The 274,771-nt window shown below is 41.6% G+C and overlaps 5 protein-coding genes across 6 annotated transcripts; 1 reads left to right on the forward strand and 4 right to left on the reverse strand.

Moving 5' to 3' along the window:
* Positions 1–14,378: 14,378 nt before the first annotated feature.
* On the reverse strand, positions 14,379–155,131 carry ADAMTS12 (ADAM metallopeptidase with thrombospondin type 1 motif 12; the record flags this gene model as incomplete). Its single annotated transcript, XM_084225838.1, has 24 exons — positions 14,379–14,584; positions 17,199–17,352; positions 19,105–19,251; positions 20,819–20,992; positions 23,431–23,583; positions 28,136–29,284; positions 31,317–31,527; positions 38,334–38,460; positions 45,383–45,524; positions 46,866–47,110; positions 49,728–49,848; positions 56,758–56,891; positions 65,810–65,979; positions 66,818–66,963; positions 67,205–67,297; positions 72,072–72,216; positions 72,888–73,031; positions 75,519–75,668; positions 76,808–76,932; positions 78,565–78,648; positions 80,528–80,724; positions 102,844–103,018; positions 149,947–150,308; positions 155,005–155,131. The coding sequence occupies 24 exons, from the start codon at positions 155,129–155,131 to the stop codon at positions 14,379–14,381; spliced, it is 4,881 nt and encodes a 1,626-aa protein (XP_084081964.1).
* Positions 155,132–163,830: 8,699 nt separating this feature from the next.
* Positions 163,831–165,168, forward strand: RXFP3 (relaxin family peptide receptor 3; the record flags this gene model as incomplete). Its single annotated transcript, XM_084224820.1, has 1 exon — positions 163,831–165,168. The coding sequence occupies one exon, from the start codon at positions 163,831–163,833 to the stop codon at positions 165,166–165,168; it is 1,338 nt and encodes a 445-aa protein (XP_084080946.1).
* A 13,173-nt stretch (positions 165,169–178,341) lies between these two features.
* Positions 178,342–193,813, reverse strand: SLC45A2 (solute carrier family 45 member 2; the record flags this gene model as incomplete). Its single annotated transcript, XM_084224857.1, has 7 exons — positions 178,342–178,566; positions 182,317–182,522; positions 183,365–183,488; positions 184,667–184,810; positions 188,564–188,889; positions 192,109–192,285; positions 193,375–193,813. 7 exons carry the CDS (start codon positions 193,811–193,813, stop codon positions 178,342–178,344), a joined length of 1,641 nt encoding a protein of 546 aa, XP_084080983.1.
* Positions 193,814–195,494: 1,681 nt separating this feature from the next.
* On the reverse strand, positions 195,495–215,054 carry AMACR (alpha-methylacyl-CoA racemase). Of its 2 annotated transcripts, XM_084225271.1 has the most exons (5): positions 214,736–215,054; positions 211,920–212,063; positions 209,391–209,551; positions 204,476–204,662; positions 195,495–196,297 (listed from the first exon to the last, which is right to left on the reverse strand). In XM_084225271.1, exons 1-5 carry the CDS (start codon positions 215,031–215,033, stop codon positions 195,888–195,890), a joined length of 1,200 nt encoding a protein of 399 aa, XP_084081397.1. In that variant the 5' UTR covers positions 215,034–215,054; the 3' UTR covers positions 195,495–195,887. The 2 variants fall into 2 exon arrangements, with proteins under 2 accessions (XP_084081397.1, XP_084081398.1); XM_084225272.1 differs by lacking the exon at positions 204,476–204,662 and having other exon boundaries at positions 209,396–209,551.
* An 8,492-nt stretch (positions 215,055–223,546) lies between these two features.
* Positions 223,547–236,144, reverse strand: C1QTNF3 (C1q and TNF related 3; the record flags this gene model as incomplete). Its single annotated transcript, XM_084225400.1, has 6 exons — positions 223,547–223,706; positions 224,793–224,892; positions 226,244–226,373; positions 228,976–229,130; positions 231,294–231,405; positions 235,857–236,144. The coding sequence occupies 6 exons, from the start codon at positions 236,142–236,144 to the stop codon at positions 223,547–223,549; spliced, it is 945 nt and encodes a 314-aa protein (XP_084081526.1).
* Positions 236,145–274,771: the final 38,627 nt, after the last annotated feature.

Raw genomic sequence — 274,771 nt, forward strand, 5'->3', positions numbered from 1 at the left:
GTGGGTATGGAGGTGTCTGAAGTAAAAGGGCTGAAAGGGCTAAAAGGGGCAGGGGCTGATGATGTGCCTGAGGCTGACACTGGAGCCAGTTCTGTTCAGCACCTTCATCGGAGGTGTGGATGATGGGACAGCACGTTCACACTGTGAGCAGCGGCTCCACGCCAGGGGGTTGTGCCACCATTCAAAAGATCTTCAATGGGCTCGAGGACTGGGCTGACAGGAGCCCCAGGCAGCTGGGCAAAGGGAAATTCAAAGTCCTGCACTCCCTGCAGAGCAAGGGCTGGAGCCCAGTCACTGGAAAGCAGAGAAGGAGCTGGGGACAAGGGGGACATGAGCCAGCAATGCAGTACAGCCCAAGAGCATCCTGAGCTCCACTGGGCAGGACACTGCCAGCAGGTCAGGGGAGGGGCTCCTTCCCCTCTGCTCAGCCTGGTGAGACACATCTGGGATGCTGCAGAAATAGCACAGAGGAATTGAAGGGAGCACTTCAAGGGTCACAGAGATGATGAAGGAAGTCTATGAGGAAGAAATCACACGTGCTGTTTCAGGTGTGATGGAAATGGAATCAGCAGCAGGTGGCTAGAGGAGCTGAGCTGGAGACTGGAAAGAATAAACATGCAGACACTTGTTCAGAAAAGACCCATGCACTGTTATCAGAAGTTTTCTACTTGGGAACTCACAGTCATGCAAATTTCATCCAAGGTATATTTAGCTCAACACCTGAAACTTAATTCAAAATTATCCAAAGCTTTGCAAAGCTGGTTTGTTTTCTGTTGTGGTTTTTTTTTTTTTTTTTTTTTTTTTTTGCGTCAACGCAGATGGAATTTCAAGGAAAAAAATGTTGTAAAGCAATTTTAAGTTCATTTCTCATTTACAAAAATGAGGAAAGGGCAAGCACCTCGCTGCTGAAAATCTTATGAACTGCAGTTTTATTCAGCTTGTTCTTCAAAGGAGCATGACTTAGTACTTGAGGTAGAAATCATGTTCAGCACATCAATTTAGGACTGTCTTCAGATGTCACAGACAGCAATTTCATATGAATCATGGTTTGAATTGCATGTGTTAATAAATAACATCCAGTGCCATGTGACACACAGCAGACAGACAGCAAAGAGGAGCAGTGGATGACAGCACAGCCCAGCAGTCACCACGCAGTACCCCTCCAGTCCTTATGGCAGGGAAATGTAGGCACAGAAAGGAAATTGGACAGGATATTGCAGTTAACACCATAATTTCATAAACATGTTAAGTGTTACTTCTCAGCAGTTGCTAGGGCTGCACACAGGGTCAAACAAATAGACACAGGTCAAGGTTTTAATTGCTTATCAATATTTCAGTGAGAACTACAAGTTTGCCACATTTTTTCTATGAAAGGAAAATGATAGCCATGATGCTATTTTTTTAATCTAATAAGATGTCACTCATTCTATAATACACGTTTTTACAGTGAATTCTGATCTTCTCATAGTTGAACAAAATATCTTCTGTGAAGAATCTTTTTACTCATTAAAAAGCTCCTGAACAGCTAGTTTTGAACTGTCTAGACATTCTGAGTTCAGCTGTTATTTTACAAGCTAGGTACCATTGACATTTGAAATAATTTATCATTTTGTAGAGAAAGAGGCATTTTTAGTCATAAAATGGCTCAGAGCCTAGATCATCAAAGGTAAGTGTTCCCAAAGGAGTCAATTCAGAGGCAAATTATTCCTTATTCACAAGCTCACACAGTGGTGGCAAAAGGGGAAAGTGGCAAGCCCTTCACTGAGACAGTGAAAATTCTTCTCTTACAAAACTGTGCATGCTTTGACTTCATTTTATCAGTCACTGGTGACAACCACTGCTTTGGAGCTTTCCTGGACGTTTTGCCTGACTGCAAGCCTGTGGCTGGGCTTTTGGGATCCACCTGCAGGGATCACTGCTCAGCACGACACAGGCAAGCAGATCCAAGGAGCGCCCGGATTCATTACAAGACCTGTGGCACCTGGAGCCTCTCACTATTTTTCAGAACTCCAAGTTGCTTTCTTTTTGCCCCAAACTAGCTGCAGATAAAACAAAATACTTCCCCTTCTAAGCTGTTTCTGAGCTAGAATAGTCTCCCTAGAATAGATCCCTCTGTTCCTCCTCTGTTCTCCCTCTGTTCCTGGCTTCAGCTACACAGGTATTTGGCATTATTTGCTCAATTACTGCAGTGGTAAGGACAGCCAGCTCCCTTGACAGTTTCCCTTCCTTCCTTAATTTGTTTTACTCTGTAGGAGCCATGGCCAGCTAATGGCCAGCAGGAAGGCTCTGGATTAATATTGGTACCAAGGTAGCACAGTGGGGTTGGGATGCATCTTTTCCAACATAAGCCTGGAGCACCCCATCTCCTATTGCTATTGCAGTTTTCTCTGCTGATCAAATCTTCAGAAGTGCTGGCTCGGGAAGACCTTCACACCCACCACTTCATGAGCCCCTTTTCTCACAGCCAGGCCTCCTCCAGCTGCAAACACTGGACCTACAAGATCCTGTCAGACAGCTTTGGGGACGTCCTAAGAACATTTACAGGCTGAAGCTTTGCAGTCTCTCTGTGAAGAGAAGCCAGGTATTTTCTCTGCTGTAGCAAATTCCAGGAGTCTTGCTGTTCTGATCCACTCTGTAGCTGGATGGAACAGCAGCTGCTTAAGTTTTCAAAATTCCTATGATTTCAAATGCATAGCTAGAGGTGCCAAAAGGCAACAGAGAAGCATGTCCTGCCATAGATCTCTAGGAATCTTTTATTTCCTTCCCATTTTGGATATTTAAGATGGCAACCATCCATCTGACCCAAAGATGCCTCAGTGGTTATGCTAACAGAAATCTGACATCAAAGACATTTCAAAGCTGTTGGTGAGCATGTTTTGAGTGTGCCTTGAGGCCGAAATTTCAGTAAGACAAAGGTTAGGGCTGTGGCTTATGTTAGCTTGATTCTCCAACCTGGTAAAACCAGAGACTCATACAGCTTCCCTCCAGCAGATAAGCTGGGCTAGATAAGGCAAAAGATATCGGTGAAAAATTTTAATTTGTCCCGTGAGATATTTTGATCACAAAAACTACTACTATGGCAAACACAAACACATTCAGAATTCATCATAAAAATAAAGGAGAAATGTCAACCAAAACCTTTTACTCCTGTAGAATTTCTGCCATTAAATATCTTTATTGGTGATCTGGAAGAAAACAGAAAATCAATGCAGAGAATATTTTCAGATGAGACAAGAACTGGCAAGACAGTAAATGAGGAAGATTGGTTAGATAGGGTGAACTGGGTCAATTGCTGAAGTCAGTGAAATTTAAAAATCTGCTTTCATAAAGAAAGGAAAAGGAAAGATGAAAGGTCATATATGAGGGGGGCTGTATGCTGAAGTTTGTGACACTGCAAAATAGCATCATAGTAATCACAAACTACCATCTGACTCTGTGTTTATAATGTAATGAAAAAGGTGTAATAACTAAAATTTGGGGCTGAAAAAGTAACAGAATGTTGTGTACAGTGATAAATTCAGATTTGCAAGTTTGTGCATCTGCACTTCGAAATTACATTTTTAAGCATTCCTGAGAGCAGAAAAATTAAAGTGCACGGAATAAGCCTAAAGAAACTCAGTGTATTTATCTCATTTAACAGAAGAGAGAGGTGACTTGCCCGGAGTTTGCAAGCACCCCTCTGTGAAATAGATTTCTAATGGAAGCTGCACCTATTCCTGGCCTGAGAAGAAAGAACACAGTCCTAAGTTTGGAAGAAGAAGGTAAAAAATGGCAGCTAGCAAAAAGCAGAAAGCTTGAAAAATCAGTCATGGAATGGACAGAGTCAGTCCCAGAATGGTTTGGGTTGGTTAATCATCTTGTTTCAATCCCCTGCCATGGGCAGGGACACCTTCCACTAGTCCAGGTTACTCAGAGACCCATCCAGTCTGGCTTGGACAGGTTCTCCATCCCTCTGATCACTCTCAGTGCCCTCCTCTGGGCTGACTCCAGCAGGTCCCTGTCCCTCCCGTGCTGGCAGCCCAGCTCTGGATGCAGTGCTCCAGGTGGGTCTCAGCAGAGCAGAGCAGAGGGGCAGAATCCCCTCCCTGCCCTGCTGCCCACGGGGCTCTGGCTGCAGCCCAGGACACGTTTGGCTCTCTGGGCTGTGAGTGCCATGGCAGGGCATGTGCAGCCTCTCAGCCACAGCACCCCCGAGTCCTTCTGGGCAGGGCTGCTCTGGGGCTGCTCATGCCCAGCCTGTGCTGGTACCAGGGGCTGTCCCAGCCCAGCTGCAGCACCAGCACTTGGCCTTCTTAAACCTCATGGTGTTCCCGTGGGTCACTCCTCGAGCTTGTCTGGGTCCCTCTGGGTGGCATCCTGTCCTTCAGGTGTGTCAAACCACCCCAGCTTGGTGCCACCTCCAAACTTGCTGAGGGTGCAGTCGATCCCTTTGTCTATGTCATTAATGAAGATATAACACTGATCCCAGAAAGGACCTCTGGGTGTCCCACTTGTCACTGATGTCCTTCGGGGCTCAAAGGCACTGACCTCTACCCTCTGGATATCACCATCCAACCACTTTCATATCCCTCTAACAGACCACTTGCCAAATCCATCTCTCTCCCTAAATGAAACACATCATCTGAACAGCCCAGCTCAGGAGCATGAGAAATGTGCTGCTTTCACCAGGACACAACTTCCACATAGCTCAAACTATGAACAGAGTTTTCCTCTAATCGGAGCAAGTACTGTTAAGGACACAACAGTCCTCTTACCAGCAACCTTCATTCACTAATCTGGGGCTAAATATTTACAGTCATTCTCTGAATAAATAAAGATAATGAAAGAGAAGAAAGAAACCCGTTGCTCTTGTAGCTCTAATTTACAGTGGGTTTGGCACTCCACATACTACATATCTTCATCTCAGCAGGCAGCCCTCATTCAGGAGGGACAGATGTCATGGGCTGTGTCAGGGAACACAAAATATTCTCCCTTCAGAGGTTTATTTTATTGCTTTTGCTATGAAAGTTCTTCACGCTCAAGCACCTAAAAGCCCCATCACCACATGTGTGTGTGCACAAACAGTGGGAGTCAGTCAGAATCTTTAAATCTGTCTGGGGACTCTTGGTAACTGCAAAGCCAATTCAGCACCAGCTTCTCACAGCTGTTGGCCTCTAAAATACATCCAGGGAAACCATCAGCTTTCAGCTCTGAGCCCAGCAGATTTCCTGTATGAAACCAGCATAACATATATGGCCACCAGAAAATAAATAGCTTTTCTGAATAACACTTTCTCCCTCAGTGGATTGATTATTTATTTAAACAAAAATGCCAAAGAGATCATCTGGGGTCAAGACATTATGCTGTTTGTGCTGTCATAATTGCCACTATATGCTGGAAAACTGTGTCAAGAGGAAAGACAGGAGAGGGTCCCCTCCAGCATCCTGCACAAAACTGCAATGAAGGCACTCACTCATCCAAATGTGAACTCCAAGGATGTGGCAGCTGGTAGGCAAACTACCCGAAAGTTTCTGTCCTGTGAAGAGCATTGACCAACACCCCTCAAAAGGAACATTTAATTTCAGAAATACTGGAACTATCTGCTTTGACATTGTCCATGATTACTCACGAAACCTGAATTAATGCAAGAACGGTTTCAAACACTACAATACTCTACTTTTCTAGCATAGTTTGTTCCCACTGCTACTTCCCATTTGCACAGACACATTCTTTACCAAGGGTAAGGGCGACTGCATTGGATGGAAAATTTCAACTCCAGTTTTGGTTACCTTTCTGCAGTTTCAGCCCTAATAAAGGTCATGGCTATGTCAATCAGAGTAGCAGAATAAGAGCTCCCTGAACAAAGTTTCCAATGTATTAGTGGCACTTTTTACCTCCCCACAGGATTGTTACAGCAGCAGTCAGTGAACCCTGAGATATGGGTTGTTCAAACAATTTGTTGAGCTTGGTAGAGAATGTTTTTGTGTTCCCCATCTCACTACTCTTTGGGATACCATGAGTCCAACAAGGCATGAAACACACATTTCCCATTTGGAGGGTGACTGCAGGTCAAGCAGACCGATGCTGGGTCGGAGAGGGTGTTGGAAAGGCAGAGGAGCAGCAGATCCAAAGCCCCAGCACCCTGGCACAAGCCAGCGCTGCCCGCTCCCAGCTGGGTCCTCACGTAAACGGGGTACCCTGCTCAGCCAGACCACCCCTGTGGGAGGGCAGGGGGTGCCAGCAGGAAGCTCCAGCCAAAATCTGAGGTTTGCTGATCATGTAACAACAGTAATTACCACGACACGTTCTTGCTCCCATTAACTACAGCAGGATCTGGCAGCTGCAACATCCCCTCTGCCTCCTGGCCTAAACACAAACTTGGAAGAGAGGCATGGACAGAAATGAAGCGACCCAGGAGCAACAGGGACCTGTCAGCTTCCAGGTGGCACACAGGGAGCACTTGCTGGCAAGAGGGACATCTGCTGAAAGCAAATTCCTGCCTCATGCTGGAGCCTGTGAGTGCTCATGGCCTCCCCTCAGTTTAGATGTAAAGCAAAACTTCAGCTTTACAGGGCTGTGGAGCTGAGACCAGCTGTGCTCAACCTCTCATCAGATGGGCAGGAAGGTGAAATCAGTCACTCCTACACCCACAGCTGCTAGGGGAAAAAACCCCTCACTTGTCTTCAGTGCGTGTGGCACTCCAGTGACTTGCAATGACACCCAGGGCCAGGGTGTGTCCCATGCAGGCTGGGACTAGCAACAGAGTCACATGGAAAAGAACTTGCAAAAGATCACCATTCATTAGCTTTCAGATAGGCACTGCAGCGCAGGACAGTAATTTTATCAGCCAGCACTGTTTGTTGTAAGTCTGATTCATGCTCCCACTCGTTATAACCCAACAATATTTTTACTTCCAGAGCCAAGCAACAAGGAAATATACTTCCAAGTGAACACAGTGGTAATTAAATGTCAAGCTTCTTTAGTTCAGCTATTGTATGAAACAGATAACAGATATAGGAGAATAAACAGGAAACACAGTATCTCCATGACTGCCATCTGTATAAATAAATATGTGGGGAACGTAAGGTTCACTGCATTTCTGCTCACAGTGAGTCCTGATGGCGTTGCAATAAAACATTCCCTCTCTGATAGTTCATTGATCAGCTTCCCTCACCCTGGAGTTTTCCTTATGGCAGTTTCCCATTAATGCCACATTTGCCATTACTCAAGTATCCCAGTGTTTCAAGTGGGAGCTTTCCTTAGCACAGCACCAGAGTAAACTGCAGTGCCCTTTGCCCAGACCGGTGGGGGAGAGGCTGCACATGCCCTGCCATGGCACTCACAGCCCAGAGAGCCAAACGTGTCCTGGGCTGCATCCAGAGCCCCGTGGGCAGCAGGGCAGGGAGGGGATTCTGCCCCTCTGCTCTGCTCTGCTGAGACCCACCTGGAGCACTGCATCCAGAGCTGGGCTGCCAGCACAGGAGGGACAGGGACCTGCTGGAGTCAGCCCAGAGGAGGGCACTGAGAGTGATCAGAGGGATGGAGAATCTCTCCTGTGAGGAAAGGCTGAGAAAGCTGTGACTCTTCAGGCTGGAAAAGAAAAGGATTTGGGTGACCTAACTGTGGCCTTCCAGTATCTGAAGAGAGCCATCGAGAGCAATGGAGAGAGATTATTTGTAAAAGCATCTAGGGACAGGACAAGGGAGAATGGCTCCAAACTGATAAAAGGTAGGTTTAGATTAGATATTAGGAAGAAATTCTTCCCTGTGAGGGTGGTGAGGCACTGGCACAGGTTGCCCATAGAAGCTGTGGGTGCCTCATCCCTGGAAGTGCTCAAGGCCAGGTTGCATGGGGCTTTGAGCAACCTGGTCTAGTGGAAGGTGTCCCTGGCCATAGCAGGCTGTTGAAACTAGATCATCTGTAAGGTTTCTTCCTGTGATTCTACAATTCATTCTCTGATGTCTCAGGTCCCAGTTGAAGACATGAATCACTGACCATCTCACCTGCTTTTAACATGACAGAGACAGAGGTAACTCCAGGAATCTAGCAAAAGACTGCCTTCCAAAACATCTAATCCCACCAGGAAAATATTTTTCTCCGTTACAAATCTTTAACTTTTATCTATCAAATGATAACTTGATGACTCATAATGCTAATTCTCATAATTAAGAGAAGCTTTCAAGAATCTTGATTTTTATTTTATTAGTTTTATTATTTTTTTTGGCACTGAGTGGTGCCCAGGTTATTTAGCAGCTCCTTGGTTTTCAGACTCCTTTAAAAATCCCGACAGAGCTTACAGACTGTGGTTGGCCACTCTGAGGGTCCTGTGATTATTTTTCCTTCCCTGGGTCTCACTGCTGTAACCACTACATCTGTAGGAGAAACTTGTACTTCTTGGTTGACACATCCCACGTTTTGTTCCTGTGAGTGTGCTGGAGGTATCTGCATTTGTTCACCAAGACAAAAGAGGAGGTTGGGTGCTGAGGATTTTTTACAGGTTGAGGAGTTTTTGCAGGACAATTCAGGCCACATTCAGCCGATGGACAATCCAGCCTGCTTGGGATAATGGACAATGGACACATTCACAAACAATGGATAATGGACATATTCAGAAATGGGGTCGGTATATCCTTGAAAAAGGTACAAGAAGAAGAGTCATTAGGACTCAGCAGCTGTGTCAGCAAGCTTGGGAAAGTGAGAAAAAAGAGAAGTCATGGGTGGGCCAGACAACCACAGCAAGATGTGTGAAAAGTGAGATGATCCAATCAGCATTCTACTTTAGATGCGTGAACAGCTAGGATTAACCAGTTATGTATTAGCTAGAGACATGTGGACAGTAGAGACTTAATATAGTCTTTTTAGGGATAATAAATTTGGCTTCACTGGATCCTGTGGGTTATGGGGTGATGTCCCTGAACCTCCGCACCCTGCAGCTGGGATCAATCAGTGGTAGAAATAAGTAGTGGCAGAAATGAGCTCACCTCATGTGAGCTCCCCATATTCTACTGATGAGAGTTAGAGAGCTAGGGAGGCTGCTGTGCCAGGCAGCAGCAATAAACCATGTTTCTTATTAATCACCATTCTGAAACACAGTCAGACCAGCCAATCCAAGGAAGACAGAGGCGTCTGGCACCAGCTCCTGTTCTCCAGGGAACATGAGAATACATGAATACAAGGATAGGAATTGAATATCCTCTGAATACAAGGATAGGAATTGAATATCCTCTGAATACAAGGATAGCACATTCGGCAAGGCTGAAATTTCTCCCTCTTAAGTCTGCAACATATTGTATTTCTATATCTACAAAACTGAACTATCAGTTCTGCTGCATCAAGTACCTCTGTCTGGAACACCCCACCTGAAATGCCCTTCTCTTACCTCATCCTGTCACCATGCTGGTTTAATTTTGAGCTGAAGTTGGAAGCCAGCAGGCAGTTCCTTTGGTGGGTGCTTGTGGCAGGATGCCTACACCCCTGCCCCCTCACCACAGAGAGCTGGTGCATAAAGAAATAACCTGGCCTGAAAGGCTCACCAAAGGGGCATCTGGCACCAAAAGGGCTCAGCCTCAGCTAAGAATGAACATCTTAATATGGAGAGCTGATGCAGAAAGAGATAAAAGAAATATTCTTAACTAAGACACCCTATTTTACAAACTATGAAAGACACACAAGTTTTCACAGAGGCAGAAGGCTTCTACACACACACCCTGAAAGCGTGAGAGACCTCTCTCCAGAGTTTGGACACACGGTTACTCCCCTGAGGGTTGAGGGAAAGGATCTCCATGTGTGCCCCACCAACAACTGGATGGTAAGATACATTGAATTCTAAGTTATATTATTTCTTCACTAGCTGTAACATTAATAGGCACCTTTAACCTCAGCTGTCTTTACTTATTAGGGAGTCACCTTTTGTCCTTATTCCTGCGTAGTATTAGTTTGGTTTAGGTATCATGTCTGTTAGCTTTATGTCTATTAAATAAATAATCCATTCTATAACAGACCAAATCAGCCATTATTAAAGAACTTGCAAATGAGAGTAGGTTTTGGGGTGCTGGCCACCTCAATAAAGCTACTGCCTGCTGCCAGAGGCCAGGGCAAAAGGCAAGGACTTATCTAAACCCCCGCATCCATTTGTGAGAGAGCCAAGGGGTGCTGCAAGCTGTGCCACGGGATCTGCTGAGCCCTGGCTCATGCAGGGATGGGACTTGGCAAAGCAGAGGGAGCTTCCCCTCCCTCCTCAGAGGAGTTCAACCCTCTCCCTCACCTGTGCAGGGTGCTGCCCCTGTGGGCTGGACTCTCTGCTGTGACTTCCAGAGGGTGCTGTGAGGCTGAGCCCGCGCACGGAGGCGTGGGCTGGAGTTTGGGCACAGAGTGAGCACTGACGGGGCTCTCTGCCCAGCCTGACCCTGCTCTGGGCAGCTGGTCAAGGATCAGGCTGGTCAAGGATCAGGCTGGTCTGACCAAGTTTCTGGGCATAAGCACCAGCAGGACTGGCAAAACTTGAGTGTTGAGAAGATTCAGGGTGGGGGGCACAGGGCATGGTAATATTATATACAACTCTATTTCAATAGACACAACAGACACTCTCACTTGCTGCCAAAAATTTAACCGCTAGAAGTGGTAAGATTTCCTATATTTCCTAGGAAGTAATGAATCCTTTTAGTGCACATTTTTACTTAGCACCATATTCTTCTACTTTTTCCCCTCACCCCTTGTAATGATCTTTTTATGTTGGAGTATCAATCATCAAAACAACTTAGTGATGGGGACCCCTGACATATAAAATATATTTTTAATGCTTTTTTTCCCTTGGAAATTCCATTGTACAAATCTTCTTGTGCTGCAAACACAAAATACCAGAGACATCAAACATATGCAATGCCATTTATTGAAGCTTGAAACGAATATGTCATCATAGTTTGCTTTTTAAACCTCGAAATGTTAGAACAAGCTGTGAATGTGACAAATACACATTTTTTTCCTGAGCAATCTGTTGAAGCTGATGTGTCTCGGGCTAATACAATAATATAATGATAATACACCTCTACAGTTAGTATTCAACTCAGTTTTGAGACTAATGACCATCTGGGTTCAGACCATAAATCCACCTTTACTTAAGAACAGCTGTGTCTTAATAGCAGTGGCACTGCTCTGTTAAAACAGTTCATGTTGTCACAGTATTTTTCCTAAAGTTTTAAGCTGAGAAACAGTAATGACTGTGTTTCCCTGGGTAGAATAATTATTCTGACTAATATCCATCATATAATTTATTCACTTTTTATTAATTTCAAATGAAATAACAGCTCCCTGAAGAAAACAATGAAGGCAGAAATGGTTTAACTCCATACTAGCCCTAAGGAGCAGTGGAAAGGACAACTCCTGTAGGCATTTTCCTCCAACCTGCACCACATCCACTCAGTCAGCTCCTTTCTCATTAGCCCAAATACCTGGTGGCCTCCTTCTCCTGACCTGTGTGGATAAAATGTTATGCAGGTACCTCTATGCACAGAGTAATCTGACAGGGAACTCTGTCCCGCCCAAATTCTCCAGAATGCTTTTGGGAATGTGAGGAGCATCTGCACTGCCCACCAGTCCAGGCTGTCTGGCTGTCAGGGAACTGCTCTACACCATGCAGCCTGAGCCTGAGCCCTGCCCAAACCCCTCCTGAATCACCTCTGCTCCTGCACATGATTCAATACTTCTGTGTCCAGAGGAGTAAGAACTGCCCAGATTTCTATTGCTCAAAGGGTCCCCAGAAGGAGAGAAGCAAACTGTGAAACTTAAAAAGCATCATGTCTGGCATTGGCCAGCAACACCACAGACATATATTATTTTAAGAGTGTGTGCATGCACACACATGCACCATTGCAAGTCATCCCCATGTCTGTTACCCTAGCACCACACTTCTAACAGTGAATTTTGTTTAATCAGCACCTAAAACTGGGGTTATATTGCCATCACAGAGGTAAATAAATCCAACCTTACCATGCTGTATATTTTGAACTCCCAGAGACTTCAAGTGAAGAAGTAAGTCCTTAGTGAAAGGACACAAACCTTGGAAAAATGACAATTTGACTCGTGGCCATCACTAGGTTAATACATTATAGCCAGGCTGAAATACTTTTATTAACTTTCTGTCTAGAAAAAAAGCTACTGTTAGTCATAGTTCTGTAATCATAGTGACACTTGGATTCATGACTATGTGTCTCACATATACTGCATAAAATGTGCATTTCCCTGTACTACAATCTGAAATTGTAAGGTAAGTAGGGTGCAAATCTGAGATTTTCGAAAAAGACAGAAGAACCAAAGTGTCTAAATCCTACTGAATTCTAAATGTCTGCTCTTGTCCAGCTCTTTTCAAAATGCCCAGCTTTGTTCAAAAGGTCTGTTCTTGGTTCCCTGAAGTCTGTTTTAGCATTTTCTTCACTAGCAAAACAGATATGCTACTTGACTAGAGGTGCCCTCATGCCTGAGGCCCGAGGTATGCAGACACTACTCTGGGCCTCAGACTGCTGACCCAGGAGCCCTCTGATCCATGATTATGGATTTACACTGTGGGAAAAGTCTGCTGTGAGTGAGGTGGTAGAGTGCACTTGTGACTGGGGACCTATGCTCTGCTGGGAGATCCTGGATGGCATGATTGCTCTATCACTGAACAGCAGTGTGAACTACAGAGTTTCCAGTTCCTTTATGCTGATGGTGTAAAATTGATTTCAAAACGTAGTATGGGTAATTTCCAGCTGAAATGCCTGCATGCCACATTTGAAGCTGCAGGAAAGGTTTAAGTCTGTAAAGCTGAATTCCATACATAAGTTAACATGAAATTAGCAAAACTGTTTAGCTGGGCCAGCTCACTGCTCTTTCCTTTCTTTTTAATTTGTCAAAGAACAGAAAGATTACAGTTTTTAAATGCAAAAGACTCAACTTCCAATTGTCCTTACCTATATCAGCTTAGAACTCTTTTGCTTTCTCACTATGTGACTCCTTTACTCTTCATGCTGTAAAGAGTGGAAACCACTACAGGGAAGGTTCCTGGCTCCTCTGTTCAGCAGCTGTAACACTCTTACACTAAATGAAGCTGACCACTAACATAAAATTTGTGGAAGTGAGAAGTCAAGAGAGAGAGAACACCACCTTTTCCAAAGGATAAGTTCTGAGGTTAAATATTTGCTGCAGAACAAGCTGGTACAACCTTTATGGTCCATCAAATTACTGACAGCTTTTTATGTACCTGCTGCTGACATGTACCAATTGTGTCTGAATACCTGCAGCTATAGAGACTGGCAACAGTCTTGAGCTGGTTGCCTTATCTAATCTCAAATGGCCTTGGACAGTTGATTTTAAATGGAGAGGAACTACAGATGATACATAAGAATGTTATTGCCTGTCTAGCAAAAGATCTGCAAAATCAAATTTTTCTTTATACTGAAATTTTTCTATCAGATGGAATGTATAAAACTGTCTAAAAGATATTGTTGTTTTTCCCCCTAAATGTGCAAAAAAGACGTAGATATGGCACTTAGGGGAGTGGTTTAGTGGTGGACTTGACAGCGCTGGGTTAGAGGTTGGAATTGCTGATCTTAAAGGTCTTTTCCAACCTAAATGATTCTATGACTGTTAAGGTGGTAGATGCAAATGTCCTGGTTTTTGTGGTACCAAGAAATTCTGCTTAAAACATATTTGGGATCTTAACATCCTACATTTTATGGGCTTTTCAGGTTACAGCAAGAAATTTGTAGCAGAAGAAAACTGTCAAGAACAGGTTATGGCTGAGGTATCCTTTAGAGGTTCAGTCAAGTACTAAGCAAAGATTTTTTTCTCCTGAAAAAACAAGTTTCAATACATCCTGCCTATCATAATCAGATATTACAAAACACTGCTTTTAAGTTTATTAAGTAAGCAATGAATTTAGAGAAACACTGCCACTTCACCTTGATTCCTAGAAAAGAAAGGCAAGAGAGCATAAAGAGAACTGACCCATGGCACAGGTATGTGTTTCTTGCCCCAAGGGCCACCTTCACTAAGCACTCTTGAGTAAACAGTGCTGGTGTTTCAAGTGGGTTTTGAAAAAGAGATGGAAGAACAAGTTAAACATTCATTACAAAAAATCAAAAAAATTCTTGCAAGCCTGTTCCTAGTGTCTATGCATGCCTAAGTACTAGCTGCTGGTACACTGAAAATCACATTAAAATTTTTGACTATTACAGAGAAAAAATGGAAGCAGTAAATTATGACTGATAACCCTAGGTGATGTGCTTTCCCAGTTTGGATCACATATTTCCATATATGCTGGATGGTTCAGAAAAAAATAAGGAATGCAAAACTTGTAAACAGAAGCTCTGTTCAAGGAAACAAAAATAAAACAGCTAGTGCCAAGCTGCTTGGTTGTTGTTTTCTTAGTTTTGAGGTGGTTTTCTTCTAGATTTAATGTAATTTTGTTGTTTGAAGCCTCGCTGATCCCCATGTCTTGCTTTGCTCTGAACTCGGGGCTGACTACACGTGAAGCAGCACTGAGTCTGTATTGATGGCAGCAAGCACTTGCCAATGCCTTTCAGCCTCTGGCAGAAGTGAACTGACAGCTGATCTTTGCTGCAGGGCAGCCCTGTGAAGAAGATGACAAGAATTAACTGTATTTTGCTGACACACTCTGTATTTCTAGAATTTTGAACTGCTTTATGGCAGATAGTCCTGTCTGTTAGGGGTCTTATTATGGTGGCTTTCTCTTCCCTTGTATTATGGGTCAGCTTGACCTCCCACTGAAATTCTAGGATCTTTTAGTGAACACATGACCTTCTGTTTTGGAAAACATAGCACTCATGACTGGTCAGTGAGACTTTACTTTCATGGCAGATACCGCTGATCTATGTTTTCCAATTTGACTTTTCTGCTGATAAGGACTGCCAGAGAAAGCCTGGCCACAATGATTTAAATCTGGTACTTTTGCATTCTTGTAACTGCCCCCAAGACAAGCATGGGCTGGCAGGAGAGTGCAGACAATGCACATGCACATGCATGTTCAGCTTGGCTATCCTTTGATCCCTGCAGCATCAGAATATGGCAGGGACTGCTGCTGTCTGTACCACCATGGTGATAGGTCTGTGGTAGCTCCAGTGGACTGAGATGGGCCAGATTTAAGCAGATATTAGAAACTGCAGGTCCTCAGCTGTGAGAAGACAAAGTGTGCAAAAGATGGAAGATGGTATATTGGTAAGGCTGTTCTTCAGCAAATCCCTCAACACTGCAATGGGGGAAACTCAATGAAAACTTGTAAAAAGGTAGTTTAAAACAGATGAAAGCAGTTTTTTTCACACCAGGCTGTGAACCTCTAGAATGAGTGTCCTCAGGATTTCCAGCCCCCAGAGCTGGAAGTTAGAGATGGGAAGCAGAAAGAAGCTTCCATAATCCAGGAGGAGATGGTTAGGGACAGGCTTTTCCAATTAAGACACTCACAAGTCCATGGGCCCAGATGGTGCCTACACCAGAATAATGAGGAAACTGGCGAGAGAATTTGCCAAACCACTCTCAATCTCCTACCAGTAGTCCTGGAGAAATTCCACCTGACTGGAAATCAGCAAATGTAATGCCCACCTCCGAGAGGGTCAGAAGGATGATTCAGGGAACTACAGGCCTGTACAGCTACCTGAAAGGAGGCTGCAGTGAAGTGGGGGTCAGCCTATCTTGCCACACCCACAGCGAGAGGACAAGAGGAAATAGCCTCAGGCTGAGACAGGGGAGGTTCAGATTAGCTTTAGATAACATTTTTTCACTGTTAGGGCAGTCAGGCATTGAACAGGCTGCTCAGGGAGGTTGGTGGAGTCACCATTCCTGGAGGTGTTCAAGAGGCATCTGGGTCTGACACTGGGTGTTTCAGTGGTTCAGGAGCTACAGGGGCACTGCTGGGTGGATGGTTGGACTGGAGAGTCTTGAGGGTCTCTTCCAGCCTTGATGATTCCATGATTCGGTGAACTTGCTGCCACAGGAGAGTGTGGATGCGGACAGCACCACAGCATCAAAATGAGTTGCAACATATTAATGAAAGTTTAAATAAAAGGGCACTACATGGAGAACTTTTAATAGTCCTAACATAACGTTGGTTGGAAATGCTGAAGGACTATCATGGAACTGAATCCCAGGAAAGCACCAACCTCCTGCATTCCTGCTAAGCAGCACTTTCTAATGCCATTGTTGGAGACATAAGGGTGGGTGCATGGACCGGTGCTTACCCAGTAGGGCATTTATAATGTTTTATGGGCCACTTGAACTTTTATTCACAGAAGTAACTATTACTAATGAGTGTAGGCAGTATTTATCTGAGTTTGTCTCTCTGAACATGAGAGGGACAGGAAATAAGCAGAGCAATCCACCCCAGGGCAAAACATGTGCTAAAATTCTGTGAACAGCAGCAGGAGTGACACATCACTCTCAAGAGCATGTCAGATCTGCACTGCCCTCCAGATTCAAACCATTGTCTCACTGTCAAATTAGACCCTTAGCACTGACTAATGGGGAAAATCAGCTTCCAAAAGGCTTTTGGAAGTTTTTCTGAAGGGCTGTGAGATGTTGCTGTTCTTATCTGAGGGTACCTCCTGGATGCAGCAGTACACAGACTGCTCATAAAAACGTTATTCCTTCTGAAAGCTTCCCCCTTCCCCTGATGCCTCTTTTTTTGGGCAATTAATCATGTACACAGCCGGTTCTTGGGCCCTTGAAGGACAGAGGTACAGGACACCCTGACTACAAGAGCACTTCTCTCCACCTCTTGATTTTGGACAATCTCATCCTGTGGGACACTGATTTTTTTACAGTGTCTGTAAGAATTTGCTTGCTTGTACTCCCAGTCCAGAATTTACAGCTTCCATAGAAGGATCTATCTGAAGAAATGGCAACTGTTCGGACTTACTGTGTGTCCTTCCACAGTCCTCACTGCACCCTGAATGACCTGAAACAGGCCAATACAGTCAGACCTACTAATTTAGTTGTGTCATCACAAATTAGGGATGCAAGCTCCCCATCATGGCAATATAAGGCCAGAAGTGCTGGAAGAGACAGCACTGTGGTTCTGCCAACAGAGCAACTGAGCAATAGCAGGCCAGGGTGACCTGTAATTACTGAGCCCATGGTACTCAGAAGAAGCTGATAGATTGAGTCAGCTCCCAGTTTTTGCAGAATCTCAGAAGAAATGGAGAAAACTGTTTCATGCATGTGTATTACTCTACCTGTATTTTTCCTGCACTCCTGCAGATTGCATTTCTGGTATTTTGTGGGCTTGGCTTTATTCAGGCACATACTGTCATCTTCAGTTTCATTAGTTTCTGTATTCATGCATTTCACAGTTCTTTGCTGAATGCCCCCTCCACAAGAAACAGCACACTGAAAGAGTAATTTTAACATATGTCATTTTTTTAACATGGAAATACGGCAATATTTGAGCTGTGATGTGACAGGAAGCTAAAACTGCCTTGTGATCCAGAAGCAATGCCATTACAGTACTCTGTGTACTGCATGCTCCATCCAGACACCCCCGTGGTGCATTTTGGCCAGATTTGGCAGGATACAGTAAAGGGTAAATAGTATAAATACAGCATGTTGGAATGTGTAAATGGGGGGAAAGGACTGTTTTTTACAGACAAAAAGGTTGACTTGCAATGCCAGTCCTAGAATAGAAGAGACTTATAAACCAAATTCGTACAAATTAGGACAGTTTTTGCTTCCTGTGTTTTCTGACTATCTAAGCTAAACATGAATTATCAATTGCAACGTTAGGTCTATAAATGACCATGCTAAGATTTTTTTTAAAAAGCCCAACAAGGTTTTGTTTCTTTCCTGGCTTTTAAACAGAGGTTATTCTTTCTTTATGACCACAAAAGAACTGCCAGCTGCTTGTTCTGGCTGCACACAGAAGGCCACAAAACACTTTTAAAATATCTTCCTGTACCCTTCTGTAAATGTACTTAATCCTTGGGACTTCCCAGAGCATCTGAGAAGTTAGTTTTAAATTTTTTTTCTCTACAGATAAATAGTGCCAGCAGATAAATAAGATAAAGAATTCAGAAGATAGAGAATGTCAGCTAAAAAAGCACAAGAGATGAAGACAGGAGTAGAACCTCTGTAATTTTTCTGCAAATTATCCCCTTTCTAATGTGTATTTTTGTACATGAAGCACAACAGTACTGGCATGAGGTAGACTGAAAGATCTTAGCTATTCTTGTAACACCTTCATATTGATGTTTAAAATATTTTTATAAAGTAAAATTAACAATTAATACATCAATATGGGATTAATAAATAAGTAAAATAGTTGCTACAATGTTTGGTACTCTGCTACTTATTTTATGTGTTTCACTTCCATATTTAAGTGTTACACTGACTCCACATTACATTATAGTCATGTCCTATCCAATGGCTTTGTGTTAAAACCAACTAATTGAATTTTCTGTGTTAAATGAGACACCAATGTTTCCTGATCTGTGGCTCCTTCTTTTAGCATTCCTTCAATGTTCCATTATGCTGTCAAGAGTACTTGTAATGTATGCAATGTTTATTAAGGAAACTGGAGGGAAAGGTTTATTAGATTTTATTATTACTAGTTTCTTTATAGATAAATCTGTATAGAAATAGATAAATATGTATAGCAGATAATGGAAGGTTCCCCAAAGATACACCTCATATTTTCTAGTAAGATTTCCAGGCACTAAGTAGGAGACTATTGGTCAAAATTCAGAATTTCTCTTTGTGTGGGCACGTACACAAATTTCCCAAAGTTGTTTTGAGGATCATCTGATCCTGTCCAATAGCCTCTAACAGTGGAAAATTTCAAATGTGCAGAGGAAGAATGTTAATGGTAAAACCCCTTTGTTCTTAGACGAGATAAAAGATTCCAGACTTCCAATGACATCTAATAAAGCAACAAAAAACAGAAGCTACATTATCTGTCACCTGAAGGAACGGACACAGGCTGGCTATAAAATGTTCAGGAATATTTTCAGAAGTTCTTCTCTTGCAGCTTCAGCTGTGCATAAGAAGCACTTGCCACAGGTGCTGGGGTTCAGAGACAAGTGGACAGTATGACCGAATATGGCCAACTCATGACAAAAAATACACCAGAAATAAAGGGAATCCTACCGGGCTCCAGGCCTGGTGCACCCACTGAGTGCAAGGCTGCCTGTGACACGATGCCACGGCAGCAGGTCTCTTGGCCCAGTCACAGTGCCCTTCCCGTGGGCAGGAGACGCGCCGCTGCTGCTGGCCACCACCACACGTCCTGGAGCACTGGCAAGAGAGGGGCACAGTCAGGGGTGGGAGAGGATGAGAAAACCACAAACAGACCACAAAGATGGTTGGACACGTTCATTTAGAAATGTGGGGCCACAGATAACAAGGACCCAGGGTGACAGGCCCACGGGTTTAGAAAGATGTACAGGCTTGCCCGCACATCAAGTCTTAAAGCGCAGACATGAAGAAATGCTCTGCACTGAGACACTTATTCCATGTGCTTGGAAGGACACTGAGAAGAAGCTGCTACATGGGGAAAAGCTGCTCCTGGCACATACCACTGCAAGGACTAAAGGGCAGAGCAGGAGTGGCTACATAGAACAGGCAATACAGAACTGCTCATCAACATCACCAACACCAGCAGCATCTCTAACAAGAATTAAAGTAGAGGCCATATGTCAGCAGGATTAATCTGTAACATTGACCGAAGACACGAGTACATAAGATGCAGCATCTCATGTCTTATGAGGTGGTTGGGGACATTAAAATTCAATCCATACAACAACTGACCTCTTTGGCAGTAAAAGTGTCATACAAAGATAGAGACCCAGGTTATTTTTAAACATTCTTCTGTCCACATTCTAGAATTACTTATTCACTTATTTTTTTACTATTTTTTCACTGTCTGCTTGAAATACACAAAGTATTTTATACTCTGATCTGAAATAAGGTATCAAATATACTTTGAATAATGCATTGTTAATGTCCTACAAGGAATTGCACCCCTATGAACGGAACAATTTCACTGACATCTGATAAATGAATCTCTTCTTTGTCCTCATTCAAAGTGTCCTTAGCATGAGGACAACTTTCAGGGTTAGACTAGTGTTTTTATAAAGTATTTTAAGTGGCAAACAAATGAAATCATTCTGTTCTTTTTATTTTTTTTCCCCTGCTGATTGCTCTGACAGCACCCGGGTCTCCTCCAGGTGTGATTTGTTAGTGCTCTGTAAAATGCAATCACCTCCCTTAAAATCCCAAAGCATTAGGTCCACAGGGCTGCAAACATCCTGACACATTCTCCAGAGCTGCTTTCAGTGGGGTTAAATTCTAAAATATGATCAGGCCACATGCTTTAGCTGACTTAAATATATGCCTGGCTGCCTCTGAGTTGGTTGGCCCAGACTTGCATTACAAAGGGACCCAGAAATCAGATTTATCTTAAGTCTGGTGTAAGCCTTTGCTCCATGAAATTTCAGTCCAAAAGTGTAAAGAACATTCTAAATTTGCCATAATGAGAAGGCAAGATTAAAACAGCAGCAAAAAGGATTCATCTAAATGAACCACATTTACCAATACAATTGGATAGCTACAACCAATTTTCTTCCAGGCCATCTGCTTCTCCCCTTCAGGACATGGTAATTTAAAGCTCCAGCTGTAAGAATGATTTTGTGAAGCCTTATGAACACCTGTGCTAATTTTTGCTGTAGCTAGCCATGCACGAGAACTCACCAGCTGCATGTCTTCCTTGGAGCACAATTTTACCTGACAGCACGGGATCCAACGGCCGCGGTTACCTGAAAGCAGACTGCTGACTCACAAAGCTTCTTTTAAGGAACAGTACCTCACTCCAGGGCTCCACATGCCATTGCAAGCAAGGTGCTGTGTTACAGCTGGTGTTGAGCTGTGGTTTATAGCCGAGTAACTGGCAATGGAAAGGCCTGAGCAGCCGCTTTTCCCCAACATCAATGCAGTGAACATCTCGGGTCTTGAAGCCTCCGCTGCAGTTCACAGAGCACTGTACACAAAACAGAGGGGGACATATCTCCACATGATGAGCCCCACTGAGGGGCTGTACCTTCCCCAGTCACAGAGCACGAGGACAGCCTGAGCTAGAGCATCCTGAACAGAAGGAATTTCCAGGTTACTGTAACACCAACCTGCCATGAGGCTTAAACGCTGTGGCTTTCCTCACAGCAGCCCGGAACACGAAAGTGGATACATATTTAATTGCAAACTCTTGCCAGCTATATCCAAAAATGTCATAGTGAAAGAGGCATAATGCAATAAATACAAAAAACTGGATTCCGTAAGCAGGGATATTGTCAGTTCCTTAGCTGCTCCAGAGAAAGGAAGCAAGTGAGTAGCAGTTCCCACCCTCAGTTTCCTTGCACCTCCATGACACCAGGACAGTTCATACCCCAAGAGTAGCCTCAGTTTGACAAGTTGGGAGGGAAGAGAGAGGCACCCTGAGCCTCACCCACAGCCTGTGAAATCACTGCCCAGCTTGGAGCTCTGCTGAGGAGCTAAGTGAACCCTTCCAGTCTCCTTTTTCTAACCAGAGCTTCTTCCAAGCCTCATGCAGCATCACCAGGTCCTGTCTCCAAGCACCAAAATTCAGGACCTCTCCTGCTCTTGATGAAGAACTGAATTTGCTACCCCAGGGATAAGGAAAAATACATGTTTTGTCTTCAATCAGAATTAAAGCCAATTCCAACTGCACCACTTCTCAGAAAGCTTCTCAGAACACCTTTCACTTTACCACTACGATGCAATAGCAACTGATGCTGATTTCCTTTAGTAAAAGGAAGCATCCTTTAGTTGAGCAAGGAACCTGAACATAATACTTCTCCTAGGAGATGAAGAATGGATGGAAAGGGACTCCTTACTCTTGTCCACAGAACAGGTTTCTGTCTCTCTGGATAGAAACAGGAGTGGACAGAAGTCGCTCCGTAAGAAACTGAGTACAACAGTCTCAAGATATAAGGAAATTATATCTGCCATTAAAGACAGACGATTTAGTCTGAGGCACCTTTCTTTTAGGGGAGGGGAAATATTAGTGAGAGTAGAAAACAGAAAAAGGTCTACTGCACTATCAGGGAACCCAGACATCTTGCTGTGACAACATGTCTTCAAAATATTTGCAATGAGTAACAAAAAACAATCGGCACTCGTAAAGCAAGCATAATTTAACCTTTTTTAATATATGAAACTTTAATTAGGTTTGTATAGTTCACTTGATGGAAAAAATGTAGGGTAATACAAATCTGATAGGAGAAGCCCCTTGCCTCAAACTTGTTTCGTAACTGGGCTGACATTTTAAAAAATTTACTTCCTGTTGTATTTTATCATTAAACCTGATTGGTAGCTATTTTTTGTGACACGGCCATCATTCATCAGTTGCAAGAGCAATGACATTTATCAAGAAAAAGTGAAGGTGAAATTGCCCTGCAGCTGGGAGGGCAGGATGTCTATGTATCTCTTAAAATTAATTTCAAAGGTTTAAATGTAGTTATGTAAAGCCTTGGCCTTTCCTGAACTTTCTAAAGAGGCATGTAATTCCTGTACAAATCAATTTTATGTCTAAGAGTTCAATAATAACACAGGCTTTGTAACTATAACCTTTTATTTGTATCAATCTGCCCTCTAGCCCAATGGCAACAACATTGTCCACAGAAATGATCTATACTGCCTAAATTTGAGACACCTATCTTTTTCCTTATTAAATCAACAATATTTAGAACAAAATTTTGTACTTTATCTGTTTTTAGTCTTGCAAAATAACCCCTGGTTTGAAACTCAATTTTCAGACTGCATGAAGACAAAATGTATTAAGCTTCAAGAAGTCACCTAAGTCCTTCCAGGTGCTCTTCACACAGCTCTAAATATCAAAATGGACTCAAGCACAATTCTTTGGGTTCCACTTAGCACCCTGGACACTCTTCTGTCCCTTGAAAGGCCATGGGTACAAAACTAGGACCAAACAGAATCCTGCACAGAGCAGACTTAGAGGTTATGTGAATGGGGAACAAACCATGTCAAGAGACAGTACATGGTGACAAGGGTGAGTAGGAACATGACAACTCCCTTCCCCAAATTCCCACTGCTTCTTAAAATTAGGATATGTTCCTAGAGGCAAAGATTAAAAAGATGCCACAAGTAACTGAGTAGAGCTTTGCCCCGTCATCTCCATAGAACACGAGCAGTGAGTCCTGCTTTGGCTCTAGATGCAAGAGTTAATGAGCACAACCCACCACAGGAAGAACAAAATTCACAGCAGATGTGTTTCCAGATATAACTTGGTCAGGAAATTAGTGAATTAGTGCTGAGTGGTCAACTGGGAATCATGTATGCATTCACTGAGTAAATAATTGCTTTAAAAATGAAGTATTTAGAGTTTCATACCCACTGAAATTTGCAAGCATACTGTTCATACACAGCTCTGAATGAAGTTACCTTGCTCCAATTTCCTGTTTTCCAGCTAGCACATGGGCGGAGATAACATCTCCTTGCAGGATCAGGCTTTTTCATGTCCTGACAGTGAGATGTGTTCCTGCTGCTGCACTCCACATGTCTCCAGAAAGCCCCCATTCCACAGGTCCTAGAGCACTGCACAAGGGCAAACTCAACATTAGAACATCATTCTGGAAACAATTCCAAGTATAAATATCTAAAGCCATTTTAGATATGTTGTCAGAGATACCCAAAAGAAGATTTGAAATTCACCTAAATTTTACTTAATAGTCTGAAGGAGGGCTTTTTTTGGTTTCTTAGGACAATACCAATCCTGATTTATACTATGCACTTCTTTTCTTTGGCAAACTCCTGCATACCAAGACATTCTAAATCTGTACCAGCTGTTCCACTGCTTTATTGCTATCTTTGGGGATCCAAAGTAAAATGCAATTGCATCCAATCTTCAGCATTCTCCCTCTCTACCCGTATTACTGCTGATGAGAGAGTCAGCTAATTGAATGCATGATGCTGAAAATCTTGAATAAATATGTGAGAACCTTAGGAAAACTGTACAGGAAAATGTTTCCCTAAATCATTATTTCAGAAAGCAGCTGAGTGTTTTCAACATCTGGAAGGATTTTTGTGTCTGAGGAAAGAGAATATTGATTATTCCAGTCCATAACCCAAGAGCACACACTCCTCACAAAAAACCCCAAACTCTGTCGTTGTATTCTGAAGCAGGAGGGGTTTTAAAATGGTTGGAGACACCCATTCTCCTTTTTCTGCCTTAGAAAGGGTGGGTCAATGAGCTATACATGTTGAGCCAAATTCAACACACACTAAGCAGCCTGTAGCTGGCAGAGAAACAGCTTAAATAATCTTGGATTAACTCAGCAAAATGATGAAGAGAGCAAATGCTATTATGTGGTTTGAACTCCTTGCATGGCAGTGGGAAGTTAAATATGGAACACCGAATAAGTGTCCTCGGAAAAATAAGGAAACTTTAGCTGAAGCTAAGGCAGGGAAAAAAATCAGCACTGGAGATGTTTGATCTCATGGGGATTCCTGGGATGTGTGTCCAACTGGCCACAAAGGTCCTGCTAAATGAAACTGCACACCACTGCTCTGTTTTGCCTAGGGACACACCTATCCAAGGCAATTTTTCTGACTGAGAGGACAGACTAGCCTTGCCTTGCTTTCTGATGGCTTGATGTCTTCCCCAGCTTTGCTACACCAGCCTGACAACACCCTTCAGACTTCAATGAAGGGATGTTTAAATCTTTGACTAAAGCCCTTTCTGAGCATATGTGAGAAGAGCAAAGGTGGCTCCACGGATGATGCTGGGCAGATCACACTGAGGAAGACTTATGTTCTTGTGTGAGGAAGGTGAAACAGCAGGATTCTATCAAACCCTGTTGTGTGCAGGCACAGGGTCAAGAGAGAAAGGCATGATTCTTCAAATGGTTTCAGAATAAAGCCTGAGCTTTCTTGACTGCTGTTTGATGCTAAATAAGTTTCTGAAGACATACTGCTTTTCCATTTGTCATTTGAGAACCAAAATTTCCTCTTGGCACAGCAGATGTTGGTCACAGAGGGAGAAAGTGAAGGTGACTTTACATGACCAATAGAAGAATGATGTGACCAGTATTAGAATGAGATGATCTGCTGGTAATGGAGTATCTTTGCTACCCAGAAAGCTCTTAAAAAGGGAAAAGTGACAGCCCAGAATGGCCCAGGAAAGCAGCAGGAAAGAAGTGTGACATTTACAGACAAGCACTGGTGGAAATGGACACTGTTCTGCCCTACTCAAATTAATGCCCTTCCTTGAGGGGACAAGGGCCAGCCCTCTTATGGGACATGTCACACCTTTCCACCTCAGTGACTATCACTGCTCTTGGCACTATTCATTCACTAGTAAGGACATCTCCTACAGAGCAAAGCAATGTCAAAATATTGACAGCTACTAAAAGAGAAGGAGCACAGCAAGATATTTGTCAGGGTAGGTGCAGTGGTCTTGAAATACCAATGCCTTAGAGAGATGTCATCTAGAAACAGATTCAAAATTTTACTAAGGATGGGCAAACAGAAAGAGCAAAAATTAAGTCAGAAAACTTTAGACTGAAAATTAATTAAAAGTAATGAACAAAAAGGTTCTGTAAATGTCAGACTCAAGGTGTGTATGTGAAATAGGAAACTTTTATTTAATGTGAAAGAAAAGAGCTGACTTTATTAACAGAACCATGGAATGGTTGAAATTGGAAAGGAGCTTTGCTCAGGTAGGGCCACCTAGAGGCAATTTCCCAGAAACACGTCCAGATGGCTTCAGAATTTCTACAAAGATGGAGACTCCACAAATTCTCTTTTTCATCACTTCTTCAAATTTCAAAAATCGAAGTTCAGTGTGCCACACTTCCCATAAAATTTATTTTAACGAGAAAAAACAGCTTGAATGAGAGTAGAAAAAACTACTAAATTATTAAAGAATAACAAAGTTAGATGCATTAAGTATCTTCAAATTGATTTTATCAGTTCTGTGAACCCAAATGTATTAACCTTATCTCTACATTCATTCAAGTGTTTATTCAATAATCTTTGAACTGTTGAGAATCAATTCTTGTAATAGACTGGAAAAGTCCCAGAGGATTAGATAAGGATATCTTCCAATTTATCTCTAGGAAAATAAAAAGTCCTGTCTGTGGTCTAATAGAATGCTTCACCCAAGCACACTTCACAAGAAGATAAAAACAAAATTATTAAACAATCAAGATCAAAATGGCAAGCACTAACGAAGATGATAAAGCCAAAGAAAAGCCCACATAGACCCATCTAGAAGAAATAATTCAATTGAGTCTAATAACCTTTTCTGACAGGGGAACATGGCTTCATGAAATAAAGAGCTGGCTGCTGTAAGGCATTTTTACATGATCCTGCAAAGTGTTCTTTTAGCAAATATAAATACAGTTTAGGTGAAATAATTACAAGGTTAGTGTTCAACCAACTGAAAAACTGCAATAAAGTCGTTCTTAGTAGTTCAATGTCAAAATGAACAGACTTTTCAAATATGGTTCTACTGGGCTCCAAAGCCAGGCTCTCTTCAGCATTTTCATTAACTAACTAAATGAGGAAAGACAACATGCATTTAAGGCATTTGAAGATGATGACAAGCTGGGAGAGTAAGCAGGAATGTTGAAATCTGAATTCAAGGACACCTCACCACAATAAAAACTGTAAGAAAGCAGTAGCCTGAAATAAAAAAATAGATACAAAATACTCCACCTAGGGAAAACTTTTTATGCGTACACAAACACACATATATATATATATATTCACACACACACACAGAGCTCCAAATGTAATTGAGAACTTCTGCTGATCTAGAAGTACTATAGTAGGGATCCAGCATTTACAATGGACCACAAATTGAATACACCAAAGCAAGATGGTTACAAAACAAGACAAATCTCATTTCTGCATTCACAAAGAGGGTAATACATAAAATGATAATAATTAGTTGATTTTATATGCCATGCATCCACTGGGACTACAATGAACAGCACTGATAAAAAATAAGTGATGAAACTGAAGCAAGATCAGACAAGAAAAACTAAGTCCCCAGATATTTAGAGAACACAAGGAAAATCTCAAATGAATTTAGATGCCAGACCCCAAAATAATTATTAAGAAGATAACTTTCCTTCATAGCCTGCATATATAAAAAAGAGAATCCTCATTTTCAGTATGGAAGATGTTTGCTCCGTATAAGGAAAATATTTCAAGGTGGAAAATGAATGAGTAGGACAGTAGCATCTCTGCATGACAGGCCTTTGCTCAGGCTGTGGGGGCTTGGGGCCACAACCATTCCCTTGATCTTCTCTTGTAGGGTCTTGCACTCAAGCAGATCTAAATGCAGGTCCTCTCCTATAGGGATATGGGCAGGAGGGAATGCTTCACCTGTCCCACTAAAACATGGGAAGCTAAGGCTCACCTGGTCACAGGAAGGCACAAGATGAAAGCTCAAATTGCCATCAGAAGCACATGTCCTGAACAAGCGCTCATGCACTGAGGACAGAGAAGGGGTCTTACCCACTGCCTGCATCCAACACCATCTCGGGGGTCTAGATATGCCTCCACTGACATGAGATACATTTAGTAATCTCATGCTGTCCTTTTTGGCCCTGAATTTCTGCATTTCTATGATTGTGAATCATTCCCAGCAGACCCAAGAGCAAACAGGTACACGGAAACAGACCTTGGATTGCATTCTCCATCAGTACTGAGACACAGAGGCAGATCAATGCTAGGAGGTTTCCAGATCTGACCCTCTTTAGCTTGGTAAAAAAGGCCATCAAAAAATGAGATGATTAGTTCAGACACCAACATCTCTCATTTTAGGTATCAGGAGTTCAAGAATAGAAAATCCTTTAGCATAAAAGGAACTGTTTACAGAAAAATAAAACTTTTGCCATGGGAAGGGTATTAAATAAAAGTTGGTAAATTATGGCCAGGCCCCATGATGACTATATTCATTCCCTGTAAGCAATCTAATCTTAGATATCCCAAGTTACCACTCTTTTTTGTGATAAATATTTCATGTGTATGATACTGATTTCAGAAAATTGTGACATACTAAGAAACTCCATTTCCCCAGCAGTGTTTCAGACAGCTGATCACACTCTCCACTTCTTATGAGCAAAAAACAACTTACCTCACTCCAGTTGCCTACTATCCAGTAGGCATCACTGGGCAAACTGTTGGATGTTATTACGTGGCTGTTGTCTGTGACATTCATTAAAACACCCTCAGATGCTGCACTTTGGTTGTCCAGAGCATGCTCGGGAGCTGAGGATTGTGTGCTAGTGGTTATGGTGTCAGGCAGCTTTATTTCTTCTCTGCTGTCAGTCTGGTCTCTTGGTGCATGACCAAGCTCTGTGGGCACTTCTGTAGGCAGGGCTGGTGGGGTTGTTACCTCTACAACAGGCACATCAATTTGCAGACTGACATAGTTTGCTGCTGTTGGAAATACCAGCCCTTGTGCAGCTCTGCTCACAGGATTGAGCACAGAAAGGTCTCGGTGATGAGATGCTGGTGGGGTCTGAGAAGTCACCCTCTCATTCTGAGTGACAGGAGAGGCAGTGTCCAAGGTTGTGCTTCTGGTCCTGATTTCAGGACTGAGTTCTGTGCTGTAAAAGAGATCAACTGCTTTCTTGCTGACTCCAAGTGGCCCATCAGTGTAGTCAGATTCCTCAGTTAAGTAATCATAGCTGGAAGTTGTTTCTGGATTACTGGTAAAAGAGGAAACAGGAGTGTCCTCACTTCTTTGCATCTCACTCTCTGCAGTTGAAACTGGCTCACTTTTAGAAGTATTTTCAGCATGCCTTACAATTTCAGTACTTAAGTTATTATGAAAAGGCCATGACGTACTATTTTGATATGAGCTATTTTCAGTAGAAATAACTGAGTAATTGTAAACATCACTTGATTCAGCAAAATTACTTTCTAATGTCCTATTGGCTGCTCCCTCTTTTCCTGAGATGTTGACCAAACCAGAGGATGTAGGCAAAGAGGGAGTTATATGTTCATGCTTGGGTGTTTTTGTTGTTGTATGGAACCTGGGGTTTGGTCTGGGTACTCTGCGAGGAAGACTCCGTTCAGGATCAGCAGTTGTTTTTCTGATTATGATCTTCCCTCTTCTGGGTGCCTGTGGGGGAATCAGAAATCTTCCAGCAGAAGGGCATTGCTGAAGACCACAGAGGGCCTTAGAGTTTGGTCTCTTGGAACTATCACAAGGCTCATCATTATTTTTGGCACAAGTGACATTACGAGTCCTTACTCCACCACCACAAGTGACTGTGCACTGCAAATGAAACAGAATTAATGTATCTCCCCTGCACAGAAGTATCAGATGGTATTTGTTTATAATAAAGAAGCATCACGACAAATAATAAATTACAAAGCTTTTTCTGAAGAACAAGCCTTTCATTCTAGTGATGTTCTACTACCATGGAGCTGTTTCCAAATTTTTCAACAGTAAATATCACCTTGGGGAAATAGTAGTGAAAAAAGACCACATGATAAAGACAAAATATTAAATTAATATTATAGAATTTGATTTCTTCATTGACTCACAAAGTCATCTAGCTGATACCTTTTCCACCAGATTTATAAAAAAACAGACTAAAAACCTGGAACTGAGCCCACACCTGACTGGCTCAGTGCTGCTCATAGTGCCACAAACCTGCTGTGGTGATCCATGCAGCTCACAGACCCTTGCTGACTTTATCAAATGGATTTTTCATTCAGTCTTAGTACAACCATGAACTGCTGCCAGAGCTCCTAGCATGTCTGTCCTCAATTAGAGACCACCAAAATTAATTAGCCAACCTGGCTTTTATTTAAATGAGAGCACTGCTGTATATAAAGAGTGCTGGGAGCTAAGGAGACCAAGCTTTCCTGTGATGTTTTTCATCCTCAGGCCTACAGGTACAGCTATGCCTTCAGCAGCTGTCCCTCAACTAAGGATTTTATAAAATCACACTTCTCTGTTTGGAGATATTAAGGCTGGATGAGTCGGAGTGGAGATGTTACAAAAAAACCTACTGGAAGAATTCTTTCTATGAAGCAAGGAAGCCTAACCAGGTGGTCAACATGAAGTGATGTACTCTCCTTTTCCCAGGACTTTATTGCTCCTGACCTATTTAACTCATTTTTGAGCTAGTCTGGGTCACAGGGCAGTAGAAACACCAGTACCTTTGTGTTGCTGGAGCACTCTGTTGTTCACAGCTGTAAAATAACATCAGCTCTGCAGCAACAGAAGCAGGAAAGCAACCAGTGTAGCCTCACAGTAGACAGATTCATCAGCTCCTGTCATTTGTGCAACACCTGTCCTAAACTCTCTCTCCAGTTTTTGCAGATGTAAAAATGCATTTTTATCAGTAAGTTGTAAATATAATCCAACAGCACGTGAGCACAAGCAGTGTGCTATTCCTATATAATTGTACTGCTAGTCATGCAAGCTGAATCTATTTTTTCACAGGTATTTTAAAACATTAACATCAATTAACAAAAAATTAATATTCTGTGATGATGGTTTGTGAGCAGCATAAACCAATCCAATACAATCACAAGATTTTTTTAGTTCAGTATGTGACTCTGTTCTCATAGCAGAGAGCCTAATGAAAAAAAAAGACTGAGGAGAAAGATGAGAGTGGAGTTTTCAAAAAAGAAGGGAACACAGTATTTACAGCTGGAAGGGACCCTCGACAGTCAGCCCTCAACCCTCAATCCCTACTCCAACTGCCTGAGCCCTTCATGGCTGACCGAAAGTTAAAGCATGCTGCTAAGGGCACTGTCCAAATGCTCTCTTAAGCACTGACAGGCTGGGGACATTGAACACCTCTCTAGGCAGCCTGTTTCAGGGTTTGGCCACCCTCCCAGAAGAGAAATGCTTCCCAATGTCCAATCTGAATGTCTCCTGGTGCAGCTTTGAACAATTCCCAAAGCTATGGGAAAAAAGGCAGAGTCTTGGATGCAAGAGATATGAATGTAAAGAATTTAAAAATGCTTTGCTGAGCTGCAGAGATGACAGTAGCCATCCCCCTAGCCTGGCCCACAGCAGCCATTGCTCTCAGACAAACTCTTTAGCACTAAGCCCACCATGTTCTACAGTCCCAAAAGCTCAGCAAGTTAACATGCAACACTTTCTGAAGTCTTTAGGAAGCAGTGCTGGGGGCTTTTTTCTGCACAAAGGATTTGTGAACACATTAAACTATAGAAAAGTATTCTAGAAAAAAATTTAAAAGGCAAAACAGCAGGTTTTTGGTCCTCTCTGCTGACTACAATAAGCCATTTTGAGAAAAAGTTCAGTGTTTCAGCCAACATGAATTTACCTCAGTCCAGTTGCTCACGGTCCAGTCAGATGGGCACAAGATATCTCTGTTGCATGACAGATGGGTCTTTGGTTTAAGCAGGTGCTGGCACTCTGTGACATCCAGTGCTTGCTCATCAGATCCCACTGTCTGGATGCAAAGTACAGTTCTCTTCTTCTGGCCTGTTGGGCCACATGTGGTTGAACATTTCTGCCACTCCCCTGCCCACCACCTGAAAACCAGCAGGGTGAGAAACATCAGAGAACAACCCACCAAGCACATCAAGGAAAAGGTCAGAGACTGCAAGAAAAAGAACCAGTAATTTAAAACCTGGGCCAGAAATAAGCTCTTCACATAAGGTTCAGATCACTTGGGCTCTCCCATCCACCTTGTGCTCTAGTACCACTCAGTGAAAGAGAGAAGACAGAAGCAGGCATGATTTCCACACAGAAGTAGGCAATAAGCGTTATTATTCAATAAAGTGTAAAAATCTACTGAGTAGGTACTCCTTCAAATCCATATCTGAGGAACTGCCAGCAAATCTACTTAAGCAAGTAATCTATTTACTCTATCCCATTATTTGTCTGTTTATTGCTCAGTACAGAAAAGTTAACAAATGAGAATCACAGGGGAGTCTGTAATCACAGCACAGAGCTGGAAAAGGTCCCTTTACCCACATCTAAGCAGCCAGTAACTGCACAAATACTCAAGCTGGCTCTCCATATGGGTTATCTCCCTCCACAAGGCCTCTTCCCATTAGGGGAAGCAGTGAGGCACACAGCCCCAAAACCAGGTTAGTCAGAGCTGCATGGGACCAGTGCCCTGCAGCACTGTCCCTCTGGGCATGGTGTCCAGGCCTGCATTAGGCTGGACTTCATTCCTTAACAAAGTAGAAACGAGCCCCTTATGTGTCCCTGTCATTATTAAAGTCAGTCTTCCATACTGTGGTATGCAATTTTCCACCAAACTGAGGGTAACTTTCCTCTATAACAGTATTTTCCAGTGCAAAACACCTTACCTACAAGAGCTTTCCCTGTACATTTGGTTCATATTAGCGTTTCTCCAGCACCATCCAACTATTTTTTCTCATGCTGACCCAGAGCAGATTCTGCACCTACATATCTGCCTTCTGTGATAAGAAAGGGGAGCAAAATTCCGGGTTTCTGAAGTCTGAGAAGCACCTGCATCAACTGTGACATTAACATGAAGATTTAACTTTATAGTTGGAAAAAAGGAAAGAACATGAAACCAAGAAAAGCTTTTTTCCTTCAGTTAAGCATGCCCTAAGCAAGAATACAACTTCAAGCTGCTGCATAAAAAATCTGGCCCAGCTCTAAACTCTAAGCCACAAAAGCTCCTGAACAATATTGGTTGGTCTAGAGTTTTCAAGGAGTTCACAACAAAGCCTTATAGCGAAAGCAAAGTAGGAATCTATTTTGAAAACACCTTTCTATTAAAAAGGGCACCAAAAAATTGCTTTTGGCTTACAACCAACAGTATTCTATTGGTTTTGGTTTGGTTTTTTTTTTGTTTTAAGGTCTATGAACTTAAGAGACAAAATAATCCTATTTTGATAAATACATTGAAGTTCAGCATCCAGATTTATAACAGTTTTTATGCTTTGTCTTTGCTGATAATCCCTCTCCCCTCCCTAGAGTAGTTTCCACGCTCCTTATTTCATTTTTACTTCCATTGCAAATGAACTGCCACCAATGTGGAAGGCACTGGCATCTCTTCCTAATAATTAAAGAAAAAACAACCCAAACAACCAGGACTCAGAGCCATCAAGCTACGATACACCTTATTTGTGCAGCCATCTGGTCCTCTCTGTAGCACCTACACCTATCTCCTTCCTCTTTAGTAATCTATACATACAGCATTTCCTTTTAAGTTACCCCAAAGCCCTTCATGGCACTGACTGCTTTGCTCCAGAATGCAGTCCACTGCCACCACAACCCTGTGGTAAAGTCTCTGGACCAAATTAAACTAAAAAATATCCCAAAATATCTACCCAAAATATCTTTCTCCTCCTCTTGCCTTCCTTCAGATTGTTTCTTGTTCTTCTAGGTCTGCAAACAACGAAGGAACTCTAACAAGTAAATAAAAAGTAAGTACACCTCAGCCGAACACAGCAATAGAAAAAAAAAAGGAATAAATTATCACCAACTGAATCAAGCCATTTCAGGGTTGTTATCATCTCTTGCATCTTCTTTACAATTTTATCTCTTCTATAATCTTGTAAATTGCTGACATTTCCGCACAAATGGAACATAAACGTGTGAATTGCTCTATTAATTTTAATGGGACCAGATTACATATTTCGAGGTACAGATATGCTAAACTGACACCTCTTCCCCCTCAGCATTTTCAAATGGCTCTGAGGGTTTAGCAATTGGTACGTTGAAATACCAATCTCCAAGCAATAAATTATCAGAGCTTACCACAGGATCTACCTTGAGCAGCAGTAATGGCGTGTGATTAACTGTTGCACACAAAACACTTTTTAAAACCTGCAGAAGTAGTCAAAAAAGTCAGGTGCTCCACAGTTAGAAAATCCCAGAGTTAAGGTTTTATTCTATTCCATTTTCATGATCAAAATAAAACCACAGCCAACAAGTAATTTTTTCTATAGACTTCTTCCTCACTCAGTGCAGGTAACTGCAAAGAAATTTGTTCTAACTGGAAATTCATTCTTAACATTAACTGGAATTTTTGATCTTGTGTTTTCCTATTTTCATCCTTTCATATCCTTTTTCATACATATGCCTAATTATCCAAGAGTCAGAAACCTGACATGGAACAATCATCTGTGCTCCTGTCTCTTTGTGGTTTCTGCTTGAGGACCTGAACTGTGGTATCTCAGCCAAAGGGGAACAAAGGCGACGTGAGAATGGCAAAACAGCCAACATCCATTTGTCTGTTCTGGTACAGGATGCCCCAGAGCAGGCTTTGGACCACAGAAAAGAGAGCAACACCTCAGTGACTGCTTGGCCAAGCTCTGCCTATCTTGGAGCTTTTGCTCCAAGTGCTGAAGCATAACCAAAACTGGACGTGACTGCCAAACATGTCCAGAATTAACACAGCAATCCGAGCTCTAAATATGCAACTTCTGAGAGGAAATGGCCAAGATGTTGGATCTCCCAGCCAAGCTAAAAACTGTGGTGAGAGACTGGGAAAAGCTGGTGGACACTAAAGCCTCATAGGAGTCAGCGCCCAATACTTGTTCCTACCTCTGGTTTATGATTCTACCTCTGACATTTAGTGCTACAGCAACTGCCTGGTTCTTAAGTATTAATGCATCAACAGATGCAAAGCGAAATTACTGTCTTATCTCCATAGGCAGGCATGGCATGGAAAGATTGTGGTAGCAAACAAACAAACAAACAAGCAAAATGCACGATTTAGGTAATCAATTTGCAGGAACACTTTTTCCTCAGGCTGTCAGAACAGAGAGCAGCCTGTCTGGTGAAAACATTACTTCAGACAGTTTTGAACTGCAGGTGTGAATGTTCAGCTCTTCTGCAATCAAGCCTGGGACAGAGATAGGTGGAAAATCTCATTCTTTCAGGTGGCATTCTCCTGCCTTAAATGAGACTTATCTTTTCTTCACAAACTGGGTTTCTAAGGCTTGTAGCAAATCAGGCAGAGCACAAAGACTATGACACAGTCCTGAACTATACATAGAGGATGCGTGGTGAATGATGTGTGAATCCTGTTCAAAAAGCAATAGCATGGAATTCTAGGCCTATGGGGACGAAAGCTCCCTCCTTCCCATCATGGCATGTCACACCTAAAGAGAGACTGTTGGCTTTTTTATGTATTTGTCCAGCATCAGGCACAGCAAGTACCAGTGGTGCATGGCTTCTAACTCTGTGCATTGGAATAGAAACCAGATTTCCCATTCTCATTATGATGCTGGAAGGGTATACTAAGCAGTCTGGAAGCAGGACAATGCAATAACAACAGCTAAAAAGTAGCACATTCCAAGTACTTTAAAAATAATCTATTTATGGTTACTCTGTTCAAGTGGGTAGTCAAGATAAAAAGTCTCCAGACAATTTTCTTTACAGGGGAAAGCAAAACATTATTGACAATGCTATAAGTAGTTAAAATCTCACTCTTTTCAAGTAGTATCCACTGATTTTAACATTAACACCTATGGGACTAAATACCTGCCTACCAAAGAAACATTCAACTGGAAACCATACTTCATAGCATGACATGGAAAAAAGCAAGCATTTGTGCTACAGTCTAGATGCACTGCACCTAAGCAATCTCACTGAAGCAGTACATGAGTGGCTGCATGACATTTCAACTCTCAGCTGTCCAGCCACCTTTATTTTGTTCTGAACCAAAACATGGCATACATGTATTGTGATATGTTTATTTTTTTTTCATTTTCCTCTGAATTATTTTAGGAGAAAGTGTAATAATAAGCATAAAATAAATACAGAGAAAATCAGCTGACAAACAAGAATGCTAAGGCTTAGACTTCTCAGAAGCAATTTAAATTTGTAATTTTAAATCTTAATTTTAAAAGTAATTTTAACAGTTTTCAACTGACTTCCTGAAATGGATTAATGAGGTAAGATCTGGTTTGTGAGATCCCCAATCGTTTTATTCTTTGTCTGTAGCTTCTGTTTGAGAAATTATCTATTTCTTATTTAGTGGTCTAGTAGCATGTTTTTCATCAGTGTGATTTAGTAGGGAAGAGCCATTGTTTTTTGGATAGAACCTACTATAAAGCACCTGGTTCACTGCTGAGAAGTGCAAGGTCATCCAATGATTTCAGTTCTGTGGCTGCAGCACAAAACAAAGGTCTCCTGCAGGGTTGTGTTTAACAGCACTGTCCTCACCTCTGGCACAGAATTTAGCCACCTCTCTAAGGAACACTTTGTCCTCAGCAGCTCCACGTGGACTCTCAGTTATCCCACGTAATGCCATGAGGGACAGTCACACCTGCCTCCAGCATTCAGACTTCCTTTAGAACCAACAAACTGCACCAAGTTGTCTTGGGTTTCAAAGGAAGATTAGCAACCATCTGCCTGGATTACAGGTGCCACATATGCCAGGAAAAGTGAACACCAACTAACTCCATGCTGGGACTACAGCCTGGAACAGAGAGCAGATTCACAATAGAAAGGGCTTGGGAGGAGTGAGTAATAATTTGTCCTTTGCTGCCATCTCTTGTGACACATGAACTCAGGGCCATCAACAGAAGACAGTGAGAGCCAGGTTCAAAACAGTTAAAATGTGGTGGTGCTTCACACAGGCACAAGAGCCCTGGTACTTCTTGCAGAGAAGGTGTATATACAAGTTTTTCAAGGTTGCAGAGGGAGGCTGGATGAATGAGGTTCATTGGAGGTCACTGATTAGACAAGTCATAAAAACCTCTGGAAATGCCTTGAATTAAAACCAGTTGGAAGCCGGAAGAGCATTACAAAGAAATCTGATTTATGTTTGATTTATTATTCCTTAGGCATGTAGGTCCTGCTGAGAGCCAGGACAGGGACTCAGTCCCTTGGTCAAGTTCCTACAGTCACTTTTGTGTTACTAAGAGAAAAATAAATATGCATCATGACTCTAGAATTAAATACATATGGTTTTCCTGCACTGCACTTTGTTGTGATTTTGCTGTCCTCAGAAGGATGACGTGTGGTTTCTCCTGCAGCACAGAATGAGCTCAAGAAGCATCACAGGCTGTCAGCGCACAAGGGCTTTTCTGCTGGTCTGCACAAGAGTTTGGTTCACATATGACATTGTGCAATCTGCTCAACAAGGGACAAATGGTCCTGTCTCATATTCAAGAGCAGGTCTGAATAATGTTGTCACTTAGAACAAATGGCATAAATTGAGTTAACTGGGAATTTTTTAATTGATAGTACAGTTTATATATGCCATGAAAAAAACACCTCAGTGCGTATGGGTAGCACCAGCTCTTAGCTAGTCAAATAATAAAAAGTTTGGTCTACTTTCATTTGATTTCCTGGCAATCTACAAAGAATTATGAAATGCTGGTAGACCATGCTGCAAGCGCAAACATGTAATTCCCACAGAAGCATAATATTTTGTGACGAAGATACTTGGAAACAACTAATAAAACCAACAATCACACAGAACTTTTAACATCAAAGTTTCATGAAATTCACTGGTGGCAAATGCAACACAATGAACCCCAAGGACTCATTGCTTCAATTTAATTCTGACTGAACTAGAATTACTAGGGAAAGACTGGTGTACCTTTGTGAACAGCATGATAAACAACTTTTAAAGACAACACAAGACAAAACCAAAGTACCTAAAGCACAAAACAAAAATCAATATTAATCTCTTTCAGCAAATCTGTGCCTGTTGTACAAGCCCACAGTTCTGCAGGCACCTGGAATGTCTAGTCTTCCTTACCCTTCTAAATGCTAAAATGGTAGCACAGAAAAGCCAGAGATGAATACAAATTAAGACAATGTTATAAGAAAGGAAAGAATTATTCCCATGTGATTGAATTAAGAGAACTGCACTTCACTCAAACTTGTAAATAAGAAGGAACATAATAAAAAATGCCAAGTACTGTATTACAAAGAAAGTATGAAAATTTGGTTTAGAAATAAGCATTTCTACTCATCACCTCTCATAAAAAGGACAAAGGTTATTAAAAAATACTGAGAAACAACATCTAAAGGCTCTGCTAGTTGTTTTTGGAACACACGTTAATCCTTCTTAGGTCAATTGAGCTAAGGCAAGAATATAGTTTTAAAATAAAAACCTATATGGTCTTCAGGCACACCCATACCCAAACTGAACAAAAATAGTATCTAAATACACGAGAGACCAGTCTCTGCCATTTCCAGCACAGACTGCTCAGTGACTTGACTTAGAAACCTCTCAGGATGGCTGACTTCTGATTTGTTCCTTACAGGGTTCCTGGCACCTTGCTCTGCATCGTGTGGCTGCCCATGGAAGGTCGCAGATGCCGTTCCAGCCTGGCATCAGGAACAGCTTCCTTTGAGTAAGGGTGCTGTTTCCCACCCCAGAGCCCATTACCTGGGCGGGCAGTCCTGCTCGTGGCACTTCTTGTGCCGCCCGTGGGGCTGCGTGGCTGGCTCGCAGAAGGAGTTTTTGACGGCGCCGCTCGCCCTCCGCACGCAGTGCGCGATCTGCCGCCGCAGCCCTGCAGAGACACACCGGGAAAGGAGCAGTCATCCCGGGCTGGGGACGGACTGCAGCAACCCCGGTACGGGCACCCTTCAGTCAACCTGAAAAGGTTAAGCGGAGCTCTCTTGGAGCAGATCAAAGGACGGATTAGAAAGCGCTTTCCTTAATGGCTTTGCTAGCCCGAGAAAGGGCTCCTGCAGGTCCTCAAGCGGGTTAAATGGCTCTGAAGGGCTCTCCAGCTACCCACAGACAAGGGGAAACACAGCAGCATCAGGCTATTCACAGCAAGCTTGGCTTCGCTTACCTTTTCTCTGTTCATTGGGAAGGCTGTTTAAGCAGAACACAAACCAGAGTCACAGAACAATCCTGTGACTCTAAATGTGAATTCAACTTTTAAGAAGTTATGGTGCATATTTTGACTGAAATCAATGATGAAAAATGTCTTCTGTTTTCTAAGTAAATAATACACAACAATCAGCACAAGAGGCAAAGCACAGTGATGAAGAGACACACAGAAAAAAATCCACACAAACCATTTGGGTTATTTCCTAACATTTCTATTTATACAAACCCCCACTCATTTAACAGAAAGAAACATAAATCAAAATACTACACTAATCTGGTGTGAATGTAAAGAAAGCCAGTTTCCAGGAGCCTGCTTCCCACATGGTTCTGCAATAATTTGAGGCAGATCTCTTGCTGCAACCCAATGTAAACAAAAGTATTGCAATATTACACTTTGAAAGATTACAGCAAGACTGATATAGAAGCATTAAAATAGTCCAAACAAATCTTCAGGACTAAAAAGACTGAAAAATCATTTATTAACTCTCATTAACTGTGCTATTCATTCATAGCAATTAATACACACTGGCAGATCACTGCATCTCTAGAACTTTTATCTTCCTCCTGGGATGCACAGGGCCTAACAGCACTGTTATCAGGGCATCAAGGATAAGTGTTAGGCTATTTAGCAGTATGTTTAGGAAACAAGCTTCTCCTTTCCTCAGGCCTTCTAATAACTAGTGTGGGAAACTATGTGGAGGAAGAAGAAAGCAACAGCAATCCATAGAAAATAATTGAGAAATAATAATATATTCCTCTATATACTCATAGGATCATAAAAATGCTAAGGTTGGAAAAGCCCTGTAGGATCAACAAATCCAATCATTAATACTGCACTGGCTCAAGAACACAAAAGAGAGTTTTGTATCCCTATTTGGGTCATTTCATAGATACCAATGGAAACCTACATCCCTTTTTTTTACCACCTGAGAACATCAGGTATGTGAGGAAATGCTTTCACTTTCTGATTACTTTCAGACTTTTGACTGAGACATATAAAACAATTACTGACTACAGCACAAGATTTAATGAGTGACTCTGCTCCAGCCAGATACCAAGGGTGATCTTCTAGAACAGTGATTATTGTCACCTGTAAGGGAAGATTAAGGGACTGAGGCATTCAAGGGTCCATGGGTCTGTGGTGTAGCTGCAAGACTGCAGTAAGCCTGGACATGGTGCTTTCTTATTCATAGGTAACTTCAAACAGGAGAAAGCCTTTTGTCTCAGCACAGAACTCCCAGGGAGCAGTGCTCTATTTAATGCCCTGGTATAAATGTGACTAGAAAATTCAGCAACCTTTTTGCTAGCTGTAAACAAATCAGCTGGCAGAAATGATTCTGAGACTTCAAAATCATGATATGTTGCTGTTCCAAATACAAACAACAAGAAATCTTTTGCTTTGATAAATTTTTAGCGTCATTTCAGCTGGTGCAATTAATTTTAAAGCTCCTCTAAACCTTTGCAAAAGTTTTGCTTTGAAGCGTACATTCTCATAAAAGGACCAGCTGACATCAATGAACTAGTTTATTCTAATAAACAATCTCTTTATGTAAGTTATGTGAACTCCCACTGTAGTTTCAAAATCTCTGGCAGTTCAGAGCTGGCATCCAGAGCTGGCCTCCAAAGCTGGAAGGAATCCTATATGCATATAGCAACACACACACATAGATGTAGGTTTACATGCTATGACATAATGAGATAGTTTTATCAGTTTGAGCAAGTTGAACTGGAAAACACTGCAGAAGACAACTAGTCACTACTGACCCTGCCCCAGCAAGTATTTACAGTTATACAAGTTAAGAGGGTAATATCCTATTTAGGCCACAGATTAAATATTCTAAATATACTGAAACCTCAATAAAATTTGAAACCTATACATTTTTTTCTGAAGGACTTTGAACTGTTTTCCTCCCTTCACCAATTTTTACTTCTTTCTGAACTCAATGCTGATTAGTTCACCTGATGTGTACTGTCTCAGCTCTGTGAAAAAAAACTCACAAGTATTTCTGGGAAAGATAGGAGAAACCCAGGAAAATAATAAATCACATCAGAGAATAATCTTCATTTCACTAAATCTGCTCAGAGATTCCTTCCTTTTCCCTGTGACACTTCATCGCTAATGCGGGACTCTTTAGATGTGAGGCTGACCCACACATACCTTGATTTCTCACTTGGTTTGCAAAGAAAGGTAGCAGTTCAATGTCATCTGGGTGTGAGAGGGTTTTGAAAGAGAGATTAGAAATCTTTTTGCTGCAGAGCCCTCAGTTTGGGCTGTAAACAACAGAAATGAAGGATCATAAGCAAGTATGTGAAAGGTATATGAGAAACACGAATATTTGACTTTAGAGCTCATTTGAACACATAATTGTCTGAGCTGTGCACTTATATAGTCTGCAAGGAGTTCACTTTGTATTTGAATGAGCAAATTAAATTCCATGCATGAACAAGTTATGCACAGAATACAAGTGCCAATCTTTACATTTGCAGTGCTATAAAACTCAGACACACAACAGTCAATGGAAACAGTGTATTCTAAAACCAACACTGCAAGCTTAGGAATACTTGGAAATAATTTTGCAGAGTGGCCTTTATAAAAGTTGTGAAGGATTTAGAGGGCACATAACAGTTAACCCCAAAAAGAATCTTAGAGTTAAGTCCTTTAGCAGAGCTTTGAAAATCTACCAATTACTGATACTATCTGTGGAGAATCAAAGTTTTGACATGGGTTAATATTCTCCCTTAGTTGTAGCTGTGCTGCGCTATGCTTTTTGTTACATTTAATGCCACTCAAAGCTGGTTCTAAGAAACAAGACCAAAGCCTTTAGACAAGGAGGAAGTATTTATACTTGTAATTCCAATATAGCTCATTCCGTGATAATTTAAAGAAGAACCTCAGTGACACATTTAAATTAATCTGCACGTAAAAAAGCTTACAAGCTCTACCTGCTGTCTTGAGAGCAGGCTCTGGTGGGACAGCTCTTGTCCAGAGGGTGCAGCAGTTTGCAGGACACCAGTGTGCACACATTCTGATTGCAAAGCAATTCCTTTCAACATAAAGCAAATGGCAGGAAGATATTCAACTTGTCCTGCAGTGAGGACAGAGAAAGGTTTATGACTTTTACCACGATTTATCCCCTTTGGTGCTTGTTTGCCATGAACTGGATTGCAATGTAACTACTTATCTATTTTCTACATTGCAAATGAATATCAGGTATTGCAGTGTGTTCTCTTTTCCCTGGATGAAGCATTAGGTATACTTACCACAGAAAACACTGATTTTTCAGAATATTTTTTTCCTTTTCAGTGGTGTTACAGTAGACTGCCCAGAGCCACCTTTGACACTGCAGGTGGCTGCAGATGAAGGAAATGAAAGAAGCCATGAGAACATTTGAATACTCTGTTTCTCCACTGCAGTGGAGCTGGAGAAGGATATGCATCAGGGGATGGCATGGTGCAACCCTGAGGCCAAGAATCTGGGGGAAAATATGTCCAGGGAGCTACCCTGGGCTCATTCTGGGAAGGGACAGCTCCACTCCATAAAGTTCTTATTCATCACTGGGACTTTTTCCAGGTACATTTCCCACAGATAAGGAGCTGCACTATAGGGCTAAAATCACATTTTTTTTTCTCTTAGGACTTATGAAGATTTCCTGCATCAGTCCACTACCCTGCCTGTAGCCCCAATTTCTTATTCCCTATTTCTTTCTTGCCTCCAGAAAGCATTTGTTTGTATTGTCCTGATTTCAGTGGCTACCAAAAGCTGAAGTACCCTTGGATTTATCGTTGTGTTTTTGGCCAGTGGTGACAAAAGGATCTTTGGCAGGTCTAGGCTTGCTAAGAGAACAGAAGTCTAGGTAAGGATCAATTTCTCCCACAGGCTGTGGCTGTCAAAGTTAGTTCAGCAGTTCATCTTTCTTGGTCCTCCTTTTTATCCTAAAAATACTGGTTTATTGTTTACAGTAATTGCAATCATCCTTAAAAGTTATTTACTACTTACGTTAGGCTAAATAAATACAGCTTTTCTTCTTTGTCTCTCTGTAGGCTTATCTTCAATAAGAATTGTCCTGCAGCACACCCATAGCAAAAGATGATCTTGTCTACCTCAGTGCACTTTTATCTTATAAATTTCTCAGAACACTTCAAATGCCAGTGATTTGGTACAACAAGTGTGTTACTGCCAACAGCAATGAGTTCTGAATCTAAACAGAGTGAACATTCACATAAAATCGATATCATTGTTCGCAGCCAGAAGGATGCTCTGTGGAAGCCAGAGGAAAGTTTTGTGGAAGTCAGTTGGACATCAGGGAGAATTTCTTCACTGAAAAGGTAGTCAAACCCTATTGGAACAGGGTGCCCAGGGAAGAGGTGGAGTCACCATCCCTGGGAGTGTTCCAGAAACAACTGGATATGGCACTTGGGGCCATGGTTTAGTTGATGAGGTCATGTTTGGTCACGGCGTGGGACTCCCTGATCTTGCAGGTGTTTTCCAACCTAAGTGGTGCTATGAACAGTGATGCTGGTCCACATCCCCATGGCCCAGAGCACAACCAAATACAATGTGAACCTGCAGAGAGCTGTACGCAGATTGACATATCACACTTCCCCACTCCAGGTGATGCACTGGAGCTCTGTGCCAGGATTTCTGTTTTAATGAGCAGGGAGTGAGAGACAATACCCTGACTGCATCACTGCATCAGCAAACTACATCCTTCTTTAGACCTGTCCAGTTACTTCTCTAAACATCTGTATCTCAGGAAAGAGGGCTACAGGTTTATTAATTTCTTTTCTTCTGTCCATGAAGGAATGCAGAGAACGGGTGAGGTGTCTGTGCCCTTCATGAACTGGGATGCACCTCCTGGTTTGCCTTCCAACTGATGCCACCAAGTTCATAATCTGCTCTGAAACACAGGATTTCTTCTTATACAAAGGCAGTAAGCTCAAAAAACATTTACTAAGAGCAAAAATGCAGCTAACAGAGGAAGTCAATTAGTAGATAAAAACTGAAAAAAACCTCACATACCACAGTTATCTATCTAAGTAACCCATGTGGCAGAAATCAAAGCCACATCACACAGTTTGTTACACAGAAGAGAGTACACAGGGCTACAATTTGCCTAGTGAGAAACAGCTCCTGGAAAACTACAGCTAATGTAAAAAGAACGTCAAAACAGCATAACAAACTCCCTTCCTCTCCAATTTTCATCACAACAATTTTTACATTAAACATGACTCAGAACTAGGCAGGTATCAGAAATAAAACTTAGAGAACGCAATTAAGCAAAATCACTTGTTTTGTGCACCTATTTTAAGAAAATGGTGGGTGTCTCCCCACCAGAAAGCACATCAAGTTTTGTGCAGAGAGACTCTTCTCAAAAAAAAAAAACTCCAGAAAACAAATCACAGCACCTAACTAATCAAGCATACATATATATGAATGAGCACACATCTCCATATGTTGATTTTATATATATATATATATATATAAATATTTTTTCAATTCTATGTGGATGTTATTGAGATGGGATATTTTACACTAGGCTTCTAAAAGTTCTTCTTTTAATCTTATAAAATTAGGTCACAAAATGCCTTTTGTCCAAACCACTGAAAAGACATTTTTTTAGTGTCTTCTCTGACAGAAGAGATTTAAAAATGTTACTCCTGCAATCATCGGCTTTTAGAATCACAACTGGGTTTGTTACAACACTTGTTTGTCCTTTTTCTTTTCTTCCACAAAGCAGTTAAAAAAGCAGCAATTACCAAAAATCACTAACGATACTATAGCATTAGAAAAGGTCTTTCTCATATTAATTGTCTGGTTGCAACGCTGATCTTCTACTCTTCTGTACAGTTTTCACACTGTACAGAATGGTCAAAGAACAAGGTTATGGTTGTATCTCCAGAATTCTTTTACTGTCCTGTGAAAATCAAGAGCTAATTCAGGCAGAAGGCTACAATTCCTTTCTCCCAAGTTCAGACTTCTCTTCATATACAACCTTTTCATCACATTTTCAAAATTATTCCCACAAAAGATGGATAAAAAAATTACTAATGTAAAGATTTGGTCTCTTTACACTTACTGTTGGTTTACTACAAATATTAACTTTATCTCATTGATGTTAGCTACTTCAGAGGAAGTTCTCCTGGCAGCATTTTGTGTGAGTTACCAGAAGCCAACTTCTAGATCTGTTGTTAAATCCTACTTCACAGTCATCATTCTGCTTGTCTGGTTTATTGTGCTGCACAGAACTACAGTATAACTGCAGTAGTACCCAGGCTATTGCCAAACTGGCAAAGACATGGAAGTTCTCAAGACTAATTGCAATTAAGTAACTACTAAGCAATGCACAAAAAAGAGTTGTTAATTGTCAAGGTAGGACAGAAATGAAGAATATTTTTTGTAGTTATTATATAGTAAAGATTTCATAGGGAAACAATAGTAGGTCATAAATTTGTATTGCTGGAAAGAAGGGCTATGGTGAACAGTATTGCCAAAAAACATGATGGAAAGAAAACAGTACCTTCTCATTTTGGTTCACAGAAGCTGAGAATTTCAGGGCAGGTGTTTTAGAAGCCTATTTGACTTATATAATTACCTCTTCCACAGGTAACACTGCAGGCTGTCCACTCTCCATATTGCCAAAAATACTCTGGCTCTCCAATCTCATTCTCATTACTCTCTTCTTTGCGTACAGTGTATTCATACTCGATTCCAGGGTTAGTTTCTTGAAAAAGCAGCTGGACAGAGTGGGGTTTATTAGTGGTTTAACTCATAATCTACTGGTCAAAACTTTCAAAGTGTGAAACTGGAATAATTAAAGCTGCCCATGAAGTCTGCTACCAGTTCAGAGAAGCAGACTTGCAAAATTTCCACTTCTTTGTCGACAGTGGCATACATGAATTTTTCAAAGACACAGCTGTTTACCATGCATTTCTGGAAACACAGGTGGGAATAAATGGGTCACCATAATTTGTATTCTACTCACTATAAGAAAAGATAATGCAAAGTCCATCCAAAGCATCCCTATGCGGCTGATTATAAGCTATTGTCTATCCCACTATTAGTTATAATTTTACTACCTGCTGAAATAGCTGTTACAAAACAACCATTAAGTCAGAAAATTACAGATGCTATTCAGACACTGCTTTAATATTATTTTTCAGTGCTTCTGAATTAAGAAGAAAAATTTCTTCTTGAGAAGAGGTACTCAAGAAATTTACCTGAGAGGGAGAAAGTAAACATCATTAAGGGAAAAAAAGATTTCAGGCATGAACTTTTACTCTTCTTCCCAACTGTAATAAAAGTGAAGTCTGAACACTCATTAGTTTTGTCATCTCACCAGACATTCAAAGTGTGAAAGTGGTCTCCCATCCCACCCCTAATACTTCTTTTGATTGGATGGTGGATAAACATGCAAACGAGCCACGAGAGATACTTCCAAAGATCAAAAGGCCAATTCCAAATTATTTTTTCAGAACTGACAGAAACTGGTTATGTACAAGTCAGAATCCATAAAGCAACATGAAAGAAAAAAAAGAAATCAGCCTCTGTGGATATTAAATGGGTCAGTTTCACTTAGCATAAGCTATAAACCCATCTATATAACGCTGTATGCTTTTCTTGCTCTGTGTAAGCTGTCACTGCTGTCAGCTGTCCCTAGCTCTCACTGTTCACAGCCTCACATCAGCTCCCTTTTTGTGACAACTTATTTTTCACCTGGATCTGGTTCACATCACAGCCATGAGTTGGTCCAATTTGGTACAAGAGACAAGGAAGTCTGGGTGAAGTACTGACCAAATAGAAGCAACAGGATCCCTGTCCTAGTGGCAGCACAAGATTATATAAGCCTTTAACAAATATTGGAGTGCAGTACAGGATTTGCGTTCTCAGGCAGGATGAGCAACCCTCAAAAGCAAAATGCTTATTTCTCTCAAAACAGCTCAATTTTTTTTTTCAAGACAGCACATCAATGGTGTTTTATATACCAATAAACATATTTTCCCAGCCCAACCTCCAGGGCCCCAGCACATTCTGCTGCCATGCAAATTATCAGGTTCTGCTCCTGAGCTCCTGTTTACCTGAATCCATATTGATTCATTGGTGGGTCCTGGAGCAGTCAAATTTTCTAGATCCCCTGTTCTGTCATACTGAAATATTGTGCCTGCCACTTTGTATTCACCATTCCACTGGATGATATAGCCTCCATTCAGGTAGTATTTTTCTGGGTCTTTGCTTCTCATAGCAAGGAAATTTCCGGATTCTGTAACTTCCATGACTTTGATTCCCCTTGCACCTTTTGGAATTAGCCCAATATCAACATATCCTAAGAGACAAGAAAAATTTATGGAGGTGAACAACAGAAATGTCACTGCATTTTACTTATTTGTAAGATGATTAAAACAACAGCTTTGCTTGAAAAAAATACACAAATGTGCTGTCACAGGGCTTGTATTTCAGTTTTTTTTAATAGTGTGACTTTCCAAGTCAGGGTTTCTAGTATCAGTTAGGGAATAGTGTTTAGGCAATGCCAGTGGCATTTAGAAGGGATGCAGAGGTGAATGACTTTCAGAGTTGTGCCAGGGGAAATCTACTCCACACATGAGCATCAACATTTCCATAACCATGCCCAAGGGCTCTGGCACACTGTAATCTGGAGAAATGCCAGGGAGTTCCAGCAAGTTAACAGCCTTTTGTGGGAAAGGTTTTTTTCAATTTGCAAAGAACATTTTCATCTGTGCACAACGTACAGGAATGCACGGAATTCCATGCACCTTCTCTTAAGGCATTTAAATTCCCTGTGACTGTTTGCCTTACAACAACAACAATAACAAAATAATGCTATTCAAATGCCTCAAATTACTATAAATTCAGCACATTTTTGTAAACTACCGATCTTCATAACAAAATTCAAGGGCTCTTCATGGGTAGTTATCTGTTTAGAGATTTTTGGTTTGTGTGTTAAGAATGACCCAAAGCATCCATTACAAAATTTTGTTAACATCACAGGCATATGTGACATCAAACTTTGTGCTTCTCACCTTACAGGAAGCTGCTACCGTTGTTGCTACTAAATTGTAAAAATAGGAAGTTCACATAGATACTTGAACACAAACACAGATAGCTTTCTTGTTATTGCCCCTAGCTGAGCTCTAGAAATTACATGGATGACATTGTTAGAAGCTGGTGCACTTGGAGTGTGAGCTGCATTTTGTGCTGGTTTACTTCAAGACTGGAACATGAGTTCCCCAGTTCTCATCACACCTTTCTGAGGTCACGAATTAAATTCTGAGAGTCACATAATGTTCACCTTTCTTGTGAAATGAGCTTTTCACCTTTGATTACTCACTCACATGAGTGAGATAAACCACAGTGGGCATGGTAAGAAATCTTCAGTATCAATGTTCTTCTCCCACCAGCACTATTTACGTGCTGTACAACAACCTGCTGCTGTAAATAAGTGCCCGAAAGTCTTTAACATCTCATTTTCTTTGCAGTTCTTTTGTGGAGTAATAAATATTGGTTAAAACATCCTATGCTTCTTATGGTACAAAACTGAATCTGTCTACTTCAGGTCTTTCCTAAAGAGATTGATAATATATAACTATATATATGGATTTCCAGTGATGGATGTTTAAGAAAGAGCATTTTCTGAATGTTGCCTTCTGCGAGTCTCCTTGACTGACTGTGGAAATCAAAACATATTTTTCTAAGTGAATCAGTTTTTTCTAAGTGAATGAAATAAGAAATTCTGGAAGCTCACTTCTATTATTCAGGAAATCAGTGGTCTAGGTCTATTGTAAGTAACCAAGTCAAATGATTCTACCAAATGTTCTATTCATTCAATGAAGAGAAGACATGTTACAAACACAGTGTGTGATTATGTAACTAAAGGCTTGATTAGAAGGCATACTTACAACCAAGACAAATTAACACAGCATGGAAAATCTTAATTATGTCACATCCTGGCAGCTTGGCTTTGAAATGTTGGTATCCTTTTACTGTAGGGTTGGGTTGGTTGGGTTTTTTTTCTATTTAATTAGAATAACATTTGTTCAAAACACAAAGCATTAAAACTCTAAGACAATTTGTATTCTATTGCAACATGAAAACCTGGATATCCTTTCAAGATTTTGCAGAGTTATTTTTGTCTGAATCTTATAAACCTTATTTTAAATGTATTGCAACTGTCTGATAAGGGAAGTTACCATCCATTCAGTATATCACCTTCTGCCTTCTCCTTGGCCCTCCCCACCAGCTAAATTACTTTCTGATTTCCCAGACCCTCTTGCTGAATCCCAATAAATATTATCTGATTTTGAAAGGAAAGCTGATCAGCAGCAAGCTTTTGAGCTTGTCATTCAACATAATAAATTTTTGTTTTAAAATTCTGTGGATGGTGTTTATGTAGTTGTTCCTGGTTATATGGTTTCATTTGATAAGGATCTAGAGATCCAAAATTCAGTAACAGTCAAATTGTCAGCTGTCTCACTTACACTGGGCTCATTAAATCCTGGAGCAACCTTATTGCACGTGCTTCTGCACACCTGTGAATTGGCAACCCCCAGATGCTATTAATCCTCCCCTTTTTAATTAGAATTAAATCTATATGCTCCCAAAACAGACATGAACAAATTAATGAAACCCTTGCTGTATGCACAACTCTACAAGGCTGAAGAACTTGTTTCTCCTTTCCAACTTTAGTGAGAAAAAAAGTAGTTTTATTCAGGCCATTAGCACAGCATTGCAGATCAAATGATGACCAGATCTGACTATGCACAGAGCATGCATGTTTTCTGGCATAAGCATGATTCACTGAAACACCCATCTACAATTTCCCATGCAGATGATCACTCAGTTTTCAACAAGAAGCACTTTTAATCATTTTTATGTACAGAAATTACTTCACCAATGGAAGAATTTAAAGGAGAAATCCATATTACCAAATCCTTCGCTTTGATTAAACATCATCTTCACTGTACGACAAGCAGAGCCATCTCCCAGGCAAACTCCACACTGGTCTTCTGTTGCGTTGGAATTTATCTCATAATCACAGCCAACAGCCTAGAAGGAAAAAACAGTGTCAGAATAAATGCAACCTCCACAATGAATTACTCACAGCTCATCTATCACTGTGCTTCTGAGCAGGGGAGTAGTATATATCCTGTATAGTGTATTACACCAAGGTGAAACACAAACCAACAAACAGTAACCACCACCACGTCACAAAACATACAGTAGTGAAATGTGCTGCCCAAATGGCCTCATTATCTGGGACTGGCCACTACATCTAGTGCCACTACATCTGCTTTCTTATGTCACAGAACCATCCCCAGGTTCCTGGGAATACAATGCAGTAACAGAACTGAAATCTCTGCTACCTTTTTGTGGCCATCTCACAGCACAGAACCTCTACTACAGTCAACCCCCCTGGCAAAGAGAAACTCTTCAGCAGGCACGAAGTTTTACATCAATAACTCTCCAGCTTGCCAGCATAGGGGCATGGGTCCAGATACAGTGGGTGAAGTGGGTCAAGTTCTAGTAAAAACTGATTTTCCAGTTTATGCCTGCTACAGGAAGAAGAAAGTCAGAGGAAAATGTATTCATCTTGAGTCAGGAAAAACCTTCCTTGCCCAGTCCAAAAATTCTGTGCTCTAATGTCTTTAAATTTCAACAGAATTTGCATTTGGCTTTGGGATTTTTTTTTCTGCCTCTCTTCAAAAACAGGCAGGATTGCAGAACACAGCATAAAGTCCAAAACTTGGGGGTCGTCAAAGCATCTAAGATGCCTGGAGGCTTGTGATACAGATGAATAGCCAGAAGCCTGGTAGTATGTCAACGTTTTGTCTTGGTTTAAGATAGGGGATACAGTATAATCAAGCCGCCCCAAGACAGGTTTTCTCAGCTGATTTTTCTCAAAATAAACTTTCAGGTGCTCTAGCTGCCAACCTGTATATCACCCTTCTGATGTATGAAAATCTGATATATGAACATCTTTTGATGTTGAGCTTATTTTACCTTCAGTATATCAGCTACTGTATTTTTCTGCAAGATTCTGACAGGAAAATCCACCTATTAGACTAACTTAGGGATACAGGTTCCTGCATTCTCTAATATTTTTCTATCATTTTCAGCTTAATTAATACCTGAACATTTGTCAAAGTGCCAATGATTAAATGAACAATTAGAGAAACTGTGAGAAACAGAAACAAGGCAAGGGCTCAAGCCACAGATGGTGCCCAACTGCATCACTTAAAAGAAGATTCCAAAAAAGAGATGCATCCATCACTTACTGCCAATTCATATCCAGCACCTTTCACGCCAGCTCTGAAAAGTCACAGCCACGTCAAAAGGTTCTGCAGCAGCCTTAGCTTCTTCCTCCTTTCAGCAAAGGCCACTTTCAAAAAATGAAATGTAATGTCTTGCACATACACAGATCCTGGCACCAAGACCACACTTATGAGCAGTACAGAAAGTTACAGAGAAAATGATATGTTAGCAAGGTGACTAACTTTCTGCCTCCAAGTATGTAGCTATTTGACCAAGGATGGATTTAATCAACTACTCAGAATACACAGATGCCACTGCTACACCAACAGGAAGTTTCTTTATCTTTCCAGGAGTTCAGATCTGTCTCTTCACCAGTTTATCTTCAACACTTCCTAATAATTTAGAGAGGCTGCAGTGTTGCTGTTTTCTCGGTGATGCATTCCACAGTACATCTACTGTACTATTAGTACATCTGTTAATCATCTGCAAGCAGGGAAGTCACAGTTATCTGGCTTATTATTAGATCAGAGAAGCAATAAGACACTCTGGAGAGTCACAGAATTTGAAGTTTATTTTCCCTACTATGCACATATATACTTGAACAGAAAGGTGGGGAAAGTCTGAAGATGGAACTCTTGCGCTTTGCTATTAGAAAAAATGATTAATGACTGCTGGGAGCTTGTATTTTGAACTTCTCTAAAATTATTTGTCTTCAAATTGTATATTTTTGCGAAATTATCATTTTCCGATAGAAAATTCATGTTTCGGAAAAGGTTTCTGTCCTTCTTTATTTATTGTGCATTCTTGTTTGAGAGGCAGCACACGGAATTAAATTATCTATTTCACACTGTCAATCAGACACTTTGAAATGAACATCACTGAGCATAATTACCTTCCAAGTGCTGTGGGGTGTAAAACCCCCCCTAAGGGCTTAACTAATTAGTTCTGATTAGAACAGCTGCAGCCCTGGCTCTGAGATGGCAGCAACCCTTCCCTGCCTTTGCCATTAGCAGATCAGTGCTTCTGCATGACGCTACTCCATCAGCTCAGATCTTTCCCACTTCACCATTTCCTTTACCAACAGGTCTATAGCATCAAAATACGGTATCACTGTGATGTGAAGGGAATGCCTTTGTCCCTTCCAATAACAGCAGCAGAAGTTTCTATTTCAGTGTTCTTCTGATATATGAAACAGTTTGCATCCAATCAGATATGAGCCTTACCTAAACATGCAACATTCCTACACATTCCTGAGGTTTTGGAATACCCAAGAATGAGGTAGGGCAGACAATTTACTCTGCTACAGTAAATAAAGCTTTTGCTTTATTCCCCAGCCCTGGGGTGCTGCTGGTGCTGCCATGACCTTCACATCTAACAGCAGGGACTCATCTCACAAAGCCATTAAAAACCATCACAAAGCAATAGTCTCATGTCTCAGAATAAACAGCATTCATTTACTCCAGACACATTTCCATGAACTTTAATTTCCAGACCATGTTTTCCTTTATTGCTCCAGTGAATACCACATTACTTCTGCCATCCATTAGAATAATTTCAAGATGCATCATACTTCTTTTTACTTGCTTTCCTCATTATTCTTATTCTTGTGGATGAATTTTCTAAACATGCCTCAAACTTTCCAGAAGATCAATATGACCCATTAATGGGCACTTGCAGTCCAGAACTAGATGATATTCAAGGTCCATTGCAACCTGAACCATGCTATGACTCTATGATGAATTTCTGACAAGCAGTTGCTAAAGAGGTTCTGGAGACTAATGCAGGTTATAAAGCAGGAAAGAATATCAGCAGCAATTAGGCTCTGCTTTTTTTACACACATATGTCCTTGTGCACCCTTTGCCTGTGAACCATGCTGTCTTACACACACACTTAGCATCCTTCCCTGCAGCCCTTTGCCATTGTCCCACTCACCAAGAGCCCTTTCTAATGCATCTGAGATCAGCTTTGTTTCTGGTCACAGCACACAGTGCAGAGGCAGATGCAATGACCTGAACTGCCCAGCTGAATTACAGGAAGGAGAAACAATTTATTTCCTGCTGCTCAGTGAGTAAAGGGAAAACAGCCAGAGATATTGGCGTTTTTCCATTTCCAGAGGGAGAGACTTTGTGTCAAATTGGCAGTGGGAGGCAGATACAAAAAGTCCTTGCTGTCACTGAAGGGTATGGGCTTGAAGGGTACTGCTTGAATATCCATTATGTGAATGCTATATTGAACTTTAAGGTCTTCCCTCCTTTTGTCTCCCCCACGAAGTCTTCAAATAAAGAAATCATGGTTACTTCATGTTCGCCATGACATTGCCTTGAATAGAGAGAAATGTGTCCTGACGTCAGTAATTTATCTTGTAATTTGTCTGTATGGGTCTGAATCAAATGTCCTGCTGGACTAGCAGTGGGAGGAGAAAGCTGAACTGCAGTGTGAAGCAGTGAAGTTACTGCATAAAAATCCACGCTGTGTAATCTGCTTTTCAGTAAGAGAAAAAAATGGTTCCTTCCCTACTACACAGCTGTGTAGTTCTCCAGTACAACGTCAGTCTCTCACAATCACAACCATGAATTACCACAGATTTGCATGACTGAAGGTCACTTAGGCCTATCAAAATTCTGTGCAGGAGATGAATGGCTGTTAGAAACATCAGAGATGTTTCCAGATCCTCCACCCTCAGCATCTGCACACTCCAGGGCAAAGAACATGCAAGCCTTCTCTTTTAGATGATGTGACAGCTTGCACTTAATCAAAAATCCCCATTATCAGTGCTGAACAACCATATTCTGGGGGCAGCATCTTCACTCATCAACAACTGGGGGAACAACTGACTCACCTAGTAAGAATTAAGAGTGCAGTTGTGATGTATAATTTAAGCACAGGAATATAGGCTATGTGCTTTACAGATCTCCCAGTTCAAAGGGGGAAAATGACAATTGAAAAATGAGTGCTAAGGCGTACAGTAAAAAAAAAAACTAATCATAGTATAGCTTGATGATTTGAAATTAAGTTATTAACAGATCTTATTAGATCTCCTGACAGAACTCTTCTGTGTAAGATCAGTGTTGAGAGAGGACCCAGCTATTTTATAATCCAGGCTTTCAAATGAGTTAACAATTTTAGCTTGTCTTTGAATGGACAAGTTCTAAAGGAATACCATGCAAACAATACCTCACTGTAAGCCTTCCTTCAGTATGGATGCACAGGCGGCACTTCCAAAAAAGTAGGAGATATTGGATAAATTAAAAGGACCAAGTGAATCAGTGGTCTGTCTGTACTTCTCACTTGAAGGTGCACATTGTGTCTTTGTCAGGCCAGCTAGGAAAGCACCTAGTATACCTCAGGTAGCTAAAATGAAGCATCTCAATCCACATTTAGCCATTAAAGAAAGACCAGTTTCTCTGATAGCTCTGAACAAATTCATGACAAACGGCAAAATCAGACTAAAATCAGATGAATTTAGAAGATTAATATATTTTTTGGATCTGTCTTGTTTTGACATACCCAGTAGAAAAACTCTGAACTCATTTGATAAAAAATAGCTACTCTACAAGCGAATCACATGTGAGCAATTTAGACAGTGGATCTAATATCTTACTAATTTAATATTTTTCCCAATTTCAGACCAAAGTGAAGTGTTATTTTAGTACTCAGGACAAATGTGAAGTGCTCTTGTGAGATACAGTTCTCAAAACCAGAACAGCGCTTTAACACTTGTGAATGTCTTTTCCATATCATTAGCAACACGTTGCAATCAAACGATGACAATGATGTGCCAGACTAATTATACCAAATGTATTTCCAGATTTATTCTCCAGGACCTGTAATGAATCTATTGTGTTTAGCTAGCTGGACTCAAATACTAGTAAATTAGATGAAGATATAGGAAAAAGCTTCTCCTCAGGTGTTGTGCTGGGTACCTATTTCAGATGAAAGCATGCTATCCTTCAATACTGTGAGCTATTTAGGTTACTTATTAATCATTTGGTCTCATTTTGCATGGCTATATTGTTCATTCTGTGAGCCTGACTCCAAATGAATCTGTTTGCTGCGAGATGTGAAGCATCAGTCACCATGTGCAACACTGACAGTACCTTGGAGGGAATTTCTCAGAAATGTTTTGGGTCCACAGAACTGTTAATGCTGAAGTGTATCAGGGCTCTACAAACTGCAGTTAGATTAGCTTCTCTTTCACCTCAGATCTCCCAGTTTGGATTAATTGAGTCATGCTATCTCTAAAACAGGTATAAATCTGAACTGCCACAAGCAAGGTTTCAATACAGAAAGCATATGGAAACTGAAATTAATCAGAGTGATCCCAGTCCAGCTGGACTGGAAATCAGAAAATGAATGTTTCAGAAGGACAACTTTTCTAAATTTGATAACTGGTCTCTCCCAGGTGAAGGTCAAAAGCACTGCTATGGTATGCAACATCTACTATATGTTTCAATATGTTAAAGATTTGATTCATTCTGGCTTGAACCATTCAAAGCCATCATAGCTCAAAGGCCCCTTCTGGCTCTCAGCAAAGTTAAGCAGGATCTCTTCACTGTGAAACTTGAGCAAGGTCTTTGTAACTCCCTCTCATAAATGCAAGTATTGCAAGGAAAGCTTAAAACACATCTTTTATTACTGGTCTCTGATGCACTGTCATTCTAATACTATAAGAATTTTAAAAAGAGGGTGCACCAATCACCATAAAAATGTGAATTTTCCATCACTGGAAGTCTTTAAGAAAAGAATATGAAAAATATCAAAAAAGGAATATAATTTTTAAAGGGATGAAACAGACAACTTCTTGAAGTCCCTTCCAGTTTCATTTTTATACAATTAAGTGGCTTGGGGCATACAACTCCCATACTGGGTAAGCTAATGTAGTTTCCACAAGGCACCAAGTACTGCTCTTGTTTCCAAAGATGCTAAAAGCAAAAAAGCTATTGGGCTTCAAAGAGGTACAGGACAAATCCTCAATCTGAAGATATAAACCACAGATGTAAATATATCCTCTACAAGCAAAGTACTCATTTTACTTATAAGAAAGTGACTAAAAACAAAGCTAAGATTGTGGAGGTTACAGAATACACAGAACAGTCCTTCAAATGCCATACAGACACACACATCATCCTGGAAATCTGCTACCAACACATAGAATAGGCAGACACCATTATACTTATTCTTCAGTGTAAAATATTATTGAGCAATATACACTGTGTTTGCCTGTTATCTCACTGTATAACATTATTCAATTCAATGTTGCAAACTAAAATGATTTTACTGCCCTCAACTGCAAAGTCCTATTAAAAGACAGCTCAAAACAGCTACATGTGCATAGTTAAACCACATTTTCATAAAAAAACCCATGGACAGTGGTGACACCAATTACAACCCTAAAGCTACAATACTTTGTGAAAACTTCTAATCAGAAACAGCTTTCCTTGAACTGATGTTTTCAAATAGTGGGAAAAAAAACAGAGGATTTAAAAGGCACCAAAAGTAATCAGCAGTCAGTCAGACAGACTCATTAAAAAGGGTGGAAATTACTCTTTTGTCTACATGGAAAGCTTTTGCTATAAACTTGCTATAAAAAAGTGATAAAATTCAGTACTTGGCTTTGATCCTACCAAAAAATGGTTAAGCATTTTCCCGTAACTTTTTAAAATTAAATTGTAGAGAAAGAAACATGCAAACATACCCAATACCTTACACATGCCATTAATACAGATATCTCGGCTGTGCCTTCCTTCAAAGCAAGGAGTGCCATCAGTGACTGCATCAAGCATCTTCTCTGAAAAATGGCCATCTACTGGGCGGCAGTGGAGCTCACAGGGGTTTGCTGAAAGGAAAACAAGAACACTCACTCAGACAACGTGCCAGCAGGACACTGAAGTGCAACGCACAGAGTCTCTGCTGAGCCATTTGCTCACTTTCCCTGCCATTTGCCAGAACTGGCAGAATTAGAAGAATTGAGCAGAGCCAGGGTGACACAGGCCTGATATACAGCACTTGTGGATTTGTGGGAAGCAGCTGGAGGCTGGTCCCCTCACACCTGCATGCGGTCGCTGGTACATCAGCAGCCACTGCTGAGTGAGGCTGCAATGAGGCCATCAGCTGTGATGGAGACAGGGATGGGAAACCAGCAAATCCAGCTGTCACTAGTCAAGGGGTGGGATTACCAAGGACACTGACAAGAAAGTTTTCCATCAGCTGGTTACTGAGTAATTTCAGAGGTAATTTAAAGTTTCTACCATTGCTGTCAGCCTCCCTCAGTGAGCAGTCAGCTGCCTGCTTCTGATCTTATGTGTCATTCATCATTTTCATCTACCTGCTGGCACTTAATAAATAATTTCAAACTTTTTTTCCCTGCTTGACAACTTATGAAATAGGGATAATATTGCAAGTCTGACAGACTCAGGCTATTTTCAGATAGATATCCCACAGAAGCAACAGGGAAGAGAAAAACTGTAGCAAGAGCAACAAGTGGCCTCTGAAACAAGATTTTCTGTGATGGATCATGGCCTTAATCTATTCCATCTACAGAGTAAGAAGAGCCAAACACCAACCTCCCCGCCTCACAGACTTTGTGAATGGGAAATCTTGAAACTGAGAGATCAGAGAGACAAAGGACACAAGTCTGATAAATAAATTGTGTGCATGGAAGATGAGCTAGAGCTGAAATGAGGGTCAAAGCAAGGACTGGCTTTGTAACCCTCTCTAAAAACTCTGCAGCGGAACCAGAACTATCTGCCTGAATTAAAAATCATCCACCATCATATTAATGAAGGACACCAACACAAGACTTGTCTTCAGGTTTTGGTCTATTCAAAGACCCCCATCTTGCCCAGTACTAAAGCAATTTGTTCAGGCTCAGCAACCTGACATGCTTTGCTGAGAAAAGCAATGGGCCTTAAACCCACCAGGTCAGCAGTGACTTCAAGGCACCATTATTTAATAATTTTAAAACTATTTCCCTTTGTGCTGCAGAGGTGCTAATGCTGACTGAGTTTTATCCTGCGCCCGACAAAGTTGACCAAAGCTGCTCCGTTGGTCTCAGAGGGATGCAGGGTAACTATAAGCCTTCCACATCCTGGTTGATGGATTTATTTTTATGTTTTCCTCCTTTGCTGGCTTTGTTTGTGCCATAGAAAGGACTGTGTTTAAAGAAATTCTTGGTAATGAGAGAAATGCAATCTTCTGATAAAGAAAATAAACTAATTAATTTCCAACAAAAGGATTTATCCTTTTGAAGGATAAAAATTTGCTCTCATCACCCTGGTTTGTGCAGCACCAACATACACACAACACCACACAGTGCACAAAGGTGACTGCAACTCTTCCTCTCAAAGTTCTTGCAGATTAAGGACTGAATCCTGCAAAGCCTGAGCTTTGGTACTATGAATCTCATTTGTGTAAACAGAAACACTGCAGAACTGGGAACAAAAACAGATTAAAAAAAAAAACAAAACAGAACAGTAAAGGAAATTCAAAACCTTAATGAAGGCTTTTTTCCCCCTCTTGTCAGTAGACGTTAAATGACATCTCAGGTCTGTCACCAATGTGAGCTTCTGGCTTCACAAACAAAAAAACCTTCACAAAGTTCCACAGTGATGAGACCTAGAGCACATGCATGGACCATGGTTATACAACTGGTGAAATTCCAGCTGATGTGAATTGTGTTCAAGAATATCAGTGGAGGTGGAGCTAAAAATTTTTTTCAGGCAAGAGCATGAAGTTTGTAATCCTCACCAACCTTCAGCCTCTCTGTGAAAGCTGCCAGCCATAACACCCACCAGTTGCTTTGATAAGAGCTGTCATGGTAAGCAATACAAGTGATTTTAATTCCATCTGCAGAATTCTTTTTATGGCAGTGTGATTAAAGTGATTACTTTAGTGCTCTAAATTTTGCTTCACCTTGCCTACTTTCTAAATGTAGTACTTTTCTATACAAAGCACAATATGTTTATGACAAGGAGAATCCTACAATTCCAGGTACTCTGTTACTTTCTCAGATGAACAGATTTTACAGAAAGTCATTTCAGCTTTTGCATTGTTTCTAATGAAATATGTCAAACAGAAGTTTCACATCTGTACCTCTTCATAGCTGTGTTGACAAAACAAGCAATTTCATTTCAGAAATAACTGGATAAGAAGTGCTGACATACTCCTCCCATAACTATGATGCTGTAAATAGATAAAATAACTCCCTTACTAAGCCAAAATAAAATGTAAAAAAAACCCACACAAACTTTCATACTTGCAAATGTATAAAAGCTTTCCTGATTTTCCCGATTGTGTTAACTGATCTAAAATTAGACCCAACCCACAAATTTTGTTTTTCATTCTAGATGTATATTATGAAGACCCTCTGGAAATAATAGGGTATTTACTTCTCCACCCAAAACTCAATTATATCTGATATTTATTTCATTTTTCATCTGCAGAAAGGCTGTTTAGGCCTTCACTGAGGAAATTATACTAGCACTGTATTTGGCATTCATTATCTAAAGTTATTTATTTATCTACCTATCATTATTATTTATTATGGTTCAGCTCAGGGACCTTGGCTCTGTTTTTATAGGGTTGTAAATAAACTGCATCAGAACCAGCCAATGACCTCCAAAACAATATTTTAATATTTTTTACACAGAAATGATACCTAATATTTTAAACACAGAACAAAACTTGCTTTGCTCAATCTGTGTTCTTCAAATCACAGAATCATAGAATGCTTTGGACTGGAAGAAATCTTTAGGATCATCCAAACCCCCTTGTCATAGCAGTGACGTCTCCCATTAGATCATCAAAGTCATGTCCAAACCTGGTACTGAACACTTCCAGGGATGGGGCACCCACTGCTTCTCTGGGCAGCTTGTGCCAGTGCCTCACCACCCTCATGGTTAAGATTTTTCTTCCTTATATCGACTCTAAATCTTCCCTCTGTCAGTTTAAAGCCATTCCCCTATGTCCTATCTCTACCAACCCTTGTAAAAAGTCCCTGTCAGTGATTTTCTGACTTCCATGTTGCTCTCCTGTCAACCTTCTTTAGTCTGGCTGCATCCCTCTGCCAGTGCTTTGCTCCTAGCTGGACACAAGACCTTAGCAGAAGTGCCACCAACACACAGCAGCCCAGAAAAATAACAACCTGTTTTTTTACGTGGCGTCCACATCCTACACCTGCTGCTGTTTTGACCAGAGAATTTATCAATTCCCTAATATACAGAAGGTGAAATGGAATCCCAAGCCACAGAGCTCCCTTAAGGGCCCAGTGACTTATCTGTAATCAGAAAGAGAGTGAAGAATCAAATTAGCAAAGCTGAGTAAAAGTTCTGAAATTTGGGCATGTGATATTTTTCCCCTCTGTATATTATTAAAAAGTTCAGATTCACCAAGTGTAAACAGAACAACATGAAGATAAGTAGAAAGGAACATATTTCCTTCCCAATTTAAATTTGTTTACCTTACAGCTGATTCCCATGAGTTCACATGCAGGAGGGATCCAGCTTAACCTGACTAAGAAGGATGTGATTAATGTGTCTGTCAGAAGAAGATAAGGCTTCAGTATCTTTCCCAACTTCACAAAGAAGAAAAGAGGTGAGCCTCTTCTCTTCAACCCTTCATCTCTGTGAGAACTCAGAATCGACTGGGGAAATCCCAAACAAAGAAAATTAGAAAAGACAATTACCAAACAGACAAAATGGGGAAAAAAGCTGAGGTGAAGCTACTTATCACTTTACCTAAGCCTGGAACTCCAAAACAGGATGACATGTCCCTTTTTCAAAATTTAATTTTGAAAAAGGGACATGTCATCCTGTTAGCTCAGACCTTGTGACTGTATCAGAACATATCTTATTTGATACACAGAAATATTTTGGTATAAATATGAAATTTAAAACAATTTTAACACAACTTCTATCTGACCTAATGATTGACTAAATGATCCTGGCACTCACAGAGAAAATAAAGGTAATTATATGATTTAATGTAGGACTTATAGATGGAAGCTAAGCCCTGAGAAGCTATCAGACTCATATAAATGGAATTTGTCAAATGGTATGAAATAAATAAACATGGGGTCAGTCTGATGGAAAGAGAAGTGGATATGTACAGAAGTCTGCCCAAAGTGTCAAAATAGGGGCCCGGGTCATGAGAAAAATTCAGAAAATATCATGCTCAGGCTGCTGGATAGCTTATCACCCTTGAACTTGGAGGTCTCCATCATTTTAAGATTCCCAGGGGTAGTCTGATGCTACAGCTTGAGCACATGGGTTTCTGAGGTCTAGAGCAATTCCATAACACGGCTATGCAAGTTCCCTAACAGGCATAAAGTCATTTGAACCAGGAAATTCTCAGCTGAAACCTCAAACAACAGGCTAGGAAATAGCAAGATGTGACTTACTGCTTTTCTTTAACTGCTTGTTAAAGCTGGTTGTTTTATTAAATCATAAGCCGTTCAAAAATGTCTTTGTTATCTTGTGAAGTTACACTTTACACAACAGAAAAGACTCTTCAGGTACATGGCATTTGCTTTAACTGCCTTACGCAAGCTATGAAATTAAAGCCAGGAGAAAGAATTGCGACCATCCAGAAAATCTACTGTTTTTTTCCAGTGGGATGAAGGATCAGAAAATGTCTAAAATGCCACAGAATGTCTGTCTCACAAATCTATTTCCTTTGCTAGACATTTCCACATAAAAAACTGTATGCGCACTCAGGGCTTGGGAAAGCTAAATTATGCTTTCTTTCCCCTTTATATCTCAAGTGCAGCATGAGAGGATCCAAAATGCCTGCTACTAAAACAAGAGCTGTACTGGGTTTGCATGGCCAGGCTTTGGTAGCAGGGGGGCAAAATTCTCTTCCTTGAACAACCAACTAGTCGAGGTTCCAACACTGCCCAGCTCACCGGCCAAAAATATGTGCATTCAGGATTGAATGGGGCTGGCAGGGGTCCCCTGCTTGAGTTGAATCCTACTTATCATTGTCCTATCTAGGGACTTGGTAATGGACAAATCCATTTCCCACACTTCTACTCTTTAATGAAGTAAGCTAGCCAAATTAGTTTCTGTTATGGCCAATTTTATCTGTGCAGCTTCAAACCAACTGTAGCTGTCACAGTAGCTCTGTGAGAAGCTACTAGAAGCTTCCCCCATGACTGACAGAGCCCACATCAGACAGATCCAAGAAGGACCTGCTGACATTAAAGACCAAACCACCAGTGACAGTGGCAGCAACTCTGGGATAATGTATCTAAGAAGGTGGAAAAAAATCTGCACAACTGCAGCTGGAAGAGAGGATGCAAATGTGTGAGAAGAACAGCTCTGCAGACACAGGGTCAATGCAGGAGGAGGGGCAGGAGCTGCTCCAGGAGCCAGAGCAGAGATTCCCCTGCAGCCCCTGGTGCAGCCCTTGGTGAGGCAGCTGTGTCCCTGCAGCCCAGGGAGGTCCAGGGGGGAGCAGAGATCCACCTGCAGCCCCTGGAGGAGCCACCCCAGAGCAGGTGGGTGCCTGAAGGAGGCTGTGAGCCCGTGGGAAGCCCGTGCTGGAGCAGGCTCCTGGCAGGACCCATGGACCAGGGATCCATGCTGGAACAGCCCATTCCTGAAGGCCTGCAGCCTGTGAAAAGGATCCATGTTGGAGCAGCTCAAGAAGAACTGCAAGGATGGAATAATGTAGGAGAGGTTCAAGGAATACTGTCTCCCATGACTATTCCACTCCGATTTAGTTTCTAATACATTAAACGCGTTTCCCCAAGTCCAGTCTGTCTTGCCCACAATGGTAATCAGCGAGTGATCTCTCCCAGCCCTTATCTTGACTCACAAGCTTTTTGTTACATTCTCTCGCCCCTATCCAGCTGAGGAAGGGAGCAACAGGGTGGCTTTGGTGGACACCTGGTGTCTAGGCAAGATTAACCCACCACAAAAGCCAAAGCCTTCTTGACAGCAAGACAACATAGAAACAGCATGCTGTGAAAAATCCTTGAAATTGGATTGCACAAGTCAAGAAAGTAAGTAAGGGAACTGACACAGGTTGGTGTACATATGGAGGACATTGTGAGTAAAGTCTCCAGAGACCTGAAACATCAGCTCATTTTAGTGGGGGGTTTAAAAAGCCTGTTGGTTTGCTGTTGTTTAAAGTCTTGGTTTGTTTGGACACACAGATGCAAGGAAAGCTCAGACTCCTGTGTCTCTCAGAGACAGCACTGTTTCATGACCTTATTTGCAGGTATTTTGCCCAGGACATCTTTAGCCACTGATAGAAGGTGAAAGAATATTTGAAACTGAGATGGGGAGAAAACTCTCAGATGTGTTTCAGGTAATTCTGGCTGGACAAAACTGGAAGCAGTGTGCCCACAAGAGCCACCCACCCTCAGCCATACAATGATGTTAGATGAAGGATCAGCACAGGATTTGGGCAGCTCCCTGCTTGAGTGTTACCAGGAGAGCCTGTCTATCTGAGGAAGCCAGTTTTACTTTAAGAGTTTAGCAGCAAGAAAACACTTTAAATATTGCTAGTGGAATGTGAAAACATTAAAGGAATCCAAGGTAATGGGAAAGACATGGAAATCTATGCTGAAATTCTGGCTACTGAGAAAATAGGTGAAAACACTCAAGAAGATTCCAAGCCACAGAAAAAAATATCTCCTTGATATTTGAAGGATATTGCAAATGAATTTCCAGATGAAATATACCAGGCTCAGCTGCACAGCGTTTTTTTTTAGTAGAGCTGGTTTGTCTGTACAGTTCTAAACTGTTCTATTTGAAATACAGCACAGACAGAGCACAGCCCTGCCTTCCAGCGTGCAGTAAGCATTTGACTCATGATTCTCAATGTCCTTTAGAAACAGACCTTCTGTAAGAAATGCACATGCAGAACTACATGTTCTGTTGCAGTGTCACAGAAAGGACATGAACAGAATGAGTGTTGTACCCTGCAGTAGCACACCCTGAGTAACAGAGGTCTGGAATCTTAATTTCAATGACAGCCAGAAAATGTTTTTTGAGCTTGGTTTTGGCCTAAATGTTAGGTTGTTAGCATTTGTCATGGCTTTACTGGATTTCTTAAAAAAAAAATCTCGATCAACCAATTTTTTTTTTCATCAGAAATTTTACTGGAAGTCTGCCTGCTCTAGATTTATCTTCATTGGTGTATTTTTTACAAGAAATGGAAACAGTAGCTGAAATTTAGGAAACAATTCAGGACCACCAATAACTGAAAAAATAATTAACAGGCTGAAAAATACTACTGGAAAATGAAAGTGGAAGCTTAATCCTGATCTGTCCTATCCTTTCTGTCCTATTTTTTCATTAAAAAACACATTGCTACCAAGTTTGCTGCTGCTATGGAGCTGTGGGGAGTGGCTGATCCACCTGAAGGCTTTGCTGCCATTCAGTGGGACATTGATAGAGGGGAGAGTTGGGCAGGGAGAAACTTAATGGGGTTCAAAAAGGACAAGTGTAGGGTCCTGCTGGGGAGGAATAACATCCAGCACAGACTGGGGTCTGACCTGCTGTAGAGCAGCTCTGCTGAGAAGGACCTGGGAGTTTTGGTGGGTGACAGGTTGCCCATGAGCTGGCAGTGCTCCCTGGCAGCCAGGAGGGCCGGTGGGCTCCTGGGGTCCATTGGAAGGAGTCTGGCAGTTCTGGGTTCCTCAATATAAGAAAAGAAAGGAGCTACTGGAGAGGATCCAGCAGAGGCCATAAAGATGATTAAAGGAATGGAGCATCTCTGTTGTGAGAACAGACTCTGGGGGCTGGGTCTCACCAATGATATAAATATCTCAAAGCCAGTGCCAAGAGTCTGGTGCCAGACTCCTTTCAGTGGTGCCCAGTGACAGGACAAGGAGCAATGGCCATAAACTAGAACACAGGAAATGCCACCTCAACACATGGAAGAACTTTTTTACACAGAGGATGGAAGAACACTAGAACAGCTGCCCAAGGAGTTGGTGGAGTTTTCCTCTCTGGAGACATTCAAACCCACCTGGATGTGTTCCTGTGCCCCCTGCTCCAGGTGACCCTGCCTTGGCCGGGGGGTTGGACTGGATGGTCTCCAGATACTACTTTCAACCCTAACAATTTTGTGATTCTATTGCATAATCTACACCTTACATTTATGCACAATCCAAGAATCAAACTGCACACTAATAATGATTGCCCTTGTATTTAATAACTAGCTGTTTCAAAGCAAGTTATAAAGCAGAGTCATTGACTCTGCCTCTACAATACAGGGCAGCATGATACTGAACCAGTTCAGATATTACTTCTTCACTGTAATGTCAAGTACACCTACCATTCAGATATAAGTTTGGAAATAGTAAAATCAAATCTGTGCAGTGGAAGAGCTCTGCTTACTGGGTGCAGTGATGCCTGCAGGCCCAGAGATGCAGCTCTGCACCACACTACCCTACTTCTTGTTCTGTGGCTGACACTGGAAAAGATGGTTTAGATCTATTCGAAACAAATAGTACAGACATGACTTCAAGATCTTTTCTTAGTGCAATATCTTTTCAGGAACTGAACCAGTTCCAGTCACAGCCATTATCACCAGAGCTTTGAAAAGAACACCGAAGTGTAGAGAAGAACCACTGCCTTTTTGTTCACACAAAAGGCACACCAGCATACAGGATCACACCAGATTTTTCTCTCTAATTCATTAGAAAACTTATAATTCAGTGACTTCTCACCCTCACAGACGTTTCTCATAGGTGCGTAACTTTGAATTTTTGTAAAGACATTTAAAAATTGAGTAGCTTCATACCTGTGTTATAAACGGGAACCCAGTGGTAGAATTCGTTCTGGTAGGGAACTGTATCAAATTCACTGCACTGCATCTGACGGAAGGTTGGCAAGTCTTTGTGACAGGGGCTGATGTTACACATGCGATAGCGTTTCCTCTCTCCAGTGCAGTAGTCTCCTCCAAACTGGGGTCTAGAAAAGGAACATTGAGACTGGGACATGAGAACCATGAGTAAAAGAAAAAGTTTTAAACCAAAAACATATTTCAGGACCTAGTAGCACAATAAGGTGACTCTGAATCCTTGACAGTGTAGATATACTGTTCACATCACATGTTTGAGTAATCAAACATGTCAGTATGAAGCACAGAGATCTAGACAATTCCTGCATCCCAAAAAAGTGCTTGGCAATACCTGGCTGAGCTCACAACAAATTAACCTATCATATGGGCTGCTTTAAATCCCATACTTTGCAGTGTATTTGACAGTTCTCTCTGAAAAGACAAATGATTCCTGCTGTTAGTAAATTGTGAAAATGAGATGTGGAGTCTTCAAGAACTCAGACATGTAGTGGGGAATTCTGCCTTTCATATTCCATATCTGACAACTCGTGTCTGAAGCTCAAACAAGGCTGAAGACTAGAAGGAAACATGAAAGGTGAGTTCTCAGGATCAGATTGCTAGAAACTGTTCTCACCTGGTGTTTGGGGACATTTATTTACTCATTGCAGTATTAATAAAGCAATATTTACACTATTTCTGCAAAGCCTAAATGTTAAGTATGTTTTTTTTTATTCATTTTACATTGAAATAAGCTCCTTGGAGGCTAAGAAATAAAGAACAAGATAACTGTAAAAGATGAGCCAGCTGAATTTTACACAGGTATGCCTAAGTGGGAAGAGAGGTGTCAGTATCTGCGATGTTTTGATGTGGCACCTGCTGATAACAGTCTCATACAAGAGAGTTTCCAATGTCATAAGAACCTCAAAAGTCTTAAACAAAAAGTAGGGAAAGACAGTGCACTCAGCTTACTCTGGATTATCACACAGCCTCTCTGCACTTTGAACTCCTGCCCCACATGTCCTTGTGCAATGGGACCAGGACGACCAAACACCCCACTCGCCATGGATTGCTTCAGGAGTCTTCCCCACTGTAATGCACTCACCAGAGAAGCACCACTGAGGAGAGAAGAGAGAGCACAAAGAGCTTCAGATCATTATCACACGGAAATTATGACCTTTGAGTTTCTGTGAATTATTTGTTATTTCAGCTCCTAAGGGTTGAACACTCAAGTGACAATGTAAATGGAGGTGTCACAGGATGACCCTCCTTCACACTCAACAATAGCAGAGCTACTCATGGCTCCTCTCTGTGCTTTGGCAGGCAGCACAGCTTGCAAACAGGATGGCTCACAGTCACCTTGTTTTCTCCACACCGAGTGCCATCCGCAGCTGCATCCAGTTTGGACCGGCAGGAGCCTTTCACTGAGCACCAGAGGGTCTGGCAAAGGTTCTGAAAAAGGAAGAAAATTGCAGCAGTCTGAGGGAGAGCAGAACTCCTATGGCCAAGATTTTCAAAAGCCTCCCAGAGTTTTGTACAACCACTTAAAAAGTCTTGTAATGGTTGTATTTCCAGAGGGATCAGGGTTTTTCACAAGATACCAAGGGTCCAAATTTAGATACTTGTCATTACTGCGCAAAAAGGGACTATTTGAAAAATAAAAAAATGGTAAATACTATCAAGTGAATTCCCTGCACTATGTGACTTCAAATGTTCCTCTAATTGGCTGCTCAGCTCCTAGATAAACACAAGGAAAATGGCTTAACAAACTTTGGTCAATGCTGTTTGCAGGTAAGGTAAACTGAAAAGTGAACAATTTTCATTTGACAAGCACTAACCAACACCATCTTCAATTCTGCATTGCTGTCTGCCTGGAAACATACAGTGAAATCAAAGAAGGTTACAGAAGCCAGGCATGCAAATACAAACAATATCATGTCTCCAACAATATTAATGGAGGTCCCAAAGCTAGATGAAGAAAAAGTGATCAGGCTTCTTAAAACATCAGCTTGGCAGTAGGCAAGGAAATTATCTGAAAAAAAAAAAAAGCAGTCAGCTAGTTGGCAGAGAAAAAAGCATAGTAGGCTGGGAAGAGTAAAGGCTCTGGTTGGTGAATGTTTGCATTTTAAGTAACTCAGAAAGTTGTGCCAGTTTAATGCAGTAGGTTGCCAATAAAAGACAGCATTCCAGATGCTGCTCCATGTGCAATGGCTAAACTCCACAGAACAGACAGAAACTCCTGAGAGGCAACAAAGAAAGCAGGGCAAAAAACATTCCAGCTACCTTTTACCAAACCCCCTCTGCTTAGCCAGAACTATTCTCCAGAAAGGGAGGACAGAGCTGGAGGGCCATTTCTCCCTCTCCAGTTCACATGCACACCAGCTTTTCTTTGTCTGGCATGCCTGCGTGCTTGGAACTCCTGACTGATCAGGGCTTTGCATGAAACACCAATTCCAAAGCAGAGAAAGCAGGGCTCTCAGAGGGACTGCACACTGCCAACAACAACAACAGAAGCAAAAGCCCAGGTCTTGACTCAGGCTGTTTGGATGCCATAGTCCAGTTCTGGAAAAGGGAATAGAGCTGGCAGCATCAACCTGTGAAGAAGGGATGGCTCCAAGTGCCATCAGAGAAAAGTTGATAAGAAGGATCCCACCAGCAGCTCCCACTGGGATTCTGAGAGGAAGCCACATACCAGATTTGGAAGTTAACATATAAACTGCACACTTCCAAAAATGCAGCCCCAATGAGCTAGCAGCAATGTTCATCCAAGTGGGAAATGCAGAGTTTGGCTGCCCATTTCTGACCTGCTTCTGTTTAAAATGGCTAAGCTTGGGCACAAGCTTTGAGAGAGTTCACTTTCATTTACTTCCTCCATTGTGTGTTTACCTTGGTTTGTCAACAAGAGCACCAGAAAAAAGCTGATGGCATGGAACATCTCAAAGCACTCCAGCCCTCCAGCTGGAATACAATGTCTTGGCCACTGCATCTTGGTTCACTGTTTTGGGGCAATGAACTCAGGACAAACTTTGTTTTGCAGTTCTCTGTTTATAGTTCAAGGGCAGCACTCCTTATGAAGGCCTTGTGAAGCCCTCATTATCAGGTTCTTAAGGCAGAGCTACCCAAGTGTTCTGGTTGATGAATTTTCTCTCATTATCAAAGTCATCTTTTATTTAAACTCTTCTACAAAGAATATATTTTGAGGTTTTAGTGCATGAAGTGTATTCTTGCACCATGCCTCAGACAACAACATCAGAGAAACTGGCATAGAAAATAAACACAGCTTTTCATTACTTTTATTATTAGATTTCACCCATAGATTTCAAAGTCAAGAATTCACAAAGGGAAATCTTTAGCTTTGCAACGATTTTTCCATATTTATCTCCATGTCCCAGAACTGTTTTTGGTCTCTAAGAATACTGAAACAACAGCAGAGGAGATACACTACAATATGAAAAACAACAATATAAGAGGATGCACTAGGTACTGCATGCCTTTGGAGGTAACACACAGAAATTCATCACTCTGCTGTGGCTTCACTGCAAAGCAAGTGGGTTCTCTTTTCATCAGCAGTATGATATACACTTTCCACCCTATCTGTGAGAAGAGGGTCTGTGCCTTGAAGAAAGCTGAGCCAAAAAAATGCTCAGTTTCAAGGAAGCCAAAGGAAGTTTTGGAGAAAAAGGCAGTAAGATGAGTGTTCTGATATCCTACATGCTATTCTATAGGAAGCTATGGGTCTAGCTATGACTTGGAAAATTCCTCCATCTAACAGATATTTTGCTTTTATTTGCCTTATTAGGGGAAAAATATTTATATACTTCACAGGACATTTTGCTGCCTAAGTGCTTCATGAAAACCACTATCTGAATTATAAATATTACTTTTTGCTAAGTGTAATCACTGAACCCCAGGGCATCTTCAGCTAAGTGCAGATTGTTCTCTCAAAAAGGATCTGTGGATCAAATTCAGTCAGACATTAAAATGTACAAAACAAAAGCAGCTTGTCAGTGAGCGAGTAAATAAGTAAAGAGGAAAGGCAAAAAATAGTCAGACCTCTTAGACAAAATGACAAAAAGACTGATGATTCAACATTCCAGGTTGACCCTACTGTTCCCAATTCCATCTCCTGCCAGTGCAACTACCAGCAAAATACAGGCCTTTCAACAAAATGCAAAACGAGAGGATACCAATTAATTTTCTGACATATGTCTAGCTGTAAAATTGGTTAATCAGGAGATCCGAATGTAAAGGCCTATTAGGTTCAAATTCAAGGAGGGACAGACTGAGCCAGTACTGCAAAATTACATCCTAATTTTCTATCTGTACCAACAGACAAATTACAGTAACTAAGGAAACTCTAACAGCAGGTAATGAAAGCAATCTTTCAATACCTTCTTCAGATTCAGCAGTTGTAGATCAACACTGGTAATCACATTATCTATTTAGGTTGAAAAGATTAATCAGAAATAATTTCTCTAAGAGATAGGTAGATGGAGATACGCACAATTATCTGAATGGAATAAACAGTCAACATCAGCAGAGCCCAGTCCAGAGCTGTGTTCATACCAGCACTGCCACTAGCCAAAACACAAGTGTGTTTGACAGGGCCAGGAGGCTGGGTGCTGTCTCCAGCATTTACTGAACATTGCTGCTCAAAACACAGGAAAATTAGTGATCACTTATCGAGGCTAGCACTTGGAAATATTTTTGCTGAGCTGCTCTATGTGTAAATAAGCTGTGTTAGAGTGCATGAAATAGAAGCCTCTCTGAGTCCCTCAGAGAGAAAAAGAAATGCAGGGTTTGAATTAGAACCTCTAGAGAAGCTGAAATATATTAAACCACGCAGACATGAAACAGAAGTGTAAGTTTTAATTTTAAGTAAGTAAAAATATATTTTAAGTGCCTTAAGAGACTATGTTAGCTAGTAAAAGGCCCTAAAACCTAGTTTAACAGGTCAAAGCATAACAAAAACATAGCAGAACATTGGTTGCATTTCTAGAGAGAATAGAGAGAACTACTCACGTAAATAGATAAAATTATGTACCTAGATTTTGGGCAAGAAAACAGTACCTTTTACGGAAAAAGATAAAATTATGTACCTAGATTTTGGGTAAGAACTGACACGACTTTCGCACATTAGAATTAAGTTCAGATTGGTGTAAGAAAAATGTTTTAGAAACGTGCTTTTAGCTGATTGGATGATTTATGAATACAATCCCTTGTATTGGGGTGAGAAAGAAGAAGGAAGAAGAATAGAAAAGGTGTGGGAGCTGCTGCTCCTGCTGCTATTTTTGCTAAAAACATCAGGACTTTGGCCAGAAAGCTTTTAGCACAGACTTTAATACTCTGAAGTCCTTGCGTTTGAGACTGATGTACTCATGCAAAAAACAACTTCATTACCACCAACAACTGCTCTTGTCTCTTTGAAGACCCAACATCCACGATAACCTCGACAATGCTGTTCAGAGGTCCCAAAGACCTCTGAACATTCTAGGTACCACTATTTCAGTAAAATACCATACCACTGTACTTTAGCTAACACAACCTGTTACTCTGCAGGGCTCCACAATCTTGTGAGGGAGACTTCACTTTTCCCTTGCATCTCCTCACAATACTGTTTTGCTATGCTGTGAAGCAGACCTCAGGGTACTCTATGAATTATACATTTCTGCATAAATATCTAATGTTCCACACAAAAATATTGGGTTTTCAAAACAAGTATTTTCCACAGGGACTGAAATATTCTTTTGTTTGTTAGATCATAAAGAGTAGAAAAATCAGGATGTATGGGAAGAGAACACAACCCCAATTTCTTCAGAAAACTCTTCCTGGAACTGAAGATTTGTTCCCAGAATTATTTAGTCAATTGAAAGCCACAAGGTTGAAGAATATTTTAAAATTGGACTTAAGCTGCATTAATAATTTACCTAAGAATTAGTATTACAAGTTTAAAACCAAAACAACTCCACTGCAGAAGGACAGGCACTGAACCATAGATATGGCTGAGATCCAGCAAAGATTTTGTGGAATACAAGGCAAACAGCGTAACAACTCGCTTACAGAATATGCAGGGTTAAGTGTGTTAGGCAATGCCTGCACTGCACATCTAGCCTGTGAGACTCTAAACACACTGCATTTGTAAATGAGGTGCACTGAATACACTTCCATGCTGCTCAAGAATTCGGAATTCTTACTAGGAGAATGAAGAAAAACATTCAGTACTTACATCCACATCTTCACAGAATGTAGCATTGGAACCATACTGAAGCTGGCATTGGTGGTGCACATCATAAATCACTCCAGGAGCAATGATTGGGGACTTCAGAACTTCTTTTTGGGGGATGTCATCCAGACAGAATCCCCACCCACGACTAAAAGACAAAAATTCCATATTAAAAAACTCTCTACCACCACAGTTTTTTGATGTTTCTATACAGACGTTTAGTATCTATTTCTTAGCGGTAATTTTGATTATGGCCCCTGTAAATAATACTTCCAGATTCCAGCCAAGTTTGGCTGAAATGCTGCAAACAAAGTAGTCACTCTGTCTAGCAAGAGATGGTTTTAAAATGGCAAAATACAGCTTGTCAAAGAGGAAATACCATGAGCTCAGTATGGTTTGCAGAATGGTTCAGAGAACTCCACAGTGTGTGGTTAAAGTTGTACCACATCACTGGTCTTGAAAATAATGGAACGGATTTGAACAAGTCACTGAAGCCACACACATGGCACTGTGGCCAAAGGCAGAGTCTATGAAGCTCTGTCAGGGCCCTTGATGGAAAGGCTTCTTTCTTCCTGGTAATTGCAAAAAGCTGCAGATTACACCAAACCCGAGCCAATATGACAAGACTTGAGTTCCCTTCCACACTACAAGACTTTAGAGAGCTTTTCCCAAATAAATAAGCAGCAGGACACTTGTATGTCCCCCAGGGAAATTAACTCAAGCACAGTAAAACCCCCTACAATAATCAATGCAAAATGTACTTTGAATTCCAGCACAGTTGTGCTCAATTTAGGCAGATGTTACAACCTGACCACTCACTCTAGGAACCGGGTGATGTACTCTTTGCTGCACTGGGACCAGGTGAGGGGAGTAGGATCATACTGCAACTGTCGGGACATAATATACGGGCGCTTTCCAGCAGGCTCACAGTCGTTCTCCTTTCCATCGTGCTGGATTCCAAAACTGGAGGTAAAAAACAACATCTAATAATTCCAGCTGACTGGCTGTACCACAACACCTACTTACAGGTTCCACTCCATGCTTGAAAAGACACATTGCTTCTTCCCCTGCAGAGCTGTAGTTATCTGTTTGCTAAAAGAAAATGTACACACAGAACATACGACCCAAAATCTATGGAAAATCTACACCCCCACAGGCTTTCAAACATGTCTGTTATGCACAACAATACTGGCTTGCACAAATAAAGAACAGACTGTCACAGACTATACTTCTGTACTTTAAAGGGAGTCCAAATACCAGTGCATAGCGGGGGCAGAAATCAAAGTTTAAACCTAGAAGTTAGATTACAGCTGTTACAGCTAATGCTGCTCTCTAACTCTTGAACCCAAACTTGCACCACTTTAACTGAGTCTTTGTTACATTCTGTCTTAGACTCTCTCATAATTACATCTCTACTGCTTTTTTTGTTTTTAAAGCCTTTGATACACTGCACCAGAGATACAGTTTACAAACTGATTGAATGTCCAGTGAATTTCCTCCAACCTCTATTCCCTCATCCCATTTAATTTTCTCAATCTATGCAAACAGATCTCCACAGCAGGTTCTTGCCACCATCTCTGACTTGCTGAGAAAATTTTTTTATTCAACATCTTACAGAAGTCATAAACACAAAAGTTTGGATGGTATTCAACCGAGTAAACACACATGCCTCTTCATCACCTCACAGTGAGGATTATCTCATAATATAAATAATAACATACATAGATATTGATATATGAAGATGTTGATACCTACATTGTTAACATCTGGAGGTGTGTAAGTTCTGAAAGCAGTGAGAGCTTACTTAGGTCACGATTCAGTCACGAATCAGATAAAGTGTGTTCAAAATACTTAAGACTGCGTTTCTTAAAAATGTAATCATATCATGACTCAAAAGTTCCGAAAGCAGAGCTAATTTCAGACAGAACCAATTCCAGTAATGAGTTAGAAGTATAAATTCAAGGATCTCCACTTTCTGACAGGCTCTTTTCCACAAACAGAGTCTGTTTGTGAGAATCCTAAGGCTGCAAACACCTAGAGAGACAGTGGGGTGAAGAGCTGACTTTTGACATTCATCTAAGGTATGGGAGCATGTCTGTCTTTTTATTTTTTGTTCATCTGTTCTTACAAACTTGTCTATACCTGAACTTCTCAATGTGTGCACGCTAGCCTGGCTTGAGGTTAACAGGGTGACAACAAACCCTACAGTATTCGACATTCCTTATGGAGACAGTCCTTAAGGAAAGGCCCTGCACTACTCCTACTCCTGCAAGGGCAAGCACAGCAGTATTGAGCCCCACAGCCTCCAAAGGACACAGAATCACCAGCCAGACAGGCTACACAATAAGGAGGTCACAGATGGATCAAACTGTGGGGAAGGAGGCACCTCAGGTCATTAGAGTGAATGAAAACAGCTCCCTGCCAGCAACAGGCTGTGGGGACCAAGGGACTTAAACCCACAGCACCCAGATCCAATTGAAGTGATTTCAGCATTATTTATTCATACAATTTCCTTTCTGGCAGTGGAGAGGTTGAATAAATAGTGGCCAATGAATGGTTGACAGGGTCATTACCATCACCATCATCATCATCATTACATCCTATGAGGAAATAGAGACTCCATCCTGATTGGTGGCTGGGGCACAGTGATTGCAGATAAAGCAATGACCATGTGACTTAGCGGAGCAACAGAGTCCAGTTGAAAAGAGCAGGCATTACAGTCAAACCAGAGTATCCAGAGATAATGCTCTGCCCTGAGGAAGACAGCTGTGTCAAAACAGTTTCAAAAATCAATTTTTTTTCAAGTGAGCTAATAAACTGTTTAACCAACCAAAACACCTCCAAAAATCTAAAATTCTTAGAAATTTAGTTCAAACAGAAATACCCAATCATTTTTAAAAAAATTAACCATATCTAAAACAAAATATCCAGGAACTTTATTTATCCTGGTCTAGGAGTACCCACAACAGCATTATTATACACAAGATAGGACTTACTAAGAAATGCCCTAAAAAAAACTTTACTGGTTCATAAAAAAAAAGGGGATAAACATTAAATATATGATAAGATTAATATATGTTTTTCTATATGAGTTAAAAATATTTTCTAGCTAATCTGCACTACTGAAACCCCTTGACACAGTGAGACAGGCTTGTTTCCTGTAAATGTTTTGGATCCACCTGGGGAGTATCCAAAGTAATTGCATAGAAATCTAGCACGTGTTTGGAAAAATTAGCACGGCCGAGTGATGCTATTTCATTCTGATGTATTGAACAGCTGCATATGTGAAACACACATCAAAGGCTTACGAATTTGCTTTGAAATAAGCTTTGATTTTAGTAACAGAGACATTAATTCACTTTTTGTTTTGTTTCTGCCTCACAATTTGAGTATTAATATGCAAATAACAAATCTGACTCAGAGAGGTTCCCCCTTCCCTGTCAACTGTACCTGTGTCCAAGTTCATGAGCAATCGTGAAAGCCAAGGGGAGGCCAGAGTCCTCATTGATGTTGCAGCTCCTGTGAGGCTGACACATGCCTGACAGGTGAGACAAGCCTAAGGTTTCACAGGGACGGTTCATGCCAGCACAAATGTCCTTTCTAGAATCACAAAAGAGATGTGCCATTTAAAGAGCTTAAAACCAGCTGTGGAGCGTCACTGACACTGGGTAGCAAGCTTCCGTCTTACAAAGCGCTAATTTTCATTTTGAGTAAATCGTGGTGGTATGGAACAACATGCACTTGTTCTACTACTACATTATACTGCTATAATTTGTAGCCAGTGTTTATGTGGCTGTAGGGCCTAGATACATACACTTACTGTCAACTCCCATAAGCCAAAGTTTTAGAACCTCCATGTCTGGCAGCGTTTTAAAGCACAGTTTACTAAAGCCACCATAGCTTCATTCAAGTGAATTGTCTGAGTACTCTATACTTAGACAGTGAAATCTCACATCATTGTGAGACTTTATCTCACATCCTTATTTTGAGATTTTTGACCAAGAAAAGGATGAGAAGGTGGGGAATGGCCAAAGGGTGCACTCGATGATCTTGGAGGTCTCTTCCAACCTAAAGATTCTGTGACTCTTTTTTTACTGAGCCACTTGAGGGATGTTTTAGGATGGGTTTTTTTGCCTGACAGATTTTAGCTAAGGGCTGGTATTTTTAGACCACAGACTCAATCTTTTCTATATCAATTTCTACGGACCTGCAGAAGTCCCATTTCATGCTATGACATAAACGCCATGCATAACCTCAGACAACTCCACTTTCAAGTTTTTTGTTTCTCCCTTGCTTGGACATTAAAAATTACTTTGTGTCTCCTCAAATATGGAGATATTGAAAAATCATATGCTTTAAAGCTTAAAAATGAATTGCACCCTGTTTGCATAATACTCCTCCTTTCTGAGCTGCACCTGTACATTTCTTCAGGAGTTCATCTACGTGCTACCTTGTTTTGGTATATTGTCTCAAAGGAGAACAGAGAAGTCACTGAGCACAAAATGAGACAGGATCAAGGGGGGAAAATGACCTGAGCTGTGGAAATTGCTCACTTCTCGGGACCCACGAATCTTTATTTTGTGACTAAGATGCATCTCTAACCTGTATGCACATGTAGCGTCATCACTATTTCAGCCACGTTTCTGAGCAGGATGAACTAAGTGGTGGCCTGAGCCTATAAAGGAAATATCATCACCAAAGAAATGCAACTGAACAACAGTGAGTCACTGCTGTCATACCTGGTAAGAAGGACAGCCACATCATGGTGTGTGGGGTTGACATCACTCTTGGGATTGACACTCTTCTGCCACTTGCAGAAGCTGGCTAATGTCTTATCAGCATGGTGCACTATCTTCAAGCCTTGCTAATGGGAAATAAAGAATATATTACTGTAAAGACCACACTGCATTGCAGTAACACTTCAGTGAAGATGTGTAATCTAAATGTAATTGATTATGCTTTTGCCTAAAGTTAGAGCCATCATTAGGAGCAATGACACCTATTTATCTAACATTGAACTTTAAGTTAAAATGCTGACATTTCTGTAATTGGTGCAGCTAAAGGAAAAATTACAGAATGCAGAAATCTACATACATTTTGATAAATGAGCTTCATAAGATCCAGCACTGAACTGAAACTTTCAAACATTTTATATTCTATTGAAATCAAATTTTCCTCTGAAGAGAAGGTGAAGATTACTTATTGTGGGACTTTGTGATCAAATTTGTCCCTCAATGTTATGTGAACACTGTCATATTCAGAAAACAATTATGCTTCTAACAGAGTATTCATTTCACAATATTTTTCAATTCCAGAGAGAAGCAATGCAGTCATAAATGTTTCTTCCTCAACTTACTATACAGTTCACATGCAAATTATTGAAAACCTTAAATAAAAAGAATGGAAAATGAATTAATCCAAAATTGAATTTTCTAATTTCTAGTCTTCGACATTCACTTTATCTTGCCTCAGTTTGCTTTGTTTTTAACAAGTATCAAAGTATGGGATTAAAGGTTACCAGACAATTTCTGGGGAACCCAAAAACAAATTCTGAAAGGTATTTAACACTGTTACTTCCAACATTGTCATCCCTCAACAGGAATCCACATTTTTTATCCAAACAGCCACAGAAGTTTAGCAAATACAGTAATTGGAGGTCACCACAGATCTCAGGTCCTGATTGTCGTGTTTAGGTGGAACCTCAAGTTTTTGTCCCACTTATGCTGAGAGCTATAAGGACAGACTCTATCCCAAGAAATATTTCTGAAGACAAAGCCACGAGGATTGGTTTACTGCTTTTACTAGCACTGGGACCATCTGGCTTGTGGTTATAAATTCTAAGCCACTGAGAAAATGCCTTTAAGGTGTAATTCTGGTCAGAGGTAGCTCTATCATGCATTGCATTTAAAAAAGAACCATAAAATCATGACAATCAGCATGTATTTAAGTATATAGTAACACATTTGTGAGACAGACACATTGGAAACTACCAATATACAGCTAATTACAGCAATTAACATCTACTTTGTCCTCACTTTTCTTTGTTTCAAAAGAGATTTTAAGAAGAAAAATATGTGTTTGAACTGCACAATAAGAGATTTACTCCTTCAGAGACCTGCAAATGTCATAGCATTGTGCTTCATAATACATTTTAGGCAATGCTAGGTAATTAAATTCTGAATGTTGATGTGTAGTTTCTGTTTCTTATCTAGTCTTCTTTGGCATCCCATGTTCTCCTGCACTTGGGAGAGATTCCATTTCCCTGTTCTTAACCTGCATGTTTTAATTACAGTTTCCTATGCAATTTTATGCAGAAATGCCTGAAGCCATCAGCTAAAATACTTTGCTATCCAGGGCAGCATTTCTCCTAAAACCAGACATGTCAAAGGTTTCAACAGAGTAAATTTAAAACATTCTTTTAAGCAAATAATTACAGCTCAATGCATTGAACCCAGAAGTTTTGTAAGTGATATTTTGAGGTAAATAGAAACCTTACCTCCACCTCCTCAAAGAGGATGAGCCGGACCAGCACAATGTGAATAGCATTGCCAATGCTTGGATCATGGAACAACCCTGTGACCTGTGCCAGAGCCAGGAGACATGAGATTAACTGATTCCTCTATAGCAGAACACAACTTCAGAGAGAAAATACATTTACTTCTAGCATACTGTTGATCTGGGGATTGTTTTATTTTTTAAATTCTTAAATAATGGAAAATTTACTGAAATCCAATAAATATTACAACTACCGCAAATGCTAACTCTGCCTAATGAATGATGATACAAATTTTGGCAAAAGTTACTAAGCTAAAGAGCAAAAGTCCAAACAAGACTAAAAATATTCAAAAATTTCTGAGTTCATAAAAAATACTAGCAGAAAGGAACACAACATCTACAGTCATACAGCACTGATGGAGAGGTCCACCCAGGGTGCAAATAACCCAGCATATCAAATCGTCTTGTTTTAAATAAACAGGATTCTGTCAAAAAAAAGCAAATTTAGTCAGCACCAGGCAAAGAGAAATTAGTTGAATAATGGCTACTCTTGTGTTTTCAGAGTACAGGAGAGGATGATAAGTACGAAAGCAAAGATAACAACTCCATTCAAAAAAGACTCCACATAAAAAGGAACAAGAACTGAACTCTGCAAATATGTGACTCAATTGCAATAAACATCATCAAAATGTTGAATTAGGCGGGAGGAAAAGGAATCAGAGCAGAAGATAATCACGATGTATCTATACATATTTATGTGTGACCTATGCCATCTATCACAGGAAATACGAATGAACAAAATGGATAGCCTTTGGGTCAAAACTGTTATGGAGAAGACCACTAAAGGAGAAATACCAAAATGAAGTAGAAATTGTGTTTACAGAGGTCTGATTTGGGTATGGATCTTTTTCAAGATATTCTACTGAAAATTGAAACATTTTAAATAACCCTAATATCTAAGGTCAGACTGCAGAGAAAATGTCGAGTCTTGTTTATTCTTGAACTGATAATGACTGGGTTTTATTCCAAGCAGTTTTCCCTGTGCGGACAAAACCTCACGTGCTTGAACAACCTTTGTACCTGTTTATTCAGGCTCATTGCCTCAGCAGCAAGCTGGGGCACTGCTTGGGGCACAGCTGGGAACAGATCAGTCACCATGGCTAGAATAACACTCTGATTACCTCCACATATATTGCACATTTCCATGATAACCAGACAGAACACATCCTCAATGTACTCTCAAGCTCAATATCTACCATGATACACATCATACTGATAACAGGTATTAATAACAGAAGGCATATCTATGGGCAGATGTTATGGCTTTTCCCAGAACAGCTTCTATTTTGAAACTTGCCGCACAGGAAAGCATTTGAAGTTCAACTTTTCCTTATTCCAATGCAAACTTTGTACTCCAAGAAGGATACTTATCTGGAAAAACAGTTGTATTGGCTTCAACTGGGACACTTAACTTGCTTCATAAAAGTTCACATATTGCTGTTTGGATTTGTGATCAAAACAGTAACAAGCTGGTTCTAAAAAGCTACAATGGTTTGCAAAGTTACGACAATTCCCAGCAGGCTCCTGTGTGCCTTTCTCATACACAAATATGTGAAAGAATTTATATACTTAAAACCTGTAGAATTTCTCTCTGCCACAGCCAAAAATCTGAAATCACCACTGAGCAACAGGTTCCAAGGGAGACAGAGAATTTCAGTGGAAAGAAAAATAGTGCTAGCTTTTACAGCTCTGAGATTTATCTCACATAAATCCAGAGAAAAATTGTGCCTATACAAAATACAAGGTAAAAAATACTTAAAAATACAGAGTTTCAATTCATATGTATTAATGATAGTACACTTTTCTCCATGAGCAATACTGCAGACCTGTTAGAAGATCAGCAGCATAATCCAATTCCGATTTGCTCATTTGCCTATCCACAAACCCCAAAACATTGTACGTACCATGTTCATTATAGTGAGGATATATGACTCCACATGGTCACTTCCATGATATTCAACCATTTTGCTGTCTGCCACCACAAGCGTCTCCACCCATCGCTCCTTGCTGACGGAGCGCCGGGAAACCCTCCTGGCAGCTGTGTGATTTTGTTCCCATCTCTCCCTCTGATGCTGCTGCTGTTTGAAAAAGCTCTGGGTATCTGGAAGAGTGAAAAGTAATGCCGTCTTGAAAATATTTTCAAGCTTGAACTGTATGGCTGTAACATATACAGGATGATGTTAGCTGGAAGTGACTCTTCTGGCTGCCACTCACCTGACCTACTGCAGAGGCAACTCCAAAAGGACACCAGACTGCTAAGGGCGCTGTCCAGTGAAGTTCTGAATTTCCTGAGATGGGTTAAACACGCACCAAAAAGTCACTCCACTTAAACACAAGGGATTACCATTGTAAAACAGAGCCAAGCTAAAAAAAAAAATTGAATTGGAGATGCCCTTTTCAAGAGTTTCTCTCCTGTGATTTGGCTCTAACCTCCCCAATGACACCAGCTGATAGTTTAAGATAAGGGATATGCTTTCTTCACAGGCAGTTCATTTTCCCATCAGGATGGCACGTTAAGTCCAATACATTCTTGGCACATCCAAGAATGCCTTGTTTGGTTTATGGAGAATATCCTTGACAAATGGGGACACTTGACCAGCAGGTGTCATCTAAATACCAGCAGGGCAGCCACGGGATCCTTGCCTGCTGCCATCCTGCCTGATGACAGGACAGACACTCACTGCTTCCACTGCAATTTTGGGATCAGTGCATCTAATGCTTCTCAGGAAGAAGTCTCTGCTCTGTAGGGCTGCTAGCCACCTTGCACTGTGTTCAGTGGGGCTAATGCCTCTCCACTCACTCTAGCTTTAAATGCCAGCTGTCCATGTTACCAAGGAAATGCCAGCAACTTAAATAATGCAGGGCCTAAAAACCAAATGAGATGCCAGTTTTACAGCAACTGCTGGCATTTTTCCAACCCCTGACCCTGAGAAATGCTTCTACAGTGGTGGGATTTCCCAAGTCCTACAAAGGATCAGGAGCACTTATTTCTGTTACATGTATTGCAGTAGTTCCTTGTCATCTCACTCATGAAAAAAGATGTCCTAATTCCAGATGGGGCACATCCACAGGCCAGAAAGGCAGCTCCAAGTGCTTACAGCCTTTCCAGCATCACCTCCATGACTGTGGGGCAGGGGACAGTTATCCAACATTACTTCCATGCCCAGTTCCCAGTGCTGAGAAGCAGTTCCCCAGACACTCTGCCCTTAAAGAACAGATGACTGGCAGCTGGGTCCCTTCACACTAGCTACACCTTTGTCATGAATGAGCTGTTTGCCCTTTAGACCCAAGCACAGACAGAACAATCACGGCATCTTATGTACCTAACAAAATGCGGCACCACCGGATGTGTGTATCTCTTTGTGCAAAATACAGTGAATATCTTGGTTTATATATTCACATTTTCAGAAATGTGCTCTCTGACTCAAGCCTGAAAGATGCCTCAATCCTGATAACACATAATGTGTGCAATTGAAATATGCCACATTAATAAACAAAATAACACCGACCACATGTAGAACAGAGCCACCGTGCGCAAGTGTCCTGTACGCTACAGCAATGAGCTATCACTGCTATAACCTGCACCCTAACCCCACTAACCCACACTGCAGAACCACTCCAGCTGTCTCCCTCAGTCTTTGTTCAGTTACAGCAATCGTCTCCTCAATGAGGGGCTATTTATGAGCTGGTATTCATTAACCTCCCTTGCACATTTGCACAGTTTTCAGCATTCTTATTTCTATGAAGCACGGTTCTCATTATCTACACTTTTAAGCGTTTTGTGAGAAAAACCTTCCCCACATCTATCTGAACAAAAAAACTCCGTTCAGACTGCTGGTTAAGTGCTTTGTTTATAGCCAAATAAAACCTCAGGCCAGCTGTCAGGTTTTCTGTTTACAGCTAGCAAAAAGTATTGCTAATTGTCTGGGGAGCTGATAGCACTGGAGGTAAAAATGTTTAAAGTCATAGAGACTGTAGTGGTGAACAACCCTCAGGGAAAAGTTTGGAGTCCTGGTTAAGCATGAGGTTCTGTATTGTATGAAAATCTGAGAAGAGGTGAAAATGAATGCCAGATAGCCAGTGGATTCTGCAGAAAAAACTCTCCTCAGTGATGGACAACCTCCTCTGCAGGGTACGTCACCTGGGCAGGTAACATCTAAGGAATGGATCCCCACTGTGTGAAGTCTTCTGGCAGCTTTTTTAGTTAGACAAAGCAGATAGAATAACCTCTTGGAGCCACACTAAAATACAGGCAGCTACAAAATACTGTTCTACCTCCGCTTTTATCTCTCTTCAAATTTTGACTGTCTCTTTTTACCATCCAATGGTGAAGTTAAATAACCTTACCTTGTTTTTACATTCAATGAGTAAAGTGTTACAAGTGATTGCAGATCTACTGAGAAATCACCGACACCCTGTTGTCCAGGCATGGAACTCTTGACTGGGAGCCCAACAGTTCAGGATTATCCAAGTGAGGAATGGCCTGAGGCTAAGAACAGTGCTGCCTGAGGAAAGCCTCTTTTCCATCATAACTGCTGAGCACAGCTCAATCCACAAGAAAGAGAGGAGAGATAGGGGATACTCCTACCCTGAGGGTTTCCATGGATTTCTGAAGAAGAGGTATAACACAGATAGGATAGTGCTGGAGTCCTTAGGAATAGAAAAGGAATGCTGTGATGAGAGTGTAGCCAGGACAGCCTAAGACTACATATAAACAAGGTTGGTAAGAAATTCAGGTAACAAACTGTATTAAATTCAAGCAGCAATACTCAGAAGTTTCTAGCTGTTGTGGGAGATAAGTTTGCAGATGTGAAGCTTTCATTAGAAAAACTGGTTCAGCCCAACAAGTAGCATACCATGTCCCAACATGGATATGCGATACCCAGACATTTGCCTACATAATCAGAAGAAATGGTGTAGATGACAGCATTTCATCAGCTTCTAGATAGAAATGGCTGATAAACTTCAGCAAAATGGTTGGGTTTTTAAGATCAAATTCCAAATTGTTTTTAGTGAAAATAAAAATATCCCTTGAAACTGCCCTACAAATTCTACTTGACTAACAACAACATAAAAGGCCCTTAACTTTCAGCTACTAGGAAAGATTTTAAGTTATCTGTAAGACTCAACCATATAAGAACAAAACCAGTATTTCACAAACTTTTCAGGACAGTTTAAAGCTGCATGAAAAAAAACCTCTACCCTCTAAAAAATCAATTTAATTTTTCATCAGGTGACAACATTCTTTGCCAGTCCTCTATAAAAAAGAGCTTTCTAATCTTTAACTAAATGATCTTACTAAAAAAAAAAACCCACGTTAAGTTCTTCTTCACTTAGAACAACTCATCCATTCAAAATGAGCTTGATTGTTAAGCAGTTAATTTCTGCTTGCCTTCTACCACTCCAAACTCCCTAAAAGAGCAAACATGACTCACGTCACTTAAAGGCATTATCTGAGATTTCCACAAAACAGACTTTTTCCTGCATTTCTTTCTTGCTGGAGCTGCTCAAGGAAGAGTGGAGCGTACAGTGCAACACAAGGGGACCTCCAGGTGCCAACTACACATAGCCAGCCTTCAACATCTTTGCAGGTACACAGGGCTTTGCAGAAGCAAGGTGAAAATGTCTGGAAGTTCCCAGTAGAGGAGAATGACTGAGCTGTAGAGGAGGAATCCACAAGTGAAGACTGTCACACAAAATGTAGTAGCATTGATTTGTGCCTTCACTTTCTACTCTCAGCTCCCTTCTCTTTGCGCAAGAGCTCTGTCATTTTTTTCCACTCTTATACTGTTCACAGTCAAAATACTACAACCCCAGACAGGAGGTGTGAATGATGCTGGATGACTGAATTCCACACTGTTCATAACTTGCTACATTATGACTCTTCCAAAACCCTTCACTTTGTTCTAAGACACGCCTTTTGTTTAAGTATTAACAAAATCATACCATTTAGGGGTGAGTTTTTCAAGAGGTCAGAAAACTTTGCTGAAACACAGTGACACTGCACAAGCAATACTCTTTCTTACTCATAAGAAAATGAGCAACTTTCATAGCTGATCTACTGCGAGAACTTACTAATTGCTTACAAATCAAATGCAGCGAGCAGTCCTCTTCCCTGTTCCTCTCCTGAAATAAACAAAGTACTTTTCTACACACAGAATCTGTTTATAAACAGACAAAACTGTGTCTGGATGATGACAAAGTGAGAGTAAGGACTCATATGCCATAATGGGAAAACTGTTGCAAAAATGAAGTGAGTGCGTGAATTTAAAACTGAACAGATAACCAAACCAGCTCTTTTTACAAGCATTTCTAAAACAGGCCAAGCTAAGTGACACAAATACTTTCTGAGTGTGAAAAAGTGTTCACACAGGAAACTATTACAACTACTTAATCACGTACAAGCCCATGCTGACAACCCCCAAGTCCCAGCAAAAACAAGCACAGAAAAAGCAAGTTTACAACTCAGCAAGGTTTGTTTAACTTTGACATTCCTGCTGTCAAAGACATGGCATATCAAACAGTGAAGTCACACCTCTCTGAAGTAGAATGAAACTAAAATTGGACTTGTCTTGACTGATGCCCTTAATCAGATACTGCTGCTGATTGTCTGCTGCTCATGACCATTCAGGCTGTAAAGATGGAATGATAGATGCACTGGGCATCAGGAGGTACACAGAAAACAATGTTGTAGGAGACATATGCCTGAAGTTGCCAATATTCTGCATCAATGATTGTCCTTCTGACTGAATGTTCTTTTTTTTTTACTTAGGAATTACACCCAAGACAATAAGGGACAATTAAAAACTATACCTGTGTCAGAAGTTTTCCTAGGAATACATTACTCCATGTAATTTGAACTTTCCATGTTCATTCATTTGGCAACTTCAGTGTTTGGTGCCTCTTATTTTGGTGAAAACATTCATGAAATGGATTAGAAGTGACGTTTCTATGAATTAATCTAGCTCTTGGTAAAATGGCGTCTCAATACAATTTAACTTGCAGCACAATTGTATTAAAATTTAAAGTAAAACAACTATCATCTAAAACAGAATATACTCACTGTGAAACAAATTTGCAGATTACAAATTCCCAATGAATTATGTCTATGTAATAATGTCTCTCGTCAAATAACTTAAGAACTGCTAACCTAAAAATAACAGAGAAAGGAAGTTTTGGGATACCATTATGATGAAAATGAGAATTAAAACATATGGGCTTTATTAATAATCTTTCCTTTTATGTCTCTCTCTAAAAATTCATTCACACAGAATTTATGCAAAAAACCTTAGAGTGACATCCTAAAGTAGTTGTCTGCATTGGCAGTGTTGATCTGATTCTTAGTATAGTTTTCCAAATAGTATCCAGAAGCTCTTGAATCAGACTCCAAGAATTTCTGTTCCATATTTTTGTTCCTAAAATTTATGTTCCATAAATTTAATTCATATAATAATGAAAAAACCCAATCTGGTTACACATGCTGGCAATCAGAGGTCACCAACCAGCTGCAGTCAGGACCAAGAACAAGGGTAAAATGCTAAAATGTCTTATTCGTTTACAACAAAGACAGGGACATGCTGGAGAGTGTCCAGAGAAGGGCAATGGGGCTGGGGAAGGGTCTGGAGCACAAATCTGATAAGAAGAAGCTGAGGGAGCTGAGGGTGTTTATCTTGGAGAAAAGAAGGGGGGACCTCATCCCTCTTTACTGGGGGGACCTCATCACTCTTTACAACTCCCTGACAGGAGTGTGTAGCCAGGTGGGAGGTGGTCTCTTCTCCCAGGTAACTAGGGACAGGATGAGAGAAAAGGGCTTTAAGTTGAGCCAGCAGAAGTTCAGGTTGTGTATTAGGGACAAGTTCCCCAAAAGGCATGACAATCACTGGAAGATGCCCAGGGCAGCGGTGGAGTCAGAATTCCCAGTGGTATTTAAAAACATGTAGATGTGGCACTTAGGGACATGGTTTACTGGTGGACTTGCTAGTGTTGGAATAACAGTTGGACTCTGATCTTAGAGATCTCTTCCAACCTAAACGATTCTGTGACTCTATTCTCTTAGCTTGTGTGCTGCAGGTAAGTTTGTGCTGGCGCTATGGAACTCGGTGGTGAAAAAAAGTGCTGAAACAATCAAAGGGTACATGTTTTATGCTGCTCCATACACCCAAAGGGCCCATGCCCACAAAGGGTACATGTTTTATGTACCCTTTGTAGTGTTTTGTGGATGGGAAGAGAGTTATGAACCAACAGGATTCAGAAATTGGCAGCCCAAGTCTCTGGAGGGCCCATTAGTTCTTTAAGGTCACTTAAGTGATTTTCACAAAGGCACTCATTGAAGGCTGCCCTAATGCCAAGCTCCAAGAGCTGGCAAGACAGAAGGAATGGTGGACAGAGCACCAAGGAAAGGAAAGGTGCCAGAAAAAAACCCCAACAGTTATGCTGGAAGAAGCAAAGGACAAGAAAGAACTACTAAAGATTGTCATTCCAAGGATTTGAGCACTGTGAATGCTTTACATGGAAGGTTTGCTCTTTACAAGTGGTTCAGACAAAAGAGAAGGTTTTCAAGCCGTGAAGATTGCAACCAGCCTCTCAAGGGACTAGAGCCAGCTCAAAGAGGCCTCACCTACTGGCTTTAGTAAGTTTCTGAGTACAGCAGCAGGCTGGGTGCTGTGCCACAGGGACTGTGGAGAGTCATTCCTCTTGCACAAAAGCAACTTGAGCCTTTTACAACATTCATGCTCACATAGGGAAGTTCACCAGACCGATTGAATCTAAGCCAAATAAACATTAGCAGTCATCTTCTTATGAAAGAGTAACTGAGAATAACCACATTGGATTCATGGATTCTAAGTAAACTCGTGCATTTCCTTTTACTTCAGAAGTGGGCAACTCCACTTTTATCAGCCACCAAAGTCTGTACAGTACTGATAACTATCAAATACTAATCTGAAGAACCATTTTGTTCTGTTCCCAATGGAACCAGAAGAGGAAGAGTAGCAAAGGAGACAGGTGTGACAGCATAATTCTCTGCTCTGGACTGTAATATCCTTTCTTCCACACTCAGCCAGGGTTTCCTCAGGTCCATCCTCAGCCAGGGTTTCCTGAGATTTTACCAGGGATAAACTGATGCAGAACTGAAGGGGAGCACTTGGGTTTCCCCACGCAGAAAAACAAGAGGCTTCTGCTCACATGTGCTTTCTTGTTTAGCTCACAGAATCTAAGAATAGCCCTCTGCAAAGACTTCAGTATGTCACTGCCCATCCCTGGAGAGGACAGACTGCTGCTCCATACACCCTAAGGGCCTTTTTCAGCCCTGCAACAACTGAGGAAGGTCTTCCTCCACAGATGCCTTTGCAAAATACTTCCTGTAATATCCTCATCATGCCAAAACCAGTATGTTTAAAGGGCTTAAGGAGTACAGGTGACTATTTCAAACACTGTCAAGGCCACAGATGGAACTTGTCATAAGATAAATCGACACAGTGAGAACTTGAGCTAAGCACAGAAGGGAGGAATTTGCAACAGGAAGGTGCTATTCCAGGCCTTGTGGCAGGATATGGTTAGCACATCGTGGTTAACACATCCAGACAAAAATTCCTCTTGTGGCAAGCGGTGGAAAAGGAAACACCTGCTCATCCATGTATCACCCCAAGTTGTGGGAACAGCATCTGTGACCATCCTGTGGCTCCCTGGAACTTGGGCAGTATGAAAGTGGTACTCCAGGATGCCAGGTGAAGAAGGACCAACAGGATGGTGCTCGCTCCATAGATACTGACTATCTTCTGCTTGATCTCACCCTCCTTCATCCCTTCTACTTCCCTCTATTTTTCTACCTTACATTCATTGTTAAATAAGATCCGTATTGTTAACTTCAGCATATAGTCTTGTTTGCACCTTCATTCAAGCAGAAGCATCTCTCACAAATCAGATCTTAACATATGCCCAGCACTGTTTTGCCTGCTTATGCTACCCCATGCAGAATCCCAAATTTAAGTGGGTTTAAGGGCCTCCTCTAGGCCCCCAGGACCCAACCTGTGCACCACAGGAACTCCTCAGTGGCTCACCAATACCCTTCAAGTTAATAAAGCAGAATCAGCCACTTGCATCTCTCTGTGCTTGCAAATGATGAGTACAGAGCCAGCTGGAACCAGCTGCTCTTGCCTCCTCTCCAGGATGGATAGGAAGGAAATCAGAGGCAAACACACACAGGCAGCACAGCACAGCACAGCTGGGAGATGCTACCACTCCAGTGATTACCCAGGCTGCTGAGTGGTCCCAGAAGAGGATGCAGCCTCCCTGCACTCTAAGACACTGCTCCAGCTCACAGCTTCACCCTCACAAAAGCTGAATCTCAGCAGTTTGGTTAGAAAATATGTGTGAAAGGCACAGCTGATGAACTAAAGCTATTTCACATCATCTCACTACTGAATGCTTCTTGTCCTGATCTTACAGCATTCTTCTGCACCTCCTTCCCAAAGTGCACCTCTTCCTTTTCCATAACACCAAGCAACCCCCCTCACTGAATACTCAGCAAGGTTCCAGCTCAGCTGTGACCCCCAGGATTCCAGGCATCTGAGCTGCTCACACCATTTTCAGGCCAGCCCTCTTTCAGCATTCTGCCCTGATGCCTCCTCTGTGCCAAGACTCATTCTGGGTCAAAGACAGCTTGGAAAGTGCTGTTCAGCTGATCTCCCAGGAATCTCCAAACAGCTCTAAGAGTCAAAACCAGCAAGCAGATAGCTGTGCCTGTCAGACCGGCTGTGACAGTGCGAATGTTTGTGGCAGAGGCACAGCACAGCCACTCCTCTCAGCAGTCAGGATCCGGCCACTCTGAGCCAGAGACGGAGAAAATTTAATGTACGTACAAAGAGTGCAGTATGCTACTTGGCTGCCATGACAAAGAGCACTGGAGTATTTCAGTGATTAGTACAAACACGATCTCACTGCGTGGGAATAGTGGTGAACATGAATATCCACAGTGTTCCACAATGAGAACAAATGCCAGCTCAGCCCTTACCTTACATATAAGAAGTTACATGGTGAACCAGAATACATATTGTAGAGAATGCCACAGGCATCTTTTAAACAAAATTTCTCAGGCAAGGTTATTAAAGATGATCTCTTTATGTTCACCATATAAACTGCCTGATTTTGCAGCTATTTTAAATGTTTACCATGTCAGGTTTCTGCTACACATTCTGGCATTGGATTAGTATTTTTTGTGTCTTTTATCATTCAGTTACTCAAATATGCTCACATTTATAAGAAATAAAAGTTTCTAGTTTAGCCTTCAAAAAGTACAGCTTTGACTGTGGCATATTTCAAACAATCTCTTTCCAGATGTCAACAGAGAGGTTACTGAACATGCACATGCAAAGGAACTGGGTAGCCTAGTTGAAACTATCCCTACTGTTACACCCTTATTTTTTGGAACTGCCACCACAAAAACATTGGGATTTCAAGAGGACAGATTTATCGACTGTAACTCCCTCAGATGTAAAAATAAGTCAAGAATTCAGATTAAAACACATGGAATTTGAGAGAGTTCTCCAGTTGTAACATGGTTGTCCAGTTATGAAGCCCTAGATAGAAATATATCAAGTCAAAGCATAAAGCAAATAAAATTAATTTTTTTCTTTAAAAAATGGTTCCAGATAGAGGTTTGTCTTTTTACTTGAAGACTTGACTGACTAAGAAATAATCTAACCTCAGTGACTAAATATTTATGTTTGTATGAGGATGCATTTTCTTACATAAATTAACAAAGCATCCAGTAAAATAAACATGTGGTTATTTCACTGAGCACTGGAAATGAGAATTTCCTGGGCTTATAATCAATAGGTTAAAAATTGTCAGTTAGCTGCCTTGAGATTCTGATTTATAACACAAAAGGGCCGGAGAATGTTAAAAAAAAAAATCTAGATTAAACTTCCCCCCTTTTTCCGGCATCTTATCTAAAGTCTATTAGGTAGGAAGACAGATCCCTGCTTTTTTCAGAACAAACCAGAAGGTATTCTCTATGTCAGCTGCAGAAGCACCTGTGGTACATCAAAGAAAACATATCATACGATTTGTTACCAAAACACACAGAGGGACAAGGAGGTGGAAGAAATGTACTCTAAAACCAAATATAAAGCATTTGCAGTATTCCCCATAGTGTTTAAACAAAACTAGCTCAAATATCCAAGTACAGAAGGTCCATTAGGGTCCCTTTACAAATTGCCAGATTTTATTTTAGTGCTGCATTTCAACATTTTATTTAGCTTATTGGTATAAACACATTCCTTTTCACATTTGTTTTCCCAAAGATATTTTTTCACAGTTTAGTGTGCACTAAAAGGACTTGAAAGTGAGTCTAAAAGCTAGAAAGCAAGACAGTAATAAATGTTTTACAAATGCTCTGAAACTCATGGGAAAAACAGGTGTCCTTGGCTTTTAGTGAAGCAAAGATGAGATTTGGTACTTACATTACTATTTTATGTGTTTTTGACATTCTCACGATTTCTTCATTGGTCCCATTCTACAAATTGTACCTGCTCATTAATTCACTAAGGCTGAGTTCATAGGGGACAAACAAGAACCTGTTGCAGCACACTGGACATGGCCCAGCAGACAGGCTGAAACACAACAGAATGCAGGTCATGGTGCCAGTTCCATGTGGGAATCAAAGAAAAATAGCCTTTTCTAAGACTCCCAAATTGCCAGAGCCATCTTAGCTGTGCTTCCTGCAGCCTTCACCCCCAGCAGCTTTCCACCCCCATTACAACCCTCTCTACACACAGGATGCTCAGGTCTCCCCTCTGTTTTCTTGCAAAGCAGCAAGCTGGTAGCTAACCGCAAGCTCAGAAAGTTCTGCAGATCCAGAAGAAACAGCAACCTCCATGCTGAGGAGGACGTGTAACCCACATATTGGACCACAAAGTGTGATTAGAGAGCAAATATAGCAGACCTGTGCTTCCAATGCAAAGGGTAACCCAACATTGTCTGGCAAACACATTTTATCTGACAGCTATGTCTCCTTCACCCTGTCCAGTCTGTCTCTGTCACTGTCCTGCTCTCACCTCAGGATCTTAGAAATAGGGCAGTACCAAAGCAATTTTTGTAGCAAGACCCAAGCCTAAAAGAGAAGCATCTCTAACCACTTCACCTACTACCACTAAGTTTTACTATGTAAAAACCTTAAAAATGACAAATCAGTCTAAAGATGCCGATTGATAGTGATATTTAGAAATCATTTACCTGAACTAACAGAGCAAACAAATAGGTAATGCCATTTGTTTTATAGCAGAACTAATGAGCTGTTCCAGTGGACTGCACAAGCCCTTAGGTTTGACTCGTAATGTCACATTCAAAGGACTTAAATTTCAACTGCTTTTTTCCCCTTGCTTTTTCTGAAATTATGAAGAAAACAGCACTTTTCCCAGGTATCACTCAAAGCTATCATGGCTTATTTTCATCATGAAAGGGCTGTGAGGAGCAAGATGAACATGAACCATTTTGTATAAAAAAGTTGAAGGCTGAAGAAAATGCCTGGATCCTATTCCTCGCCTCATCAGCCATCCTTAGAAACATGCAAAATAAACATTTCCATAAAATACTGTAGGCCATTCAGTCCTCTTGGCATCCTCACATGAGATGAAATGTGAAAGGAAGATGGGGAAGGGAATAGCGCTGACTGACAGGTATCAACTTAGTGAAATTCTGTGCTCCATTTTCTCCATCTCTCAGTCTTCTTGCACCTATCTGAAGATATTCATGCTTGAGGTATGCTGCAGACACAGAGGCCACATTCTCAAGAAAGCACCTCATCAAATAAACATTCCCTGCACCAAAGTTCATTATTCATTAACAATAGCTACTATAGTTCACCCATAATTCCTGAAACTTGACATTTCAGTTTTAAATGTTCAAACCACAGTTCAAGAAGTGTAAAGTACCCCAACAAAATTAATGTATAATGTCTGTGATATGAGAGAGAAAGAGTTATAGAAAGATGAACAGAATAGTCTTTGAAGTGGTAGTTAAACAATGACTTTTAATTAGTGTTTATATTACTAAGAAAAATAAGAGAAAGGCAGTCTGAAATTAATCTTGAAACAAAATTAACTTCTTTCAAGGTTTGATATTATATCACTAACATTGCTTATGCTATAACCTTCTTATCCCTGGGCTTACACAACAGAGTTCATTTGGCCTTTCTCTGGACCAGCTGTTGTTTTTTCCATTCCATTTCTCCACTGCCTTTAAAATACCAATCACACCAGTGTTCTCAAAGAAAAAAGCACATGCTAGCATTTTCAGGGGCCTCCTTGTCCCTGGCTGAGGCCAAATGTCTTATATATCAGATGATGTTACTAAGCAATACAGCCTTCAAAGGCTCAGGCTCAGCCCCAACCCTGCTGTGCCTCTGCCACAAACATCAGCACTTAAAGCACAGCTCTTGCAGATGCAAACTTCCCCCCTGAAGAAGGGAAGGGGTTGGCCAGTCACCAAAATGAATTTTGCTAATATCTCGAAAATCTTAGACACACACTGCTGTTAACGTTTTCTATCCTTAGAAGCAAGTCCTGATAACAACATTTTCCAGCTTCACAACATTCTGAGAGATGACTGTTGAGGTTCTCCTCTTCCAAGCTGGCACAAGATTTCATTTGTCTGACTGAGCCACCGAAGAGGCACCCGTACACAGACAAGAGACATTGAAGCAGCAGAGCAGGGACAGACTTGGTCCTGCAGCTGGGGAGAGCTGGCAGAGGCATCTGTAAACCCCTACAAGGAGCAAGGGCAGGAACAGCATAAATCTCATCATCTCAGGGGAGGCAGCCAATAGCATCTCTGAGGTGAGAGGATAATAACTCCTGCCACCAGCCTGCATGAGCTACCCTGCTGGGGTAACACCAGCTTCAGGCGAGCTGTGTCCCACTCAGCTCTTTGTGAATACCACTGCAGGGCTAAAGGATGTTTCCAGTTTTAGCCAGAGTTTTAAGGGTGACTTCTTCTTTTTATTCCAGTTTCCTATTAGAGACTGATTGTTCAGAGGCACTATAACCTGTTGGATGTCATAAGCCCATTAATTTATTTGCATTTCTGTCATGCATGGACTGGAGGTTCACCAGTAAAACCAGCTTTAATTAACTGAACTCCCTGGGTTCATCACTTACAGAAAACTATGCCAGAATCCTTCACAGACAGGAGCAATTGGGGCTTCCACACTTAAATGCCAAGGAGTTTGAAAGTGCTTGCTGAGAACTGGATTTGAACTTTGAAATTTTTACTCCTGTGGAAAGAGAATTAAACAAAGCCCTGCCAACAGACTGAGCCTCTGGGGTTTTTTTAATGACAATTTCAGTTTTTATTTGCAAAAATTCCCTGACTACTATTCTCACCAAGAAGCCTTAAGATGATAAAGGTATGTAAATGCATTGGACCAGAAAGGGGGAAAAATGCAGGTTTGCCTGAAAGAAACATCCAGTTCACATTCACCACAAAAGAGTATGATTAATTATAGCTTAAGGAGAGAAAAAATATCCAAAAAATAGATAATTATGAATAAAACCAAGTTACAACCCTAAGATGAGGAAGAGGTTGTTTAGTAATTCATTCCCCAATATAAAGGTTATCTCTGCTTGCACAACTTTCAGCTGCCTATCAATGTTACCAGTCCAGGCTTTGCAGGAAACTCCCTTCTTTTACTGCCCTTCTTTGCTGTGACCTCCCTGAGAGATGAAATTTCAACTCTCTCATAATCTTCCAGTTACTCAGAGGAAGACCTGACTGATAGAAGCACCTCACCATGGGCAATTAATGCAGCTGGGATGCTGAAAAGAAAATGCCACAAAGCAGAATGTGGTTCAGTGAGTTTTTTAGCTGGAGAACATCAGGAAAATAATGTCAAGCCAATCATACAGAAGATGACAGGAAGGATCCCTTGTTGAAACCACAGTACTTTAAAGAAGAGGTTGATTCAAATCCAAAACTTCCACAGAGCTGAAGGGAACTCAGACTGGGGGCTCAACCAACAACAGTGCAGATCAGAGAGGAAGGATCTTGATTCAGCTTGTTTTAAAGTTTGGGCAGGCAAGAAACTTGATGCTAATTTCAACTTTGGCAGAAACTTTGGGAGACAGGCTGACATTGTGTTTTAGCTGTGTTTTAAAAGCATTTAAAATATAAAAAAATCTCCCTCTTTAGCTTCAACTCAAAAGCTGTTCTGCAAAAGAGGAAAGTATTAGACCAAAACATTTTTTACAAGAAAGGTTAATAAAGAACATAAAAGCTTTGGACTTTTTCTTTTGCACAAACATTATTTTTGGGACAGTGTTTCTTGACATTGCTTAGAACAGTTTAGAAGAGACTTTCTGTAGGAGTCTAATTTATGTGTATAAAGGCCTCACCACCGCTGTATAAAGAGCACAGGAATACCTTTTTTTTTTTCAGCTAATACATATTACATGCTGTTTGCTGAAGTAAGTTTAGGTTGAGTATTTGCAAGAGAAGTTGTGAGTCTAAATGAGATTGTGGGAGGAAAAAAATCAGTATTTTCTCCTGTGGTCTTTCATAGAGAACCTGGACATGTAAGAAAACAGTTCCACAAAATCTTCAAACAAGCGCAGTATTTAAGGGCAGCAACTAAAAAAATCTTCTATATCTATTAGCACAGCAATCTTCTGTCCACCTTTTTTTGCATAAAGATGAATTCTTGGAGATAATTCCATTTATCAGAAAAAAAAAGTGTGTAATCTATATGACCTTTCAGTGAACAGCACCTTTCCAGCTTGTTATTTATATACAGTTTATTTCAGGAGAGCACATAAATACCACAGAGGTGCAGGATATTTGTGCAGCCCAAGCAATTGTGCGTGGTGTGGTATAAATGCAAATGGGGCCCCACTTATCCCTAAAAAGGAGGGAGTTAACAAGTTAACTGAAGGTAGTGGTGGATAGAAAAAGTAACCTCCCAAGTTATGCAGCTCCTCTCATTCCCAACTAAACCATAAAGCTAAAACCTATGCTTAGAGGAATATTTTGAATGCCTTTGAAGTACAATTGCTCCAAAGGTGTCTCCCCAAGCACACAAAATGGATCCAAGTTCAGGGACACAAAGAGTAGAGAACACAGCCACAAGCAAGGACATGGTGTTTCATGCAGAAAAACTGAAATTAGACACCTGTTTAAAGTGGGTCATCTGCAACAGGAGGCTCATCAAGGATATGCAACTCGAGAGAAACTAATTCTGGACACTGAGCCAACATCAGTTCATCAGTCCCACAGAACGAGTCCAGCACTTCTGAGAAGAACTGGAAATCTGTCATCTGCCCAGAAATAATAAGGTAATTGTAGTTTCTTATTAGAAGGTTTACAGGGAGCTTAGTATGACTGAGAAATCTAACCAGACTGAAGGCTGAACATCTCTGCCAATACTACTCTGTTAATGGATCAAGTGTTCTGACCAAATTTTTAAACTCCTGCATCAGAAACCAATGCAGCTTAGCTTTCTGAGTTTTCTATTTCACCTCTGAAAATGTGGTTTACCATTATTCAAGGTCATTGTTATTCTCCAGATGGATGTGATATGCAACAGTTTAATTTTAAAGTGTACTATTGCTCTCCAAATCAATAACACAGCAATTCAACATTTATATTCCCAAGGCATTTGTTTACCAAATCAATTGCTAAACTCAAGAAGTGCAATAGCATCACACACAGTTTGATAAGGAAAGCTACAGGTACAGAGCAAGAGCACAATATATTCCTCTAAGACAGTACTCAGTTAGATATGTTGAATTAAGTTAGCCTGAATGCAGACTGAGACTCCTCAATCTGATAAGCAGTTAAGCAAACTTTCAATGAAGACATAGAAGAGATCACAGACTACCCTCAAAATTACAGGAAAGCAAATACAGTACACAAGCATGGTGTAGCAAACACTTTCTTTCCAGTGGCACAGTGACTGAAGACAGAAAGACTGGTGAATCACAATGAAGAAAAACTTTTCCCTCCTTATAGGTTCGATTCATATTATTTGGAAAATGGCTTGTCACAGAACTTTGAAATTTATCCAGTCTTTGAGTGAGGTAGCATGTATGGTGGCAACAAGTAAGAATTATGACCTTATAACAACAATCTTGTGTTGCCAGATTTTTGTTCCCCACCTCCTAAATAACACAAGCACTTAGGGAATTCACTTTGCTTCAGTTAATAGGAGCAAGTGAAATACTGAAGGTAAAATTCCATCAGAAAAGAGAAGAAAATGAGAAAACAATCAGGGACAGGGAAAGCAGGTGCCAGCACTCTGCCAGCACTGAGCCATCTCAGGCCCTTGCTGAGCACAAACTTCGATCCACTCGGGTAAATCTCTAGTTTTGACTCCTCACTCATTTAACTGGAGAGGAAGGATGGCAGAAAATACAGTATTTTATTCCTTTTTCCTTACCTGTACTGAGAACAACTAAAAAAACCTCCCATGTACTCCTGAAAACCAAAAGAAAGTTAGAGTATTTTGGTTTCATTCCATGAGGTTGTCTGGGGAGGGGGGAAGTGTTTTGATACCAGTTAGCAGCAATTGTCACACTGACTGCTGTGATAAACCAATTCTCATGTCTTTATTTCCCAGGTTCCCCACCTCTGAAATGCTAAATACTGCTGTCCGCACAAGGAGGCACTCACTTTTTTCAGTTCAGTGCCAACTGTTTCAGAGATGAGAGATACTCTGTGTTCTTCTGCAAGCTGTTTGCTGCGCTGTACCTGCCTAAACACAGAGGTCATTCTGACTGAATGTCCCTATTTGCTCTTTTTTCATGATAAGCATCTCATAAACAGCTTAGAAGAGCCAGCTGTAGGAAGAAGAGCCATGCAGGGAGAAAGGTGCTCTTCCCTAAATTGAGGCTGAATTATCAGTTACTAAATTTCAATGTGCCAACTTACCATCCTATGATTGTCTCTGTGTCCTGGAGAAACCGAGCTAATTAAGCTGAATTATAACTGATGTGATTAAATACAGGATAAACAGATACAGGGAAAATATCAGCAATTTTCTTTAAAAGCAGACAGAAGCTACAGAGCCTCTACCAGGAGTTCTGAGCTTACAACCAGGAGTTCAAGCAAAGCTACTTACACTGGCCACAATGTCCTTCTAAAACAAAGGTAGATAGGTTATTGCTTGAGAATAAAATCTTCCCCTGGGTTTTTCTGCTCTCCTTCTTTCAAGTGATTAAATGAAGGATTTCAGGGTCAAAGGCCAGTATTACTAGTTCATCCTGTACACTTTGCAAGCAAAAAAATTGAAGAGAAGCCTTTGACAGTATCAAGTTAATCATCAAAAAGCAAGACCATGATTGAATAAAGTCCTGCAGTCAGACAGAGGAAGTACAAGTAGTAATTGCTTGAAACAGCTTAACAGCATTTTAGATTTCTGTTAAATGAATCATGCCATCATCACTCAAAATACTTAAATTTTGAGTGATGATGGAAAAACTGTTAAAAAACAGTTTTGCACAGACAATGTTGTTCTGCTCCTTTAACTCCCCCTCCCCTCATCACCATTTCACACAGCAGCTAACCTCTTCTTTCCTCCACTCCAGCTTTATCCCATCACAGTTACAATTTTGGAGCAAAATTGCTCCAAATGCAAAAAAATCAGTTTTAAGATTTGTAACTTCTCTGCAGACAAGGAGTGTGTAAAACCCAAACTAATCTTAACTTCAGATGGATCAAATACTCCAATGACAAAATGATGGTAAAATATATAACAATTTTTTTAACACCTAAAAATCCAATTAAACATTCTCAGAGATCTATTTTAATACCCTAAACCTTGCATGCCTTAGTTACATTTCACAGCCTTCTGCAGCAATCACCGGGTTGCAATCTGAATAAACTTAACTGCCCTCACCCTCTGAACAAGAGCAACCTGTCCTTCTCTCCAGGCCAAGGAAAAGAAGTCCATCTGTTTGCACAGTCCCCTCTGGGCAGCACTAAGGAAGAGCTTCACTACAACAAAGCATTTTCACTCGCAAACTTCACAAAATTTCTCTTATTTTGAAGCTCACAAACAAACAAAAAAACAAAAAAAACCACAAAAAAACAAAAAAAAATTTGTGACAGGCTGCATGAAAACAAGCAGAAGAAATAGGAGATCACTTTTTTTTCTCCAGAAGGTAGGATAATTCCTCTTTCCTCAAATTATATCTCAGAGCACTGTCAAGTTTTTAAAATCACCTATTTTGAAGAATAAAACAAATTCCCAGATCCTCAGTTTCCTCTCCTGTGGGCACAAAGGACTAGAGAGATTTTTTATAAGGCACAGGGACACTTTTCATTTATCTTTTCTATTACTTCTCATACATATTTCAAATGGTACAGTGAGACAGGTGCTAGCAGAGTCCAGTATTGTTATGCTACTTTCAATATTAGTAACTCAGTTCTGCATGCAGCTAATGACTGAGTCAGCTGGCATTTGCCTGAGCAGCAGTGCAAAACAAACATAAGTTTTCATTTACATAATTTACTGCAATGATTTTTCTCCAAGTATCTGAAACTGTTAAAGATAATACTAATTATAAAGTAATTAATGAAATCATTGCAAGACTACAGGGAAATCACTGATTCTAAAGCATTATTGCATGTAGGCAAGAGAAGTAAAAAGCACACTGAACCCTGGATATTCACGCAGTTGTTGCCACAGTAAAACTTGTAAAAGTTGTTGTTGCACAAGGCTTCTTCCAAGAGACAAGGATCTTGCATTAAGAAAAAAAACAAACCTGGAAAAAGACTGCACAGAGGATTAGCATCCTCCACCTATTCCCCCCCTGTAGTAAGTCCTTTACTTTGATTTTGTCTGTACAACTAGTCTTTATATTCCTTGCCTGACAAGCAGATTAGTTTCTGACTAAAAGATTTCTATTATCACCCCTCAACTCTGTGCACTGACTTGTAAGCATCGAGGTGATTCAATTTCTTCAAGCAAAAATCACCACTACGCTTTAGCCTTAACACATACTAAGTGTAAGACACAGAAATAACTCAAGCATCTTCGTTTAATTTTAAAAAGCCTGACAAAGTCAGAGCTTAAATAAACAAATGCAGACACTTTGCATGATGAATCTCAGCCCACAAGGTTAAAATATTTGAACACCAGTTCCTGTAAGACATACAATAGGCAACTCTTCATCAGCTAAGCCCCAGCTCAGCAGTTGCTGAGGGTTGAAAACACAAAATGGAATTTAACCTATAAAATAGAATTAGTTTTTATAAATAACTGTGAACTGCAAATTGAAAATGCTTTGCCTTGAAGGGATCCCAAAAGGCATTACTCTAAGCTATCTGTGATGTCCTATGGGTGCACAAGATTTCTGGTACCAACCTCAAAAGCATGAAGTAGATGAAATCCTGAAAAGGTGGCAGAGTCAACTTACTACCTCTAAAATTTATTTATGCAAATGGTATTCACTAAAGTAGAAGTAGAGAATACACTTGGCACAGAAAGCAAGAATTGTAACACTTTCCCTTTTCCTTCTGTATTTCACTTCTAACAAGAACACTGATCTGACAATGTGCAGTATCAATAGAAGATGACACTGAATTCTTTCTTCTATCTCTGTTGAAAAGCTGGCTAGTCAGAAATGAGATAAAACACACAATGACTTGGTTTGGAAGGGACCTGAAAGATCATCTAGTTTAAACTCACTGCCATGGGCAGGGACATCTTCCACTAGACCAGGTTGCTCAGAGATCCATCCAACAACACTTGAACACTTCCAGGGATGAGGCATCCACAGCTTCTCTGGCAACTTGCTCCAGAGCTTCATCATCCTCAAGACAAAGAATTTTTTGCTAATGTCTTATCTAAATCTACTCTCTTTCAGTTTGAAGCCATTTCCCCCTTTCCTTTCACTCCAAGCCCTTGTAAAAAGTCTCTCTCCATCCTTCTTGCAAGCTCCCTTCTGGTACTGGAAGGAACCAATTAGTTCACTCCAAAGCCTTTTTTTCTCCAGGGTGAAAAATCTTCCAGTCCTCAGACCATCTTGGTGTCTGTCCTCTGTGCTAGCTCCAGCAGGTCCCTGTCCCTCCCGTGCTGGCAGCCCAGCTCTGGATGCAGTGCTCCAGGTGGGTCTCAGCAGAGCAGAGCAGAGGGGCAGAATCCCCTCCCTGCCCTGCTGCCCACGGGGCTCTGGATGCAGCCCAGGACACATAACACACAACTTCAATGTTAAAGCCTTTTAAGGATTCTATGATTGTTATATGCTGTTAAACAAAGGGAAAAAATGTAATGATGGAAATGGTTTTACCCCCATACATTTCTTCACACTGATTCTTTAACTTTTATGATAGCCAAGATTATGGTTTGGTTAAAAGGAGATATCACCTCTAAGGGCTGACTGTTAAAAAAGAAACAAAAATTACAGCTGATGACTTTGTTAGTTCATAAGGCACCATCTCTGTTTGCCTGCAATATAATGAACATACTATCACCAGAAATAATTCTGTCACTTTGGAATGAGTAACATCAGACAGGGAGTTTAAATTGACAAGTCTGTTAGAGCAGACTTAGCTAATCTAAGTGATGTAGAGAAGTTACGATCTTTTTTACACTGTCCAGGTACAGCCAGTCTTTTTCTGTCTCATTCTGCATGACTTTCAAGAAAGATATAACAGGCAAAAAGTGAGAGGTAGAAAGAAAATAAGCAGACCACACAAAGCAAGCATGCAACATGTTCCCAAGGATCTCCTATGTCCTCTCCACACTTAAAATTACTGCATGCAGATGTTATTTCATCCATATGTTATTTTATCCATAAAAGAAACCTGGAAGACAGTAGGCAAGAACAACTTCCTCATTCTTCACAGGCAAATCTAAACTAATTTCTCTTGTCTAGCCCAGTAGTCATCAGAAGGAATGACAATTCGGGGAGCTATTTGAAATTGACACCAATATAAACATTGCCTTTAAAGACTCCTGTTTTGTTTTTTTTTTAATCCAGGGTTATTTTCTATTAAGAAGACATATACTTTCACTTGATGAATAATAAAATACAGCAGCATCCATATTAATTCTTATGGCTTCTTCTTTACCTTCGCAGTATCACAGAAGACTGAGTAAATCCCTCATCATCTTTCTCACTTTTTCCTCCTGTTACTATTTTGCACTACCTTGGGCCAGCAAGCAAGAAGTGCACTTCAGGTCTATGACCAGAAATATAGGGGGGTCAAGTTGCTCTTTGCTTCTTTAATTTACCAATCCATATTACACAGCAGTAAAACTTCACCAGCAGTCATGATTGTGGATTAAAAATTCCTACATTCCTCCTTTCAGTTTCCATTCCTGGAAAGGAATCAACTTCTCTTAAACCACTGACCTGTGAAAGACAGAAACACATTCCTGTGTATTCTGCAGCTCTATTTGTACATAACTCAGGCCTTAGTCATGTAAGTAATTACTGATTCATCCCTACCAATACTATGCTGTTCTAAAGTTTGGTGCAGACTCAGATCCAAGGCCTCAAACATTAGAAAACTAACACAGAATCTGTACATTCTTGGTGTGAAATAAATCAAGGAAATTATTTTACTAAATAAAGGAACTCATTTTGTAATTATGAGATGCCAACGACCCTCTAGATATAGTCTTCCCTTCCAGCATAGTATACTAGTTTGCTTTCAAAAAGACACAATCCTGAGTATCACTGCACCAATATTCAAGCTATTTTTACTTCCACTAAAAAAATCTTGCTCTTGATGCCCTGTATTTCACTTTCAGAATAACTAAATAAAACTCTTTAAATAATCTGCTAACAATCACAGAAAATCTAGAAATCCTAAATTTAAACCATGGACTAGATGGGAGTTATTTATGTTGAAGACAGAACTTGGCATGGAATTGAACATTTTATTAAAAATAATGCTGACTGCAAATCTTTTTATCCCAGAACTCCTCAAGCATTCAGCTTTCAAACTCACTGAACAGTTCTGGTTGGAGAAAAATTGAGGGGTAGAAAGGATCAATGGTGTGAAAAACATATCCCAGTAGTCATAACGAGGATTTAACTTTTCAGAAAGGAACACAGATGGGTGGCTCCTGTGGTGTTTTGATTAAGATGCTCTCATTTTGCATAATCTTTTCTTACAGAATTTTAAAAAGCCTGGCAGAAGGAAAGGCACACAGCACTGGAAAATAGCTCTTTAAAAAGATTCAGAAAGAAAATAGGCTGAAATCCAGCAAAATTAGTACCATTCAGTCCACACGCTCGTTCCTTTTCCATCGGGATGGCCCGTCTTCTCCTTAAAGCATTTTGAAGGTTATTTGCACCATAGATAATATGGGGTTGGGGCGTTCCCTCCTTCTGTGGATGCTTTTTAATGGGCTCAATGAAGTAATCCCCATGGGGTAGATGGAAATATCCAGTCTGAAAATAAGCACAAAAGAGTTAATCTCTTCTGTTCAGTACTAGAAAACAAAAACAAATATACTCCTCATACCACCAACCCCAAGCCTTCCTCACAAGCCAGTCATTACACTGGAGAAATATGAACACAACAGGTTTTCAGTATTTATTCTGCTGCATACATCTAGGCTGTTTTATACCTCACAGTCATTACAGTCCAAAGTGAAAGAGAAAAAATATCTCCTTCCTAATAACCTGAAACTGAGTCAAAGGCTCTCATATTTTTACAAAGCCAGTAAAAGGTCAAAAGCTGATTTGACAAACATGATGCACGAGGAAGAGCTGCATCTTGTTCTTCTGGTGTTTTGCAGCCATTCCCCAGAGATCAAGACTGGAATAGAAGCTGTTTCATAAGTGCAAATCAAAATTCTGCTCCCAGCTGCAGTCTCACAATCAATTACCCAACCCATCAGATGGGCTGGACTCTGTGGTCCAAGTTTGTCTCAAACCATAAACCCTCACTGGCCCCTAGGCCAACACTTCAATGGAAGCAACAAGAAGTTTTTTGTGAATTAACAAGCCATTAAGAACATCCAGTAGATCAGCTGAAAAGGCTGCAACATGCTGAAACTTCTGCATCAGCCTCCCTGCTCTGCCTAAGCTACAGGGCCCTTGATATCCATCTGGACTGCACAGGGACCTTTTACACCTCACTTTGCCATGATCCAGGACACACTTCCAACCAGACATTGCCTTGGTCCATTGTGTCTCAGCATTTCAGCAGGGACTGCAAGCATTGCAAAACCACTGTACTGCCCTTCCATGTCAAGATATATGGAGCAATATTGAATCTAAAAGCAAAGGATCTACTGAAAACCCAGACCACACTGGGGATGGGACAGGAGGCTGGGGTATTCCAGTCTTGGCTGTGTTTCCTCTTCACTTTCTTGCTGTGGTCAGTGCAACTCTCTTAGCCTATTCTGGAAGAGGGAAAAAAATGCAGTAACAGTCTCTTCCTGTAGCTGCTGTATTCAAACAACGAATGGCAGACAAACTTGCAAATCTTTATAAATATTCCAAAGCCTTAGAGTTTCTCTGGATGGTTGCGAAAGCCAGTATGAGGCTTAAAGATATGAAAGAAATCATATGAATGGAAGAAAAACACTCTTATAAAACTATAAAATAACCATGGGCTCTATGTACAAGGAGACAAGGGGCAGCTCAGTGAGACACCTTCCACCTCCACACATACTGCCACAGGGCCAATACATTCCACAGCAAACTAGTGGAAATAAATAACTGTGACTCTCATTTCACAGTTTACCCAACAGTTCTGAAGATCAGAAACTCTTTCTTTCCAAAAGAAGTCAAAGTTTTAAAGCCAGAGGTTGGTGTTGGTTTGAAGCTGTGTTTATACCCCTAAAGCACCAAAGGTTCAGGACTCATAGTCACATGTGTTTGTTCATCTGGGATTACAGCTACTGCCTGTATGGGTTTTGTTTCATTTTCAAGAAAAAAGAGATTGAGATTTCTGATTATTAAACAACATACCAAAAAATGCTTATGTTTCTTTTTCAATCATAAATTAAGGCACAGGATCAGAGCCACACACGGAAGCAGCCATTTTATCCACATTCACGTTGGATAAAACCTTCAGGCAAGAGTGAGTCCATAGAGCAAGAATGCATCTACAGTGGTCATATGAGGAGATCTGTGATGTGGCTTTCCTCATGCTGCTCAGGAAATCAATGCACCTTCACAAATCCTTGCCCATTCCTTTTCATTCCACAGGGTTCAATCTTTCCTGGATATTTTTAATTTGTGACTGGATTATTTGATTATTTTGTGGGGTTTTAAGCCAGTTGGGACGGAGAAGAACTAGCCATCTTCATTTGCAGACCCAGATTTTTGAAAGCAAGTGGCAGTACTCCCCAGATTATTGTGTCAATGTCTGTCTGCAACAAGAAAGGCCAGACAATCCAAAAAAAGGTGAAGTAAGCCTATCAGTGTTAACCTCAAGCTCCTTTATCAATGCTTGCATGTTAAAATTCAGGTCTCTATCCAAGCTGTATGGAGCAAGGAAAAAAGCAAAATTTCATTACATGAATGTGACTGTAAAAGCCCATTTCCAGCACACAGAGGTGCTCCAAAAGCTTCCAGGGACTTCCAGCACTTACTAAACTCTTGCTTTGCATTTGCATTTTCACCCTGCACAGGCTATCCACCAATAAATTAAATGCTGACACTAACTGAGACCAAAGAAAAAAAAGACCAATCTTCACATTAAACTTACTTCAAAGCACTGAGGACTGGAAAAATTCCCTTTGCTGATTAAATACATCTTTAGTTTTGCTCTTCATAGCTGTTCTTTTCTGACTCACAAATAAAACAGCAAGAATTTTTCATTTAAAGTCCATCAGATTTCAAGCTATGTAAATACAATACAAGCTTTTTCTGATCTTCACCTGCTTTTGAGTGCATTCACACAGCCTCAGAACACACAAAGGAGGGCAGTTATGAAAGCCTCATCAGAAAAAAGCCATTCATATTTACATTAATGAAAGGGTTTAGTTATCACCACAGAAAAATAATGACTGCAGAGAAGCTTTCCTCATTTGTACTTCCTTATGAAAAGCTATCCTGTAATACAGCAACAGACATGGTCAGAAAATAGGGGTGGGGTGTGTCTGAGTGTTTGTGTGGGGAGTATGTGTTTCTGTCAAAGCCTACAGGTGAAAAATCTATAAATCTACCACAGCATTTTTATAAACTGTTGTTGTCCCCCCTTTCAAATCTCACTCTCTGCCCTCAGATTCTGACATGCTGCGGCTGCAAATGTTTACCATACTGTATTTGGGAGTGCTGATACATAACTTCATGGGATTTTTAATTCATGTGCCTCATTATTTTGACACAAACAGCTCCCTGAACATATCACATCTCCTACATGGCATGTCTCTTGCCAAAAGGACACTGATGATCCTGGAACACCTCTGACTTAAAAGTTTTCAACCATGTTTCAAAATGTTTTGATTTTCAGTAGAATCTGCATTTTTCAGTGGAAAGCACATAGTTTTCACATATTACTTTCAGTCAAAAGCTGGAGAGTTTGTCAAAATGCATTTTTTGCCATATTGTTTTCAATCAGTTCCACATGGGAAGCTGAAGCTGAGTCTGTGGGAAGGGAGAGAGCAGCTTCACTCTTGGCTATGGTTTTGAAATTGCAGTACCACACCAGACAGGAGGGCCTAGAATTAGTGGGTGTTTGTTAGGAGAAAAAGGGAGGGAAAAAACAACAATCTGTAGTCCAAAGTTACAGAAACAGTATGTTGACAATAATGCCAAAAAAAATTACATCTGTAGTGAGAACAGTGAGTAACTCCATGAAACTAAACAATATTTCTGACAACAAGGTTCAAACAATAATTTTGACAACAGGACAGTGAAAGAATCTGAAAATACAGCAACTTTTAGACGGAACATGAAAGAAGAGGACAAGATTTGGGTTTTGCCTTTAGGTGCTTTGCTCCAGGTGCTTACTATAACTGTAATACATGGTAAGAGAAACTAGGTTTGAGTAAAAGAATTAAAGAAAAAATTGTGGCATATGAAACATGCATTATAGAGAACTACAGCTGCAAATAATCCAAACTGAGCTAGTGAAGTAAATTATCTGTTAACATTACACATGCTAAATTTATTTTAGCTAATCACTTATTCCTTTCTATTTGTCCCTTTTTTTTCCCCAGGGATCTTTCTTTCTGAATTTCTCATCTATTCCTATTTCAGTCAAAAGAAAAACCTAGCATCCAGATGAGATTTTTCACTACATCCTCAGACAGACCTAGGAAAAAATACACCTGCCATGATGTTGCTCAGAACAGAAAAAGGTTGGGATTTCCAGGTACTAAGCAATTTGATGAAAGATCTTTATGAACACCACCCACTCTAACTCGTACACACTTCTACAGAAAAAACCTATGCTTTTAGCATAATTTAGTGAAGAAACTGTTGTGATACTGAAACACAGCCTTGTGGTTCAACATAGCTTTGGTTTCAAATAAAAATAGCGTATTTTATGACAAAGTGAGTGAACAGAATACTATAATTCCATGAGATTTTACATAGTTTTGTCACACTTGCTATAACATTTTAGGAACTGACAGAAAACTGGCCAGAGGTGCAGAGTTATGCCCTGGACAATGTGAGCACAGAAAGTTCAGACACAGAGGATAAGAGGAAAAAATAGCCAAATTTACAGCAAGATGGGCTTTTTTGGAAGAAAATAAGGTATCCGGAGAGGAAAGATTGTCTGACATCCTCCAGTTCCCAGGGTCCTAAGAGACCTATCAGTTCTGGATACTTCAGAGAAAGGGATCTTTCTGGCTGAGAGGTATCCTCAGCCAAGGAGAGCAGTCAAGTCTCTAGGGCCATGTCTATCAGCTACCATATAACTACTTAAGATACACAATCACTCAGAGAGACTTGGCAGGGAATTAGTCCTCTGGGTTATAGCACCAGCTTGGTGGTGACCACACTCAACTTCATTTTTTTATTCACTCTTTCTGGATGAAGGTTATCTAGGATAAGTCTTAAGACACTAAAGCATTAACACCCCCCAGCTGTTATAAAAACATGTAAGAGAAGCAAACAATCCAAAATGTGCATTCATTTGCCCTCTGCTATGACACAGATGCAGTTCATGAAATAATTCTGAATCAGGTGTCACTTCTATGGACCTTGAACTCATTCTAAGCTTTGCATCTCACACAGAATCTGAAGCAGCCTAGGTATATTCATTTCTACTGAAGGAAATTCTCTGTGAAATTAATCTTCTGTAGAGACTGCAGCATGCTCACTTGAAAATGTACAACTTGGAGCACATAATTTTAAAAGACATCTTTGTTCATGCTTCATTCAGGTCATGGCATCCTCCACTACCATCTTTATTGTCCATCCTAAAAACATTTATTACTTTTATTTTGTGATTTTCCTTAAGAACAAACAGTCCAGGTATCTTATTCCTACATTTACTTGTGCATACCCTGTTGCTGCAGCTATATTTGAATAGCCCATCTTCTTCTCTCATTACAGAAGATCCACAAATTATGATAATTGCCTTGTTAGGTAGCATCTCTGCAGCTTTGAAATCCAGCAGTTCATGAAGAACATGAAGCTCCTACATCTCTAACCATGCCCAGCAGCAGTCACTTCATATTGTCGAGCTCCTTTCCACATTCTCACTTTATTTTTTTTTTTTTTAAATAGGTCCCACTGGATCTACATGAGCCAAAACTGTCCTTCTTTGCTGCACTTAAAGCTCAGACACAACATTAAATTCCAACAGGGTAAAACTTTTTTGCCCACTAGAGAACTAGCAACTGGTCTTGAAATAGAGCAAATATAGTATTTACAAGTTTTACACAGCACTCAGCGCTGGTTCTAGTAAGCTGAAACAAGGTGTGTTTGCCACACACTGAGCATGGCACAGTAGATTCAAAATTCATTAACTCAATCACAGTTTCAACCCTTCTTCTGTTTACCAGTGTGATTTTCACACTGCAGCTGAGACAGACCACCAAGGACTGCCTGAAGTCCAGAGCACCCTGAAGATCTGAACACTCCTTCTGTCAGTATTTCCTTGTTGCCCAGCTGCTGCTCAGATCCCTGGGTCTTGGAGGAAGACAAGGTCACAGTTCTTTGTGCTGCCTGGTCTGTCCAAAGGCTCTGAGGTGACATCCCACCAGCACAGCCTGGGTGCATGGTGTCTCGCCAGCGCTCTGAGCCACACAGCAAACTACGTCAGTTGAAGATGTTACCTTGAGAATTAAATATGCCCAGATGAGTTTCCTCCTGCAAAAGTCAGCTAGGTCACACTTGCACTGTATCAAGCAAGGACTATGAAAAACTAATAAGGTCTCAAGCTCTATCTCAGGGTGAATATAATAGCAAGCTAAATATAAATTTGAAAATCAATCAGCTTTGCTATCCAGCTTGAAGGACATTCTTTGGTGAACAATAATATACCTTTTATGAGTTTTTTACTATTCCCCATATTTATGCTTTGCCCTTTCCTTTCCTCCCCTGTTTTTATATTGGAAGCTTTAATGGCAACTAGTGGGGAAAAAAGTAATAAAAACCCCCGCTGCTTTTTCAAGAACAACTTTGACTTTAGTCCCAAGAGGGTGAGATTCTCAAGTTTTTACTTCATTTGGGAATAAAAAACAACTCAGGCAAGCATTACTGTTCTGAGACAAAACAAAGAGTTTGCCCAATTCCTCCAAAGACAATTTGGGAGAGTAAGAAAGAGCAACAGCTGTTTTCTTCATGGAAAATACTCTTGAAATATCTCACTCTAATTTTTCTTATCAAATGAATGCAGGGGGCTTACATGGTACTAACTGGGGATTTTTATCTTGTTAATATTAAAACTGCCTTTCATGAAAATGCAAATTAACTATGTAAAAATAGGTTGTACTTCTCAGCATTTGAAATCCCCTCTGACACTTTGAATGAGAAGATTTGGAAGCCAATACATTTTCACAGTTTGCAAAACAGGTTACATTTGATGATTTAAAACCTATCTAATCTTGATGAGTGCAGATTTAACACCAGATCGTTAAGCAGTTCCGTGCCTAAACAGTGGTTTCTATTAAGAATGAAAAGACAGGCAAGAGGATTCACAAAGCAGACATGATCTCTAATCACAGAGACAGAAAGCACCACGGTTGTTTTGGCTTCCTGCTCACTTATACTCTAAAACTAATTTCAAGCCAGCGAGCATGACAATGTTAATATTGCAGAGTTCAAACTTTATTAGAGAATAACTAAATGCAAACATTTGATCAAATGACAACTGGCTTTGTTTCTATTGACAAGTATTGTTTGTATTACTGTGACCTACAGGACCCCCAGTCAACAGCCAGAAAGCAGCGATACAAATGATGACAGCTGCCACAACATGTGCAGATGGATGGAAGAAAGCACAATTATCCCATTTTCCAGTGGATGAAAGTCTGTCAGGAACCTTACTCCTCTCAACAGCAGAGCAAGGAAAGGTCACAGCCAAACTTCTTCCTCTCAATAAAAATTATTTTGCTTGAAGAAAAATAAGTTTGTGAGGCAACGTCAGACTGACCCACCTGTTGATGCTCTTCTCCTCTCTTCACTCTGTTCAGCCCAAAACCAAGAAGTGGTATCAGAAGCAGACAGGATATTTTAGGTCTGCATTTCTCATCATAGGTATGTTGCGACAGGAGGATTCTGCCTCCTTTTTTCTTTTTTTCCAGACTAGTGAAGCTTCACAGCACAGACAGGACTTAAGAATGAATTTCATCATGCCATGGGAGGATCCCATCACTTAACATCATTGTCATTTCAAGATAACCTTCAAGGCAGCCTGTGCTGATGCCCTCAACCTCTTCATTACTTGCCACCCATGTTTCCAGTGCCTTTCCAGAAGGTGACTTCCTAGTACCAAAGGAGCAGCCCAGTGACATGGAAGAATCTTCTAATGAATCCATGAGGACTCATGGATTCTGCTCAACAACTGCAGCTTGAAACACACTGCCCTTGTATCCAGGGTGGTGTGTGCAAGCATCTGCTCCATTTGCTTTGCACAGCCTTGTGACAGCCTGCGAGCCATGCTCAAGCTGCAGCTTGTTGTGCTATCCCTGGGGAAGAATGAAGGGGGAGGGAGCTTATCAAAACCAAATACCTTACAAAACAGGAAAATTCAGTCTCAGCTGAGGGCAGCTGTGGTGAGTGACACGTTACACCAAAAAGGTTACTCTGCACCACAAACTAATCTCTGTTTAAAAACGGACTGAAAGTAGGAACTGGGATGTGGAAGGAGAGGGCAGAAGAAATTAAATGAAACTATAAAAAAAAGATTCAAACTGAGATCCAGTACTTGCAGGACAAAGTGCAGTTTCTAGTACACAGCTCATGCTCAGCACGTGCCACTCTGGGAACCAGCATGATGCTAGCTGGCAATCACCACAGATGTGCTGAACTCCTTCTGGCCAGGGGCAAAGCACATGCCAATCACTTGACCTTCCTGGTTATTTCTGGCAGCCTGAGAAGGAAGAACGATGTGCCTTCATTACTGCATCTGGCACACTACCACAAATGTTTTCACAAATCTAAGAATACCAGTTCCCTCTAATACATAAAAAAGGTGGAAGCTGGATTCAGCACTGGATTCAGGTCCATTTAAAAGCACAAAGCTTTTAAAGAGTTAGCTCTGAATGCAATGTAAAACCCTCCTTGAAGTCTGAATTCTGACTGAAATCCATTTCCTCTAATATGAGAGGTACAGTGCACACACTGATATATCATCACATTTACCTGTGCACACAAAGCTCACAGGCAGGAAATTAACTTCTCTCAGAGCTGCAGAGATATGACCTATACTGTGAAACATAAGTTGTACAAAAAGCCGACTCCAGTAAAAGCAAAAGCCTGCAGCAAGACAAACAAATACTCCTTAACAAGACATACTCAATAAAAAACAAATCAAATTTGATACAAACCCAGTAACTCAGTAAACTACTTAGACAAAGACTATCATAAAAACTCAGGTAATTTCCAGGACTCTTGTGCTGGAAGAGTGATCTGATGAAATGTCAAATGTGTCTGAGGTGATGGATACTTTAAAGTGCTTCTGAAGCTGGTTGCAAATCAACAAGTTCAACACTTTCCAGAGAAAGGCTGTGTGTAATAAACACTTAAAAATGCTGGAAAACAGACAACATGGGGAAGCAGCAAGTGGCGCAGACAGTCTGGAGAGTTCCTGCCTCTTTGCCCTAGCAAAAAAAGTAGGGAGCTTCAAAACAAGCTGGAAGGAAACAAAACATTTTTTCACCCAAGTCAGGAGGTTCAAACCTCTCTTATGCTGGGAGCCCAGCTCTGGATGCAGTGCTCCAGGTGGGTCTCAGCAGAGCAGAGCAGAGGGGCAGAATCCCCTCCCTGCCCTGCTGCCCACGGGGCTCTGGAGGCAGCCCTGGAAACAGTTGAGTTCTTCTCTCCAATTTAGAAACAAATATGTCATGGGGCACAGTGTCAAATTCTTTGCTCAAGACCTCCTAGATGCCACAAAAAAATGGAAATCACAAATGTTTTAGAGAGGTACCACAAATGGCTGGATAAATTTATGTAGGGAAGATTAGTCCCTCATTTTTTAATAGAAAATACCACCTGCAGCTCAGAAACAGACTGTATGTCAAGGAGATATTCCTACTTTCCAGCCTTCTCTTACTCCTCTTGCCAGGAATCCATTATTGATCCTGATTTCCTTCTGAAAGTCAGTCACATACTCAACAAAGCCAAGGGTCTAGAAAATCAAAACCCTCCACCAAGAAGGAAATCTCCATCTCTTGCTCAGATGCTGTCTTTGCAGGAGCTTTTTCAATAGGAAAAGAGGCTTTCTTGGTTGAGTGCTTCTTCATTCTTTCTATAGTCCAAAGGGCTTGTCCCTACCATACCTTTCATGCCCCAGGTTTCTATTTCCTTGAAGCTGTAACATCAGCCTCAGATACCCCTCAGAGATGTTGGTGCAGAACATGTGCACACCTCTCTCACATCAGACTAATCCTCCTTGTCCCAGAATAACTTTGGGACAGGCTGGGCTTCTGGGCTGACCTTGTACTGATACAGGTCTTAGATCCTCATGCAAGCAACAACCACTTATTTTAGCAGTGCCCACTGTACAAACCATTCCTGGGAAACACACTTTTGTCTGCTCACAAAAAGAAAATGTCTTAGTAGTACAACTCACCCATGAGTTCAAAGGATATGGTTTCAGTCTAAAAATTATTCATTTAAGATTTTCATTTCACACTGTTTGATATGTATGGGTTTTTTCTTTGTAAACTATTTCTGTAAAAAAACAGGTTTTGACGGTTGAAAATATTACTGGTTTTATTTCAAACTGACAAGAATTAGGCCTTTCATCAAAATATTTCTTTATCTGCAAAGAGACTGGTTTCTCTGTTTTGGAAATACAACACTTTTTGCAATAAAAGCATTTCATTTTGTCTTAAAAGCAGCAGTCAGCCTTTTAGGTTTGAATGCAGTATGCCACAGCACTAAAAAAAAGGCCAAAATAGATAAGAATTGAGCTATTTATCTTGAGAAAAGATTGCAGTAAAACATTCTTTGGAACCAAGCAGATGAGGAAAAGTATTTTTCCATAATAATAAAAGAACTAATTTTCTTTCTGTTAAAGTTCCACTGTCTTCTTTTGCTCACAGGGTGTTAAAGTTTTCTCTCTAAAACTGGCATGTTTTGAAATCCTCATAATGTACCTCCCAGGAATTCAGAAACCATGAACCCTTTAAACTTAAAAAAAAGGCACAGATGTTCAGCTTTTCTAAGAATTCAGCTCTTTTTGTCCCTTAGGACTTACAATACTTTTTACATGACGCTGATACAGGGATATGTAGGGAAATATCCAAAAGAATGCAAAAATACTTTTTGTACAGATAAGAGAGATGTGGTCTGCAAATGACACATGTTCCTTAAGACATGCTCGTGGTTCTGCACAATAAAATTTTTTACTAAAGAAGTTTACATTAACACAAAATATACTAAGCATCTTCAGTTACTACTCAGCATGACTCTTACTAATCTAGGAATACTAAAAATTCAAAAACTTGGTAACAATGGGAAGAAATAGAAGATACTAAGTATTAGTACATAGCCAGAGAACTGTTTACAAACAAATTTATAAAAGAATTCTGGACTGAATCATCAATACTTCACAATTTTCCTTCCTCAAACTTGAACCTAGACAAACAGTATATACAATAAGGAATTAATTCTGCTCTCACTATCAGCTAGAGTTGCACAGGTAAATACCAGAATTTTACTGCAGAAATCTTTTCAACTGAGACATGAGACTGTGACCTTTTGAAAGACACATTCTCAAATTAGGTTTTTTTCTACAAGATGATGCCAGATCCTGACAATTCCACTGAAGCATTAGTAATGGAAATGCGTTTTTGCACAAGGGAAAGGAAAGGTTTGGGGTTTTTTGCTTTTATTCTGACTTCTTTTTTTTCCTCTGTGTGTGTGTGTGTGCTCCTCTCCTAAACAATTCAGGCAAGATTTTCTCAAGTTGCTCTTTGTCAGCCTTTTTTTATTTCTCCTCTATGACAATGAGAACCAGAAAATAAACAAATACATCTCTGGCTCTCCACCTCACTGATTTATTTGCAGCAGGAATGGACCTGACAGCCGACATCACACAACAAACTACATGTGGATTCCAAAGGCAATGAATAATCCCCTGAAGGCTCAGATGAAAACACATGCATTGTTTCTGTCCCTTCTACTGTCACTTTAAAATATGCTTGACCATACTTTATGCTCAGTACTCAAAACATAGCAGCACTTACAGGTCCCAAACTCAAATTTGGTATGAGAAGACTTTCAAGACAGATTCTGCCAGAGCAAACAAGAATCACAGGGCTGGTTTAGTGCAAATGGCAGTTAAAAATCCCTTTTGGGAGGCTTCTTTCCCCAATGCTGCTGGCTGTTTTCCAATAGCTACACGACCTAACCCTAGACCAGGACACACTTTCTTTTGTCCTTCCACAGCCAAAACCAGTTGGGCCAGAAATCTCTGGATTCTGCCTAATTTTCTTCAAAACATCAAGACTCAACAAATCTTTTTACAGTTTCAATAGGTCTGCCCAGTGCTGCTGAGAGGACAATAGCCACTCTCCTGCTATGCCTGCCCAGACACTACTCAGATCCCTCCTCCTTTGGCTCTAAACTTCCCTGTGCACTTACTGCCCAAACTGTCCAAAACCCCATGTTTGGCTTCCTCACATAATGTGATCCCATTAATTTAGCACAGTCTTAGATTACCTTTCACTGAGAAGCATTAGAAAAATTATATATAAAGATAAGATGCTTTTATTTTCGGTCTCCTTAGTTTTCAGTCTTTTCTCATGGTTTTTTCCATACTTCAAGTCTCAGCCTTTATCTTCTGTGGCTCCAGGGAAGCTGTTGGGATTTGATTGTCTGACATCCTTAAACAATAATCCTGCTAATTCAGGAAGACTGTAACACAGCTGCAGAAGGGAAAGATTAGCTCTAGCTCCAGCATTTGAAACCATGTTCAGCTCTCAGCCACAGCAATGTGTAGTGGAGAAAGCAAGCAAATGAGGGATAAGCAAAAGATACAGTTACACATACACACAGAGATTAAAATCAAGAACACACATCTCAGTAGGATCCCTACAATTACTGAAGATTTGAGAAACTGTGCTCTACAGCTACAATAGAACTGAGAAAAGAACTCAGCACAATCAATCTTCAACTTGCAACAAACCTTCTGACCTTTGTCTCATTCTACTGGTAACACTAAACGTAAGTAAGTCACTTGAACTGAATTTGCAGTCCTTCAGATGGAACATTCAAATTACCTGTAGGACTAACGACCAACAAACAAAAGATTCTAACACTAATATTAATGACATTAATATCTAGTAGCAAACACTGCTTCCTAGGTGACACACACCATCTGCACATTTTAGGGCCACTCATAGAATTGACAGCATTTGCAAGCTGGGTTTCTGAACAGAAAGGCTCAACAAACTCTCAGACTCAAACAAAAAACTTCACTCCTTTTGCTGAGAGGAAAAGTTAGAACATCAAAATGTATGTCTAACATCTTCCAAAGAAAAACATCCCTTTCCAGTCTGCACTCATCCTGCTGTCTTTTATTCTACACTCGCAGTCTCAGAGCAGTTTTTGGTGATATTTATGCAGAACCTACCACAAGGCCTGTGACTCAGACACACAGCACTAATAATAATTCACAACACTACAGCCATGTGAATTATTACTCTTTATAACAATAACAGTAAAAATGAGTAATACCCCACATAAGGAAGGTTTATTTTATCATTCGGGCTCCCTATAGAGATTTGGCTTGAAAAACAATCCAATAAACAATACCATGTACACTCATTTGCCACAATGGGATGCATATGTGGGTTTACAGACCTCCTTGCGAGTCTCAGAAACAAGAAAATCCATGTTAGAGCCAAAGCTGCAAGATGTTATGGGCCACGTTTTACCTCTTGAGGAACCCATCAAACTCTCTGTGTGGTAGCCAAGGCACAGTTCATTATAAAACCATGCATTCTATTGATTTCTAAGACTGGCCACCAATATAACCTTTTCTTTTTCTTTAATGCTTGCCAGAGTCTAGGATGTTTTCAACATATACAGATACACAATATACAGAGCAATCAGAAGCACATCAGAAAGCCCATCTATAAATGAGACAATTGTCTGTGTATTAAAGTTTGTCTGCCTGTACTTCCACAGATTCACTGCTCCAGGCCACTTCTACCCTCCAGAATGGCAAGCTATTAATTTCCTCCCAAACTGTAACAAAGTCTGGGGTAAACCTTTTCATTCTTATTTTGCAACATTTATTACTTTTTAAACACAGTATCATATTCTGAGAAATGCTTCACAATCCCTATGCTGCAAATAAAACACACTATTTTCTTGGATAACTAACGCAAGACATCTCTGCAAGAAGCAAAAGAATAACGGTTTCATCACAGTCCCCTCTTCCAAGAGAACTTCCAAGGGGACTTCTAATGGGGAAGCCTATGGACTGATTTCTAGTAGAAAAGCCCAGACAGAAAAAGAATCTGCAAGCAGAAATGCACATGAGAAATACTTTTGGATTAATTCCTAAAAGATTTCTATCCAAGACCTACCCACTTAGACCACAGCATCCTTTACCAACAACTGGGATTTCAAAAATACATCCATTTAATAAATGGCACTTTTTGTAATTCACCATCAAAGAAGAACATAATTTCACAACATCTGGAGAAGCACACAGAAAACTTATGTTCAAAGATCCTGTTGAAAAACACCTCACAGTATTTTCATTTCATGTCCAGGTGGGTACTCTTGTGACTGCCTCATGGTGCAGCTATCCTTCTGACAGCTCTTTCACCTGCACTGGATGTCTCCGTTTTCCATTTGGACACAACTAACCAAGTTAAAAGGTCGGAGAAGTCAGTGGTATTGCCATCATGTTTTGTTTTCATGGGCTATCAAGGAACCAAGTAACAAAGTTTGTGCTTCTACTCACTTGGAAAATTGCTGCAGCAGAATTCTACCTCTCTGAGTCTGCCATCCATGAACTGCCTAAAACCACCTGCTGAGCTAAACCTCAATAATATTTTGGAAAGACAAGGACTGATTCTGAGGGCTCATAGCCTGATGTGATGAAGTTGTGAAAGCCTTCACAGAAGAAGAGTTGTAGGCATCAGGGCGATTAAAGGTACCCTACAGGCAGGTCTCCTCATGACAAGTGTCTAATGGTGGAGATCTGGACTCTGGTGGGAGGGACTTCATGAGGCTGTGTTTTTCTGTTCAAGCAGATATTCCAGGCATCCTTATATCTCTGGTGTATTTCCCAAATGCTTCTGGGGTCAGTGCTCTGTGCGGGATTCCAGACTGAATTGCTGCGGGGTGGTAAACGGTGAGTCAAGCTGGAAACAAGCCAAAAACTTTCTAACTTTCTGAAAAGGCAATGTTTAAGTCATGTTGGTGCAAGAAATAACCTTAAAGTCTTCTTTACTTCCTTGATTCACACTTACTTTGCTCCTTCTCACTCTGAATGTTGCTGAATGATATGGCAGGCTTAGCAGAACTCAGCCCTTTCCTCACTGAGACACCAAAGCATCTTTGAAAATTCAGAGACTGGGAGGGATGTGAATGGTCAAGCCCACAGAGAGGGCTGGGGAGCAGAAAGAGCTACTACACAAAGCCCTTGAACTCATGTGAAGCTCTGGTACCCAGAAGAAAACCCAGTACTGCACCTGCAGTGAGCTGAAAAGCCCATGGTTTCCACGTAATTGTGTGGCACTGGAGGACAGCAGTATGTTTTGTCAGAAAGGTCTTTTGAATAAAGGTCTTTTTCTGACCTTTTGAGAAACTACTGAGCCTCACAAGTGGAATGTCCTCAAACTTTCAAAGTTTGAGAGCATGATTTAAGACACAGACTAAGACCCAGTGATGACTCCAGACAGAATTTAACTTGATAGAGAAAGTTCCCTCAAGACAAATTTTTTTTGTTGTTTTTAATAATGGATTCAGTCAATAGCCAGGAGGATAAATAGTTTCAAAACCTTTCCTGGTAGTTCAATGCACCAAAACCCACTCGCTTGCAACTATGGGGAGTACTAAGTCACAAAGGTTCAAGAAATGGACTGCCTTTTTCTTGTTCAACTAGAAAGCAACACCTTTCCTCTCCAGACAATTACTGCCTGTGGGCAGTTCATTTAAAGATCTCTCATCTTCTGACATTGACTAGTCATGTTTGCCCATCCCTATTCTTCACTGACAAAACCTTTGTCATCATCATGATCAGAAGCACCTGCTCTCTGTCTGAGGTAAAGACACTATTTTAATCTGCAACACGCAGAATGCAATACTGGAAGTGCCTTTTTTTATTCTGACTTATGCAAGTCTGACTTGCATTCTGACCGCAATAGATGCGATAATGAATAACAGACAGAGTTAAATAAATACATCAATTGCTCTTACACCATATTACCAAGCTTCCAGCAGTGACATAAAACAAAAAGGACCTCAAGATCACCATGAAGAGTCACTATGTGTAGCAGTACAGCAGGAGAAGGAAATATATTCCCTGGCTAAGCTGGCCACCAGTTCAAATCCTGACCAAACCCACTTAAGGAGTCATTGTGCAATAATGACCCTGTTTATGCTCTGATTTTCTTCTAAGCTATGCTATATAGTAAATTGTGGGAGTTCACTGTAAATCTTGTTGAGTAAATTCCCATCAGTGGGAACTGGACTCTGGAAAATGGACTCAAGGCTACACTCTGAGGGTCACTGATCCCAAGCTGAGACATGAGTCAGAAGCTTAAGTTTGAAACGGAAGAGAATTACTGGTTGTGAAAGGAAAGGAACTCATGCCACCATCACAGCCCATTATGCAGCAAGGTGACTGCAGTCATCAGCAGCAGTTCTTAAGTAACTCAGAAGATACTATACAGCAGAACCAAGGAGCATCTACTAATTCTGTGGCTACATCCCAGATGATTACAGAACAACTATCAAGGAAACATGTAAACTGATGTCCTGCATGGAAAAAGACGCCACATATTGACTACTTTTAGGGAGACTTTTCATTTTTAATGTATCCCTTTGCATTCCCTCCCTGTCCCTGCAGTGTCTTGTCTCTGGCAAAGCTGGTAAAAATGAATCCCAGACGTGAAATTTATTCTTACAAGTTCAAACACACAAAAAAATAATTACCCTCCTAGCACTGGACTGATTTGGGCCATTCAGCTCTACGCACAATTTAGTATTTTCAAAGTCAATATCAAACTCCAGATATCGCACTTATCAGACCAGATGTAAATATATACCCTAAACCCGCGCACTCAGAATTTCCTTTGCCATCACTGAAGATCAGGCAAGTTCATCTGGTCTGAACCATCAGTCTTGGGATGAGTTAAACAGCACACGAAGAAGCGCCCTGCAAGTGTCCTCTTCACTGATCCTGTAGGTCTGGACAAGCTGAGAAGGGGACAGAGTCACATTCCATCCTATACATCTCCTTTAGAGTGACCTAGGATACCACTGCAGTAATTTTTGTTCCACTGCAGCCTTCTTTCTGCCACAGTGGTAAACACCACCTCAGCTGTAAAACATGAGTGCTACCAAGTCTGTATTGCTGCGTGAAATTCAGACACCTGGGGCACAACGTCTTAATTTAACTTATGTAAAATTTGGCATGTGTACATAACACTGCAGCCCTACAAGCAGTACTGGGAATATTCTCTACTGTATGGAGATATCCTAATCATCACACGAGAAATGGATGGAGATTCTGTATTATGTTTAATTTCTAGATTATCATCATTTGCAGTAACTCCACATTCATCAAACTAATGAAACATTAGTTTGATGAATGAGGAGTTACTGCAAATGAAAGGCACTGGAAGCCAAATATAAGAAGTATTTAATTGAGAAACATATATCTAAATATTCTCATTAATTTATGTAAATGAATGTCTTTGTGGAATTTTTTTCCCACACAGCTTTCTGATCTTTTTTGCTTTTAATGTAGATTTTATGAATTTATTATTCTCACTTATTTCCTTTTGATGACCATTTCATAATATGGAAGTAATACTGGCAATACTAGTGAATAAAATATTGGATCAGACAGTTCACCCTCTGTGTGGTTCTTATGCCTCTGTGTAAATTTTTGCTGTTGTGAATAACACTACTCAAAGAATACTACCTCCCTGTACTGTGTTTATTCCTACAGATCACAAAGCAGTCCTGTAAAACATTCTTCCATCCCATTCCAATACAGCTGAATTACAGTGCTCATTTTCATCAGCAAATTGGAGCTATAATGAAATAAAAACATGACAAACCAGTTTGTAAAAATGACACTGTGTAAACACTAAAAGATCTTACACTGAAAAGATGTCACTTAATCTCTATTATTTTTACTAATTCTAATATAGATGATGCTTCTTATATGCGTCCTCTTGGTACAGTTTAGGGCACACAGTACTACATATACTATGTCAATTCTCAAAGTATAAGGTATGGGACCCCATAAAGCAGATAAAGTCAGGAAACACAACCCCTTCAAACCATTCAGCTTCTTAAAGCTAGGTTCTTAACATAAGAGATGTGCAAGTCTGCGAAAGCACAGAAAGAGTCTGTACGAATCTCTCATTTGTCTGAAATTGCTGGAAGACTGAAACATGAAATCTGAGATTTTTCTGCTTTTGTTTTCCAACAGTGTTATCTCAGATACCAAGAAGAATATGATACCTTTATGAAAACTGACCTTCTTCAAAGCATGCATGGATGAAGGGGAATTCAGTCACAGAGAACTCTGCCAGTGCTTTCCTGTGCAAGGATAGCCTGTGCATGGAGCAAGGTTTAAAGAGGTCTTGTCAACTGGGTGCAGGACAATTGCATTTAAAAGGGAAGGCAATCCATAGTTTCATGTGAGTGGAAAACACAAACACCTTCTTCCTCCAAAATATAATGCAAATAAAGCTGTTATGAACTACGTGGTGTGACAGATAAAAATCATTCCTCTCTCATGTACTGGCTTCTGCAGTGCTACACAAATACTTCTGAGCTAAACACCATTTCCTCAAAGCCTTCCTTGCAGGTCCTTATTGTCCTGCAGAATCCTTTCCTAGACAGTTGCAACAGCAGCCAGAACCTCATGTTTATTTATCCCTTTCAAACCCTCTCTCCTTACTAAGGCTCCCTACCAGCCTTCCAGTAATTGCAAACTGGAGTCAGCAAACAGCAGCTAAACTGGAATTAATGCAGTGTCCCACACAGCCCATGTTTGCCTGGAATTTCTGTCTGCTCCTAGAGCAGAAGTGCTGATTAGACAAATGGGACCTTTCCTGGCTATTTAGGAACTCTAACTGGTTTTAAAACAGCAATATGAGTAAAACTGTACAAAGGCTTAGTGACAAGGCCTTCACTGCCAGTTGCATACAACAGAGTTTTCAGGGTACTTCTTAAATTCTTCTCCTTAATTCCAGTGATTCCGTTAGTCAAAATTTTAAGTTTTCAGCTGAGAACAGAATTATTTTGTAAGTTAACTTTGCTTCGTCAGTGCAACAACTTCACAGTCTGGCGATGAAAGATACTAGGAGAGTGTTAGAAACTCCATTAATATGAAGTGTAGTTTGTCCAAACAATTAAGTGCTAAATAACACCAGAATGGCATTTTTGTGCTAATAATCCTGTTCATGTTCCAAATTCCAGTCCCCCTGTGTAATCATTCCAACAAAGTTGCAGCTTATTGCAGCTATACCTAATATGGCATTGAGTTTCATATTTTGGACCACTGCACTGCGCTTATAGGCTATTTCTGAATAAAATCCTCCTCATCAGCCAAGTTATAAAATGAACAGAAAAAAGCAGGGGCACATTCCACTTTGTTTTTTTGCAGTAACTCCATTTTTCCCCAATATAATCAACAGTTTCTCAAGCCCTGTGCAAATATTTAACTAATATTTCATTAAACATCAACATACATTCATGGGCATATCACTAACATAAAATCTCATAAGCAAGCCCTGATAACATATCAGTTTTTTGGTTGTTTGTTTTTATATCAAAACTGCAATGGAAGCTGACAGGAATTGAACATCCAAAGACTTGTGATTTTATGTTGTCAGAGAAAGAATAAATGAACTCTCTGATACTTTATAATAAATGTTTTAAAGCAGTGAGCACATCTGATTTTCATCTCTCTGTATTCAGTTAGTATATAAAATGGGATAGTAGAACCACATTAGCCAATTTAGCTTTGTGAAAAATTCATGAATTTTTGTGTGTCACACTGATGAGTACAGGAAAACTCGAAAGAACTACCTAAGTCTGTTCACAAGGAAAGAAAAAAAGCCCCAAAACTAAAACCCAAACATGTTCTCATCAAACAAAACACACTAAGCAATGAGAAACTGTTGCATTAGCAACAATTGAGTGTCATTGTGAACACCTGAAAGAAATCAATGCAGAAAGTATTTATGACCAAGTGTTTGAAAGGTCTCATACCACATGCACCCTTGATTCAATACTACTTGTAACAGAAACACTGCAGCAGGCATCTCTCAACCTTAAAGCTGTTAAGGTGGATTTCTTCAATAAAACCCTTTTTTTTTTTTAATTTGCTGTGCATTCTTCCCACACATTGCCGTCTTTTACAGGAGTGAAACATTTGACAAGTACACTATGCTTACTGCTCCAAAGCATCTTCCATCAATAATAAAGGGCATACAGCAGAATGGAAATTACAACGTGGCATGGAGTGGCAACTATTAAAAAAAAAAAACAGAACCAAAACCAGAAAGAAAACAAAGCACATAAAACCCACCAAGGACAGTGCTTTAACACAACTGTTCTAATTCTCAGTAATAGAATTACAAGATTGCAAAAAAACCCCATACATATGGCTTTACAGTAGCAGCTACTCACAAACACACGAAATCAACAAAATCTTATTTCTGAAAGCTCAAAAGGATGAGGGACACTGAGCCTGCTTCCTAGAGACTGAGCCTTTTACTTTGAATGAACATCCAGACACAACTAGGCATTCATCATCTCAAATAAATTTCTGGATACAATAATTCTTTTTTCTTGCCATTTTGGATCTGTTTTCCTCTTAATTTATTTTGCATGCAATCAGCATCCTATTCCTGGAACCTGAGGAGACTTCTTCTGGCTTTCAATAAAATTTCTCATATAGAAGAAAATGGAGCAGTTCTTCTCACCAGATTCACCGAAAGTTCTTTAACTCAGTTTACTTTGACACAATCAGAACCAGGAGAGTCCAGCAAGTTTCCAGCAAGTGAAAGCTGATGGAAAAGAAACAGATTCACCCACTGTTGGTATGCCCATGTCATATCTCACATTTTCTCTTTGTGCACACTTTTCCAGTGCGCAGACTGTACCACCCAACCACACCCAGCATCTACACCTTGGTCCTAGAAACTTTTCTCCCAGGAAACTTGCCTCTCAGGAGCTCCAATAACTGCCTGTGAGGGACACTTCTGTAAAAATCTACCACCTGTGAGAAAAAGAGCACTCTTCAGCCTCACCAAAGAAGATTTTGAAAGAACAAACAGCAATGATGGATAAGGTGCCCTTAATGACAGACACAGAATATCCAAATATCTTCAAGCCTCAAATGCAGAATTCTAAACTCAAACCAGTTCTCTCTGGCTGCTGACATTTGGGATGAGTCAGATGCAAATGCATTCCAGCTAAAAGATTGGAAAAAACCCTTGTGGTAATATCCTTCAGAAACAGCCTAATCAAATTTTTAGCTGTACATGGTTGTGGAAAAATCCTAGAGAAACTGCCTTCAATGAAAATTTGCTTTTGGCAAAGAAACACACAAGCTTAGAAGGATAAAACACACCTGGTTCACTCATTTAAGTACTGTGGAAGCAGCAGGAACACAGCTCTGCACAGAACTGCCACCTAGCATGGACAGCAACAATAAAGCTGTGAAGGCCACTGAAAATAAGAGACAGTACTCATTTCTAATGGTCCTCCTAAAGAAGAAATGGTTACAATTTTCAGTCAGTGGAGATTTCTTATCAAACTTAACCAGAGGAAAGGAAAATATAACTTTCAGTAAGTAGCACAGTCATCCAACAGATCACTATAACCAGCTACCACACACCCACAAACCCCACATTTGCCTGGGAAATGACACACCCTTGGTCTCTCCTGTTGTATGGTCAACATATTTGGGATTGTAATCTGAATATCCACATAGAAATAACAGAACTCTGAAGAAAGACTGAAAGAACTTGAACACAATCTCTGCCAGCAACTGTTATCTTTAGATATCCAGCTGAAGCAGTGAGATGAAACTCACCCCCATCTGTGGGATTAGGATGGATCTTCCTAACATCAAACTGTCAAAGAATATCTGAAAGAAATCAACACCACTTTCTGCAACACAGCAAACTTACAAGAATCATCTAGATATTCCAAACAATTTCCTGCACTTCTGTGATTGCAGGAACTTAAGGTGCCCTTGGTCTCCCTTCTGCATCAGTAGCACAGGGACATTTAGGTTCCTATTGTTAAACAAGTCAAAACATGTCTACTAAATGGGTGAAATTTAAGGAAAGAGTCTGATATCTTAATTCAAGTAGATTGTCTCTGTCAGCCACATGAATCAATTGGTATCACTTTGAGCCAAAAGGAAAAACAAACAAAAGAACAAACAAAAACTCACTAGTATTTCAGCAAGAAATTTCACAGCATGTTACATGCATGAGTTTGAAAACAGTAATTCTGAAATTGCTAAACCTGAAGCAGTAGGTTGGATTCTTCTATAAAGGACCTGATCTCAGTTTCAACTCTTCCACTTAATTTTTCCTGCTCAAGCAGGCAGCCTACACCCGGGACCACCCAGTCTTCCTGACTTTACAATGCATGCTTACAAATTCAAAAGATACAGCCAAGGTATAATGACTGGCTCCTGTAAAAAGAGAATTTACTCAAGCTAACAAAAGAACTCAGAAAAAAAGTCAAGTCCATCTGCTTACCACGCTTACACTTTAGGGTTTTTTTAGAAGTGCTCAGATGTGATTTGGTTAACAATACAACTCACAATTCAAACATAACACATTTGAAATATAAACAAAACATGAAGCTCATATCTGTGCTAGTCTGAAGCTTAAGCTTCAGACAGGTGAGAAAACACAAATAAGGGTTTTTTCAATAATACACACAAATCACTTTGTACAACACCAACACCAACATGTTTATCAAGTGATAGAAAAATAATGCTTTAAATTAAAGTCTCCACTGATCCAGTGACCCAAACAAAAGCACTCTTGTCTATACCAGAAAAGCAAATATGTACATATATTATATACCAAACTCATCAGCATGGCATTAAATGACATTAAGTCTCCAGTACAGCCTGGACAGAATTTCAGTAAAAGACACACCAGCTAGGATTATAAGGTGCTTTTTTTCAAATGGCATTTTGACCCATCTCTGCCATTTATGAACATCACAAATCTTTCTCAGGTCTAGCACACTGGGTAATCAAAGCATTAAGAAAAAATACAAGAAGCTGCACATCATCCATTTTGGTTTTATTACTGTACTAACTTACACTGCTTCTCCTCAGCATGCACAGCACCAGCTACTTTTGGTCAGGGATTTTTTTAACACAGGTTTTGGTTTGATTTTCTTTGAAGGGGTTGGGGCTGGGTTTTTTAAATGCCTATGCATCCCTCTTCATTTCTATTGAGAGAATGGGTATCTTTCCCTAAAAGGAGCAGTAACTGAGCTATGCATATGCAGATAAAAGAAAGAGCAAAACTTTCCTCATCATTCCCCTGCTCTGGTTCCCCAAAAACTGCATATTTAAGGGTTGGGCACCACACAGTCTAAAGAAATCTACACTCAAAACCAGAAAAACAGTCTCATTTCCCAATCTGATTACATCTGTACAGCTGCTGATTTTGGACATTCAGGTAACAGCTGGAGTTGAAGGCTCAGTTCCCTATCTCTAGGATGTTTACATTCTGAAAGCTTGGAGATCTTCCTTTGAAAAGCAAATGAATAAAGAAAACATTAAGATCCATGTGTTCTGTGTCAGGGAAGAGCTATATAATTAAGTCCTCCTCTCAGCTCAGTGGCTCTGAATACTTCAGAAGGAATCAATTTAGTCACCTGTTTAGGCAGATACATCACAGATTTAAGCATTCAATTACAGATAGTAGAGATCCAAGCCTAAAGTAAGTCTTGAATTTTCTGGATGTGCCACGGAAAAATGAAAACCTCCTGAGAAGATCCTTAATGTGGCTCACCTATTTACTGAACACAGTATTCTCCCAAGTAGGTTGCAACACAAAAGATAAATGTTATTTCCCAAAACCATCACCATGACTACAATTAACCTTGCCTTGCCTTCACTAGAATCTATGTCTGCAACCAAGCTGCAGGTGAGATGTTGTAGTGTGGGAGCTGTCACGGTAAGACAGATCCATATAACCTGAATCCTTTTGTGGGACTGTGGCAGGCTTTTACATAGCTGCCTTAATAACTGAATAGGATGCTGGATCTTATCTTCATCCATCTGGTCTCCCTCTTTTCCCTTTAGCAGAACTGAATGAAAATACATATTGTAGTAACTTTTGCCAGAACGCAACCGGTTCTGGCAAAACCTGTTTGCAAAACCACATTGAAAAGTAGGTAATGTCTTGAACCCACCAAACTACTAATATCTGTTTCACTGAGCATTTCACAGTGTCATTTATTTCAAAGGTGTCATGTTCCCAGACATCTTTGAAATAAAATTCCTTACCTCTGTCTGTCACTAATGTGGCATTATCAATGCACAGAAGTGACTGCTGTTGAAATTCTTTATTACTCACTTGTCACAAGTTCATCATACAACAGAATTATAAAGGTATTATACAGAATAAGACTGTATCAAACACAGAGTGACCATGTACCACCAATATGTATTTTTCAGATTCTGCTTTCACAGGAGAAAGGAGGAGTGACTGAGATTTGAGCTGCAACACCAAAGGAAGGGAAATGGCAATCACTGACAACTCAAGGGACAGTCTGTGCTCCTGCAACTCTGCAAGGAGAATATATTTAGAATCTTAGATCTGACAGGCTTTTAAAAAAAGGAAAAAAAAAGAAGGTAATGAATTTCAAGCATGCTTCAGCTGGAAAATCCACTCTTCTCATACATACCCTCTCCATGCAAGCTGAAGAGTCTTCACCAGTTTTCCTAAGTTCAGCATATACAACAGGGGGACTGTGACCAGAGGAAAAAACCCAAACCAACAACTATAAGTCTATAAAAATGCTTGGGAGACTAGGATTTCTCTAGATTAAGTTTTACCTCTTATTTGACCACAAGAAAAATAATAAAGAAGAGCTTCTTTGAAGATGATATGAAGGAAGGCCATCTGTGTCAGTCACGCACATCCCTCCACTTTCTCTAAAAATATGAGTTATTATTTCAAAGACATTCCTATATACCACCAGGTCTGAAAAGTCTTATAGCCCAGAGCCACACGGAAAAAGGCGTTTCAATTTCATTTATTACTTTCACACGCCAGAGCTGCCGAGCAGGCAAAAACACAGAGAGAAAACTCTGGGCTTTATTAAGTTTTTGAAATGTTTATTCAAGTCAGAACTGAAGTTCCACACCATCTTTAAAGTACAGCTAAGTGACAGGACTCAAGCAACCAGTGTCATCAGATGGTAACTTAGCAGCTGTCAATAAGAACAAACCTGGATACTTGGCTATTTAATATATTTTTAGATTTCAATAAATTGCCTCATTTAAGACTCATAGCAAGGCCTGTATTTATTTACAGCACAGCACAAGGGTAAAACACAACAGCTGGCGTTGAAATCACCTTCTCCAGCACAGGAGAGTTGTGTCTGGGCTGCTGTCAGGAGGAGGAGTTTGCTGGAGCTGGGCCTTCCTGGTACCTACGGTCATCCAACCCTTGCTCATGCACCTTGATATTCACATTATGAAGAGTAGATGAGGTGAGCTGTTACACAATCTCTGTGATACTCTCCTTCAATTACCCCACACTCCACAGAAGGCCACTAAGCCCTGCTGTCCATCTGAGTAGCAGCTAAACAGCCCTCCTGCCTCTTACCCCTGTCCAGCTCTTCACTCTTGGACTATCATTACTGAATCTGTTCCCTTCATTATAGCTACCTGAGAATAAATAATAGTTGAACACAGAAGACTCACATCTGTTATATCAAGAGTAACAACTGGACCTCAACTATGAAACCCAGTGTTTTCCATTTCATGATTAGAGACTGTTCACTCTCTATTTTAAAAAATCACACCATAAAAGCAGTTTCTAAAATATAAAAGCATTTATAAACAGAGTAGGAAGTCCCACTTCTATTTATTTGACATCCTTCTATTCTTGCATCTGTGGATATCTCCACACCATACATATTAATCACCTGTAGGAGACATTGATGGAAAGATCATTCCCCCCCCCCCCCCAAAAAAAATCCAACTTAAAACCACAGTGCCTTTTTTCTAATAACTTAAGATAAGGAGTAATAGGTTCATTTAGCATTTTACTGGATAACAGAGGGGAGTGAGAAAAAAGAGTATTCCAAAATTAACTCCCATTTTTGTTGTTAGCTATTGATGACTTCGATTGCCACACATCATTAACTAGTTTCTCAACCAAATCAAAAGCTGTAAGAAATAAAATGAGAAAAAAACAACCCCGGGGCTATACTTGAAATGAGAAAAATGCAGTTATTTTTAACCAGATGGTTCTCCCTCTGAGTTACAAGTTTATAATATGAAATCATTACTCCCCCATATTAAATATTCTACTGTCTTGCTTGCACATGTTTTTAAATTCTAAGAAATCCTAACTGCTGTATCACCTGCAGCAGAGACTTTCAGGGAATGTTAAGAGCCAGAACATTAATCTCTCCAGTGTCAATCTGTTTATTGCACCCCAGAGAAAAAAGCCTATCAGCTCTGCTATGGTCTAAAGCATACTAAGTGAGGTCAAATATTTGTCAAGATAATTTGTTTTGGCTGGAATGGAGAAAGTAAAGGGAAACAGATAGAAAAAGGCAAGAATACATCATTTTTTCAAGAGACGATGTTAAATTATGGAGCCTTGACTAGACAAATATCTCATTAAATTAGTCAAAGGTTTAGGATTCAGAGTATACTTTTAGGAGCCTCTACATGTGGCATAAACCTGGACTAACACCAGATTAGCCAATGCAAAAATCATGGCTATAGTAACTTCATTCCTTTCTGAATGCACAGACTTAACCCCTGCGTAAGTCAGAGACAACATCATAGATTCCCTCCACATAATTTTATGTGCTTGAAATACCTATGGAAATTATTAATGAAAAATAAACATGACCTGTGCTAGAAAACGCCTTTTCGAAGCTGCGAAGCACCAACAACCTCATTTCAGAGCTCAGCTGCTGAAGGACACTTTTAGAGGCCTTCATAGGGATGACTCTGGCTCTTAGCAGTCTGGACCCCCATCTCATGCAAACATGCTCCCACCTCACCATCCTTTGGCTAAAGCATCTAAAATAAACCCATAAAAGTGTCTGAAATAAACCCTTATGAATCCTGTTCTAAGAGCACTGGTTTAAAGCATCAAAACCCCCTAAAACTGGCCCATACATCTCTCTGAATGTATATGGTTTTGTTCAGCCTCTCTTCCAAATGCTGCAATCAAACCAGCAGCATGGAAACAACCAGAGTTACCCATCCTACTCAGGAAAGCACAGTTAACATCTGTGACTCGATTTCTTTCAAAACAGAGACAGGACATCAGGCCTCATTAAAATGCCATATCATGGTGTCAACCTATGTTTCATGCCCCTCTGAGAACCGGTTTCTCAGAAACAGGGGAGCACAAATGTTTGGCCTTCTAATTCACGGCAAAGAATTATTTTACAAGACATTTCAGTAAATGAGAGTAGCATATCAAATACCATCTCTAAAAAGAGCAAGAGCAAGTTGCTATGTATTTTTCAGCAATAATTAACTGACCATCAACCCTGCAAATGCCACTTACTTCCTTTCCTATGACAACTGTTTTACCTCTCGTTTCAATACGCAGCAGCCTGACAGACACAACGGCAAACAGCTTTCCGGATCATTGTCCCTGGACTCAAATACAAGCTGTATTAATGTTCTTTTCCCCAGTGTTAAATGTTTTTGATAGCTAAGAGAAAGGCTCCATAGTGTAAGAGTTAGCTGCTGGATGAGGGCATCCCACTGGGGGCTGTATTTGGCACTTCTTTCCTATAATGTGAAAGCATGACACCCATTAGTATAATTGAGATTTACAAGCCTGCACAATGAAGCAAAACTTATAAAAGACCCAAGAGAGTGAACATAAGCTATCATCAACAGGGGAGAATTTGATGCATAAGCCATAGTGCCATTACTAGAGCGTTTCTGCCTTTCCTTTTGGTAATGTTTGGTATTCATATGGTTTACCTATTTTGTACTTTTTTATCTCACACTGGTTTTTGAAACCAAAAGTGAAAGGCCAAAAAAAAAGTCATCCTAAAACACGATACAGTCACACAGCAACAAAATAAATAAATCTTTGAAAAGAAGAAATTGATGTCATAAAACCTTCAGGAAGACAGATGTGCAGATCTTCATTTCTTCAGCTTTTTTATTAGGTATTTTAAAGGATCAAGCTTATGCAGATGGCATAATCTGAATAGCTTCATTTGCTCTGAACTACACTTGTGAAAACACTATTTTAAAAAGAGTCTAATTCTTTCAGTGCTGCTAAAATTGCAATCAAAACCTGGTAAATCTAAGCTATAGTTCTGCATTTGTCCATTAAAGCTTTTTTCAAGTCCAAACTGAGTTTAAACAAAATTAGTTATTTGCCTGAAAAGCTGCCCATATGCTGCTGTGTTATTTTAACTGATACAGTACTTGCAATCTCACCTTAATAAATAGAACCTACCCATACCCATTGACATCATGAACAAGCCATGCTACCTGGCTCAGAAACAAAGGACTGGCATTTACAAATTTTCCCAGAAGTGTCGCCAGGTAAAATGAACAGACGCCTACGTCAGCAGAGAGGAAGAATTAAAAACCTCAACTGTTGTAGGCATCTCCCTTGTCTACACCCTCTCTACCCCTCACACACTGATTACCCAGGAAGTGAAACACAAATATAAAACACCTGCTGGGAATAACAAATGACAAATACAACCTCTGTTTTTAAATTGAAATGACTGAGCTGCTGACACATAGAAGAAAACAAAACAAAACAAACCAGAATTGTTAACCCAAGTGTTATTGTTTTGTAGATAGGAAGACAGTCCTACAACATAGTCATACTATTCCTACTTTGAAAATAACTAAAGAAAGTGTTAAAGAGTGAAGCTTGGTCCTAAATCTTTACATTTCTAGGGCCAGCAAATTTTGATAACTTGTATCTAAGAGCAGTAAAGGGAAAGGTCAAGAACACCTGGGAACTTAGGGTGTTGTTCAACGAATTTTGGAACAAGAGAAATTTTTCCAAGAACTCAGAAGAGTCAGTGCTTGTAAAAGTCAGTGCTTGCAGGCACACAGCACATCACAGAACATCACAGCCATGTCAGCTTGACATGATTCAGGGTGGGCAGGAAGAGAAAGAAGGAAGGACAGCTGATACTAACCAGACTGGTAAAGAATTAACAGCAGGAAGTACGGCCAAAGCCAACAGATTCTATCTAATGAAATTACATTTTTTACATTTGCTAATCACATTTCCTAATTAGATTGCAAGTTTGACCAGAAAACATATGTTTATGACACATTTGGGTTTCCTAAGGCATTTGTCTTGGCACATTTTTATGAAGTTTTTTTTTTTTAATCAATGCTATGCTCATTCCTCTGACTCAAAACCTGATAAATGAGAGATGAAGTTACAATTAGAAATCATAACTTCAAGAGCCATTACCAAGCAGGTACATTTTCACCAAAACTCTTTGGTGCTATCAATTTTGTCCCTTCTGGCACTGAGCATTCGGACAAAAGTCTAAAAGACAACATAAAAATGTTCCTGGTCCCATCTGTAGACAGTACAAACACTGCAGGAGTTTCTTTCTCAGGAAGACAGGTGATAACACACACAACCACCACTGCCATTTGTAATCTGGGCTCCTGAAAACAGTTTAATTTCTACAAAAAGTCACACAAAAGAGAAACTGTGTTTCTGGAAACAAGGCTCTTGTCTGCAAAGCAGAAACTCCGAGAGTCTTGTTTTGACCTTAGGATGGCTAAAAACTGTCCTTAATGTACATCTGCAGCCGAAAGGGTTAACAGAATCCTGGGAAATGCACAAAGGATCTGGGAATCTCTCCAGCTACCACCATCTCCTGTTGGAAGTGCTGCTCTACATCATTTCTGATGGCAAAGCCACCTCTGCTTTGCCTAAGCAATACATTTACACTATTTTCACCAACATTCAGGCTTTTCCCAGCACAGAAGAGCTTTGCTAGAAAGCAGGTAAGAGGCTAGAATTGCTTTCTTTCAACAAAGATGCCACACCAAATTACAAAAAGAGATGTTCACTTCAAAAGTGCACATTGTTATCTACCTACCACACAGTATTTTGTATTTTTCTCCATGGTCTTCTTGCTTGCACAGTTACAGCTTAATTTACTCAAAATATGCTTATTGCCACCCTGTTATTCTTTCATCTGTCACTGTTGATTTGCTCACATGAGCAGACTCACGTTTTCTCAGAAACACACTCTTCCCTGTGGCAGTTACTGCCACTGCTTTGCTTCTCTCCAATCTATTTGGCAAATCCAATGTAGCACTTAACTCTCTTTGAAAGGCACACACAGCTCCTGAAAATCAATGATCTGAACTATCTAAACCTGTCCCCATTATCAGCCCTTCAATTACAACTCTGATGTGTGTTTCCACAGTGACACACACAAGGTGTTTGTAGGACAGGGTACAAAGGAGAAGGAAGAGATGTGTGGCAGCAAAGAATATCCTGTGAGTTTTAATCCAGACTCAAGTCTGTCTTGTCCTAAGGACATGAACTTTCTATTTTTCCCAGTGAGCTTGAAAGCATTACCATGCAAGCAGGAACAACACAAAAAATTATAACTGCTTGAAAATCAACTTTGATTATATTCCCAGGAAATTCTTCCCCACTGCCTCCTCTCTTTCTTATGAGTTTGTTATTTCAATAAGTATTATCTGCAGCCTGCTGTAGTTTTCTGTATGCTATGAGATTGTTTTCTACTTTAAAATTAAAATATATTAAATTAATTAAAAAACAAAAAAAAACCAAAAAAACCCAAAACAAACCAAAACAAAGCACAGCAAAAAAAACCCCAAAAAACAAACAAACAAAAAAAGTTCACCAAAACCCACAAAACCCCCAAGCAAAGAAACACACAAACAAAAAAAGCCCCAACCAATGTGCGAGCTGTTCCAATAACAGAAGTACAGAAACTGGGACTGTGCTGGTCTTGCATTCTCAAGACTTCCAATTTCCACAGCTGTTTACACCTCATGACACACAGCAATACAAAACAGTCTGAACTGCAGCAAGCAGACTTCCAGCTCTCACAGGCATCCCCTTCACTGGTAACCTGCGCCCCTCACTACTGCCCACAGACGAAGAGGCTATTCCCAAACTGTCTGCTCCTTTCCATCCTTTGCCTTTTATGCCTGTCTCTTCTAGCTCCTTTCAAAGTTTATCAGACATGATTCCAGCATTTGTCTCACAGATTTGAAAACTCTCCTGTACCCTTACTTCTACCACTAGTAGTTACAGAGACAAGTAGTTCCCTTCAAATGTTCTACTAAGCAACACCCCCTTTTTCAAATGGTACTGAACTATACTTAATAAAGCCCTCTAGACAGCAACCGTATTTCCATACACAGTTTTTGACAAAACCACACAAGTAACTTGAGCTACACTGAAGATGCTGACATTATACTCTTCAGTAACACAGATTATACATCCCGCTCGTGTGTTACCATCATGTTGCCTAATAATCCTGCAAAAATGGCAAATTATTTAAAAGCACTACATTCTTGCTTCATTATTTGCAAAGAAACCTGCATCAACATACTCAAAAGATCTAAAATTCTCAGAGTATACAAAAACATTCAACATTACACTGGTGTTTACCCTTTTCTTGGCTATGCAACAAGACCAGAACTTGGCCTTTAGCTGTGACTGACTTTTGCAAATCATCTTATCATTTTTACGGCTCAAAAAATGTTTTGCTTATAAAAAAAATCCCCACTCTTCTCATACTCCAAAAGCCCCATGAGATACTATGCCAAACTGCTGCTATACTATTAGACCTCTTACAGTAAATTCATGTTCAAAACCAAATTTCAGTACTCCCTTTGATTTGTGTTTCACAACTGAGCTGGGCAAGAAGCCACTCAGCTGGCTGGGCAGAGAAGCCAGCTGGCCAGTTCATGGAAGGAACCTATCAGAGACTGCCCATAGAGGCAGCCAAGAAAACACAGCAGAGTCTCCAGCAGCACTCAAGGGTCCCTTGTGGGCGCCCACCACACCAACTCACCCTGCTGCCCAGCTCTAACTATCACTCCTCCCACCCAGACCTGCCCCCATATCTCTCCTCATCTCTAGTGAGAGCAGTTCTAGCCATTTCCCATATTTAAAAAATCTGGCACAACAGATGAGTAAAAGCCAACACATTTTATAACCTGGAACTACTTTCTTTTTTCCAACCATGTCCCTCTGGGTAACCTTTGCTCTGGTAACACATAACACAATACACAGAACTGTGTCAAAAGTCAGGCATTAAGTTTGCACTGCTGCAGAAGACAGGCAGCACATTTAATTCTGCAACATTAGGGTAAAATAGAAGAGGTGGTCTCTGCCTCAGCCTCCATACTAGATAGATTTGGAAGTACTAGGGTACATTTTCCTTGATGTTATCCAACACCTATGCAGACAACAGAACTTCAAACAATTAGAATTTCTTGTTGTTCACATCAAGTTCACCTCTCTGTTTTCAATACAGTTGCTGGAGCACAAATCAGCCTTTCAGAGATTTAAAAAAGAGCAGAGACTACAGAGTAAGCTCCATGTCTGCTGTCTGACTAAAACCAGTGCAAGTCTATGCAGAAAATAATCCAAGCCAGAAAGTAAATAGTCTGCTGCCTCACATACTTGCTCACTAACTTCTTAAAGTGAAAGATGACCCCCAAAAGCCTTTCCAGCCCTAGCAAACTGCTCAGAAAATAATTCTCCGAAGAGTTAATCTGGCTCTTACATTGCAGAATTCAGCACACAAGTACAGAATGCCCAGGCTTCTCTCTCTGTGCACAGAGATCATGTAACAAACCAATGCAGGATACATTATCTTACTTCAGCAACAGAAAGCAATGAATTTAAATCCTTAATGAAACCAAAACCAAAAAGATACACGATAGTCTTAGAAACTGTAGCACTATTAAGCCTTTTGGACAAAGAGTTAGCGAGCTCCAGGGAACTCTGGGCAGCACCTCCAGTCACTCCCGGGTTTCCCCACTCTCGCTGACAAGCAAGGATACGGCCCCAGGAGACACTAACAAAAGACAGAAAGCAGTAATTGGAGCCTATCTAACTGCAAGAGTCAGAGACTGTATTTAGACTGACTTCTACCCCATCATCCCCACACTCCCTCAGTGTATGGGACCTCTGCTCTCTAAGACCCTTCTCCTGCAATCAAATATTTCTGGTACTGCCCAAAGGCACCACAGCACTTTGCTGAAAAGAATAAAAGAATGACACTGGAGGGGGAAAGGGGTGCCCAGTCTACCTCCAAAATGCCGTCCTTGTTCTTGCACTAGAGAGGTCATGCAATAGTGGCCACACCTGCAAGTAGGGGATAGAGGGAGCAACAAAAACTAGAGCAGAGCACAGAAGAGGGCTGAGCCACACCACACAGGACAGATGAGATGTGACACCTGGAAGCTGCCATTACACTAAAGAGCTGCACTCACAAACAACATGGCATCAGTGTGTCAGCCATGAAGGAACAAAAGGGGTACTAAGACAAGGCTATGGGAAGACAGAAATGTTAACTTGCTTCAGACAGCATACACTCTAATGGATACAAAAGACCACAGCAACTACAGTAGGATGAAAGCAAAAGGAAAAATTTAAGAGATATTTTTTTCCTGTTACATATTGGTAAAAACAATTATTATGGACTCATGTTCTTTAGTACATCCTGCTTGAACGATGCAGCAACCCTCACTGGTCTGCTTACAGATTCTTCTTAAATGAAGACTGGCCAAGAAGATGTGATACAATCATGGCTCCCCTATTTACAGTGGATAGTTATGAAATGCACTTGCATCTGTAGGTTGATCTCAGAATGGGACAAAGAAAGATGTTATAAAACAACCTAAGCCCTGCTTGCACCTCATACTTGTCTCCTTCCTTTCACTGGATCAAATGCCAAAGCACTTGCTGTTGTGGGCACCACACATTTCTCTTATCAATGTACTGAGATGCACTCCCCTGCTTTTCTGAGCTAAACCACCCAGCAACCTTTCCTTGGCTGTCCAAAAGGAAAGAGACTGGGCAAAAGTCTGAGGATAGAAGGATGATATTGGATGACATACAGAGTACAGTCCTCATAAAAACCCTGTTTTCAGGATCCACTTCATTTTTCTCTTGCTGTATACCTGTGATGATCAGTAGAGAAACAATACTAAGGAACAGAAATTCCTCAGACAGGAAAGCAGATGGGACACCCTGAAACAAACCCATGACAAACGTGCTTTTTGCCCAGAACAACTTTTTCTACCACAAGCAGCATGTGCCAGATTCCCTGGCTGCAAAGCTGTTACACCACTGCAAAACACCCCTTGAAGCAAGTCCTGCAGGAATATTGCCATGCTCGCTCTCCTCTGGATGTACTCACTCTACACTGCCTCAGCTTCCATGCGTAACAGTTCCCAGACAACGGAACTTTATGGTGGCCAAGATCTTTACTCTGCAATCAATTGCATGAACAGCACCCTTTTTCTTTATTTCCCCTTGTCCTAAAGTTCTGTCTCTCCTTTGCTTTCTGTCTCTCCCCTGCCGTCCTGCGTTACCCACAAGTGTGTTAATTTAGCTCATATTAGGCATCTCACTTGGTTCAGAAACCTTTAGGTAATCAGAGGGCTATATTTGGGAAAGGTGTTGGTTTTATTATTTACATCAATCACATTATGTAGACCTATACAAATACAGATACATTGCACCCTGGAGCATTACCTTCATTTTAGTCTTTATATCCTTAAAAGAAAGATAAGGTTGAAGTGAATGAAGACCACTCATGAAGGACACAAGGTATTTATCAACCAGATTTCAGAGCAGTGCTGAAAGAAGATGTCTTGACTTCCTAAAATCTCACCTTCATATAGTGCCAGGTATGCCTAAATCATCTCCCACTGTTACCTAATCTCTTACACTACAATTTAAAACTTTATGTTTTCTTAGTTTTCCAGGTCTTCCCATGGATATCAGCCTGCTTGTTTCAAGAAGAGAATGTGAATCCTCAAAAATCACTGTGGTCTCAGTGTTCAAAACACAACTCAGGCAGCTAGAAACAAGACAAGAAGTGGAACCCTAAATCTACAAATCCAGTTGTAAGTTCTACCTTACAAAAACTAAATCTCACATAAGAAGAAAAGGACAGTCTCAGACCAACATCTCTTACTCCCATCCTATTTCTTAAAACTGCTGAAAGCAAACACCTGGGGAACAGTAAAATAAGATGTGGTACTTCCCACAGATTCTTACCCTTTTTCAAACAGTGATAAGAAACACCTGGTGTATCCTGAGTGAACCTTTAGTCACATTTTCCCATATTTTTCTCATCTCTGCTCAAATCCTAGGATCTTTTTTCCTTTTTTTTCTTTCCTTCAAGGTAACATCCTTCCACTAACAAATTACCCCTCAAAAAAATCCACAAAGTATAAAGCAAATGTATTCAAGTCCTAGCTTCACACCTATAACAGGTGAGTTCTTAAGGGAGAAATGTCTATTATTTGCTAAGTCTGTGACTCTAGACTCCACACTTTAAACACTTGAATTTTCCCTTCTTCAACTTCACATCTACCATTTCCTGGTTTAATGACACAATATCCTGGTCATTCTCCATACTGATGATACCTTCTAGATCTGCATCCTGAACAAAGTTCATCACACATTATTGATTCTTATCCCATGAGTATCAATGAAAATTTTAAATAAAAGCAGCCCCAGAACAGAGACTTAAAGGACCACATGAACAGTCTTTTTTCTCCCAATAATACCATGAAACTGCAATGTGTAACCCGAAGTGACACAGTGCTCCAAAAAGCAGAGCTATCAGCATCCTTGACTTGTCCCAAATACACAAGAGTAAATGCTACACACAAATAAACACATACTCACCGTGCCAGATGTCATTAGCCCAGCTACTGGGATGCAGCCAGGTGGGTGGGGAGGATGAAGGGCAGTTCCCAAATGCCTCACAGGATTCCAGTTAGCAATGTCACAGTGGCACTTTGCCAATGGTAGATGTACCATGCAAGTATAAACTAGTGACCTGATTTAATTCTACAGTGAAGAATACTGCTCCATTCTCTGTGGCATTGCTGCAGATTCTATACAGATAAACAGGTCAATCTACTGCCATGTTCAGGTTAAACTCCTGAAGAGACTTTGTCTTGTAATCAGGTTAAAAAATTAAAAAGAAAGGTCCTAAGAAACCTGGTTGAAGCTTAAGGGTTTGGGAGGAGGGGTTGAGTTAGTGGAGGTTTTCTGCTTTGAATTTTTGGTTTTGTTTTATCTTTAATTTAGATAATTCTGATCTCCTGACTTGTACACAAAAATAGCCTGTGTGAGCGCTAAGAATGCCAGTGGCAGATGGACAATTCACAAATTCCTTCACAGAAATCCATTCACTGTGAGAATCTGAGCTGTTATGCCTAATGTGTTCTTCTCATTTGAGCTTCTAATTTGCGCACCATTTATCCACTTACAGACTTTGTATGTCACTTCACCTCTATGTTCTGCATCTTGAGTCTTCACACTGGACTGTCTGGATTAATAATGGCTTTCAATTAATTTTTTACATAGGACTTTATAGTTCAAAGAACAGAAGTTCTTAGTAATGGGGAAACACAGAACATTTGTAAAATGTGAAAAAATGCAACTCAGTTTAGCTAGCTCCAGTCTCCATAAAGAAGCATGACATAAACAAACTTGGCTTGTTTATATTTTAAAATATCTAACTGTCATTCAGTCCTTTACAGAACACATTTCTTGAGAAGTGTTATGATAATCAACTTAACTAGAATTAGTACCATATAAAGCAACATTCACAGCTGTAACATGAAGAGACTATGCCAAAATCTGCTCTGCTGCCTTGCCAGAAGATGATGTGTCCTAATTATGAGAAAATGGCCAAAAAGATAACACAACTGCACTGGAGATAATACTTCTTTCTAAATCAATTCAGAATACTGGTGCAAAATAAATTTAATAACCTCAAACCTCACCTGGGTAAATAACTGTTGCTGATAATCTGGCATGATATTTAATGAATTTAATGTTATTTCTATATTATCTTTTAAAATACTAATATTAAATTCTATATTCTTTGAATAGACAGCTACCAATTTCCTGGAAGGCAGTGATTGCTACTGCAGGCAGGGGCTTTGTGGTTAGTCACAGCTAATTTACACTCTCCTGTTTCATTCCCTCCTTAGAGCTGGATTGCTTTCACAGGTGCAGTAATGGTCATTTAGCTTCATAAAACTCCTTGGCATTTCTCTCCTAAACTGCTACTACTCTCACACTTTTGATCTCTTTTCCAAAGCCAAGTGAAATCCATTTCCTGATTTGAAAGAGAACACTTAATTCGATAAACAAGTGGCATGCTGTCTCTGTAGCTTAGCTAGCAATAAAATAAGAAACATGCAGTTCTCTGTGTAAGGAGAAAACCTGTACTTTTCTAATTCATCCCCTTTTTTCTGACAGCTGGAACTGGGGTCCTGCCTCCGAGGAGCTGCAGTAGCTTGTGCTGTGCATTTTGATGAAAAAAAGATTATAACACACCTTATGTTTTTTGACAAGCATCTGCAACCAGCTGTGACTTAACAACATTATATAAAGATACATTAAAAATCTCAGCAAGTACTCAGCCACTCTGAACTGACATGATGTAATGAGAAATACAGTTTCTCTTTTTGACTATAAGTTATTTGGAAAAAGTCAACAGCTGTTGTAAAATAAGCAGGCAATGCAGTTCCAACACTTTGGTGTTGTCTATAGCCATGGCAAAAACAGTTTAACAAACATTAAAATCTACTGAGGAAGATCCAAAAAAAGGACATCCAGACTCCATATGGAAAGTAAAGCCAGAAAGAACTGTATTTAAAAGAATTTCTTATGCCTCATGGCAGCAACAACAACCAATTCTTGCCTTTCCCTCCACACACAACTTTCAAGAGAAGGCACCTGTATTAAAATACAGATGCAAAATACTCTGGGTTGGTGAACACCTGCTGTAAACCCTGAGCCATAAGAATACAGCAATGGCGAGACTGGATTAAAACGAAGATCCTTCCAACTCAGGACCCTTCACCAGCAGACACAAGCAGATTTTTATGGCAAGACTGCAAGAACAGAGCAAAGATAAAAGGACACAATCACTGACCGCCAGATGTTCTGGAAAACTTCCAGTTTGGGATGTCTTGGGTAAAGGCTACTTACTCATCACTTTGCTGGAGTTCTTCTCCACCCCTTGCTCATTTTACCCATTTACTCTCCTGCCACTCAAGATACCTCATTGTTTAGCTTCTACACAGTCAGTTGAAATGATAGATAAAATCTCACAGTTAGCAATTCAGCAATTTTATATGAATTCATTTGGAAAAGCAACTTAATGATTTTTTTTTATTATTTTTTATTAATAATGAAGCTTCTTGGCTATGGCTTTTCTCCTTCAACCAATTTCCTTGTCTTAACATCTGGATTAAAAATTAGTTTACAATCTCTTATACAGGATATTAGAAAACTCTAATATAGCTATTAAAGTAAGGAAAAAGGATAACCAATGAATGTCAGAAAACTCCTGAAAGTGAGCAGCTGGGCAAGAAAGGAAAAAAAAAAGGAATTAATAGATGAGTGAAAATTGATACAGCAGTGTACAGTGAAGGGGGAAAAGCAGCATATGGACTCTGATCTACCTGCTACTGTGCAGAAAGAACCTGCTGTTTTCATGAGGAAAAAAACTAGAACTATATAATAAAGTAATCTTAACAGATGTCCAACAAAGTTGTTAAGTGTCTAGAATTACCAAGAAATAAAAAAATAATTAGGAATACACTATATCACTGAGTAAATAATCTCAAACACTAAGCTCAGTGTTTCACTGTTCACTGTGTCTTCCATGACAACAACTCCACGAAGCATCAAATGAAACTGATAGTAAAAGCTAGTGAAAAACAAACGAAGATACATCTAAATAATTTTAAAGTATATAATTCACATATAAAGACACATATTTCTGACACTGAGTAAAGAGGTGCCCAGATAATATGTAAAATACTAATACATCAATAGGTTTTCCTCCAAAAATTTGATCTGAGTTGAAAACAGAAGCACGGATGACCAAATGGGAGATGGCCAACTGCCATGTTCTTACTCATATCCAGATATTTACTCAGTCATTGCTGGACAGAGGATGCTGGATAAAACAGACACTGACCCTATCCACAGTCTCCATTTTTATGGTTTTGACCAGATTTGGTCAATGACTGTTCTAGATAAGGAAACAGAATTAACACTGCATAAAAATTAGCAGATATTCAAGTTTGGACATTTAAAACTGCCTTTGTTTCAAATTCAAAAGGGGGTGGAAGGAGGAGTGAAATTTTAAAAAACTAATCTTGAAACCCAAAGCTGTGTCTGTGTTAGCCTTTACTGTGAGTTCTAACCAGAATTAATTTAGATCTACTCTTGGGCATTCCATGCATTCACAAGCAGTTTATTAGGGATCTACTGTCTGCCATGAGAACTGGAACACACCATGAATGAATTTAAACACAGCCACTGTTTAACCAAGACCACAAGGTTTTTCATGACTACTTACTCATTTTTAATGTTTGTCCTTCTGCAGAGCACACCTGGAGCCAGTGTGTATATAAAGCAACTAAATATACTAGACTAAATCACTAAATACTTAAATTATGTTGCAATTAAGAAATGAGTTGGGCAAGTCCATTGCTAAGCACCAGATTCTTGAGGAAAAAAACATGACAACTTTTTTGGCCACAAGCTGGTAACAAGAAATACATATAAGAGGACAGAAGCCTTCTCAGCACACCAAATAGCTTTATTTGCAGTGCAGCTGTTCTGCAGTGACAGAGCTACATGTATGAACACAGATTTGTGTATGTGTGTATGTCTGATGTTTGTGAAAATATAACCAAGTTCTGATGCTGACACTGTGCACAGACTGCAGAGGTTCCTCTCTGACAGACAAAGAGAATTGAAGAGGCCATTGTGAAAATGGAGTATAGAAAACGCAGTTCTATGAACAGCAGAACTATCAAAGCCTTGGTCCCCCACAGATTTGCTTCTCACATGTGCTCCATTTTCCCAGTCAAAGCAATTTCCTTCAACCTCTCCTGAACTCTCAGTGCTCCTCACCATCAGCAGGGACATGGGTAGCACTGCACCTCACTCAGTAACAATTTAGAGTTGTGCTGAGCCACTGGCCAAGCTGAATGTGCACAGCCATCATTTCACTGATCAGAAGTTCCCACCTTCACCTGCAAAATTCTTCAGAACTTAATGGCTTTGATGCCTCCACTTCTCTTTCAGAGAATGAGACAAAAACTTCCAAAGATAATAGAAGATACTAAAAGAATAAAGGACAGACCATTTTACAAACCTTACATTACTAAGAATCAAAGCAAAATAGATGCTATGCATATTTTTCACTTCTGCATCCTGAACCTGAAATCAGAATCTCACAGGTTTCTCTCAGTAAACATAAAAGTTTTATAAAAAGACATCAAAGTAATGAAATCATGACATAGAAGATGGGTTACAAAGACCCATGGAAACTGGAAAGATGATTGACAGCTCTGCACATGAACATTATTCCTAAATAATTAGCAAACATATAGATATATATTTTAACAAAATATTAAGATGCCTTAAAACTACCTTATAAGAGTCATTCTTTCATATTCTCAAAAAATCATTATCTTAAAGGACCATTCTAAACTGAGTACTCCATGCAAACCAGCTCACAAAGACTAATCCTTTTTTAACCCACCCCATCAATGACTCTTCCTCTGAAATGTAACACAATGTTACAAAAACTCCAGTCAGACCCAGCTTCTGGTCTAACAACTTCATATTGGTTAAAGGTGACAAGGCCAAAAGCAGGAGCCACAGACACAGCCAGATTCTCATGTATTGAGATCACTGATGAGATTCGTTTGACCTGTCAATTAAGAGTATTTTTCCAGACAAAAGGCTGGGGGGAGGGAGCTGGCAGATGGATAGCTAAAGCTTAAACACAAAGAAAGGGATGGATGTTACAGTACTGCAGCAAATACTAATGAAAGTTTGAATGATTAATCTATTGGGTGATGGAGGAAGACCACCACAGACCACCACACACCCTGCCTTTGGATCATCTTCAAAAAGAAGAACAGAACTATGCAACACAACCATAGCACTTGTCAGTCAAGGAGAATACCCAGATATTTATTACTGTAGTGGAGAAACAAAGCCAACCAAGCACGACAAAGAACAGATGCACAGCACAAACTGCATTTACTTTCAGTGTATATTTTTCTACTTGCAGTATTTTCCATACTACTGCATGTGAGAAGAGATGTACAGCAGCTACACAACCAGGCTAGTTGGCAGCTCTCTCCTGCTTTAGGATTGCCAGAACAAGCCAAATTGCAATAATCAGACTGTGAAAGCTCCATGGTATCCAGCCATGGAGCAATTCCCATCCCTGAGGAAAACGCCGGCACCTTGACTTCATTGCACCCTTTCTCCAAACACCGTATTCCTACATTTTGGTTCCACTGGATCATCCCTTGCCAGACAAACCAAAAGAGGCTGCGGTGGAGATGTCACTGACACCAAAGTAAGGAGACACCAATGGCAGAGAGGCAGATATGGCTGTACTTCCAAACACAAGCAGGACCACCCAGTACCAGCCCTCAGGGGAAAGACAAAGAAGGAAGCAAGAGACTGTCTCAGAGGAAGAAAGGAGAGATGAGAGAAGATCAGGAGACCTCTGAAGAACTTCTGGTTTTGTCTCCCAGAAGCCTTGTGCACAGAATGGAATTCATGTTATCTCAGGAAGCACTACAGGAATACATTCCAATTCAACTCATAAAATACAAACAGCCACCTAAACAGCACACGTGCCCAAATGTGTTCTGGGCAGTCCAGTCAGGGACAGGGGTCAGAACTGAATCCAATTTCAGGTGGTCAAAAGTTTAAGTGAGGAAAATGTTACATGCCCCCTTTCCTTAACAGTCTTCCTACTGCCACATATTTTGCGACTTTTAATAATCAAAAGACACTTCCATTGGAAGAGGAACAATTCTACTAGCTGCATGTGTACCACAAGTGAATAAAAAGACATGGATATTTTTCTGGGCTACAGGAGTGAATTGTGTACTATTTTAGCTTTGCCAAACCCTGATAACTACCTTTAACAACAGATTAACAAACAAATGGTCAGTAATCAAACAAGCTCAAATGCTGGGAGATACAGAAGCAGATAAAAATATGTATTATAAGCTTAGCAAGACATTTTATATTTCCATTACTTTATAACAAATATAAAACTGTTTTAAAGATTATTTTATTCTCAAACCTCATCTAAGGAAAGCACCAAGTCCAACATGTTGAAGGCTGTTTTCTGTATCTATAGGAGAGGAAAGTCTAAAGAGCTGTATTAGACCACTGTCACAGAGCCCACTACCACTAATATACTTTCATGATACCTGCACAGAACTGTTCAACTTGGGACAGATCATAAGACAGCAACATATGGTTCAACATAAAAACAGCATCTCACATAAACTAGAAAAGCTTACTGGCATGTAGCAGGAGAACAGAGACCATGCTGAATAAGTCTGCAAAAGATAAAAGCTACACCGAGAAGACAGGAGGAACTGGATGAGTACCAGAGCTCACTCTGGGCTTCATACAAAGGTGTTATCCTGCAACAAAGAATGGTGACATTCAAGCAGAATTCAGTCACCATTCCACTCCAGTGACAAGCTTGTCACTGGTGTCAGGATAGACAAAGATGTGCCCAGAGAGGTCTCACTTGGAGCATCTCCTCCCAGCTGCTATATGAATACAGCCACCAATTAAAGGTCCACAAAGGTCTGCCCTGAGTGTGGCCCCACACAGACAGAAGAATGGAGGTGGGGGAAATGTTTCAAAAATCTTTTCAAAGGCACCCAGCACTTCTTAAAAACAGTGATGTCCACCAGGACAGAGGCAACCCTCTGACTAGCTGGAGACAGCCAAAGCCAGATCTGCCCACAGGCCCTGTATGGCCAGGAGCTTACCAGATACACATGCACAGATTTCCATACTAATGTCCTTCCACTCTCCTCCCTTTTCCATGCTAATGCTTCCACTGCCTTTGAAGATAAATGCATCTCCTGAAGCAACTGTTGATTGACAGCTCTACTCTGTAAACAAGTGTCAAGAAAACAAAGCCTTAATGATGCTCTGCCATCTAAAAATACTATAAACAATGTCTGTGTTACTGATGGATAAAAGGAGGCCTTGTTCCTAATGAAGAGGATGGACTATCAGAGGAAAACTCACTTCCCAGCTCTGTAGGACTCAGTGCATACAAACCCAGGGTATTCATTCAACTTCACTGGGCTTTGCTTGATCCCAGCCCTACTGAGATGACAAGCTGACACCACTGCCCCAACACAAGGGATTCTTGGGACTAGCACACAACTGGCAATTAAGAAATTAGTACTGGGAAAGTTCATTGTAGCTTTCTGTGGAAAGGCACTGGGAAAACTCAAAGCATTATTAGAAGAGTGCCCTAAATAGACTGCCAAGACAGCCAATCCAAACATCATTTTCACTCAAAGATATAAAAATAAATAAATTCCTCTCTTTACTTCATCTTGGAAATTTTCCTGTATCTAAGTGATTTCATGTCTGCTCCCCTGCCAAGTGCCACGGTTTGATGTTTCTTGTGTTCCAGCAGTGACTTCCCCTCCGCGATTCCCTCATCCAAGTGTGACCCAAAATAAACAGCAAGATCTGTCTCACTCTGCCCATGTTAACACATGCATTATTCAAAATGGCTCAGAAGTGCAAAAGACTTTACTAAGCAACTGACCCAGAGGAAGAGACAGAGATTACAGCATCATGTTCTTCAACCTGCTAAGAAGGTCCTGATCTATTTAGCATTAAAGGGAAACTAAGATTTCACAAGGTGTAAGAAAAAAATGGATTTGGAAATGACATCTTATTCCCTCCAGATCTCCGATAATTATCCTCTGTATTCCCTTGCCCAAATGTGATCAAATTCCTTTATGAATCTTTTTTTTTCCATACATACTTCTGAAAACAGAGACACAGTTACCTTTTTTAAAAAAAGAACCATGCCACACAATGACTGTGCTACCCATTCTCATATATCACATCTACCACTCTGTTATTTCCTTTGCAGGCCATTTTGTGAACATTAAAAAATGCATCAGCAATGCCTGTGTAATGCCAAGGGAAGCAGGAATACATTTCAAAATGAAAATGAAAGGGAGATGAAAATACATCTCTAGATTTTCTGTTTTCAGTGCACCATGTGAGTGATTTTTATGACAAACAGAAACCTACAGCACACATCTGTTTTTTGTTCATTTACTCCACTATTGTCCTGGAAATTAAGAAACTGTCAAATACAAACCAAACTGACTTGAAATGAGAAATTATTCCACGAAGAGGACTAGAACTAGAATTCCTCTCCCACAGGCACCTTTAGAATTTTATTTTGCCCCAATCTGGGCCACCATTTGTAAAATTGGGGTGGACATATTCTTAAACAATTCACGAGGGCAAAATTACAAAATAATAATGCACCTCTTTGACACTAAAAATGACAACCAAGAGGATATTCCATAAAACATATTTATTTAATCAAATCAGTATTTTCTAGTTGTTTTTTTTTTTACCAGCTCCAATGATTAAGAAAGCCAAAAATTTGAAGCTTAGGGATCACAGACTTTTCTGTTATTCATTACCATGGTAAATCGGTGCTTCAGTGAGCTTATTAAAAAATGTCTCAGCAACAAAAGCACAGTAGGCTTTAATTTAATGATGAACCTGAAGTGTCAAGACCAAACAGCATCAGGGAAGGAGCATCACTAACATTCCTGCTCCCAGTATTAGAAAGCTAAGATACTCATTTTCACCAGCTCTTGGGTTATGAGGCTTGAGCATATCAACATAGTTTTACAACAGCAAACAAGCTATTAATTTTTCCTCATGCCATCATCTATTCATCTCCTCAGATACTTTAGTATCTGAAGCAAGTTCCTCTAATTTCATAGTGTTTACTTATTCTCAGTTCTCCTTCATTCTCCTCCCCTCCTTCACAAGAGTAAATGGATAAAATTATTTTCAAAAATACAGAAAGAAAAACACAACCCATCCCAGAAAGACAAAACAAAAAGACAGAAATAGACCTGATGCTGAAAAAAATTGAGGATGACCAGGATGAAAATTAATTAACACTAGAGATCAGAAATGTGGAGACAACCACAAACAAAAAAAAGTTGCAGAAATGTTAGGTTTTTATTATGAAAATCAGATTTAATTTCTCATAGCTGACAAAATTATTCATCACTAGATGTTTTCATATGACACTAGATCTTTTGGAAAACTTTTGTGGCAAAGGCAAACTAAATCACCTTTCCCCAGCTTGTGGCACACAGAGGAATCAAGATACAGACCCAACTCTAACTGCAACCTCTTCAGAGCAGCAATTTCGGGACTTCAAAAATCATCACATCAAAGCCATCATGTTTTTACCCAGAGGCAAAATTCATTTATTCAACCTGAATTAATTTATGATTTCAAAGTTTCATTTTGGGGCAGGATGGGAACTCAAAACCTTAACAGTGATTTTTCTGATATGAGTGTTTTTTCAAAACCTTCAAGTGAAAATAAAAGTCCAAAAGTTTGTAACACAAATTAAAGGATAACTTTAAAGGATATTATCAAGATGAATTTTAAATGCCAATTGCATTATTTTTGAGTTCTTGTTGCAGACTAAATACTTCCAAAAAATAATGAAGATCTAGCATCTGATTTTCAAGCTCTCATGCTACTGAAAAATAACAAAGACATTCTGGTAAAGCATAAAACAAAACAACCAAAGGAACTGCTTGTATCATCATATCTCCTTTTACTTACTGACCCTATATGACCAAAACATGCTTTGGAGAAATTTTGATAAGTTGGTCCCCACCAGAAATATACCTTAGAAAATAATATCCGTGAATCTTCACACCTCTGGGACTGAAACTTCTGCCCTCAAGCAATGTTTTGTTTCTCCAGGAAACCTGCCAAATGTGTTATCAGCACTTCCGAGAAATTCAGAGTTTCCTATTTCATATATACCAGCACTGTCTTCATGTTGTTTCTCACACACTGCCAGACGAATTTCCAAAGTTTCTGAAAGCTTCACACAGCTCAACAGCAAGGAACACACTTTGATACTGACAGGTTAGCAGGGAAAGGTTACACTCCAAACTTCACCCACCCTGGTGTTGATGCTCAGAAATCAAGCATCAGGCTCCAGCCTGCTGCAGATTTGAGACATGTTGGCCAGAAGGCATCAGTCCCCTGCTTCAGGGGCTCTCAAACATTGTCATTTGCCACTCCAGGCACATGGAGTCAAGGCAGGAGAGCACATGCACACTGCACACCTTTCACTATCACCTCTGCCTGACACTCCACAAACCCTTTGGGTTCTGCCTCTCACACATCACATGCACCACTTTACACATCTCGCTACATCCCCTTCACACTCAGGCAGTTTTTCCCTTCTTCCCCTCCAGAAACGCATTCTCAGCCTCATGCTCTAGCACAAACAGAAACTGAAGCTATGGCTGTGATTAAAAAAAAACAAAGCATGGAAAAGAAAAGGTTTCCATCTCCTTGTCTCAGTGTGAACCACAGGATACTGAGAAATATTAAACTTCAAGCTCCAGCTCTTTGACATGAGGTGCCTAGCAGTGGTTAACATTTGAATTCAGAGTTCTGGCTAAGGTTGCATCTAACCTATCATTTATATCTGAAGCTGCAGTGCAGTTCATAAGGAAACAACTGCACTTTCCCAACCTACCAACCATGGGTGTGATTCACAGAGCAGTTCTAGCGTACATGAGCTACATTTCTTTTAGAGGAGAACAGAACAGAAGCTCTTATTCAGATGCATTGGTAAAGGAATCCAACTACTAATGGAATGAAAGCAATGATTCGATATTTGGATGGCTTCAAGATGTATGACTGACAAAAACTTTCCACATCACCAAAAAAAAAAAAAAAAAATCTAGCTAAAAGTAAATGCCAAGGGGCCCCAGCATCACATTTTGACTTTCTGATTCTTTAAAAAACCCAAACAGCATCCACAGAATTAAAGATTCTTTCTGAGTTAGTAAGGCATCATACTGGCTCATCCAGTTTCTTAGCAGGCATGTTCATACCAGCTCAGCTCTAATGACAGCAGAAATAGCCCAAAACCCCAGTAAAGATCACACCACTTACCAGGCCACTGCAAGTGCTGACCGCTGCTGTCCCACTGCCGGAGCCAGGCTGCCACGCTGTGCCAAGGAAGTGGCAAGGAACTCCTGAGTGAGTTGAAATCTTCGCTCTGGTGTGGTTCCCACGTCTCCTTTCTACTACGTAGTTAGGGGAAAGAAATCCCATGTGGATAGTCAAGTTAAAAAACAGATCTTTCTCCTTGTGATTAATTTTGTAATATACCACATTTTCACTTTTTCCGAGATGTCGCTTCTTCCTCAGACTTGACATGTGATGGTGTAGATTAAAAGAAAGAAAATGCCCACTTGCATCTACTCTTGCCGGATGAACCACATGGTATTCTGGCACTGTCTTCACAAATTGCTCTGAGAGAAAGGGGAAAAAAAAAGAAACAAAACTAGAGTGAGTGCTAGCCTGTTCAGATCTCACATAATTTAAAGGAAAAATCAGAAGTGAGAGCAATTCACCACAACACCCTATTGACAGGCAGTGCACAGACTACTAAGAATACATTCCTTATTTGGGCTTTCTATTCTCCCATTGTAACACTCAGTTTAGAAGCTAAACATTCTTCTTTGGGAACATTTTGTTACCATTCATATAAAAGACTGACTGTCATGCACCCTGCCCCCCTCCCAACCCTACTAGGGCTGGGAACCCTCCATGACCTAGGACTCCAGCACATGATACTCTGATCAAGGAGTGTGATCTTCACACATCCAAAAAGCTGACCACCTGAAATTGGACAGAAAGCCTTGCAAACTCACAAAGGTGAAGAGAACACAAATTGATTATTTGTAGTACCAGCATCTCAGTAGCACCAGCTTTAGCAGCTGCTGCAGCTGCAGCTTCAGAATTTCAAAGAAGGGTTGGAGGAGAATGAAGTTATCCTGCTCTGTTGTATAAGGCATTTCAAGCAGGATAAGACTGGAAATCTTATTCCTTGTCAGAATCTGGCAGGGGAAGAGAGCATTATTGACATTGTTGTCCCCTGCTACAACAGGGGAAGCGTACACAAGAAGATACAGAAGAAACACCAATTGTACCCAATTTAATTTTTTAAAATTACTGTGAAATGCAAAAGCTCCATGCAAATAACACAAATCCACGTAAAACACAATCATAAGAGCTCATACCCTAAGGGCCAGATCTGCTGGGATACTTGAATTCTACCCAAGAAATGACAGTATGAACACATTTAATTAAAAAGAAGTTATGATGACACGCGTTAATCCAGTTCCTCTTTACCCAGAGTTGCTCTTCATTCCCAAAGTCCCAGCCACTCACACATGAAGTGACTACACCCCATTCATTAACTAAGCTGCTTAACAAAGCAAGTAGCCTGTTCCAGCTGCTTCCAGGCTAGGTCTAGTTAGACAACCCTTTTAGAAGCACTTCTTCCTCCATTGCCTGTAGTTTCAAGGTCACAGAGGAAAAATCCTGCCTAAGCAGGCAGCTGTCTGGATTCATCCCCTTCTGGAAGGAGCACATCTCAGCTGCCCTCATTAGCCGCAGTTTAAGACGTGGCTGCTTGAGTTTCCTCAGGCCATGGACCTCTGAGACACACGCACTGAAACAGTTCCAATTGAAAGGAAAGCAAAACAGAACACACAAAATCCCCCGCCTCCCAGCACATATAGAAGAACATCAGAAATCTGGCCTAGTTTCAGCAGCACTTTTATTTCAGAAGCAAGCTTAATCTCTTACACAACTTTGTAAGAGAACTTTGATTTCTCTGTACACAAGCCTGCAGTGACTTGGAGCCTTTATAGGACAAGCCACAGCAGTGGGGTTTTGGGCCTTCACAGAGCCAGGTCTTGAAAACATGGACAATAATGCCTACCACAGGTTCTGAGAGACATCTGCCCTTGTCCACATGAGGGGACTGAGACACTGGAAACTCAGTGCACACCTTCATGCCGGCAGTTTGCACAGCCTGTGGACAGGACCAAAGGTGCTAGATGTCTGATAATTTAGCAGCTGAAGCTAACCCAAGCCTCCTCACAGTCTATAGTGAAGTAGAAAAAAAAAAAAGGGGGCAGGTAGAAGAGATAAGAAACACCCAAGAATACTGCTTATCTGCAGATGTTAAATTGTGAGACTTCTGGGAAGTCCCACATCCCATATTGGGATGTGGGACTTCCCAGACATGGGACTTCCATATGGCTAGCAAAGTCAGACTAACACAGAATGCTGTAAGACCAGGCCCCATTTCTATAGTTTTCAGCAAAACTCATTAAATAATCAAATCAAATGCCTGAAGGAAAAACTTACTCATTTGCTGTCACTGTGAGATTTGCCCCTGCCTGATGTCTTGAATTTGTTGTGGCTTAACTGCTGAACTCCATGCAAGACCAAAGACTTGCGGTTTTGGATTTAAAGCTATGCAAGGAAGTTTTTTACTTCATCACTATAGCATCACTTAGTGTATAGAGGTTAAAGAAAAGTAGACCATCAGCATCAGTAAGATGCAAAATAATGTGGAAGCATTGGATTATCAAAGCAGAGAAATTGAACTTCTTCCATCCGCACATTAAATACTTGTTTAGTCACTGGAGAGGGGAATTATCCTGCAATAATAATGTATTGTAATACAACTGCAGAAATGAATTATTAAAAAGCCTTCAAAAGACCAGAGGGAATAAGATTACAACACAGAAGTCCAACAGGATGAGGGTAGTGATATTTCTGCAAGTAATTACTATCAGTACAGTTTTGCCTAGACTGTTGGGTAAAAGGCAGTCCTAACTATAACAGAAAAATTTACTGAGCTCCACACTAAGCCTAAGACAGCATAGTTTCTGCCTGAAGAAGAGTGTGAAACAAACAAGAGGTATAATTTTGGCGATCCCTTTCTGCCCTTCTAGGAAATAACAAAATTCACGCAACCCAGACTGCTCAAAATTAAGGGTTGCATCCTTCAACACCAAATAGCTCTAGTTCCATGAAGTAACATGAATTCCTATTAAAACACCACAAGTTTCCATAAAGCTTTGCAACAGCAAACATAAATGGAGAGAACAAATGCCACTGACAAGCCATGGCACTGGCATGTCACAGCATCCCCCCTGGACACCCAGCACACTCTCCACTGCAGGGGAGTCCCGCCTGTCATGTGGACACTGCTCAGGATTTACAGGCCAGGAAAGGTGGCTGTGTAGCTCCAGAGAATGTTTTGTCTTTGCAGAACTACAGCCTGGGCATGCTGGCTTGCATTGGTGCTGTGAATGAGACCGAAATACAGCAATGAGCAGCACACACTTGAGTCACGACTTTGCTCTGCAATCACGGTGCCTACTCAGACCCTTGGCCACACAATGTTCAGGCCCTTCACACTCATTTTGAGAAGCCCAATATTGTTTAAGTTGTCAGAGAAATCTTCCCTGCAGACCTTTCTAATTCCACATCATTGAAAACATCTGATAATATTCAAAACCACTCCTCTGTGTTCTGCTCCTCTGCAGATTCAAATTTGCCACATATGGCAGAGAATTGCATTATTAAGAATGGCTGTACACAAAGTGAATAAACTAGGCTAAAAACATACATGATCTGTCACACATGACAGGAAAACCACAATTGACTTTAAATACATAACATGTTGCCAGATAAAATTCTTTTAAAATGTGACACACCATCATTTGCCATTGTTTCATCTCCATCTTGTAGTTTGTGTACACGTGCCCCTCAGACCCTCTGGCTTCTTTCCCATTCCCTGGGATAGGAAATGGTGTGGCTCATCTTGTGAGGAAGCATCACACCCAAGAAACACAGCAAGCTCCAAAGCCCCACGGCAGAGAGCAGGCCTTCAGCACCCAGCAAGGACATCCCCAACTGTCCCATCCACCACACTTATGGATGTACAGAGAGCAGAACACTTCAGCTCTCCCACATAAAAATTTCACTCCACACCTCACACTGCAAGAAACCTTCCTGCATAAAAAATTAGCCACATTCTTAAATGTCCCTTTGCTCAATGTTATTTGCAAATTTTTGGAAAAGACTGTTTTCCATGCCTAGAAAGTTAAATTACTTCTACATTCATTTCCACATGCCCACGATTAAGCAGCCACTACATTCTAACACAACCATCCCTGTTCTGTCCCATGTACAGCCAGAGAGATGTAATTATAGCTAGCATCCACTTTCAACAAGTCCAACAGGAACCAACTTCAGGATGCTTGAAAATTCACTTTTCAAGCACCTTACTGAAACACTTTTCAGGCACTTTATTTAAACACCTTTCCTTTCCACACTCTCTGAGGGGTACAAATTATTTTCTCTTTTGTGTTCAAGCTCTCCTGAAAGCACCACAGCTGTTGATTGCATCAGGAAGCAAAATTTCCTCCTAGACGTTTGGGTCTTCTACCGCCAGGCAGTGTCTTCCAACTACTCATAATTTTTCTCCCTTGGGAGCCAAGATTTTTCTTAAATAGGCAAAAATTAAAATAAAAATTAAAATTCCTGAGTTGCACTCCCAACTCCAAAAAGAGGAAGAAAATAACCCAACTGTGAGGACAGCCTCAAAGAAACCTCTCCCGAGGATGAAGTCTGATTTGTAATTTACCACCCTCACTAAATGCGAGAAACTCACAGCGTGTGTTGAACCCTGGTAAGACCAATCTTCCCACAGCGCCTGCTGCTTTGGTACAGAAGCGATCGCTAGTTTAAAAATGAATTAACAATCAGGACAGTAAACTTCTTCGGTTTAGCAGCACAGAACGATCCCGGCATTTAGAGAGCTGCCTCTAAACGGGGAAGATCTGCAAGAGGCAGGGTTTAGCAATACCTTCATCTCTACACAGCCAAGCTCTGCCCGGGAGCCGCAGGAAGGCGCAGCGGGAGCGCTGTGCCCCGGCTGCGGATCCGCGCGTCCCGGCAGCGCCGAGGGCAGCGCTGCGAGGGCGCCCGGGCAGCTCCGGGGCCGACACGGCCCGCCTGGCCGCCCCTCCCGCCCGAGCAGCGCCCCGGAGCCGCGGTGCTCCGGCTGGCAGCGCACCCTCGGCGGGACCCGCTCCCCGCCGCGCCGCGTCCCGTCCCGTCCCGCCCGCCGCCACTGACCTTGCCCGCCGTCGGGGAACGGGGAGCTGCCGGCGGGGGCCCTGCCCAGGCAGGGCACTTGGGCGTGGAGGACGAGGAGCCAGAGGGAGAGCACGCGTGCCGCCCGGCACCGCGGGACACATGGCATGGTGCGGGCGGGCAGCTGCGAGCGGGGCGCCTATCGGGGCCGCGGCATGGCCGGGCCGCTCCCGGCGCCGCCGGACACAGGCGCCGCTCCTCACAAGGGCTGCGCGGGGCCGTCCCGGTGTCTGGTTTCTGCCGGCGGAGGAAGGAGGGCTGTGGGGAGGGAGCAGCTCCCGGGAGCCCCCGCCTCGGAGCCGCCGGGGTTAACGCGGCGGGACGAACCGGGCCGGGCCGGCGGGGAGGGAGGAGAGGCGAGGCCGCCAACAGGGACCGCCGCCCCTCTCCGCCCTCCGCCGCGGCCGAAGTGGGGCGTTCGGCCCGGCACCCTCGGGGAGGGCCGCCCGCACAAGGCAGCATCCCCTCTCTGGTGTCACGCCGGTGGTCTCCGTCTCGCAGCCCTGCACTGGCCCTGTCAGGGGTTCCCCGCCGCGGGAGAAGGTGTTGGAGGCAGGCGGGAGTTTGACCCGTTGTCCATACCTGATGCGGCCGGAGGACATGCGGGGGTTTCCCCGGCCGAAGCATCCCGTGGCCCCTCGGGCCCCAGCAGCCAGAGCCCAGTTTCCAGGCTGCCTGACAGAATCACAGAGTCAGCCAGGTTGGAAAAGACATCTGCAATCATTGAGTCCAGCCTGTGGCCTGAATATCAAAATGCCAACTAGGCCATGGTAGCAAGAGACACATCCAGTGCTTTCTTAAACACCTCCAGGGGTGCCGACTTCACCATCTCCCTGGGCAGTTCATACCAAAGTCTAATCATCCTTCCTTGTGAAAAAATTCTTCCTAATGTCCAGCCTAAACCTCCCCTGATGCAGGTTAAGACTCCTCAGGGTGCCAAGACCATTCTGTGTTTTAGCAATGTCCTGGCACATTGAGGTTACTGCTGAATGTCCTCTCTATGAACAGAAAGTTCCTAAATAACTTTGGCATCTACATTTTTAGGTGCATGCCATGTGCTCTCTGCCAAGTTTCCTCACCTAGCATCTGCTATGGTTACTGCCAGGCCAAGGATCGACAGGTGGGTACGCACTTCAGGGCTGTCCTGTGCCTGCAACCTGGGCTGGGCTCCTAATCTGCTTTGAGAGCCTTCTGCTTAAAGCTGGCCTCACCATGGACTTCTTGTAAAATTTCATAGCAATCTGTCCTTAATTATGCTTCTTTCTCTGCTCAGTTTTCCCAAGATGAGTGGCTGCCTAGTTCAACAGCCTTAGCTGTAAGAACTGTGAACTCTAGACTACAGAGCACAAAAATGCAAAAAAAGAGTTAAAGCTCCAGGGTTTTCTAAATCAGTGAAAAATGTGGCTTCCCCCAGGACTCAGACAGGTAACTCTGGAAACGGACATATTTATAAGAGTGATAATTGATTTAGGAATCATCATGTGCTCTCTTCTAGATAGTGGAAGTACGCAGACCGTGCAAAAGGAATATTTGATATCCAACATGGATTATTTGATATCCAGTACTTGCCAAGAGAAGATTAGTTAATTGCAAGGTATTTTTTTTCAATATTTCTGTCCATATATTCTGCACACGAGTAATATTGTCTCACCTTTTACCTTTTTTGGTGTTCTTGCCATTAGGATTCTTAGTCTAGTCACACAGTGGGCATGAGACTATTTTGTGAGACTGGGTATTATAGTCTGCTTAGCTCTTTATCAGTACTTCCCTGAAATTAATTTAAAGATAAGTGTGACCTGAAATTGATATTATATATATAATATTTAATATCTAAAAGACACTTGACAATTGTTGCATAGAAAAAGCCACACAATTTGCCATTAATATTTTAAAATAATTCAGTTGGTGACTAAGGAAGTATCTCCACCAAATGAAATAAAAAGGGAAAATACTGCAAAATGAGGAGAACAGGCTAGGAGCAGTGGAAAGAAGGTATGACAGTTCAAGGGATGGGCATATAGTTTACAAAGTACTGGTTTAACAGAATTCTTGAAGGCCATCAGAAAACTAACCCTTCTGTGAGAGACATTTAACTATTTGCTTTCACTTTCAGTTGTCTCTTTAGCTAGGTGTTCAGTGCTAGGTGAATCTGATGGGAATTTCCTGCAGGATTCCATCTTGGTTTCTTCCTCACCAGGAAAACTTAATTCCTGTTGCCTGTAATTCTCCCCAGCCCTGGAAGTGGTGGAGAACTAAAATCTTTAGAAACTCAAGAGAGTTTGTGGGAATGAGTTTTGTTTTGATATGATTTTTTTTTTTTAATGCAAAAATTTGTAAATCAGAAAGTCGTACAGAGTGGAGAAAGAGAAGCTGTGGGAATCTGGTCTGAGACATCCATAACTCCCTGGGCTTCATGCCAGCATGCACATACGCAGAAAAAATGATTCACTGGTGTAGTGTCAGAAAATACCCTGGGGGACAGTAGGGTTCCTGCTTCAGGGATGCTGTGGCTGTAGCTGACGCCGTGTCCAAAACACAGCACTGTACCAGCTACTAAGGAGAAAACTACGTCTATCCCAGCTGAAAACAGTTAAGATGTGAAGCAATGGCGCAAGTAGAAAGCACTCTCTTGATGTAAGTACATACTGAGGCCATTTTAAGTGAACAGAATTTATGGCACTGTGTCTTCCCAGTGGTTTCCTGTTCCAAAGAGGCATAACCTGAGGGTTTGGAAGTTTTTTTGAAAGAAAGTGAGGTGGTTTTGCTCACTCAACCTCAGTTATAAAAAGAAAAATAATACATCCCCACATCAGCTGTGTTCTTGTGGCAACAAAGTTGTTGCAGTTCAGTAGATGCAGCTCCGCTCAGAAAAGCCAGTACATTTATCAAAGGGTCACAATCAATCCTGGACTGACAAACCAGAAACAATAATGGACTCTTAAATTTAAGTAGACTTCCAGGACAGCCATAAAAGAAATTTATGTATTGCAATTTATACGTATGTAGAAATGTTTATGGAGAGCCAGAAAAGCAGAGGTTCTGAGCAGTGAGGAACTAAAACACAAATTATATGATTTGTCATGGAAGAGTTGCTACAAAATGAAGTCCATGTGAAGACAGACATGGAGGGAAATTTTGCTTTACTAGGAATGAGAGTCCCCTGCTCAAAATTTAAAGATACAAAATTATATAATACACACTTGCTCTGCTCCTGCAGTCAATAGGGAGGGGAGATACCTCTGGAGTATAACACATCCTTGCCTGTCACATCCAAGGTGAAACACTGTTCAGACCTGACTGTTAGCTATCCTGGCAGCCTAACAGTTTGCTTGGACTAGAAATGGTAAGAGCATGGATCACACATGATGTGGTGGGCTTAGACTATTCTGTGATTCTGTGATACTGTGACTATTGGCAGGGAGATGAACTGAAAGAGAATTACTCTGAATACCAAGGACCCTGTGGAGTTTGCTGGATAATTGCCACTGTTGATGTATTACTTTTCTGCCAGATTTATAAAAAAGTTTGTGTGTACATTTTTTTAGTCTTTAGTCTTATTCCCTGTTTCTCATTAGAGGTGCAGCCTCTTAAAACAGCTAACTATTGGTAATTGGGCCAGAGACACTGTTGAATCTCTCAACTTCCATTTCATTATCATTTCATTATAATCTTTACAGATTTTTGGAACTTCATAAGTTACTCTTGCAAAAAAAAAAAGTATTTGCTGACATTCCACTTCTGGTATGTCTGTGGGCAGATTTAAATAAGAGAATGAAGTAAACTCTAAGTCGTCAGTGATTCTTTAACATGAATTTTTTTTTGTATGCTCACACTGAGATTTCTAGTCAGTCTTCAAACGTGGACTGGTTTTTATGACTAGTGAGCTAATTCACAAAATTATAATTTCATGCTTGCACCATGTGAATTTATAAGCTCATTTATCATACTATCCATATTAACTAAATGAAAGCATGTTTCTGGAGCAACAGGTCACTTTGAATTATCTTTTTCAATTAGTGCCCAAAAAATATATTCTCAGTAGTCTGTCTAGAAAGTAAATTATGAGAGGATGATGAACATAATCAAGGTTTTTGGGAGGTTATTTGTTTGGTTTTGGGGTGTTTTTAAGGGTTTTGTTTTGTTCTGTTTTTATTAAAACCTATTTCTCTGTCCAAATAATACTTTCTGGAGGATATGTCTGTGGTTCGTGAATTGTGGTACGATCATTGTGTTATCTGAGATTTTGTAATGAAAGCCTGTATCCATTTCCTACTACACTTTTAAGAGAAGAATTGCCATGAAAATCTTCCCATGGTGGATGTGCATCAAATCACACCAAGTTCACTCTCAGGATGGAGAAGGAAAAGTTGTAAAACCCAGCTGAAACTGGGACTGAAACTGTTAACAGTTACTGTCTGAATTTGGTCAGAAGGATGAGACTGTAGCCCTGAGCTCATAAAAAATCAAGAGGAGACCATATTGGTTCCAGAAATTAGAACTGAAAAAATAAATGAACATGAAATATCCCTTTCCTGTTTTCTAGTTTCCTTCTCCTGATCCAGAATTTTTTTTTTGAGAGAGGATGCCATAAAAATAATTACTCATAAAACAGAATTCAATTGCAATAATGCAACATTTAAATAATGTAAAGCCTATTTAAGCTACACACACTAGTAAATCTTTTTAATAAAATCTGTTCTAGAGCTTTACTATTGCAAATTTTTGCTTCAGTGTGTCAAATACAAAAAAGAAATTTAAAATCTCTTCCTGCTACAAAAATATCCTGAGAAATAGTTCCATGTTTCTGTATTTAGTGATACATTCAATATTTTAAAAATCTGCTCTAAGCTACAAAAATGCGTTTCATATTGAAAACAGACCACCATCTCCCTTGCCAAAATATTTCAGAGGAGCATACAGCTGGTTCAGTCACTGTTGTAATTATAATAAATCTTTTGTTTGTGTATGAGGTCTGTAAAGGGAGTGAAAAATTATAGAAATTCTTTGGGGTAAATTGTAGGAAAATTACAATTTCAGCAAATGTTTATTTGACATATTTAACTAAAACATTTTTTAATGCTATTTGAGAATCACCTGCAGGACACACACAATATACTCAAAACCAGTGGGCAGTTTCTGTTGGTGGTCTGAACAAGTGAATGCCTTTTTAAGTCTACTGCACTGATTGATGCTGCCTGCAGCCAAACTAGCAATCTCAGCCCTGTGGATTATATTAGCATAGCACTATATATATGAAAAAAAGCCTCTGCCTGATTTGTTTGAGATTAATAAAATACACAAATCAGCCATTTTTTCACCGTTATTGCCAGAGTGCATCATGGAAGCCTTTGCCTTCCTAGAGTTTTCAGAAAGTTTGAGTAAGTAATACGAATTACACTGACACTTGGATAAAAAGAAGGCTCTGGAAAGTTACATGTTAGCAGCACAGCTTTAGCAGCATGGGTGGAATGAATAGGGAGCATGCAGACAACAATGTCTTCCAGAACAATAATGCTTGTGTGATTGTATCTGATGAGTTTTGCAATACTTTTTGAAAGTAGCTGATGGCTTTCTTTAACATTTTTTCAGCTATGGCAGTGTTCTGGCAGTGTGTTAAATAAATTATTCTACAAATATTTCTTTTATTATTCATCTAGGTGTTGCAAGTTCCCTTACCTGCCTCTAAAAGGTCCCTGAAATGAAGAATGACAAAAGAAAAACCAGCCAAGACTAAAAAGGAATTTTTCTGGGGGCCTAAACATGAGCAAAAACCTTGGACAGTCATTTCACACTTGCAGACCTGAGTTCAAAATCCACTACCAGTGTTCCCAGGAGGTACCTAACTTCACACTCTTTTGCTTTCTCTGGGTGACTAACACAAAAAGCAATACAAGGTTGGACATTATTTTCCTCCTCTTCTTTCTGAATCATTATGACTGTTCAGTCTCAGCAAAATATCAGCAAGATGTGCCAAACAGAAAAAATGGTAGAAGAAATTATTCTATGCAAGACGTGTTTGCTGCAATTTTTCTGGTGACATATTTAAAATTGGGTGTGAAGATAGCAATATGATGAGAATAGGTTAGAATTTAATCTAGAAAAAGTCCACTTCTGCACTATCAACCTCACTAATAGTTTATCGAGTGTTTGCATGGCTTGATTACAGATTGTTTTTTCCTTGGGGGCTATAATAGTAGCAGGGCTAACTGGAGAGGGAAAATTGAACAAGAACTTTCTTATTTCAAATGTTTGGTTTTGGGTAAGTGCTGATTCAAGTGCTAAGGCAGTCATTGCTGCTGTGGGCTGGGAGGCACCTCACCCTCTGCTCTGTTTAGAGAACCTCTGCAGGTCTGGCTGAAACTCAGCATTTTCACATTGCTTGTTTATATGATGGTTCTTCAGCTGGTTTTAAGGGATCAGTGGTTTTGTTGGCTGCATGTGCTGTTTTACAGTTGACTGTGCAACACTGATGGGACTAATGGGGTTGTTGAATTTCACTGCAAGGATTTCCTCTGGTTGAAAGGACTTGGAAAACTGCTGCCATTCGGGAGGCTGAGAGATGCAACCTAATGCTGTGTATTGAAAATGCCACCCAGATGCAACCCTAGTCAGTAATTAAGACATATGGAAACCTAGGGGAAAAATCCATAATTTGGAAAAATTGTGAAGATGTGCTGGATTTGGTTGGGATGAAGTTTGGCTTTGTGCTGAGCACAGTGATGATGACACAGAGATGTTTCAGTTACTGCTGAGCAGAGCCAAAGCCTTTTCTGCTTCTCAGACTGCCACGCTGGCGGGGAAGCTGGGGGTGCTTGGGACAGTGGGAGGAGACACAGCCAGCAAAGGTAACCCCAGCTGACCAAAGGCATATTCCAGACCTTGTGACATCACCTTCAGGATATAAAGGGGAGGGAAGAAGAGGGAAGGGGGCATGTTGGGCATGATGACTTTTGTCTTCCCAAATGACACTTAGGTGTGGTGGGCACTGCCCTCCTGGAGATAGCTGAACTGGAGATGGCTGCCTGCCCATGGGAAGTGATGAATTAACTCCTTGGTTTGTTTTGCTTGCGTGTGTGGCTTCTCCTCTCCCTATCAAACTCTCATCTCAACCCTCAAGTTTTCCAGCTTTCACCCAATTCTGCTGGTGGGGGAGTGAATGAGTGGCTGCAAGGGGCTTGACTGCTGGCTGTGGTTAAACCATGACAGGTAAAAATGTCAGAGGTCCATTTTTTGAGGCCTGATGTGATGTGGGTGGTGTGGTCAGTCAATTCTTTCTCTTTCTCTCTCTTGTTTTTTGGGGTTTTGTTTTTTGCTCATTCTGGTACCAAGCTATTTATTATACAAAGTAATCTGCAGACCAAACCTTCCCAGAGCCTTGCATTGCTAATTCCAGTAAATTGCACCCTCACTGTAAGCAATATGAATGATGTATAAAACTTCTAATTACTCTTGTTTCCCTTTGACACCCCCATACTGTCATGTGGCTGACAGAGTCCCTGCAGATACAAATCAAAATGATGAGTGGACTGCTGATAACAAATAGCACACACGGCTATGTCTTTGCAGGAAGTTCAGTGAGAATAAATCAATGCAAAAAAAAAAATATTTGTTAAATGTTCCTTAAATCTCCTCCGGATGGCTGATTCACAGTGCTTTACTTAGGTATATTCAGAATCTATTTGGTTTTTTAAATGCGCCGTTATCTTGATTTATTTAGAAGCGGAACAGAAGAAGGAAAGCCTCAGTTCCTATTCCCATCGCTTGCAGTCTGTTTCTGCGGCAGACTTGGTGGGGAAGCGATTTTCGGGCCCCGCGCGAGACAGGGGGGCCCCCTGCGGGCGGGATCCCTCTGCCTCCGGGGGAGCGGCGGCTGCTGCTCTCGCCTTCCCCCAAGCGCTGCAGCCATAGATTTACAGACGGCATTTACAGCTTCCTTGTCCGCGCCGTTCGCTTTAAAATGAGGGAGAGACGCCGTCTCCCCAAGTCCCAAAAGCAGGAGGGGCGTTCGTGGGTCCCTGTCCGGAGTGCGCGGTCCGGCTCGGTGCCGAGGTTTCTCAAGCGCTAAAGCGCGGGTGGTTTCCGGGTCACCCTGCGGCTCGGCGAAGGTGCGACATCCCCAGAACTTGTCCCCACGCAGGAGGGGAAAGATTCTGTGAGAGCTGATCGGAGGGGAGCACATCGGGGAGGGGAATCGCATCGGGATTGGGAGGATCACATCGGGGAGAGGAGATCACATCGAGGGAGTAGGGATCACATCAGGAGATGGGGGATCATATAGGGGAAGGGAGCATGACACTGGCGGGGGGGAGAGGGCATCGCCTCTGGCCGGGCAATTGCCGCACTGAGCCCGAGGGAGCGCCCGGTTGGTTCACACGCGGGGTTCCCGGCCAGGTGTGTGGGACGGGACGGGACGGGAAGGAACGGAATAGATCGGGACGGGAAGGAACGGAATAGATCGGGACGGGAAGGAACGGAATAGATCGGGACGGGAAGGAACGGAATAGATCGGGACGGGACGAGCCGGGGCGGGGGCGATCCGCGGGAGCAGCTGTGGGGGCAGAGGGCCGCGGGGGCGCGGCGGCCGCGCTCAGCACCGGGGAGAGCTCCGCGCCCACCGCGCATGCCCCGCCCCGCCGGCGCGGATAAAAGCGCGGCGCGGAGCCGAGCGGCGCCAGCCGTGTCGCCGCACCGCCGTGTCACCGCACCGCCGTGTCGCCGCACCGCCGGCACCTCAGCAGCCCGGCCGCCGCCGCCGGTCAGCCTCCGGGGAAAAAGATCCCGCGGACCCGTCTCCCACCCTAGTATGGGATGGGCGAGCCCTGCGAGCGCGGTGCCTGCTCGCCAGCCGCTGGCATAAAGGAAGGAGCGGACAGGGAGTCCTGGAACACGCCGCTGGGCTTCCTGGAGAACGCTCAGATGGACAACGGGAGCAACGTGTCCTTCCTGCAGTTCTTGAAGACCATCAACCTGGAGCGAGCTGACGGGATGCAGGGGGACAGTTCTGACGTGGTGCGGATTGTCATTTCACTGGTGTACTCTGTGGTGTGTGCTCTGGGACTGGTGGGCAACCTGCTGGTGCTCTACCTGATGAAAAGCAAGCAAGGCTGGAGGAAGTCCTCCATCAATCTCTTTGTCACCAGCCTGGCAGTGACTGACTTCCAGTTTGTGCTGACCTTGCCATTCTGGGCGGTGGAGAACGCGCTGGACTTCAATTGGCTCTTTGGCAAGGCAATGTGTAAGATCGTCTCCTATGTGACAGCAATGAACATGTATGCCAGTGTGTTCTTTCTCACTGCCATGAGTGTGGCTCGATACCGCTCTGTGGCTTCAGCCTTGAAGAATCAGCGTCGAGGAGACCCTCTGGGTGGCTGCTGCTCTGCCAAATGGCTTTGTGCACTCATCTGGCTGTCAGCTGTCCTGGCTTCCCTGCCCCATGCCATTTTTTCCACCACTGCCACTGTCTTTGATGATGTTCTCTGTCTTGTCAAGTTCCCAGAGGGCCGAGGCAACAATGCCCAATTCTGGCTGGGTCTGTACCACATCCAGAAGGTGCTGCTGGGCTTCCTGGTGCCACTAGTTGTCATTAGTCTCTGCTACTTGCTCCTGGTGCGCTTCATCAGTGACAAGCACGTGGGCAGCACCTGCAGTGGCCCCAGCATCAAGCGCCGCTCCAAAGTGACTAGGTCAGTGTCCATCGTGGTGCTGTCTTTCTTCTTGTGCTGGCTGCCTAACCAAGCACTTACAACCTGGGGGATACTCATCAAACTCAACGTGGTGCACTTCAGTAACGAGTACTTTCTCTCCCAAGTGTACCTCTTCCCCATCAGCGTGTGCCTGGCACACTCCAACAGCTGCCTCAATCCCATCCTCTACTGCCTCATGCGCAGGGAGTTCCGCAAGGCCCTGAAGAGCCTCCTCTGGAGGATCACCTCACCTTCCCTCACCACCATGCGCCCTTTCACTGACACCACCAAGCCTGAGAAGGAGGAGCAGGCCCTGCATGCTGTGATGCCTGTCCACCCTGTCCCTGCTGCTCCCCGTGCTGCAGCTGTTCAGGCAGAGGTGGCCTATTACCCGCCTGGGGTGGTGATGTACAGCAGCCGCTATGACCTGCTGCCTGCCAGCTCCATGGAGCAGCACTGCTGAGACGGCCAGGGCCTCTGGGGTGTGGCACAGTGCCAGATGTAGCCTGGGGATATTGATTGCCTGGTCAGGACAAGGGGAGGAGGGATGAGTAAAGGAGGACTTCTGTGTGAGAGATGCTCTTTTGCGGTTTTGTCTGCCCTCGGAGACACTTGATGGACGTTGTTGTCTGGAAGATGCACCCTGAACTGGAGAACAAGACTAGGAGGAGGTAGTGGTGGGATGTCTCTATGAGATGCTTTTTATTGCTTCTGCCTGTGCTGGGGAACAAGGACTAATGAGGGTGGTGGGACTCCAGCCAGGGAGGATGCAGGATATGCAAAGCAGCACAGGGAGGTGAGGGGCTGGTTGGGGTGGACTGAGGCTGGAAGGCCTTAACCACATCCCCTCCAGCTGGAGTTGCAAGCACCCTTCCCACCTTGTGTGTTTGTCTGTGGCAGGGAGAGGGAGCCGAGCTGCTTTCTCCCTGCTGCAGGACCCTGTAAATGGTTCAGGCCTGACTGGTCACTGCTTCCTGGGCTCCACTGAGGGCTCAGGGATCAGACAGCCTCTCTTCTAGTTCAAACCTGCCCTGAGGGGAGCAGTCAGCACAAGTGGGTACAAAGCTCCTGCTTGTTTAGGCTTGGCATCTTTCCCCTCTTTTAGGGACTTGGAAAAGAGTGGGGATAAGGAACACTGTGCTCCCCTCCAGATCAGTGCAGGATCTGCTTTTCTAGCCAGCTTTTCTAGCCAGCCCCCATCCCCCCAGCTGCTGACAGGGTACAAAACAACCCAGACAGCCAAGGAGAAACCCAAGGATGGAATTTGCAGCTTCGTGGGGTGTTCCTTTGCCTGGGTTTGGAGAGAGGGTGTGAGCCCCCTAATACGGTTCCCCAGCCTCTCTCCAGGCCACTGAGGGGAAAGGAAACCTCACAGCCCCAGACCATGTGTAGCAAGACAGCATCTCTCCCAGGGCACTGAGGTTGCAGTCTTAATTTTTGCTGCACTTCAGACTGTTCATATTTCACTTCAGGAAATCAGCACAACTGTAAATAAAATTTTTAAAAAAGGGGGAAAAGAAACACTCCTAGCCACTTCAAATCACTTGCTCTGGGATACTTCTGGGTTCACTTAAAACCAAGCACAAAGGCTTTAGTTTTGCTGAGGGTTTGCACTGACTTTTGACAGTGTTTCAGAGAAGTTCAGTTCAGGTCCTCTATCTGAGCAGCCCTAGGGCTTGCAGTGCTTATGTAGCCTAGAGAATGTCAGGGATTGGCCTTCACCAGAAATGCCTGGGAAATAATTTAAGGCTTATTTGAATTGAACTTCTAGGGGGATGAAAAAAGTGTATTTTTAAGCTGTGAAGCTTTTTATGATGAGGCTATATATCTACTTCTTAAAATATTTTTTTTATTATGAGGAAAACAATTTGAAATCAAAATATCAAAGTATTTGTTTTAAATTATAGAAAAGTGCAACATTTCTGGTTTTGATTTCAGAACACAATTTCAGTAATCCCTAGTACTGCATATAAGATAATTATTTAAACACAATTTTCAAAACCGTTTTCTATTTCCAACCCCTTTCCTTGCAGTCTAACTCAACATCTGCCTGATTCTGCTAAAAAGGCATTTATGCAGAGGGTTGTTTGTCACCTCCAAGTACTGACATGGAGCAAACTTGCTGTTTCTGTCCAGAGAAAACTGCTACACCATAGTGGCAATTACACTTTTCAGACTCTGCTAGGTGTCCTGTACGTGTTGGTAACTCCTGTTGTAAAATGTGTTTGGTCTGAAAGCAGCTGGTTCTGCTACTTGCAAGGAGAAGTTATCTTTTTTTTCCAAGGCAGAAAAGACTTCTCCAGCCTTGGACATTTGCTAACGGGGAAGATACCGATTTACAAGTTGTCTGAAGTAGAGCAGCTGAAGTGAGCTGGCAGCTGATGGGCATACTTACACAGATGCAAAGACTCCGAAGGAATCAGACATATCCACAGAAGAACTTGAGGATCTAAGTACTGTACAACTGCCTCTCTAACCTCCTAAATCCTGACTTGGTTGACTGGTGAAATCTGTAGGTACTTAAGTTTTTTCTAGTAAAATTTTTGTGCCTAGAAATCTGTTCCTGAGCATGCCTAAATCTGCTTAATTCTGTAGCACTTATTTCTGTGCTTAATGGGGATATTTCTGTTGGGACTGGCCCCAGTGTATATCCTGTGAGGGAGGCAACTCTGCATCTCAACACAGAAGACCCTGTGCCAGGCCACACTAAGTCAGAAGCGGCTGTGAACTCAACTCCTTCCCCCCATCCCTTTGAATCTGTGCCTGGATGTGCTGCTTGTGTTCCAGCTTCAATGTATGTGCAGGTTATGCTCCTTCCCCCTCCCTTGTGAAATGCTAAATTAGTGGTCAAGGCTATCCCCCACAGCCTGAGAGATTCAGTTCCCCTTTTCTACATCCCAGGGGAGTGGCTGAATTCACTTTGTGAATGTGCTCATATTCTCTGGCTTGAAACAGTTCACTGTTGCCTGAGTTGCTCACTGTTGCTGGATCTTAATGGCAACAAAAGCCCTCGAACTCTGCTTGGCAGTACTGTGGTTACAGTGCAATCTCCAAAGAGGAATTGTGAGGAGATTTTTAGCAAATACAGAACAGAAATTGGATCCAGATCTGGGTTCTAGGTCTCCCTTACCCAAGGACAGTGGTCAACTTCCTCCCAGGTCCTGTTTCAATTAAATTTCCAGTTTGCTATCCAGGAACCTGAGGTCTTTCTAGACCTGGTAAAGCAGCTTAATGTGCTAAAGGATTTGCAAAAAAATGCATTTCTGATGTGGGAGAAAGCCTGAATGTCTGTGTTGCAGGTGAAGAAAGTTGCACAGTTGTATGAGAAAAGGATATTATGAGCTCTTAGGTCTGGAGTTCAGAGAGAGAGATAATCATGTTTCTGTAGGCCAGGAGCAAGTATCTAAATTAAGGACACGGGTGGAATCTCACAGCCAGATGCTCTTCTTACTGTTTGCTTTTGAACAGCATAATTTCTTGCTTAACTTGCTGGAAAATTTTTCCCTATCTGATGTTTAACTGTTCTTGTGCATTAAATAAACAGCTTTCCAAGTGTCTGAAGTGTAACTATGAATTTCAGTAGATAGAAAGCTGCCTGAAAGCCTCTGTGGTGCTCAGCATGGCAAAACCCTGTGGTGCTCAGCATGTGCTTTTGTGGATGTCAATGTAGACATAACTTTGTGCCAGGAAAACAACACAGTAAATACAACAGGTGGTGTTCAGAACAACACATAGTTAGCCCAGAGTGCCAGTGTATCACTGTCAGAGGAAACCCCAGGTGTCTGATCACTAGAGACATAACAACCTCCCATTTGGCAAATCACCCAAACATGAAAATACCTTGAGAGTATGTAGGGACTGGACAATAAAATTAGTGGGCAGCTCTCTCACAAGCCACTGATCCACCCAGTGTAAGTCATGGATCTGCTGTTTCAAAGAGGCGCAAGGCATCCACACTTGGCCAAATGTTGTTTCAGGCCAGACCAGCAGCCTGGGCTGTGCAGGCAGGTCAGTGCATATCCAGCACAGCCAAAGAGCACTGTGCTAGCAAGGCATGAGCAGAGAGAAATTCTGATTCACTTCGGCCGTGAGTCCCAGCTAACAGCATGAAATCTGTGCTGTGTGCTGCATGGGCAGGGGCACCAGCCTAGGTCACGGCAGAAGGTGCAGTTGCTCTGTTTGCATAGGGTGTGTGGCCTCAGCAGAGGGTCATTCCAGCTCAACAACAACAAATCCTACTGAGTATCCTGGGGTTTCATAATTACTATGATACCCTTCAAAAACTCTGTTTCCTACAAATGTTCATGTCTTTTTGTTTGTAACAATCATCTTTTCATGTACTAAAATAAATATTGCTGAAGGATACAAAACAATACTTACAGAATTTTTGACAAGATTTTCATGCTTGGTCTCCTTCTGTTACAGTGGTGGGGTGCTGGTGGAGACGTGCACTTGGTTATAGAAGGGTAGGGACCTGAAGGTGCAGGCTGACATCTAGTGACAAACTGAGAGAACATTTAAAGACCGGATATTCTCATTAGGCAAAGACTTTGATTCTTTAGGGATGTTTAAGTATCTCAGCCCCTTAAATAACTAACCAAGGTCTTAATGTAATAACAACCTCCAATTGGATTTCCAGGTTTCCCTTTGAAATGCCTCTTCGGTGGAAATGCTGTTTCACTTTCTCAGTGAGTTATTCTGGTACTCACTTTAGCAGTAAAAAAAGTCCAGTCCCCTTCATTCCCATTCACGGCTGTCTGCTCTAAAATTGATTATTCAATTGAGTGTGTGCACAGAAGCTCTGATCTAATTTGTATCCTTGAGCTGGAGCAGGAGTAGATATGGGTGTGGTGCAGCTCAAGGACATTAGATTGAGAGCTTGGAACTTCTTTTTTTAGTGAGGGTTTTTTCTCAAGAGAATTCCTATTTTTCCATTTACAGGAGGTTACTGAAAATATCTTTTTATCATGATGAGAGCATTTAAAAGAATCTCTTCTAGAATCCCAGTAGCAGTCAGTGCCATGAGTAGCCAGTTAACTCACTCCTATCCAAAAGTGTAGCTGATAATACTCAGCAGCAGGTTGGTCTGCCTATGTCGGTGCATAGACTCAGAGTCCTTCCCAAAATCTTAACTGTAAAATATAGACTCACAGGATAGTGGAGAAAATTGGGCCAAAAGATCAGCTGCAGACAGAAGCAGTTTCTCTCATTAACAATTATTTGGAAACATTGACTTCCTGGTTGGAAAGGACTGATTACTAGTCAGTGTGGGAAATAACAAAATAAGGTGTCTTACTCAGATACCAGCTCTCTCCCTTACTCATTTATTTCTTGGGACAATGAGATACTGTTTCTCCAAGGACTTGTGTTTTTCCTTCAGATCAGCTGATGAGTATGGTCAGTTGTACAATGGCCAAATTACCTGTTCACCCCTGACTTCTAAAATCATTGTTCAATGAACCTTTCCACTTTCACTCAGCCGAACCTCACACTGGATAAAACTGGAATCTTGTGGAAAATGACTGGTGTCTGTATTTGTGAAGAAGTCTGATCAGCATGCTGACATCAGGTGGGTGACTCCCACACCAGGGGGTTGTGCCACCATTCAAAGGATCTTCAGTGGGCTGAAGAAATGGTGTGACAGGAACCTCAGGCATCTGGACCAAGGGGATAACAAAGTCCTGCACTCCCTGCAGAGCAAGGGCTGGAGCCCAGTCACTGGAAAGCAGAGAAGGAGCTGGGGACAAGGGGGACATGAGCCAGCAATGCAGTACAGCCCAAGAGCATCCTGGGCTCCACTGGGCAGGACACTGCCAGCAGGTCAGGGGAGGGGCTCCTTCCCCTCTGCTCAGCCTGGTGAGACACATCTAGGATGCTGTGCCCAGTCCTGGGCAGGTTACCCAGTTCTGGATTATTTACCAGGGAGGCTGCAGTATGATGGAGGGCTTGGAGCATTTGCCATGTGAGAGAAGGTTGAGAGAGCTGGAGGTGTTCAACCTGGACATCAGAAGGCTTTATCAGTGTGTGTAAATATCTGATGTGGGTGGTGATTAAAGAAGATGAAATCAGGCTCTTCTCAGTATTGTCCAGGGAATGGATGAGAGGCAATAGGCACAAACTAAAATTCCATCACTGAAATGTAAGAAGAAAATGGTGTGGTCAAGCACAGGAACAGGCTGCCTGGAGAGACTGAAGAGTTTCCAACTTTGGAGATGCTCAGAATCTGACTTAACACTGATTGTACTTCTTTAGCAACCCATGCTGAGCAGGGGGCTTGGATTGGATCATCTCCAGAGGCAACCCCAACTATTCTGTGCTTTTATGTGATTTTCTGATAACAAATAGATTGCTCGGCATATGCCTTTTTTCCAATACAGTGGAATTAGCATTAGTGTCTGTCTTGCTTGATGTTTATTGTGAAAAAACTCGACCAATTTTATGCCCTCAAATAATTTACTACTCTGTATTTCAAATCACCTGTTCAATGAGTTTTAAAAATATTTTAATTGCTTTTAATTTCTGCTGAAATGGTGGAGGGGGCTTAGAGGAAATACAGTCTTCCTCTTGCACATCAAAAGTCACTTTCTGCTGAAATCCAGTCCCTTGTTCATAGGCCAATCCAGTGATGGATGTAGAGGTATAGGGAGCAAACCATGAGCTCCGGAAGGTAAAAGAGATCCTACAGCAGTAGTAAATAGCTGCTCAGTTTGTACAGTGGGTCACAATTGGAAAAAGAAGAATCTGGTTTAAATTTCAGATCTCCTTTTCAGAGATGTAAACTGAAATAATGAGTTTAGAGCACACTTGATATAAAGTAATTCCAAGGAAAATATTCCAAAATGCAAAATCCCTGTCCAGAAAAGAACATCACCCTTTGATAAGGTGCCATCTTTGTCTCAGAGAGAATCATAGCTCCAAAAACTGTTTTATTGCCATGTTTTGCAATGTTATGGTAATCCAACAATCTAACAATATTTGGGAAATATTTCTTAAAGGTGTTGTTGGGATTGGGTGTTTTGGGATTGGATGTTTTGTTGGATTGGGTGTTTTGTTGGAACTGCAGCAGTTATTAAAGAAAGAAGTGCCTCAGCCCTCAAAATCTGTGGAAACTGAATAACTTGCAAGTTGCATTGCAAACTAACATTTTTTTTTAATCAGATATGAATGTTGGGAAAACCCCAAATCATCTGAGATACATTTGCACTTAAATAGTGATCTGCCAGCTGTGCAACCCCAGTGTAAAGCTCCCAGACTTCAGCAAAAGGCATCTCTGTTGGAAACGTTTCCCTTCCCTCTTGTCACTTCTTAGACTCCACAAATCTGCCGTTTGTCACATTTCCTTCTCAGCATCTAACGAGCAGAGGGGCCTTGCAAACAGAGGTGCCCAAGACTGATGCTGCCTCCCTTTGTGCTGCCCCCAATGTCCCCCCACCTCCTGATGCACACTAGCTGCTGCAAGCCAGTGCAACAAAAACTCCTCTGCCAAACAAGGGGGAACGGCTGCACTGCAGGATTGCCTCTTGGCTTCAGCACTGAAGGTTTCCAAGGCCAGATTCTGCCATGAGTTTGATGCTAAACGCGTCCATGGGGGGCCCCCACCACCACACGTCCACAGGGCACTGTCTGCAATGCGTTAGGCAGGCGGGCTACAGCTGCCAACGAGCAGCTTTCCTTGGCTGTCTAAGCACAAAAAGGAAGAGAGAACCGGACGGCAGCAGCGCCCCGAGGAGAGGAACCTGCGCAGGGGGCAGCGGAGGGGGCAGCGGAGGGGGGAGGGCAGCGGTGGGCAGGGGAGGGTAGGGGAGGGTAGGGGATGGCAGCGGAGGGCAGCGGAGGGCAGGGGAGGGCAGCGGAGGGCAGGGGAGGGTAGCGGAGGGCAGGAGAAGGCAGGGGAGGGCAGGGGAAGGCAGGGGAGGGCAGGGGAGGGCAGGGGAGGGCAGGGCCGCGGGGCGGGGCGCGGCGGGGAGCGGTGCCGGCACTGAACAGCAGGGGGCAGCCGAGCGCCCGACTCGCAGGGACGGCCCGCCCGCTCCCGCCGGAGCCTCGGGAATGAGCCTGGGAATGGCCTGGGAGCGAGCCTGGGAGTGAGCCTCGGGAAAATGAGCCTGGGAATGGCCTGGGAATGAGCCTGGGAGTGAGCCTGGAAATGAGCCTCGGGAGTGAGCCTCGGGAGTGACCCTCGGGAATGAGCCTCGGGAGTGAGCCTCAGGAAAATGAGTCTCTGGAATGAGCCTCGGGAAAATGAGCCTCGTGAATGAGCCTCGGGAAAATGAGCCTCAGGAATGAGCATCGCCAAAAGTTCCCCGTGCTCCGGGAACCTCGAACCACGGGAAACAGAGGGTTTGCTCATCTCAGTCTGCTGCTCAATCCAGGCTGGAAAGCACTGACTTTTCCTACTGCTGCAAGTGCTTACCCATGGGAATGAGCCTCCAGTTTGATGGCTCTGCGTGATGTGATGTCACTATTCTTAACACACAGGTAAAATACCTGTGAGGTAAAATGTTAATTTCCAATTTAAAAAAAAATTAGGAAATGCAGCTGCTTAACACATCTTGCGTATCTGTAGGAGCAATGTGTGAAACTGAACATCATAGAAGGCAACAGAATCACAGAATGGGTCAGGCCGGAAGGGAGCACAGTGTTCATCTGTTCCAGCTTGAGCGATTATCCTAGAACAGAAGGCCCGAGATTGTATCCAGAAAGTTCTTAAATAACTTTGGTGAGGGAGATGCCACAGGCTCTCTGGGAAATCTGTTCCAATGTTCCATTGCTCTCAAAGTAAAGAAATTCCTCACGTTCAGGTGGACCTTTCTGTGCCTCAGTTCCTGCCCTTTGTCCTTGTGCTGTTGCTCAGCGCCGCCGAGCCGGGCCTGCTCCACGCTCTGACCCCTCCCTGCAGACGCTGACGGACATTCGTGAGGCCCCTCTCAGTCATCTCTTTTAGAGGCTGAACATGCCCAGTCCTCTCAGCCTTTCCTCATAAGAGAGATGTTCCAGCCCCTTGATCACCTTTGGAGCTCTCTGCTAGACCCACCCCAGGGTCTCTGTGGGTTTTTTACCGAGGAGCCCAGAGCTGGGCCCAGCACTCCCGACGAGGCCTCACCCGGGCTGAGCAGAGGGGCGGCGTCTCCTCCCTTGCCCTGCTGCCCGTGCTCTTCCCAGTTCTTCCCAAGACACCACCGGCCCTCCTGGCTCCCGGGGCACTGCTGGCTCGTGGACAGCCTGTTGTCCCCCAGGAGCCCCAGTCCTTGTCCTTCTGCTTCCCAGCAGGTCGGGCCCAGCCCGTGCCGGTGCCGGGGGCTGTTCCTCCCAGGTGCAGGACGCTGCGCTCGCCTCTGTCGAACTTCAGACAATTCTTCTCTGCCCATCTCTCCAGCCTGCCCAGGTCCCTCTGAAGGGCTGCAGAGCCTCTGGGGTGTCGGTCACTCCTCAGCTTTGTGTCATCAGTGAACTCCCTGAGGAGGCCTCTGCCCCTTCCAAGGATTGAGGTGAGACTGACTGGTTCCAGTCCCCTGTGTCCTCCTTCTTGCCTATTTTGAAGACTGGGTGGTATTTGCTTTCTTCCAGCCCTCAGGCACCTCTGCTGATCTCCATGACCTTTCAAAGATGATCATGAGCCCCCTGGCTATGATGTCCGCCAGCTCCCTCAGCATTTGTGGGTGCGTCATGTCAGGGCCCATAAAAATTACAAATCACTTTTCACAGTTCAGTCTTGAACAAGTGACCCTGAACATTTGCCTCTTAAATAAACAAGATGGAGCAGCTAGAGAATGGAAATGAATGCTGGAAACTTAGAGGGGAAAATTTTGTTTTATAGCTCATTTTTTATAGCTTTGTCACGCCAAAACCATTTTACAGCAGATATTTCCACCCGATCCTTCTACAGTTCAAAAATATCAAATGTCACCATTGCCACATACACTTGCACCATCTTTTGACATGCTGCAGGGACTGGTAGTGATTCATAGGCACCAATGTGAAAGCTGTGAGTTCTCCCAAGGCAGAGACATTTATGATTCATCCTTGAGTAGCCTTTCTGGGAAAAAAGGTTTATCTTCCACAAGACACCTGAGTTGCTTGTTTACCAGCAAGTCAAAGAAACTTAATGAGAACACTATGAAACACAGAATGAACACTGAGAAAAAAAATCAGAATACTTGTGACATTGCTAATACTTCAAGTCCTCTAAAGAAGAGTCCAGAAGTTCCTTTAAGGATTTGCATGCGTCACATGCCTGCTTGTTAAAGGGGAGTAAGTGGCAGATGTTCCTAAGAGAAAGAAACAGGGAAGTGCCACGAAGATAAGGTGACAGACTTGTCTCCTGCCTTGCTTGGTTCAGCCATGACTATTTCTGGGAGAGTGGGAGGGAGGAGGGTTGGTTATCACAGGACATCTCATCTTAGGGAGGGTTCAGAGGAGGGATACAAGGATGATTAAGGGTCTGGAGCATCCCTTTCATGAAGAAAGGCTGAGGGAGCTAGGCTTGTTCAGCCCTGAAAAGAGGTGACTGAGGGGGTGTAGAGCCTCCTGGAGACATTCAAGAGCCCTCAGGACACAATCCTGTGCCGTGTGCTCTGGGATGGCCCTGCTGGAGCAGGGAGGCTGGACCAGATGACCCACTGTGGTCCCCTCCTACCTGACCCATCCTGTGATTCTGTGTGGTTTGTCTAAGCGTATCATTTACATAAACATGATACAGAGAGGATCTTTATTTATTTGATTTTATGTATATGGAAATAAAACCAGATGAGAAAGATCAGGCACAGAGTACTTGAAACTTCGTACTCATATCACTGCTATAAAGTTGATGTTAAGTACAGTAAATAATCATATTGATGGCTCAAGTCCAGAACTAGTGTAAAAGCACAGAAGAGGTGGAACTTCTTAAATTAATAGCATTACAGTACAATCCTTCAAAACCTTCAACATTTTTAACATTTTAGCATTTCTTTTGCTGAAATAAATATTTTATCCCCTTTCACATATTAGTAATATATTATATTAGTGACATACATTAGTAACATTTCTATTGCTAAAAGAAATACTTATTTTATCCCCTTTTATGAGTTACTAGCATTTTATATTGTTTTCAGTAACTTTTGAGATATATTTTTGACTAAGATTGAGCACCATAATTTTTTTTGTTTTTGTTTAGACACTGTTTTCCAGATTTTATATACTTTTTTGTCAGTTTGCCATTTCTAACAAAGACTCATAAAGTTACTGTTCTGAAGTCCTGGGAACAATGCAAGATGTTTTTATGGAGATTTCCAGAGAAAAGATGACTTTAATGTTTCTGTTGTCTGTAGCCGACAGTGGGTTTTAAAGAGAAAGAGCATGAGGTCATGAGAAATGATAATATGAATTCCTGAAACATTTTTCTCTGAATAAATCTGTAAATAAAGGCACTGATATACATGATGGGCTCTTCTCACTTCTTTCTGCAGGTTCAGAACCCTTCTTACATTGCCACAGATCTGTGGTCCCTTTGTGGGCCTGAATCAATGCCAGCATCCTCTTTGTGCAGAGATAACATTGACCATTTAAATGTTAATGTTCTAATGGTGTTAAACTTCAAAGAAAATATTGACAAAGACATAGGTAAACATTGCAAAATTTCTTTTGCAACCTCACAGTGGAATCACAGCTTTATGACCTCAGCTCCTGGTGCACAAGTTTACGTGGTGCAGTCCTGTGAAACCAGATCACTTCCTCCTTTATCTGTTTTTATGGCTCCATAGATGTCTTGCTCCTCTCTTGAAAATTCATCCTCCCAGGAGATTTGGAGTTAATGGAAGGTAGTGATTTCATGATGGCATAAAGCTAATTGGGAAGACAACAATCCTTCATTTTCTGGCTTCCTCCTGTTTGTGCCTGTTGAGGCTCTTGTGCTCCAGCTGTCTCTGCACCTGCAAACTGTTTCAAACACAGTCCAGGGGCTCTGTCTTCCCAGGCTTTCGCTTTCATGGGTGTGAAATGAAGAGCCACAAAGCAGAAGAAACCATAAAACATGGCTTCTTCAAAAGGCAGGAAGGATGCAGATGCTGTGGTGAGGTTTGCTACGCAGAGAGCCCCTTTTGGGCCCTTAGTGGAGACAGTCAGTATCAAGAAAAGATATCTGAGGCTCCCACAGGCTTGTTAAAATTAATTAGAATTTACCTAAAGGAAAATTGGTTTTCCTGAGAATATGTGAGTCACTCTACTCTTGAAAACAAAGAAAAAGGATGAAGCTGATGCATCTCTGCAGAGGCACTTGATGCTCAAATGTAACCATTTATTTTTGGTGTTGTCAGTTCATGTCTTGCAGAGCTTGTAAGAGCTGATAAGCTCAACACTGTATTTCTCTGAACAGTGTTGATGATACATGTGCAACATTAAGAAGAAAAGCAACCATGAACTTGCCCATAGTCTCTCAATGTTCATTAACAGTATTGCATTAACAGATGGCTTCAGGGGGTTTAACATATAACATAGTGGATGGATATGACAGTTTTCAGGACAGATGAAACACAGCATAAATACAGTATATTGCTTTCACAAACAGGTTTTCAAAACCCTGGCAGTGTTATAAAAATAAGAAAGAAGCTTCATATGCAATTAAATACAAATAACTGGGCTTATGTATTTACTGTACAATAATTCCTAAAAGTGCTTTGCAGAACTGAATTTCTCTACAATATTCTGTAGACAGCAAATGCCATTTCAGGCAAAGCATGAAGAAAAACAGAGAAAAGAGAGATGCTACTTTAAGATAAATGCTATCATATCCAATGTCAAGATTTACGTGGTCAACCAGCCATCAAATTCTTCCATTGGCCAAGTTTATTTTTTCAACTACAGCATCAGAACTAAGAGGCCACTTTTTAAAGAAGGAAGAAATGGCAGCTGTTTCCCATAGACAGATTTTTAGGTAGCTACACATGGATTTGCAAAGCAGCTTTAGGCAGGCTTTCCTGACAAGCTCAGCCAGTACTTTCACTGTGTTCATACAGAAGCAGCAGGATCCAGTACAAAGTAATTACTTTACAGTAACGCTTTTAAACAATAGGCTTCAATCTTTTTTATATTCCAGTCATTTTTCACACTTAAATCTGCTTTTGACAGTAACTGGTAATTAACTGATCCCATTTAGCAGTACCACTAAGCATAACAGAACTGCACCCTGCACGGCCTCTGATACCTGTTTGAATCTCCTGCAGCTTTTGACTAGTGGAGGGAACAGCCCTCAACTTAGGACACTTGAAGAACAAGATAAATAAAAACTTTCTTCCTAACTCTGTCCTTTCATATCACTTCAATTTATCACATTCTTCACCCATTAACTTTCACAAATTGGTAATGAGGAGTTTCACGATGACTCCCGGTGTAGAGCATCAGGATAGCGTGGCCGCACACACCATCACATGTCACAGCATGTGAACATGCTGTGGGGGTGTGTGCGTGTGTGTGTGTCTGAGGCATAAGACAACCAGTTTTATCAAGTCTCCATTTCATAAAGCTCTGGAATTGCAACCGATCCAAGGAGGTAAGAGAGGGTGACGTGCCAGCAGCGTCAGCACAGCAACAGCACCGGTGCTACTGACCCAAAAAGAAAACGCTCCCCCGGGGAGATCCCTTCCGGCGGCTCCTTGCAGCCCTAGTCCACGTAGCGAATGCAGAAAGCCACGAAGCAGCAGCCGACCAGCGACACCGTGGATGCTGAGATCACGGTGACGGCGCTGCCAGCCACGCTGACCAGGAGCCCCAGGCCCACGCCGAGGATGATCTGGGCCAGCTGCACCATGCAGGTCAGGGCAGCACAGTCGATGCCCTTCCCTCGCCCGTGCTCCCCTGCTTGTTCCCCTTCCTGCAGCTTCTGGCTCTGCAAAGAAGCACAGAACAAACCCCAGAAATGGGATAGTGTCAGCAACATGCAGCTCTTGGCCGAGACATTGTTACACCACAGGGGCAGTGGGGCAGGTCAACAGCTCACTGCTCCCCTTCTTGTACCACAGAGATTTTAATTTTCTCATCTGCAGTTTTTCCCTCTATATCATCTCTTAAGGAAGTAATTGAAAATTGGCTGGAAAAACTATACAATATTTTCAAGTTCAGGTCAACTTGAGCTCTGTCAAACTGACATTAAACTGTACAGGTCATCCTGTCATGAATGATTTGGCTCTGACTCATGGCTGAAGGAGCCATACTATCATATTATCAAAGAATCATCACAGAATCACAGAATGGTTTGTATTGGAAGGAACTCGAAAAATCATCTTGTTCCAATGTTCTTGTTGTGAGCAGGGACACTTTCCAAGGTGCTCAAAGGTACATCTGACCTGACCTTAAACACCTCCAGGAATGGGGCATCCAAAACTTCTCTGGACAACCTGATCCAGTGCCTCACCACCTGCACAGTGAAGGATTTTTTCCTGATATCTAACCTAAATTTACTCTCTCTAAGTTTGAAGCCATTCCTGCTTGTCCTATCAATATGTGCCTTTGTGAAAAGCCCCTCTCCATCTTTCTTGCAAGCTCCCTTTCAAATACTGAAAGCCACAATTGTGTCAGTCTGAAGCCTTCTCTTCTCCAGGCTGAACAATCTCAATTCTCTCAGCCGTTCATCACAGGAGAGGTGTTCCAGCCCTGTGACCATCTTTGTATCTCTGCTCTGGGTTGACTCCAGCAGGTCCCTGTCCCTCCCGTGCTGGGAGTCCAGCTCTGGATGCAGTGCTCCAGGTGGGTCTCAGCAGAGCAGAGCAGAGCAGAGCAGAGCAGAGCAGAGCAGAGCAGAGCAGAGCAGAGGGGCAGAGTCCCCTCCCTGCCCTGCTGCCAACGGGGCTCTGGATGCAGCCCAGGACACGTTTGGCACTCTGGGCTGTGAGTGCCATGGCAGGGCATGTGCAGCCTCTCAGCCACAGCACCCCCGAGTCCTTCTGGGCAGGGCTGCTCTGGGGCTGCTCATGCCCAGCCTGTGCTGGTACCAGGGGCTGTCCCAGCCCAGCTGCAGCACCAGCAACTGGCCTTGTAAAACCTCATGATGGACCTCTCCTCGAGCTTTTGTGGGTCCCTCTGAATGGCATCCTGTCCTTCAGGTGTGCAGTCCTTTCACCTATGTCATTAAAGATATTGAATCACATTGGTCCCAGTGCAGACCTTTGAGGGCACCACTTGTCACTGATGTCCATTTGGATTCTGAGTCATTGACCACAGCCCTCTGGATGTGACCATCCAAGCACTTTCTTATCCATCCAACAGTCCACTCATCAAATCCATCTTTTCACTTTACAGGGAAGGATGTTGTGAGGAACCACATCCAAAGGCTTTACAGCAGTGCTGATGTGCCCCACACACATATAGGCAGGAACCTGAAGTTATGGCTCAAAGCATATAAAGGAAATCAGTACTAAACCACAAATGCAATACTTTTATTGCTGGGGATGACAGCAACCTCAAAACAAACATCCAGACTAGGATTCTTCTACACTGTGGAGGACCACTCTTAATTACTAATCTGTGTATCTGCTATAATATACATAGAAGAGCAAAAGCCTTCATTTATTATGTACCAGTGTCTTGCATATTAGCACCCTGTGAGGCTGGTGGATCTCTGGAACAGGTTAGCTGGAGGGGTTGTGGAGTCTCCTTTCTTGGAATCATTCAAACCAGAACTGGGTCAGCCTGCTTCAGGTTGACCTCCTTGAGAAGGATCTGTATGATCTCTGGGGGTGCCTTCCTCCAGAAAGAAATTACTCTGTTTTATTGGGAAACTATGTGATAATTGACAAGTTCATTTTTTTCCTGCATAGGCTGTTAAATGGAGGAGGTTGTGTTCCAACGACCAGAAGTTCCCACGCTGCAGGCCAGTGGCACCATGGTGTTCTGGTATCCAAATTCTCTTAGCCATTAAGATGCTTTTTGCTTTTTGCAAACCCTATTACCTTGCCTTTGAGCTACACAAAGCTCACAAGTACTGGAGACAAACAGTCTCTTCCTAATCCAGTAGAAAAAAAAATTGAATTTGGATCCTAGGGAACAGCAGCACAGGACAGGAGCTGAAATGGCAGCATTATAAAACACAGCACATGATTTTGGTAGAGTGCATAGTGGGGGAAGATGTCTGCTCCTTGTTTGAAATGATAAAGCCCCAATTGTAGACACTTTGAAAAATAAATTGTATTTATTTTTCTGGGCTGTTCCCAGTGTTTCTATGCAGCAGTAGTTCTGACCACAAATATATGAATCTGTAAATGAATGTACTCTTGTGCTTGATATTTACTCTTTTTTTTTTCCTGTCTTGTACATTATAGAAGATTTGAGCTAAACCTCAACCCATTAATATAAAATCTAACATAGAATTATATATCATTTTACATCTGTCATAGCAAATACCATACATCACGCAAGAAACAACTGGCTGTCTTTTAAGTAACACATTAATATATTGGCCTATTATGCGTAAAGTTCTTGCACACTTTAGCCTATTTTATTTCACTTCTATCTTGAAACAGATAAAAATTTTGCGTTTACTCATCTTCTCTGAATTGGCTGACCTGAGATAAGAATTGAGATTTTACCCTAACCTGGGCTCATTCCCAGTCGTCTGGTTTGTGTTTATAACACATCATGATCATTCCCTGTTGGAAGGACAAAGAAATTAGCCAAAAAATTATGAATCATATATATGAAATATTTAATCACTTTGAGACTACTTCCTAGCACTCAGTAGAATAATTAATAAGTTCATTTGTGTTCATCATTCAGAAGGTGCTGGTGAAAGCTGTACAAAACAGTAGGACATGTTGTCTAGCACTTGATCTAGCCCTCTGCTGCTTTCAACTGTGTTTTATGTGGTTTTCCAATGGTTCAACATTGCCTTTGTTAATTTCTTCAGATGTTCCAAGATATACTGAGAACTTTTTCTAATTTCTTCCAACTCTCCTTAATCTTTCTTGTTTCCAGCTGTTTGACTAAATTAAGAGACTTGAGAGGACTTTTCCATTAAAGAGCTCAACACTTTACAATATATGAAGATCCTGCTGTGCCCAGACGTGCAAGTTTTTCAGATTTTCCTTGGAAACAGGATTTAAGGCCATGGAGGACAAAAATCCAACCACAGACATTTAGAAAGATAATGAGAATGGGATATATGATTTAATACTGAACTATACAATGCTGTTTCTACTTGAATGTTATTTGTTTATTAGCTAAGATATTTTGTAACACTTTGCAGTTAACTAAAAATTCTGACAGCCTTTACAGGCTTGTTATTAACCTCAGGCCCTGAGAAGTCCTCTGCTAATGTGGCTGGAAGGAAGGATATAAGGAAGGTAGGACTTGAAGACAATGCAGGTGGAGCCCTGTTACCTGCTTATTGCCTGAACATGTTCTGTGATTGGCTTTGTTTCAGATGTGATGATAAATAATTATTTGTTTCATGGAAGGCCTGTTTGGAGAGTTTGGAGCCAGGATGGTAACTCTCTCTGTCAGAAACTTCCCATTCATATGTGTCCTTCTTAAGAGTTCAAAATTAAAATTAAAATCTGCTCATTTCTATCCAGTTTACCCTCAAAACATGTTGAACAGATACAGATAGATATAAAATTAATGCTTCTTGAGACATTGCACTCACCTCTTCTTCCCTGTGGTACTCTGCAATGAGGTGGAATGGCACTGTGTACAGTGTGCTGGACATGACTCCAAAGAGTGAACAAAGAGCCAGAGTGGAATAGACATTGGGAAACAAGCCAATTAATCCAGTACCCAGTCCAAAAAGCAGGTATCCAATGAAATAAAGTCCCTTTAATCCTATGTATGGCAGAAGGACTTTCTGCAAGTCTGTGAAAAGAAAGTGAAAATGCTGATAGGATTAAAAGAAATAAGTTACATTTTATCAGGGAGTTCCTTTTAAGGAAAAAAAAAAAAAACCTTGCCTTTTGTAAAATGCAATGAAGAAGATAATCTTAATGATTTTGGAAGTTACCTCAAATTATTGTAGGTATAAATTTTTGCAAAGAATACTTGCTCACACCACCCAGAGCTCAACCTGCAGCTTGCTCTGCAGCTGCACCCAGAGATACTTGTGCTGAATAGAAGTTCATCCACAGAAAGGCCACACAGAAATGCCTGCAGTTAAGCTCCAAATGTTAAAACTTTTCCCTCAAGCCTCTTTTAGATGCTCAAATCAACCTCCAAAATGCTACTTATTTGAGTTTTTGGATCATGAGTTTTTTAATCCTTGGGAAGAGTTATTAAGGGTGAAATCTACCTGGGGAGCTGTGCTAGCATGTTTACACATAATTTTGGAGAGCAAGATTCAAGCTTCTGGCAAGACCTTCTGCACAGGGAATGCAATTGGGGAGAGGTCACCTTCGAGTGCCCACAACTACAGCATTGCTAGGTGAAAGAGCACCTAAGAATTTGGTGTGGCATTTAATTTCAGAATGATTTTCAGTGTTCAGGATCAGTTCATGTGCAGAACAATGTCCCACTTCCAGAGTCACCCGTCATCATATGGTCAGGAACTGTTAGTGATAAGATATGAGTTTCTAACAATGCTGGGAATGTAACATTCCTTAAAGCCTTAATGTAGAACAAATTCCAGGTAACTTGGCATCCCCTTATGGTTTTTGAACAATGGCAAACAGCAACAGTGTTGGAGTTTATTCATGGGTACTTACAAGAATAGACTGATGAAGAAATTGCATTGATGCACAGTCCCCAGCATCCCATCTCTACCCCTGCTTTGTAGGTAAGGTAAAGTGTGGAGTTGTGAGGTGCATAGGGATTCCCACGGTACACAACCTGAAAGACACCACAATAATCACAGAAGGCAGGAATGGCACCATGTAGGGAATGCCTCCTTCCCATGGGCACAGGGCCCCATCCCTGGTAGGGAGCACCCAAGAAACCTGTTGAGCAGTGTCCTAACCACCCATTGTAACTCTCCAGCTTTCACACTCACATCTCCTGGACTACCATATCCCAGGCTTTCCTGGACTGTCTATTCCACATCTACTCATTTGCTCTTCTATCCTTTGGGTGTCTCCCTTCCAACTGTCTCTCTTCTTTCTGTCTTCTTGCCTTAGCCTTTCTTTCCCTAATTTATCTACAATTTTTTTTTTCTGTTTTCTCTTTTAGATTTTCCTCAACACACTCATTTTTCCACACAGCTATTGTCTTATTCAGTTACTTTTCTAGACAAGCAAAACTTTTTTCTTTCAGTTATTCACCTACACTACAGGGGAAAAACCCCTCCCTCTTTCCTTGCTTGAAAAGACAAAAAAGGCAAGGAAATGGGAATACTGTGTGGAAACCACAGAAGAGCACAGAATGGCAGTGAGAGATTTGTGCCAGGACCATATTAGTGCTCTGGAAGAAAGGAGGCAGACACAACCATACAGGCAAGAATCACTGTCAAGGATCTACAGTCCCTGGGAATGGCATGGAAAAGGCACCACGGGGTGTTGTGAAGGTAAACAGCTGCTGAGAAAAGGGGATCAGGACAGAAGAATGCAGGAAGATAAAATATCTGCTATCAAGTAGCTCTCTGTGTGCAAAGATCTGCATGGCCTGAGGCCAGGGAGGCTGCAGTGCAGGTGAGGGGCTTTGTGGGGATGCTGCACACACACCAGGACAAGGCCAGCTGCATCCAAGCCAGAAAACCTGCCCATCTGGGAGCAGCTCCAAAGCCAAAGCTGAAAATTGATGCATTTGGAGCAGCTCTGTGAGCTTCACTTGGAACATTTAGACACAAACAGCCTTACAAATACTAAAGGTTTTCCCCAATGATTTCCCCAGACATGCTTGGAACAAGGGCCTGACCTTAATTAGCTGGTTTACAAAACTATTGTTGAGCCATCCAGCTATAAATGGCTCTGACACCACTGTCATTTCCTCCGGATAGTAACACCATTTAATTTCTTTTTAGTGGAGGAGGAGATGCCACAAGGAAGGAGTAGTGGCAGTATTTTATGCTTTACCTGTCCCATGAAATCCGTGAAGAAAAGCATGTTGGACAGGAAAGCCATCCATCCAAAGAGGTGGCTCACACACAGACAGCGATAGTGGGATGGCATGCTTAAAAGTGTCTTCAAGAGGGATTTAAGGGTCATCTGCCTCTTCTCCTAAAAGCAAATATTCAAGAATAATACAGTGTTATTGTCCTGAAGTCTAATGAAATAGCTGACAGCAAATGAAGAAGGTCTTAGTAATATCTTTTCATTGCTAAACTTCCAAAGTCTTTTATTTTTTGCTAGGAAGGGTTGCTTGGGTACTGAGTTTTCTTCAATTTATAAAATTCACAGAAACCATAGAAGAGATGGAGTATACCAGCAGGAATGTAACATTTTTTTGCTGTTATTATCAGTAGGACAATTATTTACATGTAGAATAACAGGGAAATTTTCCGCTAAAGCAGACTCAGAGAGTTAAAAAAAATCCCAATGAACCAACAACAGAAACAACAAGAAACAGAAGTTATTTCTCTATAGAAACCATCAGCTTTACACTGAAAATTTAAAGCTGCAGCAGAAGAAAGTTATGCTCAAAATACTTCCTGAAAATTAAATACTTCCCATCAGATGCGGATTTCTGAGACCTTATTCCCTTTCCCTTCTATGTGCTAAATTCCCTAGGAAACTTGTTTTTCTAGGGAAATGTCTACCTCTTTGAGCATATCATGAGCTTTCCACTATGCTCTGTCCTTGAAGCAGAGAGAAGCTGTGGTTCCCCATGGCAGCACACAGAGAATGTGAACTCCAGCATCTGAACACCTCATACCAAGGGAGAAATAACTCATTTCATAATCAAAACTTATTTGGTGCTGGTTAACAAATCTCACAGATGAGGAAAATCAAATTTTCTCACTGCCTTTAATACCCCATGTTATCTCCCTCCTTGTCTCAGCCCTGTGCCCCAAAACTCTCAGTTTCTTCTCCAGGCACATTCATCAGATCATTTGTATAATTTTTTTTTTTAAACTGCTGTAGGCGTGCTTGATATCAGGTATTTCAACACATAATTCTTCCTGTATTAAAGCTCCTGCATGTTTCACTGCTTTTAAAGAGAGAGAGAGAAAAAAAGATATACTATTTAAACTGTGCATGATGGAAAACTTCCCATTTTCTCTGATGATATTTGGAGACTGCAGTGTTGGGAGAGATGGTAAGGGATGGTGTATGTTATGAAATGTGGAAGAACTGCAAAAGTTATGCTAATTAACTCAAAATTCTTGGACTGGATCTTGTCTTCAATTTGCTATAAGATGTCATTTTTTCCTTTCTTTCTTCCGTCTTGTATATACTTTTCACAAATCTCCTTTCCTTTGAACTAGGCTATGCTGCAAGCTACTCTATGAATAATCACCACATATAAAGTTGGAAAATACTTTGCTTCAGTGTGAGGTTTTTAATCCTCATAGGAATGCCAAAATTCGAGTTGCTGACTTCCACCTTGGACGGTATATTGTCCAAATCCCTTGGAATTTGGCATCACTGTCTTTTTTTAAACAGGGTGAGCTTTATATTCTTCTACAATTATAAAAAGAAAACAAAAGAATTCCAGATTGACTAATTAGTGTTATTTCAAGGATAAATACTATCGTTTGACTTGGCTTTATTTAGTTTGTAATTCTTCCACCCTGCTTTTTAAAATAGCCTTTCCAATCAAAGTTTTAAGATAAGGTCATGGAATTACAAAGGACACTGCAGTGATTACAAACAATAATTTGACATATACATAGAAATGTTTTCATGCTATTTAGATATTCCAGAGAGTGAAAATGGAAACCAAAACTGTTTAGTGCACACATTCAAAACATATCAGCACACAAACTGCCTGCTAATAATGTGCTGAAGTTTGGCTCTGTTTAAGCTCCTTATCCTTCAAAAGCTCAGAATACCAAACAATCTCTACAAAATCACTACAACTCAGGGCATAAGATGATAAGAATACAGAAGAAACAATACGACTCGGGTCTCATGGCAGTGGACCTTGAATAATTTGGCACCATTCAAAAGAATACAAGGCTAATTGCTTTGGGTGTCTGTTCCTACTGTAACAGGTCAAATCTCATTAATAATCATGTTAGCTATTAGCATGTGAGAACATAGGCCTTAATTTAGAAGAAATATAGCCATGATGCCTGCAATTTAAAAAAAAAAGAGACAGAAAAACAGGAAGCCAAACCATTTCTTCAAGGAAGTGATTATGGTAATGAATGAACTCAGCAAACATGTGCCACAGGAGACAGATCATTAAAGCAGTGAGTGTCTAGAATTCATGGACACAAAGAAATGCACATCAAAGAAACATGAGACTGATCAAAGCACTGGGGGATTCTAACAGGCTGCCCAGCCTAGGCAGAGAGGAGGGCAATGGCACAGGCTCGCCACCGCAGCTTCACCTCCGGAGTCAGACACGGAACTCCACATTCCTCGTGTCACCAGCTCCATGGAGTTATTTCTTCCCGAGGCAGAGGCTACCCTAAACCACAGTCTGCTCTCCCCACTTTCACTGCATCGCTCTCTCATCTTCATTTGCCCTCTTTTTTTAGAGCCCACACGGTCCAAGCAATCGAGGAGGCTCAGCATCTCTGAGAATTTGGAGGATGCTGGGGAAGGATGCTGGCTGTGCATGCTGGCCTGCCGTGGGGAAGCTCAGACAGCACCACAGTGCTCTTGTCAGATTCTCTTCAAGCTGTTGCCTTGCTGTCTGCCCCACTCCATGTTTGCCTGGCATTATCATCAGGCAACACTCATTTCACCTTGCATCTAATAATATTGTAATAATCGAATAATATTTTAATAAATTCATATTATTTTTCTTCCAGTTAGAAAACAAATTACAAATAGTAAAGGATAATAAATCCCTCTTACTTACAGATTAAACAAGAGTATTGCTTTCCTACTTAAACTGTTTGTACATCCTTAGTGTATTTTACCTTATTTATCAAACATTTGTATCAGTGTAACAGGGATTGATATGCATAATGACAAGAAATCAAAAGTGGAATTAAAATGAGAAGCAACTATGTCACCACTATTGTGTTATACTTTGCTTACCTGGGGTACCATGAGGTAGCCATGAGGATTTCTAGCACTAAAAGTCACCAACCGAACCGTAAAAACAATCATCTCAACACCATACTAGAAATGGGCTCTACAGATATTTTTCTGGTAGATTCACCTCTTCCTAGGTGCCTTAGGTTGAAGAAATCTCCCACAAAAATGCACCAGAAACAAAATAACTGTGAGGATTTAAAAGCACTCACTGTTTTCTCACACCTCAAAATTTTGCCAAAGGCTCAGCTACAGTATCACTCAAAATAAAATTCAAACTCTGGTAGCAAAGTAGCATTGCTGTAAACATAGCAATTTTAAACACATTAGTGCTCAATAAAATGTTGAGTGGCAGAAAACCCAAATGTCACATATTTCACATGTATTATGTACAAAACCGTGTGGACTTTGGTGAGAATTAGAGACCTACATCAAAGATCAATTGTCTGCAGTCTTTGTCCACAATTTTATGCCAATTATATCAAGACTAAAGGACAAAGTAGATCCTGTTTACAAAATTCACATGAGGAGGACATCAAGAGACTGACACTGAGCAGTAAATCAAGCCAGGTTCTCCCTCATCCTTGCCAATGGATCAAAGCATCAGAACTAGCTGGTCTCATGCCTCTGGCTGGCAATACTTCCTAAAGAAAAAAAAAGAAAAAAAAAGGCAAGCAGACTTTCTCCTGTCTCTGTATCCCGGTGGAGGGCTCTTTTCTGTGCCTGTGAAAAGACTCCATTACAAACAATCAGCATTAGCTAATTAAGGGGTCTCCAAGGATGCAAAGATACAAGCTATAAAATCACCTCTGCACTCACCTCTGTGCGTGGCACAGCCACGCATTTCCCTGGCTTGGCTGCAGCCTTTATTTCGGTACACGTTGATTTTAAGTGACCATTCCTTATTTCCTCCTCTATGGAGTGGTATCTATGGGGCTCAGTCACTTCCAACAAGAACTTTGCCTCTTCGTTTTCGTATCTGAGTGGGACTTCAGGAATACTGCACAGATGTACAGTAAGGCAGATTATGAAAACCAAGGCTGCGAAGAAGAAAATCACCTGGAATTCTGATGCCAAGGTATATCCTAGTATAGTTGGACCCCAATCCATAGCACCTGTAAGGTAACCCAGGGCTCCTCCCAAACCTACAATGGTGGGGGGAAAAAAAGGAAAAAAAAAATGTCTAATGGCATTGACAAAATAAACAAAGAGTACATAATACCCTCAATATGTGATGCCCTCTAGAAATGATGAAATAATCACTCTTCAGATATTTATCACAAGAAATAGGAATACTGAGCTAACCACATACATGAGCAGTTACTAAAACATCTCTTGAAAAATCTCCTCAGATCTGTCAGGAAGAGCTCTCTAGAAATTGGCTGAACACACAGCAAAATAGGCTCCAACTCTTTTTTTGACTCTTTTAAGTTCTATTTTCTTTGAAATGGTAAATAATACAAGAAAAACTAAATTAAGTCCTACAAAAAATTACGTGGTTTTCTTTTTTTTATTTTCACAGAACAAACATTTTAAAAATTAAATTGAGAGTTTCTATAGTGTAGAATTTGTAAAATGTATTTGGCTTAGTCCAAACAGAAATACTGCCTCCATGTGAATTTTTTTAAAAAAGGAAATAAACCCAAAGGCATTGTTAAGTACAACACCACCTGGAAAACAGAAAGGAACAAGTATAAGTGTGTAATCCCATTTACTAATTTTCTCAGAAGAGGTAGACTAAAGGACAAAATGAGAATGCTACTTTGTTCCTTGATGTTAATAAACCCAGTCTGCAGTCACTTTGGTTTTTTTACAATTCTTTTTGTTATAAGTGCATACAGAGACGCACAGGAACAGAGGGCAGAGATGCCCTCTGTAACATTCAGTACAGAGCTCTGGTGGGGGTGGCACCTTTGTAGGGTCCTGACACATTCTTAACCAGGTGGCTCGGGGGGATGGATGGTTGGGAGTTCCACAGGATAGGCACTTTCCAAGAACTCAGAAGCATTTCTACCCTTCTGCTTAGGAGAACTGAAAACAGTCTACAGCAAAGCCTGCATCTAACAAAAACAAACAGCACCTGCACATGCTTCCAAAAACATGGGATTTTGATTTCGTTCTGGGCTTTCTGTACCTTCTTTCCCTCCTGGGTCTGATTATGGCACTCTTTCATTGTGCACAATGGCATTTCACAGGGGACTGTGTCCTTGCTTGTTCTCATAGAAAACAATTATGCTATTAATAACTTCTTAAAGAAAATGCACACAATGTTATTTTCAGTTTATGTTTGCAGACAGAATGTTTGACATTAGAGGATGTTTTTGCATGCTGCTTTGAAAAAGAAGCATCATGATATTGGAATGTAGCCTGAATGTTGATTGTTGAACATGTGCACTCTTTCTTCCACTTGAATAAGTGGCCATGGGTTTCATAACTAGAAAGCTATCAAGTTTAATGTTCACACCTAAACTGAAGGCAAACCAGAGAGTAAAATCTTAGAAATATTAAGCATAAAAGGAAAGAAAGGACTAAAGTAGGAAAAAGAAACAATATCTAAAACAGAACCTGGATAAGAAATGGGAAGATTGCTTTCTGTGTCTAATTGGAATAAAATGGGGAATGATAAATGTAAACTGTAGGGAATTTATATTAACGTTACAGTTTAGGGAAAACAAAAGGCCAGTGAATTGCTGCAGAAGACTGCCTTGGGAGGCTGTAGAATCAAGGGAGGATTTCAACACCAGACCAGAGAACTTTCAGTTAGGAAGGGTTGAGATGAACTTGCTGTGGAGAGCACAGGATGCTCCTAAGTCACACATTCTGCCCCAGTCTTATTTCATGTTATTTGTCTCACATCCCTTTTTGCAGATCAGTACACTGAACCAGCTAAATCTGTAGCTTCAAACTCGGAGACTTTTCAGTATCATCCAAAAAAAATTTGCAAGCAGAGTTGTGTTGAATATACATAGACACTCACTCCTCTCTTTTTCCAAACAAGTGGTTCTTTAACATTTTATCTGTTTCTAATGGATAATACAGATTTCATTCCCATGTGGCTTTAAGCTTCCCTTATAAACTGTGTTCCTGGACATAGGTATTTCATGTGTCCAAAATCAGCCTTTGTCAGTAGCTACTACACCTCCCTCCTTGAACACAGTAACTGCTACTGAGTTTATGTGTCTCTGCTCCTGCTGGGGACTCAGTAGCCACAAAAATCTGCTGTAACAAAGATTGCATGACTTCTCATGTAGTCTGCTTTTTGTCTAGTGCTTTCACAGGGATTACTCTCAGACAGAGCAGGAGGTTCCTCCCAGGTCACTTCACAGGTACACAGCCTCACGTGCATTTCCTCAACACAGGGCTCACATTGTACAGATGATTCTGCAGAATTAATGTTCAGGGATGGACCTTCAAGATCATCCAGACCCACTCACACCTCAACCAGACCAGGCTGTTCAAGGTCTTATCCAGCCTGGCCTGGAACACTGACAGGGTTGATTGGCCATAATCTCCCTGGACAACTTATACCGGTGTCTCACCACTCTCACAGGGAATGATTTCTTCCTAACATCCAGCCTAAATTTTCCCTCATCTTCCTAAAGAGTCCCACTCCAGCTTCCCTGTGGCCCCCCTTCAGACACTGGAAGGTTCCTATGAGGTCTCCACACAACCTTCTCTTCTCCAGGCTGAACAGCCCCAACTTTCTCAGCTCATCTTCATGGGAAAGGTGCTCCAGTCCCCTTATAAACTTTGTAGTCCTCCTTTGAACTTGTTCCAACAGTTTTGTTCTTTCTGTAACTCGGCAACATTCAAAAAAATGTACAAAAGCAAATGAAGCTGTTAACTTCATTTGCAGGAACTTGAACTGAGCTACTTGGTCTTGTTTTGTGGGAGTTGTGAATTTCTGAATTTTTATACAGCACTTACTGGAGCACTGCTGAAGAATGGGAATCAATTGGTTTGTGCAGCTCTTGTTGTATGTCACATGACAAGTCAAAAATGTTATTTTTATGTGCAATGAAACCATCTACATCCATTAATTTTTGCCACAGCAAAAACTTGAAAGAAAACCAAAACCAAACTGAACAAACCCTACTTCACATTTTAAAATAACTAACTACTCTTAAATCATGCCTGTGTTGCTGTAATTATTTGTGCCTGCAGCCTTCTTCAGAATTTTTGTAGAAGCAATCACAAGTTGCTATTCTCTGGAGTAGTGAAAACCCAGCAACAAAAGTCCTGTGACTGAAGTGCCAGATCAGATGATCAGTTCATTCAAGATTAGAAACACAGTGAGGATAAAACCCATGCAATTACCTTCCCCTCCTTTGAGAGGTAGGGAGGGAAAGAAGGGATCAGTGTACCTGTGAAGAGGGCGTGGTAATGCAGACCCTTCTCTTTATCCTGATGAGAGCAGACATCAAATAAATATGCTTTGATTGGACCATCAATAAAATCAGCTGCAAAATCAAAAAGTACTACTCCCAGCATGGTAATGACTATTGCCCACGTCCGCTGCTTGTCTCTCTCATCGATGAAAGCTAAAAAAAGAAAAACACCCTCATTCTGACAGCAACAGTGCCATGCTCTGCAAAACCACATTTAGTCTTTCCTGAGACCTGAAAATCTAAACAACGACTGGTTACACAAGAGAGTCCAGTGACACCAGAATCTCATCAGAGAAGCGGGAGAGCTGAGTCTGTGTAGTGCTGAGCTGGGCTAGGTTGACTTACTGCCTTGAGTCAGCACAGGCTCGGAATGCTTCAAGCTCCGCAACCAAGAGCATCACTGTCCTAAATTTATTCCTTTACACCTTCAAGGCGTGCTCTGATAGCCTAACACATGCATTTTGTAATACTTTCAGTTTATTCTCTTTGTCCAACCCTTGTATTGTTTTAGATAGTCAAGAGTTAACTGCAACATCCCTCTCTGGGTCAATGAAATCAAGTATATTCAACATCAGTAATATAGAGGAGGAGAAAATAAATCAATCCATGAAACACACACCTCCTCCATCTGCCTAGTCAGCAACAACTTTGTATCAAGACTTTAGAAGCTACATCCCAAGCTAAAATGTAACAATATGGATAACACTCCTATTTGATTTTACATGTTTCAGCTGCAACAGAGTTTCCAAGCAGTTAAGGATTTTTGTTTTTCACCAGCGCAATACAAGAGTCAAGCCAGTGCTGCAATAATTGAAGGTGAGTATTTTGAATATTAATCCGTCTAAAATAGGGATGAGCAGGGATTTAGTTTGGGTATGTATTATATCACAAAAACAATAGTATCTTTTAAGCTAACAAGGTAGATCCTAGCTCATAGAAACTTCTATGGCCTAAGCAAATCTTTATGTAGGAGCCTATCAGGCAACCAAACCAACATACAGCAGACCGCAATCACATGCACAGACTACAGAACACTATGCACAGGGTACATAACATGCAATGTTAGGATTGAATGTACACAGAGATTACAGTGCTCCCCAGCTGCTTCAGTGCCCCCGAGTCACATGATACCAAATTTTAACAGCGCATTTTAAGAAGGAAAAGGGGAACCCCTCTCCTTTTTCTGATTTGAAAGGCTAGGACAAGTTTTGTCTGTCAGCACAGCGCATGCCCCTCACTCACCTGAGATCATCACGTCCCCATTGAGGTACAAAGCCATGCCTAACAGCATTATGATGCCCAGACCCAGAATGTAAGGTCGCCTCCTGCCCCAGCTACAGGTGCAGTGATCACTGGCTGAACCTACCACGGGCTGCAGCACGAAGCCCAGGATAGGGCTGATGAGCCACACGAGGCTGTAGAGGTTCTTGGGCAGCCCTACACTGAGCAGCACCGGCGTGACAAAGGCGGCCTCCACGGCATAGCAGAACTCCCGGCCGAACATGGCCATGCTGTGCATGACCAGCCTTCCCACCGCTCGCCTCCTTGGCACTGCTGCTCCAGTCCTCATCACTGATTGCCTCAGAGCCTCCTCCTTCTCTCTGGTGCCATCCGTGTCGGCCTTGGCCACTCCAGAGGCGGGCAGGAGAGCCCCGTGGAAGCTCTCTTTTGTTAAGGTCATAGCTCCGGCTGCGAGCAGTGCCGTGGCAGGCTGGTGCTGCCTGCTCCGGCTGACATGGGGCCCAGATCATATGCCGGGTGGGATCGGTCTGTGCTGGGGGAGGGACTCACATACTTTCATGGCTCTGCGATCACAAGTTATGCCAGGAAGGGGGCGGGGAAGCGTGTGTTCACATTAGCTGATCTGAGCTTTGGGGCGTCTGCACTGCTCCCGACTATCCACAACTAAGGAATTACTTTTTATGCATAAAGCACACACATAGCGAGAACATACATCACATGGTCTGGACGCAGGATTAGCCTGACACAAAACTGTTCCTCTTGCTGTAAGGTCCTGCTGTAAGATGGCAGTGACACCAGGAACCCAGTCCTCATCTTTCCATTCAGCAAACATGAGCATCAGACCATTCCGGGCTGATTAACCTGGGGGAAAAAATCTGTATGTCTCTGGAAAACGATTTTAACGCACTTCATAAGGATGAATAAGTGAACATATCCATTGCCCTGGAGCCTTAGAGGCAGATATTATGCTTGGCAGGAATCTGTGAAGCAGCAACTGATGAGTACTTCTTTGTATGTGTTGTGTAGTGCCCTCAAAAGAATTGATTATTTCTTGGCTTCTGAAAACACAGAGCACCAGAATTACTTAGAGGGTTTTTTATACAATCTTACTTGCCAGTGGAAGGCCTTAAAAGAAACCTGTAGTGACCTTACTCAAACTGTACCTTTCAGGTTAGCCACCTGAGGGAGGCAGCTGATCCATCCTGTCCTGAAGAAACACAAAGTTTTAAATTGACGTCAGTAATTCTGGTTTCAAAACTTATCCATGATGGACATCACATTTGACAACGCTGATTTTTCTCCAACACAATCAGATATATCTGGGACTAAGAAACTTGTCAAGTCCTACGGCAATCGTATAATGTTCAGAAGCTTACACTAGACTATCAGCTGGAAACCCCAGGTGGTTTTGCTGATGACTTAGACAACTTGCCAGAACCTACTAGATAATTCTTGCTTCCAGGCTGTGGTTTATGTAGTAGAATGTAAAAGGTTTTTTTATGGTGATAATGTTGATATTTTTGCCACAACACATTAAAATGAGCTAAAGTATAGCTCAACTTTGGAAGCTTTTGTAACCAACAAACCAATCTCCAAAATTATCAAAACACCCAGCCCTACATGTCGTAACTCTTCCCACATTGGACAACACTGTATTAATGCCATGTAACTAATTCTTTTTTAAAAAAGCATATTTTCTTTTGTCTTGAAAGAGATGGTTTCAAATGAAAGTTTAAGTATGAAGGAAATGAAAACAAACAATGGAATAACCATTGTTTAAAGCCTGCACAGTAAAGTTGCCTACCATTTTTCCATAAGGAGAGGAAAGGATTATTAGTTGGCAGATATTTTAAAAACAAAAAAGTTTGATTCTGAATTTAGTTTCTAGCCAAGGTGATATTCTGAATGCAATGTGTAATAAGGAGACTGCATTGAGAAAATGCAGTCAGACTGTTAAACAGATCATCCTTGAGATAATAGCTCTGCAGCAGCACATAAAAGAATAGCATTAGTTAGACCACAGTTTCAGCATGATTAAGCAAATTAATTAATATGAAAAATAGATGAAAAAATCCCTTCTAATTCATGAATAAACAACACAATCCCTCATTTAAGAAGAATTTAACTATATTTTATTAAAATAATTGCTTTCAAGTAATTACAACATGTATTACAAATCAGCGGTGTAACCGAGAATTTCAATAACCAAACCAAAGGGTACAGTATTTAAACAACATTCTGAGAGGTTACAGGCTCTCACCAAGCAAACCTGGTGTGCAGAACTTCAGAACACAACTATAGCATCATTCTAGACAACCATTCTATATCATCCAGGTACACCAGTACACAAGTCTCACTGTTTTTAAATTAAATTCAAAATGTCAATAATTAAAATTAAAATATAAATTACATAAAATTAACATTTGCCAACATTTACTCTCATATAGTTCAATTTTAAAGCATAAAAGCTTAGAGTATCAGACTGAAATTTATCTGATATGCCTAGCCAGAGATTATAAACTAGCTTTTAGGTCCTTCAATTCTATTGTTTTATCAGAATGAAGTTTAGCAATCTCTTGCTTAGTAAACCCATATTCTAGAAGTATCTCTTCTGTGTGCTCTCCTACAAAAGGATCTCTTTTACATGATGGAACAGCAGGAGTCCTTGATAGAACAGGAGCAGGTCTAGGACTTATCTCTCCCAGATCATTTTTGATAAAAGAACTTCTTTCTTTGTTGTGCTGATGTGAGGCAGCATCCTCGAAGGATAAAACAGGGGTCACACAGGCATCAAGGCTATCGAATATGCTGCACCACTCAGCCTGTGTCTTCTGGGCAAATATGGCTGCAAATTTTTTCTTCATTTCAGGCCAGTTGGAGAAACTCATCTGAGCAGGGAGTTCATCTAAATTTAGCCCAAGACCTGAAAGGAGAAAAGCAAAGTTTAACTATAGTACAGCTTAGATAATTTAGTAAGTGCTTCTCACAACTAAGGGTATTCCTCAATAAGATAATATTTTGCAGGCAATACTAAAGTCACTTTGAACTTTATTTGGGTATCTGTACAGGGCAAGGAGCAGAGGAATAAAATGTTCTATGATCTTTGCAATTGGACTAAACTGCATCAGCTACAGCCTTTTAAGTACCTACCTATAATAAACACTCATTTGCATGAACACTTCACAGAAGCACCAGCTGTCTTGAGGTAATAATGTCCTGAGAAAAGCTTGTATAATAGGCATCATATTCTCTGCCTGGCAGTAGCAACGCAGAAATCTGCTGAATGGATCCTGTACTATTGGGACACATAAGACAGATGACAGACTTTGGACCTGGTTAGCATAAGAGTGGCCTGCTTCTTCACTCCACTGTCCAAACAGGCTCCAGCAGTATCTTCCTGCTCCCTCTGCTCCAGCTCACTTCCCAGGTTCCAATTCCCTCAGCCCTTCCACTCACTAACTGCTCAATAACCCTGCTTTCCATCCCAGTTGCAAGGACCACCCAGGTATATACTAAGCACATCCCCTCTGGGACACCAGGGCAGAGCATGGACACACGGGCCTTGTATTGAAAATTTCCTGAACCAGGCAAGTCCTAGGTCTATCCCTGAACTAAGCATCACATCCCTCTCACTGGGGAGCTTACATCTCCTCTGTGCTGCCAGCTTCCAATACTTATTTCTGTTCTCATGGATTCTGCTCTCTGCAGTCTCTGCTCTTTCATTCTGCTACTTCAAGGAGATGCAAGAATTTTTATCACTTAGTGTAGAGTTTATCTCAAAAGGGAGGTAAAAAACAAGAAAGAGAGAAAAGGGAATTGAACTACATTTCAAATGGAGATAATACAGAGGTATAAGCAGAATATATGATACCAAATAGAAATCAGAAGTGATATACTGAACGCTGTTCTAACAGTCATATTTTGAAATTCAGGAGTATGAACACAGCAAGAAAAATTCAGAAAAAGCAGGGATACAAAAGAAGCTAATTTGAGAAATCAGAAAGACTAGAAAACAACTATCATCATAATGCTTCACAAGTAGCAAAAAAAAAGAGCTTATTAGAAAACAGTACCCTGTAAAAGGCAAAGGAAAAAATTGCATTTTGAACCTTCTTTTTTATATCTTTGATTATCTGGTATCAGATTGATAATTAGACTAACAACTGTTACAGGCTTGGGTACTAGAGGCAGAATTTATGCAGACCTCCTCTTGTCTTTAGCTGCAGATAGGCAGAAAACACCTAAAATATCTTGTCTTTCCATGGCTTCCTTACCACTGAGTGAGGTAGATATATTGCTGCTTAAACACAAAGGGAGAGGAAAGGGAGATAATTCCTTTTCTTCTGCTCCACAAGTTCTTTCTCATCATTCATAATCTGTACAATAAGTACCTGGGGCCCACAGTGCCCCCCCAGTTTAACACAGTATTTAAGAATTTAACTGTTGATCACAAGATTATTAAACATAGTTTTGAAAATGAATACATGCTTTGAAATTGCACTTTGGTACTTCAAAGGAAAACACACAGAAATTGCCAGTCTCCAGACCCAGAAACACAGCCTTGCAGCTGTTCACTCTCAGAAGAAATTCATCACAGTCAAAGACAAAATAAGTATTCTGACATATTATTAGAAATGCCTGTGGATACCAGGATAAATGATACTACAAATGATCAGTCCTTATGGTTTTATCAAGCCATGTGCACCTTAAATCACTGAACTTACACTCTTGTGTCCATATCCATTCATGTAATCCTAAAAATGAGATCAACTGAAGGTAACTCACACTGGTTGAATATCATGATCAAATAAAAGCTAGCAGTATTTTCAAAATTACTTTTATTATTGATTTTCAAAGTCTTCTACTAGAGACTTACAGTGCAGTATAGTTTACTTATGAACTATGAGGCAAATTTACCTTTCACAAAAGGAAAGTAAATACTCACTACCTGAGCGTCTGTCTCAAAGCATGAAATCTTGTCAAGTGGAAACTTTGTTTCACAGTACTTATTTTCTTATTAAGTATGGTTTGGTTTCTAGCAGCCAGTCCAGCATGAGCAGAGCTCTACCATTATCCCATTACACAATTATTTTTGATGATTGTGGCAGATGGGAAGTTGGCTGAGCCTCACTGCACATTCTCTGGCAAACTAGAATAATATGCAGAACCTGGAATTTAATATTACAGGCTCATTTTCTGCTTACCACTGAAGACTTCAGCTTTAAACAGGATGAACTGAGAGCATTTAAGCACTATAGCTTCTCATTTTCCAGCTTGTGCTCACCATTTGTGGTGCAGATGAGCAGTATCGGAGCAGGAGTGACTGACTCAACAAGGAAACTATTACATGGCCCATAATTGTCTGGGATACCACAGGAGCACAGACTTCACTCAGAGTAATCAAAAGCAAAGTATCTTTTGCACAGAATATCTTATAAAGCAACCACGACTTAGTTCCAAAACTTAGTTCAAAAATTTTCATCTAGGAGTTTTTGTACGGAAAAGCCCAGTCAACCTACTTTAGTACACCTTTGAAATTATTTTTGAAACATGAAAAATTGTCTCCCTATAATGATGTAGCTTTAGAACTCCTTCAAATGCTGCAGCTTCACTGACATATATCCCACATTGTTTATTGATGGAAGAAACTGAAATCTCTATTTCTACAGAACTTCTTTGACAAACTAGTAAAATCAGGCACTGATTTCAAGAGAAAGAAACCAGCAAACTTTATTAAATAAATCAGTGAAGCTACTTTGGTATGTCAGAAATTGAAACAGTTTTTTATATTATTTCAGTCATGCCATTTTAAAAGCAAAGTTTTGTTCAGGATTTTCTTGGTTTAACTTGGTAATTTTCTTTTCAAAAATGTATGGTCATAGCAGAGTAATTTTGAAATTATATTGTCATAGCATGACTGAATAAAATCATCTAGCATGGGAAACCTTAACACATAACCTTTGGCCTACACAACAGCTGCAAGGTGAAGGCCATTATTCTTTTTCAGACTAAATAAAATTTGTTTTCACTGTGTCAGGGAACTGAATTTCAGAATATTCTATATTTCAGAAGAGAGTAGTGAATTTTCATTAAACTTACTATGTGAAGTTTTTTCTCTGATCAAGGTTTTTGAAACTTAAGAATTTTTTAGGAAGTGACAGTTGATCAGGCCCTCAGTACTACCAGGCCTCACTGCAAATGCATCCATAGCTGTACTTCAAGCTGACATACTCAATTACCACAATTAAAAATGTTTTGATGCAGCAGGAGCCTGGCCCTCTACAGTATTTGTACAGTGTTTAAGGCTTATCATAATAAATAAATTAAAATAAAACATAACATTATATATAACTGAGTCTAAAACATTATGAGGAAACTGTTTGCCCATTTTGAATGTCTCAATAACAATGTGATATTGCAATCAGTATATCAAAAGATTTTTTAATACAGTACACAATACTTAACAATTACAAAATGGAGAGTCCCATGGAAATCCTTCATAATAATGTATACTATGTTTTTTAATGGCTTCTTAATTTTTTCCTTCTTTTTTTAAACAGAATACAAACAGGAGTACTGAAGTATAATGAAAGGGGTACTACTGAGTAGGAACTAAAGTCCATTACTTCAGTGACTGTCAGTGCTTTCCACATCAATGTAAGTGGACACTAAGTTCACCTTGTGTAACCAACTTTACACCATATAACTCAGAATCAAATGTTTACTCTCACCTGCTCCACAGTGTTTACTGTTTACTGTCACCTGCTCCACAGCGTTTACTGTGTTCTTAACACCCCTTGTAGCCTGGCTGCAGCAAGACTAAACCTATTGCTAAAAAACAGAACAAACCTGCAGAAGCAATTCACAGGCCAGCTGAAAGACATTCTGTCTCCTTCTGTTGAAAGATTAAGGCTTAGCATTAGTAGCAAATGTTTCTTCCATCAGATTTTTCAACAAATGCCAGGCATTTTAGCTATTTATTGTCTGATTTTTGTAGTAATAAAATTAATACCAGCAAAAGGACTACAGCTTGTCTGTTAATAGCAAATAGTCTATAGTGAGCCCAAAATACTTTTCTACTCCATCTATTTTACATAGCTTCAATTTCTCATAAAGCCTTTTTGAAATTTATTTAATTAATAAATTTCTGGCTATTTCTGGCAATTGTCACTGCTGAGCACAATCTACAGTGCCAACAATATTCTCAAACTAATATGCTCTATTTCCTTAAATTTAGTTTCCCTCTGCAGCCTCCTTAAGAACTTTCCTCACCATGTCATTAACTGCACTTGGGTCCAGCACTGGGTTCCTGCAGGAACTCTGCAGGGAAACACTGAACTTAACCAAAACCAAAAGGAAATCAGTTCTGCTTTGGCTAAGCATAATTCTGTGAGCAGAGACAAACTGCTCAGACATCATACTCCTTTCTCAATTCTGCGGTCTTCAAATCTCCAACTGACATCTGCAACACCCACATCCTTGTAGTCTCATTCTATGGGAGTGGTAAAACTAATCTACCCTCTGAATATGGACAGAGAGACATCAAGTGGGTTTTGAATATATCTTACCTGGAACAGCAGCAAATTGCTCACCAGCAGAAGTGACCAGAAATATGGAGAAAAGCTATGAAATGAAATGATGGAAATTGCAACTGGACCATACCATTTTAAACCCACAGCAAAGCTGGAGTTAACAACTGGAACAGACAACTCAGCCTAAGTCAAAGATCCTCAGATTTGTGACAGAGCAATACAATTCTCACAGGCACTTTCCTCTTTCCTATAATATTCAAAGGCTTAAATTCTGAATTTAATTTCTGCAAGAGGTATGCCAGAAAGGAAATGATCCCTAAGTCACAAGAAGGTTCTGCTGTTCTAATTTAGTGCATTATTGCTTCAGAAAGATTTATATCCTAAGTACTGAGAGAAATAAATATTTCCTGTGTGAAAATCTGAACAGATCATGATATGCCCCTCAAACAAAATAACAAAAGACCAGTTACTTTAAATTCAATATTGTGAGAAATCTTGAGTTTGGTCATTTACTTTAAACAACACACTTTTACAAAATAAACAAAGGAAACTCACTGAATGTAGACAAGCAAAGATAGTGATACAATTAATGGCAAAAAGCAAAATTTCCTCAAAGACTGCAGCATATATGTTGAATTTTTTAAATATGGCAGAAACAGACTGGAACATGTGGAACAATGATTGCAGCTGTTGTCTACTTACAAGTGGATACACACTAGCTCTTATTGCTGGAAAAACTATTTTTGAACCCTCAGCTGTTAAAATCAAGCAACTTCTCTGCACTGTAAACATAAGGAGTATTTTCAAACATGAAAATGAAGTTGTCCAGTGTGGGTGCTCCAATATAAGCAGAAGAATTCACAGTTGCTCTAACTTTAAGCTCTAAATTTCTGAGAAACAACAAAAAGAAAACCAAAATTTTAACACTTTCCTCAGTAAAGAGTCATCTAAAGAAGTCAGAAACCATCAGTGACCACTGGTTTCATCCATCACAGGCTTATCTTTAGATAACCTGGCTGAGAGAGAAAGGCCCAAGTCTTGCCCAATAACAATAATCAATAAAAGAAGGCAGGACTGTCCAGAAAAACTTGACAGAGTCACCAAGAGAACCACACCCCACTGCAGAATTGTGGTGCTTTTTGAACAAGTACAGATTCTATCCCAGTCCTGTAGCTTAAATGTGATTCAACTTAGTCTCCAGAGAATTAAATACTGCAGGCCATGAATACTGCATGCCAGTGTTTGATCACTTAAGCCAAACATATGGGTATTTGAGTATGCAGCCTTATTTTTTTCTCATTTGCTTTGTACTTAATACAAGCATTCTCCCTGAAGATATTCATAGGAATTCCCAACTACCTAAGTCCCAGGGCAAGGGCTTGCATTTTATTTTGATAGTTTTATATTTACTTTTGTTCTTCAACTACTATGCAAACAAGAAAATATCAGGGGATTTGATGAGAAAAATATTTCAAAGAACTGCAAATAATCAATGTGGAATGATCAACTACACTTTTTCAAGGTCAAGTTACTTACAAATTGAGTTCACAAACAAGTTATTCTCAGGACAATTAGAGACAAAAAAAACATCATCCTTTTCAGCCAAGAAAGTGGCATTTCCAAACTTGACAACTGATCTGTCCAACATAATGCTGAACACCACAGGAGCCTTCCTCATGTATTTCACACAGCAGCATGTCCCAATTTAGATATTCCACACAACTGCATGGACTTTTTTAAGAGAAGCAGCCATTCACAGCTACAGCTGCACAGGAATCAGGGGAGCACCACAGGCTGCAAGATACAAAGCCAAAGCACAAAGAACAAGTTCTCTTTGGGATCCTGCTCACCAAAGGCATACCCAAAACACAAGGAATACAAGAGCTGCAGATGAGAACAACTGCTCACCCTCAACTGCCCAATGCCTACCCTGTCCCTGAGTAGTGACCACTCACCAATCTCCCTTCCAGTTTTATTTCTGAGCATCATGTCCTGTGGTACAGAACGTCCCTGTGGTCAGCTGAGGTCAGCTGTGCTGGCTGTGATCCCTTCCCATTTCTTGTGCACTCCCAGCCCTCTTGCTGGTGCAGTGGGGTGAGGAGGAGAAAAGTCCTCAGTGCTGTGCAAGAGCTACTCACCAGTTACTGAAACATCCCTGTGTAATGGCACTGCTTCCAGCACAAACCCAAATCACAATCCCCTGCTAGCCACTGTGAAGAAATTCAGCTCTATCCCAGGCAAAACCAGTAAAAATTGTAGCATGGATAAAATTCAAGGAATGCTGCAATTAAAGGAAAAATCAGGGGGAAAAAGACTGGGCAAGAATAAGGAACTACTCCCCTGACATGCTCACTGACTGGCCACATGAGCTGTGCATGAACAAACATGGTTCACAAAACACTTTAGGAATTCCTAAAGGGGTACACCCATTTTACAAATCCTTTGCTAACATTCCTTGAACTCGTTAACCAAAACTAAAACTAAATTGAGAACTTCTTATAGCCTTCATATTCTGTGCAATGAAGAAGAATAAATACTAAATTCTTCCATGAACTTTTTATATTTTCATAAATTCTGTATGGAAAGCATGGCAATCTACCAGAGAAGCACAACAGAAAAAAAATTAATTAAATAACCAATAAAAAGCTAAGAGTCCATGTGATAAAAGGGTTGAAGCACAAAATGAGTTCAGAAGTAAAGATGCACCTGAACATTTGTTTTAATTTCATACAGTTAAATATTTTGCATAACCCATTCTAATTTCTTAAGATAATTCATGATTTATGGTCATACTTAAAGAGCCTTAGTCAAATATAAATGTTATATCCACAGCTAGACACTAAAATCAGTCTGAAATTGTGTGGTGAAAATTAATTATTTAAGCAGAATTTGCTTCCAAAATAATTTTTTCCATCAAGAAATACTACAAACTACTTCCTGTGAATATTCCTTTCTGAAGCAATTTAAATAGGTTTTATTTTTAATTACAGTACAAATAACAGAAATTGCTTGAAATTCTATTTGCAATTGCAAAGAATTAGGACTTTTTAAAGTCTAATAATCATTTTTAAAAAGCGGTTTGCAGAAAAAGTTTTTTTAGTGCTTCAGAGACATCATGAACTACCATTACAATAACTCCAAGAGAAAACTTGCAATTTAAGTGTAGTTGCTGGGGGTGAAAAGGAAATAAATTCATGGCTAGAAGAAGAAAGTCAATTAAACTATTACACAACTACCCAACTAGCTACAGAAAATGTTTGGCTTTTACAAAGAAATCACATTTCCCATTTCTTAGGAAGAAGTTTTTACTGAAAGAGTGATAAAGTACTGGAATGGTCTGCCCAGGGAAGTGGTGGAGTCACCACCCCTGGATGTGTTTAAAGAAGACTGGATGTGGCACTTGGTGCCATGGTTTAGTTGAGGTGTTGGGGCACGGGTTGGACTCGATCTGGAAGGTCTCTTCCAACCTAGACATTCTGTGAACCATGCAACATGAATCAAAACCAGCTGTGAAAGAATTCACTCAACCATGCTTTGCTGTTATAAAACAATTGCTGCAACCTACTCACCTTTTATTAACTGGTCATAAAATTTAGGCTCAATGGCACCAACAGCCATGAATTTTCCATCAGAGGTCCTGTAGGTTTCATAAAAATGTGCACCACTATCTAGCATATTTTCACCTCGAGGTTGGCTCCAAAGTCCAGAATTTTGTGACTTCCACAGGAAAGAACCTAGGTATGCTACTCCTTCTACCTTGAAGATTTAAAGGAAAAAAAAAAAGAAACAACAAAAGCTCCAGTAAATTAATTGGCATGTTACCTAAATTCTGTATAAAACAAAGCAACAAAAAGCTACTACCAGTTCTGCCTTTTGTTAAGATTTTAATGACAGAGCCTCTGGTAGGGTTCTGTCATGAACCATTTCTTAAAATTTTCAATTACTGTCGTGAAATCATATGTGAAATCATCTAGAATTAGAGAATAAGAAAGAACATAAATGTAGTCAGGCAGCTTCAGATGGACAGTACACCTTCAACACACATAGCTTCCTCATTTAGCAAGTTTAGAGAATGAGCGAGTAATTTCAAGTGATGGGACAAGCTTCTTGGCTCTATACAACATTAAACATCAGACAGCTATCAACACCTTCTAAACCTCTTAAACCAAAGTATCTGTACCAGTCCCATAAATACCAAATTTTTATCTCCTTTAAATGTGCTGATTATAGGAAGACTGCTATTTTTAGCATAAAATTTGAAGGAAATAAAATAAAATCTCCAACACTAAGTTAAAGCAAAAACTATTCTCCCACTGTCATCACTGGTAACTACACACACAGAGCAATGGAATCTCTACACAGACAAGACTTTGATGAATACAGTGCTAGAAAATGTGATTAATCCCATTCCAAACTGCTCCTCAAAATCTTATCTTTATGCAGTACACCTAGATGAAAATTCAGTTTGTTCAGCTTTTCAATAATTACCAAAGTTGTGCTAGTCTTTAAAAAAAAAATCACATCCTACAGTTTTGCTCGTCAGCACAATTAATCTTTCAAATTGAAACTGTATTGAAATTACTGTAAGCAAAGATAAGAGTGTATGGCCAGAAACATACCAGTAAAACAGATTAAAACCTGAGCTGTATTATTCTGAGTATCACTTGATTCATGCATTTTCAGCTGCATAAAACTAACCTAATATTGTCTATGGAGGAAAGCATAGATACTGTACCAAAAAAAAAAAGAAAAAGGCTACTATATTTTTGTGCAGAAAGATCTATTAGTTTATACCTTTCTATGCAAAAATTTAAAACATGCAAATTGACTGAAGCATACAGTCAAGAGGGCTTCTTCATTTAATGTGTGTAACTTGGGCTCTGCTTTAGGACTGCTTCAAGGACAGGAATACTTCTGTCCTCACTGTCACATGTTAAAGTCAATTAAAGTACTTTCATATGAGAAAATAGTGCATACCTTCATCTACATATCTTCAAAATTATTGCAAGGATGTTAAAATAAAGTTTGTTTTACTAATGACCTGATCTTGCACTGCTCATATTAACAAAAAATAACATTACACAAAAAGCACTGAAAGTAAGGATAATAAAAGACGGGAAAAATATTAGAATAAGCCCTGACTGAAAATTAGATTTTGATGCTGACAAAACTCTAAGTCAGCAGTTGTACAATACTATGTGCTACTTACCCAGGAAATGCTTAAAAGAAAACACCACATCTGTTTTTTACTGGTATAAGGAGTTCAGAAATATCCCTGTCTGGGCAACTGGACAGCTACGTTCTGCCTGAGGCCCATCACAATTTAGAGACAAGTAAAAAAAGTGTCTTAACATCTGCACCAGACCTCCAAAGGCATGTAAAAATAATACCACACACTCACTAATGTGGTCACCTTCTTTTACAACATGAAAAGGGTAACATGGGGAGACTCCACTTAAGTCTAATTACAGAATGATTATGAGTTATGTGTTTCATGTCTCCCTCATGTTAGAGAACATCTGCAGTCTCTGAAGCAGGCACAAGAATCCAGAGGCATCATCCTAATGGGTGACCTGTCTGCTTCCCAAGCCTTTTGTTCTTTCCAGACTGAAAACAGCTCCAACAAATAGCGAATGAATCCACACCAACCTAAACTATTCCTCGTGACTGATGAAGGCTTCTAGGATGTGGGAATTTTGGTTTTAAGTACCTCCAGGCTGAGAAAAACATGGAACCTCAGTCTTCTGTTGCATTGCTAAATGCTCCTGCCATGAGACTATTATGCAAGCTACCACTACCAGCATGCTTTCCTGTGGCTATCTTATCACAAAGAATGAGTTATGCTCAGTCAGATACCCACCATCAGCAAAAGGTTCTGCGGCTGAAACTCTAGTGAACCCCAACTGCGGCCCTGACTCACATGCCTCTGTTCCAGTGTGGTGCAAAAATGCAGAGGTAAAATTCTGCCTACTGTGTCACATCGCAGTGTTCACACCATGTGGCAACTATCTGGCTTCCTTAAGATAGCCATGATCCCTTCCCTACAGGGTCAATGAGAAGGGACAGCAACCAGCAGGAATCAATTCAGGCCAGGCACTTAATTCTTCTGAGACAGACAGATGAAATGCAGGACCCAGTGTCTACTTTTTGCACAGTGCAGTTTCTACTGAGGAAAATTCTACCATGTGTCTGAGTCTTTAACGTATTCAGACTACCTAAATTGTACAACAGCTTCAGTAAAGGGTCACTTAAACAAAAAATAGTCTTAAAACAGGTGAAATGCTGCAGTGCTGTGATTTTTAAAACAATTTCTTCTACAAAAAAACCCCAAACAAATAAACAAACCAACCAAACAAACAAAACCAAAACCAAAACCAAACAAAACAAAACAAACAAACAAACAAACAAAACAAAAACAAAAACAAAAACCACAAAAAAACCTTAGGTGTTAAAACAGGCTCATCCACCAGTCAATTTACTGCAGTCTTTACTGCTCATGATCCATAGATGATTTTCATCAACTGTGTCACTGAAAGTCTATTCAAGAAATAAGGAATATGACCAAATGCCAGGTAAAGTACATCCTGTGGTACTGGACAATATTCCATCCATTTCACAGGCCACCAGGCAAATCAGCAGGGAACTGTAAATTCCACAATTCAGAATGAGACAAGAAAAAAATGGAAGAGACCATTTTAAGGGCTTAAGAAAGCCCCACAACACATTCCAATCCAAATGAGCTACAAATTTCATTAGAACATTAGCAGACTTAACTGATTCTTCTTCTAAAAAATTCCTTTAATTCTCTGAATTATGATAAGGAAAATTTCATAATACTACAAACTACAAGAAGTATCTTTTTCAGTATTTGAAGACTTGTCACAATTCTCCACAGTTTTTCTTTCACAAATACACAATCTCCTTCAATTCTTCTTTTAGGTGATGTTTTTAGAGTCTTAATTTTTGTTGTGCTAGTTGGGCTTCCTCACATTAGCAACTTTGAATAATGATGGTCAGCATCTGAAACATTATTTTCCTGAGACTTCATAAACATTGAATAGGTTAGAATAATTGCTTCAGAAACTTTGCTGGCTCTATTTCCTGTTTATACATCCTAATACACTATGTATGTGTTTTGTAACAGCATGATATTGTTGACTCATGTTCAGCTTGTGACTACTACAAACCCCCAGGATTGTACTTTAGCCAATTGTTCTCTTATTGCATTTGTGCAGCAAATTGTTTCTGCCTACAAAGGACTACACAGCAGCAAAGTCCATGAATGGCAGCCAGATCTTTCAGGTCATTGCTCCAATCTGAAAAGGTCATTTTCAATTCTAACCCAAGTCCAGCATACTTGTAGTCCTTCACATATGTGTATCATCTGTAAATTTACTAAACACAGTCACTCATCCATCACTCAGCTTATTGAAGAATACAAAGAAAAAAAAGCCCAACAAACATCTCCACTTAAGCTTTTCATTTTGACAATCAACTACTAAAAACTTTTGTTGCAGTTAAAACATTAGTCCTGTTTTGCACTGTTCCCCTGTTCCCATAAAATTTTAATCTAGACCATAATGCCATGGATTGCTTCTGAGAACATCATATGAATTTGTAAAAAAATTACTGAAGTCAAGAAATCCAACATCTCTTGCTGCTCTACTCTCTTAAAGACCCCTTTAACAAATGGATTTGTTTAAATTACTGTGGTTTTTTTTTCAATTTATATTTAAGGCCAAACCTTAGTCTTCACTAAGGTACAATGCCTCAAAACAGAGGTCAAATTTTAACTGCAACATTCTTTAAAAAGAAAAACCGAAGAACAAGAGAGGAACAACACCTGCAGATAACATAAATTTCAAAGATTAATTTAAATAACCATTTTTCCTCTGTGGATTAAGTGGGTGGCCTTCCAGTGGAAAAATATTCATTATTAAGCTAATTTAGCCTTTCATTTATTTTACAGCACATTCACAAAGTGTTTGAAGTTGACTTCATAGCAATGATCCATAGGCAGTGTAACTATCCCAGGGAACAGTGTTTCTAAATAAGATATGACTGGTCAAAAATTCTTAAGAAGATGTATCTTGAATAAAGCTAATAATGCAATTTTTTACTCCAACAGTGTTGACATTTTTGCTGTTACGCAGTAAGCCAATTGTTTATTATACACCCTATCTCCATATACCACACTTATTCTTCAAATATACAGAGCTAATACTTTGTGAAGAAGGCAGACAGGCAAAAGCAGGGAGAGGGGAGAGGCTGCAATATGTGTTCCATGACATAAGGATGTTTTGGCAGCAGTGATACATGAAAATTGCTTGCATGTGAAGGAATAGCCATTTTATTAAATCATTCACTTTCCCTTCCCCAACTTCTCAATTTTAAACCTTAAAATCTCCTGCCTTTCCCAGATTTAGAGTAGGAGAACACCCAAGCAAGCCTAAGAAACCCCAAGTTTCTTGAGAACAGGCTTACCATACTTGCATCAATGACCTGCCCTTTGCCAGATTTGGCACGTTCAAGGAGGGCTATAACAATGCCCAGTGCACACATGACACCTCCACCAGCAAAATCAGCTAGAAGGTTTACAGGTGCATAAGGATTTTCATTCTTTCTACCCAGCTTTGACAGCACACCTGACAAAAGAGAAAACAAAGCAAGTATAAGCATGAAATTATTATAAACATTCATTTCTACAATTAAAAGTTTCATTCTTTTCAAACCATGCAAATAAATAAGGCATAAAGCAATCTTCTAATGTTTTCTATTTCTGCTCGGCTGACTCTTTAATTCACAAAAGAGTGAAAATATATGAAATCACATTAGTGAAGATGCAATTAATTAAAGAGATTAACAAAACTCTCACATATAAATGTTGATATTTTGACTACAGAGGGACAAAATTTTATTTTAAAAAATCCAACCCTGTGTGCAGTAATTCTATACTAGTACTTTGTACATGAACTGAATCTTGCCCATTATGAGGCACTATGAATATGTCCCAAAGCCCCTTTGATAAAGTGTTCTTCTTTGAATATTTTTAAGTAAAAATGCAGATGGATAGTCATATGTGCTCATAAAAAATGAACTAATAATCATAACAAAGGATGTCACACTGACAACTGTGCTTCAGTCCTATTCTCCCTCTCCAACTACCTTCGGGAAATAAAAGGTTGCATATAAGAACAGGTGGCTAACACAGGAAGGTTATCTCTGATTGCATGCAATGTAAACACAGGAAACCTATGTTTATGCCAGCAATTATGCAGAAACAAACAGAATTAGAGCAAAGGCTAAGCCAGTTTACTTCAGTTAGAGCTTTGAATTTTGAATTTGTTAGCATGTGTCTGCCATCGTGAACAACCTCTTTACTGTGACCTTACTCTTCATAGTTGCCTCATAGCGATTCCCTTTGGGCAAGCAAGAAACTGCAGTGTGATCATCCCTCTCCTGTGTCTGTGGCCTGAGACTTACAGACTACATGGTCAGAATTTCTAGAGAACTGTATGGTTCTGATGCACTGTTTAATTAACTAATAGTTTATTGCACTTCCTATGGGCAACGGAGTGCACAATAGAAAAGGTTTCCAATGTGCAGAAGTAAAACCCCTGCTGCTGCCTAAAACCTTCCTTTTAATAGTTTAAAAAGTTGTCACAGGCACCAGAAAATTAATATACCAAGTTCTTTAGAGTTCCTAACACAAAATATTTTTTACTTAAAGGAAGCCCACTAGGAAAATACTCAGAATATGAGATCTCATTTTTGAGGAATGTCACTTCTCAAACACCTTGCTCTATTTCCTTTTAATAGGCAGAAAAACTTGATCTGTAAAATTTCAAGCAAAATTATTTTAGGAAGTTATCACTAACCAAAACACTACTGATTAAATCAGCACCAGAGATAAAAATCACTCTATCTGTAAATCAGAAGGCACTACAAACTAAAGTAGGGATGGACCATGCTGTTTCTGTACCGACTATTTCCCTCCACTAATAGATAAAAATACCCTAATTCTCTGAAATCATCTTAACATGAAGTCAAAGTGTTTCAAACGAGACATCTTTTCTTTAATCTTTTCTACTCTTTAACACTTTTTCTATGAGGGAAGACTGAATCCATCTCTAAAGAAATTTAATTCCACAACATTATGACTCCTCATAGTAGCAGATACCAGATCACCACGATTGCATTGTCTCTGCTCTGTCCCTTTCTTGGGGCTACAAGAACTACTTTATCCAGTGGGAAGCCAAGAATTTTTGGGCCACTTTCTCTCCTCCTTCACAGGCTGAGATGCATGAGTGAGTCCACAACACCTTACTGAAATGTAGCATTTCCCCTTTATTTGCAGCCTAGTTTCTTTCAGTTGGTACCAGTGGAGACATATTTACAAGCAAAAAAGCACAAGATCTCAATTGTCTTGTGCTGCCTAGTTTTTCTTTGCTCAAAAAAACCTGCTCACAAGCACATAATGTAATCTGCAGCCCTTTCAGGACTATAAGTATACAGAGTTTCAAGGAGAGAGGCACTGAAGAAAGTATTCAGTCCTCTCTTCATATAAATATTCAGATACATTATTCAGATAGAATAGCACAAAGGAAGCAAAATAACGTACAGCCTGGGAAGACAAGCTGAACCAGGCTGCAACAGTTTGCTGCTGCTGGAAAAACAAACAGCCTGTCAAGTACATGTTCCCTCCTTCCGTATGCTGACTGTTGGTTGGATCCCTCATTGAACTGCTTCACCTTAATAACTTGGCAGAAAACATCCTCATTTCTTCTAACCAGTTTTTGACTTGTGAGGAAGTTTACAGAGGGTCTAAGCAAGTGCCAGAGCTGACTGAAAGCATCAGGGAAAGCAAAGCTTCATTTTGCTGACAGCAACACTTCAGTTGTTTTATCAGACTGCACCTCAGATAAATTTTGAGCTATCTGCTTTCAACAAGCTCTTGAGTCTTGATCAAAGGGAGGAAAGACGTTTTATTTAACAGGAAATTTTACAGCCTACCTGATAAAGCCAAGTAATTGATGTCATGACCAGCAGACTTGGCATATTTTCCTGTCTGGCCAAAACCAGTAAGCCTAGCATAGATGAGTTTGGGATTCTCCTTCAGAAGGACCTCTGGGCCAAGCCCAAGTCTTTCCATGACACCTTAAAAAGACACAAACAAGGAATTAAAATTCACATTTAATAATTCTCAAAACATAATGGCTCAAAGTTAGATTATACAACAGAACCCAACTGCACTTTATGAAGTAGCACATACTACTTCAGTGTCCATGTTACAACATGAACATTATCAATTACTAACATACTGCATCAATTTTTAATATACAGCAAGTGGAAATTAGGGTTTAGGGATCTTTTTTTCAGCTTTTATTCCTATTTTACTTTTCCAAAAGACTGACAGAAAACCATGCACCATTGGACAAGAGAGAAAGCTACCAAGTGCTTGTAAACAAGGAAAAATACATTTTCTGCATTAAAATCACTTGAAATTTCATCTGTATTTTACTGGAATATACATACCTTCCTCACCATTTCTCGGTACCTCATGCTCCTGTGTGTTTTAACTCACTGATGTGACTGGACCATGCCACTGTTCCACAGACAATTTGTCGGAACCACACACCAGTAAATGTGTTCTTTTTTAATACAGGGAATAAGGAACTTTTAGAATCAGTGGCATGTAAGTTGAATTAGCATGGATTTACAGAAATCAAAGCTAAAATTTTAATCTTGCAGTCCTAAAACAATGGTTTTAAGAGAAGAAATTTGAATTGCAAATGAATTGTACTTTCTTACTGGTTTAGTGCAGTTTGGTCAGACTTTTACCAATGGTCTATAAGGGCATTGCAGGACCACATATTCTGGAACTGAAGGGCTAACATTAATTTCAATGCCTGCCCTACCCGAGAATCTATAATTAGAGCTTGTTTCACAAAACTAATCCATACTTTTTCTACATCACCAATTTCATTCAGATCCATTTCTATTGTACTAATTACTGGGCAGCAGCAAGTGATTACTCCCAAGAAGCAGCAAAATTTGCAAGAGGCATGACTTTCAAATGCACAAGTGGAAACAGGGTGACAAATAACCTCTCTGGTGTCACAAAGTCACTGCAGGAAAGTCACACGTGTTGCAAGAAACTGATCTGCAGCTTGGGCCCTCACCTTCTCACTGCTTTCCAGCAGTCTCATGATGGATCACAGATTTGCCTGGTTCACTTACAGGCCCTTAAACCTAGCATCTAGTTACAAAATCTGTACTTCCAACTGTGAAAAAAACCCAGCAAGTGCCCATAAAACCAAAGAAGACAAAATTTTCTTTGGTTTTATGGCACTTTTGCTAAGAAAAAACTAGGAGACCAGCTCCAAGAAAAAGTGAAATTTACCTTTTTTTTTTTTTTTTCCTCAGCTTCTGGGGAGTAAAAGAATAAACCCAGTTTCAGAAGAAAAATAATTACTCGTGACACTTGTGCGTACTAGTTGGTTAGACATCATACGTGATGTATGATGTCTAACCAACAAAGTCTTTCATTTCTAAACTGTCTGTAAAATCTCCAAAACATTTCACCTAGCTCCTCAATGAAGCATGATTTCAGAATGGTTTGGGTTGGAGGGGACCTGTAAGAGTCACCCAAACTCTGCTGGGAGCAGAAACATCTTCAACTAGATTCATGTACACAGAGACCTGTCCAGCGTGACCATAATGGCAATTTTTCTAACACAACAGCACCCTCAAGGAGCACCCAGGGATACTGACATAACCATCAGTTAAGTGCCTGTGTATGGCTTTTAAACGGAGGGAACGTGATAAACCTGAAATCTCTATTGATCTTAAAACAGCAACCATTTTGCTACTGAGAATCAGTTGTTAAGCATCCCTATATGTGGTAAATTAATAAATATTCATAATGTAATTAAAAAATGAACTGAAAGTTCTCTTTAAAAGTTTTGAAAAACTGAAAAATTCTGTAATTGAGTATTTCAAGAATTTGTCTTACTGTTAACCTAATGTTAAAAATGGAAAATACTTGCAAAAACACAAGGAAGCTTTTCATAAAGTAGATTTAGCACTGGCAGGAAGTGATCAGTTTGTGGAACACAACTTCCTAAAATTAAAATGTTCAAAGATGAAGACTGTAGTTCTTAACCTGGATTTGATCCTGAATCAGAGTAACCCTGTATAACAAACCAGACTACCCTAACGCATACAACTCTTATATTCCTCTCCCTGGGATATGCGCTTTGTAAATGTGTACCCATAGTGTCAGATCTCCTGTGTTCAGAGGAACTGTAAGATCAAACTCTGACCGGCACAGCAACCGTGAAGCGAGCTGCACTTTAGCAACAGGCCTGGATATCACACAGGATGGTGCCCCCAGCTCGGTGCGACCCCTCGGCTCGGACACCCTCCTGTTCATCCAGGGCTCCAAGCTCGGTGTGACCCCTCGGCTCGGACACCCTCCTGTTCATCCAGGGCTCCAAGCTCGGTGTGACCCCTCGGCTCGGACGCCCTCCTGCTCCTCCAGAGCCAGGCCGGGGCACGGCCCTGTCTGAGCGCCCTCGGCGGTCCTTCCCTGCGTTTTCACATGGCGGCTGCACGGCACAAATCCGCCACACATCAAGCGCCTGCACAGCTGCTCCCTGCCCGCTTCCCACTCGGTATGGCAGAGGCCACAGACAGACGGGAGCCCTCAGCACGGCACCCCGCGGCCCCGCAGCTCCAACCTCCCGCTCGCCCCCCACGGCCCGGCCCGGGCCGCCGCGACCGCAGCGCCGCCCCGGCGCGGTTCCCCGGCGGCCGCGGCCCCTCACCGTGGCGGAAGGGCTCGATGAGCACGTCCGCCCCGCCGCACAGCCGCCTCATCACCGCGGCGCCCTGCGGCTGCTTCAGGTCTAGCGCCAAGGAGCGCTTCCCCCGGGCCTGCACGTCCCCGTGCGGTAAGGGCCCGGCGGACTGGGACAGGCGGTCGACTCGCACCACCTGCGCCCCGAAGTCGGCGAGGATCATCCCGCAGAAAGGCGCGGGCGCCAGCCCGGCGAGCTCCAGCACCCGCACCCCGCTCAGCGCCATCGCCACCGCCGGCTCTGCCGCTGTCGAGCGCCCATACATCGATCGCGGAGGCGGCCCGAGGCCGCCCCGCCCGCTCTCGCGCGGCCCGGGGGCCGGGGCGGGCTCCTGCCGCCCCTCGCCCGCGGACACCGGCCCTGCCTCTCGGGGGTTTCTGCGCCCCGAGCCCGGATCGCCCGCGGGCGGCTCCACTACCCTCCGCGCCCGCTCGCGGTGAGGAGGAGTGGGCGTTCTCTTGGAGCCGGGTTCGGCTGGTGCTCTTGGGGGAATTTCCCTGTTCGACCATCCCGGAGCCAGCCACCCTGGCCGTCAGACCCGCACCAGCTGAGCTGGGACCCAGGCCCCTTGGCGGCTGCACAGCCCCCCGCACTCACACTAGCTCTCCCATAGCAGAGGCTCAGACGACCAAATTCTTAAAATAATTTAATCGTGATGCAATAACCAAACAACAAAGAGTGATCTTCTGCCTCCGAGTAGGGACCCCGAACAAAGGAAACCACGGGCTTTTACACCCCTACAGCCTAAGGGCAGGAAAGTCACAGAATCACAGAATCAGACAGGATGGAAGAGACCTCCAACATCGTCAAGTGCAGCCTTTGAAGTCTGAGGCTGGGTGTCATTGACTCCAGCCGGTCTCCTGGCCGGGCCACAGGTCCCTGTGCCCTTTGTCAGGAAAAGGGTCAGCAGTCCTTGGCCTGGGGCTGCAGCCATGCCCGGGGCACCTGCACGGGCCAAAACCCGCACAGCCAAGACCCCCAGGTCATACCATGTGAAATTAGCAGGAAAAGTGATTAAAACTTGGGGTTTCTTTTCACCAGATGTTTCTTTAAAGAGGGCTGCCTGGCCTTATTGTTCTTGCGGCATCAGCTGTTTACAGGAACAGATATAAATCCAGAAAGGGTAATGAAATCTTTGGCATTGTATTGACACAGCTTTTCAAACTTGGGCTCTGCTCCCAGTATTTCAGGTTACCAGGAAGCAGACTGAGCAACCCATGCTGACATTATACATTTCTTTAAATTGGTTAGACTACGAAAACCTGTAAAGGCTGCTAATTTGAATGCAGAAATTTTTGTCATTCTACAATAACAGGTCTGTTGCCAGAATACCCTTCATTTTATGTGCAGACACCAGGTCCTGTAATGCAGGCACTGATTGTGTCCACTACTATGGTACCACCCACAAGAAATGGCGAGGAGAAAAGTATTTGCATTTTCATTCAAATGAAGCTGGCTAGCTTTGTTTGTTGTCCATCTCCCTTAGAGACACTATTCCAAGTAAGTGTTTGTTTTCACAGACATTATGATGCTGTGACATTGTGTTTCTCTGACTAATTTTCAGTTTCATTTGTCCCCTCACACCTTCAGGCCTTGGAGTTTGTGTTGAATACGAACGGGTAATTTCTGTTGTGTCACCTTTGATTTCACCTGATGCTCTTTAGTTTACCCCATCTAAATAACACTATAATCACACACTGGATAATGTCTGGATTTTGCTATGGTTTAACTGAGCAGTCCTTTGCACCTGCTGTTTAGTTGCCATCCAGAATTACAGTGAGTAATCTGTGGAAGAAACATTTAAGTCAGAACTCTGTTAAGTTATTTCGGTTTCAAGGAGGTGAGGGCAGCATTTTATGAGCATTAACTCCAATTTGAAAAATTGGATTTTATCAAACCAAAAAATAAACAGGCATGAGAGAGAAACAGATATTCTAATTAACCATGAGATGAAAGCTAATGATTTGAGTCCAGCAAACTCTTCTGAAGCAGCAAGTTGGCCAGCAGAAAACATGTGTTATAAACAAGAAGACCTTCTCTACCATGGGCTTCCAGTGTGCAAAAAACAGTGTGATGTTCATCATCAGTGTGATGCCATTTAATATTTCTCACTAATAAACAGCAGCAAACAGAAGGGCAAATGAATTCATCATTGCAGGGGTAATGGCTATAGGAAAGGAGTTGTTTTGGGATTGAGTCCACACTAGCTTGTGTGTGCTTTATTGTATTACATCAGTGAGTTGCTATATGTGTCATCCTGTGAAATTTATCTTTCACAGTCAGTGTTAAAAGACTGAAATTGTTTTTACTGTGAGTTATGTCAATATGTCTTGCAGAGGTGTAGGCACTTTTGTAATGCTCACTGCATGCCAGACTTCTACATTTGATCTCAGATTTGTTGATTAAAATTACCCATACATTTCAGTCCTTTGGAAAAATACTAAGGCAGCAATGTGAAGTTACAGCTGTACACAAAGTCTGGATTCTTCTCTCTCACATGTATATTGTTTACAATTTAGTCCATCTTAATGCTTGGCTAAAGAGATACTGAAATCTGTACAGTTTGTATTAATTTTGTTAAAGGAAAAAGCAAAAATTACATTTGTTATAATATTTCAAATCTTGGTAACTATAATTGCCTGAAGTTGTGAGTAGCAGGTGAAATTTCTCTAGTAAATTGAAAGATGCCTGCATTAAACTGAAATTGAGAACTTTAAATATTCTCATGGAATTTGATGGTAGTTTTGTGTCCCAAGCTTGTCAAAGCTTTCAAACACAGTGGTTTTAGCCCAAAGCTTGCATTCATGCCTTGCCTGAATAGAAGCTGTGCTCCATTTATAACACTTGATACCCACAGAGGTGGTGGGGATGATACTCTGCATTTCTAACCTCGTATCTTCTGCTGTTCTGACAGACACACTGTCCCTTGTACAGTGTTCTTGCCAAATGAAACACCTTAATCTCTGCCATATCAACAGATTCATCACTTTGGAACACCACTTTGCTTTTCTGTGTTTCTGTGCTTCTGTGTGAGTGTGGATTTGCACTTCTGCTCTCCCAAGTGTACATCCTGCCACTCAGCAGCAAAAAAATCTATCCTGAGATCATTATATCCTCCTAGAGCAGCTGTGAATTCATGCTACTTGAAAATCTGGCTGTCTGTCTGAAATCATGAATTACAGATTTAGAAATAAAAACTCTGTCTCATCAACAGAAGATAATTGTATAAGCTGCCCTGTTCACTAAAATAGAGATATTCTTGAAAAACTAGTTTGCAAGTTTTTTTAGTCCAGTCGGTTGTTGAAGCTGTGATCTGTCCCAGCTGTACTGAACTGGCATTGCCTTTAACGATCACATTGTCAGAAATTTGCCCCCTCCTACTCTGGTAAGTAGGAATTTCAGGTTACTGGGATTACAAATTACTGATGCCTGTGACAGTGGTTTCTGTACTTTGAACCTCAACCCTTGTACCTGAAGCAAAATATTTTTCTTTCCTTGGAGACACAGCATATGGTATTAACGTGCTTTCATGATTTAGATGAAGAGAATGGCAAGAAACTTAACATAGCTAATCCTTATTTTTGGTAATCAGGAGAAAATAAATACTTTCCTGTGAGTTTATTATTAACCAGTATTGTAGAAGGTGGAAACTCTAGACTGGGATTATTTCCACATTTTATTTGCCTGAATACTGAGCTTGAGGTCTATGCTGGACACCACGTGAACTACTGTTTAGCCAACCTGCCCTAAACTTACCTCCAGTGAGCCATTCCTGCCAGCTAATGCTGTTTGCCATATTCACCAGAGACAATTTCTCCTGCATTGCTAGGGCAATGGATTGAGAAACCTTTATTTATATTAACTATTTCCATCATCTCACCCATGAGCCATTTACTATGTGTCTTATAGCATACCTAATACTTGTTATTTATTTTGTGAGTCTTTAAGGATTTGACAAACCAAGCATTCTGAGAAGCTGGTTGTCTTGAAGGAAATAAAATGTTGATCTGAAGTGATGCAGTATCTGAAATTTTTTCCTTCAAACAACCATGCTTCTACTATTTTCTAGTTAAAAAAATGAACATGAGACAAATTAAATTCCATCCAGCACTTCCAGCTGCAGACCAGGACTTGCACATGGCAGAATGGTACAATCTCTGAGTTCCAATTTCCTGTCCTGAAATTCTAATCTTTGCAGACTTCCTTGATTTTCATCATTTTTGCTATGCTGTAAGAGCCTGGAGTGTTTTTCTGTCAAAAAACTTCCAGGATTGGAAAAAAAAAAACCTCATAGAAACTATTCTAAAATGAAGGTAGCTGCAATTAAATCTGCCAGTCTTTCTGACATATTAGTGTTCACTATTTTCTACAGTAAAATCACTTTGTTAACTTCGGATGGAGTTACTGAATGAAGATGTTCTATATATTTTTCTTCCTATCACATTCCATTATATGCGCAAGTCATTATTCAGCAAGAATCTTATACTTGCTGCTGGACAAGGCCAAAGAAGTAGCATGTGACTAGATGATGGGGGATCACACCATGAGACACATTCACAGGAAACAGAAGCTGAGATGTCAATGATAATTTGAACATGGGTGTTTCTACTCTTGGTTTTATAGAAATGTGATTCTTTTTAAAAAGTGATTTTTGAGGATTTTTTTTTTAATGTCTGATGGACTGTTTCCAGAAAAGCAGGAAAATAGCCCTCAATTTGTCCAATTTTTCAGCAGTTGATACAAGGAGTCTCTTTGTTTAATGAAACCTTGCCACATGTGGGTTTTATTATTCTGTGAATGTGTTCATGGATAGCTTGCTCTGTTCCAAATGCAGATGCACAAAATTGATCCTCTCCCATTCTCATCCTTAAGTCTTCATGTCAGCATCTGTGCACTGAGTTTCTCAGTCCAGTGGCAGAAGACTGGAAATTAGCGGGGGGCTGCAGATGCTCTATTTCCTTCTAAAACTGTGTGGTTTGGCCCAAGAACTAAAGGAGTTCTTTGTTAAGAAGGAACCTGGTAATATGAGGAAGTGCACCTCCTATAAAGTTCTTTTAATTTATGAGGATAGTTTCTAGAGTTTTCTTCGCTGGTATCTGAGCATGACAGCCTTTTGCTGTCTCAGATTTTTAAATCTGAACTGATCACCCAGCTTGTATTTTCTTTGGTTTTTGAAGCAGAACTAACTGCAAAATAGAGGAACTTTGCTACTGATTCACCAAAATTAAGAACTGTAGGTCTTTTCACACACCACTCAACGACTCCCTGAATGTTTTGTCGTGTGTGATTTTTTTTTTGTTCTGAGCACAAAATAATCATTTCAGTAATCTGAAGTAAGAGGGAGGCAAAAAAAGTTTTAATTCAAAGCTACTTCTATTAAAAGCTGCTTCAGAAAACAGCAGGTTGTAACATAGGAAGCTCAGTGAAAGAGAGGGGAAGATGAAAGACCTGAGTGTATAGTTTGTTCCTTATTCTCTCTTTAGAAAAATACTACTTTATTTGAAGATTTCCCTTTGACTTACAGGCTTCTCAGTGAGGCTGAGACTGCAAACTATTGTCAGTCTAAACTGCTTTTTCAGTCCATCAGTCCACAGACTAACTTCTGAAAGTAAAACCATAAACGTCTTTCTTTTCTCACAGAGTTATAATTAAACTTCTTTCTTTAAACATCGTTCATGAAATTTGCACCCAGACCTGTAACATTTTTCCCTGATTTGGTTTCTTTCTAATTCATGTTTTTCTTGCACAGAAGTTGTATTTTACCCCTGCCAAGGGGGTGCACCCCGCCCCTCTTGAGTTGAACACAGCCCTGTTTTGCAAAATGCTCTTGACAGAGCTGGAGATGAGAGTTGCTGGCTTGCAAGGATGTCACAGGCAAGGACAGCAGTCCCTGGAGCTCTGGGGGAAGGGAGAAGCAGGATTTGGGGGTGGTGTTTCGCACATCCACAGAGCAGAGCTCAACTTGGCTCTGTGTTGAGAAGAATTTTCTGCTGCCAGAATGCCAGCACCTACCACAGAGGTCAAATATCACCTACCAAACCACAGCTCTCATGGCAGGCAGGGACTTGTGGGTCTTGCCAAGTTTTGGTTAAATCTGGGAGCTCACAGAGGGGGAGAGATACAGATTCAATTTAGCAAAGACAAGAAGCCATTAACTATACTCCAAATTAGAGCTTTGCAGTTTCCAGAAGGTTTTTCAGTTGTAACACAAATTACAGGATATCATGTATTTTATAACAGGGGATAAAAGTCTCTGGTAAAAGACATTTTGTCTTGAGCATCTGCTCAGCAAGTCTTTCAATTATCAGCAGCAATGGAAAGATGACTAATCTTCATGAACATTTCTGAGAAAAAAGATCATATATTCCACATGACTTACTGAATATAAAGCATGTTAGTTTTAGAGAAGAACAAGAAGAACACACACACAGACCCACAGACACACACCAGTTGCTGTATTTCAAAGGATCTTCCTTCTTCTTTTGAAGGAAATTAATATGTAAGTTAACTATTTATTTGTAAAGTGTTATGACACTTAATCAGCAGAGATTGCATGCAGTAAATTGCAGAGAAAAGACTGCTGAGATTTCAGGAGGAACTTTAGGAATTTTAACTTTGATGTAAAAAACTATTTAGCTTTAACATTGCAACTGCTCTTTGTTTGTCAAAGAAAGTTTTGTGGTTATTCTTAGTCACCTTGCCCTCTTAGCAGGCCAAGTTACACAAAACCCATGAAAACAATACAAATTGGGTAAGGCAAAACATTACTTTCTTTTGTATTATGGCCATTACAGTAGATAATAAGATAAAAAGGAGCTTAAAATTGGCGTATGTCATACAGTTTCTAAGTGCTTCCTTCTGACCAAAATGGCCATGTCACAAAGGAAGAGAAAGTCCCCAAAGGAAACCTTACAGATTTAAATCTTATGTATATGTGTGTGTATATATATATACACACATGTGTGTAAAATAAATATATTTTAATCCTTAATGCTGGCTTTCTCCCACTCAGTAGTAAAATGAATGCTTAGGAAGAGCATATTAAAAAGAACATCTATCTATTGTCTCCAAATGGTAAGGTCCTTGGTTAATACAGATATCAGCAAACCAGTATAGCTTTGTAACCATTAATCTTTATTGGATAAATGTATATTTTACAAAGTAAGCTTAACAAAATAACATGACCTCAGGTTTTGAAAACCTATGTAGCACAGACCTAACCCAAGTTGATAAAGAAATGATTAAAACATATCAGACAACAGTTCACTTAATATTTTCAGTGGTTGATGTATAAAACTAAAAAATCAAAAGTCATAATCATCAAGTATCAACATGCATTTTTCTTCATAAAATGTGGTTACATACGCTAGGAACACCTACAAGGACGTACAGACTCATAGGGCAGATTTCAATTCATTTGCTCTATTGTTGTGCTCCTGATACCTGTATCCAGTATAAAAGAATTTCAAATAAATGTTTTCCTAACCCCTCCTTCTTGTTATACATTAATGGCACATAATAGCTGATTAAAATGTAATGTCTGTAAAAAGGAATTTATATTTCATTCACTTTGTGTGGAGAACCAGAACAAGGTACATTCAAACTTCAGTATTGATTTTGATGCTTATTCAAATGAAAATAGCAAGACAGAATTTCAGGTACCCAAATTTTGAAAAGCCAGTGACATGAGTGCTGAAATGGCCCAGTGTACTGGGACCAGAACTACTAAGCCAGCTAGCATTTGGTTTCACCAGTTTAAATACTGAACTGGCTTAGCTGCTGCTTTGCAATGGTTTTTCCTGAAATACTGATTCTTGGAAGGCTGCTAGGAAAACTGTTTCAACAACTTCACTGTTAAGTAAATATGTAATATTCTCAGGTACATCCTTCTGGAGGAGTTCCAAACACCACAAAGTTTGTTCGTCTCTGTGCTGTTGGTGTATCCTGATTTCTCTAGCGTATATGCCTTTGCTTTGACACCCTGCATTGGCTTACATCAGGTTTTAAAAATTATAAGGCTAGGGGGAAACATTACAGTTCCCCTGCCTGATCCCCTTCACACTGCAAACTAAATTACCTTAGCCTCAAGCTGCTACTAAGGCAAGAACTACTGACATTCTTCTTCTAAGAGAGAGAGATTAAGCATAAATATGTGCTAAAAATCTGTGAAAAATGACACCAGATACATCTTCAGAGGTTTGAGATGGGAATGCAATAAACCTGAATCCTTGACATCTATATTTTCACATTTTTTTCTTCGATTTGAGCTCATTCCAATCTAGTAAAAACGTCTTCCTTTAGATGTGGTCTCACCTGAGCCTCCTTATAATACATTTAGGCCTGTTTCCATGATGCAAATTTAAATGAACTGAAATGTAAGAACTGAATAAGTGATCCAAAAATTTTGAATCAGTTGTTCAATTCCTGACATATAGTATATTGAAAGTATATTTAGAGATTAAATTGACTTTACATAAACCCCTCTTTGAATTCTTTAAACTTATTTTCCTTTGTTTTTCATTCACTTTTGGGGAAGAGAGCAATAGCAACATTTAATGACTAAATAGGTGCAACCCAGATGACAATAGATACCCTGTGAATCTGTGTCAGCTCCCCAATGTATTCAGCTCATCTCTGATACACAGGTAGCAGCACATTGCATCAAAACAAGGCTTCTTGATGCTCCGATGTTGTAAAGTTATTTCACAGTCCAGTGAAATATGCAAGTTCAAAAAACAATGTTTTTTCACATAAACATCTATTGAGTTGTTTCCTTTTTTACTTGGTTTCAAAAAGAAGAAACCCAGCAAAGGTGGAGAAGCGTTGATGGTCCCCATGGAGGGCTCCATTTCCCATTCGCAGCCAAACTTCATCTCCTTTGGCGAGTTTTAGGACTGCACTGTTTCCTGAAGTATCTGCTTTCCCTTTGGATTCATAGCTAAGGATGAATATTTTAACAAGTCAGGGTTTTGTTTCTCAACAATGACCTAACAAACAGCTTTACCAAAAAAATCCAAGAAGTACATTGTTATCCCGAGCAAAACTTTCTTGAAAGACTTGCCAACATTTTTCAGCTTTATAAGGAAATTTTGGCAACTTTCTGCATTTGATCTCCTAGTCAAATTTTGCACCTTACCTAAATGCATTATTTAATTCCTTTCTGAAGTTCTGGAATTGTAACTTTTTTTTTCCAGCACAGGAAACAAATTTTTTGTTTGAAATGAAATGCTGCTCATTGATCACAACACCACAGATTTCCGTTTTTTTCAGATGCTTTTTTTTCCATTGAATTCATCCCAACTAATTTTAAGAGCCGAGTCCCTGTGCTCCCAGCACAGGCAGTGAGCAGACACAGGCAGCTTGCTCCATACTAAGCCTTTAATTGGAGCATGGGTACATTTGATATGGGCTAGCCTCCTGGCTTTGCCTGAGTGTTGGTCCCCTTTCTTCTACCTCTTGCCGTTTCTGACATCAGTTCTTCAGGGGGAATAGAAATGAAGCACTTTTTCTTTTGCAGAGATCTATTGGGGATGAAGCTGCCTGTGGTGGTGTGCTAATGATAAAGAGGCCGGTAAATGGAAGACTTTTGCTTCTTACTCATCCCTACTACTGCAACATAAACACTTCCCAAATTTAAAGTAAATTTCTCTTCCCTCGTGTTAACAAGACTGTGACTAGTCACTGAACACTTAATTATTTCTTTTCTCTGACAAGCAAAATGAGGATGAAGATCTATTTTAGTAGAATGACAGTATGATACCATTGAACTCCAACCCTGACTTGCAGTGCTAACTCCTTTCCCCTGAGTTTGAGGAAACAGTGATCAAGGCTGAATTTTAGGTCCAGCATCTATGGTATATATGGTCCAAATATGCAAGCAAAATAAAGTAAATTTTCTTGTTGGTTATTTTACCCTAGAGAATTTCTACCAAAATATGGACAATTTTACGTTTCTTGAAAGGTGAGCAAGCTATCACAACCATACAAATGTTTTTGCATTGGGGTGGCCTGGCCCTTTACTTACCTATATAAGCTGAACACTGTATTACCATTATGCATCAAGTACACGTACACTTCCTCCACATCTTCATGTTTCATCATATTGAAAGTAAAGAAATATACCCCTGAAAAGGTTATAAAAAACAACTTGTTTGCTTCATAGAAAGAAGTAATCCTGCTGCACATTTGAGCTTCTTGCTTAGAAATCATAACAGCTGTGGACAAAACTGCCTTCCAGTTGTCAGCAGATATTTTGTTTCTGCCTATAGCGTTCCAAAATCTGATTAATTTTAATTCTGCATATGGCAGGTGTTGTTCTTCCTGCATCACAGCTGCTTAAGAGGGAGGTTTGATGCAGCTGAGAAATAACCCATGAAGAACTGTAATGCTTCATTTCCAGCCACACATCTGTTGCAGGTCAGTTCACAGCTGAATTGGCATGGTGGAGGATGAGGATGAAGAGACTGACAAGAGGCAGGAGGTGGAGGAGCCAACTGTGAAGCTGCTGCTGCTTGCTACAACATTAAGACTGTGGTTCTGTCATCACAGTGGCTGAAGGGCTAAAGAGCCACAGCAAAGCAGACAGTCCTGCTCCCTCCCCAGCCCTGGCTGTGCCTCTTCCTCCTGCCTTTGTGTCAGCACCAGTCTCACTGGCTAACCACTGTTGGCTTGCTCAGTTTTCAATTAATTTTTCTAGAAAGTAGGTAGCAAGAACTCTGCAGACTGAGTGCAAAGGCCGTTAAATAGTGCCTCATCCTTTTTGACCACATGTCTCCCTATGGCTCCAATAATTACATTCTTTTGTGTTCCAGATTTCAAGGCAAGATGTATTCTGTTGCCTTGTGTATGGCAGTTGTCTGGTGTCAAGTGGGCAATGCTCCTTATCTCTCTCTCTGAGTGATCATAATCACTCCTCCCTAGGCAGGGAACATCTGCTGATAAGAGGCTATGGAATGTCACTGCATGGCTGATCAGAACTGTAACATCCCATTGTGAGATGCTCTGCCCAGAGGGAGGAGCCAAGCATTCCTACCCAGATATAATCCGGAGGTTCTGACACACCAGCATCGCTTCCCACTGAATTGCCCAGAGGAACAGCAGCTGCCTCTTCTTCCACGGATCTGCGGAGGAAGAATACACCCCTTTCCTACAGGACTCCCCTGCTCCAACAGAACCACGCCTGACACTCCAGGAGGACTGCAGCCCCTTTTCCAACTGGACTGCTACCAACACCCTGACCAACAAGGTGTCAGGTTGTGTTCTGACTCTGTCAGTGTTGTTCTAGTGTATTGCATATATTAAAGAGCTGTTATTTCCTGCTCCCATATTTTTTGCCTGAGAGCCCCTTAATTTAAAATTCATAGCAATTCGGAGGGGTGGGGAGGGTTTGCATTCTCTATTTCAGGGGAGGCTCCTGCCTTCTTTAGCAGGCACCTGTCTTTCCAAACCAAGACATTTTGTTTTGCAAATGCTCACCATTCACTGGAGCACCAAATCTCCCAGTCATGACATCAAAAAAATTCCCAACATTGGTTTCAACGCTACTGAAGATGATCCCACTGTTCTGGTTGCTGAAGTGAGTAGCCATCGAAGCCATAAACGCGACCTGCAAAAATTCAGTTTTTATTCAGGCAGTCGTTCATGAAAAACACGTGTGTAGAGCAACCATGTACAGATTTTTTTCCTGTATTAACAGTCTGTTTATTTTCCTGACAGAGATGTTCTTCTAGGGCTTGCTCCAAGGCCAATAAACTCCAGTTAACAAAACTCCCATTGAATGAAACTGGAAGAAGACTAGGGTTCTCATATTCAATTGGACTATTCATGACTGTAAAGTAAGTGTATGGTCAAGTGTTTGCAGTTCAGAACCTTAATTTCAGATTTTATTTACTTTTAAATCTTGCTAGAATGATGCAACAGCAATATAGTATTGAAGTGGTGTTTCTGACAAAAAGATTTTACATAGTTTTATGTATTCCCTAATGCACTTAAACTGGATATTGCTTTTAACTGCATGTGTGAAAGCAAACAATGCTTGGTAAAATCCAGGAAGGCTAGTGTTTCTTGCTTAGAGATACATGAAGCACTTTTATTCGAGGTGGAAGTGCTGCAGCTGGCACTCAATATTCAATGTTTTTTCTATCTTGTTAGTTGCCCTCAGTCTTGAAAACAGAGGGTGGTGGAGATCAAGAGGGGAAAATAAGAAGCTTAAAACTGTGCTTCAACTTCATGCTTCACTTCTTGTCATAGAAATATTTCATAGGAAGCAGTGCAAAACATCCCACACCAGACAATTTAAATTACCCTCAGCAAGATACCAGGGAATGACCTGCCAGCTGGCCTGGTTAGGGAAGGGAGTGACCTTTTCTGTAAGCCTGTCATCCCCCTGCCCCCATTATGTGAGTAAATGGGGAAGAATCAGAATTACTGCACTTTCTTGCCAAAAGGTTACATGTAGACTTGGCTTTTTATTTCTATCTCATCCTCTTAAATGACAAGTGTTCAATTGCATCTGGTACTGCCCATCACAAAAATGACTTTTTTTGTGAGATTCCAGCTATGCTGGTATTTAAAAAATAAAAAAACCCAGCCCAAACTCCTTTTGATTTCAGATCCAAACCAGAACAAAATGAAAACAGACAATCAAATGCAAGTCTGGATCCAGCAACGGAAATCGTTAGCCATCTGTTCTGAAATTTAAGGAGCTCCAGATGTGAGCTGAAAGCTTGGGCTGATTTTCCTTACCCCTGCATGGATACATTTTGTATTATGGCAAATTGTTAATATCTTGCTTCTCAGCCAGGATCACATCAAAGTTCATTGTGTGTTAAAGGAAAGCAGCTGCAGTGGCAGATTGGTGGAATTTATTTATTTATTGCTTCTTGTCTAGATTCCATTTCACAGTCTCTTTGACCCTGAGCTACTTTTTGTGGGCTGAACAGAACAGCAGAAAAATATATCTTTTCTCCCTGGGTCTCATTATGAAGTAGCAAGTCAACATGGACACACAAATTTTTTAAAAATAATCCTGTACTTAAACCAGTATTACATTCAAAAGTGTTTTCTCCTATACCACCACTGACTTTAAAATTCTTAAGTATGGTGGTAAGAAATACTGTAAATATTTTTCAACACATCTGATAAAAGAAGTAATGAAATTTTAAGTATTGGAAATAGATATTACAATATGAGCTTTCCTTGTTCATCCTCTTTTATCACTCAGTTTTAATTACAATACTACCATTGTCTTTATGTAAGGATAAAAACAGTGGTAGTTAATTTTAAAATTGTAGAAGGACATATGTTGAATGTAATTAAAGGTATGTTTATAAGATATTCAGCTATAACGTGAGTATATATTTTATGTATTTCTACATCATATATTATATGTATATTCACATATATGAATATGTATATATGTATCTGTGTGTGTGTATAGCTATAGATATATATTATATATATACACATATATATTTATATATACATACACAAACTCTCTGCCATCTGCCAGATTCCTGGGATTTGAAGAAGCTTTAATCCAAAAGCTCTGAGATTGTGCCAGTATAAGAGCTGAGCTCAACAACTCAGGCTTGAACCCATATTTAAATGCTCATCTCACTTTTGAATTATTCATTCATAGGCAGAACCTACATGGCCCCAAACATATTTAAAATATCTAGACATATAAATAGACATATAAATATACAGATAAGTACTGAGGGGTATCTTTTGAAACTAGGGGACTCTAACTTCACTCAAAAATTTTGAGCCTGTATTTTGAGGAGCTGGATACATGTGCTTCTGAGAATCTCATAAAGCCCAGCTGCCCTGAGAAACATGACTCCTTTACTCTTTCCATATGCTGTGGGAAGTGCAATTATTTATGTGATACAGCTTGGTAGGAAAATGATAGTCCCTGCTATTCTCCTTTAATAACCAAGATACTGGCTTTTTGCCCTCAAAGGGAAGCATGTATGTTTCTTCGTGCCTATTTCTCAGCTGGATTCTGACTAAAGCTTTTCTTTTCCAGAAAGATCTGGCAGAGCACTTTTCTCAGTAAGGACGAGGGCTGTATATGCCTGTTACAGTATTAATTTACAAGGGGATTTGCTTCTTAAGTATCTTGCAGTAATAGGGTGCTGTTTTTCCAGTGAAGAAAACCATAATCTGAGGTTTGCTGCAGCCAATATGAGCCAGAGATGTTGTACCTGCAGCTCTGGAGGAATCCCAGGGTAACCCTTCTCGCCTTTGGGTCCATGATGGCCACGCTCTCCTCTTGGTCCAATATCTCCTTTGTCTCCTTTCTCACCTTTGGCTCCTTCCTGGCCAGTTGCTCCATTATTACCATTGTTTCCATGATTTCCTGAAGGGAAACAAAGCTTTCTGTTTTATTTAAATAATTTATCATATTTTAACAGACAAGTGTGACAGGGTCCTCTTCCACCAGCTTGCAACACAGGTGATCTTCAGTGCCATGAACCCCAGGCTGAGATGAAAAGGATAAGAAACTGCTGTGTGGTCAGGTTGATGGTAAAGGTTTTGGTGAAGGACATAGATTTTAGGAGTTAACCCTCATGTTGCTGTATAAACTGCTGGTGTCTCAAGTCATTGCTTTGCTGGGGAGATGTGCAGGAAGACCTCAGCAGACAGAAGGCTCAAGGAAAGCAAAAGCCACTTTCAATTGCCACATACTAGGTAGCCTGCAGAAGTAGTTTTGCTTTTGCTTTAGTATAAACATCAATTTCCTGGTAAATTAAGTCAATCATGATAGGATAAGATAGTTTTGAATAAGATTTTGCTATCTTTAAAACACATCCACACAAATGATGGATGTAGCATTGAAGTTGTTAAAATCTGTGCTAAAAACAGGACAGTGTGTATTCACAGGGTGCTGGCTAGGGCCCATTTGATTGCATAGTCCTAGATTTAAAGAGAGACAAAATTTTTATAATTAAGCGTTTTTTGAGGTGGCTTACTGTGAGTAAATGAGTAAAACAACCCATTGCAAACGATACTCATGCATCTGCAGCTTACTTCCTGGTGTTGACTGACTAAATTACTAAGCAAATGTCTACGCAGCTGACAGGATTTTAAAGTTGGCTAGAATCACTGAGCAATTATTATGCCTCCTGCAGCAAAAGCCTGATCTTTCAGCTCAGAGAATTAATTAATGTCATCATTGTTCTAATTCAACCTGAATTGAAACTAGATTCTTTGCCACTCTGCTTGTTCTTTGATTATTCTCTCTTACAAATTTACAAGAAGAGTAGTGTTGTTTGAGATCAAATCTGATAATGAAGTGATCCTTCAGAGTTTTTCTATTGAGGAAAAAAAACTTCAAACAAGGAAGCCAAATGCTGAAGGAATTTATGCGCATTTTTGTTTGGATAGTGGAATCTGCAGCTCTGAAAAATAACAAGAATGATGTGCAGCCAGAACTGCTCTACCAGTTCAGAACAGAAGTCTGCAAGCAACATTTGATTCAATCAAGGGGAAAAGCAACTGCTGCTGTTCCCCTTACAGGCACAACAACATGAAATCCAGCAAATGAAGGAGACAGAAATCCCAGGGTGCAGGAGGCTGCTGCCAGACGTGCATTTGTGGTATCCTGCAGTGACAGAAAGTGGGACTGAGACAGGAAGGAAGGGCAAAGCTGGGACTAGGCCATGCCCCAGTGTGTCCACTGCAGCCTTAAAATGTGGCTCTAGTGTAAAATCATATCCTGCTTCTAAGAATGCAACAATTTATTAGTAAGTAATGGATCACTGAATTGCATTTTTATTGTGTTAACAGAAGATGTAAGATTTTCAAGAAGAGACAAGTCTGTCTTTCAGTGACCTGCTAATTTATGTTGTACTTCTGCTTTAGGAATGGTGATTTCCAAATCCCTGAAGGTAGATGATATAACAAACTGACACCAGCATGCAACCAACGTTTTCCCTTCTCTAGGCTCTTCTATTTCCATATTAATTATCAGATCAAAGTATATACTTTTTTTTGTGTATGCTGTTCTGCTGTGGACATTTTTTATGTTAAAAAGGGAGAACTTTTTATTATGAAAGAACAAAGTGAAGGAATTCTGTGGGAGAACAGAAGCATTGTGTTTCTGTAAAATATTGGCTAGCAGTATGCTAGATGAAGGAAAGCCCTTGAATACAGTACACAGTGACACAGCTGGACGTACAAAGGTGATGACAATAATCATCTCCAGGGAACAAGTTCTTTCAAGTTTATTGGGAACTTCATGCTGTTTTATGAGAGACCAATTTTTCCTAGAGATGTGATAAGATTACTTTCAGTATGAATTTGTGGAAGCTGAATTTTAATAACAAATAGGTTTTCAATGGAAGATACTTTAGAATAGAACTGAAAATATCTGTCTCCTCTGGAATTATAAAAAAACTTGTTCCTGAATCTGTCCCAAAATACTGATGTTTGGACCACTGTCTGATATTTTGTAGAATAACCTGTAATTTATGGCCTGCAACTGGACTGATAATAAAAGGGAATAAAACTTCATCTTTACCTGGCATCCCAGGGGGCCCAGGAGGTCCTGGGGGCCCTTGGTAGAGTCGAACTCCAAAGTCACCTCGGCAGCAGGAACTGCAGTCTGGATTCTGCGGTCCAGGCTGGGGGGGCTAAGTGCACAAAAATAAGCTTTAAGTCGCTCATTCATGGAGGACATCAATCTTATGCATGTTGGTTACAGGGTCTTCATTATATATTTCTGTTTATATACTTGGTCTGTTTTCAAAACAGTTCTTATCTGGCATGAAATTCTCACATAGGTTATCCCTGAAGATGTTATTTTTGGAAGATTTAAAGGAATAGCTCTTGAAGCATTCAAAAATCTATAATGAATATTTTAAAAAACCCAGCTTGCCCTGCTAAGTAATGAAGGGTTTTTAAAATAAATTAATACCAACTAATGAAATTTAGATAAATATTTCAATTAGATTCACATCCTGATCCCAAGGTTCACTGTTTGATTTTATTTCTCTACCTCCTCATTTGTTCCCTCTTTGTTTCTTTTCCCTACAATTCTTTCCTAATATCCTGAGATGCAAACCTTCAGTTCTTAAAATCTGGAGCTGGATAGTTACACCAATCCAACTACTGCTTTTCTTTAATCATTCCACTACTTGCATCCCTTCCCTTTCTTTTCCCTAATCTTTATCATTGTCAAATTACTTGCCCAATGCAGACTTATTGGTTTAGTGTCAGAAAATGAGCCTCTGTCAGGATGGGAGCTGTCAAATGAGCACACAGATGTGCTGTATTCCTGCCCTCAGTGTCATCACTGATGTCATTTGAAACATTCTGCCTGTGTTTTGGACAATACCAAGGCCCTGGAATTCATTGATTTCAGGAGGCTTAGGAACTTATGGATATAGAAAATTCATTCATGGCACCATCAAAATACTGCAGCTCCTCCAATGAGACAGACACATGCCCTGTCCAGCTGGAACCAGTGATGGTGGAGTAACCATGGGAATAAAGGCTGACTTGACAGATAAACAAACATCCTTCAAATTCAAAGAGTTATGGAAAAGTTAAGGCTTGCCAATGGGCAGAAGGGCTTCATACTTATGGGATTTGGTCAAGGCTATGCTTTTTAGATTAATTCTGGACAAGGTCTATACTTAATGAGAAAAATAGGTTCTGCCTCTTGAACTCTCTCTTCCTGGAGAACCTGTTTGTATTTTTCTGGCTGTTTTGTCTCTTCCAGTTGTTAGGCAGGACATAACTGACAATCACCAAATGTACTTTGTTTAATATTTCTAGTATGAGAGAAGAAATAGCCCTGCTTTCAGCCCATTTTCAATCCTCAAAAGGGAGCCAAGTACAAGAGGACTGGAATTGTGCAAGCCTGTTGTATCCCCTAAAAGAATAACGTTGATTTTTGCATTGAGATTACAATCTCCAGCTCTTTTTAGTGCTTCATATTCATGTTAAATGGGAAGGTGAACTAAATACACACCTGCCAAGAGCAAATAAGTCATATCAGCCTAAAAAAATCCAAATACTTAGAACAGATCATAATTGAGGGAAGACATGAATCCAGCAAAGTGGACTGCATGTGAGACTCTCTCTGTGCAGATGTAATTTGTCTTTTTCAGACAATGCACTGAAATCTTGAACAACTTTATTAGAGAAACAGCTATTTAAAAATAAAATAGATACAAGCAATGGTCATAACCAAGTGCTATTAGGCATTACCTCAGAAAAAAGCTTGTTGGGTTCTTAGGTGTGAAATAAGGCAAGTCCTGCCAGTCTGGTTGCATGCAACAGTTCCACTGTTTATGCAAGTCATAAAGTAATTAATTTATTACTTTTACTCTTTCATTAGGAGAAAAAAAATATTCATGGTCAGCTGCCAGGGATGAGGAATATTTAGGACTTTCTTGTAATCTTTAAAAGCAGAGAACTTCATGAGGAGTACATTTAAAGGAAAAACATGTTCCTAAAATAAAATTACACTCATATGTGACAGAGAGATAGTTGCAATCTATTTGCCAAAGGCATCTTTGCAGCCATTTGTGCATAAATTTTATCAGTGAATCTTTGGCTTTGCTGCCAGAACATGAATATGATTTAGGAGCTTGTGAAGTGCATCTGCCACATTGATATCCTAACACTGATAGAAAACTGGAACTATTTCTGAGGCTATCTGCAGAATTTCCCATGATTTAGTGTATAGGAGAATGATCTAGGCAACAGATGGTCTATGAAATTACCTTAATTTAAAGTGTGAACAAGTCATAATTGGAGATCCAGCCTTTGACCCTTTTTGACTTCCTGATTAATTTTATGAATTTCTGTTTTATTGTCTAAGACAATGCAGAAGACGAGTGATGTACCTCCACCATTCTTGGCTTCTCTTTAAATGCAAAATATCTGTCTCTGTGGGCACTTAGGCCCTCCGTGCCCCTTCTCCAAGCAAAGGAACAAACAAAAGTTGCCAAAATTCAGGGTAAAACACTGCTTGGCTAGTGATGTTTAAAGATTTTCAAAAAGCAACCTGAAATGGAAAAATGGTCTGTCATGACTCTCCTTAGTCACTAAAAGTTCTTGTTCTTGAGAAACACATGTTGTACTTTACATGAGTTAACAGCAGAGTGGAAGCTGGCCTTGCACCCACTGCAGCAAAGACAATAGTAACAACAAATACTATCATCTCTTTTCCACAACAGGGAATGAGACCTTCGAAACACTTCAGCAAGAAGGTGAAATTCCCCAGCCTAAATTCTCTTTAGCTGGGTAGAGCTATTCCATCTAAGTGGAACCAAGAAAGCAGGAAATAGGAATTGAATAGTTTCCATATTACTCAAGGGATAGAGAGAGATTTGACATGAATTAAAACATGTCAGTGCCACCTTTGTTCTTCCTCTGCCTAGAAATTCCTGGAGTCTGGAAGTGGAAAACACATATTGCGTAAGCCACTGTGTGATTGATTATCCCTGTCGTGCATCTGCTAGTGCTCCATTTCATTTCAGTAAGCCAAAAATTGCATCATTTCCCCAGAAAAGATTGCTTCTTGGAGATGGGCTGGCAGGTAAATGACTGCCATCAGCTGTACTCGCATCACCGGGCTTGTTTTTAATGTCACAACCAGCTCCCCAGCAGGCAGCTCCAGACAAGCTGCATTAAACTCCCTGATAAGAGACACATGCAGCCTGAACACACTTTCTGTGGGGGAAAGTTTGAGCCCTAAAAAGCCCCAAACCCTGCATTATCTGAAGTTGTGTAGTGTTAAAGGGGGATTCATCTGTACAAGGTCTGCAGCACACAGCTGCAGAGCTCTCCCTGCAGTAAAGAGGTCTGCACATGCTGGCTGGCTCTTTGGACTGTACGCGTTATGTTTTACACTGCTTACATTCTGCAAGCACAGTTTAACATGCCTACAGTTAAATATCTGTTCTGCTGAGTGCACTGGAGGAACATTCACCTCCTGCCCAAGAAATACAAAATGCAAAGCACTGTGAAGTTTTAATACAGGGAATACAGTGTTGTATTAAACCTATTCCCTCACTTGGATGTGTTTCAGTTCTTTAAGCCCAGGACAGGATTAAAATCAGACCTCTTCTCTGCTTATCATAATATAGGTTATTATTCAACACTTATCTGCATGTCCTTGATTTTGGCAATTCAAAATATCATATTTTGATCTGAAGAAATTTTAAAACCCCAGAGGGTAAAAGGTGAACTATACAGGACTCAAATATTTGTATCAGCTGTAGGAAAAACCACTCATGTTCTTGCTGTTAATAAAACTCATTGATCAAAGAAACCCCTTCATTTGAGTGGAATTTTGTTTTGCCTAGTGCTAGAAAAAGCTTCATCTTCTGCCCTTCAGATTTTTTTCTTTCAAATTTGGACTACAATATTTTGTGTATAATCAAGTTATGCCATTTTCCCTGTGTTATAAACTAATGACTGTAGTATGCAAAGTGCCATGAAAGGCAAAAAATATTCTCAGTTCAAAATGCAGATACCGCAGACAATTTAGAATTTCATTGCAAGCCTTTTTTCTTCTTAAACTCTCATTGATTTATATTATTAGATCTACTCATTTCATTAGTATCTGGTTTTTTTCAAGCTACTCCTTAGAATAAAATTTTTTAACATTCAGAAGTTCATTTTGTTTTGTCTCAAGCTCAAGAAATATACTTTATATGCATCATTTTCAAATAAAATTATTCTCTGCTAATTGAATCTCTCCAAATACCTCTAGAAATGCTGTAATTTTCTTCACATCAAAATGAGTTAGAAATATCTGAAAACTTTGATATATTAAATAATTAATACCTTGGGATAATTAGGAGTCTGTATTTTAGCATATATGATTTCCCAAGTTCACAGTTTCAACAGAACAAAGCACTGCTGCCTGTGTTGAAACCAGTGTCCCCAACCACTGCTGGTTCTACCAGCTCATTAAAAGATCCTATAAAGCAGCCCAGCAGGATACAGACCAATACACAGCTTTAATAAAAACTATTTCATAAATATATCACTAGTAATGTTAGCAAAAAAGAAAAAAGAATCTCATTAGCTTTAAAGATATCTTTAGAAGATTAATTCAGAGTACCTGGACTCTATCTGAGGTAGTCAGTTCTACATCATCTACCTCTGGTCTCAGGACATTATGGTCTGTAGATGTGCTATTATCAACAGTCCACTCTATAAGTTGATGCCGCTGTTTCAATATTTCCCTGCTTCTGGAACCTTTGTGACCAGTCTGGTGGTGACTTTGCAATATTTTGGCCACTGGTTTATAAGATCTTCTGCTCACCTCCATGTATTCATCTTGACACAGGCAAAATGGAAGAAAAAATAAAGCCAGTAGATGCCAACTGATGAAATCCTTCTCTGCCATGTTAATCAAAATAATTTTTCAGGAGTCCAGCAAATGCCTTGCAGAAGGAGAACTTCTTTGCTGCACCAGAAGTTATGTGGTCCTTTCAGCTTCTCCACTAGTAAGCCTGGCACTGAGACCAGTACCAGGTTTTATACGCTTGCATGCAATAAATAAAACTAAAAATGCCAAAGTGACAGGATCCTTCATCCAAAATCAGTCATGCTCCTTTAAACAAACCAGGCATTATTCACCACTTCACCACCACAAGGAAAATTGATTTGTATGCTGGAAATGACCACAGCATTTAATGGACTCCTGTGGTTCCTATTTGGGGGCATTAAAAAATGTAGCACCTTTCCTTTGGCATGTTTTTGTTTAAGTGTGAAAAAATGTGATGGAAATGGGGAACATGTGGCTAATGGTTTACGCTCCTTGATTAGACATGGAAAGGCTGTGAATTCACACTCTTAAATGTCTTTTGGACACAGTCACCTTTCTTATTTGCCAGGAAATTCACACACACAACTGCGTCAGCCCAGTCCGAAAAACCCTTCCAAAAGCAATTAGGAAACAAAAGCACAAGAGGAGCTTTTGCATATGAACCTGACCCAATGGCTGTTTCTGACTATGCTTTTCATTCACTAGAAGAAAAATATTGAATTTCTGTCAGTTGGCCAGCAGTGGAAGGAGACCGGGTAAGTAGCTTTAAAAAACTGGGTTGAATTCAGATTCACAGAGCCCCATTTCTCAGCATTAGTTCAACATGCTTGGCCAAGTAGTATTTTCTCCCTTGAGTTCCTAATGTTTTCCTAAATGTAATTGCCAAACCAAGTTTTATGTTTTCACTGCCAAGTAAATATAAATTTACCAGGGGCTTATTTCAGACTAAAAGAATCAAATTATATGTGTATAACAATAATATCCTTATTTTACTTCTTGAACCACCCACTAGTATTCTCTGGAAAGCCATAACTGCAGGATGCAGCTCTGTGCACGCATCCACAAGCACACCCACCCTCCCCAAAAGCAAATAGCTCCTTGGTCTGTGAGCAGGTTTGCACCAGTGCATGGCTGCATTACTGCATTACTGCAGAAGGCATTAGTCCCAGGAATGATCCCCAGCCCTGCAACGCCATGGCTGCTGAGTGATGGTAAGAGAGCTCCTGAAGGATGGTGAGAAAGGATTCTCTGTTCCATATCCTGCTAACCCCCATAGACACCAGGGGTCTGGAACAGTGCTCCAGCCAACTGGAGGCAGCCAAAGGCTGGTCTTCCCTTTTTCTCATTCTCCACCAGCCAAGTCTGGCATAGGAGCAGAAACCTCAGCTCCTGTGGGCTCAGTGCTTGCCCCCAAGGAGAAACATGACCGAGTTTTCTCAGTGACACTCACTATTCACTGCCAGGAGCAGAGGTGGTTATCCTGATTATCACAGCCCACAGGCTTGCCAGGCAGAATTGCATCTTCTTGCTTCATGCTTTTGTTGTGTTTATTGCTCCTGTGTTAAAGATTTAATGGCAGGATATCCTGATTATCACAGCCCACAGGCTTGCCAGGCAGAATTGCATCTTCTTGCTTCATGCTTTTGTTGTGTTTATTGCTCCTGTGTTAAAGATTTAATGGCAGGAACCTTTAATTGAGTCTTAATTCAATTGCACTGAATTTCAATCTTGGATTCCCAAGGCAGATATTCAGAATTATTACACAACACTTCATAGATTAGCACTTGAGCCTTCCTGCAGTATATAAATATTAATTAACTGAATCGTCTTGCAGAAGACGCTCATTAGCCTATGCTTTATGACTACTGAAAACCCTGATTTTTAAAAAAATGCAAATATTCTGGCTATTTCATCAGGGAAACAGAGGTAGAAGAGAATTTACAGAAGAGAGAAGCAAGACTTCATAAAACACAGTAGCAGATTCTGCAGAAGCTGCTGCCACCAAAATGGGATTCACTTTTCAAATAGGGAGGACTTTCTTGGTAGGAAGGGGGTTGAAAACCCCGGATTTTGTAAATCTGGGGATGACAAACGTTAATTTATCTTGGCACTTAATAATTTGATTCAGCAAGTGCTGGGAGAGCCCTGATGTTTCGGGCTGACATTAGGGCTTTCATAGCTTTCCAAAGTCTGTTCCAGGAGTTTCCTGTGGCAAATGTTTCCAATGTGAGTAATGAACATCCACAGCACCCATGTCCCAAAAGGAGAAAAAATAAAACCAAAGAGATTCAGGCTTCTAAGCCACCATCTATCATTTCATGCAAAAGCTGAAACAAGCATGTTTCTTGGCAGCTATTAGGAAGAAGAAAGATTCCTTCTCTTCCTTGCTCACTAATAGAGTCCACCTGGTCCCTGCCCATCACTGCTCTTGTGGTTTGATGCTACATACATTTTTTGGTCCCAATTAATAGCAGAGTTTAGATTTTGCTCTTTTATTTCCAGTCTTTTTGAACAGAATCCCATCTGCAGAAGTATTTGCTGCCCATTATTCTGCTCTGTGCCTTCAGCTAGGAATAGCAGTCCTACAAAATCATTGTCAAAAGGCAGAAATTCTGGACTCAGAAGTAAAAAAAAAACAATGGAGGAGTGGATTCTCATTCTCCATTCTTGATCTCCAGATGATCAAATACACTTGTTCAAACATGTGGCCTGAATCTAAAATAACAGGACATCAAAATAGCAGAGCTTTGAATTAACTTTCTGCTAGAATGAAACGCTGCAAATGCTTCACACTGAGGTAAACAGATCTTCCTGATCTGGAGATGAGAAAAGGGCTGACATAAAGGGTTTGGTTTTACTTTTAGATGCAAGGTTGGTGTGTATTGCAGGTGTGCTGACTAAGAAAGTAAACCTGACCCCTTCCCTACCTCTTTGCTATGCATTTGCACACCTAGCATCACCCTTCCAGCCCCTGCCAGCTGAACTCACACACGGCTGCCACTGCCTTTGTCCTGTTGGTCTCTGGCAGCAGGATGTGCCTCTCTCTGCTAATCAGCACCCCAAGATGAAGTGAAGCACGTGGGTCTGTTAATGTCAGTAATGACATATCAGCTACAATGCAAAAACTGTTGAGAGGAAAGCTGCTTCCCACCTTGTCTGTAGGCAAAAACTGCTCCATGAGAAAGGGGACTGACTCTTATAACCATCTTCTTCATAATCACATTGGGTAAATGGGTTATTGGTGAGGTTAGTGTGTAAAATTGAAGGCTACTGTTTTAAGAGGCAACAAAACAGAAGTATTACTACAAAAAATTTTGTAAAGTATTCTGTGGCCCGGAGAGGCTTGTATCTGTAGTTAAGCATTAGTGGCTCCTTCAGTTGCAGCTAATCCTGTTTGCAGTGATAATTCCTCCATACCACACACAGAGATAATCTGCCCCTGCAGTTTCACAAGCAAGTCTCCACTGAGACAGTAAAAGAGACAGGCCACAGCTGAAGGGATGAGAAGGGATGAGGGTTACCCTGTCCTGTGCCAGCACGGCACATTGACCATCTCCTAATTCCCAGGCCCACAGCTCTCTGGGCTCATTGCTCCCTGGGTACATTCCTCATCCTGCCCTCGTAGAGCTGCCCAGCCCCTGATCTGGCTGGAGCTTCCACCACTCCTGCAGCTGCACAGATGAAGTCTTCTCTCTCTGGTGCCAAGGAAGAACACCCAGCACGGCACTGCCCCTTGGCTCAGTGCTATAGCAGCCTTAGGCAGAGCCCTCAGACCTCAACTTGGCACCTTTGAAATCTTTTCTCATGTCTGTGCTGACCACTCCAAAGGCACAAATGAAGTGTTTTCGCTGAAAGCTTCTGTGATCTGCTCCTTTTTCTGTGGCAGTTTCAGTCAGTAACAGGGATTCAGGCAAAACCCACCACCCCCCTCCCCAGGAGAGCCTCCAGAGTGGGCCACCAAGGGGAAGACAGATCCATGGGGCTTTCCAGGTGTTTGTAACCCAAAAAGGGCTTACAGTCACGGCCCATGCATCACCTTCTCTCTGGCTGAACCTTTTGTTCTCCTGTAACCCGCAGCCACCGAGCTCTGCAGGCAGTGGTGGTGCAGTGAGTGCCTTGTGCAGTTTGGCTTGTGGTGCCCAAGCTGTGTGTGGTTTGCAGTCACACCAGCTCCCTGAGGCACACAGCAGAGTGGTGTGTTTTACAGGTGTTTCCCAAACTTACAGAAGGAAGCTATCCCACCAGCTGTGGAGAATGAAGGTAGGGCACATCCAGCTCCATTACATGGCTTCTGCCCTCACCCAGTGCAGATGTCTTCTCAGAAAGGTGTGGATTCTCCCTAACTCTGACTTTTCCACCAGTCAGGAAGTCCTCTTGCCTTGCTTGACATTGGAATTTTCTTTCCAATATGATATGAGAGCTAGGGCTGAGGTCCTGTCTCTCCACCCCCTGTCCAGCACCTCTTGGATTCCCCAGGGTAGTACCCTGAGGTGATATGCTCCAGCAGCCTGGGATTATCACTGCTGCCTCATCCCTCCATTTTTACAGCCTGAAAACATTTTTTCTCACCCCACCCCTGCACCTAAACTGAGAGATCCTCTAAAAGGGCAGAAACTCAGGCCTGAGCTCCCAGCTACGGGAGGGCTGCAGTCCTGATGATGCTCCAAAACACAGCTCAGCCCCTGCCAGCTCATCTGCACAAACGCTTGCTCCAGAATATGGGAGACCAGAGACACATTCACTCCATCAATGCCCTTTTCACTGGTCTGTGACAAACTGCCTGGATCAGACAGCTGACAGTCCCAGATGTGATGGCCAGGTGGTTTGTCCAAGTCCCTTTCAAACTTGAAGAAATAGATTTCACGGGGGTGATGGGGCTCCAGCGATGGAACAAATAATGCAGCGTGATAAGCTTTTTCCAGTGTGCAATGCATCAGTTATCCGTCCCTAATTGCAGAGCCAGAGCACAGCGACTTCCCAGAAAGCAGGGTGGGGAGAGAACAGACACAATGCCAAGAGAATAGCCGTGGTCAACATTTTTGTCAGGGATAGATATCCACGTTTGGATTAAACAAGATCTAACCCTAATCTTTGGCTTCCTCTTAATTCACCTTTTTTTCCCCTCAAGTTTCAAAATGTTTAAATTTATTACTTGAAATATGCTCTTCTCTGCAATTCCTTTGCCCTGGCCAGGACCAAAACGGTACACAGCTAAAATGCCCCAGAAACAATTACTGATTACTTTAACCACCCAAGAAGCAGTAAGGAACATCTTGTGGGAGCCCCTGTTCTGACTGCACCCCCAACTCAAACTCTGCACATGCAGGAGGGGTGGTGAGTTCAGCTGAGGTGTGCTGGTTTTGGGTGGGAAGCTGTTTCAGGTCCACAGATTTCTTCTGCCCTGCACAATGAAAGGCACAAAGACAAAAGGTTCTCAGTGTGCTCTCATAGTCAGAATAAACTGCAAAATATTTGTCTGTGGACTATAAGCAGAATTCCAGAGTTTGCATGACCCAGTGTCACACAAATAATTCCTAACAGAGTTTCTCAGATTCCAAAGGTCTATAAAAGACAATATGTCTTCAAGAAAGCAGACTATCAAGTGAAAAACAGAGTTTATATTAATGGTCAAACTCTCCCAGCTTTCCCTCTCCAGCTTGGGCCCAATGAACTGTGGCAGATCCATAATCCATTAACATGGTAAGATCTTGTTACTGGGATAGTTCTTGACTGTTTTGATTGTATATCTGATTATTCAAGTCTTTGTTTTATTAATATATTGGGACATGGAAAACCATCCTTCAAGGGTGGAGCTGTCAGGAAAGTGGCAGCACTCTGGATTTGCATTTCAGCTTTCTGGTGAGCTCTGCTGAGATCATTAGGCAAAAGATCCAAGCCCTTGCTTGTGAACACACTATGTCAAAATAATAAAAACCTGTGTCACCACTCCTGGGTCATGAAAGGGATAAAATAAATCAGACTGTGGTAGGAGGAGGCATGTCCATCACCACCTACCAACAATACATTCCCCAAATGGGCCAGCTTGAGAGGACCTAAGAAACCAGCCTTAGAAAGGTTGGGAAAAAGTTTGGAAAACCTGGTGTACAAAGCCAGCAGCTGCAATGTGCTGCTGAGGCTTAGCTTTTTGCTTTGTTTATTCCCCTTGTAAAAGGTTTGTGATAAATACCCCGTCCACAACCCTCTGTTTACCCTAGAAGAGGGAGAAAATGGATAGACTGGACAGAATTGAGAGGACATCTGGCACATTCACTTTCATTCATTGCTTGCCTGCTTGAACTAAAAATATTTTTTAAAATTTATGCTGTAATAAGAACTGGGAAAGAGCCACATGGACTGAAGACAAGTAAAACTGTCTTAGAGGGCTGGCAGCCCTTGCTGGGTTAAAGCCCAGCCAACTAGCACCATTTATAACAGAGAAGAATGAGTTTCCTACAAGGAAAGGCTAAGCTTGTCTCCCTAATTTGGGTTCTAAATATTCATGGGGGGAAGAAAAAAAGGTATTTTGAAAAGGATGTTATATCACCACGGTGGGGAGTTTATATTACACTTCTATACAATGGCTTTATACACTTGAGGAATTCCTTATTCATCCATAGAAAAGGATAGATACAATGGTCCAGACACTCACAGACCATTTCTAGACCTGTTACCAGCCACATCCAACCTTTGGTCTTGAGACTGTCAGCAGTGACTCTGGTTGAGGGGACAGCTCTTACAGGACTTTCTGGAGTTCCTCCAGATATTTTCTGCCACGTTTGTTACCAAATGTTCATGCCCTTATGACAGCCCCTGGACTGATCTGGAGTGAGTGAAGTGGAAATAAAAGCAAGCTAGACCTAAATGGTTTGGCTGGACCATTCTCTAGCTGTGCCATAGGCACAGATACTTCTGCTGCTGCTTCAAGTGTCTGTGTTACCTGGAGTTTTCCCTTTATCAAAGACACAAGAGCAGTCTGCTGCATCCTTGCTGCCAGCTAAGGACCTGAGCAACCCATTTATGGCTGTGTATCAAGGGAATGTTGTTTTAACCTGCCAGATCCATCAGGACAGAGGGGTGGTAGGAAGAGGTGCAGCCGAGGGGCCTCTGAGAGCAGTGATACCATTTCAGCCCTGGTCAGGGGATGGGAAGAATGTCCTTCAGTCCTGGAGAAGATCCTTCTCCTGCTCCCAGTCACGGGTGATGATGTGGAGTGGCTACCTAGAACAGAGCATAGACAAGATTAAGAGAATAAAACTAGGTGTTTATTAAAGGCCTTCAACAGATGCACCTTGGGCAGTTTAAAGCCTCCCAGAGGGGCTACACCCAAGATGGAAGATGGTCATAAGTTCTTCAGACAATTATAAGTTTGGTCTATTTGCATATTAGGGTTTAATCCTCCAATTACAACTTCAGGTAATGTAGTCATATACCCCCAGTTTGCCTCTCCCCCCAATTCACTTCTGTTTATACTTTTCAGGGCCTGGGGCAGTAGGGTGTCCGTGAGCTACCAGCCTAGAGAGGATTGTTCTGTCTGAATAAAATGGGACAGCAGTCGCTGACAGGCTGTGGAGTTTTAGAGCTATACCCTAAAGCAGTACAGGATCTGAAAAATGTGAAAGCTGAAATCCCAAGGCATGACAGTGAGGCAGTGTCTGCAGCCCATGGTGCGCCGCCCTTGGGGAAGATGCATCATGTGAATCCATTTCCGTGGGCTCAACCTCAGAAGATGAATAAAATGTTCTGTCATGGAGTAAATAAAAAAGACTACAGTTCAGCACACAGTGTAAAAATTAAGGGTGAAAACAATGCTGCCTAAGATATTTGCCCTTTAGACCTTCAAATGCTGAAGGATTTCTGCAAATTCTTTCTGCTAGCTACACTGGGAGTCATGTCTTTTCACTTTCATGGTAAGACAGATGCAATGGATAACCCAAAGCGGGTTAGAATAGCTTTTGGGTGGTGCCCCAGCATCAGACAGTGGTGTTTCCATCAGAGATAGCCATGAGGTTGTAGGATTGTGGATAAATCCTTCACTGCTCACTTCAGAGATAAATCCTTCACTGCTCACTTCAGAGCAGTTCTGGTTCTTGTTCTCCCTGCGCTTCCATAGGTGGGGAAAGCTGTGAACTTTCTTGAATTGAGTAATTTCTTATGCTTTGCTTCCATTCCTTTTTACCTGTCTGTTGCTTTTAAGAAGGGTTAGATGTTTCTCAAGCTTGTAGTGCCAAGATCCACATGGTGGATGATGCCACCCCTCCTGGCACAATTGCTCTGTACCCTGTTGCTGAGGTCAGCAGGAGCCTCTGCTTTGCTCTTCCCATGCTGTGCTTTTGTCAACAAACAGGACAGCCAAAAAGCTTCTCTTTGGGTAACACAAAACTAAAAGTCATGTGAAAAGCTGAGGACCTTGTATAAGCAATTAATTCTCTCCAGTGTAGTGTAAGTCACACACCCCAAACACAGAGACTGGACAGTGAGGCCCTGCCACAGCTCCCTCCTCACCAGTTCCAGGTTAAAATGATCCCTGCAAAGGTGCAGGTTTGAGCACACATCCTGAGGTTTTACTCCAAATAATATGTAAAAAGTCATAAATTCATTCAAGAAATGGGTGGACTCTGAGCTGGTGCCTTTGCTGTCATCCCCTGCCAGAAAGTTCAGTTTCAAAATCATGTCCCCAGTATAATGCAATGCAATGTAATGGCTGTGTTACATCCACCCACAGCATGACCATGTCAGTTTACTTTGTTAGGAACATGCTATGGAAAGACATGTTGCTTTTAATTTTTAATAATACCTTACGTAAATAAACCATTTCTTTTTGTAAGTCTTACCAGGTAAAAGCTCACAGAGATAAGTCTTTTGTTCCAAATCAATTGCTGCTAAGGTGTATTAATTAATTTAATTTTTTGTTAACTTACTATTGTTTCTATTTAGGAAAAAATTGGGGAAGTTTGTTTGTTTGTTTGTTTGTTTGTTTTTCTGAGAAGTCAATTCAGGTGGGGTTGAAAATGGTCAGAGGGCTGGAGCACCTCTCTTGTAAAGACAGGTTGAGAGATGAGATTGTTCAGTGCAGAAAAGAGAAGGCTGCAGAAACCTTTCTGTGGCCTTTCAATGCATAAAGGAGGCTTTTAAAAATTGTGGAGGCACACCTTTTAGCAGGGTCTACTGTGATAGGACAAGGGCCCTTAAAACAAAGAAGGTTTGATTTAAATTAGATATAAAGACATATTTTTTAGAGTGAGGATGGTGAAACACTAGGACAGGTTGCCCAGAGGGGTGGTAGATACTCCATCCCTGGAAACATTCAAGGTGGAATTGCAGGTGATTGGAGTAGGTGACCTTTACAGGCCACTTCCAGTGCAACCCATCCTGTGATTCTAAGAGTGGAAGACTGGGTGTGTTCATAGGAGGTATCGTTTTTTCGGATTTATTCAGGCAACACAGGCTTTGGAGAGAAATAAAGAGAGCTGATTTCTCTAGCACATTTCTAGAAAAGCCTCAGAAACCTCAGGACACAGAAGCTGCTAAAGCAGACACAAATGAACGATCTGATTTTAATGTAGCTCATTAGTTCGTAAGAAAAACAGATGGGACCTTGAATTATGGCCAAGAGCTCATCTGCAGTGGGACACTTTTGGCTCAGCAAGTATCACTCCACATCTGTAATTTTTATTAACTTCTTCAGTAATGTCAAATTCAGTTTCTGGTGGGAAAGAAACCTGAGTATTTTTATGAAAGGCTCAGCCACAGGATTGTTAGCAAATCTCTGAGAAGAGACGCTGCAGAAGCACGAGGCAGCCAGCCCTGCCTCTGCCTCCACCTCAGGAGGAGTTACCGGGGTGGGGGGCAGGAGAAGCAAAGCTGTCACTGCCATCAGCTCATCTCTTCTGCTGCTCCCTGTCCCAGCTGCAGGCATGGGGGGAGCAGGCAGCACCAGGAGGGTGAGCAAGGGACACAAACTCTGCACCCACTCCGGCAGCCTTTGGACATGTGTGAGCTGTTGCTCTGCTGCTCTGCCTGCCTGCCTGCCAAAAGCTGGTGGACCACAACCCCACGAGGGAACTTGGATGGCACTGACCAAGATCATCCCCACCAGCTGAGGAGGGGCTGGGCAAATTTGGGCTGGGCAAATTGTACCCCCTGTCCCCAGGCAGCTCCTCTGAAGACTCAGTGTCACTTGTGTCACTTGTCTACTGTCAAAATTGATGCAGAAGACCAACCACAGATCCCCCCATTTACGTAATTTTTTTTTTTCAGAGAAAATCTGCACTTCTCAGGGTGCCTCTGAAAGATGAAACTCAATCCTTTCAAGTAATTTCTAAAAGTGATATCATTACCATATGCTGCAGCTGATGGGATTCTCCTTCCCGTTTCCCCCTGCCTCCTGAAACATACCACGTAGCACAGATTACCTGTGTCCTAGGAAACAGGAAAGCATACATTTTCCTGAAAACCAGGAAAAATCAATTCCCTTCGGCAGAAGGATGCCAGGAGGTTGCTCAGGCAGAGCAAAGAGGAACATCACAGACTGAGGCTAAAGGAGTTCACCCACCAGCAGGAGAGAAGTGCCTATGCAACTCAGAAACACAGATTTACCATCCCACAGTAGTGAATGTAACTGGACCTGTGAAAACCTGAAGTGATCTGCTAAAGTTTAAATTATAGCTGGCCACAAACACTTTGCTAGACTCACAGCTTCTGTCAAACATCGCAGTGCCAGCCCGCTTCTGCACAGCAGCCACAGGGGAGAGGGGCCTCATCTGCCTCCTCCCTAGCAGCAAGCCTGAACTGAGTCCTCAGGGAAGGCAGTATGAGCCAGAGACTGCCCACCACATATGCAAATTTCTTTTAAAATACACTCTTCTGCTTGGCTTAGTTGCAGGTTCTGCTGTAAATTAATTTCTGCATCCAAACAGGTTCATGCCTTGAAGGAATTTGCTATGTGACATGGGATCTGTCTATGATGGGCATTGCAGAGAGGAAATATTTGCTTCTGGGGATGGGAAACCCCAAAACGACCAGAATTTCTAGTGGTCTGACATTACTATCAGAGCAAGTAGGATGCTCTGTGTGCAGTGAGCAGAGCAGCAGGAGCTGCCACAGGAGCTGCCCAGTATGGATTCCTGCACTGGACTGAGACACTGCAGCAGAGGGAAGGCAAAGAGGGTGAAAAAGGGGAAAGGAACATTTCAGCAGGGGCCAGACCCAGCTATCCAAAATAGGATCCTTTGAAACAAGCTTTATCAGCAGAGGGAGGAGGCAGCCCCATTTGTCTCCATGCCTGGAGTGCATTGCGTGCCTGCAGCTTGGTGATGAAGGAGACAGATCCTGCCCGGTGCCACGCATCCCTTTTAATTGAGGAAAAGCTGGAACTGAACCTGGCGTGAGACATGGCAGTGAGGTCTGTGGGAGGATGTTGCCAGGGAGCCTGGGCCAGCTGGAGCTGCTGCTAGCAAGCCCTGCCAGCAGCTGCTCTCCCTGTGCCAGCTCTGTGACGGTCACAGGGGTGGGCATGGGTGGGTTATAGACCCTTTTTTCTCCAGCACAGCACCAAGTTCCAGTCACACTTGAAGAAAGTCCTTACACCTGTGTTTTCATCTTCTTTTGCTCAGCCTAGAGTTTGTTTATTTTCTGGTCTGGGGCTACTTCAGGAGCTGCACTCTGTGATCAGTAGATGGGATGCTGGAGGGGCTCCAGAAGCTGCTGCTGGCCCCAAGGACCAGGGAGAATTTGGGAATTTGATAGTAAGCTGTATCTCAGAGCTGCTTGTGGAGGCTTCTGAAGGTCATTCAATAACTTCCTCCGTCACATAAGAGGAGGATGTGTCTGAGCAGCCATGTGCTTTTGATAAGCTTCTGAAAGAGCAAGATCAGAAAACACAGAGAGCTAATACTATCTAAACTAGAGATAGTTTAGATGACCAAAACCATAGATTAAGAACATGAAATTTTCCTTTACACAGGATATTTTCTATGTGTCAGAATTACCGGGGCTTTGCTTGCCAGCCCTAATATATTTTGACTGCACAGGAAAAAATTGTGTGTAGAAAATCCATTCTTTGAGAAATCAAGGGAGACGCTGAACACTTTTAATCTAAATTATCCTCTTATGCCAATCCATTTCAAAACAGTGTCTGTCATTACTCTGGATACATACTTACTCAACTAACTTATTTTGCGCTTGTGAAACTTGGGGGTTTTTGCCGCCCATTTGCATTTCGTGGTACAGTGTAGTGAGTAGTGCCATCATCCTTGAGCAATCCCTAGGGGATTTTGCACCATGAATATCTTGCTGGGTACTACAGAACCCTTACAGATGCTTGTGTGAGGAACCATCTGCTTTTAAACTTGTGAGAGGTGTTGGGAAGGAATACAAAACTAGAAGTATGGGTTATTTGGTTGATGTTTTTTTTAATTTAAAGTTGGTGTGTATCTGAATAGTTGACCCAAAAGGTAATGACATAGCTGATCACAAAATAACCCTAAAAAAGTGACTAAGGAGATAAAGCAATGCTTTATTGAATAGGGTAATTTCTCTCAGTCTCGCTTGAACAAAGGCAGCACCATCTGTTGCTGTGTGTGCTGTCAATCACAGGAGCTTTTTTCCTGCCCAGAAGACGATTAGGAGAAATGAACCATATGCCAGAGAAATTAAATGAGGAGGAAAATGTTTATTTTCAAGGTGGGCTTAGACTGGAATAATTTAACCTGATCCATTGGAAACGTGGGGCTGAATCACAAATGCTTTTTCATTTTACAGGAACAATGCCCTATCTGTGAGGCTTTTTTTAAAACCTGGTAAAAGCAGTGCTGATTTCGCATTTCTCCAGCAGTCTTGCAGTGTAGGAGTGACCCTCAAGAAGTTATAACAACTGAAAATGGAAAATACATTCAAGGCTTATTCTGACCCCTAAACATCAGGTTGAGTATATTCCTCAGGATGCCCCTTATCCAAGCAGCACCACCCATCATTGCCAGGCTGGTTGGGATGCTGCATTTCTCTGGAGTGCTTTCCTGTCACTCGCTCCCAGAAGGGTTAGACGACACTGTGCTGAAAGCCCTGCTTCCAGCTGGAAGCTGTCTGGCAGCCAGGCTCTCACATTGCTGTGGCTAACCCCTGATAGCAATGGTGGAAAATTCCTCTCTGTTTTCCTGCGTGAGCCAACGTATGAAAGAGTGTCTGGGCTATGGAGCAGACGTGGGCAAACCATGGAATGCGAGCAGGGATCTCCTGGGCTATTAGGCTTGTGCTGTTCATCACCCTGCAGTTCACTCTGTTAGGTGGAGATCCTTGTCCATGGCTTAGGGGAGGAATGCTGCTGTTTATCGAGGTTTTGCTGCTCCCTTAGTGAGAGCTTCCCCTGGGGAGTCTACGCAGCGCAGATGGCTGGAGCCAAGGCAAGCTGGGCAAACTCTGTGCGCTCACAGACCCAGACACGGGAGAGGGGATGTTTTATTTCAACTAGTCTGCTGTAAAGAGTGGCTTACAGTCTAAGTTATTCAGAAAAACATTTGGCAATTATGATTGTTGCTTGCACAGCACAGAATGTGCTTTTTGCAGGCGCTGGAGTAACCTAAGTTATTGCAATCCACGTGTCTGCAGCAGTAGCACCCAGAAGGACACTCAGGGCAGGAGTCTTGCATCAGTGCTGTGTTCTTCAGGGCGCAGTGCTTGGTGGCATGTATTGGCACAGGACCTCCAGCATCCATCCCAGAGCAGAGCAGAGCTGCCAGGAGCTGCACACCTCCACCCCGCTGCAGTCCTTGCCTATTGCTTCATGCAGGACGAGGGCCAAATGTTTCCTTTGTCTGAATTTTGAATAGGAGGTGAGGAAAACAAACTACAATGTTCTGAGCAATTGAAGGAAGGTGCTGAAAGAGCCAGAGGAGACTGGCAGCTGCTGTTCTCCTTTATTTCAAAGTTACGTTTGGAAAATTGGATATCGGTGTTATGGTTGAGATACCTTAAGGGTGCCTGATGGAAAATGTGATTTCCTCCAATCCCCTCCTCATTCCCCACACTCAAGTGTTTGGTTTCCTTACATAAAATATCAGAATAAAACTGACATTTGTTTCACATCAAGTCTCAGTTTTCACTTGAAGTTTTAAAATGTGAAGAGAAATAAGAAAGAAAAAAAAAAGGGCGGCTTTCTTCCAACTTTTTTGAAATGGTTCTTTCCTTTTGTCATCCCACTGTAAAAGTGTGACAATATTTTAAAAAGGGGGATAAGTGAAGATTTAAAAAGGCAGAAACAGAGTAAGCTAAAATGCACAAATTAAACATTCTTTCTTTGTTATCTGCTTTTCAGAACTACATTAGGTTACTTATTTGACTTTTCATGTTGAGATTTTGGTCCAAAATCAAGGCAGTTTCACAGAAGTTTTCAACATCAATAAGATTAGAGGCTTCGATGGAAAAATACTCATCAAAATTGTTTGAGGATTCCTTCCTGAGCAGACTGAACGTGTGAGGGCTGCCTGGAAATGGCAATACCCATTCCAGATATCCTTGCCACTTGACAAGCACAGACTAGCATAAGAAGTTGGAGGTGGGTACATTTTGTAGCCACACAGGGCACAGCCACACTCTCCTTGTGCACCCCCATCTAGACCAGGGAAGCAACTGCTGCTGGAGAGAGAAATATTAAATGCAAAGTTGGGATATCACTGCCCTCCAGTCAAAAGTGCTGGGAACACCATAGGAACACTGGTGTGTCTTCTGCGAGATCTGGGAAACTGCAGAAAGTAAATATATACATCAGTGCTTGACTTTTGTCTGCTCTGGTTCTTATGTTAGGAGAAAATAAAGGGAATGTCTCAGAGGAAGACAAAACAAGTTTAAAACAAATATTCCCACCTCCAGTGGTATGGTCTCATCTCCACAGCATGGGAGGTCACAGCTGAAGATGCTCTGTCATGGCAGAAGGCAACTTTGAGGGAGACTGACCCACGGAAAAAGGCACCAGGCAGGGAGAAAGTGCAGGAAGCTTCATGTTGGGGTCCTGGACCTGAGGGAGTAGTGTTAAAACCAGAAAAATTTCTCACCAGAAAGCTCACCAAGACTGGATTTTACCTACAGAATAAATCAGAGATCACATCACTGTTGGTGAGAGCAATTCTGGGAAGATGCCCAGGGAGCATTGTGTGTACAGGAGGCAGAGGTTCACTAAAATCTGAGTGCCACAGCCCTGTCACACAGGCACCCTTCGGCTTTGGGCCTTGAACACCACGTGATGCTTGCACAAACCCAAATAAACATATTATTTTAATGAAGTGTGGACTTGTCCTTGTTTCAGTCTTAACACAGAAACCTGAATGTTGGCTTCCCCTCTGCTTCAGCACAGCCAGGGCTGTCTGGCAAGCACAGCACACCCCAGGGACCAGCCCCATGCACTCATGATCTTCTGGGCCCAGGGGCAGGAGTGAGAGGAAGAGTGGTCCAAGAGAAGTTTCCAATCTGGCCCCTTTGGTTTCTTTCTTGGGCACTCTTTGCAGCTGGGATGGTGCTGCTCATGCCAGCCTCACTCCACCATTTACCTTCCATTGCCTCCAGCCCTGTGGACATCCCTCCCTCAAAATAACCCTCAGGGCAAAGAAAGAAAGGTAGGCAGAGTTGTTTGGTTGCTTGTAGCTGCCGGGACACTTACCAGCACTGTCTGCATGTTTCCAGGTCTTTTTCCCTGTCGTATGAGCCAACAGCCCTTACTCTCCAGACACCCAGTGCTATTCACCTCCACAGCAAGGAAAACCATAACCTGGCCTCCAGGATTCCACAGAGACCAACCACAGCTGCGGGTTATCCTGAGCCAGCGCTGTTCCTCTGGCCAGCTAGAGGAGCAGCTTCAACTGTCCTGCCCAGACACTGCAATCTCAAGCTCCAGCACGTTCATTCTCTGGAGCACCTCTGTCCCTGAAAATAGCTAGGATGGCTGCTGTTGGAGAGACACCTGTCATGCCAGTCCGTGTGCACCAAAGTCCTTTTCAGTACTTAAACTTGGATGCATGCCCTTTGCCCAGGGCTAACATATTCTCTACGTCCTGAAAATGAAAAGGATTCTACAAAGCCACAAAAACACATTCTTAAGAGCAAAAAAAAAAAAAAAAATTATTTTCTTGAATTTCATGTCCAAGGGATTTTTTCGTATTGCCCAATTCTTGATATTTGTTTCTTACATGTATGTTCAATGTCCTGGTGTGATGAGACCCACAGTCTGATATCAAAGTCTAAGGCCTTCATTCAAACAAACAAACAGAAAGGAATAACACTCAACCTGATGGCCCTGCCATGCCTGAAGCAGTGTAGGAAGGAACTGAGAACAAAATGTGTCTGAGAGAGGAGCTGACAGCAAGTTCATATCAGCAGTATTTTTGGTGCTTTGGGTTTGCATCCATTTTAGGCTCCAACAGCCTTTCACCCACACTCCTGAGGGGAAGGTTAGTTCTTAGACCTGTCCTTCCTCTTGCATGTGCCTGTGATGGTACAGAGACACTCCCCTGCAGCTTTCACATGCAGCCACAGCAGAAAGTCAGTGCCAAAGGGATTTTATTTAATAGGATTCAGAGGTTTGAATAGTCTGGAGGCCGACTGGTGGAAAATACATCTCCCTCCCTGCAGCAGTCTGGGCACTGCCAGGAACCACTGTGGTTACACCTCTGCTGCTAGCTCAAGCTGGCCTTCAGAACCCTGCAGCCCCCACTTCCAGCAGCTGTCCAACAGAAACTCTGAATTCAGAGCTCTCTCTACAGCAGAGACAGGCTCAGGAGGAGCTACCAGCCCATGGGACAGCCATGTGAGAGTGTTAAACTTGTCAGTGCTAGAGTCAAAAACCAAAGTACTGCATAGAAGACTTCGGTGCTACCCTCTCTGTGCCTAAAATACAGATGGGGAGTGGGACTCCTGTTAATTAAGCTGGCTGAGAACAGCATCCATGTCTCTCCTCTACATCTGTATGGACAAACACTTTAGATGAAGTGATTGGTTCCAGGCTCATCTCTGACCTTCTGTTTTGAGAAAAGAGCCCCTCACAGCTGTGAAGAGAAGCTGGAAAACAGGACTCCAGTGTAAGCAAGAATAGATGTGCCTTCTTTATGGGGCTGCCCTGGTTGCTCTGGGGTTTATCTGACACAGACTGACGTTGCCAGAGGTGCACCCACCTGGAGGCAGGAGCACAGTGGGGCGTGGTCTTGCTCAGCTGTGAGCATTGTAATAATTTATCATTATTAATTTCAAGTGTTTCTCCTGTGTGCATTTTCATCTCTGCAATGTGTCAAGGGGGCTCTGCTGCTGTATCTGAATGTGTTGAAGCAGAGGGATCTTTCCTCAGCTCCCTCATCCTCCAGTCTGGGAAAACCACAGGGATGCTCCACATTGCTAATGCCGTGACTTTGGCCAAGGGTGACACTAATGCCCATGCTCAGTCCTGCCACACTGGGATTCACTTCTGCAGCATAAATAAAACCAGAAAGCCACTTTGTGTGGCTGACCTGTGTGCTTTGAAAGGTTTCTGGGGAAGGAGACAAAAGCTTGGAGTAGGTTTGCATGTGGGTGAACTTCTGGGGAATAGTTATGGGACTAGTTTAGTCACACCTTACATGGTGCTGGGTCAGCTAAGTATCAGTTAAGCAATTAGTGTAGTATAAAATTAAGTATAATTTATACAAGGATTTTAGATCTGTTATGAAAATAACTTTGATGTGAGACATGTTTTTTCTTATTTAAATTAAAGGATTCGCTTTGCAAATACAACAGGAATTTGACTGTCCTCAGCATCACTGCTGCTGTGCCATAAGGACCTAGAAAAATAAACAGGCTTTTCTTTGTGAATTGAAGACGTGCTCCTCCAGCACCACAGGCTCACACAACAGGGGTGAATGGCTCAGCAGACATCGTGACCTCCCATTCCCAAAAGGTCATGTGGGAATATGGAGACACACAGCCAGAAATGCCAACGTGCAGGAGAATAAACAGGGAGACAGGAGGTGAGGCTGGAGAGGGGGAGTGGGGGAGGAACTGTGCCAAAAGGGTTCATGCAGCAAAGGAGTCCATAGTCTAGATGAGTGTACAGATAATTTATGAATTTAGGACACACACTTGATAAATCTCAACAGATTCCTGGTAGTCATGGGAGGCTCTGTATAAATATGTGCATTTCAGATCAGATGAGAATTGCGTGTGAGGAGTGGGGAGGTTCCACCTCTTTGAAGCGGGTACTGATGGGGAATCTGTAGCTAGTGTTTAAAAGCACTCCTGCATGTCCCAGTTGCTATTTGGAACAGAACTAGGTTATGAAAATACTGTAACATAATTTGCTGTTCTTACACAATAATGTTGAACAATGCTGTGCAGTGTTACTCCCTTGCTACGGCAAAGGCTCTGAAAAATAATGACTTCCTAAATCAGAGCTCTGTAGATAAAATACAACTATTGTATTATCAATAATGAGTTATGTTGGTTTAGAAACCTTTTCCTGTAGCCAGTTTGTGCATCACAAGATGCATTGCTCAAGATCAGGGTCTTTTTAAAATGGCAAGAATGCAGCAGAAGTCCAATTCTGAATGAAGGCCATGAAAGAGCTTTTGTGCCCTGGAATCTTGATATTTTAAAAGTTTATTCACAGTCATTACTAAATGTAATGACTGCAAATCCTAAAGCCTCCCTAATTAGAAGGTATGGAGACAAGAGTGGATATTTACATGTGTATTGGAAATAATAGAAGCAAATCCATGCAAGTGAGGGACACATGGTGTCCTCCATGCAAGTTAACTGCCACAGATTTCACTTTCATAGGCACAATTTATTCTCAGTGCATGTCACTCTCTTGTGTTATTGTTAACCCATGGGTTAATCTGGGTGGGCAGGCCATGAGGGCTGCTACACTGGGCATGGCTTGGATTTCTACCGGGAGAAATAACCAGAAGCTGCTGTGGTCCCTGAAAGCATCTGAAACACTGTGTGGTGGGGAAAGGAGTGAAGGAGACACCACACAGGAGAAAAAGGGTCAGGCAGACCAAAGGGCTGGTGTTCATCCTGGCTGGGAAAACTGTGGGTGTCAGCAGGGAAGGAAGAGGCATCCCAGGGCTTTTGGAGAGCACTGGGAATCAGAAGGAGCCACATGGATGACTCATTGCTCAAAGTGCAACAGGGAGGCTCACATGGAGCTCAGCTGAGGAGCCTGGCCAGTGCCCAGTGTGAGATGGGTCCTGCTTCAGAGAAGACATCTGGAGAGGAGCCTCAGCTGGGCTTGGGATGACCTGAGGAAAACCAACTGCAGCTGCCTCATGTAATGGCAGCATGTCTGCCAATGCTCCACATCCTCTAGCAAGGACTGGAATTTGGTCAGCCAGATACTGCCAAAGAGGTTTGGAAAGAATGCAATGACCTGCAGTCAAGGTCCCTCCATTCTGATTTCCAGGCTGAGCAGAGGTCACCTCCAGGCACTGCAGACACCTCCAGACACCCTGACAGACATAAACTGCATGCTGCTATCTGTAATGTATTGATCATGAGGATTGGGATATTTCCCCTTTTTTTTTTTATTATTTCTATGTTGTTTTTTTCCTATTTTTCTTCTTATTTCTTTTTCTCTTATTCCTTTATTTTTCATTTTCCTTTTTATTGTCTTCCTTTTCCTTTCCTTCCCCTCACTGCCTAGTGACCCACGCTGTCAATTCCATAGCTGATCATTTGCTTGAGGCTGGGGACAGCACACAGAGCAACACCAGCTACTTGAGAGAGGGCTCTGGGGGGCTGTGGCACTGATGCAGCACTCTCACTCAGCAGGGAGGGACAGGGGGCTCCCTTTAGCCAGGTTTATCTGGAATAAAGATAAAGCTAGGAGTTGCAATAAGAAAGTAGCACATCAACCTTTTGGATGGTCTGTGAGAAAGCTTCAGAGTGTTTTTTTGTCAGGACCCAGGACATCCCTCTGGCTGTCCTGAGCAGCCAAGACCCCTGCCAGGGGTCTCAGAGACCCAGGCACAGAGCCCAAGATGCCTGTGGTTTTGATAATGACCCATGGAGCAGGTTACCAATCTTAGATGAAGATGTGCAAGCCACAGCAAATTAAGTAGAATGATGTTGAATTTATCCCTGGGTGAAAAAGTAGATTTTGGGATTTCTAGAATGGGGGTTCAGAGGGCAAGTCGGAGAGATCTGGGTATGTCCTGCCTTTCTCCTTCTTCTTCTTGGCCTCTATCTTCTGCTGTGATGTTGGCACTTTTGGATTGGTTTAGAGTAGAAGCTCACTGTCTAAAAAGGGTGATAGGAATTGGAAAGTAATTGCAAACATTGTATATGTAGTTTTTAGTATAAAGACATAACAGCATGCTGGGGGCAGGCAGAGTGCCATGGACTGTCTAGCTGAATGGACCTCAGCTGGACAGGAGAAAAAATTTTATAAATAAGGAACAATAAACAACCTTGAGACCAAGAAATGAGCCGAGAAAACAGCCGTGACTCCTTCTTCAAGCGCTGGGCTGGGAAAAGAGACTTTCCAACTTTTCTCGGGGTCACTCTGACCAGCTAGAGACCCCGACAGGTTTTCAGGTCCCTGAGCAATGATTTGCAGTGATGAGAAGTTTGGTTTGAGAGCAGAAAGGACTGCCAGTCACGCTGAGAGCTGGCACAGCCAGGCAGAGCAGGCAGACAAGCCATGCTGAAGGGGCAGGTTGTGAGAAATTTGGTGGAACCACAGGGGCAGAAGTGGCAGACTTGTAAGAGAGCACAGGGGCTTCTCTGGGCAGGCCAGACATCCTTGCAGCTAAAGGCAGGTCACCCTGTGACACTGCCAGCTGGGCTGGAGCACCCTGGGCTGGGGCAGTCCCTGGAGCAGAGGCAGCTGTTTGCTGGGCACTAGCACTCCCTCCTCTTCATCCACTGCTGCTTCTTTGCAGAAAGATACTTTTTGCATGAAGACATTGCCTTGCCTTTTTATGCACATTCACAGCAGATACACTGCAATCTTACCATAAGTCCTTGCTTATAAATGCACTTCCTGTCCATAGACCTCATGTAATTTTACAAGTTATGGCAGTATGGCACTGCAGTTGCCAGTATTTGACAAGTGGATAAATCAAACAGAAGAAGGAAAATTGATTTGCTCGCTGCTAAAATACAGTCACATAAAGTCCCCTGGTTCCCAGACGTTTCCAGTCCTGGCACAGGCGTGTTCTTACTGTCTCCAGTACAGAGTTTGAAGAAAACACCAAAATATCTCAAATAGAATCTGTAGCAATTTTTATACATAAGATAGAATTACACCAGCAGTTGCATAAATTTAAAAATATGCCAGAGAAAAATAGCCACTGAGAACAGGACAATAGCTGGGTCACATGCTGTTTGCTAATAATCTTCTTGTGTAATGTGCCATACATACTTCAGAATGCAAGCACTCCAACTTGCTTAAGTTTTGAATTGGGAATAGAATCCACATGACAAAGACTAGGAAACAAATGGTTGAGATATGCATTGATTTGTATCTGCACATCTCTTCTAAAAAAAGCAGAAAGAGAGGCAAATAAAATGCAGAAGAGAAACAAATAAAATGCAGAAATAAAGGAGACATAGGAAGTTAAATAAGACACAAAATTAAACTTTCTCAAAAGTCTTTATTTCATGAAGTAGTAAAAAATCTGGGGCAAAACTTCCAGTACTACAGTATTTCTCTTAGGAGTGTCACATAAAAATGTATTTCTAACATAACCAAAGTAAGCTCGCAAAGCTGTAAACAAAAATATGAGACATGTGCTGTGAAGTCTCATAGGCAGGGAAGCACAGCAGTGAAACAACACAACAGTCACAGTGGTTCAACAGGTCAGCAAAAGCTCCCAGTGTGATGTGATAAAACTGAATTTGCACCCAAGGGAAAAACACGTGTGATCAGTGAGGTAATCTCGAGCCCGGGAGTGGTGCTGGTGAGTCCAGCTCTGGAACCAGGCAGACTGTTCCACTGACCATGTTGTCTTCAAAGATTTCAAAAGACTTGGGGATTGTAAGAGGACTGAAAATATTCAAAATGCTTTCAAAATGTAAACTGAGAGTACATTTGAATGCAGTGATTAAACAAACTCATGGGGAGGAAACACTAACAGAGAAACATATTGTTACCAGAACCTACACGCAGGTGAATTGAAATCATGAACTAAAAAATCTGTGCAAATAGTGTGCTGCCCAGTCTTCGGTGTGCCTGGCAGATGCCCTGCTGGAAAATGTGCTTTTTTATGCTTGATGGAGGAGCAGCAGGTCGGTGTGGAGTGGGCAAAGATACACAGGAGGTCCAATTAGAAGCTTTGCTCAGTCTGTCTAGCACAAGCCAGCAACAAGGCAGCTCTTGCAGGTGAGGTGCGCAGGCTCCTTCTGCAGCCAATACAGACAGTAAACTGAGAGAATGAATCACACCATCTGTGTCAGACATCACCCACGAGAGACAGTGAGTTGCCTTTTGTGGGCGTCTTTCTCTGCTGTTTGGACTGGGAGATGAGACAGCTTCTAGCACCTTCACCTTCAGACAAGTTCTGTGAGGTAGCCCCAGCTGTGTCTGATGGTCCCTTCTGATCTGGTGTGACCAGGCGGCAGTGGCTGCCACCGCCTGCTGTCCTCCCTCTGGCTCCCCCGGCTCCCCCCACCCACTGCTTTAACTCGGATACCTCTTGTGCATGGGAAAAGTGGCTGCATCTATATGAGCACTGTTCAGCAAGAACAGATTTTTATCTTCAAACCCTGTTTTCGTCCTGCAATTCATACGTGGTCAGTTCTTCACGTCTCTCCGTCCGTCACTTACACTTCTGCTTGGTGGCACCTCTTTCTGCTTTCCCTTCAGCCTCCCAAGCCCTCCACAGCCCGCTCCTCGTACTCGTGTGCTCTGACACGTTGGCTGCAGACCCGAACAGAGCCGCTCCTTTCCCCGCGGGGTGCGTTCGGGCTGGGGCAGGCTCGGCGCCCCGGTGCCAGGCGAGGCCAGTCCGGCGGGGTCCCAGCAGAAGATGCCAAGTGCCCAGTGAGCCCGGAGTGCTCCAGCCTGCTCCGCCATGTCGTATTTCCCACTAAAAACCGCAAACAGAAAGACAAGGTATGGAAAATGGTGCTGGAGGAGCTTCCTCCGGGCAGCGCCAGGAGACAGTGCTCCGTCTCCCTCTAGTGATGCCTGGGAGCAGGGAGGCAGTCCCGAGCCCACGCTCACACGGGCGTTTGCTCCCTCCAGCGCGCAGGAAGCCCAAGACCCCTCCCTGACCAGTGGGACAGAGTCCCAAGTCCCATCCCTGCCTGTAGGACAGAGCTTCGGTTCAGGGTCTGAATTATTCATTACTGTGAGCGCTACTCCTAAGGACAAGCTGCTGTCTGCAGCAACCCAGTCTGGCAGAAGCCTTCTTAGAGCTCACACGAGCCTGCTGCTGCCGGATGGTCCTCTGTGTGGCTGGAGAAAACCATCCACATCAGCAGCTGGCAAACTGGGAAAGCAGGAGCTCACAAAGTGATCTTTTGCCACGTGGGGATGTATTCAATCTCTTCGATGTAGCCATGCTGTGTGCTGGCTTTGGCTGGGGTAGAGTTAATTGTCTTCACAGTATGAAGATATGCTTTGAAGGTTTGCAGGTATGAAGATGTGGTTTGGACTCTTGCTGGAAACAGTGCTGATAACACAGGGATGATTTCCTTATTGCTCAGCAGCACTTGCATAGAGCCAAGATCTTTTCTGCTCCTTGTCCCAACCCACCAGCAAGGGGGCTGTGGGTACCAGGGAGCTGGGAAGGGACACAGATAGGAGAGCTGTCCCCAGACAACCAAAGGGGCATTCCATTCCACATGGCACCATGCTCAATATATAAAGCAGAGGTGAAGAAGGAAGCAGAGGGGACACTGGGGGTGGTTGTGTTTGTCTTCCCAAGTCACCACTACGTGTGATTGGACCCGGCTTTCCTGGGGATGGCCAAACACCTGCCTCCCATGGGGAGTAGTGGATGAATTCCTTGTTTGCTTTGCTTCTGTGCACAGCTTTTGCTTTGCTTGTTGAATTGTCTTTGCCTCAACCCAGGAGCTTTCTCACTTTTACAATTCTCTCCCCCATCCCACTGGTGGTGGGAGAGGCTAGGTGGCCAAGTTGATGGCTGGGGTTAAACGACACATCCTGCTCAGAAAATGCCCTGGGTTACTCTGTCTGAGGAGAAAAAAAAAACCCTAAATCTGCTTTCTCTAAGTAGCCTCATGTACCAGGGGATAAACGCAGTGTCTTTGGTCGCTGGTGATGAAAAGACACATCAGCCACCCGCGCTGGCACAGGGCCCCTGGCTCTGCCGGGCAGTGGCCCGGCAGCTGCACTCTGTCGCAAAGGCCGTGGGACAGAGCACAGCAGGGACACAGGCAGGACAGGACAAAGGCAGGGAAGGACACAGGACGCGGCACTTCCAGCAGAGCCCGCTGGATGGCAGCGACAGTTTTGGGATGGAGCAGGTCCCTGCACGGCTACCCTGGATTAGCTCCTCGGAAAAGAGTGAAACCTGTTCCAGTGCCTGTACCGTGGGCACACAGGTATGTGTATGACGGAATATTTGCTGGGAGCTCTTCAGCCATAATCACCCCACAAAGGAGGAGCTGCACCGCTGCGTGACGGATGCTACTGTATCTGCAAGCGCTGTGCTTTTTGTCGTGTGAACGGCCCGCACCGCGGGGCGCAGGTTGGGCGCATGTCCCGAGCTAAAATCGAACAGGTCATCATCGCTGAAAGGAAGAAGGGTCCTTCTCTGCCACATCCCGGCCACTCCAAACACCGTCACCATCCTCAGTCTGACAGACTTGACGTGCCCTGAGCCTGCACCACCTCCTGGCCGCACCCTGGGGCTGGGGGCCAAGGCAGCCCGATGGAAGGCTGTAAACATGCTGGAGAAGGCAACACAAGCCTAGGAGCAGGGATGCAAGCAAGGAGAGCAGGACTGCTGCTACTTTTCTTGTCAGGGATTTTGTGGGCTTCATCTAGTCACATTTGTAGTATGATTAAAAATAATAATTTTGGGACGGACACCCAAGTGGAGTTTGTGCAGTCCAACACCCTGTTCCAAGTCAGTGAGACCGGGTTGCTCAGGCACTTTCCTGGCTGAGTATTGAAAATCTCAGTGTGGAGATTCCCTGCATCTCTGAGGCCTTCTTCAAGATTTGTTGATCCACATGATGAAAAAGTTTTTGGCTCATTCTAGTGCTCCAGGTTGTGTCTGTACTTCTTGTTCTACGGTCAGTGAACTGATCACTTCAGGTGACTTGCCTGATCAGCCCCACCCTCCCCTGAGATAATTCTAGACGGTGATAACATTCCCTTCACCTTCCAAAGAACCCACTCCCAGTATTACACCTAGACATACACAAACCCAGCCGAGACGAGTGTCCTGAAGCAAAGCTTTTTCTCCTGCTTCCCGAACGGCAGTGCCCGCGGTTCCCCCGGTGGCTCACTGCTCCCGATCCGAGGAGCGCAGGCAGCTCGCAGGGCTGGCGGCTGACACCGCATTGGCAGCGGCAGGGACACGCCAGGCTTTAATGACCCCAGGGGCTGAGGGCTGTGACTCACTAATGGGCTTACTGACCGCCTGCCCTTCTCGCCATCCCACCCTCTTTTTGGAGGTTCCCTCCCAAGCTGCAGTGTCTCCGACACTCCTGGGCTGCCGTAACCCGGCATGCTGAGGTAAACCAGCGCCCGCCTCGGTTCTCTTTCAAGCCACAGGACTGCAACTTGTAATTTCTTAACTGCTTCTCCCATTGATTATCTGGAACTTGACGGGCATGGGATGCTTAATTTCCAGATTCAGGGAGCTCTGGTATTCAGAGAGCTGAATCATACAGGCTATATTGTGCTCACCGAGGAGTTGAGCCACAAGGAAAAGGAGAGCTTATCTCTGCCCTCGCAGGTGATGAATCAACAAAAAGACAACATTAAAGAGCTAAAGCTGAGGGAGGAGAGCAGCCTGAGTTCAAAGTCACATGAACTCACTGGCCATGTTTGAGCTAAGCAACCTGGGAGGTGGCAAATTCTTCACCACTTTGAATAAACCTTGGCAGCGTAACGTTCTCTGAAAAAACAGAGAACAAGAAGAACAGTATCATTCTAAAAGCCATCATCCCAAGTATCCCATTCAGTGATTCAAATATTCAAATCTCTATATGCAAGTAGAGCAGATCTGCAGAAATATCAGTCTAACTTTTAAACTCTTTATTCCTGATTAATTCAAAGCGCCCATTGAAATGTAAAGGTTTTACTGTCTGTAACCTGTGCTTAAATATTTCCACAACCAGTTTGCAAAATAAATATCCTCCAAACCAGGAAACAGACACAAAGGTCTCCCTCGACTCTGATGATTTTCTGTAATTTATATGATGACATCATGATTCCAGGCACTAACCCTTGCTCTCACTATCACATGCTGGATGAATGCTACGCTGTCTCACCACCCCTTCCTGATCCCTTTGATCCAGGCAGACACACCAGCTGCAGCAGCTGCTGACATATGTCTGGAGGAAGAAAGTTCTGTTCCATGAAAGATTTAAAGATTTTCCTGGTTGATTCATTTGAAGCTGGAACAAACCTTCTGAATTTATTTTATGAAGAGAAACCTTGTCTCAAGCCTGTGATTTCATTTTGACAAAATGGGAGTGTTTGTATTTTGGGTTGTAATGCAGAATTGAAAAATGTTTGAATATTAAGGAACATCAAAGTGAAAGTAGTTTAGTATACAAACTAGAAACATGTGTTGAAGCAGGACTTTTTCTTCCATCCCATGAGCTGAAACATCAGCAAATTCAATTCTGCTTTTAAGAGCATGTCAAATTCCTCAGATTTCCATATTCTGGCAGAATTTTCCACCACTGCTTGTTTCACCACTTCCAGTGCTTGTACCTACACCAGTTTCAGCGCTGCTTTGCATTGATACTGGAGTTACAGGAGTCCTATCACAGTATTTTTACATGTGGGGCCACATTTTTGGGGGTTGTTTTGAGTACAGCTGTGCAAATTTGCTCAAAAAGGCAACTTAGTGCAGGTCTGCTCGGGACACCAGCCAGCTCTGCCTGGCATGCAGTGGAACACAAATGGAGGCTTTTCTAGCTCTAGTAATCACAGCCAGACCTGGCGCTGCTTAATTTAACAGCATAGCTTAGAGGCCAAGATTTTCTGTTTGCAGAATCACATGGGAATTGTAAAAGGCTCAGAATGTCTGAAAATCAGACAGCTTATCCAGATGGCTGAACAGCGTGCTTGGGGACACAACTTCAGGCAGACAGTCTCAAAAGTCTTGGCTGTACCAGCTGTAGGAAGGAAGGTGATACCCCATTTTTCTTTTATACTATGTAGAAATGTAAGTATTCAAGGAATTGAGTCATATTGCTTAGTTAAGAAATCTTGCCTCTAATCTAGAGCACGCTGTACTGTCCCCCTTTCTCTGGGCATATGTGAAAGTTAGTACTTACTATGAATGTAAGAGAAATAATATTTATCCTCATTATTGTTATTTGTTTTGAAATGGGGAAACCACTTTTGCTGCTGTATTTTTTTCCCCAGCAGAAACTAGATGGGATATAATGGAAAAGTGCCTGCATGGAGAACTGGTGTTAAGACAGGCCAGGACACAGCAGCCCCAGGGAGACACAGGGAAGCAGATGCTGACATAAGCAGCAAGAGCAACCTCTGGCCACTCAGAGATTACCCTTCCAGCTCTTTCACCATCTTTCCACAGGATTCATTTGAGCTGTACACCTCAGTGTCCAAGATGAGCAACCATGTGGTCACAGACACAAGCCCCTTCTCCTGTGGTTGCCTGTCGTGTTGCTGCCTTGACATTCAGTCCTGTGACTCAGCCTGGGTAGGATGGACACACATCCGTCTGTCCAAGGGGACACACATCCGTCTCTGGTCACAGCTGAGCCCATTCTTCTCCGCAGCACATCTGGTGGGATGCTGCAGGAGAGGACATGGCACATATGCTTCAGACACCTCCAGTGGCTATGTGGCCCATTGAAGCTCAGATGCCGGCTGCTACATTTTCTGAGTCCCAGCTGATCCTCATTTCCTCCAGGGAAGGAGTGCTGGTGTCCTGGGAGCAAAAGGCACAGAAAAGCTTGTGTTCAGTTACCGCCCATGTTCTTGGCCTAGCAAAAACTGTCCCTGGTTCACCTTACCCACTGGCCTTGCTGGTGTCCCTGAGAGCATGAGGTGCACTCATGATCAAACAGCAGGGGGAGGAGAGCCTCTGCCCTGGCCCTTATAGCTGGCACAGGCAGATGTGCCTCTCCTGCCTTAAGGCGAGTAAAAAATTCCCTGGGGACTGCTTGGGTGGCACTCTTGATACCCTTTGGCATGGTGAGAACGGGTGCTCTGGGTCACTGCAAGCTGCCCCTGCTATAGGTTTCCCCTTCCTGACAAGTCACACTCTTCCTTGAACAATGTCTAGGTTTCCACCTTACCAGTACTCATCCCCCCCTCACCAGACATCAAATGCCTGTCCAAGCACTAAAACAACATGACCTTGCAGAGTTTTGTTTACCTGTTAGCAAGCAGGTTGAAACTGCTGGTTGAAATTGCTGGTTGAAATTGCCCTGCGATGGCCAAGGAGCTTTACTGTTTCACATAGGGCTAACAAAAGCTGGCAGCAAGCTTGCCTCTTGCCCTTCTGCCACTTGAAATTGCTGCAGCCCTTTGAACTTGATGGGCAGTACTGCCAATTAATCACAGCTCAGCTGCGAGCCCAGCAGGCACCTGCAGGGAGAATGCAGCTGCAGAGGGGAAGGGCAGCAGGGTGGAGCTGCTGTAAAGGGACCGTACCTCCTGGGTGAGGAGATGACATCTTCAAGCAACACTTTTGAGAGGGTTTCCTTGATAAAGGACAAGTGTCATCACAGCAGGGCATCCCACCAGCCCTGCTACAAATGGATACCTCTCAAGTTCACAGTCAGACCCAGAGCTGCTCAGGGCACAAACTTCATTCTCATCAGAATATTATAATTTAATTTTCCCTGGAAAAAAAAGATAGCTTTTCACTGTCACAGAGGCTGAACCTTGAAATACCTTCCTTGGAAGGCAGAAGTTTGAATTCAGTTGTGTCCTAAATAGAAGCTTATCAACCTCTAAATATCACCATCATCCATCATGACAAAGAGAGACAGTTATACTGCAGGAATCATATCACAGGAGATGTAGATCAGCTGATAAGCCTGAGTACAGAAAAGTTCAGAGGTATAAACAAGATTGCACCATTTGACCCTGAAAGGTCAAATGGAATACCCAAACTAGATTATTTCAGTGTATGAATTAAAGAGAAATTTTAAGAAACACCTTTTTGCCCCCCCCACAAAGCACATGGCATGAAAACACACATTTTTCGGTGGTAAGACAGTTTAAATAAACCAATCCAACCAATTTTATAAGATAATTTTGTTTCAAATAATACCAAGAGGAACAAACCAGTTAGGACAGTGTGAGAAGACACGTCACCCCCAGCAGTCACATTGCAGCAGGAAACAAAACAGCCTGTGGGCTCTGGTGGTTCAACTTTCCCAGCACAACCTCATCAATAATCTCACACGCAAACCTTGCCAATAGCCCTGCTCGCAGGCAAACACGGGACACAAACACTGATTTCCCAGAGGGAAGGTGTCACTCTGAGTGCCTGGGAACACCGCTGCCCCACGCACATCTGGGGCTTCAGGCACTGGACTCTGAACCCACACGTAGGGATGTGGTGTTTGTCCTGGCCACAGACATTGCAGTCCAAACCTGGATTTCACCATCGTTCCTGCTGTCCAGACTAGTCTGCTGTGGAAGGTTTCCAGAGCTGTGGGAAGGGAAGGCCCTCTTGGTAAGGTGCTATTAGAACCCAACAGTGCATTCACACTCCATTCACTGTCTTTTGAAGAAGGAACATGTGCTCTGGGAGCTCTGGCAGTCACAGTCCTGCCACGTGCCAGCAGCGTCGTACTGATGCAAAAATGTATTTATTACATTGATATGTAAGAAATAACGCCCAGAAAGTAATAATTGGCCTCAAATTGCCACTACTGGAGTCTGAACCTGAGTCTGTCTGTGGCAAATGTCCTTTGTAATGTAGACCCAAGAGGAGGTAAGGATGCCAAGAAGAACGATTAGCTGTCTAGAAACCTTTCCAGAAAAATTGAACTAATGGAGCAGGTTGCCTTGGGAAGCTGAGGGAGTTTCTAAGAATAGGTTGGAGAACATCTGTCGGAAATGGTTAAATTATAGTTGATCTTATCTTGTAGGAGGGGAAGAGACTAGCTGGCCCTTCAACATCCCTTCCAGAGCTATTTTTATGTTTCCATGACAACTCTTTTGCAGATAGATTTTTCTTTGTATCAAGGCACTGGGATACTCTAAGGTGACTCATGAAAGCGGATTTTGGGAGCTGGCACTTAACACCTACATGTGAATTGTTATTAACAGTTTTCCCCTAGGCTGATCCTTGTATTAATTATTTGAGGAGACTTATTAAAATAAATCTGTTGTCTTGCCATTTTTATCCTATTCACATCCTCCTATTGAAATTCAGCCAAGGATGGGATGACAACAGAGAGATTGCACCCAGTTTTGGTAGGATGGAGAGGGACGAACAACATTTCCTGCAGTCACTACTAAAGGAAGTTCTTCTAAGTAAGATTATCCAACTGGAATCTGCCCAGGTATCCCAGAGTTCACGTCATTGCTCTTTAAAAAGCAATGTTAGAACAAGTGGCTGGTAAGAATCTGGATTTGCAATGCCTGGCTGAGATGGGACTGGGCAGCTGCAGCCTGGGGAAGGCCCTGAGGAGGAGCTGAGCACGGTGGAGAACCAGTGCAGAAGATGCTGTCAATTTGGACATACTGAAAAGGAGGCCAAAGAAGAAGCTGTAAACCAAGGGACCAATAATCAGCCAGGACTGATAAAGAAATACTCAATAAGCAAATATTCTTGCTCAGGGAATGTGCTTTTACAGGAGGTTTCTGCAACAGCCCTAGGACAGAAGATGGAAACAGCTATCGAGTGACAATAAGCTGTTTAGATACAACAGGTGAGATGGGGGAAACTCATTTTGCCGTTTAGAGAGCAGCTTAAATTTTCCTCCCTAAGTGGTATTCTACACCCTCCTCATGTAACTGTAGGAAAATGTTAGCTAAGCAGTCTCTGGTCTGCTACCCTGAGCAAGCTCTTAACCAGCTTGGCAGGCGGCTTGGCAATTGCCTAGGATTCAAAAGCCCGGATGGAAAATTCTGAAACTGAAGCTCTTGCCACGTAGCACATTGGCATCCTGAGGAAAAGACCTTGGCCTGGAACCAGGGCCTTCCGAGTAACAAAATCAACCCCTGGGACAAGCTAGCATTGATACTTTTTAATTGTAATTTACACACTGCTCAAACAATTTTAGACAATGACAGAAGTACAAGAGTAGTAAGACCACCCAAACACCTACTAAGACATAAAGACAGCTATTATGAACTGAAGTTACACGGTGCTAAACAACCACTTGTCTTTCCCTACCTCCAGACTGTTTTTCTTTCATTTTTCCCTTTGCCGCACCCCACTCCGGCTTCATATGACATTCCCACAGGGCCAGCCCAAGCCACGTGCCCTTGGGGATCTGCTGATGCCCCAACATACATGCAGTGCCGCTTTACAGGCTTTCTTGTCTGGAGCTGCAGCCGGCCAGCCAGAGCCAAATCTGGGCCACGTGGGCTAGGGAAGGCGCCTCACCCTGCGGCTGTTCTTCCTGAGCAAGGCGGCAGCAGAAATGTAGTGAGGAGCTGGTCCAGATTCACATCTCACTTGGGTAGTGTTTACCTTGTGAATATATTGGTGTGCAGCTGGGGAGAGCGAGATCAAAGTGAGCTATCATGCTCAAAAGGGAATACAGAGCCGAGGCAGCTCTAGGTCAAAGTCATCGGAAAGGCGCTGTGATGCCTAGCTGCACTTACAGTCACTCTATACATTGTACCATACATTGTGTTCTTCCTGCCTCTGCAGTCAGCTAGCCATCCAGAACTGGAAATTCCTGAGGAAATGGCCTTTAGCTCTTCCACCTGTCCCTGGTGTGGCTTGTGGAGACCTCTCCATTGCTCTGGGAGAACACAGGACACAGGCTAGGACAGCTGGCACTGCTGCATTCAAACAACTTCTTTAACTGCTGAAAAACTTCCCTAGCATCCAAGGAAGGTACAGAGGTGAAAATGTAATAGGCTAAAAGGAACAGTGGAGTCCTTCACAGCAACATCAGGTGAAGATGCATCATTTTATTTTTGGTATCATTCAGTCCCTTTCCAACACAGGATAACATCCAGGCAGCAGAAAGAGTTCCTCGACTGTGCTTTTCAGGGTTACCAAGAATGGGTGATTTCAGCTGTAACTCTGGCTACTTCAGATTAAGTATCTCTGGTCTAAGGGATTTGTTTTTATTCCTTCTGTAGTCAACAGATAGAGCAAGGCAGCTGCAAAGGGGTGATTCACCCCAACCTAAAATAGATGGAATGAGTCATGACCAGACAGGCTTATCTCCTTTCACTGATTATAGAGACCAGCCAAATAGCTTAGGTGAGATGCCATGACTTTTAGATGGCTAAAATTAAATGTGTGGTATCCCACTCTGTAATCACAGAGGTCTGTAGGTTTCCTGGCCCAATGAATTTTTTTTGAGAGGAGTTTTTCCATCTTTCACTGCTGATAAAATGGTATCAAGTGTTCTTGTGTATTTAGAGAAATGTAGCCCAAAGAGAGGTCCCAGAGCTGAGCACAATAGCTCAAATTCCAGAAGAGGATAAATAGGGCTCTAGGCAGTGGGACACAAAGAAAATTCAGTCTAAGTTATGTGTGCTCTGCAGTGACTTAACAGAATGGGAAGTGTGTATTATTAGTAAAATGCATTTGTGGTCCCCCAGCACCACTTGCTCTTGCAGTTTAACAAACACACCATGGGACACTTTCTACAGACACTGAACAAGGAACCAACTGAATACTGGTAGAAAATGACAAGATGCCTAAACCCAGGCCTTTTACCGCAGGCATTTTATGTAAAAACTGCAGTCTCTACCCCTCTGTGTACGTGTTAAGAAATCCCTTTTCTCCTGGCAGAGAGGAGGTGCAAGATTTGCCACAACAGAATAGAATTAAAGCCATGTAGCTTCTCAAAGTTTCAGCATGTTTTACAGAATAGTAAATAATGGCCTGTGGCATAGCTTAGGGAAAAGCTGCAAGCAAAGTCAGCTTTGCTAGATAATGTATTGAGCAGGATGATTACGAGGGTGAAATATCTGAGCCCAGAAAAGACTGGGGCAGTGGGATGGAGATGGAGAGCAGAGCTTCTGGCAGAGAGCGGAGCGATGCCTTTGCATTGCCAAGCACATTTCCTGCAGTGTCAGTATTTGCTTTGGTTGCATTTTCCACAAGACATCTGCCAAGGTGGCAGAGCTGCAGAAGAATAAAGCCAATGGACAGCGGCAGTTTCTTTGGAACTTGTGATGGAGATTGAAACACCCCAGCATAAACAAAAAGCCTGTGACTCATGCTGCAAGGGACACTGTGTGGGTATGGACTAAGACCTCAAGAACAAGGGTGAGCTGCTGCTTGGGAGTGTCTGGAACACAAAACAAAGGAAATGCATTTCAGCACAGCTGTATTGAAACCGGGGAGACAGTTCAGCTGAAATCTCTAACAGTTATTTGGGACCAACCACTTCTAGAATGCTTGAAGCAATTTACAGTATTACCTCTTGTGCTGAGGGAGGTCTCCAACACTCCCAAAGTTAAAGAAGAGTTAAATAACAGCATCCCAGGATCCCAGGGCTACCTGACTTGTAGACTCAGACCACCTGGTAGATAGCTACATAAGGGAGCAATCCACTGGCCAGTTGCAGTAGTGAGGAGTTAAAATCCTTGCTTCCCCTTTCTTTAGACAAATAAATCTTTCTGTGGTTGCCTGGAAGGAAAAGCAGGCTGTGGTATGTGGACATCTGGGAGACATTCAGGCCACCCTTTGTGGTGTGGGGGGAGACCAGTGTGGTGAGGCTGCTGTGGGCCACCTCCTGCCCCAGGCTTCTCGATGGTTTGGCAATGGCCTTACAGCTTCTGCTTCTCTTGCAGCTGCACTGGGATGCAATGTTCCCCAGCAGCCCACATCTGAAGGAGATGGGCTTGTCCTCACCAGGTTGTTCTATATGTACCTTCGTGTCCCTGGAGTATGTGGCTTGCCAAGAAGATAGGTCTCTGAAAAACCTCACAGAACAGGAATACAGGACCTATCAAAGGAACAGCAGAATTATGAAATGAGTGAGTTAATAGCTCTTGGAACTGCCTTTCCAGCAGTGCTGGGTGTGCCTTCCTATTTACCTTTGACAGTGTTTTTCTCACACCATGAGGACAAATGGCACAGACTTTGCTTTTCTGCATGGAGGCAAAGAGGGGCCTGGCAGAGTCAGACCCCACTGAGCTGCTCAGAGAAGACCGTGATTTCTGCTGAGATGTTCCCATCTAAACTGTCTCCTTGAATGTCTCCTACTGAGAGTCCAGAGGCAGAGCAGCAGAAAAACACTCTGGGCTAACACAACACTTCCATGCAGAGTTGTTTTGGAAACAGTCAAACATGCCAAGTGTAAAAAAAAAAAAAAAAGGCATTTTACCTAAAGGAAACGACTTCTGCCAGACAATGAGCTATCAGATCCCTTCCAGATGGAAACTGTGTTTTGAATCAACACTTTGTGCCCCAAGGAACCATGTTACAGAGCAGGAGGCACTGACCTTGGAGGAAGCGGAAAGGTTTGCATGACTCCTCTGTGCCTGCTGCAGACCAGAGCTGACACTCCTTTTAATGGGCATGCAAAGTTCAAGGTAATACAATGATGGGTTTGAAAATAGACATGGAATGAAGGCGCTGAAGGGCTCAGTGCTTTGGGGGGTGGTTTGGTTTCTCTCAGATTGAAGCAGGGGCACTTAAATAGGTTATGAGCACGGGAAGGAGTCCCAGCTGCAGGAAGAACACATAATGGGGCAGCATTTGTGATTCCAAATGCAGTGAAATCCAGTAATATCAGAGTGATGCTGATACCAGCTTTATGCACCCTGCTGTGGCATTATGGCCTGACACAGCTGTTTTCTGCATCGCCTCATTGCGCGGCCGCTCCCTCGGAGCTGGAGCCACGCCTGGCCTCTGCTCCGTGGGCTGGCAGCACTCACTCCTCCTCCCTGGGAAGGGCTGGAGCAGAGCAGGGCTGCCTGCACATTATGGAGCCTCAGAGTGGGTTTATGCCCTGCTTTCAAGAGAGATGTAGGAAAAAAGCCATTTTATGTGGTAATCTGCGCTGTGGAGTGATAGTCACAGGGATATTTCATCATTTCCTAGGTAAATCATATGGCAGGGGGAGCAGAAGGCTTGTGGCTGTCCAAGAGACACGGATGCACAGCCAGCCCTGACCTTCACTGTCTCTTTGTCCAAAGACTGGTGGTATCATGCTATGAGGTGAATCATAGTGCTGGTTTCCCCTGTTTTTATGAAAGATGCAAGTGGTATTGCCCATGGCTGTTACATGATCTGCTTCCTCTTTAGAATGTGCTTCCAAAAACAACATTCCTTTGGTATTATCTTCTCTTTTCTCTCCTTACCCCTTCTTCCTAATCCCTTCTCCACAGACTGGTCATTTGTCACTGTCTTCTCAAACTAAATTCCCCATCAAGCTCTCCACCAGAGGTTGAGAAAAGGGGCTGCCAACATCCTGCACACCAGTCCTCAAGGCTGCACAATGCCTCGCACAGACCAGCCACGTCGTCTTCTCCAAAATTTCCATGGTCACTCCTGTTTCAAAACAGATTATCTCAGGGGATGAGGCGGGCAGTAGTGACTTGTATATGCCAAGGAAGCTTAGTGTGGAGTATTTGAAGAGCAGCAAAGGATCTTGTTCTGCTCTCCTCCATCCGTCACTCAATCAGGCTTGCCACTCAGAGAGTAGCTGGTAGATTTTTAATTAAAACCTCTGCCTCACAACTTCTATTTGGTTCCAGTTTTACAACACAGAAATTACCAGCGGAATGCAGTAAATAAGCTCATGTAATTTTTACAGGAGGTCAGGCACCAATTTCGACACTCTTAACTCAAGGGCTTTACTACAGGTTTTTGTATCTATGTTTTCCAACAGCTGAAGGCAGGGGACCAGCTCAGAGCTCAGGGGAAAGAGGGCCAGGGTGAGGAGAAAACCAGATTGTATACAGTCTAGCACTGCTGTGGTTTTAGTCTCTTAGGATTAAATAACTTCACTGAGAGCAGCCAGAAAACAGCTCCAAATGTACACTGCAGCTGCAAGCGGCGTAGGCCAGCCTGTGGAACAAGGCAGTGCCACAACGCCCAGGTAGTCACACACCTGAAACCACTTGCCATTGCTCACGGCTGATGTCTAGACTGTGCTTTCACTCATTGTGCTTTTGTCTCTGAGCAACCCCCGCCAGCAGCTAAGAAATGTCTTCAGGTGGGTGTGGAGGAAAACAGCCAAAGGCTCTTGCTTAAACCAGTCCTGTGCTTGTGTTTGCTTCAGAGCAGTCACCCCAGCCACGGTGCAGAAACCAGAGAACAAAGTCTTAGACCCCCAGGACTGGATCTCGTTTTCTGGGAAGTCAGTGAGTAATCCCAGCGGAATGGCTGCGGGTGGGAGATGGCTGCTGCACAATGCCGCCGCCTCTCAGCTCAGCTCGCCCCCGAGGGTGGGCTGAGCACGGCTGCGAGGAGCTCCACAATGAGAACACTTCCTCCTGCTCCCAGTAACTGTGGAAACATCGCTGCTTCCCGGGCTGATCCTTCCCACCCACCCCGGCCAGCCCAAGCGCTTCACCTCTGGCTGAGCTGGTTATCACAAAGATGCTGGATGAAGAGTGACAGGCAACAAGGAAAGCGGTGCACTGAATTCTCCTGGTGATGAAATTCAGAATTTCTTCTCCAGGAGAACCCTAGCTATCCCTGTACTGGGGAAGAAGTGGCCATTAGGAGCTGCCCACTTGTGCTGATGGGGAGAGCTTGAGAGCTTTCCCTGGTGGAGAGAGAAAGAAAAATGGGAAGACAAAACTTGCTTCATACTTACTTTCATACCCTTAAAATCTTAAAACCTGAATTCATCTAAACCAGGGGATTTAAAGCTCACATTTCACCTCTTGGGGCAGAGTCAGACTAAAACACCCACTCCCTTTGGCCCTCTTTCTGAGTCAGTGTCAGAAATAAGAGTCTCTGCGTTGGAAAGCCCCTTGTGCTCCAGAAGTGGCAGCAGAAGCTGGGAAACCAACCCATTCCTGGAAATCCCCTGCAACTCCAGCAGCTCCAGGCTGAAGAGAGAAGTTAGAAATGATCAGTGTTGCACTCCAGGAAAGCCCAACCAGCCTGGAGGGCCAGACAGGGTCTGCCCAGAGCACCACAGCCAAGGGGGCATGCTGCAAAACAGCAGCACTGGGAGCTGCGGGTGGTGAAGGACAGAGGGAGAGGGTGGCGGAAAGGAGCCTGGGCTTTTCCATCAGGGAATAATCCAGGAGAATGAAGATGGCCAAGGGGATTTTCCTATCCTCCCCCAGCCTCCTCTGTGGGACAGAAGTTACCAGAGGCCATCTGGGACTGAGCGGGACCAGCATCTGCTTCCTCCACATTTTCATTTTGTTTATATATGTGTATTACTGTCTGGAAGAAATGTCCTCTGCATTCCAGACAGGGATAATGAAATCCATTCAGGGCAGGCAGAATGGGGATGAGGGTTAGGCATCCCAGACAGCCCAGGTCAAGGCCTTGGCTGTGCACAGGCAGCAGCCCAGTGGTTCCACATCATTGCCATACACCGTCGCACACAGGACTCCTGCAGCCTCCTCCCCCTTCCTCCCCCTGATTCCTTTTCTTCCCCTCCATCCGGTTCCCGAGGGAACCAAAGTGAGCTTAGGAAGATGCAACTCATCATCCTAGGACTTGCTTAGAGTATTTGAAACCCCTTTCTCATCAGGGTTGTTCACATCAAATTGGTTTGATAAACGTTGTGACCTCTGCATTCCACTGATAAACTCTGAGGGCTGCTCCCCTCCTCCCTCTACTCTTACTGTAAATATCTTGCAGATGCTCTGCTCATTTTTGTTCTTTTACAGCCAGCTGGCAACTTTTTTGGCATGCCAAAGAATTTCAGACCTTGGAGCAAAGCAACTTTTTAGTCTTCGGCTCTGAATCTTTTCTCACCAATATGCAAATCAGTTATTTTTAAGACTTCTATTTAATTTTGCCACTAGACTATTGGACAAAAAGTGTAGTCTAGAAAATGCTGTCCATTAAAATCAGAATATTAAATGTATGCAGCTGAGAAACATTATGGAAAGGGCCAAATAAATTTCACAGAAGGCTAATGCCTTCAGACAAAATATTTAAACCAGTCTATAACATTTTATAATATGGATAGAATTCTCTATAAAATTCCTTAGGTGAGGCTAAAAGTTCACCTGGAGGGATCTCCTTCGTATTGAATTTTCATTTGTTGGGTACATCTCAGACATTTCCAACTCTGTTCCCGTGTAATAGCATTATTTTCATCCTTATGACACGCTAAAGATTTTCCATAGAACAAGAAGCAATGCAGCTGACAGGATCTTCTAGGTAGTACCACTGTGGGCATGAGTATGCACAAACTGCATTAAGACCATGAGGCTGACATCTGAGGAATGTGCACAAAATCGAGGAAAAAATGTGCTGGACACAGTT

Source organism: Fringilla coelebs (genome assembly GCF_963513975.1).
Source record: "Fringilla coelebs genome assembly, chromosome: Z".
Lineage (NCBI taxonomy): Eukaryota > Metazoa > Chordata > Aves > Passeriformes > Fringillidae > Fringilla > Fringilla coelebs.

Excerpts from the sequence above, each read along its gene's own strand:
- AMACR (XM_084225271.1), bottom strand. The coding sequence starts at position 215,033 with ATGTATGGGCGCTCGACAGCGGCAGAGCCGGCGGTGGCGATGGCGCTG. Across the intron at positions 212,064-214,735 it reads CATCGAGCCCTTCCGCCACG|GTGTCATGGAAAGACTTGGG; the intron begins GTGAGGGGCCGC and ends TGTCTTTTTAAG. Across the intron at positions 204,663-209,390 it reads AGGTCATTGATGCAAGTATG|GTAGAAGGAGTAGCATACCT; the intron begins GTAAGCCTGTTC and ends TAAATCTTCAAG.